Source organism: Festucalex cinctus, chromosome 1, assembly GCF_051991245.1.
Source record: "Festucalex cinctus isolate MCC-2025b chromosome 1, RoL_Fcin_1.0, whole genome shotgun sequence".
In the NCBI taxonomy this organism is placed as follows: Eukaryota; Metazoa; Chordata; class Actinopteri; order Syngnathiformes; family Syngnathidae; genus Festucalex; species Festucalex cinctus.
Window position 1 is genome coordinate 506,710 of NC_135411.1, and position 288,358 is coordinate 795,067.

Genomic DNA, 288,358 nt, shown 5'->3' on the forward strand with positions numbered 1-288,358 from the left:
TAGGTCCGGATCGGTGCATCGTTGGCCGCTGACAGGTGCGGGCCGTGAGTGCCCCCGGCAGCATCTTCAGCCGAGGCAGGCAACACGCTTCTGCGGGCGCCGGAGTCACAAAGGAATTTGAGTCTGGAGAGGGTGTCCATGATAAACAGCAGTCGGCACTGTGCGCCCCCACTCACAGCTGCAACTGAGTGGAGGCGTTGCCGTTTTCCGACGCAACAAAGGAGCAAGGGGCGCGGCACCTCTTCGCCTTGGTTCCAAAACGTGCGTGAAAATAGCATAAGCCAGGGGCTGATCGGCCATCCACGGCAGCGCGTACCTTATGAGGTGCAGTTGCGGCCGCCGGGACTGGGAAGGCGAAAATTGTTACATAGAAAGATAAAATGTGCAAAATGCACGAGCATATGGCGTGTTAGCTCGCATGGAGCTGTGGTGGTTTGATCTCAGGTTGAGTTAGCAACAAAAAAAGAAAAAAAAAAAAAAAAAAAAGTAGGACTTTTGCGTCAATCATTTCAGTGATAACACTGTTCAACAAAAATTTTTAATCGCAGATGGCTTTGTGTGTCTGAACGTATTCTCGACGCTTATTTGGGGAAAATTGCAAGGTGGCTTTATTTCTATTTCATACACAAGGCAACTCAATGTGCTTCACACAAGCAAATACACAACACCTACAAACATCAACAAACAACCATTAACATTTAGAAGCAAACAAAAATAACTTCCTAAATTACGTACAAAAAAAACATACATTGACATTTAAACACATTAACAGCAAACATTTAATATTTACAGGTTGAGTAGTTTTGAAAGCATTACATTTACACTTTTAAGATTCACTGACACTTTTACAGCACACCAGTCTCACTTCCCTTCATTTTTTGAAGCTTCAAAGATGGCTGCTATTGTCACAAGCAGACTCGTGTCTCTCAGCAAGCTTTTTAGAAGAGAATCTTTTAGCACAAACACTGCAACTGAATGGTTCCTTCGCACCATGTGTTCTTGTGTGCTGTCTTAAATTTGACGTGGAAGAGAAGCTTTTTCCACAATCTGAGCAGGAATACGGTTTCTCTCCAGTGTGTGTTTTTGCATGTGCTGTTAAAGAATTGGTGGAAGCAAAGCTTTCCACAAATTTTGTGCATGAATATGGTTTCTGTCCCGTGTGTGTGTTCTTATTTCAGACTTGGCAGGGAAGCTTTTGCCACAGGCTGAGCAAGAAAAAGGTTTTTCCCCAGTGTGTGTTCTTGAATGTAATGTTAAATGTGACTTCTGAGAGAAGCTTTTGCCACAGTGGGTACAAGCAAAAAGTTTTTTTCCAGTGTGTCTTCTTGTATGTATCGTTAAGTCTGACTTCGAAGAGAAGCTTTTACAACAGTCTGAGCAAGAAAAAGGTTTCTCGCCACTATGGATTCTTGTATGTGTTGTTAAAGCTGACTTCTGAGAGAAGCTTTTGCCACAATCTAAACAAGAAAAAGGTTTTTCCCCAGTGTGTCTTCTTGTATGTGTTGTTAAAGCAGACTTCCGAAAGAAGTTTTTGCCACAATCTAAACAAGAAAAAGGTTTTTCCCCAGTGTGTCTTCTTGTATGTGTTGTTAAATCTGACTTCCAAAAAAAGTTTTTGCCACAATCTAAACAAGAAAAAGGTTTTTCCCCAGTGTGTCTTCTTGTATGTGTTGTTAAATCTGACTTCCAAAAGAAGTTTTTGCCACAATCTGAGCAAGAAAAAGGTTCCTCGCCAGCGTGTCTTCTTGTATGTATTGTGAAATCTGACTTCCAAGAGAAGCTTTTGCCACAATCTAAACAAGAAAAAGGTTTTTCCCCAGTGTGTCTTCTTTTATGCCTTGTTAAAGCTGACTTCCGAGAGAAGCTTTTGCCACAATCTAAACAAGAAAAAGGTTTTTCCCCAGTGTGTCTTCTTGTATGTGTTGTTAAAGCTGACTTCTGAGAGAAACTTTTGCCACAGTCTGAGCAAGAAAAAGGTTTCTCGCCACTATGGATTCTTTTATGTGTTGTTAAATGTGACTTCCAAGAGAAGCTTTTGCCACAATCTAAACAAGAAAAAGGTTTTTCCCCAGTGTGTCTTCTCAAGTGAATTTTCAAACTTCCTTTTGAACTCAATGTTTTCCCACAGTGAGAACATTCGCAGGATTTGTCGTCAGTGTGACACGACCTATCATCAGCAGCATGTTCATCATTACCATCCAGATTATCATCATTATCATTATCATCATCATCATAAGAAGAAAGGGACCTTATGTCATCACTTTTTGCTTTTGATGATCCCCAGTGGTCTGCATCACTTTCTGGAATCATGTTTTGAGGATTTAAGATCCTGTTTGGAGGCTCCGCCCCTCTGCCCTCCTCACTCTCACCCTTGACTTCATCTTCACTCTTTAAAGGGGCGAAGGTCATTGGTGACTTGGTGACGTCATCCTCAACCTCCTCCTCTTTGACACGAACGGGCTTTTCTTCCTCTTCGATGTAAGGATGTTCTTCCTCCTCTTTAACATTCGGAGGCTTCATGTCCTCTTGGTCAGGACGAAGATATTTCTCAGCGACGTCTGCAGGACACAAGAAGACAAACACACATTTGGGTTGGTCAAGTCAAATTTCCAGCGTGAGATGATGTGCATTATTGTTTCTACAGTGCACCTCGACTTGGGGCCACCGCACACTCGGATTGGCCCATCCAAAAAACAAAAAGAAAAAGGAAAAAAAGTATTGGCCTTGTTAAAAATCTGACAGCCGATATAAGGTCAAATCTAAAACCATTTTAATCTCTCTATTGATTGAAGTCGACTAACTTTTACATAGAAAATTAAAACTCCTATTTGTAACCATAGTTAGGCTGGAAGACCCCTACTTCCACATGATTCATCCCATTCTCATCTTTCCAATTTAAACATATTCCAAATATTCACGCCTTACCCACAATTCACTATTTTGTACCCTACGCCTGCCCTCAGCGGCAGCCATCTTGGCCAATTGATTTGGTACACCAGGGATTCTCGCCAGGAAATGCCCCGGCTTGAATAGGAAGTGACCTGATTTCAACAGGAAATGACTTGTTTTCAACAGGAATGACCTGGAAGTGACCTGATTTCAATAGGAAGTGACCTGTTGATTTGAATAGGAAGTTACCCAGAAATGGCCAAAAATCAACAGGAAGTGACCTGATTTCAACAGGAAATGACCCGGAAATGGCCTAAAATCAACAGAAAGTGACCCAGAAGTGGCATCAAATCAACAGGAAGCAACACGATTTCAACAGGAAGTGACCTGATTTCAATAGGAAGTGACCCGGAAATGGCATAAAATGAACAGGAAGTGACCCAGAAGTGGCTTCAAATCAACAGTAAGTGACACAATTTCAACAGAAAGTGACCTGATTTCAATAGGAAATGACCTGAAATCAACAGGAAGTGACACAATTTCAACAGAAAGTGACCTGCTTTCAATAGGAAGTGACCTGAAATCAACAGGAACTGACTTGTTTTCAACAGGAAGTGACCCAGAAGTGAACTGATTTCAATAGGAAGTGACCTGTTGATTTGAACAGGAAGTTACCCAGAAATGGCCAAAAATCAACAGGAAGTGACCTTATTTCAACAGGAAATCACTCGGAAATGGCCTAAAATCAACAGAAAGTGACCCAGAAGTGGCATCAAATCAACAGGAAGCAACACGATTTCAACAGGAAGTGACCTGATTTCAATAGGAAGTGAGCAGGAAATGGCATAAAATGAACAGGAAGTGACTCAGAAGTGGCTTTAAATCAACAGGAAGTGACACAATTTCAACAGGAAGTGACACAATTTCAACAGAAAGTGACCTGATTTCAATAGGAAGTGACCTGAAATCAACAGGAACTGACATGTTTTCAACAGGAAGTGACCCGGAAGTGACCTGATTTCAATAGGAAGTGACCTGGAAGCGACTTAGAATCAACAGGAAGTGGCCCGATTTCAACAGAAATTGACCTATCAATAGGAAGTAGCCCAATTTCAACAGGAAGTGACCTATCAATAGGAAGTAGTCCAATTTCAACAGGAAGTGGCCCGATTTCAACAGGAAGTGACCTACCAATAGGAAGTAGTCCAATTTCAACAGGAAGTGGCCCGATTTCAACAGGAGGTGACCTATCAATAGGAAGTAGTCCAATTTCAACAGGAAGTGACCTGATTTCAACAGAAAGTGAGCCTTACTCCAGTCCTCAATCTTTCCTCCATTAATTAATTCACTCATTAATTTACCTTAATTAAGCGCAACCGCTTCATTCCATTTTCATGTGTCGTCTTGTGCGCAGTTCGCATATATGCCCATATGAACTCGGCCCTTATGTGCAAAACGGAATCGATTGTCATTGACTCCCGTCTTCGTGAATGTTACAGTTGCAACCAGTGATATTTTTGTCGCCAAAATATTTACATGATAATTTTCGTGACTAATTGTTTTTCCCGACGAAAATTAAATGAAAACTAAAATAGAAGCCATTCATTCAGACAATAACTATGATTAAAATTGACTGACAATTTCGTCAATGACTAAAATGAAAATGAAAACAACACGGTCGTGAAAATTCACACAATCCAATCAGAATGAATGAGAAAAGAACCACTCAAAAAATGTTGTGTTCACTGCACTTTAACTCAACTCAACTTTATTTATAAAGCGCTCTAAGAACAGGCATTGCTGTATACAAAGTGTTGTACATAAACATAAATTGTGCAGCTGTAAGATTAATCTCAAGCAATTTAAATTATGCACTTTTTCTTATTCAGGTGAAAAGTTACATTATTGTCAGTTGAACATGATTCATTGAAACAATAAAGACACCATTGTATGAAATGTGTCTTGCGTGTTAAACTAAAGTCACAAATAGGTGTGCTATAATTTTCTGCATAAAAGTTTAAACGTATGCTGAAGGAAAATAGACTAAACTGTGAATTTAGTCGACTAAAATTGGATCAAAACTAAAATACAATCAGAAGACTAAATTATGACTCAAACTTGTTAATTTTAGTCAAAAGACTATAACTAAAACTAAATTAAAATTTCTTGTCAAAATTAACACCGGTTGCAACAGCAGTGGAATGTAATAATGCAGTAATCATGACAAAACTGTGACTGTTTTGTAAAAAAAAAAAAAAAAATGTATGTGGGAAACAGGGCTATGTATACCGACAAAAAAATAATTTGTAGTATTGTACCACCGTTTTAATACAGTCTTATTGTGCACCTAAGTGTTCTTAAAATAGCACACGTCTTGTCAGATACATTGGTATGACTGTCTCATGACTGTATAATCGGCCCCTGTCCGGAATCAACTGTTGCGGGTGAGAGAGAGAGAGACGCGAGGGGGGGGGAGTGCGCATGCGGGAGAGAGAGCGGAAGGGTGGGAGTGGACGGGCGAGATAGAAGCGTGGTTAGAGGGAGAGATGACAGAAAGTGTGTGAAAACGGAGAATAAAAAGACAACTACAGTGCGACCCTCTGTCTCCCGGTGCCTCCTTACGCGACGTGTGACGGGAGTTACCCCCGGAGGCGACTCCGGCCCAGGAGGAAAATCCTCCCCTGTGTCTCCTGACCACGGTCGGGAGACTGAGCAGGAAAAGGTGTAACATTGGCGACCACGAAGGGACTCTCTTTCACGTTGTCAAGAGGAGGGTGAGCACCGAGAAATACGAACATAAAAGTAGTGGATCAACAACGTCCATTAGCCGTAGCTAAGCTAACTCACGATGGCTGCCGCTCGCCAACCCCGTGAAAAGTTTGGACTGGGAGCTAACTACCCGTGTGTACTACCGGATGATGTCCCCAAAAGTGCTGAGTGGATTAAAGGAGCTAACCAAGACAAGCCTGTGGCAAGATGTGAACATTATAACCCATTTTTGTGTGATGCAAGTTGTGCAAGCACGTGTGTTAATGGGGAGGAATTGCTCACCCCGCCACAGCTTTCCCGGACAAATCCCTTTATTGATGACGACTGTTGCCGCCTCCACAGCACGAACAGTATGCATGATTATTCAGCCCCCACCCCACAAGCAAAAACAATATACTCTAACCCATTCGTCTCTGCTCACTTGGGAAGTTTTGTACATAGCACACCAGCCCCCAACAAGTTTATGGAATGCGAACAGATTAATGCAGTGGACCGTCAGGAAAACCTAGCATGCCCTCAGTGTCATTCTGGGCAAGGTCGGACCCATAAGTCGTTTCGTCAGCCCAGATCAGATAGTGACGACGATGATGATCCCAGAGAAAGGATCCCCACTTTACTTCCTGGCCAGTATGACGGCAGCACCCCATGGAGAGAATTTCTGCACAGGTTCGAGAGCTGTGCCGAGGCAAATTATTGGTCGGAAAAGACAATGACAACACAGTTGAAATTCTGTTTGGTTGGAGCAGCAGGCGCCATCGTCCACCGTAACCCGCGCTCAGGGAAGTGGGATTATCGCCGCCTGGTGGATGAGCTCGAAACAGCATACGGCCCCTCTTCTGATCATGCAGCTGCAGTCGCTGTAGAACTCCGGCAGCGGGTGCGTAAACAGGGGGAGGCCCTGCATGTGTTCAGGGATGACATTTATGGAAGGATAGCTGTAGCTTATGGTGACAAGGCAGAAACTGAGCAAGATTCCATTGCTGTTGAAGTGTTCACAAATGGTTTAGGTGATGCTGAAATGGTCCAGAAGCTGTTGGAGAAAAGGCCGGTAACACTAGCTCATGCATATGAAATAGCTCGCCAACATGAGACCACCAAAAGGGCTGCGTCGTATGTCACCAACGCCATGCAGTTGGGAGCACGTTACGCTGCTGGATGTCGACCCCGGGCTGCTGTCGTCCGGGAGAAGGAGGAGCCCCTCACTGAAGCTCTATCTAACACCAGCCTCTCACCCAGTAAATTCATCCAAAACATGCCCTCGATGCCGGACCAACGCAAAGACTTGAAAAAGAGTGGTGTTCGCTGCCACAACTGTCAAGGCTGGGGCCATATTCAAAAACAGTGTCCCTCTCCTCGGAAAACCACCAAGACTTCAACTTTGGGCAGCAACTCGGGTGACAGACCTGCCTCGACCATGGCCAACAAGGAAATGTGCATCGCCGTACACCTCTACGAATTAAAAGTAGGCGCCGTTTTGGACAGTGGGGCCCGAAGAAGCGTGCTGCCGCTGCACTATTATAACGCCATCCACCCGGACGTGAGGCCACCTTTGCAACCATCGGCTGTCGAGACTCTGGTGGGGGTGGGGCCAGGAGAAGTGCCCGTGTTGGGTGAGGCTCAGGTACCCATTGAGATCAGCAACCGTCAGGTGACCGTTGACTTCGTAGTGGCTGACATATCTGGCAACGAAGTGCTGCTAGGGCATCCATTTCTCGCTGGAGCCGAAGCTCGCCTCGATTTCGGCCGACGCCGCATTGTCCTGTTCAGCGAGGAAGTACCCTACTACCAAGCTGAAGGCCGCCCAAAGTCACGGGCGGTGAGAGTATCCAGAACTGTTGTTGTTGAACCGGGGCAGGAGTTTATGGTGAAGGGTGATGTAAATTTAGGGGTGGTGACCTTAGACAACATGATGCTCAGTCCTACAAAAGGCTTTGTTGAGAAACACAAAGTCCTCGTTGCCAGAGTCCTGATCCATGCACAGCCTTCCAAGACCGTCCCCATTCGACTATTCAATCCGGGCAACAAATCTGTAACTATTAAAGAAGGATCCATTGCCGGGCTCCTACAACCAGCTGAGGTCGTGCAACCTCCCAGTGGACACCCAGCCAGGGACACACCCACTAGCCCACTTGTGGTCCCTCACCATCTGCAAGAGCTCTATGCCCAGAGTGCCACGGACCTCGATGACTGTGATCAGCCGCAACTTAAGCGTCTGCTGTGCACTTATGGACATGTGTTTTCCACAGGGCCCACCGACCTAGGCCGAACTAGTCTTGTCCAACACGACATCGTGACTCGTCCTGGAGCTCCAGTCAAACAGCCGCCCAGGAGGATGGCTGGAGAAAAACAGCAACATGCAGACCAGCAGATCCGCGACAGCCTGCAATGCGGTGTTGCTCAACAGAGCCACAGCAGCTGGGCATCGCCCATTGTTATGGTGCGTAAAAAGGATGGCACGTACCGTCTTTGCATAGACTACAGAGCCCTTAACGACCGTACCATAACTGACGCGTACCCGCTGCCCCGTATCCAGGATACGCTGGATACACTCTCCAATGCCAAATGGTTCAGCACGTTAGACCTTGCTTCGGGCTACTGGCAAGTAGAGTTGACCCCAAGAGCACGCAAAGCCGCCGCCTTTTGTACAAGGACAGGCCTCTTTGAATGGAATGTCATGCCATTCGGCCTCTGCAACGCTCCAGCGACCTTCCAGAGGCTGATGGACCGGGTGCTGGCTGGCATGCAATGGGAGACCTGCTTGGTCTATTTAGATGACATAATTGTACTGGCCAGGGACGTGGGCGAGATGCTTCAGCGTTTGAGCAAGGTGTTCGACAGACTCCAGCGTGCTAACCTGAAACTGAAACCAGCTAAGTGTTGCCTCTTCCGATGACAAGTTGCGTACCTTGGCCACATAGTATCGGAGCACGGTGTGGCCACCGACCCCAGCAAAGTCCAGAAAGTTCAGACATGGCCCACCCCGACCTCGATCCAGGAGGTCAGACGATTCATTGGTCTGGCCTCGTATTACCGTCGTTTTGTAAAAGATTTTGCTTCGATTGCTGAGCCCCTGCACAACTTGACTAAGAAGAACGCTCGCTTCCAGTGGCACACCGAACACCAAGCAGCTTTCGACGAACTTAAGTGTCGCCTCACCTCAGCACCTGTCCTTGGCTATCCTCTCGACTGTGGCGATATTATTCTGGACACTGATGCAAGTGACGCTGGTCTCGGGGCTGTACTGTCGCAAGTGCAGCAGGGCGTCGAGCGTGTGCTGGCTTATGGCAGTCGTAAGCTGGCGAAAACTGAACAAAATTACTGCACCACGAGACGTGAGCTACTGGCCATTGTGGATTTCACGTCCCATTTCCGCCAATATCTCCTGGGACGACACTTCAAGGTGCGCACGGACCACAGCAGCTTACGGTGGCTAACGAGAATGAGAGAGCCAGAGGGGCAGTTAGCTCGATGGCTCGAGAAGCTTGCTGAATACGACTTTGAAATCGTCCACCGTCCGGGTCGTGTGCACTCCAATGCAGATGGTCTCTCCAGAAGGCCCTGTCGACAATCCTGTGCGTGTAAAATACAAGAGCCCTCCTCGCACTCAAAGGACATCACTCATCGGGCAGTCCAGTGTGACTTGGACTCTGACTGCCGTTCCCCTTCGCCGAGTCCAGTGGGGGTAGAGGGACGACCCACGTCCACAGTGTTGGGTCTAGTGGGGGTAAGTCAGAGCACCCCTACACCCAACACTGAGACTTTAGATCAAAACATGAACACTAACGTGCATGTAGTTAAACTGACCGAGAGAATATACGTGACTGATACCCCTGATACTGCGTCTTTGTTTCCTGGCTGGACCATGGGAGAGCTGAGCCAAGCCCAGGACGCGGATGCCGACATTGCACCTATACGCGCCTGGATGAGGGCCAGCACCGAGCGCCCCCCTTGGACTGCAGTGGCGCCATGCAGCCCAGCCGTTAAGACGTATTGGTCGCAATGGAAACGACTCTACTTCAGAGATGGGGTCCTGGCTCGTCGCTTCTACTGCCTAGACGACACCCAATTCTACCCACAAATTCTGCTGCCACGCAGGCTACAACCTGAAGTGATGAAGCAGATGCACGACGGAGCCGTGGGTGGGCATTTTGGTGTAGAGCGGACCGTGACCAGACTGCAAACACGATACTACTGGTACCACATGCGAGAGGATGTCGCCCTCTGGTGTCAGACTTGTACCAGCTGTGCGTCGAGGGCCCGCCCACTCAAAAGGCCGCAAGCTCCAATGGGAACTGTAAGGGTGGGGGCCCCAATGGAGCGCATTGCCCTGGACATTATGGGACCACTCAATGAGACTGAGCGCGGAAACCGGTACGTGCTCGTGATACAAGACTATTTCACGAAATGGACAGAGGCGTTTCCACTCCCGGATGAACGAGCTGTGACTGTCGCCGAAGTCGTCGCATCTGAGTGGGTGTGCCGCTACGGGATACCTCACGCACTGCACAGTGACCAAGGACGCAACTTTGAATCTGAAGTGTTCCAAGGAATGTGCAGCTTGTTCGGTATCGAAAAGACTCACACGACACCGTTTAGACCACAGTCAGATGGCCAGGTGGAACGTTTTAATGCCACCCTTCAAAAGATCCTGGCCACCTCCGCAGACCGTTGCCATTGGGACTGGGATCTCATGGTCCCTTACGCCGTCATGGCCTACAGGGCGACCAAGCACAGTGCCACCGGGTTCACGCCCAATTTCATGATGTTTGGCCGAGAAGTGAGTGAACCAGTGGACCTTGTTGCAGGGCTGCCTCCCGACCCAGAGAACCAACCATCGGGTCCAGAGTACATCCAACAGATGCGCGAAAGGCTGGAGCTGGCCCATACGATCTCCCGAGAAGCTCTGGGTGAGTCGGTCACACGCGCAAAGAGACAATATGACAAGAACTGCTGCCACACCCAGTACAAGATTGGAGATCCCGTGTGGTATTTTGTGAAAGGTACCCGTCAAGTTAAGAACAGGGTGAGGAAGTTTCTCCCATCATACGAGGGGCCGTTCTTTGTCCTGGGACAATTGGACGATTTAGTGTATCGCATCCAGAAGAACCCAAGATCCAAAGTGAAAGTGGTTCATCATGATCAGCTAAAGCACTACCGCTGTCGCGAGCCCTTGGACAACGCCTGGGCTCTGGACCAAGCCTCAAGATGGAGGTCTCACCCCCAGCTGTATCCGATGGTCCATCGGACAGTGATTTAGGGTTGCGCGACTTGTTCTCGACCACGCTTGATGATGGTCCAAGCATCGTCACCTCGTCTGCGTCCGGCCCCGCTTCAGGTGTGCTCATTCCACCCACTCCTTCCCATGTTAGGCATGAGGATGGTGGGGGGGTGGTGGGTGAGTCACACCTGAGGGGTCCACAGGTTCAGCGACCGACACGCCCAAGTAGGCCACCCAACCGTTATGGCACCTGGGTCACCTAGGCAATGAAGGAGGGCACTTGATAGTTCCATGCAGTCCTTGGTTGAAATTGGTTGAAGTCATTTTTCTAGTGTTTTGTTATTACAGCACATGCTATATGGTTATGACTTTATGGTTTTGTTATTTTGTTAAAAAAAAAATATATATATAAAAATGTACTGTCAGTGTTGTCTACACGTTTGATAATATACGCTGTAATTTGCGATATATGCCGTATCCCAGGATTTGCTGGCGTTAATGCCGGTCACCTTTTGTTGATCGCCAGCGTGTGTTTTAATTTCTTTCCCCCATGGCACTCTAGTCATTGTGAATGAGTATGCGTCTTGTAGTTGAGCCTCATATTGTCACTACCTCACTGTGCCTAATGTAATGTTATCACCACTGCCCCTGTGAGTGCAATTCCTACTAGTGGGTGATTTGGTTATTGATAATGTTACTGTGCTGGAGTGGTATTATGCTACTACCATCCAGAGTGGGGGTAGTGTTGCGGGTGAGAGAGAGAGAGACGCGAGGGGGGGGGAGTGCGCATGCGGGAGAGAGAGCGGAAGGGTGGGAGTGGACGGGCGAGTTAGAAGCGTGGTTAGAGGGAGAGATGACAGAAAGTGTGTGAAAACGGAGAATAAAAAGACAACTACAGTGCGACCCTCTGTCTCCCGGTGCCTCCTTACGCGACGTGTGACGGGAGTTACCCACGGAGGCGACTCCGGCCCAGGAGGAAAATCCTCCCCTGTGTCTCCTGACCACAGTCGGGAGACTGAGCAGGAAAAGGTGTAACACAACCAATCAAATCAATTTATTTCACTCTTTAAAATAACAGTTGAATTTAATTACTGTGCACAGTAATGCGGACTGCAGTGAATTTTTTTAACGCTATATAGTAGTGCTAAGCAAGGGAGAGTAATAAGAAGTGTACAAACCTGCTGCGTGTAGCACAATTCGAGACTCCTCGCAAACGTCCAGCAGTTGAAAATGTTGCTCGTTCTCTTCTTTGACTCCAAAGAGTTCCTCCTCGTCCTTTGGTGTCGTTCTCGCCGACATTTTGGCACAATAATGCCAACAAAGTCACACTTGGTCTCTTCCTGACCACGTGTTGTGTGCTTCTCTTTGTTAGCGGCTAGCAAGCTAAGCTAAGCTAAGCTAACTAGGCCGAGAAGCATCAACGCGCACCGAGACGAGTTTAAACACACGCCGACATTTAATAAACGGTGTCGCAGACCTTCAAAATCGTGATGGGAGTCCTGTGTGTTCAGTCCAACACCAAATAAGAAAGAATGAATTAGCAGAGGACGTCTGATGAAACGCGATGTACCCGCCCGCCACGGCAGTGAGCACGTGAAGAAACGAATGGAGACGTGCGGCGAAAGTCAGGCAGGACACGCCCCCGCTGCGTTACGATTGGCTGTTGGAAATTGTCCGGGGGCTTCAGAGCAAGCATTGTCATCAAGTCATCGGCAGATGTCGCCATTTTTGCTGCAGTTGGAATCGAAAGCCTCATTCCCTTTTTCAGTGTTTTGATCCCGATACAATTGTAAAGTTTAAATGCCCGTTTAAATTTGATTTATTAAAAAGAGTTCAATTTTTTTGTGGTGAATGTGCAGTTTAAAAATTCGCCATCAAAGTTGAACAAGCATTTTGAGGTAAACTGAATGTTTATTATGAGGGATGAGATTTAACCACCAAATGTTATGAGTTTAAAGGCCCAGTCTGCCGGTTTCACGCAGGAAAATGCACTTTTTTAAATGCAGGATTTCAACAAACAAACTACTTGTCACTTTTCAGATCTGGGCTTCTCTTAATTTCTGGTGGTGATTTTGTCCTAAACCCCCACCGTCCCAGCCTGTATTTTGCAATTTTGTGTTTGGTTTGCTGCGATTGGCTGGCAACCAGTTCAGGGTGTACCCCGCCTACTGCCCAGAGCCAGCTGAGATAGGCGCCAGCCGCAACCCTTGTGAGGAATAAGCGGTCAAGAAAATGGATGGATGGATGTGTTCTGTGGAAAGACAGTGTTTACACCCCTGCAGCCAATCGCAGAGCGGGGGGTGGGGGGTCGTGGGGGGATGGGGTTGCGTGTCGTAAAAGGGGCCCGGTCGAAATTGTCGGCTGCGTGACGTCACTCCCGCGGAAATTTGAAAGCACGCACGTTTTGGTTTTTTTTTACGCACTCATTCACACATGTAAGCTTTTGTGAGTGAGTGAGAGAGTGAGTGAGTGAGTGAGTGAAAAATAATAATACGTACGTGCTGTCAAAATCCGCATGAGTGACGTCACGCAGCCGACAAATTCACTCATCTGCGTTTGCGGAGCTGGGCGAATCATTGTAAATTAACATTTTAACTTTGCCCTTTGCCTTTGTGAATACCTTCAAACAAAACTAAAACTGACACGACGAGGAGAGGTAGGACTCAGACGCAGGATAAAGGTAGGCCACAAAGGCAATAGGTTTATTTCCGGCCAACAGCTGTCTCCTCTCAACTTGAGAGGAGAAAGGGGAATCAAAAAGTGGATAACTAAAAACGCTCCACTGGGGAGGAAAAAGAAAAAACAGGCAAAAGGTACAGGGGACAACAAAAGGCGCTCCGCTAGGGAGGAAACAAGGCTCAAGGCACAAGGGGTAACTAAAGGCGCTCCGCTGTGGAGGCTAAGGCACAAAAACAAGGCAAAACAACAAGGCACCGGGAACAAGGACTCGAGGACTGTGGGACGCTTCCATGCACTGACTGTGACACTTCGGCAACGGAGGGGAGAATGCAGGTGGCTTTTATTGCTGTAGGTGATTGGTGGAAGGTGGTGATAATCATGGGCGGGGACCGGTAATTAGTGAGCGGCAGGAAGGGCAAGTGACCTGGGGTGAGAGGAGAGTTAGATTTTCAGGGTAAAACAGGAAACATGAACACTAAGATAAAAGCGTGGGCCGTCACGCCGGTGGCAGCGTGACAGTACCCCCCCCTCAATGGCCGGCTCTTGACGGCCCTTCAACATAAAAAGTCCAAAAAACAAGGGCGGGTGGAAGGGGGCACGGAGGCGGGAACACGGCCCACCCATCCGTCCCAGACAAGAGGCAGTTCAGGAGGGCGTCCCCGACGCCAGACGAGAGTCCCGTCGGGGCCATTCAGGATGTTCCAGATAACAGACTTTATTTTAACGAAAGATCAGGTTCGGAAGGTACCACGGGAATCTCGTTTGACTTGGTAGACGGCTTTGGCGTGGACGGCGTGATGCAGTGACTTGGCATGACGTGATGCAGAGGCTTGGCGTGACGTGATGCAGAGACTTGGCGTGGCTTAGGGTCTTCGAGCTGCACCCGGCGAGGCTCGGGGGCTTGAGGCGGCACCCAGCGAGGCTCGGGGGCTTGAGGCTGCAGCAGGCGAGGCTCAGGGGTAAGAGGCTGCAGCACGCAAGGTTCAGGGGCGAGAGGCTCAAGAGTCACCAGGTTGACTGCGGCTGAGGATGCACTGGTCGCTGATTGGTCCAAGACGTGTTCCATACAGTCTTTTCCCCATTCCAGTACGTTCCCGGAGTTCCAGTCGATTCGGGGGTTGTGTTGACGTAGCCAAGGGTGTCCCAGAACCAAAGTGGTAGACGAAGCATGGATTACGTGGAAACGGAGATTTTCGATGTGTTGTCCAATTCGTACTTCCAGGGGTTCGGTGATGTGGGTGATGCTGAAGAGCTCCTTGCCATTCAGGGCTCTGGCCTGGATGGTCCGGGGAAGGGGTTCGGTGGTGGCTCATACTTGCTTAACGAGGCCCCAGTCCAGGAGGCTCTCGTCGGAACCGGAATCGATGAGGGCTGGCATGTCAATGGTCATAGCATGGTGGCGTATCTGGGCTTGCGTGATTCTTTGTGTCTTAGCAGGTCGGGGTGACAGGAAACTCACCGGTGAACCTCTTTTCGCGGTGCAAGTTCCCACCAGATGACCAAGTTCACCACAGTAGAAGCAGCGGCCTTCTTGGCGGCGACGCTGTCGCTCCTCGGTGGTTAACTGGGCCCGACCAAGCTGCATGGGTTCCTCCTCAACGTTACGCACTTCCCTTGGCGCTGGTCGGGGAGGTAAGATGAGCTGTGGCATTTCTGTTTCCATTGGCGGTGAAAAGGGGGTTGGTTCTACCCTTCTATGGTGCCCGCTGGACTTGGTCAACTCTCGTCGGCGATGATCAGCACGAATCGCGGAGTTCTTGTATGGAGCCGGCTCAATGCTCGTGCCTTCTCTCGGTCATTGTTGTCGGGATCAAAGACCTGGCGCAAGGCGGCTTGAAAATCCTGTACATTTTGGCAGACCGAGGAGCCCCTGGCCCATTCCGCGGTTGCCCAGGTTTTAGCCCGTCCAGTCAGGTGGGACACCATGAAGGCTACCCGGGACCTAGCTGTGGAAAATGCCTGTGGTGAGTGTTCAAAATGGATGTCACACTCCGTGAGAAAAGTCTGACATTGTCCAGGTTCACCGGAGTATCGTTCTGGGGAGGCCAGTCTCAATCCTACCCCGGTAAATGACGTGGTCGGGACAGAGAGTTCGGGGAGGGGTAGCTGTCTGGTGGGGGCTGGAGCTCGACGCCGCGTTTGGCTCACCAATTCGTGGACCTGGCTCGACAGCTCCTCCAGCTGCGAAATCACGGCTTGCTGAACCTTTTCCTGGTTGGCAAGCCGGACCTCAAGGCTCTGCAGCGTAGCCTCGACCTTTCCTGCTGGGTCCATGCTGGCCGAAGTGTACTGACACGACGAGGAAAGGTAGGACTCAGACGCAGGATAAAGGTAGGCCACAAAGGCAACAGGTTTATTTCCGGCCAACAGCTGTCTCCTCTCAACCTGAGAGGAGAAAGGGGAATCAAAAAGTGGAGAACTAAAAACGCTCCACTGGGGAGGAAAAAACAGGCAAAAGGTACAGGGGACAACAAAAGGCGCTCCGCTAGGGAGGAAAAAAGGCTCAAGGCACAAGGGGTAACTAAGGGCGCTCCGCTGGGGAGGACAAGGCACGAAAATAAGGCAAAACAACAAGGCAACGGGAACAAGGACTCGAGGACTGTGGGACGCTTCCATGCACTGACTGTGACACTTCGGCAACGGAGGGGAGAATGCAGGTGGCTTTTATTGTCTGTCTTGATTGGTGGCAGGTGTTCATAATCATGGGCGGGGACCGGTGATTATGGAGCGGCAGGAAGGGTAAGTGACCTGGGGTGATAGGAGAGTTAGGATTTTCAAAGTAATACAGGAAACATGAACACAAAGATAAAAGCATGGGCCGTCACGCCGGTGGCGGCGTGACACTGCCACCGAGGAGATTTCCAACCACCTCAGTGACTTTGGCCCCGGAGATAGGAAAGCCCACCTCAGAGTCGCCAGACTGCTTCCTTCAAAGGAAGACGTCTTGGTGCAATTGAGATCTTCGAAGTATTCCCCCCACCGACTCACGACGTCCCGAGTCGAAGTCAGCAGCACACCATCTCCATTATACACAGTGTTAATGGTGAACTGCTTTCCTCTCATGAGACGCCGGATGGTGGACCAGAATTTCCTCGAAGCCGTCCGGAAGTCATTTTCCATGGCCTCAAACGAACTCCTCCCATGTCCGAGTTTTTGCATCAGCGACCGCCGAAGGCCGGTAACTGTCTGCTGCCTCCGCAGTACCACAGGCCAAAAAGGCCCGATAGGACTCCTTCTTCAGCTTGACGGCATCGCTTACCGCTGGTGTCCACCAGCGGGTTCGAAGATTGCCGCCGCGACAGGCACCGACCACCTTACGGCCACAGCTCCGATCGGCCGCCTCAACAATGGAGGCGCGGAACATGGCCCATTCGGACTCAATGTCCCCCGCCTCCCCCGAGACAAGGGAGAAGCTCTGCCGGAGGTGGGCAGTGAAACTCTTTCTGACAGGGGATTCCGCCAGACGTTCCCAGCAAACCCTCACAATACGTTTGGGTCTGCCAGGTCGGACCGGCATCTTCCCCCACCATCGGAGCCAACACACCACCAGGTGGTGATCAGTTGACAGCTCCGCCCCTCTCTTCACCCGAGTGTCCAAAACATGCGGCCGCAAATCCGATGACACGACTACAAAGTCGATCATCGAACTGCGGCCTAGGGTGTCCTGGTGCCAAGTGCACATATGGACACCCCTATGTTTGAACATGGTGTTCGTTATGGACAATCCGTGATGAGCACAGAAGTCCAAAAGCAAAACACCACTCGGGTTCTGACCGGGAGGGCTGTTCCTCAAAATCACGTCCCTCCATGTCTCACTGTCATTGCCCACGTGAGCATTGAAGTCCCCGGGGAAGCACTCTCCAGCACACCCTCCAGGGACTCCAAAAAGGGTGGGTACTCTGAACTGCTGTTTGGTGCATATGCACAAACAACAGTCAGGACCCGTCACCCCACCTGAAGGCGGAGGCAGGCTACCCTCTCATCTACCGGGGTGTACCCCAACGTACTGGCGCTGAGCCGGGGGGCAATAAGAATGCCCACAACTGCTCTGTGCCTCTCACTGTGGGCAACTCCAAGAGTGGGAGAGAGTCCACCCCCTCTTGACAGGACTGGTACCAGAGCCCAAGCCGTGTGTGGAGGACAGTCCGACTATGTCTTGTCGGAACTTCTCTGCCTCACACACCAGCTCAGGCTCCTTCCCTGCCAGAGCGGTGACATTCCATGTCCCAAGAGCCAGCTTCTGCAGCTGGGGGTCGGTCCGCCAAGGTCTCCTCCCATGGCTGCCACCCAGCCTCCACTGCACCCGACCTCTTTGGCCCCTCCCACCGGTGGTGAGCCCATGGGAAGGTGATACAGTATCTGATATATTATTGATATATATATATATATATATATATATATATATATATATATATGCAACATTTATTTGTACTGCAAGTAATACAAAAGACTTTTGGCCAGTTTTTCTCATCTGTTGCTCTCACACTTTCCTTCAGCAAATTTTGACGCAACACTTACCTTCCAATGAAGGTAAAATGTTCGTGATGACTGATGATGACAAGCCATTGAAGTCAAGGATGCGGGCCTCAGAGCCAAGGAGTAAGTTGAGGGCAGGTACCAACTGACTCCTTATGTAGGGGGGGCACTAATGCTGATTGGCTAGGGATGTAAGGTATTGCCACACACTTCCCACCAGGGGGAGCATCATCTCATCAGCGCCACACTCAGAAGTACAAATGCAATTACATTGTACTGTCGGTTCTCTTAATGTGATCATTTTTGTCGGAACGCCGCCTGTGAGTCGCAGCGGTGGCCGGAAACGGAGCTGGTGTGTGAAGCCCGGAAGTCCAGGTGGCATCTACTCCATTTGATTTGTATTTTGATTTCAAAATGTGATGAAAGGTTGTTTGACGACAAGAACAATCTGCCTGCAGAGGCAAAAGTGCCACATGAACAGAAATTATATTACCACATGCAAAATGAAAGAATCAAAACCAGGTATGGACACAATTTTGTTCTGATGTCATCTGAATATTGTATGCTAATCATGTCCAAATTGTTACATAGAAAGATAAAATGTGCAAAATGCACTAGCATATGGCGTGTTAGCTAGCACGGAGCTGTGGTGGTTGAGTTAGCAACAAAGAGTAGGACATTTGCGTCAATCATTTCAGTGATAACACTGTTCCACAAAAATTTTTAATCGCAGATGGCTTTGTGTGTCTGAACGTATTCTCGACGCTTATTTGGGGAAAATTGCAAGGTGGCTTTATTTCTATTTCATACACAAGGCAACTCAATGTGCTTCACACAAGCAAATACACAACACGTACAAACATCAACAAACAACTATTAACAACATTCAGAAGCAAACAAAAATAACTTCCTAAATTACGTACAAAAAAAAACATACATTGACATTTAAACACATTAACAGCAAACATTTAATATTTACAGGTTGAGTAGATTTGAAAGCATTACATTTACACTTTTAAGATGCATTGACACTTTTACAGCACACCAGTCTCACTTCCCTTCATTTTTTGAAGCTTCAAAGATGACTGCCATTCTCACCAGCACACTCGTGTCTCTCAGCAAGCTTTTTACAAGAGAATCTTTTAGCACAAACACTGCAACTGAATGGTTCCTTCCCACCATGTGTTCTTGTGTGCTTTCTTAAATTTGTCATGGAAGAGAAGCTTTTTCCACAATCTGAGTAGGAATACGGTTTCTCTCCAGTGTGTGTTTTTGCATGTGCTGTTAAAAAATTGGTGGAAGCGAAGCTTTTCACACATTTTGTGCATGAATATGGTTTCTGTCCCGTGTGTGTGTTCTTATGTGGCTTCTTAATTCAGACTTGGCAGGGAAGCTTTTGCCACAGTCTGAGCAAGAAAAAGGTTTCTCGCCACTATGGATTCTTGTATGTCTTGTTAAAGTTGACTTGTCAGAGAAGCTTTTGCCACAATCTGAGCAAGAAAAAGGTTTTTCCCCAGTGTGTGTTCTTGTATGTTTTTTTAAATTTGACTTATGAGAGAAGCTTTTGCTACAGTGGGTACAAGCAAAAAGTTTTTCCCCAGTGTGTGTTCTTGAATGTAATGTTAAATTTGACTTATGAGAGAAGCTTTTGCCACAGTGGGTACAAGCAAAAAGTTTTTGCCCAGTGTGTGTTCTTGTATGTGTTGTTAAATTTGACTTCGAAAAGAAGCTTTTGCCACAATCTGAGCAAGAAAAAGGTTTCTCGCCAGTGTGTGTTCTTGAATGTAATGTTAAATGTGACTTCTGAGAGAAGCTTTTGCCACAATCTAAACAAGAAAAAGGTTTTTCCCCAGTGTGTGTTCTTGAATGTATTGTTAAATATGACTTCCAAAAGAAGCTTTTGCCACAATCCAAACAAGAAAAAGGTTTTTCCCCAGTGTGTCTTCTTGTATGTTTTGTTAAATCTGACTTGTCAGAGAAGCTTTTGCCACAATCTAAGCAAGAAAAAGGTTTTTCCCCAGTGTGTGTTCTTGAATGTAATGTTAAATGTGACTTCTGAGAGAAGCTTTTGCCACAGTGGGTACAAGCAAAAAGTTTTTCCCCAGTGTGTGTTCTTGTATGTGTTGTTAAATTTGACTTCGAAGAGAAGCTTTTGCCACAATCTAAACAAGAAAAAGGTTTTTCCCCAGTGTGTCTTCTTGTATGTGTTGTTAAATCTGACTTCCGAAAGAAGCTTTTGCCACAATCCAAACAAGAAAAAGTTTTTTCCCCAGTGTGTGTTCTTGAATGTAATGTTAAATGTGACTTCGAAGAGAAGCTTTTGCCACAATCTAAACAAGAAAAAGGTTTTTCCTCAGTGTGTATTCTCAAGTGAATTTTCAAACTTCCTTTTGAACTCAATGTTTTCCCACAGTGAGAACATTCGCAGGATTTGTCGTCAGTGTGACACGACCTATCATCAGCAGCATGTTCATCATTACCATGCAGATTATCATCATCATCATAAGAAGAAAGGGACCTTATGTCATCACTTTTTGCTTTTGATGATCCCCAGTGGTCTGCATCACTTTCTGGAATCATGTTTTGAGGATTTAAGATCCTGTTTGGAGGCTCCGCCCCTCTGCCCTCCTCACTCTCACCCTTGACTTCATCTTCACTCTTTAAAGGGGCGAAGGTCATTGGTGACTTGGTGACGTCATCCTCAACCTCCTCCTCTTTGACACGAACGGGCTTTTCCTCCTCTTCGATGTAAGGATGTTCTTCCTCCTCTTTAACATTCGGAGGCTTCATGTCCTGTTGGTCAGGACGAAGATATTTCTCAGCGACGTCTGCAGGACACAAGAAGACAAACACACATTTGGGTTGGTCAAGTCAAATTTCAAGCGTGAGATGATGTGCATTATTGTTTCTACAGTGCACCTCGACTTGGGGCCACCGCACACTCGGATTGGCCCATCCCAAAAAAACAAAAAGAAAAAGGAAAAAAAGTATTGGCCTTGTTAAAAATCTGACAGCCGATATAAGGTCAAATCTAAAACTATTTTAATCTCTCTCTATTGATTGAAGTCGACTAAATTGAGTTGAGCTGATATTGTCCATCCGCATACATTTCAACTTTTACATAGAAAATTAAAACACCTATTTGTAACCATAGTTAGGCTGGAAGACCCCTACTTCCACATGATTCATCCCATTCTCATCTTTCCAATTTAAACATATTCCAAATATTCACGCCTTACCCACAATTCCTGATTTTGTACCCAATTTTTCCTCATGCATTCTTCATGGAAGATTCAAAATTTCCTTCCACATTTTTCATCCAATTTACTTCATTCCAACGTCAATATATTCCACCAAATCATACCACGAGCTCTTTTCCTGTTCCAAAATTCACGCCTTACTCGCAATTCCCGAGTTCGTACACGTTTTTTCCAATGTATTCATAATGGGAGATTCTACATTTCACATTTACTTCCACAATTTTCATCCGATTCACTTTGTTCCAACTTCAATATATTCCACCAATTCACACCATGAGCTCTTCTTTTTCACTTCCAAAATTAACGCCTTACCACAATTCCCCATTTTGTACCCTACCTCTCCCTCCATTCTACATTTCACATTTACTTCCACATTCTTCATCCAATTCACCACATTCCAACTTCAATGTAGTCCACCAATTCTCCATCTTTAAAAGGCGCTTTCACACCAAAAAGCCCATGAACTTTGAGTTCATGGTAGAGTCAGTTCCGGGTCCGAAGAACTTGTGAGCGGCCCACGAGTTTGCGTTCACACAGCATGAAAGCGGGCAAGGTAGCTTATTCAAATGAGACTGATGACGTATGTCAGGGGGGAGGAAAAAAACAGCACTACCCCGCCTGTCCAGCAAGTGGCGGTACCGGTAAAACCGAATGACAAACAAGCAGGGTGACGTTGAAAAACGCGACCTTGGACCCTCCATCGCCATTTGTTGTGATACAAGGCGGCATGTTGGAGCATTATCATCTTTTTCTCTTCCTTGTCATGTTGCACAAAGTTGTGGTTGCAACTATTAGAACGTCAAGGGAGAGGTTGATGACAACCATTCGGACCTGCCGTACCTCAGCAAGACGAGAAATGGGTGGGCAGAACTCGCTCACACCTCGTGGAAAGACGGTCAAACCTGCAAACACGAAGACGCTTACTCCTGCAAGCGCGAAGACGTGCACTGGTAAGGCTTAAAAACACAATTATACGGAATTTATTTCACATTGGTAACTTGTAACATAATGTGATTAAAGTGAAGCGTGTTTCCGCGCGCGTCGGTCTTGTTTGTGGATATCTTGCCGTGACGCGCGCTTTCATGAACTCGGCAATCGCTGGAAACTGGTGTTACCAGCCTAAGTTATCGTGCAATTCACGGCAAAATAGGGCTTGATGGCGATTTGCTGTTCACGCTAAATCTACGCTTCGTAATTCATAATATCGTTGGATCTGGATGTATTGTTAGTCTGTCCACGTGTTGCTTTTTGCTTTAAAAAAAAAAAAAAAAAAAAAAAAAAAAAAAAGACCGATCCAAAGTGTTGAAATGGCTTGCTTTCTTTGACAATGCACAAATGATAGGACAGACGTGCCGGGATTTAGGGAAAAGTTATTAATTTGGGAAGTGTTAGATTGCCACCTCAAGCTAGTGGTTTATTATAGGGCCACACATATAGGTGCATATTCTGCTATTTTAAGATGTTCTGGTATCGTCATCTTAAAATAGCAGAATATACACCTATATGTGTGGCCCTATAATAAACCACTAGCTTGAGGTGGCAATCTAACACTTCCCACACTTCCTTTTTTAAGATGTTCTGGTATCATGTCCCCCTCCGTGAGCCGGCACCTTAACGTGGTGGAGGGGTTTGCGTGTCCCAATGATCCTAGGAGCTATGTTGTCTGGGGCTTTATGCCCCTGGCAGGGTCACCCATGGCAAACAGGTCCTAGGTGAGGGGCTAGACTAAGAACGGCTCAGAAGACCCTTATGATGGAAAAGAACTTTGGAGACGCGTTTCCCTTGCCCGGACGCGGGTCACCGGGGCCCCCCTCTGGAGCCAGGCCTGGAGGTGGGGCTCGCTGGCGAGCACCTGGTGGCCGGGCCTGCACCCATGGGGCCCGGCCGGGCACAGCCCGAAGAGGCAACGTGGGTCCCCCTTCCCACGGGCTCACCACCGGTGGGAGGGGCCAAAGGGGTCGGGTGCAGTGTAGGCTGGGTGGCAGCCAAGGGAGGAGACCTTGGCGGACCGACCCCTGGCTACAGAAGCTGGCTTTGGGACATGGAATGTCACCTCTCTGGCAGGGAAGGAGCCCGAGCTGGTGTGCGAGGCCGAGAAGTTCCGACTAGACATAGTCGGACTCGCCTCCACACACGGTTTGGGCTCTGGTACCAGCCCTCTTGAGAGGGGTTGGATTCTCTTCAACTCTGGAGTTGCCCACGGTGTGAGGCGCAGAGCAGGTGTGGGCATACTTATTGCCCCCCGGCTCGGCGCCTGTACGTTGGGGTTTACCCCGGTGGACGAGAGGGTAGCCTCCCTCCGCCTTCGGGTGGGGGGACGGGTCCTGACTGTTGTTTGTGCATATGCACCAAACAGCAGCTCAGAGTACCCACCCTTTTTGGAGTCCTTGGAGGGTGTGCTGGAGAGCGCTCCCTCTGGGGACTCCCTCGTCCTGCTGGGGGACTTCAACGCTCACGTGGGGAATGACAGTGAGACCTGGAGGGGCGTGATTGGGAGGAACGGCCCCCCTGATCGGAACCCGAGCGGTGTTCTGTTATTGGACTTCTGTGCTCGTCACGGTTTGTCCATAACGAACACCATGTTCAAGCATAAGGGTGTCCATATGTGCACTTGGCACCAGGACACCCTAGGCCGCAGTTCGATGATCGACTTTGTAGTCGTGTCATCGGATTTGCGGCCGCATGTTTTGGACACTCGGGTGAAGAGAGGGGCGGAGCTGTCAACTGATCACCACCTGGTGGTGTGTTGGCTCCGATGGTGGGGGAAGATGCCGGTCCGACCTGGCAGACCCAAACGTATTGTGAGGGTTTGCTGGGAACGTCTGGCGGAATCCCCTGTCAGAAAGAGTTTCACTGCCCACCTCCGGCAGAGCTTCTCCCTTGTCTCGGGGGAGGCGGGGGACATTGAGTCCGAATGGGCCATGTTCCGCGCCTCCATTGTTGAGGCGGCCGATCGGAGCTGTGGCCGTAAGGTGGTCGGTGCCTGTCGCGGCGGCAATCTTCGAACCCGCTGGTGGACACCAGCGGTAAGGGATGCCGTCAAGCTGTCCAAAGAGTTCCTCCTCGTCCTTTGGTGTCGTTCTCGCCGACATTTTTGACACAATAATGCCAACAAAGTCACACTTGGTCTCTTCCTGACCACGTGTTGTGTGCTTCTCTTTGTTAGCGGCTAGCGAGCTAAGCTAAGCTAAGCTAAACTAAGCTAACCGAGACGAGTTTATACACACGCCGACATTTAATAAATGGTGTCGCAGACCTTCAAAATGGTGATGGGAGTCCTGTGTGTTCAGTTCAATACCGAATCAGAAAGAATGATTTTGCAGAGGACGTCTGATTAAACGCGATGTGGCCGCCCGCCAGTGCAGTGAGCACGTAAAGAAACGTGCGGCGGAAGTCAGGGGCAGGACACGCCCCCGCTGCGTTACGATTGGCTGCTGGAAATTGTCCGGAGGCTTCAGAGAAAGCATTGTCATCAAGTCATCGGCAGATGTCGCCATTTTTGCTGCAGTTCGAAAGTCTCATTCCCTTTTTCAATGTTTTGTTCCCGATATAATCGTAAAGTTTAAATGCCCGTTTAAATTGGACTTATTCAAAAGAGCTGAAGTTTATTGTGGTGAATGTCTAGTTTAAAAATTTGCCATCAAAGTTGAACAAGCATTTTGATGTAAACTGAATGTTTATTATCAGGGATGAGTTTAATTTGTTGTAATAGCTTATAATGTACCGGCCCGAGCTATGAATAAATGTTTGATAGCGTATCTGATATAAAGTAAAGAAAAAAGAAAAGCAAAGAAAGTAGTATACTTCCCAATTAATTGTAAATTGACAGATTTTTTTTCCACTTTGTACAGCCATTACTTTTTTAGTTTATTATATTGAACATAAATATTCGTGTTTAACACATTATTCTTGGGCCTTTAAATTGATATTAACACAGAATTTTTAAAAAGGTAATAAACTGAAATGATAATCATCTTACTAGAAAAATACGAGATGCAAAATGCATTAGGGCATCATAAGTCCCACGGTAACAGGTTGGATTATTTACAGTTTCGGTTCGGCCCGTCTGTGTTCCGTTCGGTCGCTTTCACACAGCACTTTTTTTTTTTTGGTACCCCTTCATGGGTTGCTAATCCAATATGGCGGCATCCATGGTTATCTCGTCATATCCTTCCAGCGACGCTGTAGCCAATCATATTGCAGCGGGGCGGGTACAGCCTCAGAACAGCTACCAGCGAGCATGCTACATCACACCAAAATCTGGAAAGGGTGGGGGGGGGGTGCCTTTTGGCGGGGCGTTTGCAATTTATGCAATGGACTTTGGAACTGTTTTTGTTCACCAAGGGACATCGCTATTGCGTCTTCTAATCCAACGCAAGATTTGTGACATCAAACGAACGTTGGAATTCCAACTGGCTGGAAATCGTTTTGGTCATGACTGAATTGTGCGTTTTGTTTCAAACGGGATCTTGGTTTAAACGCAATATTCGATGTTAGCATAGCACGACTTTAGTTTTGTAAAACTCGTAGGCAGGGAAATCCCGCTCAAAATAAAGGTGGGACGTCATCTTGTCCGTTTCATTTGACATCCAGTGTGGTGGTGTTGAGAGAGCGTGAATGAAGAGATGAGGTGCATACTTTGAGAATAAAGTAGGTAAATATAAGTAGGTAAGTATAAAAGCAAAAAAAAATATATATATATATATATAAGATGTAGGGAAGTGAATAAGTAAATATAACTATAAATAAAATAACAGAAAATACAGAAGGCACCATAAAACACTGAAATGATGCGAAGTTTCATGCTGAGTCAAAGACCAAAGAATAAAGATGTCTGGCAAAAATGATCCGAAATGTTATCCATATCGTACAGCCCTAAATCCAAAAAGCAAATGAAGGCAACTGCTAGCTAATCTCAGATAGAAGGGGCTGGGTCACAGTCATTCCGCCGCTTTTGCAGTTGTCACAATGCTACTGTTCAACCTGAACAACATTAGATTTAGGTTGATGAAGTGTGCTCCCCCAAAAAAGGTAATGCACTCTCTTTCTGGTGACAGGTCTGGCTCTTTAGTTAAGAAAATGAAATGAAAATGCGAGTAAGCTGTCCTGGCTCAAACCTTCAAAAAAAAAAAAAACCTGATCACCGTCAGATTCTCAGGTGGATGTGCAGGCTGATACAGCACGGACGTCATAAATTAACTGGGCTGCTCATGCTGTAGCGAAAAGTGAAGCTGGCGGCGGCCATCTTGTGTTGCCAAACCTACAGTAAGTTGACTTTTCAGCAGCATTTTTTCCACGTTATTTTCTTCCTCTACAGCGAAAATACCACTGTGACGTACGGTTCTACCATTAAGTATAAAATAACTGTGGGAAATGCTCTAAATGTAAATATTTTGTGGTTGGTCTAATAATTTGAGTGGGGGTCGTGTTTGTGGTTGGTCTAATAAGTTGTGCACGCTCTGGGACGGGGGGCACCACCAGAAATCCTGCCTCGGGTGCCAAGTTGCTTAGGAACGCCACTGGTCACGACCCACAGCTCGTGACCATAAGTGAGGGTCGGAACGTAGGTCGACTGGTAAATCGAGAGCTTCTCCTTTTGGCTCAGCTCTTTCGTCACCACGACGGACCAATACAGAGTCCGCATTACTGCAGACTCTGCACCGATCCACCTGTCGATCTCCCGTTCCATTATGCCTCACTCGTAAACAAGACCCCAAGATACTTGAACTCCTCCACTTGGGGGAGGATCTCATCCCCGACCCGGAGAGGACACGCCACCCTTTTCCGATTGAGGACCATGGTCTCGGATTTGGAGGTGCGGATCCTCATCCCAACCGCTTCACACTCGGCTGCGAACCGTTCCAGGGAGAGTTGGAGATCCCAGCCTGAAGAAGCCAACAGCACCACATCATCAAATAGTTGACAAAGATGTGATGAGAATGGACAAGCTAAGAGGTTTGTGAACAGTGTTAATAAACACGGGGATCTTGATGCTTCAGACTACAGGTAACATATAAATCATTGAAACACATTTATGAAATCTATGGGGAGAGATTTGTCTAAAATCTCACTGTTTCAGAGAAAAATAGTTTGCTGACAAGCTCAATTTAAGTTAAAAATAAATAAATAAATAAAATTGATTCTCTAAAAATGAAAACCAGTTGGTTGTTAATTATTACATGCAAATGTGTTTTTTTGTCTTCTGTATTTATATTGTTCTTTGACCAAGAATGTATATAGGCCTATCGGTATATTTGTATTTCTATCCAAATATACGATTATTCACTAGAATTTTCAGTAGGATATCCGAATACCAAAATATTCGATAGCTGCAGCACTAATAATACTAATTTTGAGTTGTGGCACGCCCACACGAGTTATTTTACCACACACCCATGTCAAAACTAGCTTACTGCACACACACTGCACCCCAACTTCAAATTTTTGCTAACGTCATAATAATAATAATAATAATATATATTATACATTTTGTTGGGTCCAAAAGCAACTTACATAACTATAGTTTCATATGATTGTAATTGTCTTATTTTCAAATGTTTAAATATTTTCTTGATTTGAACAAATTATAATTGTTTTGAATAATCTTGATTTCAATTATTACCAAAATAATTGTGATGATTATTTTTTCCATAATAGAGCAGCCCTAATGTGATGTGAATATGTGTATCTTGTGCTCATCTTTCCCTTTAATTTTCTATTTCAGGCAGTATATACTGAAACGAAGATTGAGGTGTGATTTCCCCCAGCTGGTTTTTCACATCCCTCTCCAGTAACAACTCTGAAATGGTTTTTGTAGAGACATTATCAACAACTGACAAACTTTTAGACAGGGTACCTCACTCATCAGATACATCAACTACTGAGTCTACTGATGTAAGCCAAGAAAGTGACACTAACACATAGCTGGTACAACATCAGGTTGGAAAATCACAGGGCATACGAGGACACTTTAAAATGCAGGGCTGTAAAATCTATGTAAAATCTGCCATTTTGTTTGTTTCATTATCAAGATGTTAACTCTCCATTTTAACACTTTTCAAGCAAAAATAAAAATGTCTGTATTCAATTTTCCACAAAAAAATGCCCAAAACAAAGCTGTTCCATTGAAGTTCCATGGTTTTATTGTGAATGCACATTTGATTTTTATTTGATTTTTTTATTTTTTTTATTAATATTTTATTGTGTGTCGGGCATAAATAACATGCTGTGATGACATAATCTGATACTTTAATAAATATTCTATGTTATAATAATCTGGGCTCTGAATGCATCTATTTCCATCTAGTCCATTTTGCCTTGTTCCAGGTTTGTGGTGCATGGTAGTATTTTTGGCCAATGTATGCTGCTTCTTGTGTACCTTTCATGACGTAATAGGTTGTGAATTGTTTTCATATATGAAACATAAACATAGCTAAATGTAACATCCGTGTGCTGGTTTCACTTCTAGTTGAAGCGTTTTTTTGTTTTTTTGGCACAAATTTAATATATTTAATGATCTAAATTCACATGATTGCACCAAACCACCAATACTTGTTTCTGATGTTAGGTACATGTATTTATAACATCTGGGAATGATTTTCTGTTGCCAAATTTAATGTAAGACGTTTTACAACCAAAAACAGCAGCACAAGATTTTCGTTTTTTGTTATTTACCTAAATAAGCATTTCTGGCTTGTGACAAAATTGGGGCAGGAAAACATTGGGTGAACTTTTAACCCAAAGTTCAGAAGGGTATTATCTATCAAAAAATGCATTGAACAAGTAGTGCCCAGACAGTGGAGCGAAACTAAAAGGGCGAACAGAAAAAAATGAACTGACTTGACCGTGTAAAAAGAAAAGGCGGCTAGCTTTGCCTCAGTTGTAGCTCTGCTAAATCCAATTCTTATCGACTGAGAAATGTACCAAACCGACTGAAGAAAAAAACTGTGTATCGTAACAAAGTGCCCCGGTGAAGATTCCTTTCAAAATAAATTCGGACATATGGTTGAAAAGTGTCGATGAAACAAGTGACAAACCTGCTCTGTTCAACACAACTCGAGGCTGCTTGTAAACGGCGTCCAGCAGTTGACGTTGTCGCTCGTTGTCCTCCTGTGCTCCACAAAGCTCCTCTTCGTACTTGACTTTCGCCATTGTGAACATCTTCACACGATATTCACGACACTTTACGCTCACGATTGACGTCTGCTTAGCCAATTTGTCGAAAGCAAACGCGTCTCGTTTTTTGGCGCCTAGCAAGCTAAGCTAAGCTAAGCTAAGCTAAGCTAAGCTAAGCTAAGCTAAGCTAAGCTAAGCTAAGCTAAGGCAAAATAAAGAGGGCCGAGAGATACGATTGAACCAGACACGAAACGTAGCAATTATGTTTGACTTCAATAAAGTAGTGACGGGGCAAAGTGTCGATGTGTCAGTTCGTTCCGTACGAATTCGTGTTGAATTATTTTTATCGTGAAGCCGAGCGTAAACGCGTCGTGCCTGGAATGGAGTAGCTCTTCTGCTACCACGTGAAATCTACGGCAATTACAGTTGGACAAATCTCATGTCACGAAAATGTTAATATTTAATTTTACTTAAATTTTTTTTTAAAAAAACTCATAAAATTATACGTTTAATTCTAGATTCATTTGGATAATAAAAATAAATAGACCTTTAAACTGCACTCGGACGAATAAGAAGAAACATGTTTATCTCCTGTACATACGAGTAGCCCAGTTTAGTTTTTATTTTTTTAAATCTCTATTCACTCAATCAGTATACAAAATATTGGGGGGGAAATAATACAATCATTGTATACACTATAAACAATTAGAACATAGAACACGCCAGGAAAGTTAAAACATACAAAAGCTAAACCAAATAAAATCAATAGTATAACTGAAAGAAAAGAAAATAGTTTGATACAAAATCATATAAATAAATGATAAGTTTGCAATAGTTATACGTTTTTACAGCTTTTGCACAGACAACCAGACAATGACAAAAAATAATTTCTCACGGATACAAAAAAATAAAAAATAAAGGATTGTTTCTTATGTGTAAATTTAGACTTATGAATGTAAAACTTCGCTAGAATAATCATAAGATTTATCAAATTAAACTGTGTATCGACATTATTATCAAATTCAAATACACCAAAATAAGACATGCTTCCAAAGTAAGGAGAAATCTGGATAAATGTGGATTATAATGAATTGTGATAATGTACCCCAGAATTATTAGTAGCACAGTTTTTTTTTTTTAAACATCCTTGCTGTTTTACCTCAGACTGTAAATCTGTAAATCCACCCAAGAGTCTCTGGTCTTTTTTTTTTTTTTTTTGGACAGTGTGATTTATGGTGATTTAAATTTGTTAAAAACAAGAGGACTTTTGACATTTTCCAACTTGCCTTAAAGGCGTATAAATGATATGTTACATGACGTTTACAGGAGGAAACTTGGATAATTCATTGTTTATGAAAGAATCACAACTGTTCAACAAATAATATTGGGTCCTTACGTGCACACATATGACAGAAAAGATGGCGCTTTCAAGCAGCAATGCCAGTTAAGTGGGGATTTTGGGAGGTTGTTGTGCTGTTAGACTAGCTCAGGGGTGTCAAAACTCAGTTTTGTTGCAGTCCTCAGGGTTTATCTCAGAGGGCTGTTATGACGGAGAAACCAAATGTTTATTCGTCTCACCGAACAAGATGGATTACTCGTTTTGAAATGAGAAGTCAAGGGTAAAAGTTTGGAATCAGAATCCTGCCAATACCTCCTAACTTCGGTTTGAATCTCCGAAAACATTTTTGAATGACTGAAAAAATGTTTCGAATCTCCAAAAATATTTTTGAATGACTAAAAAATCACAGAAAAAGCTGTAAAAAAATAAATAAATAAATGCTTAGAAAAGACAGACATTTTTTTAAAGTATGATTTTACAGTGTTTCACCCACAAATTTTCAGAGGTTCAAAATGGTCACCAGCCAAGTTTCAAAAATGGCGTTTTGGCATTGTTCTCCCGAGGCATTTATTTGTTTCCCGTTTTTGAAACCTGTAAACTCTGAACGTTCTCAAAACGTTGAAAAAATATTTCCAAACCTGAAAAGTGGGTTTGAATCTCCAAAAAGTATATAAAATCATTCAAAATGACAACCCTTTTTTTTTTTTTTTTACAGTTTCACCCACAAACTTTCAGAGATTCAAAACGGTCACCAGCCAAGTTTCAAAAATGGCATTTTGGCATTGTTTTCCCGAGGCATTGGTTGAAAGACTGAAAATGTTTTCAATGTTGTTTTGAAACTGCAATTGACCTTTCGCATTAGCTCCGCCCCCCTTAGTTACTGTTGCTAGTCCGTCAAGCTTGGTGCCTCCGACAGCACAAGCCGTGACGGGAAGACTTACACCGGCGTGTATTAGTGATTTCTTTTGGAGCAATACCAGTGCAATATCCTCCAGATCGAGGCAAAAAGGTTTACAATATGCAGTGGAGGGTTATAGTCATAATATTAAATTAGCCAGCGAAGGGGAAACACACAGGACGCACGCTAAATCTGAGAAAACCCCATGACCTATACTTCAGATGCAACCAGCACAGCATTATGGACCAGTCGTGCTCTTGTACTGCCGGGTAAGTTTTCTTACTTATATTAGTCTAGTATTGTTAAAATATGAGGATTACTGTTAGGTCAGCAAGTTAGCTAAACCTCGGTGTTTATAGCTAGCTAAACATTAGTGGGGGTTTTTTGTCTTTGAAAGCATCAGATCAGTCATTGTTATTCTTTGTCCATCATAAAAAAAAATATGTCACCCTAGCCATGGATGTAGTTCAGGTTATATGGCTGGTTGGGATACTCTGGAGACGGGTGTCCGTTCACAAAATGCTGCATGAAAAATGAAAACAAGATAAGCTCGGGGCACTTATTAGGACGCTTAAAGGAACACTTTACTTATTGATCCATTTTTAGCAGCAAAAAGTTGCTACTTTTTCAATAATTAATTTGGTGACGTGATTATTTTTTTATGTACATTTAATAACTTTTAAACCGATGTTAAAATGAATCGAACGCCGGCATGTTTGTTACACGTGACTAAATAACCCGGATGTTTACGTCACTAGTGTGTAAACGCTACACTATGGAAGCACTATGAAACGCAGCCGTGCATCTAGCGTCAAACCCGGAAGGATTAAACCTTATCGCTTCGATCCAACACGACAAAATAACCCTACCGAAGGAAAGTCTGCCTTGGATGTGAAAGTTGTGGCGCCAGATGGTCTTTTCGGGCACAAAATAAACTTTAACGAACGAGTGAATCAGGCGGGGGGTGGTGCGGGAGCTGCACAGGAATGGACAATCCGCTAATGAATGTGTGCTGTCTGGAAATGAAAGAACTCGAGGATCGGTTCCTTGCGGACAATCTCAACTGCCAATATCCAACAGGTAAAGTGACACACAGCACGAGCAATGCAAAACGTGTGGAACTGACGAACTATTTCAGGAAAAAGAAAAAATAGTAAAATTAAATGTATCATCGTTACAGCGCCCAACCTCCCCTAGCTGTTTTTTTTCTTTTCTTTTTTTGCGTAGCGTCCCGATGATGTAAACGAAAGGTTGCAAGAAGGTTGTGTATTAACCGTGTTTATTTATAGACAGAATGAAGTAAGGAAATGCGAGACGCCGTTACCTAGGCTGGTTATCAATGGTTTGGATCCGAACGAAATGCAAATGAAAGTGGAAGGCACCACAGGAAGAACAGCGGGACAGAACACAAATGTAGTACGTCGCACATGACACATGATAATGACACTAATCCACATTCTATAATTTTTTTGTTAAAATAAGATTATGAACATGGTCAGTTTGTTTAGTATAAACAACTTACGAGCTAATAAAACATAACGTCCTCGTCCCCGTACTTGACGATGTTCACACTCAAATGAATTATGAAATAAAACAGTCCGTGCAGTATAATAACGAATGCCCCCCACCCCCTAAACATGCCTACCTTTCGCTTTAAATTTGCTTCGCTTCTCCGAGATCTTGCAGTGGCCGTAGGGAGACCTCGATTTGTGCCGGCTGTTGTGAGAGTGAAGGCTCCGTGTTGCTAGCAGTTGCGGAAGTAGCCGCCAGAGATCCTCCATCGGCTTGATTATTTCCCACGTCTGGTTCTTTAAAGATACTCGGTACTGCGTTGGGCTTTAGTATTAGGCGTGTGGCGTACCCCATCTCAAATTGTAACATATTTTCTTAGTCCTCATGCCTGAAATGTTCGCTGCGCGCACGCCTGCTTGTCCTTCGGGAGGTTGACAGCACTTAGCAAACAAACCATTGTCTACTCAAGTGTTTTTTTTTTTTCTTGTTTGTTTTTTTTTTAGGGGGGTCTCGCGGGTTTTTCCTTGCCGACGCCTTGCAAAATTTTGCAATACACAAAGGCATAAGTGACAGTTTGTGTCCTCCTCGTTGTTATGTCTGCGTGAACTACTGTTCGCCAAGCGAGTATACACACTTGTTACGTCACCACTCGGGGGCGTTCCAACACGGAAGTACTTCTATGTTGAAGAAAAGTTAAATAAATCAATATAAGGGTGTATTCTTCAGCTCTTATGCATTTTTCGTACCTAAACTAACTATTTACTGCCGATCAAGCCATACATGTAAAATTAAAGGAGCCTTCCTTTAAGTTTGCCAAACTTGACGAAGCTTTGTGTTAACGTTAGCTCGCAACATTTAGATGAATGCAAAAGCTAACAGAAGACATTAAACTAACATTAACCACTGACTGAACAAGCTTAACTTAGATGGCAATGATATCCTAGTAATATATATTATTCATTAATAGTAACTACAATAACTTTGATATTGTTTTGTTATTGCCCCGAAAGCAAACTACACTACAGCTAGCTAGTTAGCCCGATAGAGTTAGCATAGTCTTACCTTAGCACAGTACGATTTACATACTCCGTAGGCACACCGCTTCATCATTTTGGAGGTCCGGAGCTTGTTAATGGTTGTCACTCTTCTTCCGTAAAGTTTTATGGTGGTTAGCAGTCTCGTAAGCCATCAAATAAAATCAATCAGACTATGGACGTCATCGAGAGCTGAGTAAAGCTTGACGGACTATGCTTACATAGCAACGGTTGCCAAATGTGTGATTGGTCAATGCTCGTTTGGGGGGGCGGAGTTTGCGAAAGGTCAATTACGGATACAACTCACCTGACTTTTGGCAGCGATATTCGGCCGAGCAAGAAAAGAAAAAGTGTAGTCAATAGTGCATAGAATTTGCTGGCACTCGACTAGAACTTTTCCTGGCTCAAAGCTTTAAAAAAAAAAAAAAAAAAAGACCAGAGACTCTTGGGTGGATTTACAGATTTACAGTCTGAGGTAAAACAGCAAGGATGTTTTAAAAAAAACTGTGCTACTAATAATTCTGGGGTACATTATCACAATTCATTATAATCCACATTTATCCAGATTTCTCCTTACTTTGGAAGCATGTCTTATTTTGGTATATTTGAATTTGATAATAATGTCGATACACAGTTTCATTTGATAAATCTTATGATTATTCTAGCGAAGTTTTACATTCATAAGTCTAAATTTACACATAAGAAACAATCCTTTATTGATTTTTTTTTTTGTATGCATGAGAAATTATTTTTTGTCATTGTCTGGTTGTCTGTGTCCAAAAGCTGTAAAAACATATAACTATTGCAAACTTATCATTTATTTATATGATTTTGTATCAAACTATTTTCTTTTCTTTCAGTTATACTATTGATTTTATTTGGTTTAGCTTTTGTATGTTTTAACTTTCCTGGCGTGTTCTATGTTCTAATTGTTTATAGTGTATACAATGATTGTATTATTTCCCCCCATTAGTTTGTATACTGATTGAGTGAATATAGATTTAAAAAATAAAAAATAAACTGGGCTACTCGTATGTACAGGAGATAAACATGTTTCTTCTTATTTGTCCGAGTGCAGTTTAAAGGTCTATTTATTTTTATTATCCAAATGAATCTAGAATTAAACGTATAATTTTATGAGTTTTTTTTAATAATTTTTTTTAAGTAAAATTAAATATTAACATTTCGTGACATGAGATTTGTCCAACTGTATTTGCCGTAGATTTCACGTGACAGCAGAAGAGCGACTCCATTCCAGGCACGACGCGTTTACGCTCGGCTTCACGATAAAAATAATTCAACACGAATTCGTACGGAACGAACTGACACATCGACACTTTGCCCCGTCACTACGTTATTGAAGTCAAACATAATTGCTACGTTTCGTGTCTGGTTCAATCGTATCTCTCGGCCCTCTTTATTTTGCCTTAGCTTAGCTTAGCTTAGCTTAGCTTAGCTTAGCTTAGCTTGCTAGGCGCCAAAAAAACGAGACGCGTTTGCTATCGACAAATTGGCTCAGCAGACGTCAATCGTGAGCGTAAAGTGTCGTGAATATCGTGTGAAGATGTTCACAATGGCGAAAGTCAAGTACGAAGAGGAGCTTTGTGGAGCACAGGAGGACAACGAGCGACAACGTCAACTGCTGGACGCCGTTTACAAGCAGCCTCGAGTTGTGTTGAACAGAGCAGGTTTGTCACTTGTTTCATCGACACTTTTCAAACATATGTACGTTTTTATTTCTGTAAGGACTCTTCACCGGGTCACTTTGTTACGATACACAGTTTTTTTTTCTTCAGTCGGTTCGGTACATTTCTCAGTCGATGAGAATTGGATTTAGCAGAACTACAACTGAGGCAAAGCTAGTAGGCCGTGGGGTGAACCCCAAAAAAGTGCCTAGAAAATGAGTTTCGCTCCACTGTCTGGGCACTACTTGTTCAATGCATTTTTTGATAGATAATACCCTTCTGAACTTTGGGTTAAAAGTTCACCCAATGTTTTCCTGCCCCAATTTTGTCACAAGCCAGAAATGCATATATAGGTAAATAACAAAAAACGAAAATCTTGTGCTGCAGTTTTTGGTTGTAAAACGTCTTACATTAAATTTGGCAACAGAAAATCATTCCCAGATGTTATAAATACATGTACCTAACATCAGAAACAAGTATTGGTGGTTTGGTGCAATCATGTGAATTTAGATAATTAAATATATTAAATTTGTGCCAAAAAAACGCTTCAACTAGAAGTGAAACCAGCACACGGATGTTACATTTAGCTATGTTTATGTTTCATATATGAAAACAATTCACAACCTATTACGTAATGAAAGGTACACAAGAAGCAGCATACATCGGCCAAAAATACTACCATGCACCACAAACCTGGAACAAGGCAAAATGGACTAGATGGAAATAGATGCATTCAGAGCCCAGATTATTATAACATATAGAATATTTATTAAAGTATCAGATTGTGTCACCACAGCATGTCATTTATACCCCCCACCCCCTATCCAAAAAATATTAATAAAAAAATAATAATAATAAAATAAAAATCAAATGTGCATTCACAATAAAACCTTTGGAACTTCATTGGAACAGCTCTCTTTTTTTTTTTTGGCAGACCAATTTAACAAAGGTCTGTGTTGTGGAAAAACGGAATACAGACATTTTTATTTTTGCTTGAAAAGTGTTAAAATGGAGAGTTAACATCTTGATAATGAAACAAACAAAATGGCAGATTTTACATAGATTTTACAGCCCTGCATTTTAAAGTGTCCTCGTATGCCCTGTGATTTTCCAACCTGATGTTGTACCAGCTATTTGTTAGTGTCACTTTCTTGGCTTACATCAGTAGACTCAGTAGTTGATGTATCTGATGAGTGAGGTACCCTGTCTAAAAGTTTGTCAGTTGTTGATAATGTCTCTACAAAAACCATTTCAGAGTTGTTGCTGGAAAGGGGTGTGAAAAACCAGCTGGGGGAAATCACACCTCAATCTTCGTTTCAGTATATCCTGCCTGAAATAGAAAATTGAAGGGAAAGATGAGCACAAGATACACATATTCACATCAGACTAGGGCTGCTCTATTATGGAAAAAAATAATCATCACAATTATTTTGGTAATAATTTAAATCAAGATTATTCTAAACAATTATATTTTGTTCAAATCAAGAAAATATTTAAACATTTGAAAATAAGACAATTCCAATCATATGAAACTATAATTATGTAAGTTGCTTTTGGATCCAACAAAATTTATAATTTATTATTATTATTATTATTATTATTATTATTATTATTATTATTATGACGTTAGAAAAAATTTGAAGTTGGGGTGCAGTGTGTGTGCAGTAAGCTAGTTTTGACATGGGTGTGTGGTAAAATAACTCGTGTGGGCGTGCCACAACTCAAAATGAGTATTATTAGTGCTGCAGCTATCGAATATTTTGGTATTTGGATATCCTACTGAAAATTCTAGTGAATAATCGTATATTTGGATAGAAATACAAATATACCGATAGGCCTATATACTTTCTTGGTCAAAGAACAATTATAAATACAGAAGACAAAAAAACACATTTGCATGTAATAATTAACAACCAACTGGTTTTCATTTTTAGAGAATCAATTTTATTTATTTATTTATTTTTAACTTAAATTGAGCTTGTCAGCAAACTATTTTTCTCTGAAACAGTGAGATTTTAGACAAACCTCTCCCCATAGATTTCATAAATGTGTTTAAATGATTTATATGTTACCTGTAGTCTGAAGCATCAAGATCCCCGTGTTTATTAACACTGTTCACAAACCCCTTAGCTTGTCCATTCTCATCACATCTTTGTCAACTATAATCCTTTGACGGATTACTTGTTCACAAAAAGAATTTGTAGCTCTCAGCATTGGGTTGTCTAAAACACACACACACTCACTTAATATGTGCAGAGTCATGCTTTCTAATTAATGCTGTCTCGAAATGTAAACAGAATACAAGTGACATATTGCTGACCAATGCTTTACTTTTGAAATGTGTAATTTTAGCAAAGTGACAATGAAATAGTGCAATGTAACAACTCACATTTGTTCGTCCCTGGTTGCTGTTTCTGTTGCTGTTGACTTTAAGAACCTTGTGTAATCTCTGAAACAAAACTGCACCTCCATTGTGACACAGTCTTTTGTCTTGAATATGCAGAAGAATGGAACAGTCTTTCTTCATCTCAGCGGCCTGCAGCAACCAACCCGCCTTTAGACAAAAAAGAATTACATTATAAGTGTTATTGTCACATCACCTCTTTACAGTATATGCACATCACAGATTTAAGTAAAGTAAAGTGTTTGTTGAGGTTGATGAGAGAGAGTTTGGGGAAAAGGGAGTGTGTAGCTGTGACTATATTATGACTCTGATGGGCACAGGTAACTCGAGTTTGGTAACAACTGTTGGATTCACTCGATAAATCATTCAGCAGCTCGCGTTTTTAATAAACTATAGCCTTAAAACTTAACCTAGCAACAAATTATATTCAGCGCTATACAAAATATCGGTCACATTAATAACAGAAATGGGCACGCGTGTGTGTAGCACTTACCTGCCGACAATGTTTCTGCTTTGGCGAGATGATCCCTCTTCCGTGTTCCTTCCGATCCCAGACGAGTCTACTTTGAAATTTATTTTTACAAATGATGCAGATGGCTGGAAGAACGGGGCCAGCTGAAGCGATGGGCAAACCTGAACCGGAACGAAGTTTTTTCACTACTTTCTTTCTAACTTTTTTTCTCCTTTCGCTCTCCGACGTTGTGGTCGCCATTTTTGTTATGCGGTTGCTATGGTGAGGAGAAAGCAGCAGCTACCTGATTGGCTCATGTGACCTAAATCACACCACTACCGACCTAATGGCACTACGCCCACACCAGAGATCACTGCGCCTCATCGCAAAATAGTGCCGGGGTTTCACCACCGAAAACACAAAATTGGCGGGTTTTCACAGGGTGAACTACACGGATTCTTACTTACTACTGATTAATCTATTTTATGAAGTAAAGATTATTTAGTGCCCCTGGTAGTGGAGCGAAACTGAACGAAAACGTGTGTGACCTGACGGCCTATAGCCGCCTTTTCTTTTTACGCGGTCAAGTCAGCCGCACTTAATTTTTTTCTGTTCGCCCTTTTCTAGGATTTACGGTAGTGTGCTCGAAGAGACGCTGGCGCGGAGAATGTGACCGGTTTTCAAAATAAAAGATCGGTTTTCAAAAATAAAATTTAATTCAAACGCAGTTTAAAGTATGCTTGGTTTTATTATTATTATTGTTATTATTGTTATTATTATTATTATTATTAACAGTTTAAAAGCTGTTTCACAATAACAGTACCAATTCAAATAGGTCGCTTGCACATCGTAATGCATCATGGGAGTTTTTTCTTCGGGCGCCATCTTGGGTGTCCGCCGGTTCACAAGGTACACTCGTGAGTTACACGGTAGAGCTTATCAACCTGATGTCATTTTCGCAGTATTTTCACGATTTACCGGAAGATCAAAAACAACGATACAGGCAGAAGGTGTCTCTGTGTGGTGGGATTGATCCTAATTACGTCCTGACCAAGGGTGATTTTTTTTTTTGACGGAGAAAGCTTGCTGGCCAAATGTGACTTCTCTGGACATTTTTCACTACCTCGTGTTGACCACATGCTCCATAACACGCCAACAAATCCCTGGAGGCTTACAATTATTTTGTAAGCGGGTGGATACAGAGTGTAAACTTTAACATCGCATCAGAAGAAACTGTTGCTGTTGCACGTAAGTAAACCACATGGTGTTGGTAATTCTGCACACAAAAATGTTGATTTGTTCTCAGGCTTCCTGTTATCATTGTGTTTATATGCATAGCTGGGTTTACCTGATGTGGTTTTTCTAATCATTTTATCACAGGCAAATATGGCAGAGCGTATAAGAATAAAAAGTAACTATGCACAGCCTCCCGGTGGCTTAATTAAATTTAATGCTACCCTTTCACTAGTTACATGTTACTTAATCAACTTACTCTAAATGGTTAAGGTTAACCACTCTCAGAGGACGTATTTTTAGGTTCAGTTTCCAGTACAATAAAACGTGTTCATGGTAACTACTGAGCATACTGACAGCTTTTCTTATGATCTCACGGTTAAGGAGGCTGTCACAACACCCAATTTCTGTCTGGTGCCGGATGGCAACAATTCCCATCACTTGTCACGACAACACCAATATTATTACCAGGAATGTATGGCTTTACTTTTTGTAGTTTATTATTTAATTCTATGTTTCATATTTTCATTACAATGTTTGCCCTTACACGTCCGTGCAAGCCGTTGAAGCGACAGGGCGGCCATCTTGCTCCTACCATCTCGTCAGTGGGTGGACGGTATGTCCACTTTGAGGACCCCTTTTTTTTAATCACTCAGTTCCATGGACAGCATGATTTATGGTGATTTAAATTCGTTAAAAACAAGAGGACTTCGGACATTTTCCAACTTGCCTTAAGGGCGTATAAATGATATGTTACATGACGTTTACAGGAGGAAACTTGTTTAATTCATTGTTTATGAAAGAATCACAACTGTTCAACAAATAATATTGGGTCCTTACGTGCACACATATGACAGAAAAGATGGCGCTTTCAAGCAGCAATGCCAGTTAAGTGGGGATTTTGGGAGGTTGTTGTGCTGTTAGACTAGCTCAGGGGTGTCAAAACTCAGTTTTGTTGCAGTCCTCGGGGTTTATCTCAGAGGGCTGTTATGACGGGGAAACCAAATGTTTATTCGTCTCACCGAACAAGATGGATTACTCGTTTTGAAATGAGAAGTCAAGGGTAAAAGTTTGGAATCAGAATCTTGCCAATACCTCGTAACTTCGGTTTGAATCTCCGAAAACATTTTTGAATGACTGAAAAAATGTTTCGAATCTCCAAAAATATTTTTGAATGACTAAAAAATCACAGAAAAAGCTGTAAAAAAAAAAAAAAAAAAATGCTTAGAAAAGACAGACATTTTTTTAAAGTATGATTTTACAGTGTTTCACCCACAAATTTTCAGAGGTTCAAAATGGTCACCAGCCAAGTTTCAAAAATGGCATTTTGGCATTGTTCTCCCGAGGCATTTATTTGTTTCCCGTTTTTGAAACCTGTAAACTCTGAACGTTCTCAAAACGTTGAAAAAATATTTCCAAACCTGAAAAGTGGGTTTGAATCTCCAAAAAGTATATAAAATCATTCAAAATGACAACCTTTTTTTTTTTTTTACAGTTTCACCCACAAACTTTCAGAGATTCAAAACGGTCACCAGCCAAGTTTCAAAAATGGCATTTTGGCATTGTTTTCCCGAGGCATTGGTTGAAAGACTGAACATGTTTTCAATGTTGTTTTGAAACTGCAATTGACCTTTCGCATTAGCTCCGCCCCCCTTAGTTACTGTTGCTAGTCCGTCAAGCTTGGTGCCTCCGACAGCACAAGCCGTGACGGGAAGACTTACACCGGCGTGTATTAGTGATTTCTTTTGGAGCAATAGCAGTGCAATATCCTCCAGATCGAGGCAAAAAGGTTTACAATATGCAGTGGAGGGTTATAGTCATAATATGAAATTAGCCAGCGAAGGGGAAACATACGCTAAATCTGAGAAAACCCCATGACCTATACTTCAGATGCAACCAGCACAGCATTATGGACCAGTCGTGCTCTTGTACTGCCGGGTAAGTTTTCTTACTTATATTAGTCTAGTATTGTTAAAATATGAGGATTACTGTTAGGTCAGCAAGTTAGCTAAACCTCGGTGTTTATAGCTAGCTAAACATTAGTGTTTGTTTGTTTTTTTTGTCTTTGAAAGCATCAGATCAGTCATTGTTATTCTTTGTCCATCATAAAAAAAATATTTATGTCACCCTAGCCATGGATGTAGTTCAGGTTATATGGCTGGTTGGGATACTCCGGAGACGGGTGTCCGTTCACAAAATGCTGCATGAAAAATGAAAACAAGATAAGCTCGGGGCACTTATTAGGACGCTTAAGTTTGCCAAACTTGACGAAGCTTTGTGTTAACGTTAGCTCGCAACATTTAGACGAATGCAAAAGCTAACAGAAGACATTAAACTAACATTAACCACTGACTGAACAAGCTTAACTTGGATGGCAATGACATTCTAGTAATATATTTTATTCATTAATAGTAACTACTATAACTTTGATATCGTTTTGTTATTGCCCCGAAAGCAAACTACACTACAGCTAGCTAGTTAGCCCGATAGAGTTAGCATAGCACAGTCCGATTTACATACTCCGTAGGCACACCGCTTCATCATTTTGGAGGTCCGGTGCTTGTTAATGGTTGTCACTCTTCTTCCGTAAAGTTTTATGGTGGTTAGCAGTCTCGTAAGCCATCAAATAAAATCAATCAGACTATGGACGTCATCGAGAGCTGAGTAAAGCTTGACGGACTATGCTTACATAGCAACGGTTGCTAAATGTGTGATTGGTCAATGCTCGTTTGGGGGGGCGGAGTTTGCGAAAGGTCAATTACGGATACAACTCACCTGACTTTTGGCAGCGATATTCGGCCGAGCAAGAAAAGAAAAAGTGTAGTCAATAGTGCATAGAATTTGCCGGCACTCGACTAGAACTTTTCCTGGCTCAAATCTTAAAAAAAAAAAAAAAAAAAACAGAGACTCTTGGGTGGATTTACAGATTTACAGTCTGAGGTAAAACAGCAAGGATGTTTTTAAAAAAAAACTATGCTACTAATAATTCTGGGGTACATTATCACAATTCATTATAATGCACATTTATCCAGATTTCTCCTTACTTTGGAAGCATGTCTTATTTTGGTATATTTGAATTTGATAATAATGTCGATACACAGTTTCATTTGATAAATCTTATGATTATTCTAGCGAAGTTTTACATTCATAAGTCTAAATTTACACATAAGAAACAATCCTTTATTGATTTTTTTTTTTTGTATCCATGAGAAATTATTTTTTGTCATTGTCTGGTTGTCTGTATCCAAAAGCTGTAAAAACGTATAACTATTGCAAACTTATCATTTATTTATATGATTTTGTATCAAACTATTTTCTTTTCTTTCAGTTATACTATTGATTTTATTTGGTTTAGCTTTTGTATGTTTTAACTTTCCTGGCGTGTTCTATGTTCTAATTGTTTATAGTGTATACAATGATTGTATTATTTCCCCCCCAATAGTTCGTATAATGATTGAGTGAATAGAGATTTAAAAAAATAAAAACTAAACTGGGCTACTCGTATGTACAGGAAGTAAACATGTTTCTTCTTATTCGTCCGAGTGCAGTTTAAAGGTTTATTTATTTTTATTATCCAAATGAATCTAGAATTAAACGTATAATTTTATGAGCTTTTTTTAAAATTATTTTTTTAAGTAAAATTAAATATTAACATTTTCGTGACATGAGATTTGTCCAACTGTAATTGCCGTAGATTTCACGTGGTAGCAGAAGAGCTACTCCATTCCAGGCACGACGCATTTACGCTCGGCTTCACGATAAAAATAATTCAACACGAATTCGTACGGAACGAACTGACACATCGACACTTTGCCCCGTCACTACTTCATTGAAGTCAAACATAATTGCTACGTTTCGTGTCTGGTTCAATCGCATCTCTCGGCCCTCTTTATTTTGCCTTAGCTTAGCTTATTTTAGCTTAGCTTAGCTTAGCTTAGCTTGCTAGGCGCCAAAAAACGAGACGCGTTTGCTATCGACAAATTGGCTCAGCAGACGTCAATCGTGAGCGTAAAGTGTCGTGAATAGGTCGCTTGCACATCGTAATGCATCATGGGAGTTTTTCCTTCGGGCGCCATATTGGGTGTCCGCCGGTTCACAAGGTACACTCGCGAGTTACACGGTAGAGCTTATCAACCTGATGTATTTTTCGCAGTATTTTCACGATTTACCGGAAGATCAAAAACAACGATACAGGCAGAAGGTGTCTCTGTGTGGCGGGATTGATCCTAATTACGTCCTGACCAAGGGTGATTTTTTTTTTTGACGGAGAAAGCTTGCTGGCCAAATGTGACTTCTCTGGACATTTTTCACTACCTCGTGTTGACCACATGCTCCATAACACGCCAACAAATCCCTGGAGGCTTACAATTATTTTGTAAGCGGGTGGATACAGAGTGTAAACTTTAACATCGCATCAGAAGAAACTGTTGCTGTTGCACGTAAGTAAACCACATGGTGTTGGTAATTCTGCACACAAAAATGTTGATTTGTTCTCAGGCTTCCTGTTATCATTGTGTTTATATGCATAGCTGGGTTTACCTGATGTGGTTTTTCTAATCATTTTATCACAGGCAAATATGGCAGAGCGTATAAGAATAAAAAGTAACTATGCACAGCCTCCCCGTGGCTTAATTAAATTTAATGCTACCCTTTCACTAGTTACATGTTACTTAATCAACTTACTCTAAATGGTTAAGGTTAACCACTCTCAGAGGACGTATTTTTAGGTTCAGTTTCCAGTACAATAAAACGTGTTCATGGTAACTACTGAGCATACTGACAGCTTTTCTTATGATCTCACGGTTAAGGAGGCTGTCACAACACCCAATTTCTGTCTGGTGCCGGATGGCAACAATTCCCATCACTTGTCACGACAACACCAATATTATTACCAGGTATGTATGGCTTTACTTTTTGTAGTTTCTTATTTAATTCTATGTTTCATATTTTCATTACAATGTTTGTAATATTTTCAGATTCAGGCACAGATGAGTTTAACTGGACGGACTTCTGCGACTTTGTGGTGTGGACAAAGTGTGATTGAGCAAGTCCACCCAGATCGCTCATTTTGGCCAGCTGGAAAAGCCAGAGTTTTTTTTTCCCCAAAGTCCCCTCCTTACCTGAACTGCTCGGGAGAGCATTTACTAGATCAGCAGTGGACTTCCAGTGTTCCTGCTCAGCCGCTGTCACCTACCACTTGCTCATGTACTTCAAAGATGCGGAGTAAAGTAGTTTTTTGTGCTGCAGCAGATTGTAAAATCAAATGATATCACTTGAAGTGTGCCAATCTAGACTGCCAAAAGGACAGTGGTTTTGTGACAAGTGTGAAACAAGGATTATTAGGAAAACTGAAACACAGTACTGGTACTTGTCTTACATTAAACAAATTTAAAAGAGAGCAACTTTTTCCTCTGTACATAGTATAATGAAAGTCATTGCGTACCCCATCAACATTACATCATACCGTCATCTCAGGATGGTAGGCACCTGTGCTAAAATAAACTACATTAACAGTTCAATTTTATCCCTGAAATTACTACATCTAATCATTATTCACTTCATTTTTTGTGCTTTTAGAAATAATGGAGATTTATGCCATTACTTTAAGAGGGACCATATTGCACATTGAGTCAAATCCTGTCATTTGTATTATGTATAGCTTTGTAAACAAACCCAACAATAGAATTTGTATAATCACTGCCTTTATTAGCTCCAAACAAACAGTCGCATGTTGTCCTCCTCCAATGCTTTGATGCTCGGCTTCGTTTCCATCATGTCATTGGCAATCAAGTCGGTGTGGCATGAGATCCCTAAAGAAATAATAATAATAATAAAAAAAAAAAGATCACAAAAAAATACGGTACCAGTAAAAGGTTTAATATAGTACAGTAGTATAGTTTTTTTTGTCAGTGTAAAAGAAATGTACACATTTTGTTGCATTTTTTAATGTATGAACATTGCTACAGGCAAATACTTATTTCTATAAACACTTCCAAATGTCTCTAAAATATAAGGTGCGTGTACACACACAAACATAAACACATACATTCACTCATGCATACAATATATCATGTAATGAATTCTGAGTGGCATACCAGAGTCAATGATGTCAGCAGTACTTGAGGGTACAGGTTACTGGAGCCATCTGGCTGCATAACCGCAACAAACTCTCTGCCACTTCGAGTCGTCTTTTCTTTGCTTGTCTCTCCTGTGCACGTTCATATCTTGGCACCGACTGGGCTGAGACATAGATGTTGTAACTTGGGACCCAACTTTAATGTTGGAGCCCAGTCGGGATGATTGGACAGAAAAACGGGCGCAGGGCGACCTGTTAAAATAAACAAATATATAAACAAATAAAATATGGAAAGACTGGTTATTTTGCCGCAGTAGGGTGGCCGTGAATAAGTTCTTTAGCATGATGTGTAGGCTACCGGGGGTCTGTTTACTTGCATCACCCCCGGGGGTCTGTTTTCTTGCATCAGCCCCTTCTGCCTTTTTTTTTTCCAAGTTTACATTTTGCCACCAAAAAACATGTTATCGGCATTAAGAGCCCAAGACTAATCAATCCAATTTCAGCAGTAAACACTTTGCACTGGCACTACTTGGGTGAAAATGTTCGATGTTAGCTTTCGGCGAACGTCCGCTAGCCAGCTTGTACTACCGAACTTGCTTGCTCATGAATCCAAAACATAAGCAACTTGCCCATATATGGGCGGTCGAAACGTTATTAATCCTCATGCATTAAATAAAGGTAAACAAGCTTACCGCTCACAAAGTGATGGCTGCACACACGAGCCCAAAGTAACGACTTCCCTCCGGAGTCCGCACTCCTCTGTCTCCAGGCCCTGGTTCCTAGTTATTTTCGGAATTCGGAAGAAAGGCCGACCATTTTCCCCCTTGGCTTTGTTCGAACAGCCAACGATGCAGCAACAATGTACCATTTTAAACGCAGACAACAAACGTGATAGATACGTGTTAGACCGAATCACTACGTAAATGGAGGCCACCCAGCATGGCGACTACGACAAATCCGAGGCGGAAGTGACGACATGTGCAAGCGACCTATTTCACTGGGAATGCACTCTTGTGGGGTGATATTGAGCAATAACATTGATATGTACAATATTAAGTTAACGGTAATTTAAAATGAAGGAAAGGTTGAAATTGAGAAAAAAATAGGTGTGTATCATCGAGCAGACATGCCACTTTGAGGCAGAACTAATTTGGGGTCAATAGGTCATATGACCTAGAAGCTATAAAGCAGAAAATAAGTGGAAGTCTAAAATAAAATAAAAGGTGTGCATCATCTATCAGACATGGCACTATGATGCAGCATTGGTTTGGGGTCAATAGGTCACATGGCCTGGAAGCTATTGAGCAAAGAAGCTGAAATTTACAGATAATGAGAAAAAAAATTGTTAAAAATAGGCGGAGGTCTTTTTTTTTTTTTTTAAAGGCTGTATGCAAATGAATATGTACAATTTTCTCTTGTTTCCTACAATATTAGTTGCTTATGTCATGTTGATCAAAATGTATGGTGTGTTGACCCTAGTCTCACACCTTGACTCCGCAACATTTTTGCATTATTTTTTTTTGCATATTTATTTTTTTTTGCACAATGAAAAATGGTTGAACAAGTTACAATACGTCAACCATATTTCTATATATTCCCAGTAGACTTTTTTTTTTGTTTGTTTTTTTTTTGTTTTTTTGGGCAAATGTTAACTTTTAATAATCAAAAATCAATTCAACCAATGAGCAACCCGTTTTCTGAAATTTGTGTTTTCATCTCTAATATTCTAATATAAATTATGGTGAAAACAGTGCCTCTGGATTGGCAGACCGGGGTGGTGGTCCCCCTTTTTAAGAAGGGGGACCGGAGGGTGTGTTCCAACTATAGAGGGATCACACTCCTCAGCCTCCCTGGTAAGGTCTATTCAGGGGTGCTGGAGAGGAGGGTCCCTCGGGAAGTCGAATCTCGGATTCAGGAGGAGCGGTGCGGTTTTCGTCCTGGCCGTGGAACAGTGGACCAGCTCTACACCCTCAGCAGGATCCTCGAGGGTGCGTGGGAGTTCGCTCAACCAGTCCACATGTGTTTTGTGGATTTGGAGAAGGCGTTCGACCGTGTCCCTCGGGGAGTCCTGTGGGAGGTGCTTCGGGAGTACGGGGTACCGGGCCCTCTGATACGGGTGGTTCGGTCCCTGTTTAGTCCGCATTGCAGGCAGTAAGTCGGATTCGTTTCCGGTGAGGGTTGGACTCCGCCAAGGTTGCCCTTTGTCACCGATTCTGTTCATAATTTTTATGGACAGAATTTCTAGGCGCAGCCGAGGCGTTGAGGGGATCCGGTTTGGTGGCCTCAGCATTGCATCTCTGCTCTTTGCAGATGATGTGGTGCTGTTGGCTTCTTCAGGCTGGGATCTCCAACTCTCACTGGAGTGGTTCGCAGCCGAGTGTGAAGCGGTTGGGATGAGGATCCGCACCTCCAAATCCGAGACCATGGTCCTCAATCGGAAAAGGGTGGCGTGTCCTCTCCGGGTCGGGGATGAGATCCTCCCCCAAGTGGAGGAGTTCAAGTATCTTGGGGTCTTGTTCACGAGTGAGGGCATGATGGAACGGGAGATCGACAGGTGGATCGGTGCAGCGTCTGCAGTAATGCGGACTCTGTATTGGTCCGTCGTGGTGACGAAAGAGCTGAGCCAAAAGGAGAAGCTCTCGATTTACCAGTCGACCTACGTTCCGATCCTCACTTATGGTCACGAGCTGTGGGTCGTGACCAGTGGCGTTCCTAAGCAACTTGGCACCCTAGGCAGGATTTCTGGTAGTGCCCCCCCTCCCAGCGCGTGCACAACTTATTAGACCAACCACAAACACGACCCCCACTCAAATTATTAGACCAACCACAAAATATTTACATTTAGAGCATTTCCCACAGTTATTTTATACTTAATGGTAGAACCGTACGTCACAGTGGTATTTTCGCTGTAGAGGAAGAAAATAACGTGGAAAAAATGCTGCTGAAAAGTCAACTTACTGTAGGTTTGGCAACACAAGATGGCCGCCGCCAGCTTCACTTTTCGCTACAGCATGAGCAGCCCAGTTATTTTATGACGTCCGTGCTGTATCAGCCTGCACATCCACCTGAGAATCTGACCGTGATCAGTTTTTTTTTTCCTTTTTTTTTTTTTTTTTTTTTTTTTTTTTTGAAGGTTTGAGCCAGGACAGCATACTAGCATTTTCATTTCATTTTCTTTACTAAAGAGCCAGACCTGTCGCCAGAAAGAAAGTGCAGGGGGGGCATTACCTTTTTTGGGGGAGCACACTTCATCAACCTAAATCTAATGTTGTTCAGGTTGAACAGTGGCATTGTGACAACTGCAAAAGCGGCGGAATGACTGTGACCCAGCCCCTTCTATCTGAGATTAGCAAGCAGTTGCCTTCATTTGCTTTTTGGATTTAGGGCTGTACGATATGGATAAAATTTCGGATCATTTTTGCCAGACATCTTTATTCTTTGATCTTTGACTCAGCATGAAACTTAGCATCATTTCAGTGTTTTATGGTGCCTTCTGTATTTTGTGTTATTTTATTTATAGTTATATTTACTTATTCACTTCCCTACATCTTATATATATATATATATATATATTTTTTTTTTGCTTTTATACTTACCTACTTATATTTACTATAATTAATTTTATTTTGTGTTATTTTCTTTCACTTGTGTCCACTACGAGACTGATTTCTATTCCATGCACTTTGTATGCAGCAATGGATGTTTTAAAGGGCTTTATAAAAAAAGATTGAGTTGAGATATGTCGATAATATACAGAAACGACATATGGGTTCAGTGAAAAATATCAATCCATAAGGATGTGTAAAGTGCTGATTATTATTATTATTATTATTATTATTATTATAACTTAGTGACAGTCATCAACCGTGACAAACTTGGCAATAAAAAAAAAAGAAAAGAGAATTCAACTTGCGTTGTACTGCAACTATGCTTTAGTGATAAATAATTTTATGCTCCAAAGTATTTGTTGTGTATGTGCGACTGTGTGGGTCTGTTAACCGCATACTGTGTATTGCTACAATTTGTCCGTGCTGTGTGGCTTGACTAATCAAAACAAAAGTTTGCCACTCACTTGTGAACGTTGTTTAGTGGACCAGTGAACGCAGGATTCCCAACCATGTCAACTGTGTCATCCTGGATCCAGGTTTGGCGTTTGCTCACTGCTCAGTCATTGGGTCAGCGCCGGCCGGCGAACGTGCACTACTATCTAACGCGGAAGTAGATTTGGCTAATGCGCGTCTCCGGAGCGCTCGTCACCCCCCCCCCAATCCCGATTACCATTGGCTAGCCGTAGATGTCAATCAAAGCCAAATTTGAAAGGATGTATGTGGTTGGCTGGCAAGCCATGCTTTACTTGAACAGAAGGCGCACGTTTACGTGACTGATAAAAGTAAAATAAATTAATAAATAAATTCTCCTTTCCCTGTCGTCCTTTTGCTCACGAGCGCCCCTAGCATCTGCCTAATCTGCCTAATGGCAGGAGCGCCACTGGTCGTGACCAAAAGAACGAAATCCCGGATACAAGCGGCCGAAATGAGTTTCCTCCGCAGGGTGTCCGGGCTCTCCCTTAGAGATAGGGTGAGAAGCTCGGTCATCCGGGAGGGACTCGGAGTCTGCTCCTCCGCATTGAGAGGAGCCAGCTGAGGTGGCTCGGGCATCTGGTTCGGAGGCCTCCTGGACGCCTCCCTGGGGAGGTCTTCCGGGCATATCCCACCGGCGGGAGGCCCCGGGGACGACCCAGGACACGCTGGAGAGACAATGTCTCTCGGCTGGCCTGGGAACGCCTTGGGATCCCGCCGGAGGAGCTGGTTGAAGTGGCTGGGGAGAGGGAGGTCTGGGTTGCCGCCCCCGCGACCCGACCTCGAATAAGCGGAGGAAGATGGATGGATGGATGAATTTATGGTGAATTCTAGGGCTGGGTATCGATTCAAATTTCCAGGATCGATTCGATTCGATTAATGATTCACAACGATTTTCGATTCATTTGAGGAATTCATGCAGCACCTATTTTAGACAGTCAAAAGTACCAGTGCTGCAAATAGTAGAAACTTCTTGCTGTAATTTAATGCATTAGTAAAAATATGAATATTTACATTAATTGAATCAATTGCAGTTACATTAATACTGTTTTATTTAACATCGCCTTCTAAAAACAATAAATAATTAAATCAATTACAACCACAGTACAGGCTATGTTAAAAAAAAAAAAAGTAACAAAAACAGACACTCATTCACATTGTTTTTTGTGCAAATGTTCCAATGGTGGTTGAGGGGATGGGGTGGGTGGGGAGATGATCGATACTGGCTTCCTCCGTGTAAGTGACACGGGCTCGGAAGCATTTGTTTGTGTGTGTTGAATGTGTTGTGTGTGTGTGTGTGTGTGTGTGTGTGTGTGTGTGTGTGTGTGTGTGTTGGGGGCGGGGTCGATATATCCATACATGGCTTTATGTATCGATATTGGGATATGAAAAGGCGTAACTATACGATATCGATATTAGAGGTGGGAATCTTGGGGCACCTCACGATTCGATTGCGATTACGATTCAGAGGCTACGATTCGATTATAAAGCGATTATTGATTTCCCCCCCAGGCAGCAGAAAAAAAACCAATGTATTTTGGTGCTTTTAATGTTTCGTACATTAGTTACAAAAATAGTACAAAAGTCCTCTCAGGCCTAAATAAACTACTATTTCACTATCAAGTTAACAGTTCAAAACAGTAAATAAAATACTCAAGTCCTCATTCTGTAACAACAGCTTTTAAGTATATTCAGTCTTCAACAGAATAAAACATAGCATTGAGCAAAAATATATTATTTTTATCCACTCAAAAGTGCACTGAGGTATAAATGAAAGACAATGTGAACTACTACTTCAATACAAAAGCCTAAAAAAAAAAAAAGTGCTTTCCTGCTTTTTAAGTTGTGTAAAGATGAACATGTAAACATTAAAGTTTCTCAGAGGTACAAAAAAAAAAACAAAAAAACAAAAAAAAACCTCAAGTGCTTTTCTGCTTTTTAACTTGAGTAAACATGAACGTGTAAACATTAATGGGATCGTTCGGCTTTTTTAACATGAATCTCAATTTGATCCTCACCTCCCGTGTGTGCGATCAGCACTGACTTCTTTCTGACAGCGTTCTGTGACACGCGTTCTGGTTCGGCGTTGGACGAGAGCCACCAAGCTGGCTGGGGTCTCGGAAATAAAGCGTTTTTCTTCTAAAAACTTTTTGTTTTCAAAAGCGTGATACATTTCCACCACAATACTCTTTTCTGAATAAAGTCAGACGCCATTACCGCCAGCCACTACTTTTCTGTTTGTTCGTTCGTATCACTGCGCGGCGCCCTGTAGAACGCTAACCGACGCACTGCAGCCAGCTAGCTGATACTTCCGCCTCAAGTTGTTTGCCTTTCGGAGCAGGTCTGATCCCACGAAGAGGTGGGTTGGTCAGCTCAGCCATGCTTGTTGTTGTTTTGAATCTCGAGGCGTGAGTTGTGGATGTGTAATCTCGGTCCGTCCCAAAAAGCGTCCCGAAGACCGCGCGCGCTACTGCGTTTCAGTTCCGCGTACTTTTCGCTCGGGTCACTTTAGTTTCGCTTCCCTTGGCATATTTATATAATCGGAATTTGGACGTTTGTGAATTGTTCTCGATTGTTCCACGGCCGAATCGTGAATAATCTAAGAATCGGAAATTTTGCACACCTCTAATCGATATATCAATATTTTGAACCCAGCCCAAGTTAATTCAATTGAAATAGAAAGGGCGTATGAAAACAAATTCCTTGTAGTAGTTATTGATGATAAATTATTTTGGAAGTCACACATAGAAAATGTTAAAAGGAAAATGTCAAACATCATAGGGGTACTCTATAAAACTAAGGATGTCCTGAACATGAACTCATTATATACATTATACAGTTCATTATTCTTACAATATCTGACCTATTGTGTGAAAATCTGGGCAAATGCAAATAAAACAAACACCAACTCTGTATTCAAATTGCAAAAGAGAGCTATAAGAATTATTAATTAATCAAAATATACTGAATCAACACATCCATTATTTATTAAATACAATGAAATTTTATGACTTGGTTGAGTTTAAATTAGCACCAAATTAGACACAGTCCTTATGATATAAGGGGTGCACATGTCTATAAAAACAAAAACAAAAAAACAAGAACAAATATTAAGCAAAGGTGTGTATCTGTTAGGTGTTAATTTGTGGAATCATTTGGGAATTGCCCTGAAAGGATGTGACTCACTTGTTGAGTTTAAAAAAAAATGTTTAAAAGTAAAAAAAAAAATACTTGTGTATAGATTTGTTATTCATTCACTCATGTGGCCCATGTGATAAACTTCAATATAAAATACATAACATCACAATAAATTAACTTTACCAAACCATGTGTATCTTGTGTCTCGCAGATGTCGGTGAAAAATATATTTTTCCTGAGCGGCAGGAGCCAGAGTTCCCTGGCGTGAAACAGGAGGAGGACTTGGAGCCTCTGCAAGTTAAAGAAGAGCAGCAGCAACAGCCTCCCAACATCAAAAAAGAGGAGCAGCTGCCACCATACATTGAAGAGGAGGAGCACTTCACAGAGTTGCCCGTGACTGGTGTCCATTTGAAGACTGAAGATGAACGTCAATATGAAGAGAACAAAGGGGCGGAGTCTCCAAGCAGACAACAAATGACAAATGATGACAGCCGGTTAGCTCTTATGTCAGATGGTGAAGACGCGTCACACGCTGCTCACACTGCTGACGATGAACAGTGTGACGATGATGTGACATGTCACACTGATGGCAAACGGTGGAAATCTTCTCAGTGTGGAAAAACCTTTGGTTCCAAGTCTCAATTGAGAAGACACGCGATGGGCCACCCTGGTCATAAACCCTTTGCTTGCACAGTTTGTGGTCGAAGTTTCTCTGTGAAGGGATCCTTAAAAATCCACACACGAACCCACACTGGAGAGAAGCCTTTTGCTTGCTCAGTTTGTGGTCGAAGTTTCTCTGTGAAGGGATCCTTAAAAATCCACACACGAACCCACACTGGAGAGAAGCCTTTTGCTTGCTCAGTTTGTGGTCAAAACTTTGCTCAGAGGGAACACTTAAAAACACACACAAGAACCCACACTGGAGAGAAGCCTTTTGCTTGCTCAGTTTGTGGTCGAATTTTCTCTCAGAAGGGATCCTTAAAAGTCCACACAAGAACCCACACTGGAGAGAAGCCTTTTGCTTGCTCAGTTTGTGGTAAGAAATTTCCTGAAAAGGAAAAATTAAAAATACACACAATAACCCACACTGGAGAGAAGCCCTTTGCTTGCTTGGTTTGTGGTCAAAATTTTTCTTCCAAGGGATACTTAAAAATACACACAAGAACCCACACTGGAGAGAAGCCCTTTGCCTGCTCAGTTTGTGGTCAGAAATTTCCTGAAAAGGAAAAATTAAAAACACACACAAGAACCCACACTGGAGAGAAGCCCTTTGCTTGCTTGGTTTGTGGTCAAAATTTTTCTTCCAAGGGATACTTAAAAATACACACAAGAACCCACACTGGAGAGAAGCCCTTTGCCTGCTCAGTTTGTGGTAAGAAATTTCGTGAAAAGCAAAAATTAAAAAGACACACAAGAACCCACACTGGAGAGAAGCCCTTTGCTTGCTCGGTTTGTGGTAAGAAATTTCCTGAAAAGGAAAAATTAAAAATACACACAAGAACCCACACTGGAGAGAAGCCCTTTGCTTGCTCAGTTTGTGGTCGAAGTTTCCCTAGGAAGGGAAATTTAACAACGCACACGCGAATCCACACGGGAGAGAAGCACTTTGCTTGCACAATTTGTGGTCGAAAATTTGCTCAGAGGGTACACTTAAAAAGACACACAAGAACCCACACTGGAGAGAAGCCCTTTGCTTGCTCAGTTTGTGGTCGAAAATTTACTGTTAATGAAACGTTAAAAAGACACACAAAGACCCACACTGATGAGAAACCATTTTCTTGCTCAGTTTGTGGTCAAAGATTCCCAACAAAGGGCAACGCTGAGAGGCACAAGTGTGCTGGTGAGAAAAGCGGTTGATGAATGAAGCTTGATATGATCTCATTTAGGAATTGACGTTTAAAATGGTGCAGAAATTTCTACCGCGAAATGAATGATTGATCTGTGTACTTGTATTGTGTGTTGTATGTGTCTTAGCCTATTTTGAAAATGAATTTGTTTTGAAAACGTAACATCAACCTGACAAGTGGCTGCAGATTCTAACTGACGGCTATAATCTGTCATCTGTACATGTAAATGTCCGTATCATATGTAGTTTGCCTTATATACATATTAAAAGGCTGTTGTTGAACACATTATTTTTGGTTAATTAATTATGCACAAATTAGCGTGTCAAAAAAATAACGCAACTGATCGCGAGTCAATGCAAAATTTGGCCCATTGAGGTACACAGAGTAGACTGCAGGGGGCACCACTACAGAGTAGCACGAGCACACCGACCTGTATATATGACTGGATAGCAGATAGCCCTTACACGTCCGTGCAAGCCGTTGAAGCGACAGGGCGGCCATCTTGCTCCTACCATCTCGTCAGTGGGTGGACGGTATGTCCACTTTGAGGACCCCTTTTTTTTAATCACTCAGTTCCATGGACAGCATGATTTATGGTGATTTAAATTCGTTAAAAACAAGAGGACTTCGGACATTTTCCAACTTGCCTTAAGGGCGTATAAATGATATGTTACATGACGTTTACAGGAGGAAACTTGTTTAATTCATTGTTTATGAAAGAATCACAACTGTTCAACAAATAATATTGGGTCCTTACGTGCACACATATGACAGAAAAGATGGCGCTTTCAAGCAGCAATGCCAGTTAAGTGGGGATTTTGGGAGGTTGTTGTGCTGTTAGACTAGCTCAGGGGTGTCAAAACTCAGTTTTGTTGCAGTCCTCGGGGTTTATCTCAGAGGGCTGTTATGACGGGGAAACCAAATGTTTATTCGTCTCACCGAACAAGATGGATTACTCGTTTTGAAATGAGAAGTCAAGGGTAAAAGTTTGGAATCAGAATCTTGCCAATACCTCGTAACTTCGGTTTGAATCTCCGAAAACATTTTTGAATGACTGAAAAAATGTTTCGAATCTCCAAAAATATTTTTGAATGACTAAAAAATCACAGAAAAAGCTGTAAAAAAAAAAAAAATGCTTAGAAAAGACAGACATTTTTTTAAAGTATGATTTTACAGTGTTTCACCCACAAATTTTCAGAGGTTCAAAATGGTCACCAGCCAAGTTTCAAAAATGGCGTTTTGGCATTGTTCTCCCGAGGCATTTATTTGTTTCCCGTTTTTGAAACCTGTAAACTCTGAACGTTCTCAAAACGTTGAAAAAATATTTCCAAACCTGAAAAGTGGGTTTGAATCTCCAAAAAGTATATAAAATCATTCAAAATGACAACCTTTTTTTTTTTTTTACAGTTTCACCCACAAACTTTCAGAGATTCAAAACGGTCACCAGCCAAGTTTCAAAAATGGCATTTTGGCATTGTTTTCCCGAGGCATTGGTTGAAAGACTGAAAATGTTTTCAATGTTGTTTTGAAACTGCAATTGACCTTTCGCATTAGCTCCGCCCCCCTTAGTTACTGTTGCTAGTCCGTCAAGCTTGGTGCCTCCGACAGCACAAGCCGTGACGGGAAGACTTACACCGGCGTGTATTAGTGATTTCTTTTGGAGCAATAGCAGTGCAATATCCTCCAGATCGAGGCAAAAAGGTTTACAATATGCAGTGGAGGGTTATAGTCATAATATGAAATTAGCCAGCGAAGGGGAAACATACGCTAAATCTGAGAAAACCCCATGACCTATACTTCAGATGCAACCAGCACAGCATTATGGACCAGTCGTGCTCTTGTACTGCCGGGTAAGTTTTCTTACTTATATTAGTCTAGTATTGTTAAAATATGAGGATTACTGTTAGGTCAGCAAGTTAGCTAAACCTCGGTGTTTATAGCTAGCTAAACATTAGTGTTTGTTTGTTTTTTTTGTCTTTGAAAGCATCAGATCAGTCATTGTTATTCTTTGTCCATCATAAAAAAAATATTTATGTCACCCTAGCCATGGATGTAGTTCAGGTTATATGGCTGGTTGGGATACTCCGGAGACGGGTGTCCGTTCACAAAATGCTGCATGAAAAATGAAAACAAGATAAGCTCGGGGCACTTATTAGGACGCTTAAGTTTGCCAAACTTGACGAAGCTTTGTGTTAACGTTAGCTCGCAACATTTAGACGAATGCAAAAGCTAACAGAAGACATTAAACTAACATTAACCACTGACTGAACAAGCTTAACTTGGATGGCAATGACATTCTAGTAATATATTTTATTCATTAATAGTAACTACTATAACTTTGATATCGTTTTGTTATTGCCCCGAAAGCAAACTACACTACAGCTAGCTAGTTAGCCCGATAGAGTTAGCATAGCACAGTCCGATTTACATACTCCGTAGGCACACCGCTTCATCATTTTGGAGGTCCGGAGCTTGTTAATGGTTGTCACTCTTCTTCTGTAAAGTTTTATGGTGGTTAGCAGTCTCGTAAGCCATCAAATAAAATCAATCAGACTATGGACGTCATCGAGAGCTGAGTAAAGCTTGACGGACTATGCTTACATAGCAACGGTTGCTAAATGTGTGATTTGTCAATGCTCGTTTGGGGGGGCGGAGTTTGCGAAAGGTCAATTACGGATACAACTCACCTGACTTTTGGCAGCGATATTCGGCCGAGCAAGAAAAGAAAAAGTGTAGTCAATAGTGCATAGAATTTGCCGGCACTCGACTAGAACTTTTCCTGGCTCAAATCTTAAAAAAATAAAAAAAAAACAGAGACTCTTGGGTGGATTTACAGATTTACAGTCTGAGGTAAAACAGCAAGGATGTTTTTAAAAAAAAACTATGCTACTAATAATTCTGGGGTACATTATCACAATTCATTATAATCCACATTTATCCAGATTTCTCCTTACTTTGGAAGCATGTCTTATTTTGGTATATTTGAATTTGATAATAATGTCGATACACAGTTTCATTTGATAAATCTTATGATTATTCTAGCGAAGTTTTACATTCATAAGTCTAAATTTACACATAAGAAACAATCCTTTATTGATTTTTTTTTTTTGTATCCATGAGAAATTATTTTTTGTCATTGTCTGGTTGTCTGTATCCAAAAGCTGTAAAAACGTATAACTATTGCAAACTTATCATTTATTTATATGATTTTGTATCAAACTATTTTCTTTTCTTTCAGTTATACTATTGATTTTATTTGGTTTAGCTTTTGTATGTTTTAACTTTCCTGGCGTGTACTATGTTCTAATTGTTTATAGTGTATACAATGATTGTATTATTTCCCCCCCAATAGTTCGTATAATGATTGAGTGAATAGAGATTTAAAAAAATAAAAACTAAACTGGGCTACTCGTATGTACAGGAAGTAAACATGTTTCTTCTTATTCGTCCGAGTGCAGTTTAAAGGTTTATTTATTTTTATTATCCAAATGAATCTAGAATTAAACGTATAATTTTATGAGCTTTTTTTAAAATTATTTTTTTAAGTAAAATTAAATATTAACATTTTCGTGACATGAGATTTGTCCAACTGTAATTGCCGTAGATTTCACGTGGTAGCAGAAGAGCTACTCCATTCCAGGCACGACGCGTTTACGCTCGGCTTCACGATAAAAATAATTCAACACGAATTCGTACGGAACGAACTGACACATCGACACTTTGCCCCGTCACTACTTCATTGAAGTCAAACATAATTGCTACGTTTCGTGTCTGGTTCAATCGTATCTCTCGGCCCTCTTTATTTTGCCTTAGCTTAGCTTATTTTAGCTTAGCTTAGCTTAGCTTAGCTTGCTAGGCGCCAAAAAACGAGACGCGTTTGCTATCGACAAATTGGCTCAGCAGACGTCAATCGTGAGCGTAAAGTGTCGTGAATAGGTCGCTTGCACATCGTAATGCATCATGGGAGTTTTTCCTTCGGGCGCCATATTGGGTGTCCGCCGGTTCACAAGGTACACTCGCGAGTTACACGGTAGAGCTTATCAACCTGATGTAATTTTCGCAGTATTTTCACGATTTACCGGAAGATCAAAAACAACGATACAGGCAGAAGGTGTCTCTGTGTGGTGGGATTGATCCTAATTACGTCCTGACCAAGGGTGATTTTTTTTTTGACGGAGAAAGCTTGCTGGCCAAATGTGACATCTCTGGACATCTTTCCCTACCTCGTGTTGACAACATGCTCCATAACACGCCAACAAATCCCTGGAGGCTTACAATTATTTTGTAAGCGGGTGGATACAGAGTGTAAACTTTAACATCGCATCAGAAGAAACTGTTGCTGTTGCACGTAAGTAAACCACATGGTGTTGGTAATTCTGCACACAAAAATGTTGATTTGTTCTCAGGCTTCCTGTTATCATTGTGTTTACATGCACAGCTGGGTTTACCTGATGTGGTTTTTCTAACAATTTTATAACAGACAAATATGGCAGAGCGTATAAGAATAAAAAGTAACTATGCACAGCCTCCCCGTGGCTTAATTAAATTTAATGCTACCCTTTCACTAGTTACATGTTACTTAATCAACTTATTCTAAATGGTTAAGGTTAACCACTCTTAGAGGACGTATTTTTAGTTTCAGTTTCCAGTACAATAAAACGTGTTCATGGTAACTACTGAGCGTACTGACAGCTTTTCTTATGATCTCACGGTTAAGGAGGCTGTCACAACACCCAATTTCTGTCTGGTGCCAGATGGCAACAATTCCCATCACTTGTCACGACAACACCAATAGTATTACCAGGTATGTATGGCTTTACTTTTTGTAGTTTCTTATTTAATTCTATGTTTCATATTTTCATTACAATGTTTGTAATATTTTCAGATTCAGGCACAGATGAGTTTAACTGGACGGACTTCTGCGACTTTGTGGTGTGGACAAAGTGTGATTGAGCGAGTCCACCCAGATCGCTCGTTTTGGCCAGTTGGAAAAGCCAGAGTTTTTTTTCCCCAAAATCCCCTCCTTACCTGAACTGCTCGGGAGAGCATTTACTAGATCAGCAGTGGACTTCCAGTGTTCCTGCTCAGCCGCTGTCACCTACCACTTGCTCATGTACTTCAAAGATGCGGAATAAAGTAGTTTTTTGTGCTGCAGCAGATTGTAAAATCAAATGATATCACTTGAAGTGTGCCAATCTAGACTGCCAAAAGGACAGTGGTTTTGTGACAAGTGTGAAACAAGGATTATTGGGAAAACTGTAACACAGTACTGGTACTTGTCTTACATTAAACAAATTTAAAAGAGAGCAACTTTTTCCTCTGTACATAGTATAATGAAAGTCATTGCGTACCCCATCAACATTACATCATACCGTCATCTCAGGATGGTAGGCACCTGTGCTAAAATAAACTACATTAATTAACAGTTCAATTTTTAACCCTGAAATTACTACATCTAATCATTATTCACTTCATTTTTTGTGCTTTTAGAAATAATAGAGATTTATGCCATTACTTTAAGAGGGACCATATTGCACATTGAGTCAAATCCTGTCATTTGTATTATGTATAGCTTTGTAAACAAACCCAACAATAGAATTTGTATAAACGCTGCCTTTATTAGCGCCAAACAAACAGTCGCATGTTGTCCTCCTCCAATGCTTTGATGCTCGGCTTCGTTTCCATCATGTCATTGGCAATCAAGTCGGTGTGGCATGAGATCCCTAAAGAAAAAAATAAAGAAAAAATCACAAAAAAATACGGTACCAGTAATAGGTTTAATATAGTAAAGTAGTATAGTTTTTTTGTCAGTGTAAAAGAAATGTACACATTTTGTTGCATTTTTTAATGTATGAACATTGCTACAGGCAAATACTTATTTCTATAAACACTTCCAAATGTCTCTAAAATATAAGGTGCGTGTACACACACAAACAAACACATACATTCACTCATGCATACAATATATCATGTAATGAATTCTGAGTGGCATACCAGAGTCAATGATGTCAGCAGTACTTGAGGGTACAGGTTACTGGAGCCATCTGGCTGCATAACTGCAACAAACTCTCTGCCACTTCGAGTCGTCTTTTCTTTGCTTGTCTCTCCTGTGCACGTTCATATCTTGGCACCGACTGGGCTGAGACATAGATGTTGTAACTTGGGACCCAACTTTAATGTTGGAGCCCAGTCGGGATGATTGGACAGAAAAACGGGCGCAGGGCGACCTGTTAAAATAAACAAATATATATAAACAAATAAAATATGGAAAGACTGGTTATTTTGCCGCAGTAGGGTGGCCGTGAATAAGTTCTTTAGCATGATGTGTAGGCTACCGGGGGTCTGTTTTCTTGCATCACCCCCTTCTGTCTCTTTTTTCCAAGTTTACATTTTGCCACCAAAAAACATGTTATCGGCATTAAGAGCCCAAGACTAATCAATCCAATTTCAGCAGTAAACACTTTGCACTGGCACTACTTGGGTGAAAATGTTCGATGTTAGCTTTCGGCTAACGTCCGCTAGCCAGCTTGTACTACCGAACTTGCTTGCTCATGAATCCAAAACATAGGCAACTTGCCCATATATGCGCGGTCGAAACGTTATTAATCCTCATGCATTAAATTAAATAAAGGTAAACAAGCTTACCGCTCACAAAGTGATCGCTGCACACACAAGCCCAAAGTAACGACTTCCCTCCGGAGTCCGCACTCCTCTGTCTCCAGGCCCTGGTTCCTAGTTATTTTCGGAATTCGGAAGAAAGGCCGACCATTTTCCCCCTTGGCTTTGTTCGAACAGCCAACGATGCAGCAACAATGTACCATTTTAAACGCAGACAACAAACGTGATAGATACGTGTTAGACCGAATCACTACGTAAATGGAGGCCACCCAGCATGGCGACTACGACAAATCCGAGGCGGAAGTGACGACACGTGCAAGCGACCTATATTGTGTGAAGATGTTCACAATGGCGAAAGTCAAGTACGAAGAGGAGCTTTGTGGAGCACAGGAGGACAACGAGCGACAACGTCAACTGCTGGACGCCGTTTACAAGCAGCCTCGATTTGTGTTGAACAGAGCAGGTTTGTCACTTGTTTCATCGACACTTTTCAACCATATGTACGTTTTTATTTCTGTAATGACTCTTCACCGGGGCACTTTGTTACGATACACTGTTTTTTTCTTCAGTCGGTTTGGTACATTTCTCAGTCGATAAGAATTGGATTTAGCAGAACTACAACTGAGGTAAAGCTAGCCGTCTTTTCTTTTTACGCGGTCAAGTCAGCCGCACTTCATTTTTTCTGTTCGCCCTTTTCTAGGATTTACGGTAGTGTGCTCGAAGAGACCTGCAGCAAAACTGGCGACATCTGCCGATGACTTGATGACAATGCTTGCTCTGAAGCCTCCAATTTCCACCAGCCAATCATAACGTAGCGGGGGCGTGTCCTGCCCCTGACTTCCGGCGCACGTCTACTTTGGTTTCCGGAGTCATCACTGCCGTGGCGGGCGGGTACATGGCGTTTAATCATTATTTCTGATTCGGTATTGAACTGAATGCAGCCTCCACACAGGACGCCCGTCACCATTTTGAAGGTCTACGACACCATTTGTTAAATGTCAGCATGTGTGTAAACTCGTTTCGGTGCGCGTTGATGCTTCTCGGCCTTAGTTAGCTTAGCTAATGTTCCCCCAGAGCTATTTCGGATCAACCGGGAAATATTTAACCTCACCATTCCCCATTTCATCTCGTCACTGGACAAGTGGTGAACGGGCGCACACCCTCGAGATGAATCGATTCTTAAAAAAATAAAATAAAATTCAATCGTGACAGTATTATCAACTCACCGTTGAAATTTGACTTGACCAAACCAATGTGTGTGTTCTTCTTGTGTCCTGCAGACGTCACTGAGAAATATCTTCGTCCTGACGAACAGAAGGTGAAATCTCCTCAAGTGAAAGAGGAGGAGGAAGAGCATCCTTATTTTAAAGAAGAAAAAAAGTCCCCTGGTGTCAAAAAGGAGGAGGTTGAGGATGACGTCACCAAGTCACCAATGACCTTAAAGTCATCAATGACCTTCGCCCCTTTAAAGAGTGAAGATGAAGTCAAGGGTGAGAGTGAGGAGGGCAGAGGGGCGGAGCCTCCAAACAGGATCTTAAATCCTCAAAACATGATTCCAGAAAGTGATGCAGACCACTGGGGATCATCAAAAGCAAAAAGTGATGACATAAGGTCCCTTTCTTCTCATGATGATGACAATGATGATAATCTGGATGGTAATGATGAACACGCTGATGATAGGTCGTGTCACACTGACGACAAATCTTGGGAATGTTCGCACTGTGGGAAAACATTGAGTTCAAAAAGAAGTTTGAAAATTCACTTGAGAACACACACTGGGGAAAAACCTTTTTCTTGCTCAGATTGTGGCAAAAGCTTCTCTTCGAAGTCACATTTAACAACACATACAAGAAGACACACTGGGGAAAAACCTTTTTCTTGTTTAGATTGTGGCAAAAGCTTCTCTTGGAAGTCAGATTTAACAACACATACAAGAGGACACACTGGGGAAAAACCTTTTTCTTGTTTAGATTGTGGCAAAAGCTTCTCTTTGAAGTCAAATTTAACAAAACATTCAAGAACACACACTGGGGAAAAACTTTTTGCTTGTACCCACTGTGGCAAAAGCTTCTCTCAGAAGTCACATTTAACATTACATTCAAGAACACACACTGGGGAAAAACCTTTTTCTTGCTCAGATTGTGGCCAAAGCTTCTCTTTGAAGTCACATTTAACAAGACATACAAGAAGCCACACTGGCGAGAAACCTTTTTCTTGCTCAGATTGTGGCAAAAGCTTCTCTCACAGGTCAGATTTAACAATACACACAAGAAAACACGCTGGTGAGAAACCTTTTTCTTGCGCAGATTGTGGCAAAAGCTTCTCTTCGAAGTCGAATTTAACAAAACATACAAGAATCCATAGTGGCGAGAAACCTTTCTCTTGCTCAGATTGTGGCAAAAGCTTCTCTCCATCCATCCATCCATCCATCTTCTTCCGCTTATCCGGGGTCGGGTCGCGGGGGCAGCAGCTTCAGGAGGGAAACCCAGACTTCCCTCTCCCCAGCCACTTCAACCAGCTCCTCCGGCGGGATCCCGAGGCGTTCCCAGGCCAGCCGAGAGACATAGTCTCTCCAGCGTGTCCTGGGTCGTCCCCGGGGCCTCCCGCCAGTGGGACATGCCCGGAACACCTCCCCAGGGAGGCGTCCAGGAGGCATCCGAACCAGATGCCCGAGCCACCTCAGCTGGCTCCTCTCAACGCGGAGGAGCAGCGGCTCGACTCTGAGTCCCTCCCGGATGACCGAGCTTCTCACCCTATCTCTAAGGGAGAGCCCGGACACCCTGCGGAGGAAGCTCATTTCGGCCGCTTGTATCCGGGATCTCGTTCTTTCGGTCACGACCCACAGCTCGTGACCATAGGTGAGGGTTGGAACGTAGATCGACCGGTAAATCGAGAGCTTTGCCTTTTGGCTCAGCTCTTTCTTCACCACGACGGACCGATACAGAGTCCGCATCACTGCAGACGCTGCACCGATCCGCCTGTCGATCTCCCGCTCCATCCCACCCTCACTCGTGAACAAGACCCCAAGATACTTGAACTCCTCCACTTGGGGCAGGATCTCATCCCCGACCTGAAGACGACACTCCACCCTTTTCCGACTGAGGACCATGGTCTCGGATTTGGAGGTGCTGATCCTCATCCCAGCCGCTTCACACTCGGCTGCGAACCGCTCCAGTGAGAGCTGAAGGCCCCGGCCTGATGAAGCCAACAGCACCACATCATCTGCAAAGAGCAGAGATGCAATGTTGAGGCCACCAAACCGGAACCCCTCCACGCCTCGGCTGCGCCTAGAAATTCTGTCCATAAAAGTTATGAACAGAATCGGTGACAAAGGGCAACCTTGGCGGAGTCCAACCCTCACCGGAAACGAATCCGACTTACTGCCGGCAATGCGGACCAAACTCTGGCAACGGTCGTACAGGGACCGAACAGCCCGTATCAAGGGGCCCGGCACCCCGTACTCCCGAAGCACCCCCCACAGAACTCCCCGAGGGACACGGTCGAACGCCTTCTCCAAATCCACAAAACACATGTGGACTGGTTGAGCGAACTCCCACGCACCCTCGAGGATCCTGCGGAGGGTGTAGAGCTGGTCCACTGTTCCACGGCCAGGACGAAAACCACACTGCTCCTCCTGAATCCGAGATTCGACCTCCCGACGGACCCTCCTCTCCAGCACCCCTGAATAGACCTTACCAGGGAGGCTGAGGAGTGTGATCCCTCTGTAGTTGGAACACACCCTCCGGTCCCCCTTCTTAAAAAGGGGGACCACCACCCCGGTCTGCCAATCCAGAGGCACTGTCCCCGATGTCCACGCGATGTTGTAGAGGCGTGTCAACCACGACAGCCCCACAACATCCAGAGTCTTTAGGAACTCCGGGCGGATCTCATCCGCCCCCGGGGCCCTGCCACCGAGGAGCTTTCCAACCACCTCAGTGACTTCGACCCCAGAGATAGGAGAGCCCACCCCAGAGTCCCCAGACTCTGCTTCCTCAAAAGGAGACGTGTTGGTGGAATTGAGGAGGTCTTCGAAGTATTCCCCCCACCGCTTCACGACGTCCCGAGTCGAGGTCAGCAGCACCCCATCGCCACTATAAACAGTGTTAACGGTGTACTGCTTTCCCCTCCTGAGACGCCGGATGGTGGACCAGAATTTCCTCGAAGCCGTCCGGAAGTCGTTTTCCATGGCCTCACCGAATTCCTCCCATGCCCGAGTTTTTGCCTCAGCAACCGCCGAAGCCGCGTTCCGCTTGGCCATCCGGTACCTGTCAGCTGCCTCCGGAGTCCGACAGGCCAAAAAGGCCCGATAGGACTCCTTCTTCAGCTTGACGGCATCCCTTACCGCTGGTGTCCACCAGCGGGTTCGAGGATTGCCGCCACGACAGGCACCGACCACCTTACGGCCACAGCTCCGATCGGCCGCCTCAACAATGGAGGCGCGGAACATGGCCCATTCGGACTCAATGTCCCCCGCCTCCCCCGAGACAAGGGAGAAGCTCTGCCGGAGGTGGGCATTGAAACTCCTTCTGACAGGGGATTCCGCCAGACGTTCCCAGCAAACCCTCACAATACGTTTGGGTCTGCCAGGTCGGACCGGCATCTTCCCCCACCATCGGAGCCAACACACCACCAGGTGGTGATCAGTTGACAGCTCCGCCCCTCTCTTCACCCGAGTGTCCAAAACATGCGGCCGCAAATCCGATGACACGACTACAAAGTCGATCATCGAACTGCGGCCTAGGGTGTCCTGGTGCCAAGTGCACATATGGACACCCTTATGCTTGAACATGGTGTTCGTTATGGACAAACCGTGACGAGCACAGAAGTCCAATAACAGAACACCGCTCGGGTTCCGATCAGGGGGGCCGTTCCTCCCAATCACGCCACTCCAGGTCTCACTGTCATTCCCCACGTGAGCGTTGAAGTCCCCCAGCAGGACGAGGGAGTCCCCAGAGGGAGCGCTCTCCAGCACACCCTCCAAGGACTCCAAAAAGGGTGGGTACTCTGAACTGCTGTTTGGTGCATATGCACAAACAACAGTCAGGACCCGTCCCCCCACCCGAAGGCGGAGGGAAGCAACCCTCTCGTCCACCGGGGTAAACCCCAACGTACAGGCGCCGAGCCGGGGGGCAATAAGTATGCCCACACCTGCTCTGCGCCTCACACCATGGGCAACTCCAGAGTGGAAGAGAGTCCAACCCCTCTCAAGAGGACTGGTACCAGAGCCCAAGCTGTGTGTGGAGGCGAGTCCGACTATGTCTAGTCGGAACTTCTCTGCCTCACACACCAGCTCGGGCTCCTTCCCTGCCAGAGAGGTGACATTCCATGTCCCAAGAGCCAGTTTCTGTAGCCGGGGGTCGGTCCGCCAAGGTCTCCTCCCTTGGCCGCCACCCAGCCTACACTGCACCCGACCCCTTTGGCCCCTCCCACCGGTGGTGAGCCCGTGGGAAGGGGGACCCACGTTGCCTCTTCGGGCTGTGCCCGGCCGGGCCCCATGGGTGCAGGCCCGGCCACCAGGCGCTCGCCAGCGAGCCCCGCCTCCAGGCCTGGCTCCAGAGGGGGGCCCCGGTGACCCGCGTCCGGGCGAGGGAAACGCTTCTCCAAATATCTTCGTCATCATAGGGGTCTTCTGAGCCGTTCTTAGTCTGGCCCCTCACCTAGGACCTGTTTGCCATGGGTGACCCTACCAGGGGCATAAAGCCCCAGACAACATAGCTCCTAGGGTCATTGGAACACGCAAACCCCTCCACCACGTTAAGGTACCGGCTCACGGAGGGGAAAAGCTTCTCTCACAGGTCATATTTAACAATACATACAAGAAAACAAGCTGGTGAGAAACCTTTTTCTTGCTCAGATTGTGGCAAAAGCTTCTATCGGAAGCACCATTTAACAATACATACAAGAAGGCACACTGGCGAGAAACCTTTTTCTTGCTCAGATTGTGGAAAACGTTACTCTGACAGGTCAAATTTAGAGAAACACACAAGATCGCATGGGAAGAAACCGTTCAGTTGCAGTGTTTGTGCTGAAAGATTCTCTTGTAAAAAGCTTTCTGAGAGACACGAGTGTGCTGGTGAGAATAGCAGCCATCTTTGAAGCTTCAAAAAAATGAAGGGAAGTGAATCTGATATGTTATTTCGTAATAACACAACATTCAAAGCTGCCTGGGGCCTGTCATAATGATTCACGTTCATTACTCAAATAAAAGTAGAGATATTAGGATTTCAGAAGACTTAAGAAGTATCAACTCCAATGTCTTACTTAAGTGTAAATGTAATGCTTTCAAAACTACTCAACCTGTTAATATTAAGTTTTTGACGTTTCCTGTTAATGTGTTTAAATGTCAATTAATGTCAGTTTTTTTTATGTAATTTTGGAAGCTATTTTTGTTTGTTTTGCTTCTGAATGTTGTTAATGGTTGTGTTTGCTGAAGTTCGTAGGTGTTGTGTTTTTTGCTTGCGTGAAGCACATTGAGTTAGTTTCCTTGTGTATGAAATCGAAATAAAACCACCTTGTGTTGCCTTGCAATTTTCCGCAAATCAGCGTCGAGAATACCTTCAGACACACAAAGCCATCTGGGATTCAAATTTGCTGTTGAACAGTGTCATCTCTGAAATGATTGACGTGATGGGCGTTTCGTCAACATTGAAGGAAGGTCCGTCAACGGCGGGCGTCCGTTTTGTTGTCGATTGGCGATTGACGGCTAACTTAAAAAAAAAAAAAAAAAAGGACGAATGAACCATTGACGGAAGTAAGTTTCCTTCCGTCAATGTAATCATCAATCCGTCACACCGTCAATTAACATATCCCAATGACAGACGTCAAATTCGTCAATAAATGTGTGACTGTGTGTAAGATAGATAATAGATATGTGTCTATGTGTGTCAATACGTCGATAATATAATCGATACAGTATGTGTCTATGTAGCGTCTTCGTCATTCGCCCCACCATGAGGTGTTCAGGTAGTTTTACGTAAATGTATGAACAAACGGCCGACGAATTTGTGCAGAAATTCAAACAATTGGCGATTGATGAAGGCACAGTAGGTTTTTTAATTGTGACGAGACGGGCCTGAAGTTTCCAGGAAGTTTCGGAATTTGTTGAAAAGAATCACCCAGAAAGAGTGTTCCAGAACTAATTCATTTGTGCATTTTACTTGGATATGTTCCTCGCTGTCCATCAGCCCGTCAATGACGCATGCATGACGAATGACGGATTGATGATTACAATGCCGCTGAGATTCAGATATTGACGGATTTACGAAGACGGAAGATGGTCCTGAGACCGAGCAAGAGCTCGTCTTTTATATCGCCCTCAATATTCCAATCACTAACTTTTTACTTTTATTGGAAGGTAAGTGTTGCGTCAAAACTTTGCTGGAGGAAAGTGTGAAAGCCACAGATGACAAAAACTGGCCAAAAGTCATTTGTATTACTTGCAGTACAAATAAATATTGCATATATCAATTAAATATCAGATACTGTTTCAAACATTTATTAATAGCTAGGGCGGGTACATTATAAGCTATTACAACAAATTAAACTCATCCCTGATAATAAACATTCAGTTAACCTCAACAAGCTTGTTCAACTTTGATGGCGAATTTTTAAACTGCACATTCACCACAACAAACTGGGGCTCTTTTCAATAAGTCCAATTTAAACAGGCATTTAAACTTTACGATTATATCGGGAAACAAAACTCTGAAAAAACCGGAATGAGACTTTCGAACTGCAGCAAAAATGGCGACATCTGCCGATGACTTGATGACAATGCTTGCTGTGAAGCCTACAATTTCCAGCAGCCAATCATAGCGCAGCGGGGGCGTGTCCTGCCCCTGACTTCCGCCGCACGTCTACTTTGGTGTCCGGAGTCATCACTGCCGCGGCGGGCGGGTACATGGCGTTTAATCATTATTTCTGATTCGGTATTGAACTGAATGCAGCCTCCACACAGGACGCCCATCAACATTTTGAAGGTCTACGACACCATTTGTTAAATGTCAGCATGTGTGTAAACTCGTTTCGGTGCGCGTTGATGCTTCTCGGCCTTAGTTAGCTTAGCTTAGTTTAGCTTAGCTCGCTAGCCGCTAACAAAGAGAAGCACACAAGACGTGGTCAGGAAGAGATCAAGTGTGACTTTGTTGACACTATTGGGCCAAAATGTCGGCGAGAACGACACCAAAGGACGAGGAGGAACATTTTGGAGTAAAGGAAGAGAACGAGCAACGTCTTCAACCGCTGGACGATGTTTGCCAGCAGCCTCGAATTGTGCTACACACAACAGGTTTGTACACTTCTTATTACTCTCCCTTGCTCAGCGCTCCTATATAGAGTTAAAAAAATAAAAAAATAAATGCAGTCATTACTGTACACAGTAATTCAATAAGCCGAATCGGAATTACAACTGCTCATGTGCGGCCACTGGCTTTTATGCTTCCTGTTTCGGACTGCGGTCAGGCCAGCCGCCACTCGAAAAGACGAAGTCAAGCCAGCCGCCCCAACGATTGTTAATACTGTGCATTACGGTAACGTGCCGACGTGCCCCTGCGTTGGCCACCTTCAAAATAAAAGCTGAGCAACACCTGGTTTATGGTTTAAAATAAAGAATAATAAAAAAACAACGGTTTGTTATTCCAGAACCAGACCAGTTCTGAGGGACACTACACCACCCCAGGTATCCAACCAAAGTACTTTCAACAAAATCTGATGTTGCATTTCAAAATAAAACTGTTTTGAAAAATTTATTTTCTGACATTAATCCCTGTTTTCAAAAAATCATTAAAAATTCATGGTTTGTTATCCCAGGACCAGACCAGTTCTAGGGGACACTACACCACCCCAGGTATCCAACCAAACTACTTTGAACAAAATCTGATGTTGCATTTCAAAATAAAACCCATTTGAAAAGTTACATCTCGACTATAATCCCTTGACTTCAAAAAAATCATTAAAAATTCATGGTTTGTTATCCCAGGACCAGACCAGTTCTGAGGGACAGTACACCACCCCAGGTATCCAACCAAAGTACTTTGAACAAAATCAGATGTTGCATTTCAATATAAAACTCATTTGAAAATTTAAATCTCGACTATTATTGCTGATTTCAAAAAATCATTAAAAATTCATGGTTTGTTATCCCAGGACCAGACCAGTTCTAATGGACACTACAGCACCCCAGGTATCCAACCAAACTACTTTGAACAAAATCTGATGTTGCATTTCAAAATAAAACTCATTTGAAAAGTTACATCTCGACTATAATCCCTGATTTAAAAAAAATAATTAAAAATTCATGGTTTGTTATCCCAGGACCAGACCAGTTCTGAGGGACACTACACCACCCCAGGTATCCAACCAAACAACTTTGAACAAAATCTGATGTTGCATTTCAAAATAAAACTCATTTGAAAAGTTACATCTCGACTATAATCCCTGATTTCAAAAAATCATTAAAAATTCATGGTTTGTTATCCCAGGACCAGACCAGTTCTGAGGGACACTACACCACCCCAGGTATCCAACCAAACTACTTTGAACAAAATCTGATGTTGCATTTCAAAATAAAACTCATTTGAAAATTTAAATCTCGACTATTATTGCTGATTCAAAAATTTTGAAATGCAACATCAGATTTTGTTCAAAGTACTTTGGTTGGATACCTGGGGTGGTGTAGTGTCCCTCAGAACTGGTCTGGTCCTGGGATAACAAATCATGAATTTTTAATGATTTTTTGAAATCAGCAATAATAGTCGAGATTTAAATTTTCAAATGAGTTTTATTTTGAAATGCAACATCAGATTTTGTTCAAAGTAGTTTGGCTGGATACCTGGGGTGCTGTAGTGTCCATCAGAACTGGTCTGGTCCTGGGATAACAAACCATGAATTTTTAATGATTTTTTGAAATCTGGGATTATAGTTGAGATTAAAATTTTCAAATGAGTTTTATTTTGAAATGCAACATCAGATTTTGTTCAAAGTAGTTTGGCTGGATACCTGGGGTGGTGTAGTGTCCCCTAGAACTGGTCTGGTCCTGGGATAACAAACCATGAATTTTTAATGATTTTTTTAAATCAGGGATTATAGTCGAGATTGCAATATTCAAATGAGTTTTATTTTGAAATGCAACATCAGATTTTGTTCAAAGTACTTTGGCTGGATACCTGGGATGGTGTCGTGTCCCTTAGAACTGGTCTGGTCCTGGGATAACAAACCATGAATTTTTAATGATTTTTTTAAATCAGGGATTATAGTCGAGATTGCAATGTTCAAATGAGTTTTATTTTGAAATGCAACATCAGATTTTGTTAAAAGTACTTTGGCTGGATACCTGGGGTGGTGTAGTGTCCCTTAGAACTGGTCTGGTTCTGGAATAACAAACCGTTATTTTTTTTATGATTCTTTATTTTAAACCCTAAACCAGGTGTTGAGCAGCTTTTATTTTGAAGGTGGCCAGCGCAGGGGCACGTCGGCATGTTACCGTAATGCACAGTATTAACAATCGTTGGGGCGGCTGGCTTGACTTCGTCTTTTCGAGTGGCGGCTGGCTTGACCGCAGTTGTTTCGGGGTCGTTGCTATCCAGATCGCCATATGAATGCATTGGAAATAACCGAAAAGAGTCATTATTTTTGATTTTGAGGTCAAATTTGGGTAGTACGCCAGTCGCCCATTGTTCCATGCGTGATTGTCACAATGGTTTACGTGGACTCAAAAAGCGGATGAAGGAATTTTGCCACGTTCACTCGTGCAATAAAGGAACTTCACGTTGCACCTGCGACCCACCTTATTTATACTCATTCCATTTCCTACTGAAAGAAAAGCTTCAGAACGTCGTGCCGAATGGACTACATTGGTAAGTTTATATTTCAGATACTAATATTTCTAATTTGTAACCATGCCATATGTAAATTTATCAACTTCTGAGCCTGGAGTAGCAGTATAAATATATGTTTGCAAATGAGCTGGAATGTGTAGACAGCCTCATTTTCATTGGGCCTTCACCTTTCGTTGCATTTATCATTTTAGTTATTTATTTATTATTATTTTTACCCAGGTGAACAGACAGAACATCAAAACAGGCAAAAACTGGGCTATAAACAAGAACAGCCGTGTATGCTTTTTGTCGATGGTGCGCCTTCCACCTCCTTTCCAAACCCAACACTGAAACTAGGTACAGCGGCACAGCCATTTGCAATATATTTGGAGATGGAAATTTGTACGGGGACTAAATTTTCAATGATTAAGATCAATAAAGTCAAGTCTAAGTCTTGTAAATTATATTTATATTTAATACTGTCTATAAAGAGCAAGTGGAATCAAATAAATTCAAGACCTGTGGGTAGGATATTTTTTTTATTTTTTTTTTTTATTTTTTTTTTACTACTAACATGATGAGCATATACTATAAACAGTGCTGGGGATGGACCCGTCGCCATGGGCGGGCCTTGGGGGTCCGTGCCCGCCCTGTCAGTCAGCCGTGCCCGCCCTAGCAAGATGTCTCACCAACTATTCGTCCTATCAGTCACGTAAACTTGCGCCTTCTGTTTTAAGTCAAGCATGGCGTGCCAGCCAACCACATACCTCCTTTCAAGTTTGGCTGTGATTGACAACTAAACGAGCCAATGACAATCAGGATCAGGAGGGATGGGGTGGGGTGGGGGGGAGACGCGCGTTCTGCAGACGTGCCTTTGCCAAATCTACTTCCGGGTCGAGAGTGCGCATTTGCCGGCTGGCGCTGGCAAAAAGACTGAGCAGTGAGCACATCGTGCCGCTTTAATGGGAGCCACCAAATGCCAAACCTCGATCCAGGATGACACATGACATCATTGGGAATCCCGAGTCCACTGGTTACGTTTACAAGTGAGTGTCAAACCTTTATTTTAATTAGTCAAGCCACACAGCACGGACGAATTGTAGCAATACACAGTATGCTGTTAACAGACCCAAGCAGTCACACATACACAACAACAACTAAGGAGCATAAAATTATTTATCACTAAAGCAGTTGCAGTACAATGAGAGTTGAATTCTATTTTTTTTTTTTTATTGCCAAGTTTGTTCATGTTGATGACTGTCACTAAGTTCTAATTAAAAAACCCCCAGCACTTTACACATCCTTTTGGATTGATATTCTGCTTCGTTTTTCACTGAACCCATATGTTGTTTCTGTATATCATCGACATAACTCAACCTTATTTCTAAATCACTTTAAAACAGCCGTTGCTGCATACAAAGTACTGTGCATGGAATAGAAATTAGTCTTTTAGTAGACAAGTGAAATAAAATAACACAAAATAAAATTAATTAGAGTAAATATAAGTAGATAAGTATACACGCAAATAAAATACTAAAAAAAAAAATCTGTACAAGAATAGAAATAAAATAACACGAAATACAGAAGGCACCATAAAAAAAGTCAAATGATGTGAAGTCTCATGCTGAGTCAAAGATCAAAGAATAAAGATGTCTGGCAAAAATGAAAGGAAATTTTGTCCATATCGTACAGCCCTAATCCAACACGCAAACGAAGGCAACTGCTAGCCAATTCCAGATAGAAGGGGCTGGGTCACAGAGTCATTCATTCGGACATAGTTGTTTACAGAAGTGAAGAGTGGATTTGTTTCAAATGAACTTTTGAGTTGAATAAATGCAAAATGAACTACACATTTTTTTTTTCAGTTTGTCTTTTAGATTTCAGAACGAACTGCCGCTTTTAAGTGACAGAAAATATTTCTGAACACTTTTGCAGTTGTCACAATGCTGCTGTTCAACCTGATGAACATTTGATTTAGGTTGATAAAGTGTGCCCCCCCCAAAAAAAGGTAATGCCCCCCCCCCCTACAATTTCTTTCTGGTGACGGGTCTGCCTATAACAGAAGTGACGTGTTTACATTATTTTTGCTGTATTGGGTTTATATTTCACTATTATCGTGCATGTCTTGTTTATGCAGTGCAGGAAAAGTCAATTGTTAAATGGGCTGTCTGCCGGATTCACTCAGGAAAATGCATTTTTTTAAATACAGGATGTACACACTTGAACTTTCTCTTAGTCTACACATCGATGTTTTTGTTCATCTTTTGTGGTAATTTCGTCCTAACCCCCCACCTCCCCAGCCCGTATTTTGCCATTTTTGTGTTTTTTTTTGTAAACAGCGGGACGTTTCAGTGGAAAGACAGTGTTTACAACCTTCCAGCCAATCGCAGAGCGGGGGCGGTGGCGTGTCGCAAACGGGGCCGGGCGAACGTGTCGGCTGCGTGACGTCACTCCCGCGCCAATTTGAAAGCACGCACGGATTTTATTTTTCTTCACTCACTCATTCACACATGTAAGCTTCTGTGAGCGAGTGAGTGAGTGAGTGAGTGAGCGAGTGAGTGAGTGAGTGGAAAAAATAATAATCTGTGCGTGCTTTCAAATTGCCGCGGGAGTGACGTCACGCAGCTGACACGTTTGCCCGGCCCCGTTTGCGACCGTTAACTATCTCTTACCGAAATAGATAACAATTCTAAATAGGTGGTAGCTGTATTCCTTTACACATTCACTGCCAGCCCAGCAAAAATGCATTATTTGACGTCTTTTCCCGTCAATGGCAGTCAATGAGTTAAGATGAGATGTAACCAAAATTGACGGATTTTTAAGCAAAATTTGCCTTAAAAAAGGAAAAAAAGATGCTGCAATATAATCACAAAATATATTGGCACATTGTGTTTAACACATTCACTGCCAGCCCAGCAAAAATGCATTATTTGACGTCTTTTTCCGCAATGGCAGTCAATGAGTTAAATCCTATAGTGTTACTTCGGCTTAAAATAAGTAAAAATAAAACAAGCCCTTGCGGACCTAACAAGGTCAGCTAAAATTATTTAGGTCATAACAAGTTCAACCGATCATTAGAAGAGGAGCCGCTGTAAAAAGAGTGTGATTAGATTCCTATCCTTAAATCAATAAAGATTACTCTTTAAGGGTGTTAATCTAATGGGGCTGATGCTCTAAAACTGGGGCGGTGAGAACCTAAACGAATCCTTTTCGACACCAGCTTGGAAAGTCCCCGTCACCTCCGTAAAATCCGTGTTACTGCGGTTGGAGCCAAAGGGGGATTTTAACCCTTTATAACGGAGAGTTGGCCAGGTAAGCGAGATCAGACACTCTGTAAATTGAGAAGTAGTTTGATTGTTTAAATCCTGTATTTACAAAGTGCATTTTCCAGAGTGAAAATGGCAGACGGCGCCTTTAAAGAGCTAAAATACTTGATGCATACTTGACATAACAGTGTTTCAATATAGGACAGAATATGTAAAAATAAAATAAAAAAAAAACGAGTCATCATGATAAACAAGTTTTACCTTTGCCATGACGATGTAGCACCTCGTTGCAGACACCCAGCCAAGCAGCAAACAAAACTGCTCTGCGCCGAGACTTTTATGAGCTTTTAAATCGGCTCCATTATTGACAGCATAGCGATACATGTCGTGCACCGTGAATTCCGTGAAAACAGGGGGACACAAAGTAAGGGTCTGTTTTCAAACTAGCCATCTCCCGTTTCTGTAAGTATCGCACTCGACGAGCACCGACGAAACGTTCCACTTCTGCCGACAGGCGAACGTCAGTTGAACTAGCGCATTCCATGGCTCGATGGACATCAACTTTCCATTTGTAAAATGAAAATCGCTATAGTACTTAAATCGCTCCGCAGCCCGTCCACTTTCATTCAACTGTCATTTCATTCCGCTGTCCATGGTGGCGCAATCACGTGATTACGTGACGTCGGTGCAAATGGTCAATGGTGATGTTCCCCCAGAGCTATTTCGGACCAACCGGGAAATATTTAACCTCACCATTCCCCATTTCATCTCGTCACTGGACAGGTAGTGAACGAGCGCACACCCTCTAGATGAATCGATTCTTAAAAAAATAAAATAAAATTCAATCGTGACAGTATTATCAACTCACCATTGAAATTTGACTTGACCAAACCAAATGTGTGTTTGTCTTCTTGTGTCCTGCAGACGTCGCTGAGAAATATCTTCGTCCTGACCAAGAGGACATGAAGCCTCCGAATGTTAAAGAGGAGGAAGAACATCCTTACATCGAAGAGGAAGAAAAGCCCGTTCGTGTCAAAGAGGAGGAGGTTGAGGATGACGTCACCAAGTCACCAATGACCTTCAAGTCATCAATGACCTTCGCCCCTTTAAAGAGTGAAGACGAAGTCAAGGGTGAGAGTGAGGAAGGCAGAGGGGCGGAGCCTCCAAACAGGATCTTAAATCCTCAAAACATGATTCCAGAAAGTGATGCAGACCACTGGGGATCATCAAAAGCAAAAAGTGATGACATAAGGTCCCTTTCTTCTCATGACGATAATGATGATAATCTGGATGGTAATGATGAACACGCTGATGGTGACAGGTCGTGTCACACTGACGACAAATCTTGGGAGTGTTCTCACTGTGGGAAAACATTGAGTTCAAAAGGAAGTTTAAAAATTCACTTGAGAAGACACACTGGGGAAAAACCTTTTTCTTATTTAGATTGTGGCAAAAGCTTCTCTTTGAAGTCAAATTTAACAAAACATTCAAGAACACACACTGGGGAAAAACGTTTTGCTTGTACCCACTGTGGCAAAAGCTTCTCTCTGAAGTCACGTTTAACAACACATACAAGAAGCCACACTGGGGAAAAACCTTTTGCTTGTTTAGATTGTGGCAAAAGCTTCTTTTGGAAGTCAGACTTAACGACACATACAAGAACACACACTGGCGAGAAACCTTTTTCTTGCTCAGATTGTGGCAAAAGCTTCACTCACAGGTCAGCTTTAACAATACACACAAGAAAACACGCTGGTGAGAAACCTTTTTCTTGCGCAGAATGTGGCAAAAGCTTCTCTTTGAAGTCACATTTAACAAGACATACAAAAAGCCACACTGGCGAGAAACCTTTTTCTTGCTCAGATTGTGGCAAAAGCTTCTCTCACAGGTCATATTTAACAGTTCATACAAGAAGGCACACTGGCGAGAAACCTTTTTCTTGCTCAGATTATGGCAAAAGCTTCTCTCACAGGTCATATTTAACAATACATACAAAAAAATACGCTGGTGAGAAACCTTTTTCTTGCTCAGATTGTGGCAAAAGCTTCTATCGGAAGCCCCATTTAACAAGACATACAAGAAGCCACACTGGCGAGAAACCTTTTTCTTGCTCAGATTGTGGAAAACGTTACTCTGACAGGTCAAATTTCAAGAAACACACAAGATCGCATGGGAAGAAACCGTTCAGTTGCAGTGTTTGTGCTGAAAGATTCTCTTCTAAATATCTTGCTGAGAGACACGAGTGTGCTGGTGAGAATAGCAGCCATCTTTGAAGCTTCAAAAAAATGAAGGGAAGTGAATCTGATATGTTATTTCGTAATAACACAACATTCAAAGCTGCCTGGGGCCTGTCATAATGATTCACGTTCATTACTCAAATAAAAGTAGCGATATTAGGATTTCAGAAGACTTAAGAAGTATCAACTCCAGCGTCTTACTTAAAAGTGTAAATGTAATGCTTTCAAAACTACTCAACCTGTTAATATTAAGTTTTTGACTTTTACTGTTCATGTGTTTAAATGTCAATTAATGTCAGTTTTCTTTATGTAATTTTGGAAGCTATTTTTGTTTGTTTTGCTTCTGAATGTTGTTAATGGTTGTGTTTGCTGAAGTTCGTAGGTGTTGTGTTTTTTGCTTGCGTGAAGCACATTGAGTTAGTTTCCTTGTGTATGAAATCGAAATAAAACCACCTTGTGTTGCCTTGCAATTTTCCGCAAATCAGCGTTGAGAATACCTTCAGACACACAAAGCCATCTGGGATTCAAATTTGCTGTTGAACAGTGTCATCTCTGAAATGATTGACGTGATGGGCGTTTCGTCAACATTGAAGGAAGGTCCGTCAACGGCGGGCGTCCGTTTTGTCGATTGCCGATTGATGGCTAACTTAAAAAAAAGGACGAATGAACTATTGACGGAAGTAAGTTTCCTTCCGTCAATGTAATCATCAATCCGTCACACAGTCAATTAACATATCCCAATGACAGACGTCAAATTCGTCAATAAATGTGTGACTGTGTGTAAGATAGATAATAGATATGTGTCTATGTGTGTCAATACGTCGATAATATAATCGATACAGTATGTGTCTATGTAGCGTCTTCGTCATTCGCCCCACCATGAGGTGTTCAGGTAGTTTTACGTAACTGTATGAACAAACGGCCGACGAATTTGTGCAGAAATTCAAACAATTGGCGATTGATGAAGGCACAGTAGGTTTTTTAATTGTGACGAGACGGGCCTGAAGTTTCCAGAAAGTTTCGGAATTTGTTGAAAAGAATCACCCAGAAAGAGTGTTCCAGAACTAATTCATTTGTGCATTTTACTTGGATATGTTCCTCGCTGTCCATCAGCCCGTCAATGACGCTGATGCATGACGAATGACGGATTGATGATTACAATGCCGCTGAGATTCAGATATTTTCGCTGTAGAGGAAGAAAATAACGTGGAAAAAATGCTGCTGAAAAGTCAACTTACTGTAGGTTTGGCAACACAAGATGGCCGCCGCCAGCTTCACTTTTCGCTACAGCATGAGCAGCCCAGTTAATTTATGACGTCCGTGCTGTATCAGCCTGCACATCCACCTGAGAATCTGACCGTGATCAGTTTTTTTTTTCCCCCTTTTTTTTTTTTATTATATTTTATTTATTTATTTATTTTAGTTTTTTTGAAGGTTTGAGCCAGGACAGCTTACTCGCATTTTCATTTCATTTTCTTAACTAACGAGCCAGACCTGTCACCAGAAAGAGAGTGCAGGGGGGGCATTACCTTTTTTGGGGGAGCACACTTCATCAACCTAAATCTAATGTTGTTCAGGTTGAACAGTGGCATTGTGACAACTGCAAAAGCGGCGGAATGACTGTGACCCAGCCCCTTCTATCTGAGATTAGCTAGCAGTTGCCTTCATTTGCTTTTTGGATTTAGGGCTGTACGATATGGATAAAATTTTGGATCATTTTTGCCAGACATCTTTATTCTTTGGTCTTTGACTCAGCATGAAACTTCGCATCATTTCAGTGTTTTATGGTGCCTTCTGCATTTTGTGTTATTTTATTTATAGTTATATTTACTTATTCACTTCCCTACATCTTATATATTTTTTTTATTTTTTATTTTTGCTTTTATACTTACCTACTTATATTTACTATAATTAATTTTATTTTGTGTTATTTTCTTTCACTTGTGTCCACTGCGAGACTGATTTCTATTCCATGCACTTTGTATGCAGCAATGGATGTTTTAAAGTGCTTTATAAAAAAAAAGATTGAGTTGAGATATGTCGATAATATACAGAAACGACATATGGGTTCAGTGAAAAATATCAATCCATAAGGATGTGTAAAGTGCTGTTTATTATTATTATTATTATTATTATTATTATAACTTAGTGACAGTCATCAACCGTGACAAACTTGGCAAAAAAAGAAAAGAAAAGAGAATTCAACTTGCATTGTACTGCAACTATGCTTTAGTGATAAATAATTTTATGCTCCAAAGTATTTGTTGTGTATGTGCGACTGCGTGGGTCTGTTAACTGCATACTGTGTATTGCTACAATTTGTCCGTGCTGTGTGGCTTGACTAATCAAAACAAAAGTTTGCCACTCACTTGTGAACGTTGTTTAGTGGACCAGTGAACGCAGGATTCCCAACCATGTCAACTGTGTCATCCTGGATCGAGGTTTGGCGTTTGCTCACTGCTCAGTCATTGGGTCAGTGCCGGCCGGCGAACGTGCACCACTATCTAACGCGGAAGTAGATTTGGCTAATGCGCGTCTCCGGAGCGCGCGTCACCCCCCCCAATCCCGATTACCATTGGCTAGCCGTAGATGTCAATCAAAGCCAAATTTGAAAGGATGTATGTGGTTGGCTGGCAAGCCATGCTTTACTTGAACAGAAGGCGCACGTTTACGTGACTGATAAAAGTAAAAAAAATGAATAAATTCTCCTTTCCCTGTCGTCCTTTTGCTCACGAGCGCCCCTAGCATCTGCCTAATCTGCCTAATGGCAGGAGCGACACTGGTCGTGACCAAAAGAACGAGATCCCGGATACAAGCGGCCGAAATGAGTTTCCTCCGCAGGGTGTCCGGGCTCTCCCTTAGAGATAGGGTGAGAAGCTCGGTCATCCGGGAGGGACTCGGAGTCAAGCCGCTGCTCCTCCGCGTTGAGAGGAGCCAGCTGAGGTGGCTCGGGCATCTGGTTCGGATGCCTCCTGGACGCCTCCCAGGGGAGGTCTTCCGGGCATGTCCCACCGGCGGGAGGCCCCGGGGACGACCCAGGACACGCTGGAGAGACTATGTCTCCCGGCTGGCCTGGGAACGCCTTTGGATCCCGCCGGAGGAGCTGGTTGAAGTGGCTGGGGAGAGGGAGGTCTGGGTTTCCCTCCTAAAGCTGCCGCCCCCGCGACCTGACCTCGGATAAGCGGAGGAAGATGGATGGATGGATGGATGGATGAATTTATGGTGAATTCTAGGGCTGGGTATCGATTCAAATTTCCAGGATCGATTCGATTCGATTAATGATTCACAACGATTTTTGATTCATTTGAGGAATTCATGTAGCACCTATTTTAGACAGTCAAAAGTACCAGTGCTGCAAATAGTAGAAACTTCTTGCTGTAATTTAATGCATTAGTAAAAATATTAATATTTACATTAAGAATTGAATCAATTGCAGTTACATTAATACTGTTTTATTTAACATGGCCTTATAAAAACAATAAATAATTAAATCAATTACAACCACAGTACAGGCTATGTTAAAAAAAAAAAAAGTAACAAAAAACACTGACACTCATTCACATTGTTTTTTGTGCAAATGTTCCAATGGTGGTTGAGGGGATGGGGTGGGTGGGGAGATGATCGATACTGGCTTCCACCGTGTAAGTGACACGGGCTCGGAAGCATTTGTTTGTGTGTGTTGTGTGTGTGTGTGTGTGTGTGTGTGTGTTGGGGGCGGGGTCGATATATCTATACATGGCTTTATGTATCGATATTGGGATATGAAAAGGCGTATCTATATGATATCGATATATCAATATTTTGAACCCAGCCCAAGTTAATTCAATTGAAATAGAAAGGGCGTATGAAAACAAATTCCTTGTAGTAGTTATTGATGATAAATTATTTTGGAAGCCACACATAGAAATTGTTAAAAGGAAAATGTGAAAAATCATAGGGATACTCTATAAAACTAAGGATGTCCTGAACATGAACTCATTATATACATTATACAGTTCATTATTCTTACAATATCTGACCTATTGTGTGAAAATCTGGGCAAATGCAAATAAAACAAACACCAACTCTGTATTCAAATTGCAAAAGAGAGCTATAAGAATTATTAATTAATCAAAATATACTGAATCAACACATCCATTATTTATTCAATACAATGAAATTTTATGACTTGGTTGAGTTTAAATTAGCACCAAATTAGACACAGTCCTTATGATATAAGGGGTGCACATGTCTATAAAAAACAAAAAAAAAACAAGAACAAATATTAAGCAAAGGTGTGTATCTGTTAGGTGTTAATTTGTGGAATCATTTGGGAATTGCCCTGAAAGGATGTGACTCACTTGTTGAGTTTTAAAAAAAATGTTTAAAAGTTTAAAAAAAAATACTTGTGTATAGATTGTTATTCATTCACTCATGTGGCCCATGTGATAAACTTCAATATAAAATACATAACATCACAATAAATTAACTTTACCAAACCATGTGTATCTTGTGTCTCGCAGATGTCAGTGAAAAATATATTTTTCCTGAGCGGCAGGAGCCAGAGTTCCCTGGCGTGAAACAGGAGGAGGACTTGGAGCCTCTGCAAGTTAAAGAAGAGCAGCAGCAACAGCCTCCCAACATCAAAAAAGAGGAGCAGCTGCCACCATACATTGAAGAGGAGGAGCACTTCACAGAGTTGCCCGTGACTGGTGTCCATTTGAAGACTGAAGATGAACGTCAATATGAAGAGAACAAAGGGGCGGAGTCTCCAAGCAGACAACAAATGACAAATGATGACAGCCGGTTAGCTCTTATGTCAGATGGTGAAGACGCGTCACACGCTGCTCACACTGCTGACGATGAACAGTGTGACGATGATGTGACATGTCACACTGATGGCAAACGGTGGAAATGTTCTCAGTGTGGAAAAACCTTTGGTTCCAAATCTAATTTGAGAAGACACGCGATGGGCCACACTGGTCATAAACCCTTTGCGTGCACAGTTTGTGGTCGAAGTTTCTCTAGGAAGGAAACTTTAACAACGCACACGCGAACCCACACCGGAGAGAAGCCTTTTGCTTGCTCAGTTTGTGGTCAAAATTTTGCTGAGAGGGAACACTTAAAAACACACACAAGAACCCACACTGGAGAGAAGCCCTTTGCTTGCTCAGTTTGTGGTCAAAATTTTTCTTCCAAGGGATACTTAAAAACACACACAAGAACCCACACTGGAGAGAAGCCTTTTGCTTGCTCAGTTTGTGGTCAAAATTTTGCTCAGAGGGTACACTTAAAAACACACACAAGAACCCACACTGGAGAGAAGCCCTTTGCTTGCTCAGTTTGTGGTCAAAATTTTTCTTCCAAGGGAGACTTAAAAAGACACACAAGAACCCACACTGGAGAGAAGCCTTTTGCTTGCTCAGTTTGTGGTCGAAAATTTGCTCACAAGGTTCACTTAAAAACACACACAAGAACCCACACTGGAGAGAAGCCCTTTGCTTGCTCAGTTTGTGGTCAAACTTTTTCTTCCAAGGGATACTTAAAAACACACACAAGAACCCACACTGGAGAGAAGCCCTTTGCTTGCTCAGTTTGTGGTCGAAGTTTCTCCCAGAGGGGAAGTTTAACAACGCACACGCGAATCCACACGGGAGAGAAGCACTTTGCTTGCACAATTTGTGGTCGAAAATTTGCTCAGAGGGTACACTTAAAAACACACACAAGAACCCACACTGGAGAGAAGCCCTTTGCATGCTCAGTTTGTGGTCAAACTTTTTCTTCCAAGGGATACTTAAAAACACACACAAGAACCCACACTGGAGAGAAGCCCTTTGCTTGCTCAGTTTGTGGTCAAAATTTTTCTTCCAAGGGATACTTAAAAACACACACAAGAACCCACACTGGAGAGAAGCCTTTTGCTTGCTCAGTTTGTGGTCGAAAATTTGCTCACAAGGTTCACTTAAAAACACACACAAGAACCCACACTGGAGAGAAGCCCTTTGCTTGCTCAGTTTGTGGTCGAAGTTTCTCCCAGAGGGGAAGTTTAACAACGCACACGCGAATCCACACGGGAGAGAAGCACTTTGCTTGCACAATTTGTGGTCGAAAATTTGCTCAGAGGGTACACTTAAAAATACACAGAAGAACCCACACTGGAGAGAAGCCCTTTGCTTCCTCAGTTTGTGGTCGAAAATTTACTGTTAATGAAACGTTAAAAAGACACACAAAGACCCACACTGATGAGAAACCATTTTCTTGCTCAGTTTGTGGTCAAAGATTCCCAACAAAGGGCAACGCTGAGAGGCACAAGTGTGCTGGTGAGAAAAGCGGTTGATGAATGAAGCTTGATATGATCTCATTTAGGAATTGACGTTTAAAATGGTGCAGAAATTTCTACCGCGAAATGAATGAATGATTGATCTGTGTACTTGTATTGTGTGTTGTACGTGTCTATTTTGAAAATGAATTTGTTTTGAAAACGTAACATCAACCTGACAAGTGGCTGCAGATTCTAACTGACGGCTATAATCTGTCATCTGTACATGTAAATGTCCGTTCATATGTAGTTTGCCTTATATACATATTAAAAGGCTGTTGTTGAACACATTATTTTTGGTTAATTAATTGTGCACAAATTAGCGTGTCAAAAAAATAACGCAACTGATCGCGAGTCAATGCAAAATTTGGCCCATTGAGGTACACAGAGTAGACTGCAGGGGGCACCACTACAGAGTAGCACGAGCACACCGACCTGTATATATGACTGGATAGCAGATAGCCCTTACACGCCCGTGCAAGCCGTTGAAGCGACAGGGCGGCCATCTTGCTCCTACCATCTCGTCAGTGGGTGGACGGTATGTCCACTTTGAGGACCCCTTTTTTTTTTAAATCACTCAGTTCCATGGACAGCATGATTTATGGTGATTTAAATTTGTTAAAAACAAGAGGACTTCGGACATTTTCCAACTTGCCTTAAGGCGTGTAAATGATATGTTACATGACGTTTACAGGAGGAAACTTGTATAATTCATTGTTTATGAAAGAATCACAACTGTTCAACAAATAATATTGGGTCCTTACGTGCACACATATGACGGAAAAGATGGCGCTTTCAAGCAGCAATGCCAGTTAAGTGGGGATTTTGGGAGGTTGTTGTGCTGTTAGACTAGCTCAGGGGTGTCAAAACTCAGTTTTGTTGCAGTCCTCAGGGTTTATCTCAGAGGGCTGTTATGACGGGGAAACCAAATGTTTATTCGTCTCACCGAACAAGATGGATTACTCGTTTTGAAATGAGAAGTCAAGGGTAAAAGTTTGGAATCAGAATCCTGCCAATACCTCGTAACTTCGGTTTGAATCTCCGAAAACATTTTTGAATGACTGAAAAAATGTTTCGAATCTCCAAAAATATTTTTGAATGACTAAAAAATCACAGAAAAAGCTGTAAAAATAAAAAAAAAAATGCTTAGAAAAGACAGACATTTTTTTAAAGTATGATTTTACAGTGTTTCACCCACAAATTTTCAGAGGTTCAAAATGGTCACCAGCCAAGTTTCAAAAATGGCATTTTGGCATTGTTCTCCCGAGGCATTTATTTGTTTCCCGTTTTTGAAACCTGTAAACTCTGAACGTTCTCAAAACGTTGAAAAAATATTTCCAAACCTGAAAAGTGGGTTTGAATCTCCAAAAAGTATATAAAATCATTCAAAATGACAACCTTTTTTTTTTTTTTTACAGTTTCACCCGCAAACTTTCAGAGATTCAAAACGGTCACCAGCCAAGTTTCAAAAATGGCATTTTGGCATTGTTTTCCCGAGGCATTGGTTGAAAGACTGAAAATGTTTTCAATGTTGTTTTGAAACTGCAATTGACCTTTCGCATTAGCTCCGCCCCCCCTTAGTTACTGTTGCGAGTCCGTCAAGCTTGGTGCCTCCGACAGCACAAGCCGTGACGGGAAGACTTACACCGGCGTGTATTCGTGATTTCTTTTGGAGCAATACCAGTGCAATATCCTCCAGATCGAGGCAAAAAGGTTTACAATATGCAGTGGAGGGTTATAGTCATAATATTAAATTAGCCAGCGAAGGGGAAACATACAGGACGCACGCTAAATCTGAGAAAACCCCATGACCTATACTTCAGATGCAACCAGCACAGCATTATGGACCAGTCGTGCTCTTGTACTGCCGGGTAAGTTTTCTTACTTATATTAGTCTAGTATTGTTAAAATATGAGGATTACTGTTAGGTCAGCAAGTTAGCTAAACCTCGGTGTTTATAGCTAGCTAAACATTAGTGGGGGTTTTTTGTCTTTGAAAGCATCAGATCAGTCATTGTTATTCTTTGTCCACCATAAAAAAAATATTTATGTCACCCTAGCCATGGATGTAGTTCAGGTTATATGGCTGGTTGGGATACTCCGGAGACGGGTGTCCGTTCACAAAATGCTGCATGAAAAATGAAAACAAGATAAGCTCGGGGCACTTATTAGGACGCTTAAGTTTGCCAAACTTGACGAAGCTTTGTGTTAACGTTAGCTCGCAACATTTAGACGAATGCAAAAGCTAACAGAAGACATTAAACTAACATTAACCACTGACTGAACAAGCTTAACTTAGATGGCAATGACATTCTAGTAATATATTTTATTCATTAATAGTAACTACAATAACTTTGATATCGTTTTGTTATTGCCCCGAAAGCAAACTACACTACAGCTAGCTAGTTAGCCCGATAGAGTTAGCATAGTCTTACCTTAGCACAGTCCGATTTACATACTCCGTAGGCACACCGCTTCATCATTTTGGAGGTCCGGAGCTTGTTAATGGTTGTCACTCTTCTTCCGTAAAGTTTTATGGTGGTTAGCAGTCTCGTAAGCCATCAAATAAAATCAATCAGACTATGGACGTCATCGAGAGCTGAGTAAAGCTTGACGGACTATGCTTACATAGCAACGGTTGCTAAATCAATGGTCAATGCTCGTTTGGGGGGGCGGAGTTTGCGAAAGGTCAATTACGGATACAACTCACCTGACTTTTGGCAGCGATATTCGGCCGAGCAAGAAAAGAAAAAGTGTCGTCAATAGTGCATAGAATTTGCCGGCACTCGACTAGAACTTTTCCTGGCTCAAATCTTTAAAAAAAAAAAAAAAAAAGACCAGAGACTCTTGGGTGGATTTACAGATTTACAGTCTGAGGTAAAACAGCAAGGATGTTTTAAAAAAAACTGTGCTACTAATAATTCTGGGGTAATATATAGTAACAGGGCGGCAAATGTCAAAACGTGATTTATGGCCCCCAATAAAACAATGATTTATGGCACCCCCCCCATAAAACTTTATTGCACCCCCCCATAAAACTTTATTGCCCCCCCCCCCCATAAAACTTTATTGCCCCCCCCCCCCCCCATAAAACCATTCATAACCTAGCCCTTTGAAGTATGCCCCGCCCCCTTCCGGCATCTTAGCCAATCAGAAGCCGTTATTTTGAATTAAGCCCTACCCACTTGCCACCTTCTTAACCAATCAGAACCCCAGGGCGGCTTCTGTCAAAAATGATTGATAACATTCTGCTCTGCTTCCCACAACATCAAACACATGTTTTCCGGTTCCCCCACTCTTCAACAAACAAATGATTCCTTTGAACCCCCAAACAGTAGCTTTTGTTGTCCAGGTGATAAAAAACTTTTTTTTCATCTTACAGGAAGGATCCTACCACCAGCTTTTGAAGTAGCAATGGGGGAAGCCCCCCTGTAATTCGAATTACTGATAAAGCTACCTACTTTGAAGTAGAACGGGTACCAACCGTAGGAACCCCCGACTCCCCCCCCCCCCCCCCCCCCCCCATTATCACCATGTTGGGCGGCAGGAAGCCCCCACCACCGCCCTCTATCGGGTATGTGCGTGCGTGAATGTAAATTAGTACGAGGCTCACTTATTCGAGTTAAAGTGTTGTAAATATTAAAAAAATGTTATCCATTTGTTTTATGTTTTTTAAATAAATAAAAGAGACTTACCGGTGTTTCGGAATATGAAGTCGCGTCTCCTTCGAGGGTTTTTTTTCTTTTTTTAAAAATAAAATAAAAAAAATAAAGTTTCTGTTTCTAACCAATTCTATCCGATGGAGAGGGGGAAATATAGACGAAAAAACAGATTATTCGTGCGTAAAGGGCGGTTATTTAACCCATTTCAGAACCGCGTCCTTCTTTTTCTTAGACTAAAAACTTGTGTATCTGTGTGACTATGTAAAAGCCAATGGGGTGGCGGGGAGGTGTGACTCCCTCACGCCGTGGTAAACGGCGTCATCTAAAGGGCAAAGGATGTTACAGCGTATGATTAAGAGAGGGAGCATTAAAGTTAGTCTACAAAAGTAAATTAGGGTATTAAAATGTTGATAATGAATGTAAAACCTAAAAATTTGATTCAAAGGTATTCATTTTGTAAATTATACATTTTGGATGACGGAACAATGTATGGCATTAGAGTAGCCTTTAAATATTAAGTAGGGTTAATTTTAAATTTTTGGCGACAGCAGATCGAAACTAGTATCATACTAAACCCCCCTGCAGCCATCTTTTTAATGTTACTGAACACTATCCGTATATTAAACCAAACTTAACTCATTTACGTTTCGGTTACAAATGATACGTTTTATTTTTATATGGTATCTATTATAAGACGATGGATGCTAGAATTTGTACATTTTATATATACGTGATGTTTATAGGTATGCTTAGACGTGTATGTTTTTATTATTTTATGTTTATGATTGTGTTTTCGGTGGTGAAACCCCGGCACTATTTTACGACGAGGCGCAGTGATCTCTCGTAGTGCCACTAGGTCGGTAGCGGCGTGATTTAGGTCACATGAGCCAATCAGGTAGCTGCTGCTTTCTCCTCACCATAGCAACCGCATATCAAAAATGGCGACCACAACGTCGGAGAGCGAAAGGAGAAAAAAAGTTAGAAAGAAAGTGGTGAAAAAACTTCGTTCCCGTTCAGGTTTGCCCATCGCTTCAGCTGGCCCCGTTATTCCAGCCATCTGCATCATTTGTAAAAATAAATTTCAAAGTAGACTCGTCTGGGATTGGAAGGAACACGGAAGAGGGATCATCTCGCCAAAGCAGAAACATTGTCAGCAGGTATGTGCTACACACACGCGTGCCCATTTCTGTTATTAATGTGACTGATATTTAGTATAGGGCTGAAAATAATTTGTTGCTAGGTTAAGTTTTAAGGCTATAGTTTATTAAAAAAGGCGAGCTGCTGAGTGATTTATCGAGTGAATCCAACAGTTGTTACCAAACTCGAGTTACCTGTCCCCATCAGTCATAATATAGTCACAGCTACACACTCCCTTTTCCCCAAACTCTCTCTCATCAACCTCAACAAACACTTTACTTTACTTAAATCTGTGATGTGCATATACTGTAAAGAGGTGATGTGACAATAACACTTATAATGTAATTGTTTTTTTGTCTAAAGGCGGGTTGGTTGCTGCAGGCCGCTGAGATGAAGAAAGACTGTTCCATTCTTCTGCATATTCAAGACAAAAGACTGTGTCACAATGGAGGTGCAGTTTTGTTTCAGAGATTACACAAGGTTCTTAAAGTCAACAGCAACAGAAACAGCAACCAGGGACGAACAAATGTGAGTTGTTACATTGCACTATTTCATTGTCACTTTGCTAAAATTACACATTTCAAAAGTAAAGCATTGGTCAGCAATATGTCACTTGTATTCTGTTTACATTTCGAGACAGCATTAATTAGAAAGCATGACTCTGTACATATTAAGTGTGTGTGTGTTTTAGACAACCCAATGCTGAGAGCTACAAATTCTTTTTGTGAACAAGTAATCCGTCAAAGGATTATAGTTGACAAAGATGTGATGAGAATGGACAAGCTAAGGGGTTTGTGAACAGTGTTAATAAACACGGGGATCTTGATGCTTCAGACTACAGGTAACATATAAATCTTCATATTGAAACACATTATCTGAAATCTATGGGGAGAGATTTGTCTAAAATCTCACTGTTTCAGAGAAAAATAGTTTGCTGACAAGCTCAATTTAAGTTAAAAATAAATAAATAAATAAAATCGATTCTCTAAAAATGAAAACCGGTTGGTTGTTAATTATTACATGCAAATGTGTTTTTTTGTCTTCTGTATTTATAATTGTTCTTTGACCAAGAAAGTATATAGGCCTATAGGTATATTTGTATTTCTATCCAAATATACGATTATTCACTAGAATTTTGAGTAGGATATCCAAATACCAAAATATTCAATAGCTGCAGCACTAATAATACAAATTTTGAGTTGTGGCACGCCCACACGAGTTATTTTACCACACACCCATGTCAAAACTAGCTTACTGCACACACACTGCACCCCAACTTCAAATTTTTGCTAACGTAATAATAATAATAATAATAATAATAATAATAATAATAATAATAATAATAATATATTATAAATTTTGTTGGATCCAAAAGCAACTTACATAATTATAGTTTCATATGATTGTAATTGTCTTATTTTCAAATGTTTAAATATTTCCTTGATTTGAACTAAATATAATTGTTTAGAATAATCTTGATTTCATTTATTACCAAAATAATTGTGATGAGTATTTTTTTCCATAATAGAGCAGCCCTACTGTGATGTGAATATGTGCATCTTGTGCTCAACTTTCCCTTTAATTTTCTATTTCAGACAGGATATACTGAAACGAAGATTGAGGTGTGATTTCCCCCAGCTGGTTTTTCACACCCCTTTCCAGCAACAACTCTGAAATGGTTTTTGTAGAGACATTATCAACAACTGACAAACTTTTAGACAGGGTACCTCACTCATCAGATACATCAACTACTGAGTCTACTGATGTAAGCCAAGTTTTTGTTGTTGTTTAAGTTTATAAGGTTTGTATATACGAATGCGCTGTGTGGAAACGGGTTTTAACATCTATCGTTTTTGTAATATTTAAAAAACTAATAAATATACTGTTTTTTTTTGTTTTTCTTAAACTGATTTATGAAAAGGACTTGTAATCGCAAACTCTTTTTTTAAAAGCAGTAACTGATTTAGGAGGTGGAGGGGCAATGTATTATGGGGATCATACTTTTTGAAATCTTTAAACTGTCGATTGTAAGAGTCTTCTATCTTGATGTTAGCCTTTTTATCTGAATATGTATGAATGAAATATCTTCTAATTATCAGCTCGGATTATTTCAATGGATAGCCCTGTAACCCTTAGGTTAGTAGTTTTTTAGAAAGTATCTGGGTATGAAATATGTTATGTTAGGAATATGGCGCGTACGTGAAGAAGGTACGTCTGGCTATGTATTTTATGTTTTTGAGTTGTTGTATATAAGATTGCGTTGTACATAAGAATTTTACCCCCTCTTACGTTTTTAATGTGTTATAAAACTAATAAATGTACTGATTTTTTTTTTTTTTTTTTAAAGGATTAGGCTTAGAGAAGGTGTTGGTGGCACTCTCATGAGCAGAGTGCGCAAGTTGTTTTACCCCCTCTGCAGATGCGTACACGTATAAAATGCTATTTTTCTGTTTCTAGTTTTGTTACCGCTAGTGCTATAATTTGTGTCTATACGATTTTATCGGATGTCTCTATGTATTTTTGTTGTAGTTTAAGTTTATGAGGTTTGTATATATGAAAGCGCTGCGCGGAAATGGGTTTTATCCTCTTATCGTTTTTGTAATATTTAAAAAAACTAATAAATATACTGTTTTTTGTTTTTTTTTGTTTTACTTAAACTGATTTATGAAAAGGACTTGTAATCGTAAACTTTTTTTTTTTTTAAAGCAGTAACTGATTTAGGAGGCGGAGGGGGAGGCTGGTTCAAAGTGTGCATGTGTGCATGCGTGTGTAAGGTGTCAGTGTTTACTCCGAGGGGGCAGTAAAACAGTCTTTGAAAGTGATTGTCATACGATGCTTCGATCTGAAGTATACTACTTTGTAGTCGTGTATAAATAATTTTATACATTCTTTTTAAAAAGAGAGAAATGTAGGTACGAATGTTCGAGCCTGTTAAAATGCAGCGAACTTTATACTTGATTTAGAAATTATTCTTTAATTTTACTAGGGCAATGTATTGTGGGGGTCATACTTTTTGAAATCTTTAAGCTGATGTTTGTAAGAGTCTTCTATCTTGATGTTAACCTTTTTATTTGATGATGTATGAATGAAATATCTTCTAATTATTACCATGGCTTCTATCAATACCCTTGTAAGGCTTAGGATTGTAGTTTTTTAGAAAGTATTCGGGTATGAAATATGTTATGTTCGGGACATGGTGCGTACGCGAAGAAGGTCGATGTAGTTTTATTTTTGTTTTGTTTACGATTTAGTTTTTTTTTTTTAGGGGGATGTAGGCATCGTTTTAAGGTGCCAGGTGTATTTTGTGTAAATAATATATGGATACTTTCTTTTTATTTTTGTTACCGATAGTGCTTTGTTTCGTGAAACCCTTATGTTTTGTTTTGTTTCTTGTTTTTTTTAACTTACCCTTCGAAGATAAATAAAACGTCTTTAGACTTATCGCTAGCGAAGATGTAGCACGTTTAACATTCTAAATAGTTTTATCGCTGCACGACGTATTCGAACTAAGAGATCCCAAGTCTTTGTGAGTTTTTTTTTTTTCTTTTAAATACTTAGAAATACCCATTGTTAAATTAGCCTATAAGATATTATTGAATATGATAGGCTGTAAGATTAGCTATACTAAATCACCCCTGGATTTAAAACACAAAACTATGAGATTTAATCAGAGCGTAACAATCTACCGCGACGATCTTTTTTAATCTTAAAACCGCTCTTTGCAGCAATTTACCTAAATATATAGTGAACAAACGTGTATCTTGTATGACTAAGAGACATTTAACTTTTGATTGAACGATTTATTTTTTTCCTTACAAATCGCGCTTACTTTCCAATGATACGCGTAGGTAAACAATTTTTTACAAGCATGATTGTGAAATAACAGCTACTAAATTACTTAATTTGAATGAATAATATTATTTAAGACGTCTACCCATCTAACGCTTTAAAAATAGCGACATAATTCAGATAAAAATATTATTCGTACTATATTGTTTTTTTTTTTTTTTTACAATAGTTTCCGAGTTCTCACAATAGATGTTCGATGATACTATTTTATGTTTTTCTTACCGGTATGATTAACTTGTATTACATTTATGACTTTTCGCTATTATCTTTGCATCGTTTTAAGGTGGCCGGTGTATTTTGTACAAATAATATATGGATACTTATTGATTTTTGATCAATTTTTACTCGTATATTTACCTACTTTTGCTTTTAGGCGTATGTTAGTTAGTTAGTTACTTGTATATGAGTGCGTATTCTAACTTTCCCATTCACTTCTTGGTTCCATTCCATCACCCCTGTGAGACCGGACTCGTCTACTTAATATCACTAAAGTCTGTTCAAAAATCATTGGACACCCTGTCAGAGCCTTATCTTCCTTTTGTGACCGAATCCTGCTCGATCCGTTTCACTCACTTCATCGAATGTTTGAGCGGCGTTCATCATCTCAGCAGGCTGAGACGCCCCACTCTGACGAACACAGCGGCGGAGAAGTAGGAGGTGGACTACATTTGTCCCCAGATCACTAAAATCTCTTGAACAGTGACCCCCCTCCCGGGCCAAATTGCGACAGACTGACTGACTGACACGTAGCACTTTAGTGTGAAGCACGGAGCACTTTCTTTTGTTGTTTTTTTTTATTGTTATTTATTATTTTTCGTATTTGTTTTTTTTTTTAATGTTCATTGATTTCATGTTTTGTTTTTTAACTTCCCCTCGAGGACAAATAAAAGCGTTTTTGAATTGAATATTTAATTACTTGTAGTATTTTATTCATTTTTAAGTTGTTTTTTGGTCTTAAAAAGAGAAACTAAAGTCTTTATCACTAGAAGTTTAATAGTTTTTTCATTCATATCCACGCATCCCTCACCACTTCCTTGCTCCACCGGTGGTCTAAAACTCGATAAGAAAACAAACGATAAACATGATTTTAATCCATACAGATATATTTTTTATTTAGTTACACGGGACGTCAACAAAAAGACATGATATACATTGTAAAGCACCTCAAATAAAACATAGGGACGCACCTTGCTTTCATTAACAGTTTGGAAGTTTTTCATTTCATTTTTTAGATTCAAAGACTCGTCGTTGTCGTAATAATATTTAGCACAGTCAATAAACAACGTCATGACGGTCACCAAATGTCCCGCTTTAATATCATGGTTACACCAATTATTCAATACATATTCCATCGTGTTAGTCATGTTTACACGGTTCTTCAACAGTTTTGTTCTCAATGGATGTGTGTAAAATGGTTTTCTCTACAATTTCTATCCAATTATGCAAGCTTTCGAAAAAGATTCGCCCATCTCACACGTACCAATCAGCGATCAGATCCAGTTGTTCATGGCTCAGTCCTCCGTCCCAACAGTTATCGAGAACGATCTTAATTCTGTCTAACACCATACGCTCATGAACGTAATCGTGTAGCACAAATTCTACGATGCGTTGGACTTCCTCGGTAGTCGTCTCACGATGGGTTATGGTTAAGATACGGTGAATCGTCGACAGAAAACGTCCGTTACACAGTAGTTTCATGATACCTTCAAAATTCCGAGCAAGATAATACGGTTCCCGATCATAAAATAAGCAAGGATGTCTTAATTGACTCGGTAATTTTAAATCACATCCGGAGCAATTCTCTCTGCTATATTTATGGATAGCGCTCATCAACATATAGCTAACAGTCTGCTTAATACAATTATATCTTGCATTTATTACCCACACGTCCGGTGTGTAATTCCAAACCAATTCACCCTCCCTCTCCTTAGGCCCGGCAGAAGCCGTCGGTAGACTGGTTAGCGAGTCGTCGTCGTCCACGGAGGTCTCAAGAGAGGAAACGTTACTTTCCGTACCGTCCTCATTCGGGCGATCACCGGGTTGAGGAGACCCGGGCGGAGGGTTATTCTCCTCTTCCTCAGCGATAGGGTCTATCATCTGTAAATATAAACGTGGGTAACCCTCCTTTTTTTAATTATTATTGATGTTATTAGGCTACATCGATTCGTCAAAAGTAGTTTACCGGGATGGATGCCGTAGACCCGAAGTCAGTAGACGATGTCGAGGATAAGTTGCAAGCGGTCATGGGGCTGGAACTCCGGTAGGGTCCGTCGATAAAGGTTACGTTTGCCTCATCCTCTTCGACGTCCGAACGCTCAGGACTAGATGCTGTAAGATTTGGCGGCTCGCTGAAAATCTGCATACTTCTGGAGAGTCGTGGGGATGTCCAGATCGTTCTAACTCGATCCCCCGGAGGTGGTGGCACTAGTGAATCTCCTCAAAGATTATTAAACGTTCGCAATGTTAGGTTTTTTTTTTTGCCGAAGGGGGAGCGGTCTTTATTAGCACGAGACCCCCCCACAGGGGCGTGGTTTTTACCAAAAAAAGGTTGGTGGCGCTAAAACAACAGATTTTTTTAAAAATGAAAGTCAGAGAGTCTCCTTGATTCCTTCGCACATTAAAATCAATATGCGACTAATATAAAAACATTTACCGTAAAATAAAACATCTTTGAATAAGTCCCCGTTTTAATCCGGGATAAAACATTTAACGATAATATTCGTCAGTAAAGACACAAGGGGTATAAGCCGACGTTTAAAGCGTGTAAAGACGTCGCTAAAGAGTAAACTCTCGGAATAACTTTAAATTATAAAACGTTAGCCTCACGAATAATTAGTCAATACGGGAATCGTGTTGTTAAATATTAATTACAAATTTTAACGGTATACGTACGCATTCAATAAAAATACAAGCGGGCGATTAATACTCGGCAAAGTTACGCCTAGAATTTTTAAAATCCGTAAAAATGTGTAAACACGTTTTGTTTTACTTTGTTTTGGAGGGACCGAGTATTTTGAAACATTTCATAGTAAAGCGTAAGGAGAACTAAAAAGTTTCATAAAGGTAATAATTTGACTTTATAAAAAACAAACAAAAAATAACTTAAAAATGAATAAAATACTACAAGTAATTAAATATTCAATTCAAAAACGCTTTTATTTGTCCTCGAGGGGAAGTTAAAAAACAGAACATGAAATCAATGAACATTAAAAAAAAAAAACAAATACGAAAAATAATAAATAACAATAAAAAAAAACAACAAAAGAAAGTGCTCCGTGCTTCACACTAAAGTGCTACGTGTCAGTCAGTCAGTCTGTCGCAATTTGGCCCGGGAGGGGGGTCACTGTTCAAGAGATTTTAGTGATCTGGGGACAAATGTAGTCCACCTCCTACTTCTCCGCCGCTGTGTTCGTCAGAGTGGGGCGTCTCAGCCTGCTGAGATGATGAACGCCGCTCAAACATTCGATGAAGTGAGTGAAACGGATCGAGCAGGATTCGGTCACAAAAGGAAGATAAGGCTCTGACAGGGTGTCCAATGATTTTTGAACAGACTTTAGTGATATTAAGTAGACGAGTCCGGTCTCACAGGGGTGATGGAATGGAACCAAGAAGTGAATGGGAAAGTTAGAATACGCACTCATATACAAGTAACTAACTAACTAACATACGCCTAAAAGCAAAAGTAGGTAAATATACGAGTAAAAATTGATCAAAAATCAATAAGTATCCATATATTATTTGTACAAAATACACCGGCCACCTTAAAACGATGCAAAGATAATAGCGAAAAGTCATAAATGTAATACAAGTTAATCATACCGGTAAGAAAAACATAAAATAGTATCATCGAACATCTATTGTGAGAACTCGGAAACTATTGTAAAAAAAAAAAAAACCAATATAGTACGAATAATATTTTTATCTGAATTATGTCGCTATTTTTAAAGCGTTAGATGGGTAGACGTCTTAAATAATATTATTCATTCAAATTAAGTAATTTAGTAGCTGTTATTTCACAATCATGCTTGTAAAAAATTGTTTACCTACGCGTATCATTGGAAAGTAAGCGCGATTTGTAAGGAAAAAAATAAATCGTTCAATCAAAAGTTAAATGTCTCTTAGTCATACAAGATACACGTTTGTTCACTATATATTTAGGTAAATTGCTGCAAAGAGCGGTTTTAAGATTAAAAAAGATCGTCGCGGTAGATTGTTACGCTCTGATTAAATCTCATAGTTTTGTGTTTTAAATCCAGGGGTGATTTAGTATAGCTAATCTTACAGCCTATCATATTCAATAATATCTTATAGGCTAATTTAACAATGGGTATTTCTAAGTATTTAAAAGAAAAAAAAAAACTCACAAAGACTTGGGATCTCTTAGTTCGAATACGTCGTGCAGCGATAAAACTATTTAGAATGTTAAACGTGCTACATCTTCGCTAGCGATAAGTCTAAAGACGTTTTATTTATCTTCGAAGGGTAAGTTAAAAAAAACAAGAAACAAAACAAAACATAAGGGTTTCACGAAACAAAGCACTATCGGTAACAAAAATAAAAAGAAAGTATCCATATATTATTTACACAAAATACACCTGGCACCTTAAAACGATGCCTACATCCCCCTAAAAAAAAAAAAACTAAATCGTAAACAAAACAAAAATAAAACTACATCGACCTTCTTCGCGTACGCACCATGTCCCGAACATAACATATTTCATACCCGAATACTTTCTAAAAAACTACAATCCTAAGCCTTACAAGGGTATTGATAGAAGCCATGGTAATAATTAGAAGATATTTCATTCATACATCATCAAATAAAAAGGTTAACATCAAGATAGAAGACTCTTACAAACATCAGCTTAAAGATTTCAAAAAGTATGACCCCCACAATACATTGCCCTAGTAAAATTAAAGAATAATTTCTAAATCAAGTATAAAGTTCGCTGCATTTTAACAGGCTCGAACATTCGTACCTACATTTCTCTCTTTTTAAAAAGAATGTATAAAATTATTTATACACGACTACAAAGTAGTATACTTCAGATCGAAGCATCGTATGACAATCACTTTCAAAGACTGTTTTACTGCCCCCTCGGAGTAAACACTGACACCTTACACACGCATGCACACATGCACACTTTGAACCAGCCTCCCCCTCCGCCTCCTAAATCAGTTACTGCTTTAAAAAAAAAAAAGTTTACGATTACAAGTCCTTTTCATAAATCAGTTTAAGTAAAACAAAAAAAAAAAAAAACAGTATATTTATTAGTTTTTTTAAATATTACAAAAACGATAAGAGGATAAAACCCATTTCCGCGCAGCGCTTTCATATATACAAACCTCATAAACTTAAACTACAACAAAAATACATAGAGACATCCGATAAAATCGTATAGACACAAATTATAGCACTAGCGGTAACAAAACTAGAAACAGAAAAATAGCATTTTATACGTGTACGCATCTGCAGAGGGGGTAAAACAACTTGCGCACTCTGCTCATGAGAGTGCCACCAACACCTTCTCTAAGCCTAATCCTTTAAAAAAAAAAAAAAAAAATCAGTACATTTATTAGTTTTATAACACATTAAAAACGTAAGAGGGGGTAAAATTCTTATGTACAACGCAATCTTATATACAACAACTCAAAAACATAAAATACATAGCCAGACGTACCTTCTTCACGTACGCGCCATATTCCTAACATAACATATTTCATACCCAGATACTTTCTAAAAAACTACTAACCTAAGGGTTACAGGGCTATCCATTGAAATAATCCGAGCTGATAATTAGAAGATATTTCATTCATACATATTCAGATAAAAAGGCTAACATCAAGATAGAAGACTCTTACAATCGACAGTTTAAAGATTTCAAAAAGTATGATCCCCATAATACATTGCCCCTCCACCTCCTAAATCAGTTACTGCTTTTAAAAAAAGAGTTTGCGATTACAAGTCCTTTTCATAAATCAGTTTAAGAAAAACAAAAAAAAACAGTATATTTATTAGTTTTTTAAATATTACAAAAACGATAGATGTTAAAACCCGTTTCCACACAGCGCATTCGTATATACAAACCTTATAAACTTAAACAACAACAAAAACTTGGCTTACATCAGTAGACTCAGTAGTTGATGTATCTGATGAGTGAGGTACCCTGTCTAAAAGTTTGTCAGTTGTTGATAATGTCTCTACAAAAACCATTTCAGAGTTGTTGCTGGAAAGGGGTGTGAAAAACCAGCTGGGGGAAATCACACCTCAATCTTCGTTTCAGTATATCCTGTCTGAAATAGAAAATTAAAGGGAAAGTTGAGCACAAGATGCACATATTCACATCACAGTAGGGCTGCTCTATTATGGAAAAAAATACTCATCACAATTATTTTGGTAATAAATGAAATCAAGATTATTCTAAACAATTATATTTTGTTCAAATCAAGGAAATATTTAAACATTTGAAAATAAGACAATTACAATCATATGAAACTATAATTATGTAAGTTGCTTTTGGATCCAACAAAATTTATAATATATTATTATTATTATTATTATTATTATTATTATTATTATTATTATTACGTTAGCAAAAATTTGAAGTTGGGGTGCAGTGTGTGTGCAGTAAGCTAGTTTTGACATGGGTGTGTGGTAAAATAACTCGTGTGGGCGTGCCACAACTCAAAATTTGTATTATTAGTGCTGCAGCTATTGAATATTTTGGTATTTGGATATCCTACTCAAAATTCTAGTGAATAATCGTATATTTGGATAGAAATACAAATATACCTATAGGCCTATATACTTTCTTGGTCAAAGAACAATTATAAATACAGAAGACAAAAAAACACATTTGCATGTAATAATTAACAACCAACCGGTTTTCATTTTTAGAGAATCGATTTTATTTATTTATTTATTTTTAACTTAAATTGAGCTTGTCAGCAAACTATTTTTCTCTGAAACAGTGAGATTTTAGACAAATCTCTCCCCATAGATTTCAGATAATGTGTTTCAATATGAAGATTTATATGTTACCTGTAGTCTGAAGCATCAAGATCCCCGTGTTTATTAACACTGTTCACAAACCCCTTAGCTTGTCCATTCTCATCACATCTTTGTCAACTATAATCCTTTGACGGATTACTTGTTCACAAAAAGAATTTGTAGCTCTCAGCATTGGGTTGTCTAAAACACACACACACTTAATATGTACAGAGTCATGCTTTCTAATTAATGCTGTCTCGAAATGTAAACAGAATACAAGTGACATATTGCTGACCAATGCTTTACTTTTGAAATGTGTAATTTTAGCAAAGTGACAATGAAATAGTGCAATGTAACAACTCACATTTGTTCGTCCCTGGTTGCTGTTTCTGTTGCTGTTGACTTTAAGAACCTTGTGTAATCTCTGAAACAAAACTGCACCTCCATTGTGACACAGTCTTTTGTCTTGAATATGCAGAAGAATGGAACAGTCTTTCTTCATCTCAGCGGCCTGCAGCAACCAACCCGCCTTTAGACAAAAAAACAATTACATTATAAGTGTTATTGTCACATCACCTCTTTACAGTATATGCACATCACAGATTTAAGTAAAGTAAAGTGTTTGTTGAGGTTGATGAGAGAGAGTTTGGGGAAAAGGGAGTGTGTAGCTGTGACTATATTATGACTGATGGGGACAGGTAACTCGAGTTTGGTAACAACTGTTGGATTCACTCGATAAATCACTCAGCAGCTCGCCTTTTTTAATAAACTATAGCCTTAAAACTTAACCTAGCAACAAATTATTTTCAGCCCTATACTAAATATCAGTCACATTAATAACAGAAATGGGCACGCGTGTGTGTAGCACATACCTGCTGACAATGTTTCTGCTTTGGCGAGATGATCCCTCTTCCGTGTTCCTTCCAATCCCAGACGAGTCTACTTTGAAATTTATTTTTACAAATGATGCAGATGGCTGGAATAACGGGGCCAGCTGAAGCGATGGGCAAACCTGAACGGGAACGAAGTTTTTTCACCACTTTCTTTCTAACTTTTTTTCTCCTTTCGCTCTCCGACGTTGTGGTCGCCATTTTTGATATGCGGTTGCTATGGTGAGGAGAAAGCAGCAGCTACCTGATTGGCTCATGTGACCTAAATCACACCGCTACCGACCTAGTGGCACTACGAGAGATCACTGCGCCTCGTCGTAAAATAGTGCCGGGGTTTCACCACCGAAAACACAATCATAAACATAAAATAATAAAAACATACACGTCTAAGCATACCTATAAACATCACGTATATATAAAATGTACAAATTCTAGCATCCATCGTCTTATAATAGATACCATATAAAAATAAAACGTATCATTTGTAACCGAAACGTAAATGAGTTAAGTTTGGTTTAATATACGGATAGTGTTCAGTAACATTAAAAAGATGGCTGCAGGGGGGTTTAGTATGATACTAGTTTCGATCTGCTGTCGCCAAAAATTTAAAATTAACCCTACTTAATATTTAAAGGCTACTCTAATGCCATACATTGTTCCGTCATCCAAAATGTATAATTTACAAAATGAATACCTTTGAATCAAATTTTTAGGTTTTACATTCATTATCAACATTTTAATACCCTAATTTACTTTTGTAGACTAACTTTAATGCTCCCTCTCTTAATCATACGCTGTAACATCCTTTGCCCTTTAGATGACGCCGTTTACCACGGCGTGAGGGAGTCACACCTCCCCGCCACCCCATTGGCTTTTACATAGTCACACAGATACACAAGTTTTTAGTCTAAGAAAAAGAAGGACGCGGTTCTGAAATGGGTTAAATAACCGCCCTTTACGCACGAATAATCTGTTTTTTCGTCTATATTTCCCCCTCTCCATCGGATAGAATTGGTTAGAAACAGAAACTTTATTTTTTTTATTTAATTTTTAAAAAAAGAAAAAAAACCCTCGAAGGAGACGCGACTTCATATTCCGAAACACCGGTAAGTCTCTTTTATTTATTTAAAAAACATAAAACAAATGGATAACATTTTTTTAATATTTACAACACTTTAACTCGAATAAGTGAGCCTCGTACTAATTTACATTCACGCACGCACATACCCGATAGAGGGCGGTGGTGGGGGCTTCCTGCCGCCCAACATGGTGATAAGGGGGGGGGGGGGGGGGGGGGGGGGGGTCGGGGGTTCCTACGGTTGGTACCCGTTCTACTTCAAAGTAGGTAGCTTTATCAGTAATTCGAATTACAGGGGGGCTTCCCCCATTGCTACTTCAAAAGCTGGTGGTAGGATCCTTCCTGTAAGATGAAAAAAAAGTTTTTTATCACCTGGACAACAAAAGCTACTGTTTGGGGGTTCAAAGGAATCATTTGTTTGTTGAAGAGTGGGGGAACCGGAAAACATGTGTTTGATGTTGTGGGAAGCAGAGCAGAATGTTATCAATCATTTTTGACAGAAGCCGCCCTGGGGTTCTGATTGGTTAAGAAGGTGGCAAGTGGGTAGGGCTTAATTCAAAATAACGGCTTCTGATTGGCTAAGATGCCGGAAGGGGGCGGGGCATACTTCAAAGGGCTAGGTTATGAATGGTTTTATGGGGGGGGGGGGGGGGGGGGGCAATAAAGTTTTATGGGGGGGTGCAATAAAGTTTTATGGGGGGGTGCCATAAATCATTGTTTTATTGGGGGCCATAAATCACGTTTTGACATTTGCCGCCCTGTTACTATATATGGGGTACATTATCACAATTCATTATAATCCACATTTATCCAGATTTCTCCTTACTTTGGAAGCATGTCTTATTTTGGTATATTTGAATTTTATAATAATGTCGATACACAGTTTCATTTGATAAATCTTATGATTATTCTAGCGAAGTTTTACATTCATAAGTCTAAATTTACACATAAGAAACAATCCTTTATTGATTTTTTTTTTGTATCCATGAGAAATTATTTTTTGTCATTGTCTGGTTGTCTGTGCTGCGATTGGTTGGCAACCAGTCCAGGGTGTCCCCCGCCTACTGCCCAGAGCCAGCTGAGATAGGCGCCAGCAGCCCCCGCGACCCTTGTGAGGAATAAGCGGTCAAGAAAATGGATGGATGGATGGTTGTCTGTGTCCAAAAGCTGTAAAAACATATAACTATTGCAAACTTATTATTTATTTATATGATTTTGTATCAAACTATTTTCTTTTCTTTCAGTTATACTATTGATTTTATTTGGTTTAGCTTTTGTATGTTTTAACTTTCCTGGCATGTTCTATGTTCTAATTGTTTATAGTGTATACAATGATTGTATTATTTTCCCCCCAATATTTTGTATACTGATTGAGTGAATAGAGATTTAAAAAATAAAAACTAAACTGGGCTACTCGTACGTACAGGAGATAAACATGTTTCTTCTTATTCGTCCGAGTGCAGTTTAAAGGTCTATTTATTTTTATTATCCAAATGAATCTAGAATTAAACGTATAATTTTATTAGCTTTATTTTTTAATTATTTGTTTTAAGTAAAATTAAATATTAACATTTTCGTGACATGAGATTTGTCCAACTGTAATTGCCGTAGATTTCACGTGGTAGCAGAAGAGCTACTCCATTCCAGGCACGACGCGTTTACGCTCGGCTTCACGATAAAAATAATTCAACACGAATTCGTACGGAACGAACTGACACATCGACACTTTGCCCCGTCACTACTTTATTGAAGTCAAACATAATTGCTACGTTTCGTGTCTGGTTCAATCGTATCTCTCGGCCCTCTTTATTTTGTCTTGTCTTAGCTTAGCTTAGCTTAGTTTAGCTTAGCTTAGCTTGCTAGGCGCCAAAAAACGAGACGCGTTTGCTATCGCCAAATTGGCTCAGCAGACGTCAATCGTGAGCGTAAAGTGTCGTGAATATCGTGTGAAGATGTTCACAATGGCGAAAGTCAAGTACGAAGAGGAGCTTTGTGGAGCACAGGAGGACAACGAGCGACAACGTCAACTGCTGGACGCCGTTTACAAGCAGCCTCGAGTTGTGTTGAACAGAGCAGGTTTGTCACTTGTTTCATCGACACTTTTCAACCATATGTACGTTTTTATTTCTGTAAGGACTCTTCACCGGGTCACTTTGTTACGATACACAGTTTTTGTTTTTTCTTCAGTCGGTTTGGTACATTTCTCAGTCGATACGAATTTGATTTAGCAGAACTACAACTGAGGTAAAGCTAGCCGCCTTTTCTTTTTACGCGGTCAAGTCAGCCGCCTTTTCTTTTTACGCGGTCAAGTCAGCCGCACTTCATTTTTTTCTGTTCGCCCTTTTCTAGGATTTACGGTAGTGTGCTCGAAGAGACGCTGGCGCGGAGAATGTGACCGAGAACAACATTGGGTTTTCAAAATAAAAGATCGGTTTTCAAAAATAAAATTGAATTCAAACGCAGTTTAAAGTATGCTTGGTTTTATTATTATTATTATTATTATTATTATTATTATTATTATTATTAACAGTTTAAAAGCTGTTTCACAATAACAGTACCAATTCAAATTTCACTGGGAATGCACTCTTGTGGGGTGATATTGAGCAATAACATTGATATGTACAGTATTAAGTTAACGGTAATTTAAAATGAAGGAAAGGTTGAAATTGAGAAGAAAATAGGTGTGTGTCATCGAGCAGACATGCCACTTTGAGGCAAAACTAATTTGGGGTCAATAGGTCATATGACCTAGAAGCTATTAAGCAGAAAATAAGTGGAAGTCTAAAATGAAAAAAATAAAATAAAATAAAAGGTGTGCATCATCTATCAGACATGGCACTATGATGCTGCATTGGTTTGGGGTCAATAGGTCACATGGCCTGGAAGCTATTGAGCTAAGAAGCTGAAATTTACAGATAATGAGAAAAAAAATTGTTAAAAATAAGCGGAGGTCTTTTTTTTTTAAGGCTGTATGCAAATGAATATGTACAATTTTCTTTTGTTTCCTACAATATTAGTTGCTGATGTCATGTTGATCAAAATGTATGCTGTGTTGACCCTAGTCTCACACCTTGACTCCGCAACATTTTTGCATTATTTTTTTTTGCATATTTATTTTTTTTGCACAATGAAAAATGGTTGAACAAGTTACAATACGTCAACCATATTTTATATATTCCCAGTAGACTTTTTTTTTTTTTTTTTTTTTTTTTTTTTTTTTTTTTTTTTTTTTTGGGGCAAATGTTAACTTTTAATAATCAAAAATCAATTCAACCAATGAGCAACCCGTTTTCTGAAATTTGTGTTTTCATCTCTAATATTCTAATATAAATTATGGTGAAAACAGTGCCTCTGGATTGGCAGGCCGGGGTGGTGGTCCCCCTTTTTAAGAAGGGGGACCGGAGGGTGTGTTCCAACTATAGAGGGATCACACTCCTCAGCCTCCCTGGTAAGGTCTATTCAGGGGTGCTGGAGAGGAGGGTCCGTCGGGAGGTCGAATCTCGGATTCAGGAGGAGCGGTGCGGTTTTCGTCCTGGCCGTGGAACAGTGGACCAGCTCTACACCCTCAGCAGGATCCTTGAGGGTGCGTGGGAGTTCGCTCAACCAGTCCACATGTGTTTTGTGGATTTGGAGAAGGCGTTCGACCGTGTCCCTCGGGGAGTCCTGTGGGAAGTGCTTCGGGAGTACGGGGTACCGGGGCCCCCGATACGGGCGGTTCGGTCCCTGTTTAGTCCGCATTGCCGGCAGTAAGTCGGATTCGTTTCCGGTGAGGGTTGGACTCCGCCAAGGTTGCCCTTTGTCACCGATTCTGTTCAGAATTTTTATGGACAGAATTTCTAGGCGCAGCCGAGGCGTTGAGGGGATCCGGTTTGGTGGCCTCAGCATTGCATCTCTGCTCTTTGCAGATGATGTGGTGCTGTTGGCTTCTTCAGGCTGGGATCTCCAACTCTCACTGGAGCGGTTCGCAGCCGAGTGTGAAGCGGTTGGGATGAGGATCCGCACCTCCAAATCCGAGACCATGGTCCTCAATCGGAAAAGGGTGGCGTGTCCTCTCCGGGTCGGGGATGAGATCCTCCCCCAAGTGGAGGAGTTCAAGTATCTTGGGGTCTTGTTCACGAGTGAGGGCATGATGGAACGGGAGATCGACAGGTGAATCGGTGCAGCGTCTGCAGTAATGCGGACTCTGTATTGGTCCGTCGTGGTGACGAAAGAGCTGAGCCAAAAGGAGAAGCTCTCGATTTACCAGTCGACCTACGTTCCGACCCTCACTTATGGTCACGAGCTGTGTGTCGTGACCAGTGGCGTTCCTAAGCAACTTGGCACCCGAGGCAGGATTTCTGGTAGTGCCCCCCCTCCCAGAGCGTGCACAACTTATTAGACCAAACACAAACACGACCCCTACTCAAATTATTAGACCAACCACAAAATATTTACATTTAGAGCATTTCCCACAGTTATTTTATACTTAATGGTAGAACCGTACGTCACTGTGGTATTTTCGCTGTAGAGGAAGAAAATAACGTGGAAAAAATGCTGCTGAAAAGTCAACTTACTGTAGGTTTGGCAACACAAGATGGCCGCCGCCAGCTTCACTTTTCACTACAGCATGAGCAGCCCAGTTAATTTATGACGTCCGTGCTGTATCAGCCTGCACATCCACCTGAGAATCTGGCCGTGATCAGTTTTTTTTTTTTTTTTTTTTTTTAAGGTTTGAGCCAGGACAGCTTACTCGCATTTTCATTTCATTTTCTTAACTAAAGAGCCAGACCTGTCACCAGAAAGAGAGTGCAGGGGGGGCATTACCTTTTTTGGGGGAGCACACTTCATCAACCTAAATCTAATGTTGTTCAGGTTGAACAGTGGCATTGTGACAACTGCAAAAGCGGCGGAATGACTGTGACCCAGCCCCTTCTATCTGAGATTAGCTAGCAGTTGCCTTCATTTGCTTTTTGGATTTAGGGCTGTACGATATGGATAAAATTTTGGATCATTTTTGCCAGACATCTTTATTCTTTGGTCTTTGACTCAGCATGAAACTTCGCATCATTTCAGTGTTTTATGGTGCCTTCTGTAATTTGTGTTATTTTATTTATAGTTATATTTACTTATTCACTTCCCTACATCTTATATATATTTTTTTATTTTTTTTTGCTTTTATACTTACCTACTTATATTTACTATAATTAATTTTATTTTGTGTTATTTTCTTTCACTTGTGTCCACTGCAAGACTGATTTCTATTCCATGCACTTTGTATGCAGCAATGGATGTTGTAAAGTGCTTGATAAAAAAGATTGAGTTGAGATATGTCGATCATATACAGAAACGACATATGCGTTCAGTGAAAAATATCAATCCATTAGGATGTGTAAAGTGCTGTTTATTATTATTATTATTATTGTTGTTGTTGTTGTTGTTGTTGTTGTTATTATTATAACTTAGTGACAGTTAGAGGTGGGAATCTTGGGGCACCTCACGATTCGATTGCGATTACGATTCAGAGGCTACGATTCGATTATAAAACGATTATTGATTTCCCCCCCAGGCAGCAGGAAAAAAAACAATGTATTTTGGTGCTTTTAATGTTTCGTACATTAGTTACAAAAATAGTACAAAAGTCCTCTCAGGCCTAAATAAACTACTATTTCAGTATCAAGTTAACAGTTCAAAACAGTAAATAAAATACTCAAGTCCTCATTCTGTAACAACAGCTTTTAAGTATATTCAGTCTTCAACAGAATAAAACATAGCATTGAGCAAAAATATATTATTTTTATCCACTCAAAAGTGCACTGAGGTATAAATGAAAGACAATGTGAACTACTACTTCAATACAAATGCCTAAAAAAAAAAGTGCTTTCCTGCTTTTTAAGTTGTGTAAAGATGAACATGTAAACATTAAAGTTTCTCAGAGGTACAAAAAAAAAAAAAAAAAAAAAACTCAAGTGCTTTTCTGCTTTTTAACTTGTGTAAACATGAACGTGTAAACATTAATGGGATCGTTCTGCTTTTTTAACATGAATCTCAATTTGATCCTCACCTCCCGTGTGTGCGATCAGCACTGACTTCTTTCTGACAGCGTTCGGTGACACGCGTTCTGGTTCGACGTTGGACGAGAAGAAAATAAAAAATAAAATAGTCCAGCAAGCTGGCTGGGGTCTCGGAAATAAAGCGTTTTTCTTCTAAAAACTTTTTGTTTTCAAAAGCGTGATACATTTACACCACAATACTCTTTTCTGAATAAAGTCAGACGCCATTACCGCCAGCCACTACTTTTCTGTTCGTTCGTTCGTATCACTGCGCGGCGCCCTGTAGAACGCTAACCGACGCACTGCAGCCAGCTAGCTGATACTTCCGCCTCAAGTTGTTTGCCTTTCGGAGCAGGTCTGATCCCACGAAGAGGTGGGTTGGTCAGCTCAGCCATGCTTGTTGTTTTGAATCTCGAGGCGTGAGTTGTGGATGTGTAATCTCGGTCCGTCCCAAAAAGCGTCCCGAAGACCGCGCGCGCTACTGCGTTTCAGTTCCGCGTACTTTTCGCTCGGGTCACTTTAGTTTCGCTTCCCTTGGCATATTTATATAATCGGAATTTGGACGTTTGTGAATCGTTCTCGATTGTTCCACGGCCGAATCGTGAATAATCTAAGAATCGGAAATTTTGCACACCTCTAGTGACAGTCATCAACCGTGACAAACTTGGCAATAAAAAAAAAAAGAAAAGAGGATTCAACTTACATTGTACTGCAACTATGCTTTAGTGATAAATAATTTTATACTCCAAAGTATTTGTTGTGTATGTGTGACTGCGTGGGTCTGTTAACCGCATACTGTGTATTGCTACAATTTGTCCGTGCTGTGTGGCTTGACTAATCAAAACAAAAGTTTGCCACTCACTTATGAACGTTGTTTAGTGGACCAGTGAACGCAGGATTCCCAACCATGTCAACTGTGTCATCCTGGATCGAGGTTTGGCGTTTGCTCACTGCTCAGTCATTGGGTCAGTGCCGGCCGGCGAACGTGCACCACTATCTAACGCGGAAGTAGATTTGGCTAATGCGCGTCTCCGGAGCGCGCGTCACCCCCCCCAATCCCGATTACCATTGGCTAGCCGTAGATGTCAATCAAAGCCAAATTTGAAAGGATGTATGTGGTTGGCTGGCAAGCCATGGTTTACTTGAACAGAAGGCGCACGTTTACGTGACTGATAAAAGTAAAAAAAATGAATACATTCTCCTTTCCCTGTCGTCCTTTTGCTCACGAGCGCCCCTAGCATCTGCCTAATCTGCCTAATGGCAGGAGCGCCACTGGTCGTGACCAAAAGAACGAGATCCCGGATACAAGCGGCCGAAATGAGTTTCCTCCGCAGGGTGTCCGGGCTCTCCCTTAGAGATAGGGTGAGAAGCTCGGTCATCCGGGAGGGACTCGGAGTCAAGCCGCTGCTCCTCCGCGTTGAGAGGAGCCAGCTGAGGTGGCTCGGGCATCTGGTTCGGATGCCTCCTGGACGCCTCCCTGGGGAGGTCTTCCGGGCATGTCCCACCGGCGGGAGGCCCCGGAGACGACCCAGGACACGCTGGAGAGACTATGTCTCCCGGCTGGCCTGGGAACGCCTTGGGATCCCGCCGGAGGAGCTGGTTGAAGTGGTTGGGGAGAGGGAGGTCTGGGTTTCCCTCCTAAAGCTGCCGCCCCCGCGACCTGACCTCGGATAAGCGGAGGAAGATGGATGGATGGATGGATGAATTTATGGTGAATTCTAGGGCTGGGTATCGATTAAAATTTCCAGGATTTGTTTGTGTGTGTTGAATGTGTTGTGTGTGTGTGTGTGTGTGTGTGTGTGTGTGTGTGTGTGTTGGGGGCGGGGTCGATATATCTATACATGGCTTTATGTATCGATATTGGGATATGAAAAGGCGTATCTATACGGTATCGATATATCAATATTTTGAACCCAGCCCAAGTTAATTCAATTGAAATAGAAAGGGCGTATGAAAACAAATTCCTTGTAGTAGTTATTGATGATAAATTATTTTGGAAGCCACACATAGAAAATGTTAAAAGGAAAATGTCAAAAATCATAGGGATACTCTATAAAACTAAGGATGTCCTGAACATGAACTCATTATATACATTATACAGTTCATTATTCTTACAATATCTGACCTATTGTGTGAAAATCTGGGCAAATGCAAATAAAACAAACACCAACTCTGTATTCAAATTGCAAAAGAGAGCTATAAGAATTATTAATTAATCAAAATATACTGAATCAACACATCCATTATTTATTAAATACAATGAAATTTTATGACTTGGTTGAGTTTAAATTAGCACCAAATTAGACACAGTCCTTATGATATAAGGGGTGCACATGTCTATAAAAACAAAACAAAAAAACAAGAACAAATATTAAGCAAAGGTGTGTATCTGTTAGGTGTTAATTTGTGGAATCATTTGGGAATTGCCCTGAAAGGATGTGACTCACTTGTTGAGTTTAAAAAAAAATGTTTAAAAGTAAAAAAAAATAATAATACTTGTGTATAGATTTGTTATTCATTCACTCATGTGGCCCATGTGATAAACTTCAATATAAAATACATAACATCACAATAAATTAACTTTACCAAACCATGTGTATCTTGTGTCTCGCAGATGTCGGTGAAAAATGTATTTTTCCTGAGCGGCAGGAGCCAGAGTTCCCTGGCGTGAAACAGGAGGAGGACTTGGAGCCTCTTCAAGTTAAAGAAGAGCAGCAGCAACAGCCTCCCAACATCAAAAAAGAGGAGCAGCTGCCACCATACATTGAAGAGGAGGAGCACTTCACAGAGTTGCCCGTGACTGGTGTCCATTTGAAGACTGAAGATGAACGTCAATATGAAGAGAACAAAGGGGCAGAGTCTCCAAGCAGACAACAAATGACAAATGATGACAGCCGGTTAGCTCTTATGTCAGATGGTGAACACGCTGCTCACACTGCTGACGATGAACAGTGTGACGATGATGTGACATGTCACACTGATGGCAAACGGTGGAAATGTTCTCAGTGTGGAAAAACCTTTGGTTCCAAGTCTCAATTGAGAAATCATGCGATGGGCCACATTGGTGATAAACCTTTTGTCTGCTCAGTTTGTGGTCGAAGTTTCTCTAGGAAGGAAACTTTAACAACGCACACGCGAACCCACACGGGAGAGAAGCCTTTTGCTTGCACAATTTGTGGTCGAAAATTTGCTCAGAGGGGACACTTAAAAAGACACACAAGAACCCACACTGGAGAGAAGCCCTTTGCTTGCTCAATTTGTGGTCAAAATTTTTCTTCCAAGGGATACTTAAAAACACACACAAGAACCCACACTGGAGAGAAGCCCTTTGCTTGCTCAGTTTGTGGTAAGAAATTTCCTGAAAAGGAAAAATTAAAAAGACACACAAGAACCCACACTGGAGAGAAGCCCTTTGCTTGCTTGGTGTGTGGTCAAAATTTTGCTTTCAAGGGATACTTAAAAATACACACAAGAACCCACACTGGAGAGAAGCCCTTTGCTTGCTCGGTTTGTGGTAAAAAATTTCGTGAAAAGGAAAATTTAAAAATACACACAAGAACCCACACTGGAGAGAAGCCCTTTGCTTGCTTGGTTTGTGGTCAAAATTTTTCTTCCAAGGGATACTTAAAAATACACACAAGAACCCACACTGTAGAGAAGCTCTTTGCCTGCTCAGTTTGTGGTAAGAAATTTCCTGAAAAGGAAAAATTAAAAATACACACAAGAATCCACACTGGAGAGAAGCCCTTTGCTTGCTTGGTTTGTGGTCAAAAATTTTCTTACAAGGGATACTTAAAAATACACACAAGAACCCACACTGGAGAGAAGCCCTTTGCTTGCTTGGTTTGTGGTAAGAAATTTCGTGATAAGGAAAAATTAAAAATACACACAAGAACCCACACTGGAGAGAAGCCCTTTGCTTGCTCGGTTTGTGGTAAGAAATTTCCTGAAAAGGAAACATTAAAAATACACACAAGAACCCACACTGGAGAGAAGCCCTTTGCTTGCTCAGTTTGTGGTCGAAGTTTCTCTAGGAAGGGAACTTTAACAACGCACAGGCGAATCCACACGGGAGAGAAGCACTTTGCTTGCTTGGTTTGTGGTCAAAATTTTTCTTCCAAGGGATACTTAAAAATCCACACAAGAGCCCACACTGGAGAGAAGCCTTTTGCTTGCTCAGTTTGTGGTAAAAAATTTACTGCTAATGAAACGTTAAAAAGACACACAAAGACCCACACTGATGAGAAACCATTTTCTTGCTCAGTTTGTGGTCAAAGATTCCCAACAAAGGGCAACGCTGAGAGGCACAAGTGTGCTGGTGAGAAAAGCGGTTGATGAATGAAGCTAAATGATCTCATTTAGGAATTGACATTTAAAATGGTGCAGAAATTTCTACCGCTAAATGAATGATTGATCTGTGTACTTGTATCGTGTGTTGTGTCTTAGCCTATTTTGAAATTGAGTTTGTTCTGTCCCTCATAACGACAGTAAATTGAGGCATATTGCTCAGTCAATTTTTGTTTTGTAGAAATGTTATGTTCTATTTTTGCCAGTAGACGTCGCCCTTGTCATTGTGTGTTCATGTGTTTGATTTTGTTAAGTGAACCGGAGCCGCCTAGTGGCGAAGCAATGAAAATAGCAGCTATGTTTTTGAGGACCTGCACACGCAGTCACAGCACGGGAGGAAACGCAAGAATTTCCTCTAGTCTCATCATTGTTTTTTATTTCGGAGCCTTGGCAGAGCATAATCTGTAAGTCATAACGCTTTGACGTATTTGTGTTTGTGATTATTTTAGGTTTCTTGGTGGTGAACTTTCTTTGAAAAGGCGCTGACTCGATGTTATTAGCCGTTAGCTGCTAACCTGTGCTAAAGTTATTGTTGGCCTACTTGTGTTAGTTAAATGGTATTTTTCACACTGCACACTTATTTGTAGACAGAAGTATTTATGTCTTGTTTTAATCTGTATGTTGCAGTTTCACAAAATAGAAAAGAAGGAAGTAAAGAGCCACGACTACAGCAACCACGTGTCTTTATTTGGAACTCTTTCACATGTTTAGCTCGCTGCCTAAGTTGCGCTAACTGAGGGCAGAAGAGAGTTTGTTTTGAAAACGTAACATCAACCTGACAAGTGGCTGCAGATTCTAACTGACGGCTATAATCTGTCATCTGTACATGTAAATGTCCGTTCATATGTAGTTTGCCTTATATACATATTAAAAGGCTGTTGTTGAACACATTATTTTAGGTTAATTAATTATGCACAAATTAGCGTGTCAAAAAAATAACGCAACTGATCGCGAGTCAATGCAAAATTTGGCCCATTGAGGTACACAGAGTAGACTGCAGGGGGCACCACTACAGAGTTGCACGAGCACACCGACCTGTATATATGACTGGATAGCAGATAGCCCTTACACGCCCGTGCAAGCCGTTGAAGCCACAGGGCGGCCATCTTGCTCCTACCATCTCGTCAGTGGGTGGACGGTATGTCCACTTTGAGGACCCCTTTTTTTTTTTTTAAATCACTCAGTTCCATGGACAGCATGATTTATGGTGATTTAAATTTGTTAAAAACAAGAGGACTTCGGACATTTTCCAACTTGCCTTAAAGGCGTATAAATGATATGTTACATGACGTTTACAGGAGGAAACTTGTTTAATTCATTGTTTATGAAAGAATCACAACTGTTCAACAAATAATATTGGGTCCTTACGTGCACACATATGACAGAAAAGATGGCGCTTTCAAGCAGCAATGCCAGTTAAGTGGGGATTTTGGGAGGTTGTTGTGCTGTTAGACTAGCTCAGGGGTGTCAAAACTCAGTTTTGTTGCAGTCCTCAGGGTTTATCTCAGAGGGCTGTTATGACGGGGAAACCAAATGTTTATTCGTCTCACCGAACAAGATGGATTACTCGTTTTGAAATGAGAAGTCAAGGGTAAAAGTTTGGAATCAGAATCCTGCCAATACCTCGTAACTTCGGTTTGAATCTCCGAAAACATTTTTGAATGACTGAAAAAATGTTTCGAATCTCCAAAAATATTTTTGAATGACTAAAAAAATCACAGAAAAAGCTGTAAAAAAAATGCTTAGAAAAGACAGACATTTTTTTAAAGTATGATTTTACAGTGTTTCACCCACAAATTTTCAGAGGTTCAAAACGGTCACCAGCCAAGTTTCAAAAATGGTGTTTTGGCATTGTTCTCCCGAGGCATTGGTTGAAAGACTGAAAATGTTTTCAATGTTGTTTTGAAACTGCAATTGACCTTTCGCATTAGCTCCGCCCCCCTTAGTTACTGTTGCTAGTCCGTCAAGCTTGGTGCCTCCGACAGCACAAGCCGTGACGGGAAGACTTACACCGGCGTGTATTAGTGATTTCTTTTGGAGCAATAGCAGTGCAATATCCTCCAGATCGAGGCAAAAAGGTTTACAATATGCAGTGGAGGGTTATAGTCATAATATGAAATTAGCCAGCGAAGGGGAAACATACGCTAAATCTGAGAAAACCCCATGACCTATACTTCAGATGCAACCAGCACAGCATTATGGACCAGTCGTGCTCTTGTACTGCCGGGTAAGTTTTCTTACTTATATTAGTCTAGTATTGTTAAAATATGAGGATTACTGTTAGGTCAGCAAGTTAGCTACACCTCGGTGTTTATAGCTAGCTAAACATTAGTGGTTTTGTTTTGTTTTTTTTGTCTTTGAAAGCATCAGATCAGTCATTGTTATTCTTTGTCCATCATAAAAAAAATATTTATGTCACCCTAGCCATGGATGTAGTTCAGGTTATATGGCTGGTTGGGATACTCCGGAGACGGGTGTCCGTTCACAAAATGCTGCATGAAAAATGAAAACAAGATAAGCTCGGGGCACTTATTAGGACGCTTAAGTTTGCCAAACTTGACGAAGCTTTGTGTTAACGTTAGCTCGCAACATTTAGATGAATGCAAAAGCTAACAGAAGACATTAAACTAACATTAACCACTGACTGAACAAGCTTAACTTAGATGGCAATGACATTCTAGTAATATATTTTATTCTTTAATAGTAACTACAATAACTTTGATATCGTTTTGTTATTGCCCCGAAAGCAAACTACAGTACAGCTAGCTAGTTAGCCCGATAGAGTTAGCATAGTCTTACCTTAGCACAGTCCGATTTACATACTCCGTAGGCACACCGCTTCATCATTTTGGAGGTCCGGAGCTTGTTAATGGTTGTCACTCTTCTTCCGTAAAGTTTTGTGGTGGTTAGCAGTCTCGTAAGCCATCAAATAAAATCAATCAGACTATGGACGTCATCGAGAGCTGAGTAAAGCTTGACGGACTATGCTTACATAGCAACGGTTGCTAAATGTGTGATTGGTCAATGCTCGTTTGGGGGGGCGGAGTTTGCGAAAGGTCAATTACGGATACAACTCACCTGACTTTTGGCAGCGATATTCGGCCGAGCAAGAAAAGAAAAAGTGTAGTCAATAGTGCATAGAATTTGCCGGCCGGCACTCGACTAGAACTTTTCCTGGCTCAAAGCTTTAAAAAAAAAAAAAAAAGAAAGAAAAAGACCAGAGACTCTTTGGTGGATTTACAGATTTACAGTCTGAGGTAAAACAGCAAGGATGTTTAAAAAAAAACTGTGCTACTAATAATTCTGGGGTACATTATCACAATTCATTATAATCCACATTTATCCAGATTTCTCCTTACTTTGGAAGCATGTCTTATTTTGGTATATTTGAATTTGATAATAATGTCTATACACAGTTTCATTTGATAAATCTTATGATTATTCTAGTGAAGTTTTACATTCATAAGTCTTAATTTACACGTAAGAAACAATCCTTTATTGATTTTTTTTTGTATCCATGAGAAATTATTTTTTGTCATTGTCTGGTTGTCTGTGTCCAAAAGCTGTAAAAACATATAACTATTGCAATCTTATCATTTATTTATATGATTTTGTATCAAACTATTTTCTTTTCTTTCAGTTATACTATTGATTTTATTTGGTTTAGCTTTTGTATGTTTTAACTTTCCTGGCGTGTTCTATGTTCTAATTGTTTATAGTGTATACAATGATTGTATTATTCCCCCCCCCCCCCCCCCCCCCCCCCAATATTTTGTATACTGATTGAGTGAATAGAGATTTAAAAAAATAAAAACTAAACTGGGCTACTCGTATGTACAGGAAGTAAACATGTTTCTTCTTATTCGTCTGAGTGCAGTTTAAAGGTTTATTTATTTTTATTATCCAAATGAATCTAGAATTAAACGTATAATTTTATGAGCTTTTTTAAATTATTTTTTTAAGTAAAATTAAATATTAGCATTTTCGTGACATGAGATTTGTCCAAGTGTAATTGCCGTAGATTTCACGTGGTAGCAGAAGAGCTACTCCATTCCAGGCACGACGCGTTTACGCTCGGCTTCACGATAAAAATAATTCAACACGAATTCGTACGGAACGAACTGACACATCGACACTTTGCCCCGTCACTATTTTATTGAAGTCAAACATAATTGCTACGTTTCGTGTCTGGTTCAATCGTATCTCTCGGCCCTCTTTATTTTGCCTTAGCTTAGCTTAGCTTAGTTTAGCTTAGCTTAGCTTAGCTTGCTAGGCGCCAAAAAACGAGACGCGTTTGCTATCGCCAAATTGGCTCAGCAGACGTCAATCGTGAGCGTAAAGTGTCGTGAATATCGTGTGAAGATGTTCACAATGGCGAAAGTCAAGTACGAAGAGGAGCTTTGTGGAGCACAGGAGGACAACGAGCGACAACGTCAACTGCTGGACGCCGTTTACAAGCAGCCTCGAGTTGTGTTGAACAGAGCAGGTTTGTCACTTGTTTCGTCGACACTTTTCAACCATATGTACGTTTTTATTTCTGTAAGGACTCTTCACCGGGTCACTGTGTTACGATACACAGTTTTTTTCTTCAGTCGGTTTGGTACATTTCTCAGTCGATAAGAATTGGATTTAGCAGAGCTACAGCTGAGGTCAAGCTAGCCGCCTTTTCTTTTTACGCGGTCAAGTCAGCCGCCTTTTCTTTTACGCGGTCAAGTCAGCCGCCTTTTCTTTTTACGCGGTCAAGTCAGCCGCACTTCATTTTTTTCTGTTCGCCCTTTTCTAGGATTTACGGTAGTGTGCTCGAATATGGAGAGAAATTTGTGTCTTTATTTTCAATCAAACAAAAAAGGAATTTGCAATCAAAAAAAAATTTCAATCAAACAAAAAGGGGATTTGCAACCTCAAATAAATTTTAATCAAACAAAAAAGGGTTTTCATATAAAATAAAAATTTGCAAACAAAAAAAAACATTTCAAACATGGATTTGTATTTTAATAAAATTTTTTGCAAGCATTTTTTTCGTTTTGTTTGCGAATCTTTTTTTTGGTTGCAAATCTGTTTTTTGGTTGCAAATCTGTTTTTTGATTGAAACCTGTTTTTTGGTTGCGAATCTTTTTCTGTGTTGTGTGGGCGGGGTCCTCCGTTCAACCGATGATAGAAGCCTTGTCATTGGTCAGCTTGGAAGCCGCTGCGACAACTTTCATTGGTCAGATAGGAATGGGGGTGTGACAATGTTCGTCTGACTATTTCCTGGTTCATTTTGTCCAGTCGCCGCCAGCATCGAGGTAAATATAACCCCCCCCCCCCCCCACCCCCCCTCACTTCTAGTTTTCCGTTTTGTTTATCTGACATTTATCTAAAAGCAACCCTTGATCTATCGTTTATCCGGTGATTTGTTCTAACCATTACAATTAACGTAATCACTCACTCAGCATTGCTTAGCCATGTTAGCTAGCTAGGTAACTGATGGTCCGATACATGAGTCAGTCATGAAGCTATGTTGTTGGCAGTCAAAACACAAATATACGACTCATTGGGATAGCGGTTAGGATGAAGTTTTTTTTTTTTTTTTTTTAATACTCATAAAGAAACCTTTGCATTTGTTTCACATACAGGCAGGACTGGGAATCGAATTTATTTACACTAGCTGCTTCCCCTTAATTTTGAATGTTTGAAGTAGAGATTAAATTCGTGATAATTCTGTGATTATTATTTATTGGTCCTGGTTGTTTACTGTATGAGTCAGATTGAAACAGAAGGGGAATCTGAGTTGTAGGTGTACTTTTGCAATTACACTGACTAGATTTTTTATTTTAGAGTGTGAGCAGACCAAGGGGTAGAAAATGTAGACATAGCGAGATGCATGTTTACTGTAAGAGGAGCAGGCCAAGGCAGTTTTATTGCTGGTAAAAGCGTACATAACCAGAGGAAAAAACTTTATATGAGTAAAAGTTCTTGGAGTTACTGTAGCTTTCATAAATGTATTTGATATTACAGATCCAGCAAGCTGAAGAGACACTACCCTTGGACCATCACGATGAACACGGGATCGTTATACCTGACATCCACTGTCGTTTACCTGAGGAAAGACTTGTTGCTTTACGGCAAATCAATCCAAACAAGAAGTCCTTGAGTTTTGGTCGCGTCATTTATTTATTTATTTGCAGACTCTCAATGTTGCTTCTTGTGCTAGTGTCTCACGGCCCAAAGGGTCATTTAAATTTATGTAAAAAATGAAAATAAATTCCTGTGTAAAACAGTTTGACTTTTATTTCATAAAAAAAAGCATGCATATGAACTAACAACCAGTCATTTATTCAGCATTTTATAGATTTCATACAGACATTTTTCTCAAGAAATGATTGGCCTGCCAACAAGAAATCAAGAAAGCTCAGAAAATGAACTGTTAAACTTAAAACAAACATTTTGGTAGGAACAGCCTGTAATTACTCCAAAAAATGAAATGGATGTGATTTTTTTTTTTTTTTTTTTTTTTTTTTTTTTTTTTTTGCCCTTTCAATTAAACTGTGTCAAATCTGGCATCAAAGGCAGCAGTCAGATAGCAGTCAGTAGATGTGATTTAAAGGAATGGTAATCACTCATATGAGCAGTTGGAAATGTAATGGTGTTTGTGCAGGGGGTAACATAATGTGTGACCTGGCATTTGTACCTCACAATTGTGGTCAAAGTTTATTGATATTTTAAATTGCTCTCTGTCTGACATAAGCAGGTGCTTGTGGCCCTGCTCAGTTATCCACAGCATCACCTCATGAATGGAGGTGACCAACCACCAACTTCATCTTCTGCATCTAAAAAGTAAAGAAAAGTGTGCTTGAATTAAGTACCAAACATGTAAAAAAAAAATTCTGACAAAGTTATGTTTGACACACGTTTTGAACATTATTGAAACAGGAAAACTACAATGAAACAATCACAGGAACTAAATGTATTTATATTACGTAATCTGTCACTTCCTCTGTATTTCAAACACCCAAGACATAATAAATGTAGCAGAGGCTACTTATTTCAATGACCAGAACTTCTCATAAGTGATTAATAATTAGCATTTTATTAATGTAATGATGTAATGTAATAAAATAATCAGGAATAAGCATAATAACAGCTATCTCAGCAGGCCGTTTATTTGGGCCGTTTCTCGTACCAACAAAACATCACGATTCATGACTAGACTAACCAAAATCAAACGTTTACGTGGCCTGGATCCTAGTAGTAGCAATGTCACCGCTTTGACGGTGCATGAGTTCCCCCTCTTTTTCAACCTGACTCGTACAGTAAACAACCAGGACCAATAAATAATAATCACAGAATTATCACGAATTGAATCTCTACTTCAAACATCCAAAATTAAGGGGAAGCAGCTAGTGTAAATAAATTCGATTCCCAGCCCTGCCTGTATGTGAAACAAATGTATGTATGTATGTATCATGTATCGGACCATCAGTTACCTAGCTAGCTAACATGGCTAAGCAATGCTGAGTGAGTGATTACGTTAATTGTAATGGTTAGAACAAATCACCGGATAAACGATAGATCAAGGGTTGCTTTTAGATAAATGTCAGATAAACAAAACGGAAAACTAGAAGTGAGGGGGGGTTTATATTTACCTCGATGCTGGCGGCGACTGGACAAAATGAAACAGGAAATAGTCAGACGAACATTGTCACACCCCCATTCCTATCTGACCAATGAAAGTTGTCGCAGCGGCTTCCAAGCTGACCAATGACAAGGCTTCTATCATCGGTTGAACGGAGGAACCCGCCCACACAACACAGAAAAAGATTCACAACCAAAAAACAGGTTTCAATCAAAAAACAGATTCGCAACCAAAAAACAGATTCGCAACCAAAAAAAAGATTCGTAAACAAAACGAAAAAAATGCTTGCAAAAGATTTTATTAAAATACAAATCCATGTTTGAAATGTTTTTTTTTGTTTGCAAATTTTTATTTTATATGAAAACCCTTTTTTGTTTGATTAAAATTTATTTGAGGTTGCAAATCCCCTTTTTGTTTGATTGAAAATTTTTTTTTGATTGCAAATCCCCTTTTTGTTTGATTGAATTTTTTTTTTGATTGCAAATTCCTTTTTTGTTTGATTGAAAATAAAGACACAAATTTCTCTCCATACACGAAGAGACGCTGGCGCGGAGAATGTGACCAAGAACAACATTGGGTTTTCAAAATAAAAGATTGGTTTTCAAAAATAAAATTGAATTCAAACGCAGTTTAAAGTATGCTTGGTTTTATTATTATTATTATTATTATTATTATTATTATTAACAGTTTAAAAGCTGTTTCACAATAACAGTACCAATTCAAATTTCACTGGGAATGCACTCTTGTGGGGTGATATTGAGCAATAACATTGATATGTACAGTATTAAGTTAACGGTAATTTAAAATGAAGGAAAGGTTGAAATTGAGAAAAAAATAGGTGTGTGTCATCGAGCAGACATGCCACTTTGAGGCAGAACTAATTTGGGGTCAATAGGTCATATGACCTAGAAGCTATTAAGCAGAAAATAAGTGGAAGTCTAAAATGAAAAAAATAAAATAAAAGGTGTGCATCATCTACCAGATATGGCACTATGATGCTGCATTGGTTTGGGGTCAATAAGGTCACATGGCCTGGAAGCTATTGAGCTAAGAAGCTGAAATTTACAGATAATGAGAAAAAAAAATTGTTAAAAATAAGCGGAGGTCTTTTTTTTTTAAGGCTGTATGCAAATGAATATGTACAATTTTCTCTTGTTTCCTACAATATTAGTTGCTGATGTCATGTTGATCAAAATGTATGCTGTGTTGACCCGAGTCTCACACCTTGACTCCGCAACATTTTTGCATTATTTTTTTTTGCATATTTATTTTTTTTTCCACAATGAAAAATGGTTGAACAAGTTACAATACGTCAACCATATTTCTATATATTCCCAGTAGACTTTTTTTTTTTTTTTTTTTTTTTTGGGCAAATGTTAACTTTTAATAATCAAAAATCAATTCAACCAATGAGCAACCCGTTTTCTGAAATTTGTGTTTTCATCTCTAATATTCTAATATAAATTATGGTGAAAACAGTGCCTCTGGATTGGCAGGCCGGGGTGGTGGTCCCCCTTTTTAAGAAGGGGGACCGGAGGGTGTGTTCCAACTATAGAGGGATCACACTCCTCAGCCTCCCTGGTAAGGTCTATTCAGGGGTGCTGGAGAGGAGGGTCCGTCGGGAGGTCGAATCTCGGATTCAGGAGGAGCGGTGCGGTTTTCGTCCTGGCCGTGGAACAGTGGACCAGCTCTACACCCTCAGCAGGATCCTTGAGGGTGCGTGGGAGTTCGCTCAACCAGTCCACATGTGTTTTGTGGATTTGGAGAAGGCGTTCGACCGTGTCCCTCGGGGAGTCCTGTGGGAGGTGCTTCGGGAGTACGGGGTACCGGGCCCCCTGATACGGGCGGTTCGGTCCCTGTTTAGTCCGCATTGCCGGCAGTAAGTCGGATTCGTTTCCGGTGAGGGTTGGACTCCGCCAAGGTTGCCCTTTGTCACCGATTCTGTTCATAATTTTTATGGACAGAATTTCTAGGCGCAGCCGAGGCGTGGAGGGGATCCGGTTTGGTGGCCTCAGCATTGCATCTCTGCTCTTTGCAGATGATGTGGTGCTGTTGGCTTCTTCAGGCTGGGATCTCCAACTCTCACTGGAGCGGTTCGCAGCCGAGTGTGAAGCGGTTGGGATGAGGATCCGCACCTCCAAATCCGAGACCATGGTCCTCAATCGGAAAAGGGTGGCGTGCCCTCTCCGGGTCGGGGATGAGATCCTCCCCCAAGTGGAGGAGTTCAAGTATCTTGGGGTCTTGTTTACGAGTGAGGGTAGGATGGAACGGGAGATCGACAGGTGGATCGGTGCAGCGTCTGCAGTAATGCGGATTCTGTATTGGTCCGTCGTGGTGACGAAAGAGCTGAGCCAAAAGGAGAAGCTCTCGATTTACCAGTCGACCTACGTTCCGACCCTCACTTATGGTCTCGAGCTGTGGGTCGTGACCAGTAGCGTTCCTAAGCAACTTGGCACCCTAGGCAGGATTTCTGGTAGTGCCCCCCCTCCCAGCGCGTGCACAACTTATTAGACCAACCACAAACACGACCCCCACTCAAATTATTAGACAAACCACAAAATATTTACATTTAGAGCACTTCCCACAGTTATTTTATACTTAATGGTAGAACCGTACGTCACAGTGGTATTTTCGCTGTAGAGGAAGAAAATAACGTGGGAAAAATGCTGCTGAAAAGTCAACTTACTGTAGGTTTGGCAACACAAGATGGCCGCCGCCAGCTTCACTTTTCGCGACGGCATGAGCAGCCCAGTTAATTTATGACGTCCGTGCTGTATCAGCCTGCACATCCACCTGAGAATCTGACGGTGATCCGTTTTTTTAATTTTTTTATTTTTTATTTTTTTTAAGGTTTCAGCCAGGACACCTTACTCGCATTTTCATTTCATTTTCTTAACTAAAGAGCCAGACCTGTCACCAGAAAGAGAGTGCAGGGGGGGCATTACCTTTTTTGGGGGAGCACACTTCATCAACCTAAATCTAATGTTGTTCAGGTTGAACAGTGGCATTGTGACAACTGCAAAAGCGGCGGAATGACTGTGACCCAGCCCCTTCTATCTGAGATTAGCTAGCAGTTGCCTTCATTTGCTTTTTGGATTTAGGGCTGTACGATATGGATAAAATTTCGGATAATTTTTGCCAGACATCTTTATTCTTTGGTCTTTGACTCAGCATGAAACTTCGCATCATTTCAGTGTTTTATGGTGCCTTCTGTATTTTGTGTTATTTTATTTATAGTTATATTTACTTATTCACTTCCCAACATCTTATATATTTTTTTTATTTTTATTTTTTGCTTTTATACTTACCTACTTATATTTACTATAATTAATTTTATTTTGTGTTATTTTCTTTCACTTGTGTCCACTGCGAGACTGATTTCTATTCCATGCACTTTGTATGCAGCAATGGATGTTTTAAAGTGCTTTATAAAAAAAAGATTGAGTTGAGATATGTCGATAATATACAGAAACGACATATGGGTTCAGTGAAAAAGATCAATCCAGAAGGATGTGTAAAGTGCTGTTTATCATTATTATTATTATTATTATTATTATTATTATTATAACTTAGTGACAGTCATCAACCGTGACAAACTTGGCAATAAAAAAAAAAGAAAAGAGAATTCAACTTACATTGTACTGCAACTATTCTTTAGTGATAAATAATTTTATGCTCCAATGGTTGCCAAATGTGTGATTGGTCAATGCTCGTTTGGGGGGGTGGAGTTTGCGAAAGATCAATTACGGATACAACTCACCTGACTTTTGGCAGCGATATTCGGCCGAGCAAGAAAAGAAAAAGTGTAGTCAATAGTGCATAGAATTTGCCGGCACTCGACTAGAACTTTTCCTGGCTCAAATCTTAAAAAAAAAAAAAAAAAAAAAAAAAAAAAAGACCAGAGACTCTTGAGTGGATTTACAGTCTGAGGTAAAACAGCAAGGATGTTTAAAAAACAAAAAACAAAACCTGTGCTCCTCATAATTCTGGGGTACATTATCACAATTCATTATAATCCACATTTATCCAGATTTCTCCTTACTTTGGAAGCATGTATTATTTTGGTATATTTGAATTTGATAATCATGTCTATACACAGTTTCATTTGATAAATCTTATGATTATTCTAGCGAAGTTTTACATTCATAAGTCTAAATTTACACATAAGAAACAATCCTTTATTGATTTTTTTTTTTTTGTATCCATGAGAAATTATTTTTTGTCATTGTCTGGTTGTCTGTGTCCAAAAGCTGTAAAAACGTATAACTATGGCAAACTTATCATTTATTTATATGATTTTGGATCAAACTATTTTCTTTTCTTTCAGTTATACTATTGATTTTATTTGGTTTAGCTTTTGTATGTTTTAACTTTCCTGGCGTGTTCTATGTTCTAATTGTTTATAGTGTATACAATGATTGTATTATTCCCCCCAATAGTTTGTATACTGATTGAGTGACTGGACAGCTGGTGAACGAGCGCACACCCTCTAGATGAATCGATTCTTAAAAAAATAAAATAAAATTCAATCGTGACAGTATTATCAACTCACCGTTGAAATTTGACTTGACCAAACCAATGTGTGTGTTCTTCTTGTGTCCTGCAGACGTCGCTGAGAAATATCTTCGTCCTGACCAACAGAAGGTGAAATCTCCTCAAGTGAAAGAGGAGGAGGAAGAGCATCCTTATTTTAAAGAAGAAAAAAAGTCCCCTGGTGTCAAAAAGGAGGAGGTTGAGGATGACGTCACCAAGTCACCAATGACCTTCAAGTCACCAATGACCTTCGCCCCTTTAAAGAGTGAAGACGAAGTCAAGGGTGAGAGTGAGGAAGGCAGCAGGGCGGAGCCTCCAAACAGGATCTTAAATCCTCAAAACATGATTCCAGAAAGTGATGCAGACCACTGGGGATCATCAAAAGCAAAAAGTGATGACATGAGGTCCCTTTCTTCTCATGATGATGATAATGATGATAATCTGCATGGTAATGATGAACACGCTGATGATAGGTCGTGTCACACTGACGACAAATCTTGGGAATTTTCGCACTGTGGGAAAACATCGAGTTCAAAATCAAATTTGAAAATTCACTTGAAAATACACACTGGGGAAAAACCTTTTTCTTGTTTAGATTGTGGCAAAAGCTTCTCTTTGAAGTCAAATTTAACAAAACATTCAAGAACACACACTGGGGAAAATTTTTTTGCTTGTACCCACTGTGGCAAAAGCTTCTCTCAGAAGTCACATTTAACATTACATTCAAGAACACACACTGGGGAAAAACCTTTTTCTTGCTCAGATTGTGGCAAAAGCTTCTCTCAGAAGTCAGCTTTAACAACACATACAAGAAGACACACTGGGGAAAAACCTTTTTCTTGCTCAGATTGTGGCAAAAGCTTCTCTCAGAAGTCACATTTAACAACACATACAAGAAGACACACTGGGGAAAAAACTTTTTCTTGCTCAGACTGTGGCAAAAGCTTCTCCCGGAAGTCAGAATTAACAACACATACAAGAAGACACACTGGCGAGAAACCTTTTTCTTGCTCAGACTGTGGCAAAAGCTTCTCTTTGAAGTCAAATTTAACAAGACATACAAAAAGCCACACTGGCGAGAAACCTTTTTCTTGCTCAGATTGTGGCAAAAGCTTCTCTCACAGGTCATATTTAACAATACATACAAGAAGGCACACTGGCAAGAAACCTTTCTCTTGCTCAGATTGTGGCAAAAGCTTCTCTCACAGGCCATGTTTAACAATACATACAAGAAAACACGCTGGTGAGAAACCTTTTTCTTGCTCAGATTGTGGCAAAAGCTTCTATCAGAAGCACCATTTAACAAAGCATACAAGAAGACACACTGGCGAGAAACCTTTTTCTTGCTCAGATTGTGGAAAACGTTACTCTGACCAATCATGTTTCAACAAACACACAAGATCACATGGTGCGAAGGAACCATTCAGTTGTGGTGTTTGTGCAAAAAGATTCTCTTGTGAAAAGCTTTCTGAGAGACACGAGTGTGCTGGTGAGAATAGCAGCCATTAGGGGTGTTAAAAAAAATCGATTCGGCGATATATCGCGATACTACATCGCGCGATTCTCGAATCGATTCAATAAAAAAAATCGTTTTTTTTTTTTTTTTTTAAGAGCTCAGAATTGTTCATTTGGTAGTCTTACCGATTCAACGTCTTATCATCATTGCCTTTTTCTTTTTTTTGTGTGTGTGTGTGAATCGATTTTTAAACTTCCATTTTTAATGGAAAAATATTCAACAAAATGTCTGACTTCGGGTTAGGATTCACACCTTGAGCATGGAAGAATGTTATATGAACGGAACATTAAGCCTTAATATTTTATTTTAATCCTGTTCAAACATGAAACAGATTACAACCTCTATAAGACTGAAATTTCAGATAAATAAATAATACATTTTCATATCAATCTTACACTCTACAAGCGTACTGATTAGTATTTTCTAAATTTGAATGAAAAAAAATCGCAACAATCGACTTATAAATTTGTATCGGGATTAATCGGTATCGAATCGAATCGTGACCTGTGAATCGTGATACGAATCGAATCGTCAGGTACTAGGCAATTCACACCCCTAGCAGCCATCTTTGAAGCTTCAAAAAAATGAAGGGAAGTGAATCTGATATGTTATTTCGTAATAACACAACATTCAAAGCTGCCTGGGGCCTGTCATCATGATTTCCGTTCATTACTCAAATAAAAGTAGAGATATTAGGATTTCAGAAGACTTAAGAAGTATCAACTCCAGCGTCTTACTTAAAAGTGTAAGTAATGCTTTCAAAACTACTCAACCTGTTAATATTAAGTTTTTGACGTTTACTGTTAATGTGTTTAAATGTCAATTAATGTCAGTTTTTTTTATGTAATTTTGGAAGCTATTTTTGTTTGTTTTGCTTCTGAATGTTGTTAATGGTTGTGTTTGCTGAAGTTCGTAGGTGTTGTGTTTTTTGCTTGCGTGAAGCACATTGAGTTAGTTTCCTTGTGTATGAAATCGAAATAAAACCACCTTGTGTTGCCTTGCAATTTTCCGCAAATCAGCGTCGAGAATACCTTCAGACACACAAAGCCATCTGGGATTCAAATTTGCTGTTGAACAGTGTCATCTCTGAAATGATTGATGTGATGGGCGTTTCGTCAACATTGAAGGAAGGTCCGTCAACGGCGGGCGTCCGTTTTGTTGGCGATTGGCGATTGACGGCTAACTTAAAAAAAAGGACGAATGAACCATTGACGGAAGTAAGTTTCCTTCCGTCAATGTAATCATCAATCCGTCACACCGTCAATTAACATATCCCAATGACAGACGTCAAATTCGTCAATAAATGTGTCACTGTGTGTAAAATAGATATGTGTCTATGTGTGTCAATACGTCGATAATATAATCGATACCGTATGTGTCTATGTAGCGTCTTCGTCATTCGCCCCACCATGAGGTGTTCAGGTAGTTTTACGTAAATGTATGAACAAACGGCCGACGAATTTGTGCAGAAATTCAAACAATTGGCGATTGATGAAGGCACAGTCGGTTTTTTAATTGTGACGAGACGGGCCTGAAGTTTCCAGGAAGTTTCGGAATTTGTTGAAAAGAATCACCCAGAAAGAGTGTTCCAGAACTAATTCATTTGTGCATTTTACTTGGATATGTTCCTCGCTGTCCATCAGCCCGTCAATGACGCATGCATGACGAATGACGGATTGATGATTACAATGCCGCTGAGATTCAGATATTGACGGATTTACGAAGACGGAAGATGGTCCTGAGACCGAGCAAGAGCTCGTCTTTTATATCGCCCTCAATATTCCAATCACTAACCTTTTACTTTTATTGGAAGGTAAGTGTTGCGTCAAAACTTTGCTGGAGGAAAGTGTGAAAGCCACAGATGACAAAAACTGGCCTAAAGTCATTTGTATTACTTGCAGTACAAATAAATATTGCATATATCAATAAAATATCAGATACTGTTTCAAACATTTATTAATAGCTAGGGCCGGTACATTATAAGCTATTACAACAAATTAAACTCATCCCTGATAATAAACATTCAGTTAACCTCAACAAGCTTGTTCAACTTTGATGGCGAATTTTTAAACTGCACATTCAACACAACAAACTGGGGCTCTTTTCAATAAGTCCAATTTAAACAGGCATTTAAACTTTACGATTATATCGGGAAACAAAACACTGAAAAAAACGGGAATGAGACTTTCCAACTGCAGCAAAAATGGCGACATCTGCCGATGACTTGATGACAATGCTTGCTGTGAAGCCTCTGGACAATTTCCACCAGCCAATCATAACGTAGCAGGGGCGTGTCCTGCCCCTGACTTCCGCCACAGGTCTACTTTGGTTTCCGGAGTCATCACTGCCGCGGCGGGCGGGTCCGTGGTGTTTAATCATTATTTCTGATTCGGTATTGAACTGAATTCAGCCTCCACACAGGACTCCCATCACCATTTTGAAGGTCTGCGACACCATTTATTTAATGTCGGCGTGTGTTTAAACTCGTTTCGGTGCGCGTTGATGCTTCTCTGCCTTAGTTAGCTTAGCTTAGCTTAGTTTAGCTTAGCTTAGCTTAGTTTAATTTAGCTCGCTAGCCGCTAACAAAGAGAAGAACACAACACGTGGTCAGGAAGAGACCAAGTGTGACTTTGTTGGCATTATTGTGCCAAAATGTCGGCGAGAACGACACCAAAGGACGAGGAGGAACATTTTGGAGTCAAAGAAGAGAACGAGCAACATCTTCAACCGCTGGACGATGTTTGCCAGCAGCCTCGAATTGTGCTACACGCAGCAGGTTTGTACACTTCTTATGACTCTCCCTTGCTCAGCGCTACTATAAAGAGTTAAAAAAAAAAAAAACAATAAATGCAGTCATTACTGTACACAGTAATTCAATAAGCCGAATCGGAATTACAACTGCGCATGTGCGGCCACTGGCTCTTATGCTTCCTGTTTCGGGGACGTTGCTATCCAGATCGCCATATGAATGCATTGGAAATAACCGAAAAGAGTCATTATTTTTTATTTATTTATTATTATTTAAGATCAATAAAGTCAAGTCTAAGTCTTGTAAATTATATTTATATTTAATACTGTATATAAAGAGCAAGTGGAATAAAATAAATTCAAGACCTGTGGGTGGGATTTTTTTTTTTTTAATTTCACTACTAACATGATGAGCATAGACTATAAACAGTGCTGGGGAGAATACTTTCAAATTGTAATCAGCTACATAATTCTGAATCCTGTCTCAAAAATGTATTTTGGAACGTATTCTATTGCATCATTCAATGTAGGGGGGTATGGTAAAAATTTCATATCACGGTTCTATTAAAATAAATAAATAAATAAATCACAATCTCGATTTTATCACGATTCTTTTTTTTTTTGCATATATTTTTAGGCTAATCTTCACATTTCTTAACATTTTTCTAATATTTAAAGCATATTTAAAATTTATATAAAACCCTAAAAGAGAAAAATTACAGCCATCTTAAGCCAACTAAGCTTTCTGAGCAGGTTGGAATTGAAATGCATGTAAACACTAGTGTTGTTCCGATACCGTTTTTTGGCCCCCGATACTGATACCCAGTTTTGCAGGATCGCCCAATACCAGACCGATATTTGAGTTTTTTTTTTTTTCCTTAACATGAAAAATCTGTCCTGCTATTGGTTCAGAGCATTCAAGGGCCAATAGGATATCTTAGATCGGCATGCAGTGAACATGTCACATACCGGTGAATGTCGTGCACCAACAAGACACAAGATGCTGCATTGAAAATCCTATATTAGTGTTAGAATTGATGGTATCGGCATGTTACTTGTGAGTAGTCACAGACACCGATACTGTTTCAATGAAGTATCGGCACCTCTGCCGATACCAGTATCGGTATCGGAACAACACTAGTAAACACAAATGGTAATGAACAGCCTCAGTTACTTCTTTCCACCGCTTGCTTGCTTGTTTTCGTTTCAAGACCAAATATTAAGCAAATGTGTGTTTCTGTAAGAGGTGTTCATTTATGGAATAATTTTGGTAATGACTTGAAAAGATGCAAGTCAGTCGTTGAGTTTAAAAAAAAAAATGTTCAAGAGTCTTATTTGGATCAGATGTGAACCGGTACAATTATAGAAATGAAATGAAATGTTCTTTTTGATTCCATTGTTTGGGTGATGAGGGTTGAATGTGCGAGTACGATGATGTATTGTTGCGGTGTGCGCCCAGGGGGTTCATGCACATGCGCTATTGGCAATTGTGTGTTGAAGTGGGGTTGTCCACATGAGTATGATTGCACGTTTTCTTTTATTACGATGTGTTAATTTACTGTTGAAATACGATGTAAGGGATAAGGAGTAGGACTAGATAAGTTTTAACTTCTTCCTACTCCCTTTGGACATGTAAACAATTTTTAATGATTGTTATGAGTTTTTTTTTTTTTTCTCCCGATTTTTATTTGCTGTTTGTTTATGTTTGTATGTTATGTTTACATGCTCAATAAACTTCAAAACTTCAAACTTTTTTCATATGGAGTACCCTTGGCAAATGACTGTGTTACCGTGGATTGGGTTAGCTTAGAGCTGCTAGCGGCTGGTCTCTGTCTCTGTTAGTTTTGGCTGTCTGCGTCCAGTTTCGGGGTCCGTAGGGAAGTCGAATCTCTGATTCTGAGTCTGGGGACTCTGAGGTGGGCTCGCCTATCTCTGGGGTCAAAGTCACTGAGGTGGTTGGAAAGCTACTCGGTGGCAGGGCCCCGGGGGTGGATGAGATCCACACGGAGTTCCTAAAGACACTGGATGTTGTGGGGCTGTCATGGTCGACACGCCTCTACAACATCGCGTGGACATTGGGGACAGCGCCTCTGGATTGGCAGACCGGGGTGATGGTTCCCCTTTTTAAGAAGGGGGACCGGAGGGTGTGTTCCAACTATAGAGGGATCACACTCCTCAGCCTCCCTGGTAAGGTCTATTTGAGAGGTGCTGGAGAGGAGGGTCCGTCGGGAAGTCGAATCTCGGATTCAGGAGTAGCAGTGTGGTTTTCGTCCTGGCCGTGGAACGGTGGACCAGGTCTACACCCTCAGCAGTATCCTCGAGGGTGCGTGGGAGTTCGCCAAACCAGTCCACATGTATTTTGTGGATTTGGAGAAGGAATTCGACCATGTCCCTCGGGGAGTCCTGTGGGCGGTGCTTTGGGAGTACGGGGTACCGGGCCCCCTGATAGGGGCTGTTCGGTCCCTGTACGGCCGTTGCCAGAGTTTGGTCCGCATTGTCGGCAGTAAGTCGGATTCGTTTCCAGTGAGGGTTGGACTCCGCCAAGGTTGCCCTTTGTCACCGATTCTGCTCATAATTTTTATGGACAGAATTTCTAGGCGCAGCCGAGGCGTTGAGGGGATCCGGTTTGGTGGCCTCAGCATTGCATCTCTGCTCTTTGCAGATGATGTGTTGCTGTTGGCTTCATCCAGCCGTGATCTCCAACTCTCGCTGGAGCGGTTCGCATCAGAGTGTGAAGCAGTTGGGATGAGGATCAGCACCTCCAAATCCAAGACCATGGTCCTCAGTCGGAAAAGGGTGGAGTGTCGTCTTCAGGTCGGGGATGAGATCCTGCCCCAAGTGGAGGAGTTCAAGTATCTTGGGGTCTTGTTCACGAGTGAGGGTAGGATGGAGCGGGAGATCGACAGGCGGGGGTCTGCAGTGATGTGGATGCTGTATCGGGCTATTGTGGTGAAAGAGGAACTGAGCTGCGAGCGAGCGGTCTGGCCGAGGAGGCAGCCCCGACCCACCTTTTTGTCGGATAAATGTTTGGCGAGCCTACTTTCTTCTGCTCTGGAGATACCCTGTCTTGAAAAAGTGTTTTTTTGCAAATGTAGCATCCGCTAGCTTGACTGCTCATGAATGAATTGTGGCACATTACGTCACCGCCGCTACACGAATCTGATTCCAGAAGATAACGGCTTCTGTAATCATATTACAATCGGAACATTGCAACGTTCATTGATTTCCGTCACAAAATATGAACAATCGGTCACTGTCAGCAACTCTAATAACTTTACTCATTGAGCCGCTCCCGTCTCATGTAAGTCGCTTGCTGGGTGTGGGTGCCGTAGTTGGCGATCCAAGATCGCCGATCTTCTGCGCATGCGTGTCACCGTTTGTGCAGGGGTCATTGATAGTGTCTTGACACAAATATCCAGTAATAAAGACAATGTTTGCTTGTGCTTGTGGTGTTCCCCAGGCGTCCATATTCGGGCCAATATTATTTAATATGTAAATTAACTCTTTTACTGCCACACGTTATCAAAAAACAACCCCCAAAGACAGCGGATTTTAAGCATTTTAACTTATTTTTTGATGTAAACTGAAAATTATATTGTTTTGGTACATATATAACATGGGTACCACAAGAAAGATCACATTCCATTCTTTCATTAGAAAAAAAAGTGTGTTTCTACCTTATTACGTTCTTTAGAAATCACCATTTGAAAACAGGTAATTTGAGTGACATTGAGCGAAAATTGGAAAAAAAGATACATTTTCTCCACAACAGTGACTTTCATACTAATATTTTTTGTTTAGTGACGCTCCGTCAAATTAGGTTTAATGTGACAAAGGCTGTGATCATTCACGACGGCCTTGAAAACGTTCAATTTCATCAGATTGCGTCATGGTTCATTGTAATTCGCAGCTCTAGTTAGGGCCCGAGCAGCTACCGCTGTGAGGTTAAATAATCCTGAGTTGAGTTGAGTAATTCCATACACCGGCAGCCCATTGAAAAGAGATACAATGCTGCCATCTGCTGGCCATAGTTAGTGGATGTATTTGATTTCACAACTCATTGACCTGGCTGTGCTGCACTTGGATGTTGCACTGACCACTGATATATTTAAAAATAAAAAAATGTAGTTAACTTGAACTTAACGTTCATGGCGGCATAGATCGTGATTTTACTAAACGTTATTAAACGTTTTTGGCGGTCAAAGAGTTAATAACATTTTCAATGTGTCTCAGACATTCAAACTTGTACTTTTCGCGGATGACACTAATATATTTTATAGGGGTAATAATTATAATGAGCTTGTGAGTGCTGTGAATAATGAACTTGATAAAATAAAAATGCGGATTGATATGAATAAATTATCGTTAAATGTAGAAAAAACAAACCATAATCTTTAGTAAATCTAGAATACATTTTGAATCGCAGATAACTATAGATGGCATCCTAATTGATAATGTAAGTGAGATTAAATTTGTAGGTGTTATAATTAATAAATTTATCTTGGAAAGCTCATATCAGACACACAAAAAATAAAATCTCTAAATGCCTCCCAATTTTGAATAAAGTAAAGTCATGTCTTGATGAGGATTCTCTCCGTACATTATATTGTACGCTGGTCCTCCCTTACTTCACATATTGTGTTGAAGTGTGGGGTAACACCGACCAGTGTACAATAGAGCCATTCATCATATTACAAAAACGTGCTTTGCGGATTATACATAAAGTTGGATTTCTTGAACATACACACAGTCTTTACTCAAATTTAAAGATCTAGTTAAATGTAATACTTTGATAATCTGATATAAAGCATTTAATAAATTATTGCCAATTAATCTACAACAGTTATTTCAACTTAAAGAGTTAGTTCATAATTTGAGAGGATATGGAGACTTTATAATGCCCAAATTTAGAATAAATTGCAAACGTTTTTGTGTGTCAGTATGTGGTGTGAAATATTGGAATAGTCTGGGTACTCGACATAAGCGATCCCAAAATATTTTCAGATTTAAAAAGTTATATAAAAACATGGTTTGGTCACAATATGTCGGAGGACCTTGAATTTATAAATACTTGGTGTAAATGTGTCCTTGCTGCTACTACTGCTGTTATTGTCTATTACTAAAGTTATGTATGTTTATGTCTTATTCTTGGAATATATAATGTATTACCATCGTTTGTATGAACCATAAAAATGTGATATCTGTTACCTACAAAAACATCATCACCATTATTAGCACTTAATAATTCAGTTAATGGTATGCCATTATATTGTCTATATATATGATAAAAAAAAATTTAAGATAGAAAGATTGTAACTTGCAGGAAGTACTGTATATTTGTAATTTTATAGATTATTATTATTATTATTATTTTTTATTTATTTTATTATTTTTTTAAAGAGCTCAGAATTGTTCATTCGGTAGTCTTACCGATTCAACGTCTTGTCATCATTGCTTTTTTTTTTTTTTTTTTTTTTTTTTTGCACGCGCGCACGCACGCACACACGCAAACGCACGCACACATACACAAAAAAAAAAAAAAAAAAAGTAATTTTATAGATTAGAGACGGGGGTGGGATTAAATAAGTTTTCTTCTTCCCACTCCCTTTCAGGCAGAATCAAATTTTCCTCTTTTCTTATTTATTTTTTCTCTGTTCATATTATGAAACTACAGTATGACTTGTTGTTGCTGTGTTCAACTGTACACTATTGCGTGAAATAAATGAAAATGAAATGAAATGTGTTTCTCTTCTTGTGTCCTGCAGATGTCGGCGAAAAATATCTTTGTCTTGATGAACAGGAGGTGAAGTCTCATGTGAAAGAGGAGGAAGAGCATCCATATTTTAAAGAAGAAAAAAAGACCCTTTGCGTCAAAAAGGAGGAGGTTGAGGATGACGTCACCAAGTCACCAATGACCTTCGCCCCTTTAAAGAGTGAAGACGAAGTCAAGGGTGAGAGTGAGGAGGGCAGAGGGGCGGAGCTTCCAAACAGCATCTCAACTCCTCAAAACATGATTCCAGAAAGTGATGCAGACCACTGGGGACCATCAAAAGCAAAAAGTGATGACATAAGGTCCCTTTCTTCTAATGATGATGACAATGATGATAATCTGGATGGTAATGGTGACAGGTCATGTCACACTGACGGCAAATCTTGGGAATGTTCTCACTGTGGGAAAACATTGAGTAGAAAAGGAAGTTTGACAATTCACTTGAGAAGACACACTGGGGAAAAACCTTTTTCTTGTTTAGATTGTGGCAAAAGCTTCTCTTTGAAGTCAAATTTAACAAAACATTCAAGAACACACACTGGGGAAAATTTTTTTGCTTGTACCCACTGTGGCAAAAGCTTCTCTCAGAAGTCACATTTAACATTACATTCAAGAACACACACTGGGGAAAAACCTTTTTCTTGCTCAGATTGTGGCAAAAGCTTCTCTCAGAAGTCAGCTTTAACAACACATACAAGAAGACACACTGGGGAAAAACCTTTTTCTTGCTCAGATTGTGGCAAAAGCTTCTCTTGCAAGTCATATTTAACAAAACATACAAGAACACACACTGGGGAAAAACCTTTTTCTTGTTTAGATTGTGGCAAAAGCTTCTCTTGCAAGTCATATTTAACAACACATACAAGAATACACACTGGGGAAAAACCTTTTTCTTGTTTGGATTGTGGCAAAAGCTTCTCTTGCAAGTTGAATTTCAAAGCACATACAAGAAGACACACTGGCGAGAAACCCTTTTCTTGCTCAGATTGTGGAAAACGTTATTTTGCCAAGTCGGATTTAAAAAAAACACACAAAGTCACACACTGGGGAAAGACCTTTTGCTTGTGCACACTGTGGCAAAGGCTTCTCCCGGAAGCCAGAATTAACGATACATACAAGAAGACACATTGGTGAGAAACTTTTTTCTTGCTCCGATTGTGGCAAAAGCTTCTTTGACAAGTCGAATTTAAAAGCACATAAAAGAACACACACTGGCGAAAAACCTTTTTCTTGCTCAGATTGTGGAAAACGCTTCTCTGACCAATCATGTTTCAACAAACACACAAGATCACATGGTGCGAAGGAACCATTCAGTTGCGGTGTTTGTGCTAAAAGATTCTCTTCTAAATATCTTGCTGAGAGACACGAGTGTGCTGGTGAGAATAGCAGCCATCTTTGAAGCTTAAAAAAATGAAGGGAAGTGAGTCTGGTATGTTATTTTGTAATAAAACATTGAAAGCTACCTAGGTCTGTCATGATTCACGTTCATTACTCAAGTAAAAGTATAGATTAGATATTAGGATTTCAGAAGACTTAAAAAGTATAAACTCCAGCATCTTAGTTTTAGTGTAAAAGTAATGCTTTCAAAACTGCTCAACCTGTAAATATTCAAGTTTTTAACGTTTTCTGTGAATGTGGTTAGATGTTGTCAATGTATGTTCTTTTTGTAATTTTGGGAGCTATTTTTGTTTGCTTTGCGTCTGAATGTTGTTTATTGTTGTGTTAGTTGATGTTCGTAGGTGTTGTGTTTTTACTTGTGTGAAGCACATTGAGTTGCCTTGTGTATGAAATAGCAATAAAGCCACCTTGCTTTGCCTTGCCAATTTCCCCAAATAAGTGTTGAGAATACCTTCAGGGACACACAAAGCTGTCTGGGTTTAAAATTTGCTGTTGAACAGTGTCATCACTGAAATGATTGACGCAAATGTCCTATCTTTGTATACAATATTAAAAGAGTGACTGTAGACAAGCTGGCCAGGCTAACTCAACCCGAGCTCAAACCACCACAGCTCCGTGCTAGCTAACGTGCCATATGCTAGTCTTTGGATGTACAATATGTACAATATTCAGATATAAGAACAAAATTGTATCCATATCCGATTTTTCAGTTTGCATGTAATAATGTACAAGTGCCTCTTGGCAGCTTGTAAGGACGTCAAATCGAATGTTCCGGTGCTCTGGAATGCCCTCCCCTCGGAGGTCAGGGCTGCTACCTCTGTCGAAGCGTTTAAATTACTCTTGCATTTGGCTGAATGTTGTGGTCCTGGTGACTGCCGCTCGCTCTAGACTGTAAATTGAAGACTATTATTGTACAGGAAATATAAGGAACAATGGGTTTTATATCTAGATTATCCACTCAATTCAACACATGTTCAACATGCATGTTCAAAACTAAAAAAAGAAATTAAAAAAATAAAGTTGATGAGTCGTTAAAAATATGAGAAGTTGAGTCGATTTAAAAAAAAAAAAAAAAAAAAGTTGTTAGTCACAGTCCTATTTTTAGCCTTCCTTAGCCCGTGACAGAACGGCTTGCTTGCTAATGCTCCCTAGCATCAGCATGCCGCCACCAGCAGATATAAACAATGCGCCTATTGGCTTGGAGCGATGTTGTGTATGAACTATAACCGATCATCTGCGTCACTGGAGGATCGCGATAGTGACAGTACTATCAACTCCCACTTGAAATTTGACTTGACCGAACCAAATGTGTGTTTTGTCTTTTTGTGTCCTGCAGACGTCGCTGAGAAATATCTTCGTCCTGACCAAGAGGACATGAAGCCTCCGAATGTTAAAAAGGAGGAAGAACATCCTTACATCGAAGAGGAGGAAAAGCCCGTTCGTGTCAAAGAGGAGGAGGTTCAGGATGACGTCACCAAGTCACCAATGACCTTCACCCCTTTAAAGAGTGAAGATGAAGTCAAGGGTGAGAGTGAGGAGGGCAGAGGGGCGGAGCCTCCAAACAGCGTCTCTACTCCTCAAAATATGATGACAGAAAGTGATTCAGACCATTGGGGATCATCACGAGCAAAAAGTGATGACATAAGGTCTCTTTATTCTTATGCTGACTTTGATGATGATGATGATGATAATCTGGATGGTAATGATGAACACGCTGAGGGTGACAGGTCGTGTCACACTGACGACAAATCTTGGGAATGTTCTCACTGTGGGAAAACATTGAGTTCAAAAGGAGGTTTTAACAATCACTTGAGAAGACACACTGGGGGAAAACGTTTTGCTTGTACCCAGTGTGGCAAAAGCTTCTTTCAGAAGTCAGATTTAACAACACATAAAAGAATCCATAGTGGTGAGAAACCTTTTTCTTGCTCCCATTGTGGTAAAAGCTTCTCTTCAAAGTCACATTTAACCAGACATATAAGAACCCACACTGGCGAGAAACCTTTTTCTTGCTCATATTGTGGCAAAACTTACTGTCAGCAGTCAGATTTAAAAATACACACAAGAAGACACACTGGGGAAAAACCTTTTGCTTGTACACACTGTGGCAAAAGCTTTTCTCAGCAGTCAATTTTAACAAAACATACAAGAACACACACTGGGGAAAAACCTTTTGGTTGTACACACTGTGTCAAAAGGTTCTCTCAGAAGTCATATTTAATAGAACATGCAAGAACACACACTGGGGAAAAACCTTTTTCTTGTTCAGATTGTGGTAAATGCTTCTCTCAAAAGTCATCTTTAACAACTCATACAAGAAGAAAAAAAAATTTAAGCCACACAAGAAGACACACGGGAGAGAAACCTTATTCCTGCTCAAATTGTGGAAGAAGTTTCTCTTACAAGTCAAATTTAAGAAAACACACAAGAACACACGAGCTGCTTTTCCACCAGCAAGACCAGGAACTTTGAGTTTTGGGTCATGGGAGTTCTTGGTTGTAAAAGTTCAGCTGATGTAGAGACAACGCCCCCGAATTCGACCAATCAGCCATGGCCATTGCGGCCCGCCCCCTCAAAGTTCTTGCCTGGCTCAGCAAGACCCTGCTGCCGAGAGAGTACTTGGATGCCCCCTGGGGAATTTAATTACCCTGCTAATTGTTGATGGTGGAAAAACACCCAAACTGAATTTTACCAAGGTAAACTGAAAAGTTATCCAAACGTTCCGACGGTGGAAAACCCGTATAGTGAGAACGGGGAAGGAACCATTCAGTTGCAGTGTTTGTGTTAAAAGATTCTCTCGTAAAAAGCTTGCTGAGAGACACGAGTTTGCCGGTGACAATAGCAGCGAAGAGAGAATATTACAAGGCCGCTTCTGTCAAAATTTGATGGATGACATTCTTAATTAGATTAGGGGGGTCATGTATGGGTCATGACCCCTCCCTAATGAAGATTAATGACCCTTTAATGACTTCCAGATGTCATATAATGAGGGTTAATGACCTTTAATGACTTCCTGATGTCATTTAATGAGGGTTAATGACCCTTAATGACTTCCTGATGTCATTTAATGAAGATTAATGACCCTTAATGACTTCCTGATGTCATTTAATGAAGATTAATGACCCTTAATGACTTCCTGATGTCATTTAATGAAGATTAATGACCCTTAATGACTTCCTGATGTCATTTAATGAAGATTAATGACCCTTTAATGACTTCCAGATGTCATATAATGAGGGTTAATGACCTTTAATGACTTCCGGATGTCATTTAATGAGGGTTAATGACCTTTAATGACTTCCTGATGTCGTTTAATGAGGATGAATGACCTTTAATGACTTCCGGATGTCGTATAATGAAGATGAATGACCTTTAATGACTTCCGGATGTCGTTTAATGAAGATGAATGGCCTTTAATGACTTCCAGGTGTTATATAATGAAGATGAATGACCCTTAATGACTTCCTGATGTCATTTAATGAAGATTAATGACCCCTTAATGAAGATGGATGATGTGTAGGTGGTGTTCCTACCTGTTTTTGCAGATATCATGGCTGACCCGGGTTCAAATGCTAATTGTTTGGTTAACTTCCGGATCCGGTGCACGCCCCCCTAGATTGAGTGAATAATGAATAATAATGAGATTGAATGACGTGATCAGAGGGAGTGGTTTAGTATGGGTAAAACCGCCGGGGGAAAAGTACTAGCCATTTCTATTATGGTGAAGGGGGAAAAAGCATGCGCAAACACGGCTCAAAGAGTGTATTTTAGAGGTTGTAAAACAAGAAGTATAAGGTAAGGTTAAACTGTGATACGCTGGTTGGTATTATGAAATTAAAAAACTCTAACATGAAGTTATACATTATATGTAAAAATGATGTAAGAGTCGTTCGTGACTGCTGGGGTTGAATCTGAAAATAAACGGATAAAACTATATAATTTCCCCTTACTGATATAGTTACTATCTGACATTTTTGTTCAATATTCCTGTGAGTAGGGGGGAAGCAGATGCAGTCAAAGATTCATGGGGAGGTCAAATGTATGTCTGTGCTTGTGTGTGCGTACGCGCATGTATGGCTGCATGGGGGTCAAAGAAGTGTGAGGACAGACGGGCGGCTGAAGAAGTGTGAGGTTAGACGGTGGCTATAATGTTGTTAGTTTGAAAAGACAACACTTCCTAAAACATATTACAAAAATATGCATCGACTTAGATCTGATTCTATTTATAATGATAATTTTATGTAGAAATTGGTGAAAAGCCATCATCAGCGATAGTCTCCTTACCCCTGCGAGGACAGCGGCTGCTGGTCATAAAATTAAGGCTGAAGGAGGAGGAAGAGAAAATATCGGGGGGTTCCTCCTATCTTGGTTAAAATGAGCGCCATTTTTGGTCTGAGAAAGGCGATTGTTCAATATTCCTGTGAGTAGGGGGAAGCAGATGCAGTCAAAGATTCACGGGGAGGTCAAATGTATGTCTGAGGGGCCTGTGTATGCGTGTGTGCGTTTGCATGAGAGCTGAACAGTGTAAGATTAAACGGTAACTGTAATGTTGGTTTTCAAGAAGAGATTTCCAAAACTGCTTCTTTAAAAAAACATCTACACAGATATCCATTTATGATAGTTTTATGCAGCAACCGTTAGTTGAAACATCCTAGCTAACATTTTCTCAAGGATTTGAAAAGTGGTGACAAGTGAAAACTAATTAAGCTTACCTATAGGCGTAACGGTGTGTGGCTTTGAGTCCATCACATACATGCTCTGCATAGAGCATATATGCGTAGCAGCGAGGTATGCGTAGCAGAAAGGGGAGATGTCCCTACACTCGTGAGAATTTTCTGAGGCTTGTTGGAGACACTAGGACTCTGTCACAGTTTGAGTGTGTGTGTTTCAATGACCATAATTGTTGGGGGGCTGGTGGATATGAGCGAGGGGGTTGGTTAGACGTCTGCCAGCGTGCTCTCCTTGGGATATTTTCTCAAATACTAAAACCCAAATGCCAGTCCTCTGAACCGAATGACCAGTTGTCTAAACACATTGAATAAATGTAACCCCTCATTTTCCAATGCCATAAAAACATTTTACATGAAGACACAATTCACAAATTGCTCTCATGCGATACAAAATGTTTACCACAAGTCAACAATATTTGAACACAACGGACTTAACTGGCGTTCACACAACAACTCAAAAATTGAATACACTTGTTGCTAATGATGTGACCACACCTATAAACTCAAGTTCAGAGTGTACAGTTTGCTGGAGAGTCCAAACAAGCGCAATGGATAGAGGCAGAGCCAGAGGAAGAGGAATTAGAGGAGGGAGAGGAGCAGGTCAAGCAATGCAAAAGTTATAAAATAGTAACATGGAATGGTAAGGGTATTCGTAAACACGAAAATAAAAATAATAATTTAACCATCTTATTACAGTCTTTCTCAATTGCTAATACACATTTCTTGAAACCTGTACCCATTTTCTCAAAACCGTAAACACAAACACAAAAATTCAAACAATTTTCACAAAAGCCGTGACTTTTCACTTCAAAACCTATTATCCGGTATTCAAATCCGAACAATATATTCAGATCATACACACAGTAAGTCAAAAATATATTCACCATGAGAGCATTTGTTAGACACGACATAAAATAATCTAACACAGAGCATCCAGGGTAGGTAGTCAACAGAGGTTTATTTTACATGCATGAACAAACATAGTTTTTGGCACTAGACAAATTACTAACCAAGTTAAAATTATGGTGAATTCAAATGAAATAGAAAGGGTGTATGAAAATAAATTCCTTGGAGTAGTTATTGATGATAAATTATGTTGGAACCCACATGTAGAAAATGTTAAAAGGAAAATGTCAAAAATCATCGGGATACTCTATAAAACTAAGGATGTCCTGAACATGAACTCATTATATATATTATATAGTTCATTATTATTACCATATTTGACCTATTGTGTGGAAATCTGGGGAACTGCATATAAAACAAACACTAACTCTGTTTTCAATTTGCAAAAAAGAGCCATAAGGATTATTAATCGTTCAAAATATACAGAATCAACACATCCATTATTTATCAAATTAAATACAATGACATTTTATGACTTGGTTGAGTTTAAAATAGCACAAATAATGTACAAAGTATATAACAATCTACTCTGCTATATTACTCAGACATTGTTTGAAAATAGACACAGTCCTTCTGATATAAGGGGTACAAGTGTGTACAAAAAACCCAAAACAAGAACAAATATTAAGCAAAGGTGTGTTTCTGTAAAAGGTGTTAATTTGTGGAATAATCTGGGAATTGACTTGAAAAGATGTGACTCACTTGTTGAGTTAAAAAAAAAATGTTTAAATGCAAAGTTAAAAAAAATTACTTTTGTCAAATAAGAGCATGAAAATTGTATATAATGAGTATGAGTATATGATTTATAAATGTATTATGGTATATGTTTAGGAATTTTATGTATATATGTTGCTGGATAATGCACGCATCATTTTATTTTTAAAAATATTAACCTAGTATTGTATCAATAATGAAATAAGTTTAAATGTATAATGTATGAGGGGTAGGACTAAATAAGTTAACTTCTTCCTACTCCCTTTTGAACATGTAAACTATGATGAGTTTGTTTTTTCTTTTCTTCTTTTCTTTTTTAACTTTTGTTTCTTTGCTGTTTGTTTTTATGTTCAATAATTCAATCAAAAAACGTGATAGCGTCAAAATGGGTACTTTTAACAAAAAAACATGCATTAGTCTTAGGGCAAAATAATTTAGGAATAGTGTGAAATGTGTTTAAGTTTTATCCAAAAAGAGTGGATGAGTTTTGAGAATTGGGTCTAAGCCTGAACCGTGTGTAAGGTTTGGTCAAAAAAGTGTTTCATTCCAGAAATTAGTCTCGGAAACTGAGAATTTGCTTCATCGAACGGGGTTTGGTGTTTTAGCAACTGATAAAAACTGTTAAGTTAAAAGCGGACATGACAATACAATAACCACACATAACAAAATCAGAACAACCCTATCTCAATTGTAAATAATACATTCAAATATTCACACCAACTTCTAGGCCGTGGGGTGAACCCCAAAAAAGTGCCTAGAAAATGAGTTTCGCTCCACTGTCTGGGCACTACTTGTTCAATGCATTTTTTGATAGATAATACCCTTCTGAACTTTGGGTTAAAAGTTCACCCAATGTTTTCCTGCCCCAATTTTGTCACAAGCCAGAAATGCATATATAGGTAAATAACAAAAAACGAAAATCTTGTGCTACAGTTTTTGGTTGTAAAACGTCTTACATTAAATTTGGCAACAGAAAATCATTCCCAGATGTTATAAATACATGTACCTAACATCAGAAACAAGTATTGGTGGTTTGGTGCAATCATGTGAATTTAGATCATTAAATATATTAAATTTGTGCCAAAAAAACAAAAAACGCTTCAACTAGAAGTGAAACCAGCACACGGATGTTACATTTAGCTATGTCTATGTTTCATATATGAAAACAATTCACAACCTATTACGTAATGAAAGGTACACAAGAAGCAGCATACATCGGCCAAAAATACTACCATGCACCACAAACCTGGAACAAGGCAAAATGGACTAGATGGAAATAGATGCATTCAGAGCCCAGATTATTATAACATATAGAATATTTATTAAAGTATCAGATTGTGTCATCACAGCATGTCATTTATACCCCCCGTCCCCTACCCAAAAAATCTTAATAATAAAAATAATAATAATAAAATAAAAATCAAATGTGCATTCACAATAAAACCTTTGGAACTTCATTGGAACAGCTCTCTTTTATTTTTTTGGCAGACCAATTTAACAAAGGTCTGTGTTGTGGAAAAATGGAATACAGACATTTTAATTTTTGCTTGAAAAGTGTTAAAATGGAGAGTTAACATCTTGATAATGAAACAAACAAAATGGCAGATTTTACATAGATTTTACAGCCCTGCACTGTAAAGTGTCCTCGTATGCCCTGTCATTTTCCAACCTGATGTTGTACCAGCCATGTGTTAGTGTCACTTTCTTGGCTTACATCAGTAGACTCAGTAGTTGATGTATCTGATGAGTGAGGTACCCTGTCTAAAAGTTTGTCAGTTGTTGGTAATGTCTCTACAAAAACCGTTTCAGAGTTGTTGCTGGAAAGGGGTGTGAAAAACCAGCTGGGGGAAATCACACCTCAATCTTCGTTTCAGTATATCCTGCCTGAAATAGAAAATTGAAGGGAAAGATGAGCACAAGATACACATATTCACATCACACTAGGGCTGCTCTATTATGGAAAAAAATAATCATCACAATTATTTTGGTAATATTTGAAATCAAGATTATTCTAAACAATTATATTTTGTTCAAATCAAGAAAATATTTCAACATTTGAAAATAAGACAATCACAATCATATGAAACTATAATTATGTAAGTTGCTTTTGGATCCAACAAAATTTTTAATATATTATTATTATTATTATTATTATTATGACGTTAGCAAAAATTTGAAGTTGGGGTGCAGTGTGTGTGTGCAGTAAGCTAGTTTTGACATGGGTGTGTGGTAAAATAACTCGTGTGGGCGTGCCACAACTCAAAATTAGTATTATTAGTGCTGCAGCTATCGAATATTTTGGTATTTGGATATCCTACTGAAAATTCTAGTGAATAATCGTATATTTGGATAGAAATACAAATATACCTATAGGCCTATATACTTTCTTGGTCAAAGAACAATTATAAATACAGAAGACAAAAAAACACATTTGCATGTAATAATTAACAACCAACTGGTTTTCATTTTTAGAGAATCAATTTTATTTATTTATTTATTTATTTTTAACTTAAATTGAGCTTGTCAGCAAACTATTTTTCTCTGAAACAGTGAGATTTTAGACAAATCTCTCCCAATAGATTTCATAAATGTGTTTCAATGTGAAGATTTATATGTTACCCGTAGTCTGAAGCATCAAGATCCCCGTGTTTATTAACACTGTTCACAAACCCCTTAGCTTGTCCATTCTCATCACATCTTTGTCAACTATAATCCTTTGACGGATTACTTGTTCACAAAAAGAATTTGTAGCTCTCAGCATTGGGTTGTCTAAAACACACCTACACTCACTTAACATGTGCAGAGTCATGCTTTCTAATTAATGCTGTCTCGAAATGTAAACAGAATACAAGTGACATATTGCTGACCAATGCTTTACTTTTGAAATGTGTAATTTTAGCAAAGTGACAATGAAATAGTGCAATGTAACAACTCACATTTGTTCGTCCCTGGTTGCTGTTGACTTTAAGAACCTTGTGTAATCTCTGAAACAAAACTGCACCTCCATTGTGACACAGTCTTTTGTCTTGAATATGTAGAAGAATGGAACAGTCTTTCTTCATCTCAGCGGCCTGCAGCAACCACCCCGCTTTTAGACAAAAAAGAATTACATTATAAGTGTTATTGTCACATCACCTCTTTACAGTATATGCACATCACAGATTTAAGTAAAGTAAAGTGTTTGTTGAGGTTGATGAGAGAGAGTTTGGGGAAAAGGGAGTGTGTAGCTGTGACTATATTATGACTGATGGGCACAGGTAACTCGAGTTTGGTAACAACTGTTGGATTCACTCGATAAATCATTCAGCAGCTCGCGTTTTTACTAAACTAAACTAAACTAAACTTTGAAATTTATTTTTACAAATGATGCAGATGGCTGGAAGAACGGGGCCAGCTGCATCATTTGTAAAAATAAATTTCAAAGTTTAGTTTAGTTTAGTTTAGTAAAAACGCGAGCTGCTGAATGATTTATCGAGTGAATCCAACAGTTGTTACCAAACTCGAGTTACCTGTGCCCATCAGTCATAATATAGTCACAGCTACACACTCCCTTTTCCCCAAACTCTCTCTCATCAACCTCAACAAACACTTTACTTTACTTAAATCTGTGATGTGCATATACTGTAAAGAGGTGATGTGACAATAACACTTATAATGTAATTCTTTTTTGTCTAAAAGCGGGGTGGTTGCTGCAGGCCGCTGAGATGAAGAAAGACTGTTCCATTCTTCTACATATTCAAGACAAAAGACTGTGTCTGTAAGGACTCGACCGAGTCGATAAAGAACAGATCCCAAAAAGGCAGGCTCGGAGGAGGAAAACAACCTCGATTTATTCTTTTGGAAAAACCGAAAGCACAAAGCTTGCGCGCAGGCAAGACAACGAAATTTTCAGCGGTGCCCCTGCACACAGGCGAGGGACACGGCAGTAACAAAGGACACTTGCAAAAGGCAAGGAGGAATTGGAAAACACAAAACTCCTGCAAAAGGCAGGGAACACGAATGTAACAAAAAGCGCTTGCAACTGCAAGGAAAACTGACATAACCAAAATCGCTTGCAAACGGCAAGGAGAACTAACGTAACAAAAAACACTTGCTAACAGCAAGGACTAGAAAAACTTAAATCACTTGCACCCGGCAAGGACGACACGAAATGTACACGGAATCAATCACACGAGAATAACAACAAAAGGCGACGCGGAAACACACACGTGAATATAAGTAAACTAAAGACGACGGCAGATTCAAAAAACTTTACCAACAAGGAAACGCGGAGAACACTTGGACACGAAGATGAGCAAATAATAATCCGACAGCGTGCAGTGCTGCTAGGAGTCCTTTTAAAGTCTTGATTGCCAACTTGATGCAGGTGTGGGGCTGGGAAACGCCCCCCTCGTAATTGGCACTGAAAACACACACACACACAAGAGCACAACAGGGCTGAGAACCGAACCATGACAGTACCCCCCCCTCAACGGACGCCCCTTGGCGGACCACCTGGTTTATCAGGATGCGCAGCGTAGAACGTGTCGAGCAGAGACGGGTCAAGGATCCAGGAGCGGGGGATCCACTGGCGCTCTTCAGGTCCATAGCCCTCCCAGTCGACCAGGTACTGGAAGCCCCGGCCCCTGCACCTTGAGTCCAAAATTTCTTTGACCGTGTAGACAGGGTCCCCATCGACCAACCTGGGAGGAGGCGGAGCAGGAGCGGGAGGATTCAGTGGGCTGGGGGTCACAGGCTTAAGGAGGGAGACGTGGAACACTGGATGCACTTTGAGGGAGGAGGGCAGTCGGAGCTTTGCAGTCACAGGGTTAATCATGGCGAGAATCTCGAACGGTCCAATGAAGCGTGGACCCAATTTCTTAGCCCCACCAGCCAGTCGCAGGTCCCGGGAGGAGAGCCAAACCTTGTCCCCAGGTCGGTAAGCCGGCTCTGGCCGCCGCCGGCGATCAGCAATCTCTTTGTTGCGGTCAGCCGTGCGGGACAACGCCGCTCTGGTCTCCCGCCACACCTTGTGAGCCCGCCGTAGATGGTGTTGGACCGATGGGAGTTCTATGGAGCCCTCCTGTGAAGGGAACAGGGGTGGTTGGTACCCGTAGGCCGCCCTGAAAGGTGAGTGTCCCGTAGCTGAAGACGGCAAGGTGTTGGTGGCGTACTCAATCCAGGGTAGATGCGTGGACCAGGATTCGGGGTTGTGCAGGCAGACACACCGGAGGGCGGCTTCCAGGTCCTGATTGGCCCTTTCTGTTTGGCCGTTAGTCTGTGGGTGATACCCCGATGACAAGCTGGCTGTGGCTCCCAACAGTTTACAAAATTTTCTCCAGACCTGGGCTATGAACTGCGGCCCACGGTCAGACACCAAGTCCACCGGCAGTCCATGTAGCCTGAACACGTGCCGGATGAGGAGTTGTGCTGTCTCCCAGGATGAAGGCAGTTTGGAGAGAGCTATGAAATGTGTAAGCTTGGAGAACCGGTCCACCACGGTCAAAACTACTGTATTCCCTCTTGACCTAGGGAGGCCAGTGACGAAGTCTAGGGAAATGTGGGACCACGGCCGCGAAGGAATGGGTAGAGGCCGCAGTAGTCCCGCCGGAGGCTGGTGGGAAGATTTCCCGCATGCACAAGCGGTGCAGGCCTTGATAAACTCGGTGATGTCCTTCCTCATTTCCGGCCACCAGAACCGTTGGCCGATTAGGGCGAGAGTCCTATGAATACCCGGATGACAGGCGACTCTCGAATTGTGACCCCATTGCAGGACCTCCGCCCGCACTGGGTCCGGGACAAACAGTCTCCCGGCTGGGCAGTCCTCCGGGATGGTGATTCCCTCCAGTGCCTCCGTGACCCTCTTCTCCACTTCCCAGCATACCGCGCCCACAAAACAACGTTCTGGCAGAATAGGTTCCGTCCCCGTCTCGGGAGAAGCCACGTCATGCATACGGGACAAAGCGTCCGGCTTCTGGTTCCGGGAACCCTGGCGGTAGTCCACGACAAAGTGGAATCGGGTGAAGAGTAGGGCCCAGCGTGCCTGTCTGGAGTTGAGTCTCTTAGCTGACCGGAGGTACGCCAAGTTCTTGTGGTCGGTCAGTACTTGGAAAGGTTCCTTTGCGCCCTCCAGCCAGTGTCTCCATTCTTGAAGCGCCAGGACGATCGCCAATAACTCCCGATTCCCCACGTCGTAGTTGCGCTCTGCTGGACTTAGACGCCTGGAGAAGAAGGCGCAGGGGTGGAGCTTCCCATCTTCTGGCGACCGCTGGGACAGGACCGCCCCCACTCCTGAATCCGACGCGTCAACCTCGACCACAAAGGGGAGATCAGTATTAGAGTGGATCAATACAGGTGGATTTATGAACAACTGCTTAAGTTCAGAGAAAGCCTTCTCGGCGCTAGGTGTCCACCTAAACGAAACTTTGCTCGACGTTAATCTAGTCAGTGGGGCGGCCCGTAAACTATAATTCTTAATGAACCGGCGATAAAAGTTGGCGAAGCCCAAAAACCGTTGCAACTGCTTACGAGTTGTGGGACTCGGCCACTCGACCACGGCCTGTGTCTTAATCGGATCTGCTCGCAATTGCCCCCCCTCAATAATAAAGCCCAAGAACTGTACAGACTTCGAATGAAACTCGCATTTTTCCGCTTTGACGTAGAGTCGATTCTCCAATAGGCGCTGGAGAACTAGGCGAACATGTTGTCGGTGCTCGTGCTCGTTTCGCGAGAAGATTAGAATGTCGTCTAAATAGACAAAACAAAAGACATTCAACATGTCCCGGAGGACATCGTTAATTAGGCACTGGAACACCGCGGGCGCATTCGTTAACCCGAAAGGCATGACGCAATACTCAAAATGCCCTAGGGGAGTCTTGAACGCGGTCTTCCATTCATCTCCGTCTCGGATGCGAACTAAGTGGTATGCACTACGCAAATCTAACTTGGAGAAGATTCGGGCAGACTGTAACGGAGCAAATGCCGAGTCCAACAGCGGAAGCGGGTACTTATTCTTAATGGTAATATCATTCAATCCCCGATAATCCACACAGGGACGAAGGGTCTTATCTTTCTTCTCTATAAAGAAGAACCCCGCCCCCACGGGTGATTTGGACGGACGGATCTGACCATTGGCCAGCGAACTCGAGATATATTCCACCTCCGACCTGCATGGGCTCCCCTGTGCCAGCTGGGGTGCCCGGAAGGGAACGTGCTTCCGCGTGGTCGACAAGGCTGAGTCCAGTCATGCGGGGGTTGGCGGATGGCCCATGCCGCTCACTGATTCGCTCTCGGTGCCGCTCTTGTAAGCGGTTGTCCAACCGAATGGTGAGCTCAATAAGTCCCTCGAGAGAGTTCGTATCGTCACGGACCGCCAGTTCATCTTTGAGTACAGAATTCAATCCCCGACGAAAGATACTTCGCAAAGCACAGTCATCAAATCCGCTCTCCGCGGCCAGAATACGAAACATGATCGAGTAGTCAGCGACGGATCTTTCTCCTTGCACTAAGTCTAACAACCGACCTCCGGCCTCCTTCCCCTTGACTGGATGGTCGAACACACGTTGAAATTCAGAAACAAAAATCGGGAAGGAGGACCGGAGGTCTGGTCGTGAGTTGCTCACCACCATCGCCCATGTAGCGGCTTGACCAGACAGGAGGCTCATAATAAAAGCAATCTTAGATGGGTCACGAGCGTAGGTATACGGTTGCTGGTCGAAAATAAGCGAACATTGATGCAAGAACTGACCGCAACCACCCGGCTGTCCGTCATAGCGCGACGGGTGGGGCAAAACGGGTTCCCTTGGAGCTGCTGGGGAAGCCAACGTGGCTGAGTCCGTTCGCAGAAGTTCCGAGTCTAGTACTCCGCGGGAACCGAGCTGCTCGAGCCTCGCGAACATCTGCTCGCACCGGTGAGCAAGCCTGCCTACCACCTCTTGGAGTCCTACCAAGGTGGTCTCGGTTTGCCCAACCCGTTGCCCCTGGCTGGCCAACGCCTGTCTCACCTTCTCCGAGTCGGCGGGATCCATGGTCGGATTATTCTGTAAGGACTCGACCGAGTCGATAAAGAACAGATCCCAAAAAGGCAGGCTCGGAGGAGGAAAACAACCTCGATTTATTCTTTTGGAAAAACCGAAAGCACAAAGCTTGCGCGCAGGCAAGACAACGAAATTTTCAGCGGTGCCCCTGCACACAGGCGAGGGACACGGCAGTAACAAAGGACACTTGCAAAAGGCAAGGAGGAATTGGAAAACACAAAACTCCTGCAAAAGGCAGGGAACACGAATGTAACAAAAAGCGCTTGCAACTGCAAGGAAAACTGACATAACCAAAATCGCTTGCAAACGGCAAGGAGAACTAACGTAACAAAAAACACTTGCTAACAGCAAGGACTAGAAAAACTTAAATCACTTGCACCCGGCAAGGACGACACGAAATGTACACGGAATCAATCACACGAGAATAACAACAAAAGGCGACGCGGAAACACACACGTGAATATAAGTAAACTAAAGACGACGGCAGATTCAAAAAACTTTACCAACAAGGAAACGCGGAGAACACTTGGACACGAAGATGAGCAAATAATAATCCGACAGCGTGCAGTGCTGCTAGGAGTCCTTTTAAAGTCTTGATTGCCAACTTGATGCAGGTGTGGGGCTGGGAAACGCCCCCCTCGTAATTGGCACTGAAAACACACACACACACAAGAGCACAACAGGGCTGAGAACCGAACCATGACAGTGTCACAATGGAGGTGCAGTTTTGTTTCAGAGATTACACAAGGTTCTTAAAGTCAACAGCAACCAGGGACGAACAAATGTGAGTTGTTACATTGCACTATTTCATTGTCACTTTGCTAAAATTACACATTTCAAAAGTAAAGCATTGGTCAGCAATATGTCACTTGTATTCTGTTTACATTTCGAGACAGCATTAATTAGAAAGCATGACTCTGCACATGTTAAGTGAGTGTAGGTGTGTTTTAGACAACCCAATGCTGAGAGCTACAAATTCTTTTTGTGAACAAGTAATCCGTCAAAGGATTATAGTTGACAAAGATGTGATGAGAATGGACAAGCTAAGGGGTTTGTGAACAGTGTTAATAAACACGGGGATCTTGATGCTTCAGACTACGGGTAACATATAAATCTTCACATTGAAACACATTTATGAAATCTATTGGGAGAGATTTGTCTAAAATCTCACTGTTTCAGAGAAAAATAGTTTGCTGACAAGCTCAATTTAAGTTAAAAATAAATAAATAAATAAATAAAATTGATTCTCTAAAAATGAAAACCAGTTGGTTGTTAATTATTACATGCAAATGTGTTTTTTTGTCTTCTGTATTTATAATTGTTCTTTGACCAAGAAAGTATATAGGCCTATAGGTATATTTGTATTTCTATCCAAATATACGATTATTCACTAGAATTTTCAGTAGGATATCCAAATACCAAAATATTCGATAGCTGCAGCACTAATAATACTAATTTTGAGTTGTGGCACGCCCACACGAGTTATTTTACCACACACCCATGTCAAAACTAGCTTACTGCACACACACACTGCACCCCAACTTCAAATTTTTGCTAACGTCATAATAATAATAATAATAATAATAATATATTAAAAATTTTGTTGGATCCAAAAGCAACTTACATAATTATAGTTTCATATGATTGTGATTGTCTTATTTTCAAATGTTGAAATATTTTCTTGATTTGAACAAAATATAATTGTTTAGAATAATCTTGATTTCAAATATTACCAAAATAATTGTGATGATTATTTTTTTCCATAATAGAGCAGCCCTAGTGTGATGTGAATATGTGTATCTTGTGCTCATCTTTCCCTTCAATTTTCTATTTCAGGCAGGATATACTGAAACGAAGATTGAGGCGTGATTTCCCCCATCTGGTTTTTCACACCCCTTTCCAGCAACAACTCTGAAACGGTTTTTGTAGAGACATTACCAACAACTGACAAACTTTTAGACAGGGTACCTCACTCATCAGATACATCAACTACTGAGTCTACTGATGTAAGCCAAGAAAGTGACACTAACACATGGCTGGTACAACATCAGGTTGGAAAATGACAGGGCATACGAGGACACTTTACAGTGCAGGGCTGTAAAATCTATGTAAAATCTGCCATTTTGTTTGTTTCATTATCAAGATGTTAACTCTCCATTTTAACACTTTTCAAGCAAAAATTAAAATGTCTGTATTCCATTTTTCCACAACACAGACCTTTGTTAAATTGGTCTGCCAAAAAAATAAAAGAGAGCTGTTCCAATGAAGTTCCAAAGGTTTTATTGTGAATGCACATTTGATTTTTATTTTATTATTATTATTTTTATTATTAAGATTTTTTGGGTAGGGGACGGGGGGTATAAATGACATGCTGTGATGACACAATCTGATACTTTAATAAATATTCTATATGTTATAATAATCTGGGCTCTGAATGCATCTATTTCCATCTAGTCCATTTTGCCTTGTTCCAGGTTTGTGGTGCATGGTAGTATTTTTGGCCGATGTATGCTGCTTCTTGTGTACCTTTCATTACGTAATAGGTTGTGAATTGTTTTCATATATGAAACATAGACATAGCTAAATGTAACATCCGTGTGCTGGTTTCACTTCTAGTTGAAGCGTTTTTTGTTTTTTTGGCACAAATTTAATATATTTAATGATCTAAATTCACATGATTGCACCAAACCACCAATACTTGTTTCTGATGTTAGGTACATGTATTTATAACATCTGGGAATGATTTTCTGTTGCCAAATTTAATGTAAGACGTTTTACAACCAAAAACTGTAGCACAAGATTTTCGTTTTTTGTTATTTACCTATATATGCATTTCTGGCTTGTGACAAAATTGGGGCAGGAAAACATTGGGTGAACTTTTAACCCAAAGTTCAGAAGGGTATTATCTATCAAAAAATGCATTGAACAAGTAGTGCCCAGACAGTGGAGCGAAACTCATTTTCTAGGCACTTTTTTGGGGTTCACCCCACGGCCTAGAAGTTGGTGTGAATATTTGAATGTATTATTTACAATTGAGATAGGGTTGTTCTGATTTTGTTATGTGTGGTTATTGTATTGTCATGTCCGCTTTTAACTTAACAGTTTTTATCAGTTGCTAAAACACCAAACCCCGTTCGATGAAGCAAATTCTCAGTTTCCGAGACTAATTTCTGGAATGAAACACTTTTTTGACCAAACCTTACACACGGTTCAGGCTTAGACCCAATTCTCAAAACTCATCCACTCTTTTTGGATAAAACTTAAACACATTTCACACTATTCCTAAATTATTTTGCCCTAAGACTAATGCATGTTTTTTTGTTAAAAGTACCCATTTTGACGCTATCACGTTTTTTGATTGAATTATTGAACATAAAAACAAACAGCAAAGAAACAAAAGTTAAAAAAGAAAAGAAGAAAAGAAAAAACAAACTCATCATAGTTTACATGTTCAAAAGGGAGTAGGAAGAAGTTAACTTATTTAGTCCTACCCCTCATACATTATACATTTAAACTTATTTCATTATTGATACAATACTAGGTTAATATTTTTAAAAATAAAATGATGCGTGCATTATCCAGCAACATATATACATAAAATTCCTAAACATATACCATAATACATTTATAAATCATATACTCATACTCATTATATACAATTTTCATGCTCTTATTTGACAAAAGTAATTTTTTTTAACTTTGCATTTAAACATTTTTTTTTTAACTCAACAAGTGAGTCACATCTTTTCAAGTCAATTCCCAGATTATTCCACAAATTAACACCTTTTACAGAAACACACCTTTGCTTAATATTTGTTCTTGTTTTGGGTTTTTTGTACACACTTGTACCCCTTATATCAGAAGGACTGTGTCTATTTTCAAACAATGTCTGAGTAATATAGCAGAGTAGATTGTTATATACTTTGTACATTATTTGTGCTATTTTAAACTCAACCAAGTCATAAAATGTCATTGTATTTAATTTGATAAATAATGGATGTGTTGATTCTGTATATTTTGAACGATTAATAATCCTTATGGCTCTTTTTTGCAAATTGAAAACAGAGTTAGTGTTTGTTTTATATGCAGTTCCCCAGATTTCCACACAATAGGTCAAATATGGTAATAATAATGAACTATATAATATATATAATGAGTTCATGTTCAGGACATCCTTAGTTTTATAGAGTATCCCGATGATTTTTGACATTTTCCTTTTAACATTTTCTACATGTGGGTTCCAACATAATTTATCATCAATAACTACTCCAAGGAATTTATTTTCATACACCCTTTCTATTTCATTTGAATTCACCATAATTTTAACTTGGTTAGTAATTTGTCTAGTGCCAAAAACTATGTTTGTTCATGCATGTAAAATAAACCTCTGTTGACTACCTACCCTGGATGCTCTGTGTTAGATTATTTTATGTCGTGTCTAACAAATGCTCTCATGGTGAATATATTTTTGACTTACTGTGTGTATGATCTGAATATATTGTTCGGATTTGAATACCGGATAATAGGTTTTGAAGTGAAAAGTCACGGCTTTTGTGAAAATTGTTTGAATTTTTGTGTTTGTGTTTACGGTTTTGAGAAAATGGGTACAGGTTTCAAGAAATGTGTATTAGCAATTGAGAAAGACTGTAATAAGATGGTTAAATTATTATTTTTATTTTCGTGTTTACGAATACCCTTACCATTCCATGTTACTATTTTATAACTTTTGCATTGCTTGACCTGCTCCTCTCCCTCCTCTAATTCCTCTTCCTCTGGCTCTGCCTCTATCCATTGCGCTTGTTTGGACTCTCCAGCAAACTGTACACTCTGAACTTGAGTTTATAGGTGTGGTCACATCATTAGCAACAAGTGTATTCAATTTTTGAGTTGTTGTGTGAACGCCAGTTAAGTCCGTTGTGTTCAAATATTGTTGACTTGTGGTAAACATTTTGTATCGCATGAGAGCAATTTGTGAATTGTGTCTTCATGTAAAATGTTTTTATGGCATTGGAAAATGAGGGGTTACATTTATTCAATGTGTTTAGACAACTGGTCATTCGGTTCAGAGGACTGGCATTTGGGTTTTAGTATTTGAGAAAATATCCCAAGGAGAGCACGCTGGCAGACGTCTAACCAACCCCCTCGCTCATATCCACCAGCCCCCCAACAATTATGGTCATTGAAACACACACACTCAAACTGTGACAGAGTCCTAGTGTCTCCAACAAGCCTCAGAAAATTCTCACGAGTGTAGGGACATCTCCCCTTTCTGCTACGCATACCTCGCTGCTACGCATATATGCTCTATGCAGAGCATGTATGTGATGGACTCAAAGCCACACACCGTTACGCCTATAGGTAAGCTTAATTAGTTTTCACTTGTCACCACTTTTCAAATCCTTGAGAAAATGTTAGCTAGGATGTTTCAACTAACGGTTGCTGCATAAAACTATCATAAATGGATATCTGTGTAGATGTTTTTTTAAAGAAGCAGTTTTGGAAATCTCTTCTTGAAAACCAACATTACAGTTACCGTTTAATCTTACACTGTTCAGCTCTCATGCAAACGCACACACGCATACACAGGCCCCTCAGACATACATTTGACCTCCCCGTGAATCTTTGACTGCATCTGCTTCCCCCTACTCACAGGAATATTGAACAATCGCCTTTCTCAGACCAAAAATGGCGCTCATTTTAACCAAGATAGGAGGAACCCCCCGATATTTTCTCTTCCTCCTCCTTCAGCCTTAATTTTATGACCAGCAGCCGCTGTCCTCGCAGGGGTAAGGAGACTATCGCTGATGATGGCTTTTCACCAATTTCTACATAAAATTATCATTATAAATAGAATCAGATCTAAGTCGATGCATATTTTTGTAATATGTTTTAGGAAGTGTTGTCTTTTCAAACTAACAACATTATAGCCACCGTCTAACCTCACACTTCTTCAGCCGCCCGTCTGTCCTCACACTTCTTTGACCCCCATGCAGCCATACATGCGCGTACGCACACACAAGCACAGACATACATTTGACCTCCCCATGAATCTTTGACTGCATCTGCTTCCCCCCTACTCACAGGAATATTGAACAAAAATGTCAGATAGTAACTATATCAGTAAGGGGAAATTATATAGTTTTATCCGTTTATTTTCAGATTCAACCCCAGCAGTCACGAACGACTCTTACATCATTTTTACATATAATGTATAACTTCATGTTAGAGTTTTTTAATTTCATAATACCAACCAGCGTATCACAGTTTAACCTTACCTTATACTTCTTGTTTTACAACCTCTAAAATACACTCTTTGAGCCGTGTTTGCGCATGCTTTTTCCCCCTTCACCATAATAGAAATGGCTAGTACTTTTCCCCCGGCGGTTTTACCCATACTAAACCACTCCCTCTGATCACGTCATTCAATCTCATTATTATTCATTATTCACTCAATCTAGGGGGGCGTGCACCGGATCCGGAAGTTAACCAAACAATTAGCATTTGAACCCGGGTCAGCCATGATATCTGCAAAAACAGGTAGGAACACCACCTACACATCATCCATCTTCATTAAGGGGTCATTAATCTTCATTAAATGACATCAGGAAGTCATTAAGGGTCATTCATCTTCATTATATAACACCTGGAAGTCATTAAAGGCCATTCATCTTCATTAAACGACATCCGGAAGTCATTAAAGGTCATTCATCTTCATTATACGACATCCGGAAGTCATTAAAGGTCATTCATCCTCATTAAACGACATCAGGAAGTCATTAAAGGTCATTAACCCTCATTAAATGACATCCGGAAGTCATTAAAGGTCATTAACCCTCATTATATGACATCTGGAAGTCATTAAAGGGTCATTAATCTTCATTAAATGACATCAGGAAGTCATTAAGGGTCATTAATCTTCATTAAATGACATCAGGAAGTCATTAAGGGTCATTAATCTTCATTAAATGACATCAGGAAGTCATTAAGGGTCATTAATCTTCATTAAATGACATCAGGAAGTCATTAAGGGTCATTAACCCTCATTAAATGACATCAGGAAGTCATTAAAGGTCATTAACCCTCATTATATGACATCTGGAAGTCATTAAAGGGTCATTAATCTTCATTAGGGAGGGGTCATGACCCATACATGACCCCCCTAATCTAATTAAGAATGTCATCCATCAAATTTTGACAGAAGCGGCCTTGTAATATTCTCTCTCAGCGATCTTTGAAGCTGAAAAAAAAAAAATGAAGTGAAGTGAGTCTGGTGTGCTGTAAAAGTGTCAGTGAATTGAATAAAAAAAAAAACGAGTGTAGGAAATATTGGATCCCCCTGCTGCTTATTATTGTTCTTATTATTAGTAGTTGGATTAAAACGCTCGCTCAAACGCTGATCTTTGAATTATTCTCAGATCAATTTATTATAATTCAACTATTCAAATTGTAAGATCAAGTTATTGAATGTTTTATTTGATGAACAGAAGACAGGGATGTGTCATAAGTCATATCGAATATGGATAGAGTAAAATGTGTGTGTATATTCCTCTGTTTATATGATGTGTAAATGAGCTCAGCTCATTCTCGAAGTGATGCACCTCATCTCTTCATTCACGTTCTCTCAACACCACCACAATGGATGTCAAATGAAACGGACAAGATGACGTCCCATCTTTATTATGAGCGGGATTTCCCTGCCAACGAGTTTTACAAAACTAAAGTCGCGCTATGCTAACATCGAATATTGCGTTTAAACCAAGATCCCGTTTGAAACAAAACGCACAATTCAGTCATGACCAAAACGATTTTGGAATTCCGACGTTCATTTTACGTCACAAATCTTGCGTTGGATTAGAAGACGCAATAGCGATGTCCCTTGGTGAGCAAAAACAGTTCCAAAGTCCATTGCATAAATTGCAAACGCGCCGCCAAAACATAATATCAATAATAAATAATAATAATAATATCAATTTAAAGGCCCAAGAATAATGTGTGTTAATAGTGTGTTAAACACGAATATCTATGTTCAATATAATATAATAAACTAAAAAAGGAATGGCTGTACAAAGTGGGAAAAAAATCTGTCAATTTACAATTAATTGGGAAGTATACTACTTTCTTTACTTTTCTTTTTTCTTTACTTTATATCAGATACGCTATCAAATATTTATTAATAGCTAGGGCCGGTACATTATAAGCTATTACAACAAATTAAACTCGTCCCTGATAATAAACATTCAGTTTACATCAAAATGCTTGTTCAACTTTGATGGCAAATTTTTAAACTGCACATTCACCACAATAAACTTCAGCTCTTTTGAATAAGTCCAATTTAAACGGGCATTTAAACTTTACAATTATATCGGGAACAAAACACTGAAAAACGGGAATGAGACTTTCGATTCCAACTGCAGCAAAAATGGCGACATCTGCCGATGACTTGATGAAAATACTTTCTCTGAAGCCCCCGGACAATTTCCAGCAGCCAATCATAACGCAGCGGGGGCGTGTCCTGCCTGACTTAACTTCCGCCGCACGTCTACATTCGTTTCTTTACGTGCTCACTGCACTGGCGGGCGGCCACATCGCGTTTCATCAGACGTCCTCTGCTAATTCATTCTTTCTTATTTGGTGTTGGACTGAACACACAGGACTCCCATCACCATTTTGAAGTCTGCGACACCATTTATTAAATGTCGGCGTGTGTATAAACTCGTCTCGGTGCGCGTTGATGCTTCTCAGTCTAGTTAGCTTAGCTTAGCTTAGTTTAGCTTAACTTAGCTTAGCTTAGCTTGCTAGCCGCTAACAAAGAGAAGCACATAACACGTGGTCAGGAAGAGACCAAGTGTGACTTTGTTGGCATTATTGTGCCAAAATGTCGGCGAGAACGACACCAAAGTACGAGGAGGAACTCTTTGGAGTAAAAGAAGAGAACGAGCAACATTTTCAACCGCTGGACGACGTTTGCGAGCAGCCTCGAATTGTGCTACACAAAACAGGTTTGTACACTTGTTATTACTCTCCCTTGCTTAGCACTACTATATAGCGTAAAAAAAATTCACTGCAGTCCTCATTGCTGTACACAGTAATTCAATTCAACTTTATTTCAGAGGACGGTTATACAATCATCAGACAGTCATACCAATGTCTTTGACAAGTTGTATGCGAGTTGAAGAACACTTTGGTCCACGATGCTGTTGTATTAAAACGGTGGTATAATACTAAATGATTTATTTTTTTTTTTGTCTGTATACATACCCGTTTCCCACATATTTTTTTAAAATAATACAATCACATTGTTTTGTTATGATTACTGCCAGTGTTTTAAAAAATAAGTGCCGGTACTCTCCTAATTCATATCTATCTATCTGTCTGTCTGTCTGTCTGTCTATAGGAGAATTTTTTGGGGCATTTTTATTGTAAATTGTAATATTAAATAGGGCTGCACAATATATCGAAAAAATATCGATATCGTGATATTGGCCCTTGCAATAATCATATCGCAAAGGCACGCAATAAGTTTTATATGGAATGTCATGCTTTTTATATGAATTTGACCAGTCAGATGCAAACTAAAATGTGCATCGCCATTCAATAGTTGAAAATGATCAAGACATAATTACAATTAATGAACTAAGATTACATGAAGGTTGCTTCTTGTTAGGATTATTATATATATTATCAGTGTTGCCACAGTTACCTTGAAAAAGTAACTTAGTTACTTTACTGATTACTTGGTTTTAAAAGTAACTAAATTGCGTTACTGATTACTTGATTTTAAAAGTAACTTAGTTAGATTAAAAGTTACTTTTTTAGTTACTTTCAGCAGCTGCCGATAACACCATCTCAACATAAAAATAATGCAGTAGAAACGGAGTTCCAAATACTTTATTGAAAGTGCATTTTTAACATGGAAATAAAGTTTTTTTTATGAAAAACAAAATAGGCAGTCTCTCTTGACTTCTTGTAACGTAAATACTTTTTATAAAACAAAAAATAAAAATCTATCCAGGTTGAAAATGAAAATTCCCTAAATTCCTCTATTGTTTGTTTGTTCCGCTATTCCAGTGTGTACACATGTATCAGTTTAAATATTTATTAGTAGTTATTGACAGTTATAATTGTTTTTTGGTTTGTTTGTTTTTTCTCTTCAAAATAAGGATCAGGAAAACAAAAGGTTGATAATTTAATGTTAAATATAAATATTTAACCTTTAGACAGACACCAACACAATTAAACAGAATATTTGCACATTGTGAAGTATTTCAGAAACCTAAATTTAAGACATGAAATAAACCTACCGTCCAGCCAAAAGAAATATGAAGCCACCTTATGGAACAATAAATCTATCAAACACATTTTAACCACTTAATATATGCAAAAATATTTCCAAAAGTTCATTTCCCTTTTTAATCAACAATTTTTGTATTTAACAAATTTTTTTTCTTTTGTCATCACTTTCATTTTTGGTTCATCTTTTTTTGTTTTTTTAATCTGAGACACGATGATGACCACAGAATCACTACTGTTTATATTTTGTTTTTTGGGCTGTCGTAATCGCGGGCACGTCTCAGTTCTCCTATCTGCTGCTCATGCTAGTTGTAGACATTGACAGGGAGCCACAAACTGAGAAATGAGATACTTGCAGTGTGCTTTTAGCTTAGCTGGTGTGTTGGCTGTGGGACATACCTGTGTCGTTTGAATCCATGCATTGGATCGTCACGGGAGTTATTCTTTTTGGCTCACGCGCAGTACCAACACCGGCCCGGGACAAGTGCACGGAGAGGACTCGATAGCCATGGGAAATACCGAGATGTACGGCACCGGCTTCTGCTAACTGTCTCCATTTGTATGTTGTCACTCGTTGCGCGCGCGCGCGCGCCGTGTCGCGAGCACGGAAACACGGAAGTAGCTTGAATGGTGATGCTACTGAAATGTAAACAAAACAAGTAGAGCACGGCGCAGAACTCTTGCTATTGTTATGAAAACCATAAAGCCTCACTCGCAACCGATACGGTCGTTTAGCTCCCCTTGACGAACGATGGTTCGGTCGAATCGTTTTTTTGTTCCACCCCTACTGAAAACGTAACTTAATTGTCTGACGTCACTCCCCCTGGCGAGAGGGCGGAGACGACCTCATCCCATAATGCTTCACGGACCAGTTAAGGATGGAAATAAATTATTTTTTTTACCACTTTTATGGTCCATAATGCACACTTTTTTTGTTGTGTTGTGTGCCTGTTGGTTAATAAAACTAGTAGTAAAAGTATCATCACTTTTGTTTTGAATGTGCAAACAATTCATGACCAGACCATGGCTGAATTCAGTGTGGTGATCAATGACTTCTGCCTCATCTTCGTAGTTGTTTGTGACTGTTACAACAGTGAGATAGTTTGCCTTTTTCATGAAAATGTGGAGTAACGCATTGATTCTCTGGACAGTAACTTTAATCAGACTACTTTGTAGAATAAAGTAACGCGTTAGACTATTAGTTACTTTAGAAAGCAACTTTTTTGAGTAACGCGTTACTAAGTAACGCGTTACCGGCAACACTGTATATTATTCCATATTTTCTCTTTATGACATAGATTTAATTGTAAAAGCATTTTGCTCAGTGTTGTGCTATCTGTTTGGAACTGCTGCATGCATGTTTATTCAACCTCAGGACATCTGGAATGTGGGAGTGAAGAACTTTGCACCAGGACAATAGACAGTGTTCAAGGATAAGTGGTCGTAAAAAAGTTTTATGGTTAGAGGATGTCTCCTGTGTTTATGACTGTTGTATTTGTGATGCCACAACGATGCTATGTCTCAACCTCCTTTTATGACCACTTGTTAGCGAATTCCATGTAAAGACAGGAAATGTGAATGTGTGTCAGAATGAGCCAGAGGATTGTGACCAGCACACATCTCTCGCTCATCTCTCCTTGTACAAGTAAAGGCCTTGTTTTTCTTATTTTAATGTCTGTCTCCTTATTTGTGCAGTTTAAAAATGTCAAAGATGGTGTTTAAACCTGACATTTATTTTGCCCCATGAAAAATGTTTTTCTTTCGTTAGGTAATAAAAATGTAATTTCTTTAGGTAAATGTTAAATATCGCAATAATATCGATATAGCTATGTTCGGCGAGTATATCGCATATCGCATGTTTTTCCAATATCGTGCAGCCCTAATATTAAATATTATTAAATCAGCTATATGGAAGATTGAAAATTTCAAATCTCTACTGCCACCTGTGGCCGAAAACAAACTGGACGCTCGTACACGCTGCATGCACTCGTACAACCTTGAAAAAATAATCACAGATATCGCATGATAACGCAATCGCATTTTTTTGGGTGACAAAAAATCGCAATTAGATTATTTTCCATAATCGTTCAGCCCTACTTGAAATTTGACTTAACCAAACCAAATGTGTGTTTTGTCTTCTTGTGTCCTGCAGACGTCGGTGAGAAATATCTTCGTCCTGACCAAGAGGACATGAAGCCTCCGAATGTTAAAGAGGAGGAAGAACATCCTGACATCGAAGAGGAGGAAAAGCCCGTTCGTGTCAAAGAGGAGGAGGTTGAGGATGATGTCACCAAGTTGCCACCGACATTCGCCCCTTTAAAGAGTGAAGATGAAGACAAGGGTGAGAGTGATGAGGAGCTTCCAAGCAGCAGCTCTTCGTTTTCAGTAAAAAATAAATAAATAAAAATAAATAAATAAATAAATACATTTTAAAAAACACAGGGGGGGGGGGGGGGGATGTTGGGCCGGGTTCGATATTAGTGTAAAAAAAAAAATCTAAAATACAAAAGCCGATCTTGACTCTGTTGTGTCATCTAAAAAAGTGAAATGGAAACTTAAGTAAGTAAATACCATATCGCTCTGATTTCCTACAGGAAATATTTATCCCCAAAATTTAAAAACGCCTGAAATCTGCCACAAAAACAAATGTTTCAGAAGATTCCCAATGAAATGTGTTACCTTCACGGACCATGGGACACTACCCAACCGGCGTCACCACAACACAAGGATTTCTACAGAAATTGAAATCAAATCAGAGATGTTATGTCATATAAGCAGGTATAACTTTATTTTGTCGACACTTTAGCATGTGTGAGTTTACTGACTGAAGATCGGCAAGATTTTTTTTAAATATGTATACTGAATTTATTTATTTATAAATTGTGTTTACATGTATGTTTCATGGCACATGAAAAGCTTGGTATGTTGAGTGGTAAAGTGTAACTCAGTGAAAAAAACTGATATTAAAAGGCTTAATTTGCCTTTATCTTACGATCCTGTAATATATAATAGATATTGTTCATTATAATTAACTTTTTGTTGGGGGAAAAAAAAATACTTAAAGCCGCAGTGTGTAGCTCGCGACCGCCATCTATCGGTCAAACAAGATAATGCAATGATTTTAAACACACGAACTACGGCGTCCCAGAGAGACCACACTTCGCCGGCCTACCATCAATTTCACCGGAACAGAACGCAAACAACTTCTAGTATTCCCTCGAGTGATGACGTAAGTGAATTGCATTTGTTAGACATACTGTACAGATCCCTAATAATTATGATTTAGTCATTTAATTTCAGAATTAATATTTTTGTAGGCATTGTTTGGAAATACTGTACGTCAGCTAATGATAATGGCTATCTATGTTCATATTTGTTAGTGCAACTAAACCATGCAACAGAGAACACACAGTTATGTTATGTTTTATAGACATGTGGACCATCTCAAAGGGGGCGAGGAGGGGGCGAGGGAGACGACGAGGAAGAGAACGGGGAAGAGAAAGCGGTGTCTCGTAACGTACAATTATGTCATCATGGAAAAATAATTCCATTCGAGCATGCATGTGAATGGCTCAAAACATACCTTTGCTTGGAATATGTGGTATTTAGATTACATCGTTTGCTGATATGTTTAGTATATCGTGCAAAAATAATGGTGTTAACTGAACTACACATCTGCAACTCAGACTCGTAACCCCCCCCGTGTCTTTTTGCTACTAACCACTCAGAAAAGTGCTGCTTACAAAAACATTTGAAACCCTTTACTCAGATATCGATTTGTCACCATGTTGAACAATTTTACCTAATAAATATCACTAAGCAACTTAATTAGTTTTGATTGAAGATACAACAGCTTCCTTGTACTTCGATGTGCAGGAATTTACATGGCTTTCACAAATAGTCTTGCTCATGTAATAATGTACTTCATTGGCTCAGTGACTTTCAGTTCATTGTTTGGTACCTCATCTGACATACAATTGTTACCTTCTTGCAGAGACTCGTACAGGAAATGACCATGGAGGAACATGAAGATATCCAAGCCCAGCTGATAGACTGACACCAAGAAATACTTTTTGACACATTGCTGACACATCAGCACCACCATGATTTCCTGTACCTGGATCCCACATCAGCATCACCATGATTTCCTGTACCTGGATCCCAGACTGCAGCACCTTGGTGGACTTGTGGCAAATAAGTGACACTTTCCCAGATCCTTGAGGACAATACAAAGGTTTTTTACCTGGCATATAATTAGTACATGTCTGACACTTGTTGTTGTAATTTGTATAACTTGTATATTGTTGTTGTGTGTTAATTTGTACATTTTGAATAACTAAAAAAAATACTATTTCCTTTGGCGTCAACATGCAGTGTTCATTCGACACCTAACCTAACACTATTTTACATGACCAGAAATGTAAAACATCAAAAGCCTGGAGAATTATTATAAATGCTTGCAATGACAAGGAATTCTTCATTGGCCAATGAATGTAAGGTACAGTACATGAAAATGAATAAATAAAATAAAGTAAAATAAAAGTCTACATGAAATGAACATATTAACTAAAAAAAGCTGTTAGAATATAATGAGCTACATGAAATGCAGTTGTTCCAGAATTTTACCAATACGCTGTGCATTTCAAAATATGGAAAATAGACATACAGGTTTGGGCCAAAAGTAGTGTTACAGAGCAGGTATGTGTTGTACACAGCTAAAATATCTGATTAACTCAATACCATGATGTTTTTGTTTTTTTGTGTGTGTGTGTGTGTGCTGACATTGTCCCCCATTAACATTGCAACATTCCTCAAACTCTCCCGAACACATAGTATGATCTGTAACACTACTTTTCGCCTACTCTATGATGTTATTGGGGCAAAATTAAGGAAGGCTTGTCCATTGATTGTGTGAACAGACTGCAGTAAAAATGAAGTCACTTAAATGTTTGCTGGTTTTATTAAGTCTGACATGCTCCTTGACTGCACAAGTACATGTTATGGAGTGAGGGCATGTTCCCACCAACGATGATATCATATTCTTCAAATGCTTGCTGAGGAAAGAGAGGGAGGAGTCACTCCATGGCTTCAGACACCTGGTCAGCAGGTCCTGTGTAAAACAAGTGGTGCTTGTACATGTGACCATTCCGTATTGCTTCACACAAAAAGTTAATGTAGTGTGCAATGCCGTCCATATGTAAATGACATACCAAGACGTCGGCTGACTTCAGTTTGTTGCAGCTCAGATATGGTAGGTGGAGATACTGGTGGTACAACACCGAAGCCTTCTGGGGTCCTCCATTCAAGTGTCCTCGTTCAAGTCCTCAAGTTTGGCTGTTGATCTAGTGTGACACAAACAAAAACAAAATTATAAAATAAAATAATTGATGATACTACTATATGTCACCAACTTTACAACAAAGCCCCCAAAATAGAGGGAAGATCTTTAGTTTTTGGGCCCAAAACATTGTATTAGCTAGATAAAAGTAACTTGACTGCATACTGCATAGAATATGCAAAGGCTGCTTGCTTGTCGAATTTCCGTGGAAAACGTTGCAGCCTGTAAATTCTTGTGCACCCAATTACACAATGGACCAGTACACACTTGAGTGAGAGAGTTCAGACTCTAGCAGTGCTTACGGTAAAGCCAGCATTTAAGTCCAGAAAGTTATTCCCTGCCGAAAATTAATTTCGAGAACACTATTTTCACCAACCACAACGAAAATAATTTTCAACTCCTCCACTAATACAGTATGCTTTAGATTCTCCATTGAAGTTATGGGCAAATATACCTCCGAAATCACAGTTATATTACATTACACAATAACTTGCGCATTTACTCTAAATATAACGTGCCAGCGGGAATCTTTTTTTTTTTTCAAAGCAAGTATCTACGTAAAACAAAGGTACGAACATCGTATTAATTAGTACGGTGTATACTTTTTCCTCTCGCTCTCAAAACGTAAACACAAATGTACTCTTACTTACCGGTCAAGTAGAAAGCAGTCGAAGGCACCGGCACGTCCCAAACCTAGTCTGTTCCTCATTTCTCTCCATCTGGCAAATGCGGCTACAATATAAACTATTGTTTTGTCGCGCTGAAATAAAATAAATTCCCAAAGTAAGTGTGATGCTTGATAATGCTCTCTTCGGGGACCGGAAACTCTTCTTCTTCGTGGACATGCGGTCGCCATACAAACCGGAAGTGCGTTCCAAAAACGCGTTAAGAAATGGAGCGCTGAAATTTGTCTTTGACGGCACCCGTAGCAGAAAGATGGCGGCGAAACATGGCGGACACTAGCAGGCGAGGCGCGGTTATGTACAATAATTCGTGATTTATATACTTACCGTTATATTTTAAAAAAGTATGTTTATACGATACAACATATCTTTTTACTTACTACTAACACAAACAATTGTTGTTTTTTTTTCGAATGATTTATTGTTTCACCACTAGATGCCACTGTATAATACCGAGTGTACCTTTAAATGGACCTTGAAAAAAATAATCGCAGATATCGCATGATATCGCAATCGCATTTTTTTGGGTGAAAAAAAATCGCAATTAGATTATTTTCCATAATCATTCAGCCCTACTTGAAATTTGACTTGACCAAACCAAATGTGTGTTTTGTCTTCTTGTATCCTGCAGATGTCGCTGAGAAATATCTTCATCCTGACCAAGAGGACATGAAGCCTCCGAATGTTAAAAAGGAGGAAGAACATCCTTACATCGAAGAGGAGGAAAAGCCTGTTCGTGTCAAAGAGGAGGCGGTTGAGGATGATGTCACCAAGTTGCCACCGACCTTCGCCCCTTTAAAGAGTGAAGATGAAGACAAGGGTAAGAGTGAGGAGGATACAGGGGTGGAGCTTCCAAGCAGCAGCTCTTCATTTTCAGAAAAAAAAAATAATTAAATAAATAAATTAAAAAAAGGGGGGGGGGGGGGGGGTTTGGGGTCGATATTAGTGTAAAAAAAAAAAAAATCTGAAATACAAAAGCCAATCTTGACTCTGTTGTGTCATCTAAAAAAGTGAAATGGAAACTTAAGTAAATACCATATCGCTCTAATTTCCTACAGGAAATATTTTTCCCCAAAATTTAAAAACACCTGAAATCTGCCACAAAAACAAATGGTTCAGAAGATTCCCAATGAAATGAAAACTAAGTTATATTAGAAAATGCAATTTCTGGAGAAATTGCGGGTGAATGCAGGAAGGGTGAATAAAAACCTGTGGAATGATTATGAATAATATTGAATGACCTGGAATGCTATACAATGACCTGAACATGCTAAATTTGGAATGGTTTGAATTTATACAGAAATACAGAAGCAGTTGAAGGAATAAAAATAGCACACAAATGAAAATAAATTAGCAAGAAACAAATTAACAAGCTGAGAAAAAAAAAGTCAAGTGAGCAATGTAGGAAGGAGCAAGTAATTGAGGAAGCAATGGAGTAAAGAGAGAAAAATTAAGTGAGCAATGAAGTAAGGAGCGTAGAATCGAGTAGCAATGGTGTAAGGAGTGACAAATTGAATCAGCAATGGAGGAAAGATTGAGGACTGGAGTAAGGCTCACTTCCTATTGAAATCAGGTCACTTTCTGTTGAAATTGTGTCCCTTCCTGTTGATTTGACGCCACTTCTGGGTCACTTCCTGTTCATTTTAAGCCATTTCCAGGTCACTTCCTATTGAAATCAGGTCAGTTCCTGTTGAAATCGTGTCACTTCCTGTTTATTTGACGCGACTTCTGGGTCACTTCCCGTTCATTTTAGGCCATTTTCGGGTCACTTCCTATTGAAAATAGAGTCACTTCCTGTTGAAATAGTGTCACTTCCTGTTCATTTGATACCACTTCTGGGTCACTTCCTGTTGATTTTAGACAATTTTCGGGTCACTTCCTGTTGAACTCAGGTCACTTCCTATTGATTTTAGGCCATTTCTGGGTAACTTCCTGTTCAAATTGGGTCACTTCCTGTTGAAAACAAGTCAGTTCCTGTTGATTTCAGGTCACTTCCGGGTCACTTCCTATTGAAATCAGGTCACTTTCTGTTGAAATCGTGTCACTTCCTGTTGATTTGACAACACTTCTTGGTCACTGTCTGTTCATTTTAGACCATTTCCGGGTCACTTCCTATTAACTCATTCACTGCCTTGGACGAGTCAGTTCGTTAAAGTGAAAAATAGCGCCCCCTGCCTTTGACGAGTTAATTCGTCAATCCCTTTTTTTTTTTATGGCAAGCTGCGGATAAAAGTCTGGGGCATCAGATGTGTGATTTTCAAGGTTGTAGCCTATTTACCTCCACCACTAGATGGCATATTAGCATAGCAAAGTATATTAGAATAGCAGATCAAGCATTATGTCTACTTTTAGACAGCTTACAGCTGGAGGAGAGTTTGTTCAAACCAAAGTCCAGCCAGAAACGTAGAGGATCGTCATCTTTGAACGATAATGACGATCAAAGAAGGGAAAAGATGACGTTGAGGAGCAAGGTACCACGTGTGCAAACAGAGCCGCATGTTAGTCAACCCGTGAGCTCACAAGGCAGTCAGGAGAAATCTGTTGCTGCATCCATCGATTCCACTGAATGGACGGAAACGTCATGCGACTTATCGGATGAGTATCTGCCCACAAAAACCCCTGACTGGAGCGAAGACTCGGACACATCGCAGAGTAGCGATGACGGTGAGAGCTAACGTGCTAACTCGCTAACTTTGCCTTTACTCGCGATCTCCTCGTCTTTCCGTTACATGCACTTTATTTATTACACTGTTGCCACAGTTGCCATTACTAACGGCTGTACAGATGATGCATTTTATTGCTGTGGACGTAAATGTGTTGCGATAATGAGCTAACTTGCGCGATCGTCAAATTTAAACCCATCCTGCACGAGTTGTGTTTTTCTGTCGATGTGGGTGGGGATAAAAATGTGATACGGCGTACAGCATTGATACTAGAAGGACTAGTTAGTCTTATTTGTTGTTCTTCTTTCAGTGATCGACATCTGTGCATGTATATAAAAAGCTAGACTAAGTCAAGCAATGAGGAGAAAATTACTGGTGTATAAAAGGGCGGGAAAATGTTTAGGAAAGGTCAAAAGGGAAAAAAAATCCAGGCAGCAGTAAAAATCAAATGCTTCTATTATTTACAGATTGGCCATCCACCAGTCGGGTCTCACCGGTTGGCAGAGCAAAGAGAGGAAAAATAAAAAATAAAAAATCCGCAAAAAACTATAGCAATAAAACAAAAAGTAATCTTTTGATTCTATGTTTCACAGCAGGTACATCCAGAAATACTGCGGCTGCTTTGTGTGGGGCTAAGAGAGGTAAAAACGTTTTTAGTACAAATCACACCACATCAGTAAATAACAATTTCATGGCATTTATTTTTCTGTAATTTACAGTTGGATCATTGAACTGTAATGAGGATCAATCCTGGAAGCAGACACACTGGAGGCCCAAAAGGATTCGCTTCACCGCTAAGCCCGGACCCCAGGGCTCTGCTGCGGAGCTGGAGTCAGACCTGCCGGTGGATTTTCTCGAGCTTTTCATCACCAATGAGCTGCTGCAGCATATTGTTGATGAGACAAATGCCAACGCGCTTGATTCGTTGCAGGAAAACCCCTGCGGACTTCTATACAGTAGAAGTCACGACTGGAGGCCACTTACTGTAGAAGAACTCAAAACCTTCCTTGGCCTAAGTTTCATTACAGGGTTCATCAAGAAACCTGTTTTGGAAGACTACTGGAGTGTAGAGGAATTTGAGAGCATACCTTTTTTTGGACAAACAATGTCCAGAAATAGATATCAAATTATTTGGAGGTATTTACACTTCAATGGCACTGCACATGATATATCGGACAAAATGCACAAGGTCCGCCCAGTCCTGGACTATGTAGTGGCCAAATTCAAAGATCTGTACACGCCAAAACAAAACATTTGTATAGATGAGGGCATGATGACGTGGCGTGGTCGGCTCTCCTTCAAAGTGTACGACCCCCAAAAACCCATCAAATATGGGATTAAATCATACGTTCTTTGTGATTCTGAGACTGGCTACTGCTTCAACTTGATGCCATACATCGGTGTATCCCATACCCTGCCTGACATCGTTTTTACACTACTTGACCGCCTCACAGGTCAGGGATATACCCTGTTTATGGACAATTTTTATAATTCCATTGGCCTCTGTGAGTGTCTTCTTTCAGCAAAGACGAACGTGTGTGGGACACTCGGAAAGAACCGTGGGGAGCCTCAGCTCATAAGAGAGGCAAACAAGACAAGCTTGGGGGCAAATGGCAAGCTTGTCTGTCACAATGAAAAGGTGATGGTTGTTGCATGGCAGGACAGGCGGACTGTCAAGATGGTGACGACCTGCCATCAAGACAGGACGCTTCCTGTGGAAGTGTGGCAGGAGGGGAACAAGGAGAAAGTCACCGTTCTCAAACCGGAATGCGTTGCGGAGTACGATGCTTCAATGAATGGGGTGGACAAACTAGATCAAAACATTGTTTATTACCCCTTCCTCGGGCGCTCTGTAAATTGGTCAATGAAGTTTGTCACTTATCTTTTTCAATTGTGCATGTTCAATGCACATGTTTTATACAGAGTCAAAAACCCACAGAAGCCTGCAACCTTACTTGCGTTTATAAAAAAGGTGGTTGTTTCATGGACCGTGAAACAGCAAGTTGGACAGGGTGATGATGAGCAAGCTGTGGGGAAACAAACAAGGGCCCCATACATGAAAGACCCGGAGAGGAGGCTTGATGGACAGTTGGGCAGGCATCGGCTAGAGAAGTTGGTGCCCACCAGCAAGAAGTTGGTGCCAACAAGAAGGTGTCGGGTGTGCCAACGAAAAGGCCTAAGGAGGGAGACCACCATGTGGTGTGCATCTTGCCATGTACCCTTGCACCCAGGAAGCTGCTTCACATCATACCACACTAAAAAACACTACACATCATAGGGGCGATACACATTCTCTCACATGCACATGCACACACACACCCACACACACTTGTAAATCGTTGAAAGTTCATACAAGCAGTGCGCACCCACATACTCGTGCATTTTTCCCACTTGTATATGTAGATCAAAGTTTTTTTGTTTTGCTACATCTGAATTGTCAATAGTTATCAATAAATTTACCATCAAAATACATTTATCTGTGTTTTTTATGTTGTTGTAACGAAGGAAAGGACTGTTCAGATGTTTGTTTTTGTTTTTTTGTTTTTGATGCCACAAAAGCAGAGAGTATTGGCATCAAAGTCAAAATGTAACTCAAAAGGAACCTTTTCACAAAAAGCTGTTTTTCTCCATTTTCTAGTCAAAAACAGAAAAATTGGTTAAACTTAGTGTTGTTCTATTGCGAATAACTAGAGAAGGGAGAATGTTAGAAACTTTTTTTTTTTTTTTTTAATGAAAGAAGAGGGTTTAACCTTTCCTTTGGTGGGTTCCATATTTATATACCTATAGAGCAAAATATTCTGTGGGCCTTCAAAAATTAGTCAAAATCCTCAAAAATGGCTGGCAAGCTGAAGCTCGCTTTTCTGAAAATGGCTGGCAGTGAATGAGTTAAAATCAGGTCACTTCCTGTTGAAATCGTGTCACTTCCTGTTGATTTGATGCCACTTCTGGGTCACTTCCTGTTGATTTTAGGCAATTTCTGGGTCACTTCCTATTGAAATCAGCTCACTTCCTTTTGAAATCAAGTCACTTCCGGGTCACTTCCTGTTGAAAACAAGTCAGTTCCTGTTGATTTCGTGTCACTTCCGAGTCATTCCTGTTGAAAACAAGTCACTTCCTGTTGAAATCAGGTTATTTCCTACAAATGGTGTAAAACACAAGTTATGACCATAGATTTTACTTTGTCCAGTTGACAGTCATTGCGATTTAACAAACATCGCCACCTGCCCTTTAATCTACCAAATGCGTGTTCCACGGTGATTCGGGCTCTGCTTGTCTTGTTGTTGTAAATTAACTGCCGCATGGTCAGCCTGCCGTTGTCATTGAACGGCTTCAGCAGTCAGCTCTTAAGTGGATAGGCAGCATCACCAAGCAGGTAATACCCAACGTTGTGTCCATGTATGTTTTTTGTTTCTTGAGGGTATAGCAAACCTCTGTCAACAACCTCGTGATTGACATGATACCATCCATCCATCCATCTTGTTCCGCTTATCCGGGGTCGAGGCGCGGGGGCAACAGCTTCAGGAGGGAAACCAAGACTTCCCTCTCCCCAGCCACTTCAACCAGCTCCTCCGGTGGGATCCCAAGGTGTTCCCAGGCCAGCCGAGAGACATAGTCTCTCCAGCGTGTCCTGGGTCGTCCCCGGGGCCTCCCACCGGTGGGACATGCCCGGAACACCTCCCCAGGGAGGCGTCCAGGAGGCATCCGAACCAGATGCCCGAGCCACCTCAGCTGGCTCCTCTCAACGCGGAGGAGCAGCGGCTCGACTCCGAGTCCCTCCCGGATGACCGAGCTTCTCACCCTATCTCTAAGGGAGAGCCCGGACACCCTGCGGAGGAAACTCATTTCGGCCGCTTGTATCCGGGATCTCGGTCTTTCGGTCACGACCCACAGCTCGTGACCATAGATGAGGGTTGGAACGGAGATCGACCGGTAAATCGAGAGCTTTGCCTTTTGGCTCAGCTCTTTCTTTACCACGACGGACCGATACAGAGTCTGCATCACTGCACACGCTGCACCGATCCGCCTGTCGATCTCCCGCTCCATCCTACCCTCACTCGTGAACAAGACCCCAAGATACTTGAACTCCTCCACTTGGGGCAGGATCTCATCCCAACCTGAAGACGACACTCCACCCTTTTCCGACTGAGGACCATGGTCTCGGATTTGGAGGTGCTGATCCTCATCCCAGCCGCTTCACACTCGGCTGCGAACCGCTCCAGTGAGAGTTGGAGATCCCGGCTTGAAGAAGCCAACAGCACCACATCATCTGCAAAGAGCAGAGATGCAATGCTGAGGCCACCAAACCGGAACCCCTCAACGCCTCGGCTGCGCCTAGAAATTCTGTCCATAAAAATTATGAACAGAATCGGTGACAAAGGGCAACCTTGGCGGAGTCCAACCCTCACCGGGAGCGAATCCGACTTACTGCCGGCAATGCGGACCAAACTCTGGCAACGGTCGTACAGGGACCGAACAGCCCGTATCAAGGGGCCCGGCACCCCGTACTCCCGAAGCACCCCCCACAGAACTCCCCGAGGGACACGGTCGAACGCCTTCTCCAAATCCACAAAACACATGTGGACTGGTTGAGCGAACTCCCACGCACCCTCGAGGATCCTGCGGAGGGTGTAGAGCTGGTCCACTGTTCCACGGCCAGGACGAAAATCACACTGCTCCTCCTGAATCCGAGATTCGACCTCCCGACGGACCCTCCTCTCCAGCACCCCTGAATAGACCTTACCAGGAAGGCTGAGGAGTGTGATCCCTCTGTAGTTGGAACACACCCTCCGGTCCCCCTTCTTAAAACCCCCTTTTAAGAAGGGGGAAGTAAATGTGAAATGTAGAATGTAGGGAGAGGTAGTGTACAAAATGGGGAATTGTGGTAAGGCGTTAATTTTGGAAGTGAAAAGGAAGAGCTCATGGTGTGAATTGGTAAAATATATTGAAGTTGGAACAAAGTGAATCGAATGAAAAATGTGGAAGTAAATGTGAAATGTAGAATCTCTCATTATGAATACATTGGAAAAAACGTGTACGAAATCGGGAATTGCGAGTAAGGCGGGAATTTTGGAACAGGAAAAGAGCTCGTGGTATGATTTGGTGGAATATATTGACGTTGGAATGAAGTAAATTGGATGAAAAATATGGAAGGAAATTTTGAATCTTCCATTAAGAATGCATGAGGAAAAATTGGGTACAAAATCGGGAATTGTGGGTAAGGCGTGAATATTTGGAATATGTTTAAATTAGAAAGATGAGAATGGGATGAATCATGTGGAAGTAGGGGTCTTCCAGCCTAACTATAGTTACAAATAGGTGTTTTAATTTTCTATGTAAAAGTTGAAATGTATGCGGATGGACAATATCAACTCAACTCAATTTAGTTGACTTAGAGAGATTAAAATGGTTTTAGATTTGACCTTATATCGGCTGTCAGATTTTTAACAAGGCTAATACCTTTTTTCCTTTTTCTTTTTTGTTTTTTGGGCATGGGCCAATCCGAGTGTGCGTGGCCCCAAGTCGAGGTGCACTGTAGAAACAATAATGCACATCATCTCACGCTTGAAATTTGACTTGACCAACCCAAATGTGTGTTTGTGTTCTTGTGTCCTGCAGACGTCGCTGAGAAATATCTTCGTCCTGACCAAGAGGACATGAAGCCTCCGAATGTTAAAGAGGAGGAAGAACATCCTTACATCGAAGAGGAAGAAAAGCCCGTTCGTGTCAAAGAGGAGGAGGTTGAGGATGACGTCACCAAGTCACCAATGACCTTCGCCCCTTTAAAGAGTGAAGATGAAGTCAAGGGTGAGAGTGAGGAGGGCAGAGGGGCGGAGCCTCCAAACAGGATCTTAAATCCTCAAAACATGATTCCAGAAAGTGATGCAGACCACTGGGGATCATCACGAGCAAAAAGTGATGACATAAGGTCCCTTTATTCTTATGCTGACTTTGATGATGATGATGATGATAATCTGGATGGTAATTATGAACGCGCTGCTGATGATAGGTCGTGTCACGCTGATGACAAATCCTGCGAATGTTCTCACTGTGGGAAAACATTGAGTTCAAAAGGAAGTTTGAAAATTCACTTGAGAAGACACACTGGGGAAAAACCTTTTTCTTGCTCAGATTGTGGCAAAAGCTTCTTTCAGAAGTCAGAATTAACGATACACACAAAAACACACACTGGGGAAAAACCTTTTTCTTGTTTAGATTGTGGCAAAAGCTTCTCTTGGAAGTCATATTTAACAAGACATACAAGAACACACACTGGGGAAAAACCTTTTTCTTGCTCATATTGTGGCAAAAGCTTCTCTGACAAGTCAGATTTAACAACACATACAAGAAGACACACTGGGGAAAAACCTTTTTCTTGCTCATATTGTGGCAAAAGCTTCTCTGACAAGTCAGATTTAACAACACATACAAGAAGACACACTGGGGAAAAACCTTTTTCTTGTTTAGATTGTGGCAAAAGCTTCTCTCGGAAGTCAGCTTTAACAACACATACAAGAATCCATAGTGGCGAGAAACCTTTTTCTTGCTCAGATTGTGGCAAAAGCTTCTCTCAGAAGCCAAATTTAACATTACATTCAAGAACACACACTGGGGAAAAACTTTTTGCTTGTACCCACTGTGGCAAAAGCTTCTTTCAGAAGTCACATTTAACAACACATACAAGAAGACACACTGGGGAAAAACCTTTTTCTTGTTTAGATTGTGGCAAAAGCTTCTGCCAGAAGTCAGAATTAACGATACATACAAGAAGACACACTGGCAAGAAACCTTTTTCTTGCTCAGACTGTGGCAAAAGCTTCCCTGCCAAACCTGAATTAAGAAGCCACATAAGAACACACACGGGACAGAAACCATATTCATGCACAAAATGTGGGGAAAGCTTTGCTTCCACCAATTCTTTAACAGCACATGCAAAAACACACACTGGAGAGAAACCGTATTCCTGCTCAGATTGTGGAAAAAGCTTCTCGTCCATGTCAAATTTAAGAAAGCACACAAGAAGACATGGTGGGAAGGAACCATTCAGTTGCAGTGTTTGTCCTAAAAGATTCTCTTGTAAAAAGCTTGCTGAGAGACACGAGTGTGATGGTGAGAATGGCAGCCATCTTTGAAGCTTCAAAAAATGAAGGGAAGTGAGACTGGTGTGCTGTAAAAGTGTCAATGCATCTTAAAAGTGTAAATGTGATGCTTTCAAAACTACTCAACCTGTAAATATTAAATCTTTGCTGTTAATGTGTTTAAATGTCAATGTATGTTTTTTTTTTGTACGTAATTTAGGAAGTTATTTTTGTTTGCTTCTGAATGTTGTTAATGGTTGTTGATGTTTGTACGTGTTGTGTATTTGCTTGTGTAAAGCACATTGATTTGCCTTGTGTATGAAATAGAAATAAAGCCACCTTGCAATTTTCCCCAAATAAGCGTCGACAATACGTTCAGACACACAAAGCCATCTGCGATTAAAATTTTTTGTTGAACAGTGTTATCACTGAAATGATTGACGCAAATGTCCTACTCTTTGTTGCTAACTCAACCACCACAGCTCCGTGCTAGCTAACACGCCATATGGTAGTGCATTTTGCACATTCTATCTTTCTATGTAACAATTTTGACATGATTAGCATACAATATTCAGATGACATCAGAACAAAATTGTGTCCATACCTGGTTTTGATTCTTTCATTTTTCATGGAATAATATCATTTCTGTTCATGTGGCACTTTTGCCTCTGCAGGCAAATTGTTCTTGTCGTCAAACAACCTTTCATCACATTTTGAAATCAAAATACAAATCAAATGGAGTAGATGCCACCTGGACTTCCGGGCTTCACACACCAGCTCCGTTTCCGGCCACCGCTGCGACTCACAGGCGGCGTTCCGACAAAAATGATCACATTAAGAGAAGCGACAGTACAATGCAATTGCATTTGTACTTCTGAGTGTGGCGCTGATGAGATGATGCTCCCCCTGGTGGGAAGTGTGTGGCAATACCTTACATCCCTAGCCAATCAGCATTAGTGCCCTCCCTACAAATAAGGAGTCAGTTGGTACCTGCCCTCAACTTACTCCTTGGCTCTGAGGTCCGCCTCCTTGACTTCAATGGCTTGTCATCATCAGTCATCACGAACATTTTACCTTTATTGGAAGGTAAGTGTTGCGTCAAAACTTTGCTGAAGGAAAGTGTGAGAGCCACAGATGAGAAAAACTGGCCAAAAGTCATTTGTATAACTTGCAGTACAAATAAATATTGCATATATCAATAATATATCATCAGATACTGTCCCAAACATTTACTACTAACTAAGACCAGTAATTAAACTCATAACATTTGGTGGTTTAAATCTCATCCCAGATAATAAACTTTCAGTTTACCTCAAAATGCTTGTTCAACTTTGATGGCGAATTTTTAAACTGCACATCCACTTTAATAAACTGGTGCCATTTAAAACTCTACAATTATATCGGGAACAAAACATTGAAAAAGGGAATGGAACTTTCGAACTGCAGCAAAAAATAAATATATAAAAAATGGCGGCATCTGTCGATGCCGTGATGACGATGCTTGTTTTGAAGCCTCCGCACAGTTTCCAGCAGCCAATCATAAGGCAGCGGGGGCGTGTCCTGCTTGACTTAACTTCCGCAGGTCTTCTGTACTGTGTGGGCTGTCGGCTATCCAGCTCAGTGCTCTCAGTCTAGTTAGCTTAGCTTAGCTTAGCTTAGTTTAGCTGAGCTTAGCTTAGCTTAGCTCGCTAGCCGCTAACAAAGAGAAGCACATAACACGTGGTCAGGAAGAGACCAAGTGTGACTTTGTTGGCATTATTGTGCCAAAATGTCGGCGAGAACGACACCAAAGGACGAGGAGGAACATTTTGGAGTCAAAGAAGAGAACGAGCAACATTTTCAACCGCTGGACGATGTTTGCGAGCAGCCTCGAATTGTGCTACACGCAGCAGGTTTGTACACTTGTTATTACTCTCCCTTTCTGAAGCACAACTATAAATACTATAAAGCGTGAAGAAATTTCAGCGCTGTTCAATTCAACTTTATTCCGGACAGGGGACGGTTATCCAGTCATCAGACAGTCATACCAATGTCTGTAACAGACGTGTGCGATTTGAAGAACACTTTAAGGTCCAGGATATTATTGTATTAAAACGGTGTTTCCCCACATGCATTTTTTTACAATATTGCCACATTAATCTTTTTGTCATGATTACTGCATTATTACATTCAACTGCTGTTGCAACCACTGTTCATTTTGACAAGAAATTTCAATTTAGTTTGTCTTTTGACCAAAATGTATCAAAGTTGTAGTCATAATTTAGTCCTCTGATTGTATTTTAGTATTAATCCAATTTTAGTATTGACATTTTAGTCGCCATACACATCAACGTTTATGCAGAAAATTATAACACACCTATTTGGAACTGTAGTTTAACACGCAAGACACATTTCACACAATGGTGTCTTTATTGTTTCAATGAAACGTGTTTAACTGACAATAATATGACTTAGTTTTCACCTGAATAAAAAAAAATAAAAGTGCACAATTAAATTGCTTGAGATTAATCTTAGAGCTGCGCAATGAATGTAACCATGTTTGAACATTGAACAAAGTGCAGTGAACAGTGAACAGTTTCTGAGTGGTTCTTTTCTCCAATTCGCGTTTCATTCATTCTGATTGGATTGTGTGAATTTTCGTCACTCTGTTGTTTTCGTTTTAGCCATTGACAAAATTGTCAGTCGATTTTAGTTGTAGTTATCGTCTCAATGAATGGCTTCTATTTTAGTTTCCGTTTAATTTTTGTCTGAAAAAAACAAGTTTGTCACAAAAATCATGACATTTTTTTGTTGACGAAATTATCGCTAGTTGCCACTGTAACATTCATGAACTCAACTTTATTTATAAAGCGTCTTAAAAACAGGCATTGCTGTATACAAAGTGCTGTACATGAAATATAAATCGGTTGTGCAGTCAAGAATAAGCTAACAAAACAAGAACAAAGCAAACATTTCGAAGTGTGTATACAAGTTTTTGTGTTTTTTTTTTTACAAGTAAATACATTTTACATCAGTAAATTAATAATAGACCTGGTCAAAATAGTCCGTGTGCCGCGTCATCCTGTGCTGCCAGCATGTGAGCAGTGCTAATTTCGTCAACGAATAATTTTCAGCATGAAATTTTTCTTTCAGATCGAAATTAAACAAAAACTAAAATAGAAGCCATTCATTGACATGATAACTAGAACTAAAATTGACTTACAATTTAATCAATGACTAAAAGGAAAATGAAAACAACACAGTGACGAAAATTCACACAATCCAATCAGAAGGAATGAAACGCGGGTTGGAGAAAAGAACCACTCAAAGTGTTCACTGTTCACTGCACTTTATTTAATTAATTTAATTATTTATTTCATTGTGCAACTGTAAGATTAATCTCAAGCAATTATGTACTTTTTTTTAATTTAGGTGAAAACTAAGTTATATTATTGTCAGTTCAGTATGTTTCATTTAAACAATAAAGACACTGTTGTATTAAATACGTCTTGTATGTTAAACTACAATTACAAATACATGCCACCCCAACCACCCCTACTTTGTACACAGATGTTTGGTAAAGCGATTTTCCCCCTGTGCTATTTTGATCAACAAATTGGCTGCAACAATGTAACAAGGGGGAAATATTGAACATTTCATCTCGTCACTGGACACGTGGTGAAGGAGCGCACACCCTCGAGATGAATGGATTCTAAAAAAAAAAAAAAAAAAAAAATTCGATTGTGACAGTACTATCAACTCACACTTGAAATTTGACTTGACCAAACCAAATGTGTGTTTTGTCTTCTTGTGTCCTGCAGACGTCGCTGAGAAATATCTTCGTCCTGACCAAGAGGACATGAAGCCTCCGAATGTTAAAAAGGAGGAAGAACATCCTTACATCGAAGAGGAAGAAAAGCCCGTTCGTGTCAAAGAGGAGGAGGTTGAGGACGACGTCACCAAGTCGCCACTGACCTTCGTCCCTTTAAAGAGTGAAGATGAAGACGAGGATGGGGAGGCGGAGCTTCCAAGCAGCAGCTCAACTCGTCAACACATGACGACAGAAGGTGATGCAGACCCCTGGCGACCACCACAAGCACAAAGTCATCATGACATAAGGGCTAGAGATAGACCGATATGTTTTTTCAGGACCGATACCGATGGAGATTATTAGTAGTCAAGGAGGCCACTAACCAACATTTGAAGTCGATATTCATTGACAGTAAAGGAGGGAGGTGTTTGGCGTCAATTTTTTCTAAAATACAAAAGCCAATCTTGCATCTGTTGTGTCATCTAAAAAAGTGACATATTGCTCAAGTTTTCGAAAGTAAATATTTTTCCCCCAAATTTAAAAACGCCTGCAATATTAAACGTTGACATTTCTGGTCACAAAAACAAATGGTTCAGAAGATTCCCAGGGTCAGTAGCATCTCTGATAAAGTTAACTGAAAATTTAAAGAAATAGCTCCCACAAAGGTTTCCCTCAGAAGTCAACGTTTGCAATAAACAAAAGAACACAAACTGGTGAAAAACCTTAGATCATCCTTTGATCCATAGATCAAAGTGCTCCATGTGCAGTGTTGTCGGCAAACTTTTTTTTTTTTATGGATTGGCAAATCCGAGTGTGCGGTGGGCCCAAGTCGAGGTGCCACTGTAGAAACGATAATACACATCAACTCACGCTTAACCAACCTAAATTTGGCTTTGTCTCTTTGTGTCCTGCAGACGTCGGTGAAAAATATCTTCGTCCTGACGAACAGGAACTGAAGTCTCCTCATGTGAAAGAGGAGGAGGAGGAGCATCCTTATTTTAAAGAAGAAAAAAATCCCCTTTGCGTCAAAAAGGAGGAGGTTGAGGATGACGTCACCAAGTCACCAATGACCTTCGCCCCTTTAAAGAGTGAAGATGAAGTCAAGGGTGAGTGTGAGGAGGGCAGAGGGGCGGAGCCTCCAAACAGCATCTCAACTCCTCAAAACATGACTCCAGAAAGTGATGCATACCATTGGGGATCATCACGAGCAAAAAGTGATGACACAAGGTCCCTTTCTTCTTATGATGATGATGATTATGACGATGATGATCTGGATGGTAATGGTGAACACCCTGATGGTGAGAGGTCGTGTCACACTGACAACAAATCCTGGGAATGTTCTCACTGTGGGAAAACAATGAGTTCAAAAGGAAGTTTGAACATTCACTTGAGAAGACACACTGGAGAAAACACTTTTGTTTGTACACACTGTGGCAAAAGGTTTTCTCAGCGGTCAGATTTAAAAACACGCACAAGAACGCACACTGGGGAAAAACCCTTTGCTTGTACATACTGTGGAAAAAGGTTTTCTCAGCAGTCAATTTTAACAAGACATACAAGAACGCGCACTGGGGAAAAACCTTTTGCTTGTACAAACTGTGCCAAAAGGTTCACGCAGAAGTCACATTTAACAGCACATGCAAGAAGACACACTGGCGAGAAACCTTTTTCTTGCTCATGTGGAAAAAAGTTTCCTTTACAAAGGATATTTAAAAAGACACATAAGAAGCCACACGGAAGAGAAACCGTATTCCTGCTCAGATTGTGGAAGAAGTTTCTCTTACATGTCAAATTTACGAAAACACACAAGAACACATGAGCTGCTTTGACACCAGCAAGACCAGGAACTTTGAGTTTTGGGTCAAGGGAGTTCTTGGTTGTAAAAGTTCAGCTGATGTAGAGACAACGCCCCTGAATTTGACCAATCAGCCGTGGACATTGCAGCCCGCCCCCTCAAAGTTCCTGCCTGGCTCAGCAAGACCCTGCTGCCGAGATAGCACTTGGATGCCACCTGGGGAATTTAATTAACCTGGTAATTGTTGATGGTGGAAAAACACCCAATCTGAATTTTACCAAGGTCAACTGAAAAGTTATCCAAAAGTTCCGACGGTGGAAAAACCCGAATAGTGAGAACTGAGAAGGAACCATTCAGTTGCAGTGTTTGTGCTCAAAGATTCTCTCGTGAAAATCTTACTGAGAGACACGAGTGCGCCGGTGACAATCGCAGCGATCTTTGAAGCTTAAAAAAAAATGAAGGGAAGTGAGTCTGGTGTGCTGTAAAAGTGTCAATGATTTTGAATAAAAAACAAGAGTGTAGGAAATATTTAATCCCTCCCTGATTTTGAGACTTTTCATACGAAGTGTCATGTTTTGGTTTTGTGGGGGGTGGGATTTTGTTTTCTTTTGTTGTTTTTGGTTGTTTGTCATGTGTTCCTTGTCTCTTCCCTTGTCCCGTTATGTCAAACCACGTCCACCTGAGTGTGTCTTCCCTTCCCAGTGTATCCACCAATCAGCTTCCCTTGCCACTTGTGTCTTGCCCAGCTGTGTCTAGTCATTGTCAATTAGCCTGTGTGTATTTAGTCACCTGTTTTCCGTTCGGTTCTTGGGGGAGTCATTGTGCCTGTTCATGTTCATGTCCCTGTTTTCCGTGCCGTGCCGTGCCGTGCCGTGCCGTGCCATGCCATGCCATGCCATGCCATGCGTTTGTTTTTGATCTTGTTGATTTTTTCCATAGTCCCTTGTTTACATTTTTTGTTAATTAAATCCCCTTTTTTACTTGCATCCCTGCCTTGCCCTGTTTTTGTTGACCCCTGCATTTGGGTCCTGCCTCCAACACCCCCACACCTTGACACTAAGTATGTGTGTATGTTTGTGTATATTTACACGCACCCACCTCTGGAGATGGGGAGCGCCGGGCATAGCCCGAAGAGGCTCCATTGTTGAGGCGGCCAATCGGAGCTGCGGCCGTAAGGTGGTCGGTGCCTGTCGCGGCGACAATCCTCGAACCACCAGTGGTCAGGGATGCTGTCAAGCTGAAGAAGGAGTCCTATCGGGCCTTTTTGGCCTGTGGCACTGCGGAGGCAGCTGATAGTTTCCGGCTGGCCAAGCGGAACGCGGCTTCGGCGGTCGCTGAGGCAAAAACTCGGACATGGGCTCTCCTATCTCTGGGGTCAAAGTGACTGAGGTGGTTGGAAAGCTCCTCGGTGGCGGGGCCCCAGGGGTGGATGAGATCCGCCCGGAATTCCTAAAGGCTCTGAATGTTGTGGGGCTGTGGTGGTTGACCCACCTCTAACGCTCCTTGGTCAATAATTTGCAACACTATTGCTCAAGATTTATTTATTTTTTGTCTAAGAATCTGCATTTTTGTTTATTTTAGTTTGGTTTTAAGGTATTTACAAAGACAAAGGGCAAGGTTAAAATGTTAATTTACAATGATTGTCGCAAACGGAACCGGGCGAATTTGTCGGCTGCGGGACGTCACTCTTGCGGGTTTTGACAGCACGTACGTATTTTTATTATTATTATTATTAGTAGTAGTAGTAGTAGTAGTAGTAGTAGTTGTCGTATATTCACTAACTCACTCACAGAAGCTGACATGTGTAAATTAGTGAGTGGAAAAAAAAAATCCATGCATGCTTTCAAATTGCCGCGGGAGTGACGTCACACAGCCGACAATTTTGCCCTGCCCAGTTTGCGAAACGCCCCACCCTGCTCTGTGATTGGCTGGAGGGGTGTTAACACTTTTTTTTTTTTTTTTTTGCAAAATACAGGCTGGGGTGGTGGGGGTTTATAGGACAAAATCACCCCCAGAAATTAAGAGAAGCCCAGATATGTAAATTGACAAGTAGTTTGTTTGTTGAAATCCTGCATTTAAAAAAGTGCATTTTCCTGAGTGAAACCGGCAGACTGGGCCTTTAAACTCATAACATTTGGTGGTTAAATCTCATCCCTCATAATAAACATTCAGTTTACCTCAAAATGCTTGTTTTTTTTTTAATAAATCAAATTTAAACGGGCATTTAAACTTTACAATTGTATCGGGATCAAAACACTGAAAAAGGGAATGAGACTTTCGATTCCAACTGCAGCAAAAATGGCGACATCTGCCGATGACTTGATGACAATGCTTGCTCGGAAGCCCCCGGACAATTTCCAACAGCCAATCGTAACGCAGCGGGGGCGTGTCCTGCCTGACTTCCGCCGCACGTCTACGTTCGTTTCTTCACGTGCTCACTGCACTGGCGGGCGGCCACATCGCGTTTCATCAGACGTCCTCTGCTAATTCATTCTTGCTTATTTGGTGTTGGACTGAACACACAGGACTCCCATCACCATTTTGAAGGTCTGCGACACCGTTTATTAAATGTCGGCGTGTGTTTAAACTCGTCTCGGTGCGCGTTGATGCTTCTCGGCCAAGTTAGCTTAGCTTAGCTTAGCTTAGTTTAGCTCGCTAGCCGCTAACAAAGAGAAGCACATAACACGTGGTCAGGAAGAGACCGAGTGTGACTTTGTTGGCATTATTGTGCCAAAATGTCGGCGAGAACGACACCAAAGGACGAGGAAGAACTCTTTGGAGTCAAAGAAGAGAACGAGCAACATTTTCAACCGCTGGACGATGTTTTCGAGCTGCCTCGAATTGTGCTACACAAAACAGGTTTGTACACTTATTACTCTCCCATGCTTAGCACTACTAAATAGCGTTAAAAAAAATCACTGCAGTCCTCATTGCTGTGCACAGTAATTAAATTCAACTGTTATTTTAAAGAGTGAAATAAATTGATTTGATTGGTTGATTCCGGACAGGGGCCGATTATACAGTCATGAGACAGTAATACCAATTATGTATTAAAACGGTGGTACAATACTACAAATTGTTTTTTTTTTTTTTGTCGGTATACATAGCCCTGTTTCCCACATACATTTTTTTTTTTTTTTACAAAACAGTCACAGTTTTGTCATGATTACTGCATTATTACTAGAGGTGGGAATCTTGGGGCACCTCACGATTCAATTGCGATTACGATTCAGAGGCTACGATTTGATTATAAAACGATTATTGATTTCCCCCCCAGGCAGCAGAAAAAAAACAATGTATTTTGGTGCTTTTAATGTTTCGTACATTAGTTTCAAAAATAGTACAAAGTCCTCTCAAGCCTACATAAACTACTATTTCAGTATCAAGTTAACAGTTCAAAACAGTAAATAAAATACTCAAGTCCTCATTCTGTAACAACAGCTTTTAAGTATATTCAGTCTTCAACAGAATAAAACAGCATTGAGCAAAAATATATTATTTTTATCCACTCAAAAGTGCACTGAGGTATAAATGAAAGACAATGTGAACTACTACTTCAATACAAATACCTAAAAAAAAAAAAAGTGCTTTCCTGCTTTTTAAGTTGTGTAAAGATGAACATGTAAACATTGAAGTTTCTCAGAGGTACAAAAAAAAAAAACTCAAGTGCTTTTCTGCTTTTTAACTTGTGTAAACATGAACGTGTAAACATTAATGGGATCGTTCGGCTTTTTTAACATGAATCTCAATTTGATCCTCACCTCCCGTGTGTGCGATCAGCACTGACTTACCCCTGACAGCGTTCGGTGACACGCGTTCTGGTTCGGCGTTGGACGAGAAGAAAATACAAAAGAAAATAGTCCAGCAAGCTGGCTGGGGTCTCGAAAATAAAGCGTTTTTCTTCTAAAAACTATTTGTTTTCAAAAGCGTGATACATTTCCACCACAATACTCTTTTCTGAATAAAGTCAGACGCCGTTACCGCCAGCCACTACTTTTCTGTTCGTTCGTTCGTATCACTGCGCGGCGCCCTGTAGAACGCTAACCGACGCACTGCAGCCAGCTAGCTGATACTTCCGCCTGAAGTTGTTTGGCTTTTCGTCTTCTGATTGTATTTTAATTTTGATCCAATTTTAGTCGACTAAATTCACAGTTTAGTCTATTTTCCTTCAGCATACGTTTAAACTTTTATGCAGAAAATTATAGCACACCTATTTGTGACTTTAGTTTAACACGCAAGACACATTTCATACAATGGTGTCTTTATTGTTTCAATGAATCATGTTCAACTGACAATAATGTAACTTTTCACCTGAATAAGAAAAAGTGCATAATTAAATTGCTTGAGATTAATCTTACAGCTGCACAATTTATGTTTATGTACAACACTTTGTATACAGCAATGCCTGTTCTTAAGCGCTTTATAAATAAAGTTGAGTTGAGTTAACGTGCAGTGAACACAACATTTTCTGAGTGGTTCTTTTCTCATTCATTCCGATTGGATTGTGTGAATTTTCACTACTGTGTTGTTTTCATTTTCATTTTAGTCATTGACGAAATTGTCAGTCAATTTTAATCATAGTTATTGTCTGAATGAATGGCTTCTATTTTAGTTTTCATTTAATTTTCGTCAGGAAAAACAATTAGTCACGAAAATTATGATGTCAATTTTTCGGCGACAAAAATATCACTGGTTGCAACTGCAGCATTCACGAAGACGGGAGTCAATGACAATCGATTCCGGTTTGCAAATCAGTGCCGAGTTCATATGGGCATATATGCGAACTGCGCACAAGACGACACGTGAAAATGGAATGAAGCGGTTGCGCTTAATTAAGGTAAATTAATGAGTGAATTAATTAATGGAGGAAAGATTGAGGACTGGAGTAAGGCTCACTTTCTGTTGAAATCAGGTCACTTCCTGTTGAAATTGGACTACTTCCTATTGATAGGTCACCTCCTGTTGAAATCGGGCCACTTCCTGTTGAAATTGGACTACTTCCTATTGATAGGTCACTTCCTGTTGAAATCGGGTCACTTCCTATTGATATCAGGTCACTTCCGGGTCACTTCCTGTTGAAAACAAGTCAGATCCTGTTGATTTCAGGTCACTTCCTATTGAAATCAGGTCATTTCCTGTTGAAATCGTGTTGCTTCCTGTTGATTTGATGCCACTTCTGGGGCACTTTCTGTTGATTTTAGGCCATTTCCGGGTCACTTCCTGTTGAAATCAGGTCACTTCCTGTTGATTTTTGGCCATTCCTGGGTAACTTCCTGTTCAAATGAACAGGTCACTTCCTATTGAAATCAGGTCACTTCAGGGTCACTTCCTGTTGAAAACAAGCCACTTCCTGTTGAAATCAGGTTATTTCCTGTTGAAATCAGGTCACTTCCTATTCAAGATGGGGCATTTCCTGGCGAGAATCATTGGTGTACCAAATCAATTGGCCAAGATGGCTGCCGCTGAGGGCAGGCGTAGGGTACAAAATAGTGAACTGTGGTTAAGGTGTGAATTTTAGAACTAAAAAAAAGATGGAGAATTGGTGGACTACATTGAAGTTGGAATGTGGTGAATTGGATGAAGAATGTGGAAGTAAATGTGAAATGTAGAATGGAGGGAGAGGTAGGGTACAAAATGGGGAATTGTGGTAAGGCGTGCATTTTGGAAGTGAAAAAGAAGAGCTCATGGTGTGAATTGGTGGAATATATTGAAGTTGGAACAAAGTGAATCGGATGAAAAATGTGGAAGTAAATGTGAAATGTAGAATCTCCCATTATGAATACATTGGAAAAAACGTGTACGAAATCGGGAATTGCGAGTAAGGCGTGAATTTTGGAACAGGAGCTCGTGGTATGATTTGGTGGAATATATTGACGTTGGAATGAAGTAAATTGGATGAAAAATGTGGAAGGAAATTTTGAATCTTCCATTAAGAATGCATGAGGAAAAATTGGGTACAAAATTGGGAATTGTGGGTAAGGCGTGAATATTTGGAATATGTTTAAATTGGAAAGATGAGAATGGGATGAATCATGTGGAAGTAGGGGTCTTCCAGCCTAACTATGGTTACAAATAGGTGTTTTAATTTTCTATGTAAAAGTTGAAATGTATGCGGATGGACAATATCAACTCAACTCAATTTCGTCAACTTGAATCAATAGAGAGATGAAAATGGTTTTAGATTTGACCTTATATCGGCTGTCAGATTTTTAACAAGGCCAATACTTTTTTTCCTTTTTCTTTTTCTTTTTGTTTTTTTGGGATGGGCCAATCCGAGTGTGCGGTGGCCCCAAGTCGAGGTGCACTGTAGAAACAATAATGCGCATCATCTCACGCTTGAAATTTGACGACCAACCCAAATGTGTGTTTGTGTTCTTGTGTCCTGCAGACGTCGCTGAGAAATATCTTCGTCCTGACCAACAGGACATGAAGCCTCCGAATGTTAAAGAGGAGGAAGAACATCCTTACATCGAAGAGGAAGAAAAGCCCGTTCGTGTCAAAGAGGAGGAGGTTGAGGATGACGTCACCAAGTCACCAATGACCTTCGCCCCTTTAAAGAGTGAAGATGAAGTCAAGGGTGAGAGTGAGGAGGGCAGAGGGGCGGAGCCTCCAAACAGGATCTTAAATCCTCAAAACATGATTCCAGAAAGTGATGCAGACCACTGGGGATCATCAAAAGCAAAGAGTGATGACATAAGGTCCCTTTCTTCTCATGATGATGATGATGATGATGATAATCTGGATGGTAATGATGAACGCGCTGATGGTGACAGGTCGTGTCACACTGACGACAAATCCTGCGAATGTTCTCACTGTGGGAAAACATTGAGTTCAAAAGGAAGTTTGAAAATTCACTTGAGAAGACACACTGGGGAAAAACCTTTTTCTTGTTTAGATTGTGGCAAAAGCTTCTTTCGGAAGTCAGATTTAACAACACACACAAGAAGACACACTGGGGAAAAACCTTTTTCTTGTTTAGATTGTGGCAAAAGCTTCTCTTCGAAGTCAAATTTAACAACACATACAAGAACACACACTGGGGAAAAACCTTTTTCTTGTTTAGATTGTGGCAAAAGCTTCTTTCGGAAGTCACATTTAACATTACATTCAAGAACACACACTGGGGAAAAACCTTTTTCTTGCTTAGATTGTGGCAAAAGCTTCTCTGACAAGCCAGATTTAACAACACATACAAGAAGACACACTGGGGAAAAACCTTTTTCTTGTTTAGATTGTGGCAAAAGCTTCACTCAGAAGTCACATTTAACATTACATTCAAGAACACACACTGGGGAAAAACCTTTTTCTTGTTTAGATTGTGGCAAAAGCTTCTCTTTGAAGTCAAATTTAACATTACATTCAACAACACACACTGGGGAAAAACCTTTTTCTTGCTCAGACTGTGGAAAAAGCTTCTCCCGGAAGTCATATTTAACAACACATACAAGAAGACACACTGGGGAAAAACCTTTTTCTTGTTTAGATTGTGGCAAAAGCTTCTCTTTGAAGTCAAATTTAACATTACATTCAACAACACACACTGGGGAAAAACCTTTTTCTTGCTCAGACTGTGGAAAAAGCTTCTCCCGGAAGTCATATTTAACAACACATAAAAGAATCCATAGTGGCGAGAAACCTTTTTCTTGCTCAGATTGTGGCAAAAGCTTCTCTCAGAAGTCAAATTTAACATTACATTCAAGAACACACACTGGGGAAAAACTTTTTGCTTGTACCCACTGTGGCAAAAGCTTCTTTCAGAAGTCAAATTTAACATTACATTCAACAACACACACTGGCAAGAAACCTTTTTCTTGCTCAGACTGTGGCAAAAGCTTCCCTGCCAAACCTGAATTAAGAAGTCACATAAGAACACACACGGGACAGAAACCATATTCATGCACAAAATGTGTGGAAAGTAGTGATGGCAAAATGAAGCCCCGTAAAGCAGTGAAGCCCTGCAGTGAAATGCTTCACACACACGTAGGGGCTTCAAGATGATTCATTTCCTCGACGACGCCATCATGTGGACAGAAAAATGTATAACATGCTTGGTGCATGCAATAAAATGGTGGGGAGTAAATCATGCTCTAAATACAAAAGAATATATATTTGAAGAGTGTTTTAACATGAATTGTTCTGTGTTACTTTGTCTATGTTTGCACTTATGCAACAAGTGAAAATGTGAAATGAGGTAAAATAAAGTGCTTATTCATTTTTATTTAAAAACAATATTTTTTCCGAAGTTTTTGGACTCAGGCGGTTTGTTTGTTTTTGCAGAGAATTTCACCTGCTTTGGAAAAAAACTCTTTCACATGGTACTGATGAAGCAGGGGTGCATCGATATGAGATAGCAAGTTTGTATAGAATTGGACGCGTATATTTCTGTGATTGAGGACTGAAGGGGACTTTCAACTGTTAACAGAAAAATGTGAATTTTATGTGTTGTCACATTTTATTTTATTTTTGGAATCTGTTAAAATAGTAGTGTAGTGATTAGAACATAATTCACCCACGGAACGTTGGGACGAAGGGGGAGTTTGTTGGGATGAAAGGATAAAAGAACAAAATGTTGGTAGGTCTGTGAGCCTCGCGCAGAGTGAGTTGTTGCTGTTAAACACTGAGAAGCTGATATCAATAAACCGCCGGTGTTTGGCTCCGGACTTCAACACTCTGCCTCCGACTCCTGTCACTGCTCGCGACAGTAGCGTAATTGCAGTGCATTACCTTCTGAGGTGAGATCTGCTCAAAGTGCTCCCAAAGAAAGGGAAAATTTCTTTCTTGTTGGTTCCATCGCAAAAATAAGTTCGTCAAATCGAATGCCAAAAGCAAAAAAAAAGTAGCGCAATAAGGGACCCGAAAACAGAAAAAGTGAAGGGGAATCCATAGCGTTTCTTTGCCGCTTTTATTTCGAACTACACTCAAACCTAGCGAATCATTTCCTGAATCAGTCACGTGGTACACCTGCTTCGTGGGGCTTCAAACGTCACCACGTACGTCATCAACACACACACTGACACGCCGTTCATGAACCACTCATCTGCATTACTCGGCACACGCTTCAGGGATTCGACCCGAGAAGCACATCACTAGTGGAAAGCTTCGCTTCCACCAATTCTTTAACAGCACATGCAAAAACACACACTGGAGAGAAACCGTATTCCTGCTCAGATTGTGGAAAAAGCTTCTCTTCCATGTCAAATTTAAGAAAGCACACAAGAACACATGGTGGGAAGGAACCATTCAGTTGCAGTGTTTGTCCTAAAAGATTCTCTTGTAAAAAAGCTTGCTGAGAGACACGAGTGTGCTGGTGAGAATGGCAGCCATCTTTGAAGCTTCAAAAAATGAAGGGAAGTGAGACTGGTGTGCTGTAAAAGTGTCAATGCATCTTAAGTGTAAATGTAATGCTTTCAAAACTACTCAACCTGTAAATATTAAATGTTTGCTGTTAATGTGTTTAAATGTCAATGTATGTTTTGTTTTGTACGTAATTTAGGAAGTTATTTTTGTTTGCTGCTGAATGTTGTTAATGGTTGTTTGTTGATGTTTGTACGTGTTGTGTATTTGCTTGTGTGAAGCACATTGATTTGCCTTGTGTATGAAATAGAAATAAAGCCACCTTGCAATTTTCCCCAAATAAGCGTCGACAATACGTTCAGACACACAAAGCCATCTGCGATTAAAATAGGGAAGGAGCCTGAGCTGGTGTGTGAGGCAGAGAAGTTCCGACGAGACATAGTCGGACTCTCCTCCACACACGGCTTGGGCTCTGGTACCAGTCCTCTCGAGAGGGGTTGGACTCTCTTCCACTCTGGAGTTGACCATGGTGAGAGGCGCCGAGCAGGTGTGGGCAGTCTTATTGGCCCCCGGCTCAGCGCCAGTACGTTGGGGTACACCCCGGTAGATGAGAGGGTAGCCTGCCTCCGCCTTCAGGTGGGGTGACGGGTCCTGACTGTTGTTTGTGCATATGCACCAAACAGCAGTTCAGAGTACCCACACTTTTTGGAGTCCTGAGAGGGTGTGCTGGAGAGTGCTTCCCCGGGGACTTCAATGCTCATGTGGGCAATGACAGTGAGACATGGAGGGAGGTGATTTTGAGGAACAGCCCTCCCGGTCAGAACCCGAGTGGTGTTTTGCGATTGGACTTCTGTGCTTATCACGGATTGTCCATAACGAACACCATGTTCAAGCATAGGGGTGTCCATATGTGTACTTGGCACCAGGACACCCTCGGCTAGGAGTTCCATGATCGACTTGGTAGTCGTGTCATTGGATTTGTGGCCGCATGTTTTGGACACTCAGGTGAAGAGAAGGGCGGAGCTGTCAACATATCACCACCTGGTAGTGTGTTGGCTCCAAGGGTGGGGGAAGATGCCGGTCCGACCTGGCGGACCCAATCGTATTGTGAGGGTTTGCTGGGAACGTCTGGCGGAATCCCCTGTCAGAAAGAGTTTCTCCCTCTGGCAGAACTTCTCCCTTGTCCCGGGGGAGGAGAGGGTATCGAGGGGGCTATGTTCCGCGCCTCCATTGTTAAGGCAGCCGATCTGAGCTGCGGCCATAAGGTAGTCGGTGCCTGTCACAGCGACAATCCTCGAACCACCAGCAGTAAGGCATGCCGGCAAGCTGAAGAAGGAGTCCTATCGGGCCTTTTTGGCCTGTAGTACTGCGGAGGCAGCTGACAGTTACCGGCTGGCCAAGCGGAACGCGGCTTCGGCGGTTGCTGAGGCAAAAACTCGGACATAGGAGGAGTTCGTTTGAGGCCATGGAAAATTACTTCCGGGCGGCTTTGAGGAAATTCTGGTCCACCATCCGGCGTCTCAGGAGAGGAAAGCTGTTCACTATTAACACTGTGTATAATGGAGATGGTGTGCTGCTGACTTCGACTCGGGACGTCGTGAGTCGGTGGGGGGAATACTTCGAAGATCTCAATTGCACCAACACGTCTTCCTTTGAGGAAGCAGTCTGGCGAATCTGAGGTGGGCTCTCCTATCTCTTGTCACGTTTCAGTTGGTTTGGGTTTTTGTTTTATTTTGGTGAGTGTTGGTTGTCTGGTGTTCCTGTCTTCTTCCCCAGTCTCGTTATGGTTTACCTGGTCCACCTGCTTGTGTCTTCCCTTCCTGGTGTGTATTGCTGATTGGTTCCCCCTCCCTGCTGTGTCTGCCAGGTGTGTCCTGTTATTGTCATTAGTGTTTGTATAAGGGAGTGGTGTTTGTCCCACACGGGTGTGGGAGCATTGTTTGATGTTTGATGTTTGAATGTCTGCATGTCTGGTCACCGTGGTGTCTTTATTACCAAGTCTACCAAGTCCTTATGGCCAAGTCTACCAAGTCTGTTATTGCCAAGTTCAAGTCTTCTACGCCAAGTCTTCCCTGCTAAGTCTTCCACGCCAAGTCTGCTGTCTTCCACGCCAAGTCTGCTGTCTTCCACGCCAAGTCTGCCACGCCAAGTCTTCCAAGTCTGCCACGCCAAGTCTTCCAAGTCTGCCACGCCAAGTCTTCCAAGTCTGCCACGCCAAGTCTTCCAAGTCAGCCACACCAAGTCTCTGCCTCACACCACGGCAAGTCTCTGCATCACGCCACGCCAAGTCTCTGCATCACGCCACGCCAAGTCTCTGCATCACGCCACGCCAAGTCTCTGCATCACGCCACGCCAAGTCTCCGCCATGATCTGTGTCCACGTCCAGCCCAGAGTCCTTCCCTTCAGTCTCGTCCAGTCCTTCCCCGTCATAGTCAATAAAGTTCCTTACATCGTTCTTCCACTTGCTCTTCCTGCCTGTTTCCTCCACTTTTGGGTCCATCCATACCCCATACGTAACATCTCTGGGTTCAAAGTCACTGAGGTGGTTGGAAATCTCCTCGGTGGCAGGGCCCTGAGGGTGGATGAGATCCGTCCTTAGTTCCTAAAGACTCCGGATGTTGTGGGGCTGTCGTGGTTGACACGCCTCTAACGCTGCTTGGTAAATAATTTACAACACTATTGCTCAAGATTTATTTATTTTTTGCATTTTTATATATTTTAGTTTGGTTTTAAGGTATTTACAAAGACAAAGGGCAAGGTTAAAATGTTAATTTAAAGATGCCGGGAGAATTTGTCGGCTGCGTGACGTCACTCTCGTGGATTTTGACAGCATGCACGTATTATTTTTTTTTTCACTCACTCACTCACAGAAGCTAACGTGTGAATGAGTGAGTGAAAAATAAAATCCGTGTGTGCTTTCAAATTGTCGCGGGAGTGACGTCACGCAGCCGACAATTTCGCTCTGCCCCGTTTGCGACACCCCCCCCTGCTCTGTGATTGGCTGGAGGGGTGTTAACACTGTTTTTTTTTTTTTGCAAAATACAGGTGGGGTTGGGCTGGGGCGGTGGGGGTTTATAGGACAAAATCACCCCCAGAAATTAAGAGAAGCCCAGATCTGTAAATTGACAAGTAGTTTGTTTGTTGAAATCCTGCATTTAAAAAGTGCATTTTCCTGAGTGAAACCGGCAGACTGGGCCTTTAAACTCATCACATTTGGTGGTTAAATCTCATCCCTGATAATAAACATTCAGTTGACCTCAAAATGCTTGTTCAACTTTGATGGCGAATTTTTAAACTCCACATTCACCACAAAAAAAATGGAACTCTTTTTTATTTTTTTTATTTTTTATTTTTTAAATCAATCAAATTTAAACGGGCATTTAAACTTTACAATTGTATAATAATACTGAAAAAGGGAACGAGACTTTCGATTCCAACCGCAGCAAAAATGGCGACATCTGTCGATGACTTGATGACAATGCTTGCTCGGAAGCCCCCGGACAATTTCCAGCAGCCAATCGTAACGCAGCGGGGGCGTGTCCTGCCTGACTTCCGCCGCACGTCTACTTTTCCTTCACGTGCTCACTGCCGTGGCCGGCGGCCACATCGCGTTTCATCAGACGTCCTCTGCTAATTCATTCTTTCTTATTTGGTGTTGGACTGAACACACAGGACTCCCATCACCATTTTGAAGGTCTGCGACACCATTTATTAAATGTCGGCGTGTGTTTAAACTCGTCTCGGTGCGCGTTGATGCTTCTCGGCCGAGTTAGCTTAGCTTAGCTTAGCTTAGCTCGCTAGCCGCTAACAAAGAGAAGCACACAACACGTGGTCAGGAAGAGACCAAGTGTGACTTTGTTGGCATTATTGTGCCAAAATGTCGGCGAGAACGACACCAAAGGACGAGGAGGAACATTTTGGAGTCAAGAGAACGAGCAACATTTTCAACCGCTGGACGATGTTTGCGAGCAGCCTCGAATTGTGCTACACGCAGCAGGTTTGTACACTTCTTATTACTCTCCCTTACTTAGCACCACTATATAGCGTTAAAAAAATTCACTGCAGTCCTCATTGCTGTGCACAGTAATTAAATTCAACTGTTATTTTAAAGAGTGAAATAAATTGATTTGATTGGTTGATTCCGGACAGGGGCCGATTATACAGTCATGAGACAGTCATGCCAATGTATCTGACAAGACGTGTGCGATTTTAAGAACACTTAGGTGCACAATAAGACTGTATTAAAACGGTGGTACAATACTACAAATTAATTTTTTTTTGTCGGTATACATATCACTGTTTCCCACATACATTTTTTTTTTTTTTTACAAAACAGTCACAGTTTTGTCATGATTACTGCATTATTACATTCAACTGCTGTTGCAACCAGTGTTAATTTTGATTAGAAATTTTAATTTAGTTTTAGTTAGTCTTTTGACTAAAATTAACAAGTTTCAGTCATAATTTAGCCTTCTGATTGTATTTTAGTTTTGATCCAATTTTAGTCGACTAAATTCACAGTTCAGTCTATTTTCCTTCAGCATACGTTTAAACTTTTATGCAGAAAATTATAGCACACCTATTTGTGACTTTAGTTTAACACGCAAGACACATTTCATACAATGGTGTCGTTATTGTTTCAATGAATCATGTTCAACTGACAATAATGTAACTTTTCACCTGAATAAGAAAAAGTGCATAATTAAATTGCTTGAGATTAATCTTACAGCTGCACAATTTATGTTTATGTACAGCACTTTGTATACAGCAATGACTGTTCTTAGAGCGCTTTATAAATAAAGTTGAGTTGAGTTAGTGCAGTGAACACAACATTTTTTGAGTGGTTCTTTTCTCATTCATTCTGATTGGATTGTGTGAATTTTCACGACTGTGTTTTCATTTTAGTCATTGACGAAATTGTCAGTCAATTTTAATCATAGTTATTGTCTGAATGAATGGCTTCTATTTTAGTTTTCATTTAATTTTCGTCAGGAAAAACAGTTAGTCACGAAAATTATTATGTCAATTTTTCGGTGACAAAAATATCACTGGTTGCAACTGCAGCATTCACGAAGACGGCAGTCAATGACAATCGATTCCGGTTTGCAAATAAGGGCCGAGTTCATATGGGCATATATGCGAACTGCGCACAAGACGACACATGAAAATGGAATGAAGCGGTTGCGCTTAATTAAGGTCAATTAATGAGTGAATTAATTAATGGAGGAAAGATTGAGGACTGGAGTAAGGCTCACTTTCTGTTGAAATCAGGTCACTTCCTGTTGAAATTGGACTACTTCCTATTGATAGGTCACCTCCTGTTGAAATCGGGCCACTTCCTGTTGAAATTGGACTACTTTCTATTGGTAGGTCACTTCCTGTTGAAATCGGGCCACTTCCTGTTGATTCTAAGTCACTTCCAGGTCACTTCCTATTGAAATCAGGTCACTTCCGGGTCACTTCCTGTTGAAAACAATTCAGTTCCTGTTGATTTCAGGCCACTTCCTATTGAAATCAGGTCACTTTCTGTTGAAATTGTGTCACTTCCTGTTGAAATTGTGTCACTTCCCGTTGATTTAAAGCCACTTCTGAGTCACTTCCTGTTCATTTTATGCCATTTCCGGGTCACTTCCTGTTGAAATCAGGTCACGTCCTTTTGATTTTTGGCCATTTCTGGGTAACTTCCTGTTCAAATCAACAGGTCACTTCCTATTGAAATCAGGTCACTTCCGGGTCACTTCCTGTTGAAAACAAGTCAGTTCCTGTTGATTTCAGGTCACTTCCTATTGAAATCAGGTCACTTTCTGTTGAAATTGTGTCACTTCCTGTTAATTTGAAGCCACTTCTGGGTCACTTCCTGTACATTTTATGCCATTTCCGAGTCACTTCCAATTGAAATCAGGTCACTTCCTGTTGATTTTTGGCCATTTCTGGGTAACTTCCTGTTCAAATCAACAGGTCACTTCCTATTGAAATCAGGTCACTTCTGGGTCACTTCCTATCGAAAACAAGTCAGTTCCTGTTGATTTCAGGTCACTTCTGGGTCATTCCTGTTGAAATCGGGTTATTTCCTGTTGAAAATCAGGTCACTTCCTATTCACGCCGGGGCATTTCCTGGCGAGAATCCCTGGTGTACCAAATCAATTGGCCAAGATGGCCGCCACCCCTAGTGAGACTCTTGGACGTAACTAATCAATTGGCCAAGATGGCTGCCGCTGAGGGCAGGCGTCGGGTACAAAATAGTGAATTGTGGTTAAGGTGTGAATTTTGGAACTAAAAAAAAGATGGAGAATTGGTGGACTACATTGAAGTTGGAACAAAGTGAATCGGATGAAAAATGTGGAAGTAAATGTGAAATGTAGAATCTCCCATTATGAATACATTGGAAAAAACGTGTACGAAATCGGGAATTGCGAGTAAGGCGTGAATTTTGGAACAGGAAAAGAGCTCGTGGTATGATTTGGTGGAATATATTGACGTTGGAATTAGAGATAGACCGATAATCGTCCGGGCCGATAATCGGGGCCGATATTTGACATATTGGTACATATCGGTATCGGCCTGTTTTATTAATCTGACGGCCGATATGAGCGATCCATTTAAAACTCCGTCTTTTCGCTTCGAATGCAGCCCAGAGCGTCTCTGTCTGTTATGGAGTCCAACTCCAGCAACGTAACGCCCATAGCAGCATTTGATTGGTTAGCCGTGCAAGAGCCAGAACCAATCAGTAGCGTATGCCGTGTATCACAGTAGCCGGTCACACACGCACCCACGGACACAACGCGAGACACATGCTTCGAAGGTAAGTTCAAAGAGTAGAGACTCCGCTGAACTTTTCACCATGATAAGCTAAACACATTGAATTATGTTGTGTATTAAATGCACTATATGAATGGAGCTGCATTGCCTTGCATTGAATCCCCGCTAGCTAACAGTGGTGTGTTCAGCTTAGCATGTAGGCTAACACCCAGTAGCTAATTCGCTACTTGAACTACTCGGGGAGGGAATCACACACATTTTCACTTAATTAAGTAAATAATGTTTGTTAGAAAGGTTCCAAATATTAACAGTTGTCATTATTACATTGTCTAGTTCCATGTTAAGAGTAGAGTAACGTCATTAGATTTACCTCTCGTGACGCACACATTGCATTCTGGGTCACGTCCACTACTTGTTGCATAGCGGTTATTATGCAGTGAGATGCCACAATGACACTAAATAGCGTTTAGTTACTTTATATTGTGTTTATTTGTCGCACTGGTTTGCCATTGTGTGCCTTAAGCTTCGACGTCGATTTGATTGACAGCTCGTTGTGCACCTCGTTAAAGTCCGCTCTGTAACAAATTAAGTGTCTCAAACACCGTTTAACGACACGAACGTGTTCTCTTCCGTATGTTTGGCATTAGTAGAGAAGTGCACTAAAGTATAGTGTGCTTATTTGCTCGTTTTGTCTCTATTTTCACGTCATGTCTGCCGTCATTTGGGACATTATCCTCTCAATGGATGCCACTAATATGTAACATCTACGGCCGTACACGGCTGCAATTAATGTTCAGTGATGTAATTTCGTTACGTGCATCATACTTTGAATAATGAGCTCATGTTTGGTGTGTTGTATAACTTTCTCGTGTGTTAGTAACTATTCATGTGGACAGCTAAGATAGTGCTTGTTAATGTGAATTAGCAATGTTGCAGCCCAGTTATTATTTAGACAAGTACATCTGTGCCATTAAGTGATACAGTACAGTACAGTAGTGAGAGAATAGTGTGCCCATATACACACACGTGTCTATAAGTGTAAAACACATTAAACAGCAGAAACTGGCAGCGGTCCACCGCAACAATGTCTGTTTAACCAAGTTATTCTTACTATCATTATAACCAAGTTATTTTACTCTACCTTTTTCTGCGTTGATTGGGGCATCCTACGTGGCAGTAAACTACATGATGAAGTGTCTTTTGACAGTTCTCTTGTATAGAGGAGTAGCCTGATATTGCTGTTCTCGATTTAAGATCCTCAGCTCATCAAAACTGTCTATATGGTAACAATAACAATAATCATAATAAGGTCTACAAGAACTGTATGGTGTTCAGGGATGAATAGTTTTTCCTCATGGAATTTTTTTATTTATTTTTTTGCTGTAGTAATAAGTAATGCCACAGCTGATGTACATTTTGAATGACAGGGTTCCTCCTATTACTTCAAAATATAAAAATATAACATTTATAGAATAAAACTACAAGTATCCAAAATGCTATAAAAGGTAATGTCACATTGGCCCCCACATTTAACTCCCCCCGCCACCAACGTCTTATTGCAGATAGAAGGATGTAAAATGAAAAGTGCAGTGTGAGAATCCATTGTAAAGAACGGTTAGGGTTTGCATTATTCAAAAATTTGGTGCCAACATTTTAACTTTTACTGCAAATGAATATCGGCTTCAAATATCGGTTATCTGCCTCCTTGACTACCGATAATCGGTATCGGTATCGGCCCTGAAAAAAGCATATCGGTCTATCTCTAGTGGAATGAAGTAAATTGGATGAAAAATGTGGAAGGAAATTTTGAATCTTCCATTAAGAATGCATGAGGAAAAATTGGGTACAAAATCGTGAATTGTGGGTAAGGCGTGAATATTTGGAATATGTTTAAATTGAAAGATGAGAATGGGATGAATCATGTGGACATAGGGGTCTTCCAGCCTAACTATGGTGACAAATGGGTGTTTTAATTTTCTATGTAAAAGTTTAAATGTATGCGGATGGACAATATCAACTCAACTCAATTTAGTCGACTTCAATCAATAGAGAGATTAAAATGGTTTTAGATTTGACCTTATATCGGCTGTCAGATTTTTAACAAGGCCAATATTTTCTTTTTCCTTTTTCTTTTTGTTTTTTTTGGGATGGGCCAATCCGAGTGTGTGGTGGGCCCAAGTCGAGGTGCCACTGTAGAAACGATAATACACATCAACTCACGCTTGACCAACCTAAATTTGGGTTTGTCTCTTTGTGTCCTGCAGACGTCGCTGAGAAATATCTTCGTCCTGACCAAGAGGACATGAAGCCTCCGAATGTTAAAGAGGAGGAAGAACATCCTTACATCGAAGAGGAAGAAAAGCCCTTTCGTGTCAAAGAGGAGGAGGTTGAGGATGACGTCACCAAGTCACCAATGACCTTCGCCCCTTTAAAGAGTGAAGATGAAGTCAAGGGTGAGAGTGAGGAGGGCAGAGGGGCAGAGCCTCCAAACAGGATATTAAATCCTCAAAACATGATTCCAGAAAGTGATGCAGACCACTGTGGATCATCAAAAGCAAAGAGTGATGACATAAGGTCCCTTTCTTATCATGATGATGATGATAATCTGGATGGTAATGATGAACGCGCTGATGATGATAGGTCGTGTCACACTGACGACAAATCCTGCGAATGTTCTCACTGTGGGAAAACATTGAGTTCAAAAAGAAGTTTGAAAATTCACTTGAGAATACACACTGGGGAAAAACCTTTTTCTTGTTTAGATTGTGGCAAAAGCTTCTCTCAGAAGTCACATTTAACAAAACATTCAAGAACACACACTGGGGAAAAACCTTTTTCTTGCTCAGATTGTGGCAAAAGCTTCTCTGACAAGTCAGATTTAACGAAACATACAAGAAGACACACTGGGGAAAAACCTTTTTCTTGTTTACATTGTGGCAAAAGCTTCTCTTGCAAGTCATATTTAACAACACATAAAAGAATCCATAGTGGCGAGAAACCTTTTTCTTGCTCCCATTGTGGTAAAAGCTTCTCTTCAAAGTCACATTTAACAAGCCACACAATAACACACAGTGGAGAAAAACCTTTTTCTTGCTCAGATTGTGGCAAAAGCTTCTATCGGAAGTCACATTTAACAAAGCATACAAGAAGACACACTGGGGAAAAACCTTTTTCTTGTTTAGATTGTGGCAAAAGCTTCTCTTCGAAGTCAGCTTTAACAACACATACAAGAACACACACTGGGGAAAAACCTTTTTCTTGCTCAGATTGTGGCAAAAGCTTCTCTGACAAGTCAGATTTAACAACACATACAAGAAGACACATTGGGGAAAAACCTTTTTCTTGTTTAGATTGTGGCAAAATCTTCTCTTGCAAGTCATATTTAACAACACATAAAAGAATCCATAGTGGCGAGAAACCTTTTTCTTGCTCAGATTGTGGCAAAAGCTTCTCTCAGAAGTCAAATTTAACATTACATTCAAGAACACACACTGGGAAAAAACCTTTTTCTTGTTTAGATTGTGGCAAAAGCTTCTCTCAGAAGTCAGATTTAACAACACATACAAGAAGACACATGGGGGAAAAACCTTTTTCTTGTTTAGTTTGTGGCAAAAGCTTCTCTGACAAGTCAGATTTAACAACACATACAAGAAGACACACTGGGGAAAAACCTTTTTCTTGCTCAGACTGTGGCAAAAGCTTCTCTTGCAAGTCATATTTAACAACACATAAAAGAATCCATAGTGGCGAGAAACCTTTTTCTTGCTCAGATTGTGGAAAAAGCTTCTCTCAGAAGTCAAATTTAACATTACATTCAAGAACACACACTGGGAAAAAACCTTTTTCTTGTTTAGATTGTGGCAAAAGCTTCTCTCAGAAGTCAGATTTAACAACACATACACAAGAAGACACATGGGGGAAAAACCTTTTTCTTGTTTAGTTTGTGGCAAAAGCTTCTCTGACAAGTCAGATTTAACAACACATACAAGAAGACACACTGGGGAAAAACCTTTTTCTTGCTCAGACTGTGGCAAAAGCTTCTCTTGCAAGTCATATTTAACAACACATAAAAGAATCCATAGTGGCGAGAAACCTTTTTCTTGCTCAGATTGTGGAAAAAGCTTCTCTCAGAAGTCAAATTTAACATTACATTCAAGAACACACACTGGGGAAAAACTTTTTGCTTGTACCCACTGTGGCAAAAGCTTCTTTAATAGTTCACATTTAACAACACATACAAGAAGACACACTGGGGAACAACCTTTTTCTTGTTTAGATTGTGGCAAAAGCTTCTCTTCGAAGTCAAATTTAACAACACATACAAGAAGACACACTGGAGAAAAACCTTTTTCTTGTTTAGATTGTGGCAAAAGCTTCTCTCGGAAGTCATATTTAAAAACACATAAAAGAATCCATAGTGGCGAGAAACCTTATTCTTGCTCAGATTGTGGCAAAAGCTTCTCTCAGAAGTCAAATTTAACATTACATTCAAGAACACACACTGGGGAAAAACCTTTTTCTTGCTCAGATTGTGGCAAAAGCTTCTCTCAGAAGTCACATTTAACATTACATTCAATAACACACACTGGGGAAAAACCTTTTTCTTGCTCAGATTGTGGCAAAAGCTTCCCTGCCAAACGTGAATTAAGAAGCCACATAAGAACACACACGGGACAGAAACCATATTCATGCACAAAATGTGTGAAAAGCTTCGCTTCCACCAATTCTTTAACAGCACATGCAAAAACACACACTGGAGAGAAACCGTATTCCTGCTCAGATTGTGGAAAAAGCTTCTCTTCCATGTCAAATTTAAGAAAGCACACAAGAAGACATGGTGGGAAGGAACCATTCAGTTGCAGTGTTTGTGCTAAAAGATTCTCTTGTAAAAAGCTTTCTGAGGGACACGAGTGTGCTGGTGAGAATGGCAGCCATCTTTGAAGCTTCAAAAAATGAAGGGAAGTGAGACTGGTGTGCTGTAAAAGTGTCAATGCATCTTAAAAGTGTAAATGTAATGCTTTCAAAACTACTCAACCTGTAAATATTAAATGTTTGTTGTTAATGTGTTTAAATGTCAATGTATGTTTTTTTTGTATGTAATTTAGGAAGTTATTTTTGTTTGCTTCTGAAAGTTGTTAATGGTTGTTTGTTGATGTTTGTAGGTGTTGTGTATTTGCTTGTGTGAAGCACATTGATTTGCCTTGTGTATGAAATAGAAATAAAGCCACCTTGCAATTTTCCCCAAATAAGCGTCGACAATACGTTCAGACACACAAAGCCATCTGCGATTAAAAATTTTTTGTTGAACAGTGTTATCACTGAAATGATTGACGCAAATGTCCTACTCTTTGTTGCTAACTCAACCACCACAGCTCCGTGCTAGCTAACACGCCATCTGCTAGTGCATTTTGCACATTTTATCTTTCTATGTAACAATTTTGACATGATTAGCAGGGTGGCAGCCATGGGAGGAGACCTTGGCGGACTGACCCCCCAGCTACAGAAGCTGACTCTTGGGACATGGAATGTCACCTCTCTGGCAGGGAAGGAGCCTGAGCTGGTGTGTGAGGCAGAGAAGTTCCGACGAGACATAGTCGAACTGTCCTCCACACACGGCTTGGGCTCTGGTACCAGTCCTCTCGAGAGGGGTTGGACTCTCTTCCACTCTGGAGTTGCCCATGGTGAGAGGCGCAGAGCAGGTGTGGGCAGTCAGAAAGAGTTTAAACGCCTCCCTCTGGCAGAACTTCTCCCTTGTCCCGGGGGAGGAGAAGGTTCCGAGTGGGCTATGTTCCGCGCCTCCATTGTTGAGGCAGCCGATCGGAGCTGCGGCCATAAGGTGGTCGGTGCCTGTCACGGCGGAAATTCTCAAACTCGCAGGTGGACACCAGCGGTAAGGGATGCCGTCAAGCTGAAGGAGTCCTATCGGGCCTTTTTGGCCTGTCGGACTCCGGAGGCAGCTGACAGGTACCGGATGGCCAAGCGGAACGTGGCTTCGGCGGTTGCTGAGGCAAAAACTCGGACATGGGAGGAGTTCGGTGAGGCCATTGAAAATGACTTCTGGACGGCTTCGAGGAAATTCTGGTCCACCATCTGGCGTCTCATGAGAGGAAAGCAGTTCACCATTAACACTGTATAATGGAGATGGTGTGCTGCTGACTTCGACTCGGGATGTTGTGAATCGGTGGGGGGAATACCTCAAAGATCTCAATTGCGCCAACACGTCTTCCTTTGAGGAAGCAGTCTGGCGACTCTGAAGTGGGCTCTCCTATCTCTGGGGTCAAAGTGACTGAGGTGGTTGGAAAGCTCCTCGGGGCAGTGTCGATGCGATCCGCCCGGAATTCTTAAAGGCTTTGGATCTTGTGGGGCTGTGGTGATTGACCCGCCTCTACAACATTGCGTGGACATCGGGGACAGTGCCTCTGGATTGGCAGACCGGGGTGGTGGTCCCCCTTTTTAAGAAGGGGGACCGGAGGGTTTTTCCAACTTCAGAGGGATCACATTGCTCAGCCTCCCTGATAAGGTCTAAGTTGAGTCCCGGATTCAGGAGGAGCAGTGGTTTTCGTCCTGGCCGTGGAACCGTGGACCAGCTGTACATCCTCAGCAGGATCATCGAGGGTGCGTGGGAGTTCACTCATCCAGTCCACATGTGTTTTGTGGATTTGGTGAAGGCGTTCGACCGTGGGTGCTTCGGCAGTATGGGGTACCGAGCCCCCTGATACGGGCTGTTTCGTCCCTGTACGACCGATGTTAGAATTTGGTCCGCATCGCTGGCAGTAAGTTGGATTCGTTTCCAGTGAGAGTTGGACTACGCCAAGGCTGCCCCCTGTCACCGATTCAGTTCATAACTTTCTAAGAATTTCTATGCGTAGCTGAGGCGTCGAGGGGGTCCGGTTTGGCTGCCTCCGCACTGCATCGCTGCCCTTTACAGATGATGTGGTGCTGTTGGATCTCCAACTCTCACTGGAGCGGTTCGCAGCCGAGTGTGAAGCAGTTGGGATGAAGATCAGCATCTCCAAATCTGAGATCATGGTCCACAGTCGGAAAAGGGTGGTGTGCCCTCTCTGGGTCGGGAATGAGATACTTTCCCAAGTGGAGGAGTTCAAGTATCTTGGGGTCTTGCTCACGAGTGAAGGCAGGATGGAGCGGGAGATCAACAGGTGGAGCGGTGCAGTGTCCCGAGTGATGTGGACTCTGTATCGGTCCGTTGTGGTGAAGAAAGAGCTGGGCCAAAAGGCGAAGCTCTCAATTTACCAGTCGACCTACGTTCCAACCCTCACCTATGGTCACAAGCTGTGGGTCGTGACTGAAAGAACGAGATCCCGGATACAAGCGGCCGAAATGAGTTTCCTCTGCAGGGTGTCCGGGCTCTCCCTTAGAGATAGGGTGAGAAGCTCGGTCATCCGGGAGGGACTCAGATTCGAGCCGCTGCTCCTCCGCATTGAGAGGAGCCAGCTGAGGTGGCTTCTGGTTCGGATGCCTCCTAGACGCCTCCCTGGGGAGGCGTTCCGGGCGTGTCCCACCGGCGGGAGGCCCCGGGGACGACCCAGGACACGCTGGAGAGACTATGCCTCTCGGCTGGCCTGGGAACGCCTTGGGATCCCACCGGTGGAGCTGGTTGAAGTGGCTGGGGAGAGGAAAGTCTGGGTTTCCCTCCTAAATCTGCTGCCCCCGCGATCCGACCTCGGATAAGCAGCAGAAGATGGATGGAAACACGTGCCTTCGAGCAAATAATTTTTTAAAACAAATAACTTTATCAACTAACTATTTAGTTAATTTGAACAAAACAGTCTCGAAAACATGTAGACAATTTGAATTTAAACAACGTATACAATATCAACAACAAACTTTATCGGAAGTTGAGAAAATCGAAAGTTTTGGAATAATTGAGGACGGGTAAAACGAAGCAAGCGTAGTCGGTATTTGATAATTTTAAGAATATATCGTCTGTTATAGTCTTATTTTTTTCTTTTTTTTTTTGTCCTGTTTTCTTTTCCTTTTGTTCGAGTGCACGGTTCTATGTTGTGTGCTCACTGCTAAATTTGCAATTCTCGTGTTCTTTGGATTCTTTGGGGGGTCTGTTGATTTTCCTTAAAAATGAGTACGAGTACTTAATTGTGAGTTATTCCGAAATGTTCAAGTTTTTGCATTCAAGTCATAAGTTTTAAAATGCTTGAATTTGCGGGAGCTGGATTTCAAGTGGAAAGGTGTTCTGCCTGTTAATGCCGATCTACAAAGATGCTCAATAACACATAACAGGTGTTGTGAACTGGAAGGAGCTGCCTGCAGAGTACAAAATAATGTACAGTACTTCTTCAGCACCCACATCAACTGCTGCAAAATTTATTGACACTCGAGCTGAATGTAAAGGAAGGGAAACTGACTTTTTTTTTATTATTTTTTTAAAGATATATAATTATGGGCGTTTTATGCCACGCCACTGAAGACTGAGCGTTCTGCCGCATGCTTAATCCAAGAATCCTGCACAATTGAGGAGTCTGCTTTCGAGAAGGAACAGGAAGCATAAATGTGTAATGTAAACGTGGAAACCACCCGGTGTAATAACCTTATTTATTGATTGATTGAATTTTTATTATTTAATTTTATTTTCATTATTATTATTATTATTATTATTATTATTATTAATTTACTCTCAGGCGTAATAACCTTATTTATTGATTGATTGAATTTGCATTTTATTATGATTATTATTTATTCAATCTCTGGTGCAATAACCTTATTTATTATTGATTGAATGAATTATTTATTTTATTATTACGCTTTTGTGAATGAATATATTCCATCACGACAGAAATCAGTTTGCGTCCACCTTGTTGTTTTGACAAAACCACCGTCAGACACGATTTACTGCAATTACGCTACATTGGCCATTCGGTGGCGCTGCGCTACACTACTACTTAACATTACTTTTAGTTTTTTTTTTTTTTTTTTTTAATTTGCTGTAAGACATACAAACATGGTAACAATCAAAGATTTTCAGTATAAGTCAACATTACTTTGAGTTAAGATAGTTTACGTTTAGGCTGAGTTAAAAAAAAAAAAAGACGGAATTGGAGACCACGTGTTTCCGGTAGAGCTCCACTCACGTGTATGGGGCTATCGGCTATCCAGTCGTTCATGTATTCAGGTCAGTGTTCTCGGCCTCGTTAGCTTATCTTATCTTAGCTTAGCTTAGCTTAGTTTAGCTTAGCTTAACTCGCTAGCCGCTAACAAAGAGAAGCACATAACACGTGGTCAGGAAGAGACCAAGTGTGACTTTGTCGGCATTATTGTGCCAAAATGTCGGCGAGAACGACACCAAAGGACGAGGAGGAACTCTTTGGAGGAAAAGAAGAGAACGAGCAACATTTTCAACCGCTGGACGATGTTTGCGAGGAGCCTCGAATTGTGCTACACGCAGCAGGTTTGTACACTTCTAATTACTCCGCCTTGCTTAGCACTACTATATAGCGTTAAAAAAACAAAACAAAACATGCAGTCAGGACGGTTAAACAGTCATCGGACAGTCATACCAATGTAACAGTCGTGTGCGTAGGGTTTTAATCAAGATGCTCGAGTGATTTATTTGCTCTGTAGAAGACAAAATGGGACACAGTTTTTCGTATTCGTCATCTGCACCACATGTGCTGCTTCCCCCTGCAACTTAGTGTCGCGATGTCCACATCTGCATTTCTTTTCTAAGATGAATGGAATATATTCTTCCAAAAATGTTCAGTAATGGTAAGCACCTTCATTTATACAGAGTTAATCAACAAAACACAGTATTTGTTATTTTATTTCAACCGCCCAAAGAAAATGGGAAAGCAATGCATTGGTTGAAGTGGGACATTATTTATTTATAAAAATACTTTTTTTTTTTTTTTACTTTTTTATGTAAATGTATTATTATTATTATTATTATTATTATCATTATTATTCTGTTTTTATTTCCATTTATATTTATTTTTTGTAATTATTTTTTTAAAATGTTTTTTAATATCCATTTTTATTTTCACTTTATGCATTTATTTGTTCATGTCTTCATTCACCTTATTTATTTAAATTTATTTATTATTCTGTTGTTTTTATTTCCATTTATATTGTACTTTAAAAAAAAATGTTTTTATATCATTTTTTATTTTTACTTCATGCATTTATTTGTTCATGTCTTCATTTACTTTATTTTTATTTTTATTTTTTATTTTATTTGAGCAGTTTCTGTCCTCCATACGGAAGAAATGTGAGCGGGATTGTGGGCCGTTCGGAGATGCAATGTAGCCAACTCGCGGCCTGTCGTCGTGGCAACCCTCATTTGCAGGAACATTCAAATGAATCCGATTAATCTGAAATAGTGCTGGGCAATATATATCGGCATGACGATAGAAAAATGTTTATTGTGCCCTTTCTTACCTAACAGCATAAGACAAATAGCCAAATATTTCTAGTTGACTGTTGAATAATTCAAAATTAATAAAACTTAAGCAGTCTAAAGAAGAGTCGTCACAAAGGAAACGGAAGATCAGTAAAAATCTCATCTTCTTATTTTTGCCTTTTACTGTTTGAGGGTATTCGACACTTGTGGATTAAGAAAGGAGTAGTTAACAATTTTTACCACTTTTCAAAAGGATTATTATTTCTTCAAAGTTAATGCCCATTTTTGGATTACTTTTGAGATTTTTTTTTACTTTTCATTTTTCGGATTTTTGCGTTTATTCTTTTTTATCTTTTGATGGATTACCTGTTTCTTCATTGAGTATTTGGAATTACCAATGACTGAGTATTCATTTAATTTGATAAAGGTATAAACTTAACGTCCATTTATTTTAACTTATTTATTTATTATACGTTTTATTTACTTATATTATCCTGCTTTTACAAACCAAAATAGATCTAATGTTTGCCGTTTTATATGAGAGTTGAGTTTCAATAAATATTGGGGGAAAAAAAGTCTATTAACTGTTTGTTTATGATCTTTTCCTCCATCAAGCAGCTTAATCGAGAAGCTACATTTGATATGAATCAATTCGCTCAGTTTGAAGCCGAGCATATACGTATTTACGTATAAGCGGTAAGTGAATCTGGAACAAAACGCACGAAGAAAACCCAACAAAAGTCAACCGAACTACAAGAGTCTTTTGCGCGGGTCACCCCGTATAACAGAAACTCGCCTCGCTGGAAAAAAAAAAAAAAAAAGACAGAGGCGATGGCGCGTTTGATTGCAGATTCAGTAAAACCGAATGCTTGTGTTTATTTTGATATAATTGCATATTTGCCACATGCAAATAATGTTATATGCTGTTAATCTACAACTCGAGCTGCACTACAAAGCTACTTTCATAAGAAAGTTGAAACTTTGCACTTTGGAAAAAAAATAAATATTTTTTTGCATTTAATTTATGACTGTCTGAACTTTTATTTTTTTATGCCTTATAAAAATGTCTAGGCCGCCGTGCCTCCTTTGTTTACATTTTTTATTTTATATTGCAGCCCTACTAGATTCATTTGTGACATTCATTAAATGTTACACAAATAAAATGTGAAATTGTAAGCAAAGTACGTTGTATCATTGGGGTGTGAATTGCCTAGTACCTGACGATTCGATTCATATCACGATTCACAGGTCACGATTCGATTCGATACCGATTAATCCCCATCCGAATTTATAAGTCGATTGTTGCGATTTTTTTTTTTTACTAAAATTTTGAAAATGCTATTCAGTAAACTTGTACATGTACACTGTTAAGATTTGTATGAAAATGTATTATTTATTTATCTGAAACTTCAGTCATTACTGTGAGCCACTGTATAGGTCGCTTGCACATCGTAATGCATCATGGGAATTTTTTCTTCGGGCGCCATATTGGGTGTCCGCCGGTTCACAAGGTACACTCGCGAGTTACACGGTAGAGCTTATCAACCTGATGTAATTTTCGCAGCATTTTCACGATTTACCGGAAGATCAAAAACAACGATACAGGCAGAAGGTGTCTCTGTGTGGTGGGATTGATCCTAATTACGTCCTGACCAAGGGTGAATTTTTTTTGACGGAGAAAGCTTGCTGGCCAAATGTGACTTCTCTGGACATCTTTCACTACCTCGTGTTGACAACATGCTCCATAACACGCCAACAAATCCCTGGAGGCTTACAATTATTTTGTAAGCGGGTGGATACAGAGTGTAAACTTTAACATCGCATCAGAAGAAACGGTTGCTGTTGCACGTAAGTAAACCACATGGTGTTGGTAATTCTGCACACAAAAATGTTGATTTGTTCTCAGGCTTCCTGTTATTGTGTTTACATGCACAGCTGGGTTTACCTGATGTGGTTTTTCTAATCATTTTATAACAGGCAAATATGGCAGAGCGTATAAGAATAAAAAGTAACTGCACAGCCTCCCCGTGGCTTAATTAAATTTAATGCTACCCTTTCACTAGTTACATGTTACTTAATCAACTTATTCTAAATGGTTAAGGTTAACCACTCTCAGAGGACGTATTTTTAGTTTCAGTTTCCAGTACAATAAAACGTGTTCATGGTAACTACTGAGCATACTGACAGCTTTTCTTATGATCTCACGGTTAAGGAGGCTGTCACAACACCCAATTTCTGTCTGGTGCCGGATGGCAACAATTCCCATCACTTGTCACGACAACACCAATAGTATTACCAGGTATGTATGGCTTTACTTTTTGTAGTTTCTTATTTAATTCTATGTTTCATATTTTCATTACAATGTTTGTAATATTTTCAGATTCAGGCACAGATGAGTTTAACTGGACGGGCTTCTGCGACTTTGTGGTGTGGACAAAGTGTGATTGAGCGAGTCCACCCAGATCGCTCATTTTGGCCAGTTGGAAAAGCCAGAGTTTTTTTTCCCCCAAATCCCATCCTTACCTGAACTGCTCGGGAGAGCATTTACTAGATCAGCAGTGGACTTCCAGTGTTCCTGCTCAGCCCCTGTCACCTACCACTTGCTCATGTACTTCAAAGATGCGGAATAAAGTAGTTTTTTTGTGCTGCAGCAGATTGTAAAATCAAATGATATCACTTGAAGTGTGCCAATCTAGACTGCCAAAAGGACAGTGGTTTTGTGACAAGTGTGAAACAAGGATTATTGGGAAAACTGAAACACAGTACTGGTACTTGTCTTTCATTAAACAAATTTAAAAGAGAGCAACTTTTTCCTCTGTACATAGTATAATGAAAGTCATTGCGTACCCCATCAACATTACATCATACCGTCATCTCAGGATGGTAGGCACCTGTGCTAAAATAAACTACATTAATTAACAGTTCAATTTTTAACCCTGAAATTACTACATCTAATCATTATTCACTTCATTTTTTGTGCTTTTAGAAATAATAGAGATTTATGCCATTACTTTAAGAGGGACCATATTGCACATTGAGCCAAATCCTGTCATTTGTATTATGTATAGCTTTGTAAACAAACCCAACAATAGAATTTGTATAAACGCTGCCTTTATTAGCGCCAAACAAACAGTCGCATGTTGTCCTCCTCCAATGCTTTGATGCTCGCCTTCGTTTCCATCATGTCATTGGCAATCAAGTCGGTGTGGCATGAGATCCCTAAAGAAAAAAATAAAGAAAAAATCAAAAAAAAATACGGTACCAGTAATAGGTTTAATATAGTAAAGTAGTATAGTTTTTTTGTCAGTGTAAAAGAAATGTACACATTTTGTTGCATTTTTTAATGTATGAACATTGCTACAGGCAAATACTTATTTCTATAAACACTTCCAAATGTCTCTAAAATATAAGGTGCGTGTACACACACAAACATAAACACATACATTCACTCATGCATACAATATATCATGTAATGAATTCTGAGTGGCATACCAGAGTCAATGATGTCAGCAGTACTTGAGGGTACAGGTTACTGGAGCCATCTGGCTGCATAACTGCAACAATCTCTGCCACTTCGAGTCGTCTTTTCTTTGCTTGTCTCTCCTGTGCACGTTCATATCTTGGCACCGACTGGGCTGAGACATAGATGTTGTAACTTGGGACCCAACTTTAATGTTGGAGCCCAGTCGGGATGATTGGACAGAAAAACGGGCGCAGGGCGACCTGTTAAAATAAACAAATATATAAACAAATAAAATATGGAAAGACTGGTTATTTTACCGCAGTAGGGTGGCCGTGAATAAGTTCTTTAGCATGATGTGTAGGCTACCGGGGGTCTGTTTTCTTGCATCAGCCCCTTCTGTCTCTTTTTTTTCCAAGTTTACATTTTGCCACCAAAAAACATGTTATCGGCATTAAAAGCCCAAGACTAATCAATCCAATTTCAGCAGTAAACACTTTGCACTGGCACTACTTGGGTGAAAATGTTCGATGTTAGCTTTCGGCTAACGTCCGCTAGCCAGCTTGTACTACCGAACTTGCTTGCTCATGAATCCAAAACATAAGCAACTTGCCCATATATGGGCGGTCGAAACGTTATTAATCCTCATGCATTAAATAAAGGTAAACACGCTTACCGCTCACAAAGTGATCGCTGCACACACGAGCCCAAAGTAACGACTTCCCTCCGGAGTCCGCACTCCTCTGTCTCCAGGCCCTGGTTCCTAATTATTTTCGGAATTCGGAAAAAAGACCGACCATTTTCCCCCTTGGCATTGTTCGAACAGCCAACGATGCAGCAACAATGTACCATTTTAAACGCAGAAAACAAACGTGATAGATACGTGTTAGACCGAATCGCTACGTAAATGGAGGCCACCCAGCATGGCGACTACGAGAAATCCGAGGCGGAAGTGACGACATGTGCAAGCGACCTATCGACGGTGTTCAAGGATTAGTGGTCGTAAAAAAGTTTTATGGTTAGAGGACGTCTCCTGTGTTTATGACTGTTGTATTTGTGATGCCACAACGATGCTATGTCTCAACCTCCTTTTATGACCACTTGTTAGCGAATTCCATGTAAAGACAGGAAATGTGAATGTGTGTCAGAATGAGCCAGAGGATTGTGACCAGCACACATCTCTCGCTCATCTCTCCTTGTACAAGTAAAGGCCTTGTTTTTCTTATTTTAATGTCTGTCTCCTTATTTGTGCAGTTTAAAAATGTCAAAAATGGTGTTTAAACCTGACATTTATTTTGCCCCATGAAAAATGTTTTTCTTTCGTTAGGTAATAAAAATGTAATTTCTTTAGGTAAATGTTAAATATCGCAATAATATCGATATCGCTATGTTCGGCGAGTATATCGCATATCGCATGTTTTTCCAATATCGTGCAGCCCTAATATTAAATATTATTAAATCAGCTATATGGAAGATTGAAAATTTCAAATCTCTACTGCCACCTGTGGCCGAAAACAAACTGGACGTTCGTACACGCTGCACGCACTCGTACGACCTTGAAAAAATAATCACAGATATCGCATGATATCGCAATCGCATTTTTTTGGGTGAAAAAAAATCGCAATTAGATTATTTTCCATAATCATTCAGCCCTACTTGAAATTTGACTTGACCAAACCAAATGTGTGTTTTGTCTTCTTGTATCCTGCAGATGTCGCTGAGAAATATCTTCGTCCTGACCAAGAGGACATGAAGCCTCCGAATATTAAAAAGGAGGAAGAACATCCTTACATCGAAGAGGAGGAAAAGCCCGTTCGTGTCAAAGAGGAGGCGGTTGAGGATGATGTCACCAAGTTGCCACCGACCTTCGCCCCTTTAAAGAGTGAAGATGAAGACAAGGGTAAGAGTGAGGAGGATACAGGGGTGGAGCTTCCAAGCAGCAGCTCTTCATTTTCAGAAAAAATTTTTTTTAGTTTTAATCAAATTTTAGTCGACTATATTCACAGTTTAGTCTATTTTCCTTCAGCATACGTTTAAACTTTTATACAGAAAATTATAGCACACCTATTTGTGACTTTAGTTTAACACGCAAGACACATTTCATACAATGGTGTCTTTATTGTTTCAATGAATCATGTTCAACTGACAATAATGTAACTTTTCACCTGAATAAGAAAAAGTGCATAATTAAATTGCTTGAGATTAATCTTACAGCTGCACAATTTATGTTTATGTACAACACTTTGTATACAGCAATGCCTGTTCTTAGAGCGCTTTATAATTAAAGTTGAGCTGAGTTAAAGTGCAGTGAACACAACATTTTCTGAGTGGTTCTTTTCTCATTCATTCTGATTGGATTGTGTGAATTTTCACGACTGTGTTGTTTTCATTTTCATTTTAGTCATTGCCGAAATTGTCGGTCAATTTTAATCATAGTTATTGTCTGAATGAATGGCTTCTATTTTAGTTTTCATTTAATTTTCGTCAGGAAAAACAATCAGTCACGAAAATTATGATGTAAATTTTTCGGTGGCAAAAATATCACTGGTTGCAACTGTAGCATTCACGAAGACGGCAGTCAATAACAATCGAGTCCATTTTGCAAATAAGGGCCGAGTTCATATGGGCATATATGCGAACTGCGCACAAGACGACACATGAAAATGGAATGAAGCGGTTGCGCTTAATTAAGGTAAATTAACGAGTGAATTAATTAATGGAGGAAAGATTGAGGACTGGAGTAAGGCTCACTTTCTGTTGAAATCAGGTCACTTCCTGTTGAAATCGGGCCACTTCCTGTTGAAATCGGGCCACTTCCTATTGGTAGGTCACTTCCTGTTGAAATCGGGCCACTTCCTGTTGTTTCTAAGTCACTTCCAGGTCACTTCCTATTGAAATCAGGTCACTTCCGGGTCACTTCCTGTTGAAAACAAGTCAGTTCCTGTTGATTTCAGGTCACTTTCTGTTGAAATTGTGTCACTTCATGTTGAAATTGTGTCACTTCCTGTTTATTTAAAGCCACTTCTGAGTCACTTCCTGTTCATTTTATGCCATTTCCGGGTCACTTCCTATTGAAATCAGGTCACTTCCTGTTGAAATTGTGTCACTTCCTGTTGAAATCAGGTCACTTCCTATTCAAGCTGGGGCATTTCCTGGCAAGAATCCCTGGTGTACCAAATCAATTGGCCAAGATGGCTGCCGCTGAAGGCAGGCGTAGGGTACAAAATAGGAAATTGTGATTAAGGCGTGAATTTTGGAACTAAAAAAGGAGAATTGGTGACTACATTAAAGTTGGAATGTGGTGAATTGGATGAAGAATGTGGAAGTAAATGTGAAATATAGAATCTCCCATTATGAATACATTGGAAAAAACGTGTACGAAATCGGGAATTGCGAGTAAGGCGTGAATTTTGGAACAGGAAAAGAGCTCGTGGTATGATTTGGTGGAATATATTGACGTTGGAATGAAGTAAATTGGATGAAAAATGTGGAAGGAAATTTTGAATCTTCCATTAAGAATGCATGAGGAAAAATTGGGTACAAAATCGGGAATTGTGGGTAAGGCGTGAATATTTGGAATATGTTTAAATTGAAAGATGAGGATGGGATGAATCATGTGGAAGTAGGGGTCTTCCAGCCTAACTATGGTTACAAATAGGTGTTTTAATTTTCTATGTAAAAGTTTAAATGTATGCGGATGGATAATATCAACTCAACTCAATTTAGTCGACTTCAATCAATAGAGATTAAAATGGTTTTAGATTTGACCTTATATCGGCTGTCAGATTTTTAACAAGGCCAATACTTTTTTTTCCTTTTTCTTTTTGTTGTTTTGGGATGGGCCAATCCGAGTGTGCAGTGGCCCCAAGTCGAGGTGCACTGTAGAAACAATAATGCACATCATCTCACGCTTGAAATTTGACTTGACCAACCCAAATGTGTGTTTGTCTTCTTGTGTCCTGCAGACGTCGCTGAGAAATATCTTCGTCCTGACCAAGAGGACATGAAGCCTCCGAATGTTAAAGAGGAGGAAGAACATCCTTACATCGAAGAGGAAGAAAAGCCCGTTCGTGTCAAAGAGGAGGAGGTTGAGGATGACGTCACCAAGTCACCAATGACCTTCAAGTCATCAATGACCTTCGCCCCTTTAAAGAGTGAAGATGAAGTCAAGGGTGAGAGTGAGGAGGGCAGAGGGGCGGAGCCTCCAAACAGGATCTTAAATCCTCAAAACATGATTCCAGAAAGTGATGCAGACCACTGGGGATCATCAAAAGCAAAAAGTGATGACATAAGGTCCCTTTCTTCTCATGATGATGATGATGATGATGATGATGATGATAAGTCAGATTTAACAACACATACAAGAAGACACACTGGGGAAAGACCTTTTTCTTGTTTAGATTGTGGCAAAAGCTTCTCTTGCAAGTCATATTTAACAACACATAAAAGAATCCATAGTGGCGAGAAACCTTTTTCTTGCTCAGATTGTGGCAGAAGCTTCTCTCAGAAGTCACATTTAACAACACATACAAGAAGACACACTGGGGAAAAACCTTTTTCTTGTTTAGATTGTGGCAAAAGCTTCTCTTCGAAGTCAAATTTAACAACACATACAAGAAGACACACTGGGGAAAAACCTTTTTCTTGTTTAGATTGTGGCAAAAGCTTTTCTCAGAAGTCAGCTTTAACAAGACATACAAGAAGACACAATGGGGAAAAAACTTTTTCTTGTTTAGATTGTGGCAAAAGCTTCTCTTGCAAGTCATATTTAACAACGCATACAAGAATCCATAGTGGCAAGAAACCTTTTTCTTGCTCAGACTGTGGCAAAAGCTTCTTTCGGAAGTCACATTTAACATTACATTCAAGAACACACACTGGGGAAAAACTTTTTGCTTGTACCCACTGTGGCAAAAGCTTCTTTCGGAAGTCACATTTAACAACACATTCAAGAACACACACTGGGGAAAAACCTTTTTCTTGCTCAGATTGTGGCAAAAGCTTCTCTTCGAAGTCAAATTTAACAACACATACAAGAAGACACACTGGCAAGAAACCTTTTTCTTGCTCAGCCTGTGGCAAAATCTTCCCTGCCAAACCTGAATTAAGAAGCCACATAAGAACACACACGGGACAGAAACCATATTCATGCACAAAATGTGTGAAAAGCTTCGCTTCCACCAATTCTTTAACAGCACATGCAAAAACACACACTGGAGAGAAACCGTATTCCTGCTCAGATTGTGGAAAAAGCTTCTCTTCCATTACAAATTTAAGAAAGCACACAAGAACACATGGTGGGAAGGAACCATTCAGTTGCAGTGTTTGTCCTAAAAGATTCTCTTGTAAAAAGCTTGCTGAGAGACACGAGTGTGCTGGTGAGAATGGCAGCCATCTTTGAAGCTTCAAAAAAATGAAGGGAAGTGAGACTGGTGTGCTGTAAAAGTGTCAATGCATCTTAAGTGTAAATGTAATGCTTTCAAAACTACTCAACCTGTAAATATTAAATGTTTGCTGTTAATGTGTTTAAATGTTTTTTTTTGTACGTAATTTAGGAAGTTATTTTTGTTTGCTTCTGAATGTTGTTAATGGTTGTTTGTTGATGTTTGTAGGTGTTGTGTATTTGCTTGTGTAAAGCACATTGAGTTGCCTTGTGTATGAAATAGAAATAAAGCCACCTTGCAATTTTCCCCAAATAAGCGTCGACAATACCTTCAGACACACAAAGCCATCTGCGATTAAAATTTTTTGTTGAACAGTGTTATCACTGAAATGATTGACGCAAATGTCCTACTCTTTGTTGCTAACTCAACCACCACAGCTCCGTGCTAGCTAACACGCCATATGCTAGTGCATTTTGCACATTTTATCTTTCTATATAACAATTTTGACACGATTAGCATACAATATTCAGATGACATCAGAACAAAATTGTGTCCATACCTGGTTTTGATTCTTTCATTTTGCATGTGGTAATATAATTTCTGTTCATGTGGCACTTTTGCCTCTGCAGGCAGAATGTTCTTGTCGCCAAACAACCTTTCATCACATTTTGAAATCAAAATACAAATCAAATGGAGTAGATGCCACCTGGACTTCCGGGCTTCACACACCAGCTCCGTTTCCGGCCACTGCTGCGACTCACAGGCGGCGTTCCGACAAAAATGATCACATTAAGAGAAGCGACAGTACAATGCAATTGCATTTGTACTTCTGAGTGTGGCGCTGATGAGATGATGCTCCCCCTGGTGGGAAGTGTGTGGCAATACCTTACATCCCTAGCCAATCAGCATTAGTGCCCTCCCTACAAATAAGGAGTCAGTTGGTACCTGCCCTCAACTTACTCCTTGGCTCTGAGGTCCGCCTCCTTGACTTCAATGGCTTGTCATCATCAGTCATCACGAACATTTTACCTTCATTGGAAAGTAAGTGTTGCGTCAAAACTTTGCTGAAGGAAAGTGTGAGAGCCACAGATGACAAAAACTGGCCAAAAGTCATTTGTATTACTTGCAGTACAAATAAATGTTGCATATATATATCAATAACATATCAGATACTGTATCACCTTCCCATGGGCTCACCACCGGTGGGAGGGGCCACAGGGGTCGGGTGCAGTGGAGGCTGGGTGGCAGCCATGGGAGGAGACCTTGGCGGACCGACCCCCCCCAGCTGCAGAAGCTAGCTCTTGGGACATGGAATGTCACCTCTCTGGCAGGGAAGGAGCCTGAGCTGGTGTGTGAGGCAGGGAAGTTCCGACGAGACATAGTCGGACTGTCCTCCACACACGGCTTGGGCTCTGGTACCAGTCCTCTCGAGAGGGGTTGGACTCTCTTCCACTCTGGAGTTGACCATGGTGAGAGGCGCCGAGCAGGTGTGGGCAGTCTTATTGGCCCCCGGCTCAGCGCCAGTACGTTGGGGTACACCCCGGTAGATGAGAGGGTAGCCTGCCTCCGCCTTCAGGTGGGGTGACGGGTCCTGAATGTTGTTTGTGCATATGCACCAAACAGCAGTTCAGAGTACCCACCCTTTTTGGAGTCCAGAGAGGGTGTGCTGGAGAGTGCTTCCCCGGGGACTTCAATGCTCATGTGGGCAATGACAGTGAGACAGGGAGGGACGTGATTTTGAGGAACAGCCCTCCCGGTCAGAACCCGAGTGGTGTTTTGCGATTGGACTTCTGTGCTCATCCCGGATTGTCCATAACGAACACCATGTTCAAACATAGGGGTGTCCATATGTGTATTTTGCACCAGGACACCCTCGGCTGCAGTTCGATGATCGACTTTGTAGTCGTGTCATTGGATTTGTGGCCGCATGTTTTGGACACTCAGGTGAAGAGAAGGGCGGAGCTGTCAACATATCACCACCTGGTAGTGTGTTGGCTCCAAGGGTGGGGGAAGATGCCGGTCCGACCTGGCGGACCCAAACGTATTGTGAGGGTTTGCTGGGAACGTCTGGCGGAATCCCCTGTCAGAAAGAGTTTCTCCCTCTGGCAGAACTTCTCCCTTGTCCCGGGGGAGGAGAGGGTTCCAAGGGGGCTATGTTCCGCGCCTCCATTGTTAAGGCAGCCGATCGGAGCTGCGGCCATAAGGTAGTCGGTGCCTGTCATGGTGACAATCCTCGAACCACCAGCAGTAAGGGATGCCGTCAAGCTGAAGAAGGAGTCCTATCGGGCCTTTTTGGCCTGTAGTACTGCGGAGGCAGCTGACAGTTACCGGCTGGCCAAGCGGAACGCGGCTTCAGCGGTCGCTGAGGCAAAAACTCGGACATGGGAGGAGTTCGTTTGAGGCCATGGAAAATGACTTCCGCACGGCTTTGAGGAAATTCTGGTCCACCATCAGGCGTCTCATGAGAGGAAAGCAGTTCACTATTAACACTGTGTATAATGGAGATGGTGTGCTGCTGACTTCGACTCGGGACGTCGTGAGTCGATGGGGGGAATACTTCGAAGATCTCAATTGCGCCAACACGTCTTCCTTTGAGGAAGCAGTCTGGCGACTCTGAGGTGGGCTCTCCTATCTCTGGGGTCAAAGTCACTGAGGTGGTTGGAAATCTCCTCGGTGGCGGGGCCCCAGGGGTGGATGAGAACCGCCCGGAATTCCTAAAGGCTCTGGATGTTGTGGGGCTGTGGTGGTTGACACGCCTCTAACGCTCCTTGGTCAATAATTTGCAACGCTATTGCTCAAGATTTATTTATTTTTTGCATTTTTATATATTTTAGTTTGGTTTTAAGGTATTTACAAAGACAAAGGGCAAGGTTAAAATGTTAATTTAAAGATGCCGGGAGAATTTGTCGGCTGCGTGACGTCACTCTCGTGGATTTTGACAGCACGCACGTATTATTTTTTTCACTCACTCACTCACAGAAGCTAACGTGTGAATGGGTGAGTGAAAAAAAAATCCGTGTGTGCTTTCAAATTGCCGCAGGAGTGACGTCACGCAGCTGACAATTTCGCCCGGCCCCGTTTGCGACACGCCAAACCCCGCTCTGCGATTGGCTGCAGGGGTGTAAACACTGTTTTTCCACAGAAACGTCCCGCTGTTCACAAACCAAACATCCATCCATCCATCCATTTTCTTGACCGCTTATTCCTCACAAGGGTTGCGGCTGGCGCCTATCTCAGCTGGCTCTGGGCAGTAGGCGGGGTACACCCTGAACTGGTTGCCAGCCAATCGCAGCAAACCAAACACAAAATTACAAAATACAGGCTGGGGCGGTGGGGGTTTATAGGACAAAATCACCCCCAGAAATTAAGAGAAGCCCAGATCTGTAAATTGAGAAGTAGTTTGTTTGTTGAAATCCTGCATTTAACTCTTTGACCGCCATAAACGTTTAAAGACGTTCAGTATAATCCTAGAATTGGCCGCCATAGACGTTAATTGACGTCTACTATGTTTTTTATGGAAACGGGTGGAGGAAAGCCTTGGGCAGCTGTGCTCCAAGTATCAAGCCGATCGGGTTACTATAATGAGTATTCCTGGCCACTAGATGGCTGTGATGAGTCTTTTGGACAAGATCGGGTAGGAGACAACAGTAGAAGAAGAGAGGCGGAGCTAGAGTGTTGAGGGGGAGAGAATGGCTAACTTGGCTAAGGGAGTCAAAAAGGCTACAGATGGCAATCTGATCACGCTTGATCCTTATTTTCAAAGCTCAAAAGCATCGACCAGTGCTCAAGAGCACAGTGATGACGGGGTTAAGTCATAGTTGAAGCGGTGACGCGGCCGTTTCGACCACGTCCTAAGACCCCACCGGCTAGCGATGCTCATAACGTCCTAAGGCCCCACCGGCTAGCGATGCTAACACCGGAGAAAAGTGGTGCACAACCGACCACGTCTGCACAGATGACGTTTCATCGGACGATGACGACTACTATGGGTCCGATGCAAGACAGTCTTGGACAGTCTTTCGTCCTCCAAAGAACGTGAAGGTAAGCGCTAACATGCTAAGAGATTGCTAGTAAGATTACTAACTTTTCGGGCGATCTGCTAGCAGCGTGTGTAAATGTGCTGATATACACTAAAACATCTATTACCTATACAAACGTGAATGTATATTTTATAGATCGTGCTCACAGCAACGTCCGACCGCTGGTTCTACGACAAAGAAAGGTAAAAAAAAAAAAAAAAACGTTTTCAATACACCGCAACAATAAAAGGAAAGTCTTTCGATAGTATTGTAATTGTATATGTTTCTTTCAGCTCCTACCCAAAGTGACCCTTCTCACAGTGAGCAGAACAAAGGAAAAAGAAAAGATTCTCCACAGCACTAATAAAATATTTGATGGTAAACGTCTTCTATAATTTACAGAATGTGCATCGACCAATACATCCAAGAAAAAAAGGTAAACATGCACACACACACACATTGCATCACAGTGCTCTAAAATAATATATGCTATTGAAATGTATATTTGCAGATCCCAAAGATTCTGGCTGGCTTGAAGTTGATGAATTCGGCTGGCAGCCAACCATCTTCCCCTTTGCTGCAAAACCAGGACCAAGGGATGCTGCAGCAGAGCTGAATTCCCACCTGCCAGCTGACATCCTGGAGCTCTTCATCACGGATGAACTTCTCCAGCACATCGTTCATCATACCAACCTCTACGCAAATCAGTCCATGCAGAAGCAGACTGACAAAAACTGTTGCGCACGTGTAAATAGTTTGCAAAGAGTTTTCCAAATTGTTTGTTCGGATTGCTGCTGTTGCATGTAAATAAACTGTTATTTTGCAATCAAAAAACATTTTTTATTGTTGGGGTAGGGTTTTATAGAAGTTTAGGTGTTTGTAGAATCACTCATGCAAAAAAAAAAAGTGCCAAATTCACTTGAGTGCATGAAATAGCATCGTTTCACAAAAAGCTTGATTTCTCCGTATTTTGGAAGAAAATAGAGGATTTGTGTGAAACGAAGGTGTTTTCTATTGTTGATTACTGAAGATTCGAATAAGGTAGAAACAAACTTTTTTTTTAGATGAAAGATGAGACTTCAATCTTTCATTTGGTAGTATCCGCGTTTCCATAGTCCTAACACAACATTTTCTGTGGAGCTTGAAAGATTGGTAAAATTCTGTAAATCAGCTGGCAGTATAGGGGTTACCTTTTCCGAAAATGGCTGCCAGTCAAAGAGTTAAAAAGTGCATTTTCCTGAGTGAAACCGGCAGACTGGGCCTTTAAACTCATAACATTTGGTGGTTAAATCTCATCCCTCATAATAAACATTCAGTTAACCTCAACAAGCTTGTTCAACTTTGATGGCGAATTTTTAAACTGCACATTCACCACAATAAACTGGAACTCTTTTCAATAAGTCCAATTTAAACTTTACAATTGTATCGGGATCAAAACACTGAAAAAAAGAATGAGAGTTTCGATTCCAACCGCAGCAAAAATGGCGACATCTGCCGATGACTTGTGGCATTGCTTGCGCTGAAGCCCCCGGACAATTTCCAGCAGCCAATCGTAACGCAGCGGGGGCGTGTCCTGCCTGACTTCCGCCGCACGTCTCCGTTCGTTTCTTCACGTGCTCACTGCCGTGGCCGGCGGCCACATCGCGTTTCATCAGACGTCCTCTGCTAATTCATTCTTTCTTATTTGGTGTTGGACTGAACACACAGGACTCCCATCACCATTTTGAAGGTCTGCGACACCGTTTATTAAATGTCGGCGTGTGTTTAAACTCGTCTCGGTGCGCGTTGATGCTTCTCGGCCAAGTTAGCTTAGCTTAGCTTAGCTTAGCTTAGCTTAGCTTTGCTTAGCTTAGCTTAACTCGCTAGCCGCTAACAAAGAGAAGCACATAACACGTGGTCAGGAAGAGACCAAGTGTGACTTTGTTGGCATTATTGTGCCAAAATGTCGGCGAGAACGACACCAAAGGACGAGGAGGAACTCTTTGGAGTCAAAGAAGAGAACGAGCAACATTTTCAACCGCTGGACGACGTTTGCGAGCAGCCTCGAATTGTGCTACACGCAGCAGGTTTGTACACTTCTTATTACTCTCCCTTGCTTAGCACTACTATATAGCGTTAAAAAAAAATTCACTGCAGTCCTCATTGCTGTGCACAGTAATTAAATTCAACTGTTATTTTAAAGAGTGAAATAAATTGATTTGATTGGTTGATTCCGGACAGGGGCCGATTATACAGTCATGAGACAGTCATACCAATGTATCTGACAAGACGTGTGCGATTTTAAGAACACTTAGGTGCACAATAAGACTGTATTAAAACGGTGGTACAATACTACAAATTTTTTTTTTTTTTGTCGGTATACTATTTTTTTTTTTTTTTTTTTTTTTTTTTTTTTTTTTTACAAAACAGTCACAGTTTTGTCATGGTTACTGCATTGTTACATTCAACTGCTGTTGCAACCAGTGTTAATTTTGACAAGAAATTTTAATTTAGTTTTAGTTATAGTCTTTTGACTAAAATTAACAAGTTTGAGTCATAATTTAGTCTTCTGATTGTATTTTAGTTTTGATCCAATTTTAGTCGATTAAATTCACAGTTTAGTCTATTTTCCTTCAGCATACGTTTAAACTTTTATACAGAAAATTATAGCACACCTATTTGTGACTTTAGTTTAACACGCAAGACACATTTCATACAATGGTGTCTTTCTTGTTTCAATGAATCATGTTCAACTGACAATAATGTAACTTTTCACCTGAATAAGAAAAAGTGCATAATTTAAATTGCTTGAGGTTAATCTTACAGCTGCACAATTTATGTTTATGTACAACACTTTGTATACAGCAATGACTGTTCTTAGAGCGCTTTATAAATAACGTTGAGTTGAGTTAAAGTGCAGTGAATACAACATTTTCTGAGTGGTTCTTTTCTCATTCATTCCGATTGGATTGTGTGAATTTTCACGACTGTGTTGTTTTCATTTTCATTTTAGTCATTGACGAAATTGTCAGTCAATTTTAATCATAGTTATTGTCTGAATGAATGGCTTCTATTTTAGTTTTCATTTAATTTTCGTCGGGAAAAACAATTAGTCACGAAAATTATCATGTAAATATTTCGTCGACAAAAATATCACTGGTTGCAACTGTAGCATTCACGAAGACGGCAGTCAATGACAATCGATTCCGGTTTGCAAATCAGTGCCGAGTTCATTTGGGCATATATGCGAACTGCGCACAAGACGACACGTGAAAATGGAATGAAGCGGTTGCGCTTAATTAAGGTAAATTAATGAGTGAATTATTTAATGGAGGAAAGATTGAGGACTGGAGTAAGGCTCACTTTCTGTTGAAATCAGGTCACTTCCTGTTGAAATTGGACTACTTCCTATTGATAGGTCACTTCCTGTTGAAATTGGACTACTTCCTATTGATAGGTCACTTCCTGTTGAAATCGGGCCACTTCCTGTTGATTCTAAGTCACTTCCAGGTCACTTCCTATTGAAATCAGGTCACTTCCGGGTCACTTCCTGTTGAAAACAAGTCACTTCCTGTTGATTTAAAGCCACTTCTGAGTCACTTCCTGTTCATTTTATGCCATTTCCGGGTCACTTCCTATTGAAATCAGGTCACTTCCTGTTGAAATCGTGTTGCTTCCTGTTGATTTGATGCCACTTCTGGGTCACTTTCTGTTGATTTTAGGCCATTTCCTGGTCACTTCCTGTTGAAATCAGGTCACGTCCTTTTGATTTTTGGCTATTTCTGGGTAACTTCCTGTTCAAATCAACAGGTCACTTCCTATTGAAATCAGGTCACTTCTGGGTCACTTCCTGTTGAAAACAAGTCAGTTCCTGTTGATTTCAGGTCACTTCCTATTGAAATCAGATCAATTTCTGTTGAAATTGTCACTTTCTGTTGATTTAAAGCCACTTCTGAGTCACTTCCTGTTCATTTTATGCCATTTCCGGGTCACTTCCTATTGAAATCAGGTCACTTTCTGTTGAAATTGTGTCACTTCCTGTTGAAATCAGGTCACTTCCTATTCAAGCTGGGGCATTTCCTGGCGAGAATCCCTGGTGTACCAAATCAATTGGCCAAGATGGCTGCCGCTGAAGGCAGGCGTAGGGTACAAAATAGAAAATTGTGATTAAGGCGTGAATTTTGGAACTAAAAAAGGAGAATTGGTGACTATATTAAAGTTGGAATGTGGTGAATTGGATGAAGAATGTGGAAGTAAATGTGAAATGTAGAATCTCCCGTTATGAGTACATTGGAAAAAACGTGTACGAAATCGGGAATTGCGAGTAAGGCGTGAATTTTGGAACAGGAATAGAGCTCGTGGTATGATTTGGTGGAATATATTGACGTTGGAATGAAGTAAATTGGATGAAAAATGTGGAAGGAAATTTTGAATCTTCCATGAAGAATGCATGAGGAAAAATTGGGTACAAAATCGGGAATTGTGGGTAAGGCGTGAATATTTGGAATATGTTTAAATTGGAAAGATGAGAATGGGATGAATCATGTGGAAGTAGGGGTCTTCCAGCCTAACTATGGTTACAAATAGGTGTTTTAATTTTCTATGTAAAAGTTGAAATGTATGCGGATGGACAATATCAACTCAACTCAATTTAGTCGACTTGAATCAATAGAGAGATTAAAATGGTTTTAGATTTGACCTTATATCGGCTGTCGGATTTTTAACAAGGCCAATACTTTTTTTTCCTTTTTCTTTTTGTTTTGTTTTTTGGATGGGCCAATCCGAGTGTGCGGTGGCCCCAAGTCGAGGTGCACTGTAGAAACAATAATGCACATCATCTCACGCTTGAAATTTGACTTGACCAACCCAAATGTGTGTTTGTCTTCTTGTGTCCTGCAGACGTCGCTGAGAAATATCTTCGTCCTGACCAAGAGGACATGAAGCCTCCGAATGTTAAAGAGGAGGAAGAACATCCTTACATCGAAGAGGAAGAAAAGCCCGTTCGTGTCAAAGAGGAGGAGGTTGAGGATGACGTCACCAAGTCACCAATGACCTTCGCCCCTTTAAAGAGTGAAGATGAAGTCAAGGGTGAGAGTGAGGAGGGCAGAGGGGCGGAGCCTCCAAACAGGATCTTAAATCCTCAAAACATGATTCCAGAAAGTGATGCAGACCACTGGGGATCATCAAAAGCAAAAAGTGATGACATAAGGTCCCTTTCTTCTCATGATGATGATGATGATAATGATGATGATGATGATGATGATAGGTCGTGTCATACTGACGACAAATCCAGCAAATGTTCTCACTGTGGGAAAACATTGAGTTTGAAAATTCACTTGAGAAGACACAATGGGGAAAAACCTTTTTCTTGTTTAGATTGTGGCAAAAGCTTCTCTCAGAAGTCACATTTAACAAAACATTCAAGAACACACACTGGGGAAAAACCTTTTTCTTGCTCAGATTGTGGCAAAAGCTTCTCTGACAAGTCAGCTTTAACAACACATACAAGAACACACAATGGGGAAAAACCTTTTTCTTGCTCAGATTGTGGCAAAAGCTTCTCTGACAAGTCAGATTTAACAAAACATACAAGAAGACACACTGGGGAAAAACCTTTTTCTTGTTTAGATTGTGGCAAAAGCTTCTCTTGCAAGTCATATTTAACAACACATAAAAGAATCCATAGTGGCGAGAAACCTTTTTCTTGCTCCCATTGTGGTAAAAGCTTCTCTCACAGGTCATATTTAACAGTTCATACAAGAAGGCACACTGGCGAGAAACCTTTTTCTTGCTCAGACTGTGGCAAAAGCTTCTCCCGGAAGTCAGAATTAACAACACATACAAGAAGACACACTGGGGAAAAACCTTTTTCTTGTTTAGTTTGTGGCAAAAGCTTCTCTGACAAGTCAGATTTAACAACACATACAAGAAGACACACTGGGGAAAAACCTTTTTCTTGTTTAGTTTGTGGCAAAAGCTTCTCTGACAAGTCAGATTTAACAACACATACAAGAAGACACACTGGGGAAAGACCTTTTTCTTGTTTAGATTGTGGCAAAAGCTTCTCTTGCAAGTCATATTTAACAACACATAAAAGAATCCATAGTGGCGAGAAACCTTTTTCTTGCTCAGATTGTGGCAGAAGCTTCTCTCAGAAGTCACATTTAACAACACATACAAGAAGACACACTGGGGAAAAACCTTTTTCTTGTTTAGATTGTGGCAAAAGCTTCTCTTCGAAGTCAAATTTAACAACACATACAAGAAGACACACTGGGGAAAAACCTTTTTCTTGTTTAGATTGTGGCAAAAGCTTCTCTCAGAAGTCAGCTTTAACAAGACATACAAGAAGACACAATGGGGAAAAACCTTTTTCTTGTTTAGATTGTGGCAAAAGCTTCTCTTGCAAGTCATATTTAACAACACATACAAGAATCCATAGTGGCAAGAAACCTTTTTCTTGCTCAGACTGTGGCAAAAGCTTCTTTCAGAAGTCACATTTAACATTACATTCAACAACACACACTGGGGAAAAACCTTTTTCTTGCTCAGACTGTGGCAAAAGCTTCTCCCCGAAGTCAGAATTAACGATACATACAAGAAGACACACTGGCAAGAAACCTTTTTCTTGCTCAGCCTGTGGCAAAATCTTCCCTGCCAAACCTGAATTAAGAAGCCACATAAGAACACACACGGGACAGAAACCATATTCATGCACAAAATGTGTGAAAAGCTTCGCTTCCACCAATTCTTCAACAGCACATGCAAAAACACACACTGGAGAGAAACCGTATTCCTGCTCAGATTGTGGAAAAAGCTTCTCTTCCATGTCAAATTTAAGAAAACACACAAGAACACATGGTGGGAAGGAACCATTCAGTTGCAGTGTTTGTCCTAAAAGATTCTCTTGTAAAAAGCTTGCTGAGAGACACGAGTGTGCTGGTGAGAATGGCAGCCATCTTTGAAGCTTCAAAAAATGAAGGGAAGTGAGACTGGTGTGCTGTAAAAGTGTCAATGCATCTTAAGTGTAAATGTAATGCTTTCAAAACTACTCAACCTGTAAATATTAAATGTTTGCTGTTAATGTGTTTAAATGTTTTTTTTTGTACGTAATTTAGGAAGTTATTTTTGTTTGCTTCTGAATTTTGTTAATGGTTGTTTGTTGATGTTTGTACGTGTTGTGTATTTGCTTGTGTGAAGCACATTGAGTTGCCTTGTGTATGAAATAGAAATAAAGCCACCTTGCAATTTTCCCCAAATAAGCGTCGAGAATACGTTCAGACACACAAAGCCATCTGCGATTAAAATTTTTTGTGGAACAGTGTTATCACTGAAATAATTGACGCAAATGTCCTACTCTTTGTTGCTAACTCAACCACCACAGCTCCGTGCTAGCTAACACGCCATATGCTAGTGCATTTTGCACATTTTATCTTTCTATGTAACAATTTTGACATGATTAGCATACAATATTCAGATGACATAAGAACAAAATTGTGTCCATACCTGGTTTTGATTCTTTCATTTTGCATGTAGTAATATAATTTCTGTTCATGTGGCACTTTTGCCTCTGCAGGCAAATAGTTCTTGTTGCCAAACAACCTTTCATCACATTTTGAAATCAAAATACAAATCAAATGGAGTAGATGCCACCTGGACTTCCGGGCTTCACACACCAGCTCCGTTTCCGGCCACTGCTGCGACTCACAGGCGGCGTTCCGACAAAAATGTACACACATTAAGAGAAGCGACAGTACAATGCAATTGCATTTGTACTTCAGAGTGTGGCGCTGATGAGATGATGCTCCCCCTGGTGGGAAGTGTGTGGCAATACCTTACATCCCAAGCCAATCAGCATTAGTGCCCTCCCTACAAATAAGGAGTCAGTTGGTACCTGCCCTCAACTTACTCCTTGGCTCTGAGGTCCGCCTCCTTGACTTCAATGGCTTGTCATCATCAGTCATCACGAACATTTTACCTTCATTGGAAGGTAAGTGTTGCGTCAAAACTTTGCTGAAGGAAAGTGTGAGAGCCACAGATGAGAAAAACTGGCCAAAAGTCATTTGTATTACTTGCAGTACAAATAAATGTTGCATATATATATATATCAATAATATATAAGATACTGTATCACCTTCCCATGGGCTCACCACCGGTGGGAGGGGCCACAGAGGTCGGGTGCAGTGGAGGCTGGGTGGCAGCCATGGGAGGAGACCTTGGCGGACCGACCCCCAGCTGCAGAAGCTGGCTCTTGGGACATGGAATGTCACCTCTCTGGCAGGGAGGGAGCCTGAGCTGGTGTGTGAGGCAGAGAAGTTCCGACGAGACATAGTCGGACTGTCCTCCACACACGGCTTGGGCTCTGGTACCAGTCCTGTCAAGAGGGGATGGACTCTCTCCCACTCATGGAGTTGCCCACAGTGAGAGGCACAGAGCAGTTGTGGGCATTCTTATTGGCCCCCGGCTCAGCGCCAGTACGTTGGGGTACACCCCGGTAGATGAGAGGGTAGCCTGCCTCCGCCTTCAGGTGGGGTGACGGGTCCTGACTGTTGTTTGTGCATATGCACCAAACAGCAGTTCAGAGTACCCACCCTTTTTGGAGTCCCTGGAGGGTGTGCTGGAGAGTGCTTCCCCAAGGACACCCTCATTCTGCTGGGGGACTTCAACGCTCACGTGGGCAATGACAGTGAGACAGGGAGCGACGTCATTTTGAGGAACAGCCCTCCCGGTCAGAACCCGAGTGGTGTTTTGCGATTGGACTTCTGTGCTCATCACGGATTGTCCATAACGAACACCATGTTCAAACATAGGGGTGTCCATATATGTCCATATTTGCGGCCGCATGTTTTGGACACTCAGGTGAAGAGAAGGGCGGAGCTGTCAACATATCACCACCTGGTAGTGTGTTGGCTCCAAGGGTGGGGGAAGATGCCGGTCCGACCTGGCGGACCCAAACGTATTGTGAGGGTTTGCTGGGAACATCTGGCGGAATCCCCTGTCAGAAAGAGTTTCTCCCTCTGGCAGAACTTCTCCCTTGTCCCGGGGGAGGAGAGCGTTCCGAGGGGGCTATGTTCCGCGCCTCCATTGTTAAGGCAGCCGATCGGAGCTGCGGCCATAAGGTAGTCGGTGCCTGTCACGGCGACAGTCCTCGAACCACCAGCAGTAAGGCATGCCGTCAAGCTGAAGAAGGAGTCCTATCGGGCCTTTTTGGCCTGTGGTACTGCAGAGGCAGCAGACAGTTACGGGCTGGCCAAGCGGAACGCGGCTTCAGCGGTCGCTGAGGCAAAAACTCGGACATGGGAGGAGTTCGTTTGAGGCCATGGAAAATTACTTCCGGGCAGCTTTGACGAAATTCTGGTCCACCATCCGGCGTCTCATGAGAGGAAAGCAGTTCACTATTAACACTGTGTATAATGGAGATGGTGTACTGCTGACTTCAACTCGGGACGTCGTGAGTCGGTGGGGGGAATACTTCGAAGATCTCAATTGCACCAACACGTCTTCCTTTGAGGAAGCAGTCTGGCGAATCGGAGGTGGGCTCTCCTATCTCTTGTCACGTTTCAGTTGGTTTGGGTTTTTGTTTTATTTTGGTGAGTGTTGGTTGTCTGGTGTTCCTGTCTTCTTCCCCAGTCTCGTTATGGTTTACCTGGTCCACCTGCTTGTGTCTTCCCTTCCTGGTGTGTATTGCTGATTGGTTCCCCCTCCCTGCTGTGTCTCCAAGGTGTGTCCTGTTATTGTCATTAGTGTTTGTATAAGGGAGTGGTGTTTGTCACACACGGGTGTGGGAGCATTGTTTGTTGGGATGTTTGATGTTTGATGTTTGATGTTTGCTGGTTGAATGTCTGCATGTCTGGTCACCGTGGTGTCTTTATTACCAAGTCTACCAAGTCCTTATGGCCAAGTCTACCAAGTCTGTTATTGCCAAGTTCAAGTCTTCTACGCCAAGTCTTCCCTGCTAAGTCTTCCACGCCAAGTCTGCTAAGTCTTCTACGCCAAGTCCTCTACGCCAAGTCCTCTACGCCAAGTCCTCTACGCCAGGTCCTCCACGCCAGGTCTTCCACGCAAAGTCTTCCACGCCAAGTCTTCCACGCCAAGTCTTCCACGCCAAGTCTTCCACGCCAGGTCTTCCACGCCAGGTCTTCCACGCCAGGTCTTCCACGCCAAGTCTTCCACACCAGGTCTTCCACGCCAGGTCTTCCACGCCAGGTCTTCCACGCCAGGTCTTCCACGCCAGGTATCCACGCCAGGTCTTCCACGCCAAGTCTTCCACGCCAAGTCTTCCACGCCAAGTCTTCCACGCCAAGTCTCTGCATCACGCCACGCCAAGTCTCTGCATCACGCCACGCCAAGTCTCTGCATCACGCCACGCCAAGTCTCCGCCATGATCTGTGTCCACGTCCAGCCCAGTGTCCTTCCCTTCAATCTCGTCCAGTCCTTCCCCGTCACAGTCAATAAAGTTCCTTACATCGTTCTTCCACTTGCTCTTCCTGCCTGTTTCCTCCACTTTTGGGTCCATCCATACCCCATACGTAACATCTCTGGGTTCAAAGTCACTGAGGTGGTTGGAAATCTCCTCGGTGGCAGGGCCCTGAGGGTGGATGAGATCCGCCCGTAGTTCCTAAAGACTCTGGATGTTGTGGGGATGTCGTGGTTGACACGCCTCTAACGCTGCTTGGTAAATAATTTACAACGCTATTGCTCAAGATTTATTTATTTTTTGCATTTTTATATATTTTAGTTTGGTTTTAAGGTATTTACAAAGAAAAAGGGCAAGGTTAAAATGTTAATTTAAAGATGCCGGGAGAATTTGTCGGCTGCGTGACGTCACTCTCGTGGATTTTGACAGCACACACGTATTTTTTTTTTCACTCACTCACTCACAGAAGCTAACGTGTGAATGAGTGAGTGAAAATAAAAATCCGTGTGTGCTTTTCAAATTGCCGCGGGAGTGACGTCACGCAGCCGACAATTTCGCCCGGCCCCGTTTGCGACACGCCAAACCCCGCTCTGCGATTGGCTGGAGCGGTGTAAACAGAAACGTCCCGCTGTTTACAAACCAAACACAAAATTGCAAAATACAGGCTGGGGCGGTGGGGGTTTATAGGACAAAATCACCCCCAGAAATTAAGAGAAGCCCAGATCTGTAAATTGACAAGTAGTTTGTTTGTTTCAATCCTGCATTTAAAAAGTGCATTTTCCTGCGTGAAACCGGCAGACTGGGCCTTTAAACTCAGAACATTTGGTGATTAAATCTCATCCCTAATAATAAACATTCAGTTTACCTCAAAATGCTTGTTCAACTTTGATGGCGAATTTTTAAACTGCACATTCACCACAAAAAAATGGAACTCTTTTTTTTTTTTTTTTTTTTTTAATGAATCAAATTTAAACGGGCATTTAAACTTTACAATTATATCGGGAACAAAACATTGAAAAAGGGAATGAGACTTTCGAACTGCAGCAAAAATGGCGACATCTGCCGATGACTTGATGACAATGCTTGCTCTGAAGCCCCCGGACAATTTCCAGCAGCCAATCGTAACGCAGCGGGGGCGTGTCCTGCCTGACTTCCGCCGCACGTCTCCATTCGTTTCTTTACGTGCTCACTGCACTGGCCGGCGGCCACATCGCGTTTCATCAGACGTCCTCTGCTAAATCATTCTTTCTTATTTGGTGTTGGACTGAACACACAGGACTCCCATCACCATTTTGAAGGTCTGCGACACCATTTATTAAATGTCGGCGTGTGTTTAAACTCGTCTCGGTGCGCGTTGATGCTTCTCGGCCGAGTTAGCTTAGCTTAGCTTAGCTTAACTCGCTAGCCGCTAACAAAGAGAAGCACATAACACGTTTGTCAGGAAGAGACCAAGTGTGACTTTGTTGGCATTATTGTGCCAAAATGTCTGCGAGAACGACACCAAAGGACGAGGAGGAACTCTTTGGAGTCAAAGAAGAGAAAGAGCAACATTTTCAACCGCTGGACGACGTTTGCGAGGAGCCTCGAATTGTGCTACACGCAGCAGGTTTGTGCACTTCTTATTACTCTCCCTTGCTTAGCACTACTATATAGCGTTAAAAAAAAATCACTGCAGTCCTCATTACTGTACACAGTAATTAAATTCAACTGTTATTTTAAAGAGTGAAATAAATTGATTTGATTGGTTGATTCCGGACAGGGGCCGATTATACAGTCATGAGACAGTCATACCAATGTATCTGACAAGACGTGTGCGATTTTAAGAACACTTAGGTGCACAATAAGACTGTATTAAAACGGTGGTACAATACTGCAAATTAATTTTTTTTGTCGGTATACATATCCCTGTTTCCCACATACATTTTTTTTTTTACAAAACAGTCACAGTTTTGTCATGATTACTGCATTATTACATTCCACTGCTGTTGCAACCAGTGTTAATTTTGACAAGAAATTTTAATTTAGTTTTAGTTATAGTCTTTTGACAAAAATTAACAAGTTTCAGTCATAATTTAGTCTTCTGATTGTATTTTAGTTTTGATCCAATTTTAGTCGACTAAATTCACAGTTTAGTCTGTTTTCCTTCAGCATACGTTTAAACTTTTATGCAGAATATTATAGCACCCCTATTTGTGACTGTAGTTTAACACGCAAGACACATTTCATACAATGGTGTCTTTCTTGTTTCAATGAATCATGTTCAACTGACAATAATGTAACTTTTCACCTGAATAAGAAAAGTGCATAATGAAATTGCTTGAGATTAATCTTACAGCTGCACAATTTATGTTTATGTACAACACTTTGTATACAGCAATGCCTGTTCTTAGAGCGCTTTATAATTAAAGTTGAGCTGAGTTAAAGTGCAGTGAACACAACATTTTCTGAGTGGTTCTTTTCTCATTCATTCTGATTGGATTGTGTGAATTTTCACTACTGTGTTGTTTTCATTTCCATTTTAGTCATTGACGAAATTGTCAGTCAATTTTAATCATAGTTATTGTCTGAACGAATGGCTTCTATTTTAGTTTTCATTTAATTTTCGTCAGGAAAAACAATTAGTCACGAAAATTATGATGTCAATTTTTCGGCGACAAAAATATCACTGGTTGCAACTGTAGCATTCACGAAGACGGGAGTCAATGACAATCGATTCCGTTTTGCAAATCAGTGCCGAGTTCATATGGGCATATACAGTGGCATGAAAAAGTATCTGAACCTTTTGGAATTTCTCACATTTCTGCCTAAAATCACCATCAAACGTGATCTGATCTTTGTCAAAATCACACAGATGAAACAACAGTGTCTGCTTTAACTAAAACCACCCAAACATTTACAGGTTTTCATATTTTAACAAGGATAGCATGCAAACAATGACAGAAGGGGGGAAGAATAAGTAACTGAACCATCACATTTAATATTTTGTGGCCCCCCTTTGGCAGCAATAACTTCAACCGGACGCTTCCTGTAGCTGCAGATCAGTCTGGCACATCGATCAGGACTGATCTTGGCCCATTCTTCTTTACAAAACTGCTGTAGTTCAGTCAGATTCCTGGGATGTCTGGCATGAATCGCTGTCTTGAGGTCATGCCACAGCATCTCAATGGGGTTCAAGTCTGGACTTTGACTTGGCCACTCCAGAACGTGTATTTTGTTCTTCTGAAACCATTTTGAAGTCGATTTGCTTCTGTGTTTTGGATCATTGTCTTGTTGCAGCATCCATCCTCTTTTTAGCTTCAACTGTCTGACAGACGGCCTCAGGTTTTCCTGCAAAACATCCTGATAAACTTTTGAATTCATTTTTCCATGAATGATTGCAAGTTGTCCAGGCCCTGAGGAAGCAAAACAGCCCCAAACCATGATGCACCCTCCACCATGCTTCACGGTGGGGATGAGGTGTTGATGTTGGTGAGCTGTTCCATTTTTCCTCCACACATGACGTTGTGTGTTCCTCCCAAACAATTCAACTTTGGCTTCATCAGTCCACAAAATATTTTGCCAAAACTTCTGTAGAGTGCCCAAGTGCCTTTTTGCGAACATTAAACGAGCCACAATGTTTTTTTTTAAGACAGCAGTGGCTTCCTCCGTGGAGTCCTCCCATGAACACCATTCTTGGCCAATGTTTTACATATAGTTGATGCATGCACAGAGATATTGGACTGTGCCAGTGATCTCTGTAAGTCTTTAGCAGACACTCTAGGGTTCTTTTTTACCTCTTTGAGTGGTCTGCGCTGAACTCTTGGCGTCATCTTTGGTGGGCGGCCACTCCTTGGGAGAGAAGTAACAGTGCCAAACTCTCTCCATTTGTACACAACTTCGCTGACTGTTGATTGATGAACATCCAGACTTTTAGAGATGGTTTTGTATCCTTTGCCAGTTTTATACAAACCAACAATTCTTGATAGCAGGTCTTCCGACAGCTCTTTTGAGCGAGTCATGGTGCATATCAGACAATGCTTCTCATCAAGACAATTCTAACCAGGTGTGTGTTTTATAGTGGGCAGGGAAGCTTTAAGCCACTCATCAGTGATTGGGCACACACCTGACTTAAATTGTTTGGTAAAAATTGGTTTCAATTGCTCTTTAAGTATCCTTAGGCAGAGGGTTCAATTACTTATTCCTCCCCCTTCTGTCATTGTTTGCATGCTATCCTTGTTAAAATATGAAAACCTGTAAATGTTTGGGTGGTTTTAGTTAAAGCAGACACTGTTGTTTCATCTGTGTGATTTTGACAAAGATCAGATCACGTTTGATGGTGATTTTAGGCAGAAATGTGAGAAATTCCAAAAGGTTCAGATACTTTTTCATGCCACTGTATGCGAACTGCGCACAAGACGACACGTGAAAATGGAATGAAGCGGTTGCGCTTAATTAAGGTAAATTAATGAGTTAAATTCAACGGTTATATGCGGTTGCGAAACACAGTCGACTCCGCGTACCCGTGTTCCCCTCCGCGAACCTGGTTGACGTCCCGCTCGTGAATGCGTCTTGATTATCCGTTTTTTACACGAATACAAAAAGTTAGTATTCCTCGTTGGAGATCGTTGCTGAACCATTATGATTTGACGAGGGGTTCTTGACCTGGTTAAAATAGTCCGTGTGCCACGTCATCCTGTGCTTCCAGCATGTGAGCAGTAATAATTTCGACATTTTTTTTGTTACGAACATTTTTTTTTTCAGGCGAAAATTCAAAACTAAAGTAGAAGCCATTCATTGAGACTAGTGTTGTTGCGATACCCTTTTTTTTTTTTTTGTCCCCGATTCCAATACCCAGTTTTTTCGTATCGATGCTGGTACCGTACCGATACCAATGGGTTTTTTTCCAACATGAAAATTGAAAAAACTGCCCTGCCATTGGTTCAGAACATTCAAGGGCCAATAGGATATCTTGGCTCGGCATGCAGTGAACATGTCACACATCAGTGAATGTCGTGCACACGCAAGAAACAAAATGTTGGACCAAATGTCCAATATTAGTGTCAGAAATAATGGTATCGGCATGTTACTTGTTAGTACTCTGGGCCTCTCCCGAGACCAGTATCGGTATCGGAACAACACTAATAGACTATAATTAAATTGATTGACAATTTTCTCAATGACTAAAACGAATTTCGAAAACAATACAGTGACGAAAATTCACACAATCCAACCAGAAGGAAGGAAACGTGTGTTGGAGAAAAGGACCACTCAGACACTGTTCAGTGCCACTGCACTTTGTTTAATGTAATTTCATGAATTTATTTCATATTATTTATTTCATTGTGCAGCTATAAGATTAATCTCAAGCAATTATGCACTTTTTATTTAAATGAAAACTAAGTGATATTAGAAAATGCAATTTCTGGAGAAATTGCGGGTGAATGCATCCATCCATCCATCCATCCATCCATCCATCTTCTTCCGCTTATCCGGGGTCGGCCGAGCCACCTCAGCTGGCTCCTCTCAACGCGGAGGAGCAGCGGCTCGACTCTGAGTCCCTCCCGGATGACCGAGCTTCTCACCCTATCTCTAAGGGAGAGCCCGGACACCCTGCGGAGGAAACTCATTTCGGCCGCTTGTATCCGGGATCTCGTTCTTTCGGTCACGACCCACAGCTCGTGACCATAGGTGAGGGTCGGAACGTAGATCGACCGGTAAATCGAGAGCTTTGCCTTTTGGCTCAGCTCTTTCTTCACCACGACGGACCGATACAGAGTCCGCATCACTGCAGACGCTGCACCGATCCGCCTGTCGATCTCCCGCTCCATCCTACCCTCACTCGTGAACAAGACCCCAAGATACTTGAACTCCTCCACTTGGGGCAGGATCTCATCCCCGACCTGAAGACGACACTCCACCCTTTTCCGACTGAGGACCATGGTCTCGGATTTGGAGGTGCTGACCTCATCCCAGCCGCTTCACACTCGGCTGCGAACCGCTCCAGTGAGAGCTGAAGGCCCCGGCCTGATGAAGCCAACAGCACCACATCATCTGCAAAGAGCAGAGATGCAATGTTGAGGCCACCAAACCGGAACCCCTCCACGCCTCGGCTGCGCCTAGAAATTCTGTCCATAAAAGTTATGAACAGAATCGGTGACAAAGGGCAACCTTGGCGGAGTCCAACCCTCACCGGAAACGAATCCGACTTACTGCCGGCAATGCGGACCAAACTCTGGCAACGGTCGTACAGGGACCGAACAGCCCGTATCAAGGGGCCCGGCACCCCGTACTCCCGAAGCACCCCCCACAGAACTCCCCGAGGGACACGGTCGAACGCCTTCTCCAAATCCACAAAACACATGTGGACTGGTTGAGCGAACTCCCACGCACCCTCGAGGATCCTGCGGAGGGTGTAGAGCTGGTCCACTGTTCCACGGCCTGGACGAAAACCACACTGCTCCTCCTGAATCCGAGATTCGACCTCCCGACGGACCCTCCTCTCCAGCACCCCTGAATAGACCTTACCAGGAAGGCTGAGGAGTGTGATCCCTCTGTAGTTGGAACACACCCTCCGGTCCCCCTTCTTAAAAAGGGGGACCACCACCCCGGTCTGCCAATCCAGAGGCACTGTCCCCGATGTCCACGCGATGTTGTAGAGGCGTGTCAACCACGACAGCCCCACAACATCCAGAGTCTTTAGGAACTCCGGGCGGATCTCATCCACCCCCGGGGCCCTGCCACCGAGGAGCTTTCCAACCACCTCAGTGACTTCGACCCCAGAGATAGGAGAGCCCACCCCAGAGTCCCCAGACTCTGCTTCCTCAAGAGGAGACGTGTTGGTGGAATTGAGGAGGTCTTGGAAGTATTCCCCCCACCGCTTCACGACGTCCCGAGTCGAGGTCAGCAGCACCCCATCGCCACTATACACAGTGTTAACGGTGCACTGCTTTCCCCTCCTGAGACGCCGGATGGTGGACCAGAATTTCCTCGAAGCCGTCCGGAAGTCGTTTTCCATGGCCTCACCGAATTCCTCCCATGTCCGAGTTTTTGCCTCAGCAACCGCCGAAGCCGCGTTCCGCTTGGCCATCCGGTACGCGTCAGCTGCCTCCGGAGTCCGACAGGCCAAAAAGGCCCGATAGGACTCCTTCTTCAGCTTGACGGCATCTCTTACTGCTGGTGTCCACCAGCGGGTTCGAGGATTGCCGCCACGACAGGCACCGACCACCTTACGGCCACAGCTCCGATCGGCCGCCTCAACAATGGAGGCGCGGAACATGGCCCATTCGGACTCAATGTCCCCCGCCTCCCCCGAGACAAGGGAGAAGCTCTGCCGGAGGTGGGCATTGAAACTCTTTCTGACAGGGGATTCCGCCAGACGTTCCCAGCAAACCCTCACAATACGTTTGGGTCTGCCAGGTCGGACTGGCATCTTCCCCCACCATCGGAGCCAACATACCACCAGGTGGTGATCAGTTGACAGCTCCGCCCCTCTCTTCACCCGAGTGTCCAAAACATGCGGCCGCAAATCCGATGACACGACTACAAAGTCGATCATCGAACTGCGGCCTAGGGTGTCCTGGTGCCAAGTGCACATATGGACACCCTTATGCTTGAACATGGTGTTCGTTATGGACAAACCGTGACGAGCACAGAAGTCCAATAACAGAACACCGCTCGGGTTCCGATCAGGGGGGCCGTTCCTCCCAATCACGCCCCTCCAGGTCTCACTGTCATTCCCCACGTGAGCGTTGAAGTCCCCCAGCAGGACGAGGGAGTCCCCAGATGGAGCGCTCTCCAGCACACCCTCCAAGGACTCCAAAAAGGGTGGGTACTCTGAGCTGCTGTTTGGTGCATATGCACAAACAACAGTCAGGACCCGTCCCCCCACCCGAAGGCGGAGGGAGGCTACCCTCTCGTCCACCGGGGTAAACCCCAACGTACAGGCGCTGAGCCGGGGGGCAATAAGTATGCCCACACCTGCTCTGCGCCTCACACCATGGGCAACTCCAGAGTGTGAGAGAGTCCAACCCCTCTCAAGAGGACTGGTACCAGAGCCCAAGCTGTGTGTGGAGGCGAGTCCGACTATGTCTAGTCGGAACTTCTCGGCCTCGCACACCAGCTCGGGCTCCTTCCCTGCCAGAGAGGTGACATTCCATGTCCCAAGAGCCAGTTTCTGTAGCCGGGGGTCGGTCCGCCAAGGTCTCCTCCCTTGGCTGCCACCCAGCCTACACTGCACCCGACCCCTTTGGCCCCTCCCACCGGTGGTGAGCCCGTGGGAAGGGGGACCCACGTTGCCTCTTCGGGCTGTGCCCGGCCGGGCCCCATGGGTGCAGGCCCGGCCACCAGGCGCTCGCCAACGAGCCCCGCCTCCAGGCCTGGCTCCAGAGGGGGGCCCCGGTAACCCGCGTCCGGGCGAGGGAAACGCTTCTCCAAAGATATTTGTCATCATAAGGGTCTTCTGAGCCGTTCTTAGTCTGGCCCCTCACCTAGGACCTGTTTGCCATGGGTGACCCTACCAGGGGCATAAAGCCCCAGACAACATAGCTCCTAGGATCATTGGAACACGCAAACCCCTCCACCACGTTAAGGTGCCGGCTCACGGAGGGGCGGGTGAATGCAGTAAGGGTGAATAAAAACCTGTGGAATGATTAGGAATAATATTGAATGACCTGGAATGCTATACAGTGACCTGGAATGACCTGAACATGCTAAATTTGGAATGGTTTGAATTTATACAGAAATATAGAAGCAGTTGAAGGAAGAAAAATAGCACACAAATAAAAATAAATTAGCAAGAAACAAATTAACAAGACAACAAGAAAGAAGTCGAGTGAGCAATGTAGGAAGGAGCAAGTAATTGAGGAAGCAATGGAGTCAAGAGAGAAAAATTAAGTGAGCAATGAAGTAAGGAGCATAGAATCGAGTAGCAATGGTGTAAGGAGTGACAAATTGAATCAGCAATGGAGAAAAGATTGAGGACTGGAGTAAGCAATGGAGTAACGGTCACTTTCTGTTGAAATTAGGTCACTTCCTGTTGAAATTGGACTACTTCCTATTGATAAGTCACTTCCTGTTGAAATCGGGCCACTTCCTGTTGAAATTGGACTACTTCCTATTGATAGGTCACTTCCTGTTGAAATCGGGCCACTTCCTGGTGAAATTGGGCTACTTCCTATTGATAGGTCACTTCCTGTTGAAATTGGGCTACTTCCTATTGATAGGTCACTTCCTGTTGAAATCGGGCCACTTCCTGTTGATTCTAAGTCACTTCCAGGTCACTTCCTATTGAAACAGGTCACTTCCGGGTCACTTCCTGTTGAAAACAAGTCAGTTCCTGTTGATTTCAGGTCACTTCCTATTGAAATCAGGTCACTTTCTGTTGAAATTGTCACTTCCTGTTGAAATTGTGTCACTTCCCGTTGATTTAAAGCCACTTCTGAGTCACTTCCTGTTCATTTTATGCCATTTCCGGGTCACTTCCTATTGAAATCAGGTCACTTCCTGTTGAAATCGTGTTGCTTCCTGTTGATTTGATGCCACTTCTGGGTCACTTTCTGTTGATTTTAGGCCATTTCCGGGTCACTTCCTATTGAAATCAGGTCACTTCCTGTTGAAAACAAGTCAGTTCCTGTTGATTTCAGGTCACTTCCTATTGAAAGCAGGTCACTTTCTGTTGAAATTGTGTCACTTCCTGTTGATTTCAGGTCATTTCCTATTGAAATCATGTCACTTCCTGTTGAAATCGTGTTGCTTCCTGTTGATTTGATGCCACTTCTGGGTCACTTTCTGTTGATTTTTGGCCATTTCTGGGTCACTTCCTGTTCAAATCAACAGGTCACTTCCTATTGAAATCAGGTCACTTCCGGGTCACTTCCTGTTGAAAACAAGTCAGTTCCTGTTGATTTCAGGTCACTTCCGGGTCATTCCTGTTGAAAACAAGCCACTTCCTGTTGAAATCGGGTTATTTCCTGTTGAAATCGTGTTGCTTCCTGTTGATTTGATGCCACTTCTGGGTCACTTTCTGTTGATTTTAGGCCATTTCCGGAGAGGTAGGGTACAAAATGGGGAATTGTGGTAAGGCGTTAATTTTGGAAGTGAAAAAGAAGAACTCATGGTGTGAATTGGTGGAATATATTGAAGTTGGAACAAAGTGAATCGAATGAAAAATGTGGAAGTAAATGTGAAATGTAGAATCTCCCATTATGAATACATTGGAAAAAACGTGTACGAAATCGGGAATTGCGAGTAAGGCGTGAATTTTGGAACAGGAAAAGAGCTCGTGGTATGATTTGGTGGAATATATTGACGTTGGAATGAAGTAAATTGGATGAAAAATGTGGAAGGAAATTTTTAATCTTCCATGAAGAATGCATGAGGAAAAATTGGGTACAAAATCGGGAATTGTGGGTAAGGCGTGAATATTTGGAATATGTTTAAATTGAAAGATGAGAATGGGATGAATCATGTGGAAGTAGGGGTCTTCCAGCCTAACTATGGTTACAAATTGGTGTTTTAATTTTCTATGTAAAAGTTGAAATGTATGCGGATGGATAATATCAACTCAACTCAATTTAGTCGACTTGAATCAATAGAGAGAGATTAAAATGGTTTTTGATTTGACCTTATATCGGCTGTCAGATTTTTAACAAGGCCAATACTTTTTTTTTTCCTTTTTCTTTTTGTTTTTTTGGATGGGCCAATCCGAGTGTGCGGTGGCCCCAAGTCGAGGTGCACTGTAGAAACATTAATGCACATCATCTCACGCTTGAAATTTGACTTGACCAACCCAAATGTGTGTTTGTCTTCTTGTGTCCTGCAGACGTCGCTGAGAAATATCTTCGTCCTGACCAAGAGGACATGAAGCCTCCGAATGTTAAAGAGGAGGAAGAACATCCTTACATCGAAGAGGAAGAAAAGCCCGTTCGTGTCAAAGAGGAGGAGGTTGAGGATGACGTCACCAAGTCACCAATGACTTTCGCCCCTTTAAAGAGTGAAGATGAAGTCAAGGGTGAGAGTGAGGAGGGCAGAGGGGCGGAGCCTCCAAACAGGATCTTAAATCCTCAAAACATGATTCCAGAAAGTGATGCAGACCACTGGGGACCATCAAAAGCAAAAAGTGATGACATAAGGTCCCTTTCTTCTTATGATGATGATGATAATGATAATGATGATAATCTGGATGGTAATGATGAACGCGCTGATGATGATAGGTCGTGTCACACTGACGACAAATCCTGCGAATGTTCTCACTGTGGGAAAACATTGAGTTCAAAAAGAAGTTTGAAAATTCACTTGAGAACACACACTGGGGAAAAACCTTTTTCTTGTTTAGATTGTGGCAAAAGCTTCTCTGACAAGTCAGATTTAACAAAACATACAAGAAGACACACTGGGGAAAAACCTTTTTCTTGTTTAAATTGTGGCAAAAGCTTCTCTTTGAAGTCAACTTTAACAACACATACAAGAAGACACAATGGGGAAAAACCTTTTTCTTGTTTAGATTGTGGCAAAAGCTTCTCTTTGAAGTCAACTTTAACAACACATACAAGAAGACACAATGGGGAAAAACCTTTTTCTTGTTTAGATTGTGGCAAAAGCTTCTCTCAGAAGTCAGCTTTAACAACACACACAAGAATCCATAGTGGCGAGAAACCTTTTTCTTGCTCAGACTGTGGTAAAAGCTTCTCTCAGAAGTCAGCTTTCACAACACATACAAGAAGACACAATGGGGAAAAACCTTTTTCTTGTTTAGATTGTGGCAAAAGCTTCTCTCAGAAGTCAGCTTTAACAGCACATACAAGAATCCATAGTGGCGAGAAACCTTTTTCTTGCTCAGACTGTGGCAAAAGCTTCTCTTGGAAGTCAGCTTTAACAACACATACAAGAAGACACACTGGGGAAAAACCTTTTTCTTGTTTAGATTGTGGCAAAAACTTCTTTCTGAAGTCAGATTTAACAACACATACAAGAAGACACACTGGGGAAAAACCTTTTTCTTGTTTAGATTGTGGCAAAAGCTTCTCTCAGAAGTCAGCTTTAACAACACATACAAGAATCCATAGTGGCGAGAAACCTTTTTCTTGCTCAGACTGTGGCAAAAGCTTCTCTTGGAAGTCAGCTTTAACAACACATACAAGAAGACACACTGGGGAAAAACCTTTTTCTTGTTTAGATTGTGGCAAAAACTTCTTTCTGAAGTCAGATTTAACAGCACATGCAAAAACACACACTGGAGAGAAACCATATTCCTGCTCAGATTGTGGAAAAAGCTTCTCTTCCATGTCACATTTAAGAAAGCACACAAGAATACATGGTGGGAAGTAGGCGTGTGAATTGCCTCGTACCTGACGATTCGATTCGTATCACGATTCATAGGTCACAATTCGATTCGATACCGATTAATCCCGATACGGTTTTGTTTGTCGATTGCTGCGATTTTTTTTAACTCAAATTTAGAAAATACTAATCAGTAATCTTGTACACTAAGATTTGTATGAAAATGTATTATTTATAGGCGGCACGGTGAGCGAGTGGTTAGCACGTCCGCCTCCCAGTTCTGAGGGCTCTGGTTCGAGTCCGGGCTCCGGCCTTGCTTTGTGGAGTTTGCATGTTCTCCCCGTGCTCGCGTGGGTCTTCTCCGGGTACTCCGGTCTCCTCCCACTTTCCAAAGACATGCATGGCAGGTTAATTGGACGTTCCGAGTTGTCCCTAGGTGTGCTTGTGAGTGTGGATGGTTGTTCGTCTCTGTGTGCCCTGCGATTGGCTGGCAACCAGTCCAGGGTGCCCCCCCGCCTTCTGCCCAGAGCCAGCTGAGATAGGCGCCAGCACCCCCCGCGACCCTTGTAAGGAATAAGCGGTCAAGAAAATGGATGGATGTTTTGGACACTCAGGTGAAGAGAAGGGTGGAGCTGTCAACATATTACCACTTGGTAGTGTGTTGGCTCTGAGGGTGGGGGAAGATTCCAGTCCTACCTGAAAGACCCAAGCGTATTGTGAGGGTTTGCTGGGAACGTCTGGCGGAATCCCCTGTCAGAAAGAGTTTCAACGCCTCCCTCTGGCAGAACTTCTCCCTTGTCCCGAGGAAGGCGGGGGTTCCGAGTGGGCTATGTACAGCGCCTCCATTGTTGAGGCGGCCGATCGGAGCTGTGGCCGTAAGGTGGTCGGTGCCTGTCATGGCGACAATCCTCGAACCACCAGCGGTAAGGGATGCCGTCAGGCTGAAGGAGGAGTTCTATCGGGCCTTTTTGTCCTGTGGTACTGCGGAGGCAGCTGACAGGTACCGGCTGGCCAAGCGGAACACGGCTTCGGCGGTCGCTGAGGCAAAAACTTGGACATGGGAGGAGTTCGTTTGAGGCCATGGGAAATGACTTATGGACGTCTTTGAGGAAATTCTGGTCCACCATCCGGCGTCTCATGAGAGGAAAGCAGTTTACTATTAACACTGTATAATGGAGATGGTGTGCTGCTGACTTCGACTCGGGACGTCGTGAGTTGGTGGGGGGAATACTTCGAAGATCTTAATTGCACCAACACGTCTTCCTTTGAGGAAGCAGTCTGGCGACTCTGAGGTGGGCTCTCCTATCTCGGGTCAAAGTGACTGAGGTGGTTGGAAAGCTCCTCGGGGGCAGGGCCCCGGTGGTCGATGCTATCCGCCCGGAATTCCTAAAGGCTCTGGATCTTGTGGGGCTGTGGTGATTGACCCGCCTCTACAACATTGCGTGGACATCGGGGACAGTGCTTCTGGATTGGCAGACCGGGGTGGTGGTCCCCCTTTTTAAGAAGGGCGACCGGAGGGTTTTTCCAAATACAGAGGGATCACCTCAGCCTCCCTGGTAAGGTCTATTCAGGGAGAGGATAGGCCGTTGGAAGTCGAGTCTCGGATTCAGGAGGAGCAGTGTGGTTTTCGTCCTGGCTGTGGAACCGTGGACCAGCTGTACACCCTCAGCAGGATCCTCGAGGGTGCGTAGGAGTTCGCTCATCCAGTCCACATGTGTTTTGTGGATTTGGTGAAGGCATTCGACCGTGTCCCTCGGGGAGCCCTATGGGAGGTGCTTCGGCAGTATGGGGTACCGAGCCTCCTGATACGGGCTGTTTAGTCCCTGTACGACCGATGTCAGAGTTTGGTCCGCATCGCTGGCAGTAATTTGGTTTCGTTTCCAGTGAGAGCTGGACTACGCCAAGACTGCCCCTTGTCACCGATTCAGTTCATAACTTTCTAAGAATTTCTAGGCGTAGCTGAGGCGTAGAGGGTGTCCGGTTTGGCTGCCTCAGCACTGCATTGCTGCTTTTTGCAGATGATGTGGTGCTGTTGGCTTCATCAACCCGTGATCTCCAACTCTCACTGGAGCGGTTTGCAGCCGAGTGTGAAGCAGTTGGGATGAAGATCAGCACCTCCAAATCTGAGATCATGGTCCACAGTCGGAAAAGGGTGGTGTGCCCTCTCTGGGTAGGGGATGAGATACTTTTCCAAGTGGAGGAGTTCAAGTATCTTGGGGTCTTGTTCACGAGTGAGGGCAGGATGGAGCGGGAGATCAACAGGCGGATCGGTGCAGCGTCCCCAGTGACTCTGTGTCGGCCCATTGGGGTGAAGAAAGAACTGGGCGAAAAGGCGAAGCTCTCAATTTACCAGTCGACCTACGTTCCAACCCTCACCTATGGTCACAAGCTGTGGGTCGTGACCGAAAGAACGAGATCCCGGATACAAGCGGCCGAAATGAGTTTCCTCCGCAGGGTGGTCGCCTGTCCGGGCTCTCCCTTAGAGATAGGGTGAGAAGCTCGGTCATCCGGGAGGGACTCAGAGTCGAGCCGCTGCTCCTCCGCGTTGAGAGGAGCCAGCTGAGGTGGCTCGGACATCTGGTTTGGATGCCTCCTGGACGCCTCCCTGGGGAGGCGTTCCGGGCGTGTCCCACCGGCGGGAGGCCCCGGGGACGACCCAGGACACGCTGGAGAGACTATGTCTCTCGGCTGGCCTGGGAACGCCTTGGGATCCCACCGGAGGAGCTGGTTGAAGTTGCCGGGGAGAGGGAAGTCTGGGTTTCCCTCCTAAATCTGCTGCCCCCGCGACCCGACCTCGGATAAGCGGAAGAAGATGGATGGAAACACGTGCCTTCGAGCAAATAATTTTTTAAAACAAATAACTTTATAAACTAACTATTTAGTTAATTTGAACAAAACAGTCTCTAAAACGTGTAGACAATTTGAATTTAAACAACGTATACAATATCAACAACAAACTTCATCGGAAACACTTTGCTTCTGAACGAAGCTGATGTACAGACGGACTAGTCCGTGCGTACAACATGCTCAAATCAACCGTGATTTAAATGTCGAACTGTGTTGTTGTTTTTGAGAAAATCGAAAGTTTTGGAATAATTGAGGACGGGTAAAACTAAGCAAGCCTCGTCGGTATTTGATAATTTTAAGAATATATCGTCTGTTATAGTCTTTTTTTTTTTTGTTTTTTGTTTTTTTGTCCTGTTTTCTTTTCCTTTTGTTCGAGTGCACGGTTCTATGTTGTGTGCTCACTGCTAAATTTGCAATTCTCGTGTTCTTTGGATTATTTGGGGGGTCTGTTGATTTTCCTTAAAAATGTCTAATTGTTTGTGTATTATTGCACTATATCGCCACTGGGTATCTTCAAACTTGTTTTCAATTGCATGTGACGCGTTATATGTTTACACGAAAATAAAAAGTTACGAGTACTTAATTGTGAGTTATTCCGAAATGTTGAAGTTCTTGCATTCAAGCCATATGTTTTAAAATGCTTGAATTTGCGGGAGCTGGATTTCAAGTGGAAAGGTGTTCTGCCTGTTAATGCCGATCTACAAAGATGCTCAATAACACATAACAGGTGTTGTGAACTGGAAGGAGCTGCCTGCAGAGTACAAAATAATGTACAGTACTTCTTCAGCACCCACATCAACAGCTGCAAAATTTATTGACACTCGAGCTGAATGTAAAGGAAGGGAAATGGACATTTTTTATTATTATTTTTTAAAAGATATATAATTATGGGCGTTTTAAGCCACGCCACTGAAGACTGAGCGTTCTGCCGCATACTTAATCCAAGAATCCTGCACAATTGAGGAGTCTGCTTTCGAGAAGGAACAGGAAGCATAAATGTGTAATGTAAACGTGGAAACCACCCGGTGTAATAACCTTATTTATTGATTGATTGAATTTTTATTTTTTTATTTTATTTTCATTATTATTATTATTATTATTATTATTATTATTATTATTATTATTATTAATTTACTCTCAGGTGTAATAACCTTATTTATTTATTGATTGAATTTGTATTTTATTATGATTATTATTTATTCAATCTCTGGTGCAATAACCTTATTTATTATTGATTGATTGAATTATTTATTTTATTATTACGCTTTTGTGAATGAATATATTCCATCACGACAGAAATCAGTTTGCGTCCACCTTGTTGTTTTGACAAAACCACCGTCAAAGACACGATTTACTGCAATTACGCTACATTGGCCATTCGGTGGCGCTGCACTACACTACTACTTAACATTACTTTGAGGTTTTTTTTTGTTTTTTTTATTTGCTGTAAGACATACAAACATGGTAACAATCAAAGATTTTCAGTATAAGTCAACATTACTTTGAGTTAAGATAGTTTACGTTTAGGCTGAGTTTAAAAAAAAAAAAAAGACGGAATTGGAGACCACGTGTTTCCGGTAGAGCTCCACTCACGTGTATGGGGCTATCGGCTATCCAGTCGTTCATATATTCAGGTCAGTGTTCTCGGCCTAGTTAGCTTAGCTTAGCTTAGCTCGCTAGCCGCTAACAAAGAGAAGCGCATAACACGTGGTCAGGAAGAGATCAAGTGCGACTTTGTTGGCATTATTGGGCCAGAAATGTCTGCGAGAACGCCACCAAAGTACGAGGAGGAACTCTTTGGAGGAAAAGAAGAGAACGAGCATTTTCAACAGCTAGACGATGTTTGCGAGCAGCCTCGAAATGTGCTACACGCAGCAGGTTTGTACACTTGTTATTACTCCGCCTTGCTGAGCACTACTATATAGCGTTAAAAAAAACATGCAGTCAGGACGGTTTAACAGTCATCGGACAGTCATACCAATGTAACAGTCGTGTGCGTAGGGTTTTAATAAAGATGCTCGAGTGATTTATTTGCTCTGTAAAAGACAAAATGGGACACAGTTTTTCGTATTCGTCATCTGCACCACATGTGCTTCCCCCTGCAACTCGTGTCGCGATGTCCACATCTGCATTTCTTTTCAAAGATGAATGGAATATATTCTTCCAAAATGTTAAATAATGGTAAGCACCTTCATTTATACAGAGTTAATCAACAAAAAAACACAGTATTTATTTTATTTCAACCTCCCAAAGAAAATGGACCCAAAAATGGGAAAGCAATACATTGGTTAAAGTGGGACAGTATTTATTTATATAAATCCTTTTATTTATTTATTTTTAACTTTTTTATTTAAATGTATTATTATTATTATTATATATTAAATTATCCTGTTGTTTTTATTTCTATTTCTATTTATTTTTTGTAATAATTTTTTAAAATGTTTTTTAATATCCATTTTTATTTTCACTTTATGCATTTATTTGTTCATGTCTTTCTTCATTTACCTTATTTATTTAAATTTATTATTCTGTTGTTTTTATTTCGATTTATATTGTACCTTTTAAAAAAAATTTTTTATATCATTTTTTATTTTCACTTTATGCATTTATTTGTTCATGTCTTCATTTACTTTTTTATTTTTTTTTATTTTTATTTTAGCAGTTTCTGTCCTCCATACAGAAGAAGTGTGAGCGGGATTGTGGGCAGTTTGGAGATGCAATGTAGCCAACTCGCGGCCTGTCGTCGTGGCAACCCTCATTTGCAGGAACATTAAAATGAATCCGATTAATCTGAAATAGTGCTGGGCGATATATATCGGCATGACGATAGAAAAATGTTTATTGTGCCCTTTCTTACCTAACAGCATAAGACAAATAGCCAAATATTTCTAGTTGACTGTTGAATAATTCAAAATTAATAAAACTTAAGCAGTCTAAAGAAGAGAGTCGTCACAAAGGAAACGGAAGATCAGTAAAAATCTCATCTTCTTATTTTTGCCTTTTACTGTTTGAGGATATTCGACACTTGTGGATTAAGAAAGGAGTAGTTAACAATTTTTACCACTTTTCAAAAGGATTATTATTTCTTCAAAGTTAATGCCCATTTTTGGATTACTTTTGAGATTTTTTTACTTTTCATTTTTGCGTTTATTTTTTTTAATCTTTTGATGTTTCTTCATTGAGTATTTGGAATTACCAATTACCAATGACTGAGTATTCATTTAATTTGATAAAGGTATAAACTTAATGTCCATTTATTTTAACTTATTTATTTATTATACGTTTTATTTACTTATGTTATCCTGCTTTTACAAACCAAAATAGATCTAATGTTTGCCGTTTTATATGAGAGTTGAGTTTCAATAAATATTGGAAAAAAAATGATATTAACCGTTTGTTTATGATCTTTTCCTCCATCAAGCAGCTTAATCGAGAAGCTACATTTGATATGAATCAATTCGCTCAGTTTGAAGCCGAGCATATACGTATTTCCGTATACGCGGCAAGTGAATCTGGAACAAAACGCACGAAGAAAACCCAACAAAAGTCAACCGAACTACAAGAGTCTTTTGCGCGGGTCACCCCGTATAACAGAAACTCACCTCGCTGGAAAAAAAAAAAAAATGACAGAGGCGATGGCGCGTTTGATTGCAGATTCTGTAAAACAGAATGCTTGTGTTTATTTTGATATAATTGCATATTTGCCACATGTAAATAATGTTATATGCTGTTGATCTACTACTCTAGCTGCACTACAAAGCTACTTTCATAAGAAAGTTGAAACTTGCACTTTGAAAAAAAAATCTTTTTTTGCATTTAATTTATGACAGAAAATGTCTGAACTTATTTTTTTTATGCCTTATAAAAATGTCTAGGCCGCTGTGACTCCTTTGTTTACATTTTTTATTTTATATTGCAGCCCTACGAGATTCATTTGTGACATTCATTAAATGTTACACACAAATAAAATGTGAAATTGTAAGCAAAGTACGTTGTATAATTGGGGTGTGAATTGCCTAGTACCTGACGATTCGATTCATATCACGATTCACAGGTCACGATTCGATTCGATACCGATTAATCCCCATCCGAATTTATAAGTCGATTGTTGCGATTTTTTTTTTTTTGACTCAAATTTAGAGAATACTATTCAGTAGGGGTGTGAATTGCCTAGTACCTGACGATTCGATTCGTATCACGATTCACAGGTCACGATTCGATTCGATACCGATTAATCCCCATCCGAATTTATAAGTCGATTGTTGCGATTTTTTTTTTTTTACTCAAATTTAGAGAATACTATTCAGTAAACTTGTACATGTACACTGTTAAGATTTGTATGAAAATGTATTATTTATTTATCTGAAACTTCAGTCATAACTGTGAGCCACTGTATTGAACAAACAGGTTGTAATCTGTTTCATGTTTGAATGGCTTTGAAATAAAATATTAAGGCTTAATATTCCATTCATTAATATAAAAATCGTTTAAAAGACGTTTAAAAATCGATTCGGCTGCCTATTGAATCGATTCGAGAATTGCGTGATGTAATATCGCGATATATTGCCGAATCGTTTTTTTTTTTTTTTTTTTAACACCCCTATTGTATAATATTTCATGAAGGAACTGCAAATACATCTATATCGTGGTATGGACCATTTGCACGTGCCGTCACTTCCCCCCCATGGGGCCGCACCCTCCTGAACGCTGGACGGCAAAAGAACCACTTGCCTGGATTGTAACAATTGAATCGCGCAGAGCGTGAAGTCCTTTGTGTCGTCGATTAAATTATACAATGGTCATATCTTGCTGTGCGGTCGGTTGTACAAACAGACAAGGGAGTAAACCAAATGTTGCTTTTTAACGAATACCTACTAATAAAAACAAAAGACGTCGATGGATGGCGGCAATCAACAGAAAGGACTGACGGCCCAAGAAAAATATTCACGGATTTGAAGCGAGCATTTTTTACACGAGGTTAGTAGATCAATGTTCATACACTTTACTCGTCAACGTACACTTATTACATACACTCTAACAAAGCGTGTAACAGGGGTGTCGAATTACGTGTTTCGAATCACATTAAAGATTGTTAATGTGAACGTTGGCTTGAGTCACGTAGTGAGCGTCCACTCTGCACACATACAACTTAAGTGTACCTTCTTCAAAACTATTGAGTGCATCTGACAGAAAATACTTGATGCATACTTGACATAACCACAGTGTTTCAATATAGGACCGAATGTGTAAAAATAACATTTAAAAAAAAAAATAACTCCGCATGATAAACAAATTTGACCTTTGCCATGATGAGGTCGATTGTCCCTCGGGTTTGAGCGTAGCATCTCGTTGCAGACCCAGCCAGCAGCAAAAAAAAAAAAAAAAAAAAAAAAAAAGGGTATGCGTCGAGATTTTTATAAGCTTTTAAATCGTCTCCGGTGTAATGATCGGTGTATGTTGTCAAAATGGACAACATAGTGATACAGGTCGTGCACCGTGAATTCCGGAAAAGTCGGCAATTTGATTAGTTCCGAAAACGGTGGGGGACAGAAGGTAAGGGTCTGTTTTCAAACTAGCCATCTCCAGTTTCTGTAAATATCGCACTCTATGAGCTCCTACTCAACGTTCCACTTCTGCCGACAGGCGAACGTCAGTTGAACTAGCAGATTCCATGGCTCGATGGGTAATAATAACTTTTCGTTTGTAAAATAAAAGTCTCTAAGTTCCATAAATCGCTCCGCGGCCCGTCCACTTCCATTCAAACGTCATTTCCTTCCGCCGTCCATGGTGGGGCAGTCACGTGATCACAATTATTTCCCATATCGCCCAGCACGAATCTGAATAATCGATAGATTAAGCAATTAGGGCTGCACAATATATCGAAAAAATATCGATATCACGATATTGGCTCTTGCAATATGCATATCGCAAAGGCACGCAATAAGTTTTAGATGGAATTTTATGCTTTTTAAATGAATTTGACCAGTCAGATGCTAACTAAAATGTGCATCGCCATTCAATAGTTGAAAATGATCAAGACATAATTACAATTCATTAACTAAGATTACATGAAGGTTGCTTATTTTGCCCCATGAAAAAAAAATTTCTTTCATTCGGTAATAAAAATGGAATTTCTTTAGGGAAATGTTAAATATCGCAATATCGATATCGCTATGTTCAGGAAGTATATCGCATATCGCATGTTTTTCCAATATCGTGCAGCCCTATAAGCAATTCTAAATTTGATAGTAACAGTACTATCAACTCACACTTGAAATTTGACTTGACCAAACCAAATGTGTGTTTTGTCTTCTTGTGTCCTGCAGACGTCGCTGAGAAATATCTTCATCCTGACCAACAGGACATGAAGCCTCCGAATGTTAAAGAGGAGGAAGAACATCCTGACGTCGAAGAGGAGGAAAAGCCCGTTCGTGTCAAAGAGGAGGAGGTTGAGGACGATGTCACCAAGTCGCCACTGACCTTCGCCCCTTTAAAGAGTGAAGATGAAGACAAGGGTGAGAGTGAGGAGGTTGGAGGGGCGGAGCTTCCAAACAGCAGGTCATCTCGTCAACACATGACGACAGAAGGGGATGCAGACCCCTTGCGACCACCACAAGCACAAAGTCATCATGACATAAGGGCTAGAGATAGACCCATATGTTTTTTTCAGGACCGATACCAATAGCGGTTATTAGTAGTCAAGGAGGCCAATGACCGATATTTCAGGCCGATATTCATTTTCATTAAAAAAAACAAAAAAAAAAAACGTGGGGAAATATTAGCGTCAAAATTTTTGTAAAATACAAAAGCCAATCTTGACTGTGTTATATCGTCTAAAAAAGTGAAATGGAAACTTGAGCAAATAAATACCATATCGCTCTACTTTTCTACAGTAAATGTTTTTCCCCAAAATTTACAAACACCTGAAATCTTCACATTTCTGTCACAAAAACAAAATGGTTCAGAAGATTCCCAGGGTCAGTAGTAGCAACTCTTATAAATTTAACTGAAAATTTCAAATGGGTTTAGATTTACCTTATATCGACTGTCAGATTTAGATAAAGGCCAATACCGATATTCATCAAAATGCCCAATATCTATAATCGGCCTGTATCGGTCTATCTTTAATAATGTCCCACTTTCCTCACGATGATGATGATGATGATGATGCTAATGGCATGTCACTCTGCCAACAACTGTTTGGAATTTTCGCAGTGTGGGAAAACATTGAGCTCAAAATGGAGTTTGAAAGCACACACACAACACGGGAAAACCTTTTTCCTGCTCAGATTGGTGCAAAGGTTTCGCTCAAAAGTCAATTTTTGCAATAAACAAAGGAAACACAAACAAAAGAACACAAACTGATGAAAAACCTGTTGTCCATCGATCAAAGTGCTCCATGTGGGGTGTTGAGTCGCAAAACTTTTTTTTTTTTTTTTTTTTTTTTGGACTTGACCAACACAAATATGTGTTTTGTCTTCTTGTGTCCTGCAGACGTTGGTGAAAAATATCTTCATCCTGATGAACAGGAGGTGGAATCTCTTCATGTTAAAAAGGAGAAGGAGGAGGAAGAACATCATTATTCTAAAGAAGAAAAAAAGCCCCTTGGTGTTGAGGATGATGTCACCAAGTCACCAATGACCTTCGCCCCTTTAAAGGGTGAAGATGAAGTCGAGGGTGAGAGTGAGGAGGGCACAGGGGCGGAGCCTCCAAACAGCATCTCAACTCCTCAAAACATGATTCCAGAAAGTGATGCAGACCACTGGGGATCAACAAAAGCAAAAAGTGATGACATAAGGTCCCTTTCTTCTCATGATGATGATGATGATAATGATGATAATCTGTATGGTAATGATGAACACGCTGCTGGTGATAGGTCGTGTCACACTGATGACAAATCCTGCGAATGTTCTCACTGTGGGAAAACATTGAGTTCAAAAAGAAGTTTGAAAATTCACTTGAGAAGACACACTGGGGAAAAACCTTTTTCTTGTTTAGATTGTGGCAAAAGCTTCTGCCGGAAGTCAGATTTAACGATACATACAAGAAGACACACTGGCGAGAAACCTTTTTCTTGTTTAGATTGTGGCAAAAGCTTCTCTTTGAAGTCACGTTTAACAACACATACAAGAAGCCACACTGGCGAGAAACCTTTTTCTTGCTCAGATTGTGGCAAAACCTTCTCTGACAGGTCAGCTTTAACAACACATATAAGAAGCCACACTGGTGAGAAACCTTTTACTTGCACAGATTGTGGCAAAAGCTTCTCTCGGAAGTTTTTTCTTAAAGCACATACAAGAACACACACTGGGGAAAAACCTTTTTCTTGCTCAGATTGTGGCAAAACCTTCTCTGACAAGTCAGTTTTAACAACACATATAAGAAGCCACACTGGCGAGAAACCTTTTACTTGTACAGATTGTGGCAAAAGCTTCTCTCAGAAGTCAGATTTAAAAGCACATACAAGAACACACACTGGCGAGAAACCTTTTTCTTGCTCAGATTGTGGCAAAATCTTCTCTCGGAAGCCATCTTTAACAAGACATACAAAAACACACACTGGGGAGAAACTTTTTTCTTGCTCTGATTGTGGCAAAAGCTTCTTTGACAAGTCGGATTTAAAAGCACATACAAGAACACACACTGGCGAAAAACCTTTTTCTTGCTCAGATTGTGGAAAACGCTTCTCTGCCAAATCATATTTCAACAAACACACAAGATCACATGGTGCAAAGGAACCATTCAGTTGCAGTGTTTGTGCTAAAAGATTCTCTTCTAAATATCTTGCTGAGAGACACGAGTGTGCTGGTGAGAATAGCAGCGATCTTTGAAGCTTCAAAAAATGAAGGGAAGTGAGTCTACTGTGTTATTTTGTAATAAAACATTCAAAGCGACCTGGGGCCTGTCATCATGATTTCCGTTCATTACTCAAATAAAAGTATAGATATTAGGATTTCGGAAGACTTAAGAAGTATCAAGTCCAACGTCTTACTTAAAAGTGTAAATGTAATGCTTTCAAAACTACTCAACCTGTAAATATTAAATGTTTTTAACGTTTACTGTTAATGTGTTTACAATGTATGTAATTTTGGAAGCTATTCTTATCTGTTTCTGAATCTTGTTAATTGTTAATTTGTTGATGTTCTTAGATGTGTTTTTGCTTGTGTGAAGCACATTGAGTTGCCTTGTGTATGAAATCGAAATAAAGCCACCTTGCTTTGCCTTGCAATTTTCCCCAAATAAGCGTCGAGAATACCTTCAGGGACACACAAAGCCATCTGGGATTAAAAGTTGCTGTTGAACACTGAAACGATTAACGCAAAATGTCCTACTCTTTGTATACAATATTAAAAAGAGTGTCGACTGGCTGGCCAGGCTAACTCAACCCGAGATCAAACCAACAACAGCTCCGCGCTAGCTAACGTGCCATATGCTAGTCTTTGGACGTGCATTTCACACATTTTATTTTTCTATGGAACAGTTTTTACATTATTAGCACAATGTACAATATTCAGATGACTTAAGAACAAAATTGTATTCATACCCGGTTTTGCTTCTTTCATTTTTCATGTAATAATGTGGCTACATGTAATGGATCAGGGCTTGTAACTCATACTAATATTTCTGTGCACGTAAGATAAACACGTTTTGTTTATTTTCTATTGTTTAACTTTTATGTTAGTAAGAACAACTTTAGTACATTATCATAGAAGCGTTAGTGAGTAGGACTAGGTGTTTTTGTACTTCTTCCTACTTCTTTTCCTTTTCTCTTTAACACATTCACTGCCAGCCCAGCAAAAATGCATTATTTGACGTTTTTTTCCGTCAATGGCAGTCAATGACTTAAGATGAGATGTAACCAAAATTGATGGTTTTTTAAACATTTGCCTTAAAAAAAAAAAAAAAAAAAAAAAAAAAAAAGGATGCTGCAATATAATCACAAAATATATTGGCACATTGTGTTTAACACATTCACTGCCAGCCCAGCAAAAATGCATTCTTTGACGTCTTTTTCCATCAATGGCAGTCAATGAGTTAACTACACCTTGTTTATGCTTGACATTTTTATATGTTCAATAAAACCCAATCAATCAATCAATCAATATGCTTGACTCTTTCACTTATTCTTTTCACGAAAAAATAAAATAAAAATCAATACCCACGCGATATTACGTTCAATAATTATATATAAGCTGAATCTACCAAATGACATAGTAGAATAGAATACTTTTTTTTTTGCCCCGTCCCGTTCTTTTATAATTGACAGTAGAAAAATGTAGGTTTGCCAAAATACAGCCATTTTTTTTTCCCATGGACTCTGAAAACGTGTGTAGCCTGGGTGCCAAATCCGGTGCCTGTTCCTTTAAATCCCTCTCTGCGTGTGGTCATGTGACCCAGAGTAGCGAGCGAGGAGCACATATAAAAGGAGGGAAAATTGAATCAGGAAGTGAGGTGGGAAGTTGTTAAGAGATTCAGCTGCAGGATTGTGTCTCTTCAGTTTTATTTATTGTATGTCTTAGCCTTGCTTGTTGTTAAATCCGAGCTGACTGTTACCTTGTAGGAGCCTCCGATGAGCCCAAACTGGTGAGCTATCAAAAAATCGTTACGGCAATATATCGTTGCGGGCCTCATTACAATACACGTATCGATACGCAGGCGTCAGAATCGATATTGCTCATTACCTTGAAATAGGCAGTTAACGTTTGCCTTTGCAGCTTGCATTGTACCTAAAAAATAAAAACCAGCAGCGTCTTTGAAGTTAATTGCCTTCAATTAATGCGAAAATAGCTCACCAGTGATTGGACACTGTATCTTGCTAAGAAAAGTGAAAACAGAGGAGGAATATCAACATTTATTTACTTCTAAACTTAACATGGCACGTGTCTTTAATGTACCAATTTTTGTATATTTAGTTTACAAACGAAATAGAATGTGTTACACAAAAAAAATACGTTTTTATTTACCCAAATATTTCAAATAAGCGCATTTTAGAGCTGTAATTTTAATGAGTGTTGTTCCGATACCGGTATCGGCAGAGGTGCTGATACTGCATTAAAACAGTGGTATCGGTGAGTACTCACAAGTAACATGCCGATACCATTAATTCCAATTCTAATATAGGATTTTGGATGCAGCATCTTGTGTCTTGCTGGTGCATGACATTCACTGATATGTGACATGTTTTCATCTTGAGAAAAAAAAAAAAAACCTTAAATATCGGTATGGTATCGGCCGATACTGCAAAGCTGGGTATCGGTATCGGGGGCCAAAAAAACCCAGTATCGGAACAACACTAATTTTCATACTTTGATATTTTTGCTCATATCCCGGTGTGTCTGTGAAAGCTGCTCCTTGCTCTGCAGTGCGAACACATTTAGACCAGGCATGCCGCTTGGTGGTAAACCAGAAGAGCTGCTAACAAAAATATTTTTGTCAGTCAGCATAACAAACATATCCTTTAGGTATACACATGACTGTTATGCAAGTAAATTAATGTAATATATCGGGATACGTATTGCCTTGAAGATCAAGTATTGGGAAACATATGTATCGCGATACGTATCGTATCGTGAGGTTGGCGGCAATACCCAGCCCTAGTAATAACCTTATTTTGATTGATTGAATTTTTATATTTATTATTGTTATCATTTTTATTATTATTCGGTATGGGCGAGTACCGATACCAGGTGCCTAACCCTAACGTGATGTTTGTTGAGTTTCTGCAAAGTCATGATCGAACGTCAAAGAAGAACCTGGATGGAGAAGATAAGCGGTATCTCTTTCGCTTTCCCTCCCCTTAGCATTTTGAGTGTCAGGCAATCCCAATAAAAAGAGGGGGGTGCAGAGGGACTGTTTTTGAAGCATAGGGTTGAATTGTATGGCACAGTTCTCCTCTGCTCTCCTCGCTAGCGTGTTAAAAGGTATTACGGTGTCTTTCTCTCCTTTTTGTGTCTGTGGAAAATTATTATAAAAGTGTCAGTTTTGATGAACCTGACAAATAGAAATAAAGCCACCTTGCAATTTTCCCCAAATAAGCGTCGACAATACGTTCAGACACACAAAGCCATCTGCAATTAGAATTTTTTGTTGAACAGTGTTATCACTGAAATGATTGACGCAAATGTCCTACTCTTTGTTGCTAACTCAACCACCACAGCTCTGTGCTAGCTAACACGCCACATGCTAGTGCATTTTGCACATTTTATCTTTCTATGTAACAATTTTGACACGATTAGCATAAAATATTCATATGACATCAGAACAAAATTGTGTCCATACCTGGTTTTGATTCTTTCATTTTGCATGGAATAATATAATTTCTGTTCATGTGGCACTTTTGCCTCTGCAGGCAGATTGTTCTTGTCGTCAAACAACCTTTCATCACATTTTGAAATCAAAATACACATCAAATGGAGTAGATGCCACCTGGACTTCCGGGCTTCACACACCAGCTCCGTTTCCGGCCACTGCTGCGACTCACAGGCGGCGTTCCGACAAAAATGATCACATTAAGAGAAGCGAGAGTACAATGCAATTGCATTTGTACTAATGAGTGTGGCGCTGATGAGATGATGCTCCCCCTGGTGGGAAGTGTGTGGCAATACCTTACATCCCAAGCCAATCAGCATTAGTGCCCTCCCTACAAATAAGGAGTCAGTTGGTACCTGCCCTCAACTTACTCCTTGGCTCTGAGGTCCGCCTCCTTGACTTCAATGGCTTGTCATCATCAGTCATCACAAACATTTTACCTTCATTGGAAGGTAAGTGTTGCGTCAAAACTTTGCTGAAGGAAAGTGTGAGACCCACAGAAGAGAAAAACTGGCCAAAAGTCATTTGTATTACTTGCAGTACAAATAAATGTTGCATATATATATATATATCAATAATATATCAGATACTGTATCACCTTCCCATGGGCTCACCACCGGTGGGAGGGGCCACAGAGGTCGGGTGCAGTGGAGGCTGGGTGGCAGCCATGGGAGGAGACCTTGGCGGACCGACCCCCCCCAGCTGCAGAAGCTGGCTCTTGGGACATGGAATGTCACCTCTCTGGCAGGGAAGGAGCCTGAGCTGGTGTGTGAGGCAGAGAAGTTCCGACGAGACATAGTCGGACTGTCCTCCACACACGGCTTGGGCTCTGGTACCAGTCCTCTCGAGAGGGGTTGGACTCTCTTCCACTCTGGAGTTGACCATGGTGAGAGGCGCCGAGCAGGTGTGGGCAGTCTTATTGGCCCCCGGCTCAGCGCCAGTACGTTGGGGTACACCCCGGTAGATGAGAGGGTAGCCTGCCTCCGCCTTCAGGTGGGGTGACGGGTCCTGACTGTTGTTTGTGGATATGCACCAAACAGCAGTTCAGAGTACCCACCCTTTTTGGAGTCCCTGGAGGGTGTGCTGGAGAGTACTTCCCCAAGGACACCCTCATTCTTCTGGGGGACTTCAACGCTCACGTGGGCAATGACAGTGAGACAGGGAGCGACGTCATTTTGAGGAACAGCCCTCCCGGTCAGAACCCGAGTGGTGTTTTGTGATTGGACTTCTGTGCTCATCACGGATTGTCCATAACGAACACCATGTTCAAACATAGGGGTGTCCATATGTGTATTTTGCACCAGGACACCCTCGGCTGCAGTTCGATGATCGACTTTGTAGTCGTGTCATTGGATTTGTGGCCACATGTTTTGGACACTCAGGTGAAGAGAAGGGCGGAGCTGTCAACATATCACCACCTGGTAGTGTGTTGGCTCCAAGGGTGGGGGAAGATGCCGGTCCGACCTGGCGGACCCAAACGTATTGTGAGGGTTTGCTGGGAACGTCTGGCGGAATCCCCTGTCAGAAAGATTTTCTCCCTCTGGCAGAACTTCTCCCTTGTCCCGGGGGAGGAGAGGGTTCCGAGGGGGCTATGTTCCGCGCCTCCATTGTTGAGGCAGCCGATCGGAGCTGCGGCCATAAGGTAGTCGGTGCCTGTCACAGCGACAATCCTCGAACCACCAGCAGTAAGGCATGCCGGCAAGCTGAAGAAGGAGTCCTATCGGGCCTTTTTGGCCTGTAGTACTGCGGAGGCAGCTGACAGTTACCGACTGGCCAAGCGGAACGCGGCTTCGGCGGTTGCTGAGGCAAAAACTCGGACATGGGAGGAGTTCGTTTGAGGCCATGGAAAATGACTTCTGGACGGCTTTGAGGAAATTCTGGTCCACCATCCGGCGTCTCATGAGAGGAAAGCAGTTCACTATTAACACTGTGTATAATGGAGATGGTGTGCTGCTGACTTCAACTCGGGACGTCGTGAGTCGATGGGGGGAATACTTCGAAGATCTCAATTGCACCAACACGTCTTCCTTTGAGGAAGCAGTCTGGCGAATCTGAGGTGGACTCTCCTATCTCTTGTCACGTTTCAGTTGGTTTGGGTTTTTGTTTTATTTTGGTGAGTGTTGGTTGTCTGGTGTTCCTGTCTTCTGACCCCCAGTCTCGTTATGGTTTACCTGGTCCACCTGCTTGTGTCTTCCCTTCCTGGTGTGTATTGCTGATTGGTTCCCCCTCCCTGCTGTGTCTCCCAGGTGTGTCCTGTTATTGTCATTAGTGTTTGTATAAGGGAGTGGTGTTTGTCCCACACGGGTGTGGGAGCATTGTTTGATGTTTGATGTTTGCTGGTTGAATGTCTGCATGTCTGGTCACCGTGGTGTCTTTATTACCAAGTCTACCAAGTCCTTATGGCCAAGTCTACCAAGTCTGTTATTGCCAAGTTCAAGTCTTCTACGCCAAGTCTTCCCTGCCAAGTCTTCCCTGCCAAGTCTTCCACGCCAAGTCTTCCACGCCAAGTCTTCCACGCCAAGTCTTCCACGCCAAGTCTTCCACGCCAAGTCTTCCACGCCAAGTCTTCCACGCCAAGTCTTCCACGCCAAGTCTGCCACGCCAAGTCTGCCACGCCAAGTCTGCCACGCCAAGTCTTCCAAGTCTGCCACGCCAAGTCTTCCAAGTCTGCCACGCCAAGTCTTCCAAGTCAGCCACACCAAGTCTCTGCCTCACACCACGGCAAGTCTCTGCCATGATCTGTGTCCACGTCCAGCCCAGAGTCCTTCCCTTCAGTCTCGTCCAGTCCTTCCCCGTCATAGTCAATAAAGTTCCTTACATCGTTCTTCCACTTGCTCTTCCTGCCTGTTTCCTCCACTTTTGGGTCCATCCATACCCCATACGTAACATCTCTGGGTTCAAAGTCACTGAGGTGGTTGGAAATCTCCTCGGTGGCAGGGCCCTGAGGGTGGATGAGATCCGCCCGTAGTTCCTAAAGACTCTGGATGTTGTGGGGATGTCGTGGTTGACACGCCTCTAACGCTGCTTGGTAAATAATTTACAACGCTATTGCTCAAGATTTATTTATTTTTTGCATTTTTATATATTTTAGTTTGGTTTTAAGGTATTTACAAAGACAAAGGGCAAGGTTGAAATGTTAATTTAAAGATGCCGGGAGAATTTGTCGGCTGCGTGACGTCACTCTCGTGGATTTTGACAGCACGCACGTATTATTTTTTTCACTCACTCACAGAAGCTAACGTGTGAATGAGTGAGTGAAAAATAAAATCCGTGTGTGCTTTCAAATTGTCGCGGGAGTGACGTCACGCAGCCGACAATTTCGCTCTGCCCCGTTTGCGACACCCCCCCCTGCTCTGTGATTGGCTGGAGGGGTGTTAACACTGTTTGTTTTTTTTTGCAAAATACAGGTGGGGTTGGGCTGGGGCGGTGGGGGTTTATAGGACAAAATCACCCCCAGAAATTAAGAGAAGCCCAGATCTGTAAATTGACAAGTAGTTTGTTTGTTGAAATCCTGCATTTAAAAAGTGCATTTTCCTGAGTGAAACCGGCAAACTGGGCCTTTAAACTCATAACATTTGGTGGTTAAATCTCATCCCTGAAAATAAACATTCAGTTTACCTCAAAATGCTTGTTCAACTTTGATGGCGAATTTTTAAACTGCACATTCACCACAATAAACTGGAGCTCTTTTCAATAAGTCCAATTTCAATTTTACAATTGTATCGGGATCAAAACACTGAAAAAGGGAATGAGACTTTCGATTCCAACCGCAGCAAAAATGGCGACATCTGCCGATGACTTGATGACAATGCTTGCTCGGAAGCCCCCGGACAATTTCCAACAGCCAATCGTAACGCAGCGGGGGCGTGTCCTGCCTGACTTCCGCCGCACTTCTCCATTCGTTACTTTACGTGCTCACTGCCGTGGCCGGCGGCCACATCGCGTTTCATCAGACGTGCTCTGCTAATTCATTCTTTCTTATTTGGTGTTGGACTGAACACACAGGACTCCCATCACCATTTTGAAGGTCTGCGACACCGTTTATTAAATGTCGGCGTGTGTTTAAACTCGTCTCGGTGCGCGTTGATGCTTCTCGGCCGAGTTAGCTTAGCTTAGCTTAGCTTAGCTTAGCTTAGCTCGCTAGCCGCTAACAAAGAGAAGCACACAACACGTGGTCAGGAAGAGACCAAGTGTGACTTTGTTGGCATTATTGTGCCAAAATGTCGGCGAGAACGACACCAAAGGACGAGGAGGAACATTTTGGAGTCAAAGAAGAGAACGAGCAACATTTTCAACTGCTGGACGATGTTTGCGAGCAGCCTCGAATTGTGCTACACAAAACAGGTTTGTACACTTCTTATTACTCTCCCTTGCTTAGCGCTACTATATAGCGTTAAAAAAAATCACTGCAGTCCTCATTGCTGTACACAGTAATTCAATTCAACTGTTATTTTAAAGAGTGAAATAAATTGATTTGATTGGTTGATTCCGGACAGGGGCCGATTATACAGTCATGAGACAGTCATGCCAATTTATCTGACAAGACGTGTGCGATTTTAAGAACACTTAGGTGCACAATAAGACTGTATTAAAACGGTGGTACAATACTACAAATTAATTTTTTTTTGTCGGTATACATACTAGCCCTGTTTCCCACATATTTTTTTTTTTTTTTACAAAACAGTCACAGTTTTGTCATGATTACTGCATTATTACATTCAACTGCTGTTGCAACCAGTGTTAATTTTGACAAGAAATTTTAAATTAGTTTTAGTTATAGTCTTTTGACTAAAATTAACAAGTTTCAGTCATAATTTAGTCTTCTGATTGTATTTTAGTTTTGATCCAATTTTAGTCGACTAAATTCACAGTTTAGTCTATTTTCCTTCAGCATACGTTTAAACTTTTATGCAGAAAATTATAGCACACCAATTTGTGACTTTAGTTTAACACGCAAGACACATTTCATACAATGGTGTCTTTCTTGTTTCAATGAATCATGTTCAACTGACAATAATGTAACTTTTCACCTGAATAAGAAAAAGTGCATAATTTAAATTGCTTGAGATTAATCTTACAGCTGCACAATTTATGTTTTATGTACAGCACTTTGTATACAGCAATGCCTGTTCTTAGAGCGCTTTATAAATAAAGTTGAGTTGAGTTAAAGTGCAGTGAACACAACATTTTCTGAGTGGTTCTTTTCACATTCATTCTGATTGGATTGTGTGAATTTTCACGACTGTGTTGTTTTCATTTTCGTCATTGACGAAATTGTCAGTCAATTTTAAACAGTTATTGTCTGAATGAATGGCTTCTATTTTAGTTTTCATTTAATTTTCGTCAGGAAAAACAATTAGTCACGAAAATTATGATGTCAATTTTTCGGCGACAAAAATATCACTGGTTGCAACTGTAGCATTCACGAAGACGGTAGTCAATGACAATCGATTCCGGTTTGCAAATCAGTGCCGAGTTCAGATGGGCATATATGCGAACTGCGCACAAGACGACACGTGAAAAATGGAATGAAGCGGTTGTGCTTAATTAAGGTAAATTAATAGTTAAATTCAACGGTTATAAGCGGTTACGAAACACAGTCGACTCCGCGTACCCGTGTTCCCCTCCGCGAACCTGGTTGACATCCCGCTCGTGAATGCGTCTGATTATCCGTTTTTTACACGAATACAAAAAGTTAGTATTCCTCGTTGGAGATCGTTGCCGAACCATTATGATTTGACGAGGGGTTCTTGACCCGGTTAAAATAGTCCGTGTGCCACGTCATCCTGTGCTTCCAGCATGTGAGCAGTAATAATTTCGTCGACAAAAATTTTTGTTACGAACATTTTTTTTTCAGGCGAAAATTCAACACTAAAGTAGAAGCCATTCATTGAGACTAGTGTTGTTGCAATACCCTTTTTTTTGGTCCCCGATTCCAATACCCAGTTTTTTCGTATCGATGCTGGTACCGTACTGATACCAATGGGTTTTTTTCCAACATGAAAATTGAAAAAACTGCCCTACCATTGGTTCAGAACATTCAAGGGCCAATAGGATATCTTGGCTCGGCATGCAGTGAACATGTCACACATCAGTGAATGTCGTGCACACGCAAGAAACAAAATGTTGGACCAAATGTCCAATATTAGTGTCAGAAATAATGGTATCGGCATGTTACTTGTTAGTACTCTGGGCCTCTCCCGAGACCAGTATCGGTATCGGAACAACACTAATAGACTATAATTAAATTGATTGACAATTTTCTCAATGACTAAAACGAATTTCAAAAACAATACAGTGACGAAAATTCACACAATCCAACCAGAAGGAAGGAAACGTGTGTTGGAGAAAAGGACCACTCAGACACTGTTCAGTGCCACTGCACTTTGTTTAATGTAATTTCATGAATTTATTTCATATTATTTATTTCATTGTGCAGCTATAAGATTAATCTCAAGCAATTATGCACTTTTTATTTAAATGAAAACTAAGTGATATTAGAAAATGCAATTTCTGGAGAAATTGCGGGTGAATGCAGTAAGGGTGAATAAAAATCTGTGGAATGATTAGGAAGAATATTGAATGACCTGGAATGCTATACAGTGCCCTGGAATGACCTGAACATGCTAAATTGAATCAGCAATGGAGGAAAGATTGAGGACTGGAGTAAGCAATGGAGTAAGGGTCACTTTCTGTTGAAATTAGGTCACTTCCTGTTGAAATTGGACTACTTCCTATTGATAGGTCACTTCCTGTTGAAATCAAGCCACTTCCTGTGAAATTGGACTACTTTCTATTGATAGGTCACTTCCTGTTGAAATCGGGCCACTTCCTGTTGAAATTGAGCTACTTCCTATTGATAGGTCACTTCCTGTTGAAATCGGGCCACTTCCTGTTGATTCTAAGTCACTTCCAGGTCACTTCCTATTGAAATCAGGTCACTTCCGGGTCACTTCTTGTTGAAAACAAGTCAGTTCCTGTTGATTTCAGGTCATTTACTATTGAAATCAGGTCACTTTCTGTTGAAATTGTGTCACTTCCTGTTGATTTTAGGTCACTTCCTATTGAAATCAGGTCACTTTCTGTTGAAATTGTGTCACTTTCTGTTGAAATTGTGTCACTTCCTGTTGATTTGAAGCCACTTCCTATTGAAATCAGGTCACTTTCTGTTGAAATTGTGTCACTTCCTGTTAATTTGAAGCCACTTCTGGGTCACTTCCTGTTCATTTTATGCCATTTCCGGGTCACTTCCTATTAAAATCAGGTCATTTCCTTTTGAAATCGTGTTGCTTCTTGTTGATTTGATGCCACTTCTGGGTCATTTTCTGTTGATTTTAGGCCATTTCCGGGTCACTTCCTGTTTAAATCAGGTCACTTCCGGGTCACTTCCTATCGAAAACAAGGCAAGGCAAGGCAAGGCAAGGCAAGGCAAGTTTATTTGTATAGCACATTTCATACACAAGGCAACTCAATGTGCTTTACACAAGGAAAGACAACAACAAAACATCTTATAGTTAGAGTTCACACCTTAAACATGGAAAAATGTTTACTATGTGGCTCAGAGTTATAAGCCAAAACAAGTCAGTTCCTGTTGATTTCAGGTCACTTCCGGTTCATTCCTGTTGAAAACAAGTCACTTCCTGTTGAAATCAGGTCACTTCCTATTCAAGCCGGGGCATTTCCTGGCGAGAATCCCTGGTGTACCAAATCAATTGGCCAAGATGGCCGCCACCCCTAGTGAGACTCTTGGACGTAACTAATCAATTGGCCAAGATGGCTGCCGCTGAGGGCAGGCGTAGGGTACAAAATAGTGAATTGTGGTTAAGGTGTGAATTTTGGAACTAAAAAAGGAGAATTGGTGGACTACTTTGAAGTTGGAATGTAGTGAATTGGATGAAGAATGTGGAAGTAAATGTGAAATGTAGAATGTAGGGAGAGGTAGGGTACAAAATGGGGAATTGTGGTAAGGCGTTAATTTTGGAAGTGAAAAAGAAGAGCTAATGGTGTAAATTGGTGGAATATATTGAAGCTGGAACAAAGTGAATCGGATGAAAAATGTGGAAGGAAATTTTGAATCTTCCATTAAGAATGCATGAGGAAAAATTGGGTACAAAATCGGGAATTGTGGGTAAGGCATGAATATTTGGAATATGTTTAAATTGAAAGATGAGAATGGGATGAATCATGTGGAAGTAGGGGTCTTCCAGCCTAACAATGGTGACAAATGGGTGTTTTAATTTTCTATGTAAAAGTTGAAATGTATGCGGATGGATAATATCAACTCAACTCAATTTAGTCGACTTCATCAATCAATAGAGAGATTAAAATGGTTTTAGATTTGACCTTATATCGGCTGTCAGATTTTTAACAAGGCCAATACTTTTTTTTTCCTTTTTCTTTTTGTTTTTTTGGGATGGGCCAATCCGAGTGTGCGGTGGCCCCAAGTCGAGGTGCACTGTAGAACCAATAATGCACATCATCTCACGCTTGAAATTTGACTTGACCAACCCAAATGTGTGTTTGTCTTTTTGTGTCCTGCAGACGTCGCTGAGAAATATCTTCGTCCTGACCAAGAGGACATGAAGCCTCCGAATGTTAAAGAGGAAGAACATCCTTACATCGAAGAGGAAGAAAAGCCCGTTCGTGTCAAAGAGGAGGAGGTTGAGGATGACGTCACCAAGTCACCACTGACCTTCGCCCCTTTAAAGAGTGAAGATGAAGTCAAGGGTGAGAGTGAGGAGGGCAGAGGGGCGGAGCCTCCAAACAGGAACTTAAATCGTCAAAACATGATTCCAGAAAGTGATGCAGACCACTGGGGATCATCAAAAGCAAAAAGTGATGACATAAGGTCCCTTTCTTCTCATGATGATGATGATAATGATGATAATCTGCATGGTAATGATGAACATGCTGCTGATGACAGGTCGTGTCACACTGACGACAAATCCTGCGAATGTTCTCACTGTGGGAAAACATTGAGTTCAAAAGGAAGTTTGAAAATTCACTTGAGAAGACACACTGGGGAAAAACCTTTTTCTTGTTTAGATTGTGGCAAAAGCTTCTCTTGGAAGTCACATTTAACATTACATTCAAGAACACACACTGGGGAAAACCCTTTTTCTTGCTCAGATTGTGGCAAAAGCTTCTCTTCGAAGTCAAATTTAACAAAACATTCAGGAACACACACTGGGGAAAAACCTTTTTCTTGCTCAGATTGTGGCAAAAGCTTCTCTCAGAAGTCACATTTAACATTACATTCAAGAACACACACTGGGGAAAAACCTTTTTCTTGTTTAGATTGTGGCAAAAGCTTCTCTTTGAAGTCAAATTTAACAAAACATTCAGGAACACACACTGGGGAAAAACCTTTTTCATGCTCAGATTGTGGCAAAAGCTTCTCTCAGAAGTCATATTTAACATTACATTCAAGAACACACACTGGGGAAAAACCTTTTTCTTGCTCAGATTGTGGCAAAAGCTTCTCTGACAAGTCACATTTAACAACACATACAAGAAGACACACTGGGGAAAAACCTTTTTCTTGTTTAGATTGTGGCAAAAGCTTCTCTTGCAAGTCATATTTAACAACACATAAAAGAATCCATAGTGGCGAGAAACCTTTTTCTTGCTCAGATTGTGGCAAAAGCTTCTCTCAGAAGTCACATTTAACATTACATTCAAGAACACACACTGGGGAAAAACCTTTTTCTTGCTCAGATTGTGGCAAAAGCTTCTCTCACAAGTCAGATTTAACAACACATATAAGAAGACACACTGGGGAAAAACCTGTTTCTTGTTTAGATTGTGGCAAAAGCTTCTCTTGCAAGTCATATTTAACAACACATAAAAGAATCCATAGTGGCGAGAAACCTTTTTCTTGCTCGGATTGTGGCAAAAGCTTCTCTCAGAAGTCACATTTAACATTACATTCAAGAACACACACTGGGGAAAAACCTTTTTCTTGTTTGGATTGTGGCAAAAGCTTCTTTTGGAAGTCAAATTTAACAAAACATACAAGAACACACACTGGGGAAAAACCTTTTTCTTGTTTAGATTGTGGCAAAAGCTTCTCTCAGAAGTCAGCTTTAACAACACATACAAGAATCCATAGTGGCAAGAAACCTTTTTCTTGCTCAGACTGTGGCAAAAGCTTCCCTGCCAAACCTGAATTAAGAAGCCACATAAGAACACACACAGGACAGAAACCATATTCATGCACAAAATGTGTGGAAAGCTTTGCTTCCACCAATTCTTTAACAGCACATGCAAAAACACACACTGGAGAGAAACCGTATTCCTGCTCAGATTGTGGAAAAAGCTTCTCTTCCATGTCAAATTTAAGAAAGCACACAAGAACACATGGTGGGAAGGAACCATTCAGTTGCAGTGTTTGTCCTAAAAGATTCTCTTGTAAAAAGCTTGCTGAGAGACACGAGTGTGCTGGTGAGAATGGCAGCCATCTTTGAAGCTTCAAAAAATGAAGGGAAGTGAGACTGGTGTGCTGTAAAAGTGTCAATGTATCTTAAAAGTGTAAATGTAATGCTTTCAAAACTACTCAACCTGTAAATATTAAATGTTTGCTGTTAATGTGTTTAAATGTTTTTTTTTTGTATGTAATTTAGGAAGTTATTTTTGTTTGCTTCTGAATGTTGTTAATGGTTGTTTGTTGATGTTTGTACGTGTTGTGTATTTGCTTGTGTGAAGCACATTGATTTGCCTTGTGTATGAAATAGAAATAAAGCCACCTTGCAATTTTCCCCAAATAAGCGTCGACAATACGTTCAGACACACAAAGCCATCTGCGATTAAAATTTTTTGTGGAACAGTGTTATCACTGAAATGATTGACGCAAATGTCCTACTCTTTGTTGCTAACTCAACCACCACAGCTCCGTGCTAGCTAACACGCCATATGGTAGTGCATTTTGCACATTTTATCTTTCTATGTCACAATTTTGACATGATTAGCATACAATATTCAGATGACATCAGAACAAAATTGTGTCCATACCTGGTTTTGATTCTTTCATTTTTCATGGAATAAAATAATTTCTGTTCATGTGGCACTTTTGCCTCTGCAGGCAGATTGTTCTTGCCGTCAAACAACCTTTCATCACATTTTGAAATCAAAATACACATCAAATGGAGTAGATGCCACCTGGACTTCCGGGCTTCACACACCAGCTCCGTTTCCGGCCACTGCTGCAACTCACAGGCGGCATTCCGACAAAAATGATCACATTAAGAGAAGCGACAGTACAATGCAATTGCATTTGTACTTCTGAGTGTGGCGCTGATGAGATGATGCTCCCCCTGGTGGCAAGTGTGTGGCAATACCTTACATCCCTAGCCAATCAGCATTAGTGCCCTCCCTACAAATAAGGAGTCAGTTGGTATCTGCCCTCAACTTACTCCTTGGCTCTGAGGTCCGCCTCCTTGACTTCAATGGCTTGTCATCATCAGTCATCACGAACATTTTACCTTCATTGGAAGGTAAGTGTTGCGTCAAAACTTTGCTGAAGGAAAGTGTGAGAGCCACAGATGACAAAAACTGGCCAAAAGTCATTTGTATTAGTTGCAGTACAAATAAATGTTGCATATATATATCAATAATATATCAGATACTGTATCACCTTCCCATGGACTCACCACCGGTGGGAGGGGCCAAAGAGGTCGGGTGCAGTGGAGGCTGGGTGGCAGCCATGGGAGGAGACCTTGGCAGACCGACCCCCAGCTGCAGAAGCTGGCTCTTGGGACATGGAATGTCACCTCTCTGGCAGGGAAGGAGCCTGAGCTGGTGTGTGAGGCAGAGAAGTTCCGACGAGACATAGTCGGACTGTCCTCCACACACGGCTTGGGCTCTGGTACCAGTCCTATCAAGAGGGGATGGACTCTCTCCCACTCTTGGAGTTGCCCACAGTGAGAGGCACAGAGCAGTTGTGGGCATTCTTATTGGCCCCCGGCTCAGTGCCAGTACATTGGGGTACACCCCGGTAGATGAGAGGGTAGCCTGCCTCCGCCTTCAGGTGGGGTGACGGGTCCTGACTGTTGTTTGTGCATATGCACCAAACAGCAGTTCAGAGTACCCACCCTTTTTGGAGTCCCTGGAGGTTGTGTTGGAGAGTGCTTCCCCAAGGACACCCTCATTCTGCTGGGGGACTTCAACGCTCACGTGGGCAATGACAGTGAGACAGGGAGCGACGTGATTTTGAGGAACAGCCCTCCCGGTCAGAACCCGAGTGGTGTTTTGCTTTTGGACTTCTGTGCTCATCACGGATTGTCCAAAATGAACACCATGTTCAAACATAGGGGTGTCCATATGTGTACTAGGCACCAGGACACCCTCGGCTGCAGTTCGATGATCGACTTTGTAGTCGTGTCATTGGATTTGTGGCCGCATGTTTTGGACACTCAGGTGAAGAGAAGGGCGGAGCTGTCAACATATCACCACCTGGTAGTGTGTTGGCTCCGAGGTTGCGGGAAGATGCCGGTCCGACCTGGCGGACCCAAACGTATTGTGAGGGTTTGCTGGGAACGTCTGGCGGAGTCCCCTGTCAGAAAGAGTTTCTCCCTCTGGCAGAACTTCTCCCTTGTCCCGGGGGAGGAGAGGGTTCCGAGGGGGCTATGTTCCGCGCCTCCATTGTTAAGGCAGCCGATCAGAGCTGCGGCCATAAGGTAGTCGGTGCCTGTCACAGCGACAATCCTCGAACCACCAGCGGTAAGGCATGCCGTCAAGCTGAAGAAGGAGTCCTATCGGGCCTTTTTGGCCTGTGGTACTGCGGAGGCAGCTGACAGTTACCGACTGGCCAAGCGGAACGCGGCTTCGGCGGTCGCTGAGGCAAAAACTCGGACATGGGAGGAGTTCGTTTGAGGCCATGGAAAATGACTTCCGGACGGACATCCATCCATCCATCCATTTTCTTGACCGCTTATTGCTCACAAGGGTTGCGGCTGGCGCCTATCTCAGCTGGCTCTGGGCAGTAGGCGGGGTACACCCTGAACTGGTTGCCAGCTAATCGCAGCAAACCAAACACAAAATTGCAAAATACAGGCTGGGGCGGTGGGGGTTTATAGGACAAAATCACCCCCAGAAATTAAGAGAAGCCCAGATCTGTAAATTGACAAGTAGTTTGTTTGTTTCAATCCTGCATTTAAAAAAGTGCATTTTCCTGAGTGAAACCGGCAGACTGGGACTTTAAACTCATAACATTTGGTGGTTAAATCTCATTCCTGATAATAAACATTCAGTTGACCTCAAAATGCTTGTTCAACTTCGATGGCGAATTTTTAAACTGCACATTCAACACAAAAAAATTGAACTCTTTTTTTTTTTTTCTTCTTTTTTTTTTTTTAATAAATCAAATTTAAACGGGCATTTAAACTTTACAATTATATCGGGATCAAAACACTGAAAAAGGGAATGAGACTTTCGATTCCAACTGCAGCAAAAATGGCGACATCTGCCGATGACTTGATGACAATGCTTGCTCGGAAGCCCCCGGACAATTTCCAGCAGCCAATCGTAACGCAGCGGGGGCGTGTCCGGCCTGACTTAACTTCCGCCGCACGTCTCCATTCGTTTCTTCACGTGCTCACTGCCGTGGCCGGCGGCCACATCGCGTTTCATCAGACGTCCTCTGCTAATTCATTCTTTCTTATTTGGTGTTGGACTGAACACACAGGACTCCCATCACCATTTTGAAGGTCTGCGACACCATTTATTAAATGTCGGCGTGTGTTTAAACTCGTCTCGGTGCGCGTTGATGCTTCTCGGCCGAGTTAGCTTAGCTTAGTTTAGCTTAGCTTGCAAGCCGCTAACAAAGAGAAGCACATAACACGTGGTCAGGAAGAGACCAAGTGTGACTTTGTTGGCATTATTGTGCCAAAATGTCGGCGAGAACGACACCAAAGCACGAGGAGGAACATTTTGGAGTCAAAGAAGAGAACGAGCAACATTTTCAACCGCTGGACGATGTTTGCCAGCAGCCTCGAATTGTGCTACACGCAGCAGGTTTGTACACTTCTTATTACTCTCTAATGGTACATGTAGAAATCTAGACTGGGGAAAACAATCAGATTTTGATCTCTGGCAGTATAATTGTCAAACTGATATAACTCTTTGTGATGTTGACATCCCATGTGAAGCTATCCTATGTGATGATATAAATTGTAAGAAACAGGAACATTTCATGGCTGTGCTCAACATGTATGAAACAATAGTGACAGGCCTCCTTAATGATAGTAATCCCCTTATTATTGAGAAGAAGAAGCATAGAATCATGCCTGGTTGGAGTGTGCATGTGTCTGATCTATATTCAGAGGCTAAAGATGCCACTCAAAAATGGGTATTGGCTGGTAAAATAAGATACGGACCAGAATTTGAGAAGAAGAAAGAAGCAAATGCTGAGTTTAAGTATCCGCTGCGCTTTATTAAGAAGAATGAACAAATGTTGAGAGCAAACTCTATGGCAGGAAACCTTGGGCAGAAAGACAGTATCGCTTTCTGGAAAGAAGTTAAAAGAATTAACAACAGTTAAATACCGCAGTCGGCTAATATTGATGGGATTACTGGAGATAAAAATATTGTGGAGTTATGGCGAAAGTATTATAGTAAGCTTTTTAACTGTGTTCAGAGTGCTGATTTTAATGTATGTATGGCTGATGACAATAATGGCATGGTGATTAAACCAGGTGAAGTGTGCAATGCTATTGGAAAACTGGCATTGAATAAATCATGTGATTCTGATCAAATAACAGCCGAACACCTGAAGTATGCTAGTAAAAGAGTATCGGTGTTGCTCTCTATGTGTTTTTCTGGCTTCCTATCACATGGAATATTGCCTGACTCTATGCTGTCCGTAATCCTGGTGCCAGTAATTAAAGATAAAACATGTAAAGTATCAAGTTCAGATAATTATAGACCAATAGCTCTTGCAAGTGTATTATCTAAAGTGTTAGAGCGAATTTTATTAGACAGACTTCAGGGATACATAATGAGATGTGACAGTCAATTTGGTTTTAAAAATGGACATAGCCCAGATTTGTGTGTTTACACATTAAAAGAGGTGGTGTCCAAATATAATAGACATAACTCCACTGTATTTTTGTGCTTTTTAGATGCATCTAAGGCTTTTGATCGCATCAACCATGGCAAACCTTTTATTAAACTGCAAGAGCGAGGGGTTCCTTCATACTTACTACGTATTATGTATTACTGGTATACAAAACAAACTATGCAAGTCAGATGTGGGACAACTGTCTCAACATGTTTTCCAGTTACAAATGGGGTAAGACAGGGGGGGGATATTGTCACCAATTCTGTTTAATTTGTATATGGTTGAACTGTCAAAGAAATTACATGAATGCAAGACTGGATGTATGGTTGGGGATAGGCTCATTAATCATTTAATGTATGCTGATGACTTGGTAGTAATGACACCTTATAGTGCTGGTTTACAGCAACTACTTAAAGTATGTGCTGAGTATGGGGTGCAATATGACATCCAATATAACCCTATTAAAACTGTGGTAATGATGATTAAATCTAAGGCGGATCAAAAGCTGATATTTCCATCTTTCTATTTGTCCAAACAAGAACGTAAAGTTGTAACAGAGGTAAAATATTTGGGCCATGTGTTGAGGGATGATTTAAGTGATGATGATGATGATGTACTGAGACAGTGCAGAAAGTTATATGCCCAAGCAAATATGCTTGCGCGCAAATTTAGTTACTGTTCTGATGATGTTAAAATTGAACTCTTTAAAGCCTACTGTACTCCATTATATTCCCCACATCTATGGCGCAACTATAGAAAAGGAATAATGAATAAGATCAAGGTTGCATATAATGATGCTTTAAGAATTCTGTTAAAATACCCTAGGTGGGAGAGTGCAAGTTTATTGTTTGTTGCCTCAAATGTTCCAACATTTCATGCACTGTTAAGGAATTTTATATATAAATTTATGTGTCGAATTAATAGATCCGGTAACAGAATTATAAAATCGATAAATGATCCTTTTTTAAGTGATTCTAGATACACTTCATTGTTCTGGAAATACTGGATACATGAACTGTATGTTGTTTGAACAAAGGACTATTTTTCATGTGTGTTTTTATATAAGTGTGTTTTTTTGTATGTTGTATTATTTGTTTGTTCTTAATGGACTTGAGTCTGTCAATAAAGATACTTTCCTTTCTCCCTTGCTTAGCACTACTAAATAGCGTTAAAAAAATCACTGCAGTCCTCATTGCTGTACAAAGTAATTCAATTCAACTGTTATTTTAAAGAGTGAAATAAATTGATTTGATTGGTTGATTCCGGACAGGGGCCGATTATACAGTCATGACAGTCATACCAATGTATCTGACAAGACATGTGCGATTTTAAGAACACTTAGGTGCACAATAAGACTGTATTAAAACGGTGGTACAATACTGCAAATTAATTTTTTTTGTCGGTATACATATTCCTGTTTCCCACATACGTTTTTTTTTTTTTTTTACAAAACAGTCAGTTTTGTCATGATTACTGCATTATTACATTCAACTGCTGTTGCAACCAGTGTTAATTTTGACTAGAAATTTTAATTTAGTTTTAGTTATAGTCTTTTGACTAAAATTAACAAGTTTCAGTCATAATTTAGTCTTCTGATTGTATTTTAGTTTTGATCCAATTTTAGTCGACTAAATTCACAGTTTATTTTCCTTCAGCATACGTTTAAACTTTTATGCAGAAAATTATAGCACACCTATTTGTGACTTTAGTTTAACACGCAAGACACATTTCATACAATGGTGTCGTTATTGTTTCAATGAATCATGTTCAACTGACAATAATGTAACTTTTCACCTGAATAAGAAAAAGTGCATAATTAAATTGCTTGAGATTAATCTTACAGCTGCACAATTTATGTTTATGTACAGCACTTTGTATACAGCAATGCCTGTTCTTAGAGCGCTTTATAAATAAAGTTGAGTTGAGTTAAAGTGCAGTGAACACAACATTTTCTGAGTGGTTCTTTTCTCATTCATTCTGATTGGATTGTGTGAATTTTCACGACTGTGTTTTCATTTTCATTTTAGTCATTGACGTAATTGTCAGTCAATTTTAATCATAGTTATTGTCTGAATGAATGGCTTCTATTTTAGTTTTCATTTAATTTTCGTCAGGAAAAACAATTAGTCACGAAAATTATTATGTCAATTTTTCGGCGACAAAAATATCACTGGTTGCAACTGCAGCATTCACGAAGACGGGAGTCAATGACAATCAATTCCGGTTTGCAAATAAGGGCCGAGTTTATATGGGCATATATGCGAACTGCGCACAAGACGACACGTGAAAATGGAATGAAGCGGTTGCGCTTAATTAAGGTAAATTAATGAGTGAATTAATTAATGGAGGAAAGATTGAGGACTGGAGTAAGGCTCACTTTCTGTTGAAATCAGGTCACTTCCTGTTGAAATCGGGCCACTTCCTGTTGATTCTAAGTCGCTTCCAGGTCACTTCCGGGTCACTTCCTGTTGAAAACATGTCAGTTCCTGTTGATTTCAGGTCACTTCCTATTGAAATCAGGTCACTTTCTGTTGAAATTGTGTCACTTCCTGTTGAAATTGTGTCACTTCCTGTTGATTTAAAGCCACTTCTGAGTCACTTCCTGTTCATTTTATGCCATTTCCGGGTCACTTCCTATTGAAATCAGGTCACTTCCTGTTGAAATCATGTTGCTTCCTGTTGATTTGATGCCACTTCTGGGTCACTTTCTGTTGATTTTAGGCCATTTCCGGGTCACTTCCTGTTGAAATCAGGTCACTTCCTGTTGATTTTTGGCCATTTCTGGGTAACTTCCTGTTCAAATCAACAGGTCACTTTCTATTGAAATCAGGTCTCTTCCGGGTCACTTCCTATTGAAAACAAGTCACTTCCTGTTCAAATCAGGTTATTTCCTGTTGAAATCAGGTCACTTCCTATTCAAGCCGGGGCATTTCCTGGCGAGAATCCCTGGTGTACCAAATCAATTGGCCAAGATGGCCGCCACCCCTAGTGAGACTCTTGGATGTAACTAATCAATTGGCCAAGATGGCTGCCGCTGAGGGCAGGCGTAGGGTACAAAATAGTGAATTGTGATTAAGGCGTGAATTTTGGAACTAAAAAAGGAGAATTGGTGGACTACATTGAAGTTGGAATGTGGTGAATTGGATGAAGAATGTGGAAGTAAATGTGAAATGTAGAATGTAGGGAGAGGTAGAGTACAAAATGGGGAATTGTGGTAAGGCGTTAATTTTGGAAGTGAAAAAGAAGAGCTCATGGTGTGAATTGGTGGAATATATTGAAGTTGGAACAAAGTGAATCGGATGAAAAATGTGGAAGTAAATGTGAAATGTAGAATCTCCCATATGAATACATTGGAAAAAACGTGTACGAAATCGGGAATTGCGAGTAAGGCGTGAATTTTGGAACAGGAAAAGAGCTCGTGGTATGATTTGGTGGAATATATTGACGTTGGAATGAAGTAAATTGGATGAAAAATGTGGAAGGAAATTTTGAATCTTCCATGAAGAATGCATGAGGAAAAATTGGGTACAAAATCGGGAATTGTGGGTAAGGCGTGAATATTTGGAATATGTTTAAATTGGAAAGATGAGAATGGGATGAATCATGTGGAAGTAGGGGTCTTCCAGCCTAACTATGGTTACAAATAGGTGTTTTAATTTTCTATGTAAAAGTTGAAATGTATGAGGATGGATAATATCAACTCAACTCAATTTAGTCGACTTGAATCAATCGAGAGAGATTAAAATGGTTTTAGATTTGACCTTATATCGGCTGTCAGATTTTTAACAAGGCCAATACTTTTTTTTTCCTTTTTCTTTTTGTTTTGTTTTTTGGATGGGCCAATCCGAGTGTGCGGTGGCCCCAAGTCGAGGTGCACTGTAGAAACAATAATGCACATCATCTCACGCTTGAAATTTGACTTGACCAACCCAAATGTGTGTTTGTCTTCTTGTGTCCTGCAGACGTCGCTGAGAAATATCTTCGTCCTGACCAAGAGGACATGAAGCCTCCGAATGTTAAAGAGGAGGAAGAACATCCTTACATCGAAGAGGAAGAAAAGCCCGTTGGTGTCAAAGAGGAGGAGGTTGAGGATGACGTCACCAATGACCTTCGCCCCTTTAAAGAGTGAAGATGAAGTCAAGGGTGAGAGTGAGGAGGGCAGAGGGGCGGAGCCTCCAAACAGGATCTTAAATCCTCAAAACATGATTCCAGAAAGTGATGCAGACCACTGGGGATCATCAAAAATAAAAAGTGATGACATAAGGTCCCTTTCTTCTTATGATGATGATGATGATGATAATGATGATAATCTGGATGGTAATGATGAACATGCTGCTGATGATAGGTCGTGTCACACTGACGACAAATCCTGCGAATGTTCTCACTGTGGGAAAACATTGAGTTCAAAAGGAAGTTTGAAAATTCACTTGAGAAGACACACTGGGGAAAAACCTTTTTCTTGTTTAGATTGTGGCAAAAGCTTCTCTCAGAAGTCACATTTAACATTACATTCAAGAACACACACTGGGGAAAAAACTTTTTCTTGTTTGGATTGTGGCAAAAGCTTCTCTCAGAAGTCACATTTAACAACACATACAAGAATCCATAGTGGCGAGAAACCTTTTTCTTGCTCAGATTGTGGCAGAAGCTTCTTTCAGAAGTCAGAATTAACGATACATACAAGAAGCCACACTGGCGAGAAACCTTTTTCTTGCTCATATTGTGGCAAAAGCTTCTCTCAGAAGTCAACTTTAACAACACATACAAGAAGACACACTGGGGAAAAACCTTTTTCTTGTTTAGATTGTGGTAAAAGCTTCTCTCAGAAGTCAACTTTAACAACACATACAAGAATACACACTGGGGAAAAACGTTTTGCTTGTACCCACTGTGGCAAAAGCTTCTTTCAGAAGTCACATTTAACATTACATTCAAGAACACACACTGGGGAAAAAACTTTTTTTTGCTCAGATTGTGGCAGAAGCTTCTTTCAGAAGTCAGAATTAACGATACATACAAGAAGCCACACTGGCGAGAAACCTTTTTCTTGCTCATATTGTGGCAAAAGCTTCTCTCAGAAGTCAGCTTTAACAACACATACAAGAAGACACACTGGGGAAAAACCTTTTTCTTGTTTAGATTGTGGCAAAAGCTTCTCTCGGAAGTCACATTTAACATTACATTCAAGAACACACACTGGGGAAAAACCTTTTTCTTGCTCAGACTGTGGCAAAAGCTTCTTTCAGAAGTCACATTTAACATTACATTCAAGAACACACACTGGGGAAAAACCTTTTTCTTGCTCAGATTGTGGCAAAAGCTTCTCTCAGAAGTCAGCTTTAACAACACATATAAGAATCCATAGTGGCGAGAAACCTTTTTCTTGCTCAGACTGTGGCAAAAGATTCTCTCAGAAGTCAGCTTTAACAACACATATAAGAATTCATAGTGGTAAGAAACCTTTTTCTTGCTCAGCCTGTGGCAAAAGCTTCCCTGCCAAGCCTGAATTAAGAAGCCACATAAGAACACACACACGGGACAGAAACCATATTCATGCACAAAATGTGTGAAAAGCTTCACTTCCACCAATTCTTTAAGAGCACATGCAAAAACACACACTGGAGAGAAACCATATTCCTGCTCAGATTGTGGAAAAAGCTTCTCTTCCATGTCAAATTTAAGAAAGCACACAAGAATACATGGTGGGAAGTCGGGGTGTGAATTGCCTCGTACCTGACGATTCCACTCGTATCACGATTCATAGGTCACGATTCGATTCGATACCGATTAATCCCGATACGGATTTGTTTGTCGATTGCTGTGATTTTTTTTTTTTTTTTACTCAAATTTAGAAAATACTAATCAGTAATCTTGTACACTGTAAGATTTGTATGAAAATGTATTATTTATAGGCGGCACGGTGAGCGAGTGGTTAGCAGGTCCGCCTCCCAGTTCTGAGGACTCTGGTTCGAGTCCGGGCTCCGGCCTTGCTTTGTGGAGTTTGCATGTTCTCCCCGTGCTCGCGTGGGTCTTCTCCGGGTACTCCGGTCTCCTCCCACTTTCCAAAGACATGCATGGCAAGTTAATTGGACGTTCCGAGTTGTCCCTAGGTGTGCTTGTGAGTGTGGATGGTTGTTCGTCTCTGTGTGCCCTGCGATTGGTTGGCAACCAGAACAGGGTGTCCCCCGCCTACTGCCCAGAGCCAGCTGAGATAGGCGCCAGCACCCCCCGCGACCCTTGTGAGGAATAAGCGGTCAAGAAAATGGATGGATGTATTATTTATCTGAAACTTCAACCTTATAACTCTGAGCCACTTAGTAAACATTTTTCCATGTTTAAGGTGTGAACTCTTAACTATAAGACATTTTGTTGAATATTTTCCCATCAAAAATTGATATTTAAAAATCAATTCTGCCACCTATTGAATCGATTCGAGAATTGCGTCCTGTAATATCGCGATATATTGCCGAATCGATTTTTTTTAACACCCCTAGTGGGAAGGAACCATTCAGTTGCAGTGTTTGTACTAAAAGATTCTCTTGTAAAAAGCTTGCTGAGAGACACGAGTGTGCTGGTGAGAATGGCAGCCATCTTTGAAGCTTCAAAAAATGAAGGGAAGTGAGACTGGTGTGCTGTAAAAGTGTCAGTGCATCTTAAAAGTGTAAATGTAATGCTTTCAAAACTACTCAACCTGGAAATATTAAATGTTTGCTGTTAATGTGTTTGAATGTCAATGTTTGTTTTTTTTGCACGTAATTTAGGAAGTTATTTTTGTTTGCTTCTAAATGTTGTTAATGGTCGTTTGTTGATGTTTGTAGGTGTTGTGTATTTGCTTGTGTGAAGCACATTGAGTTGCCTTGTGTATGAAATAGAAATAAAGCCACCTTGCAATTTTCCCCAAATAAGCGTCGACAATACGTTCAGACACACAAAGCCATCTGCGATTAAAATTTTTTGTGGAACAGTGTTATCACTGAAATGATTGACGCAAATGTCCTACTCTTTGTTGCTAACTCAACCACCACAGCTCCGTGCTAGCTAACACGCCATCTGCTAGTGCATTTTGCACATTTTATCTTTCTATATAACAATTTTGACACGATTAGCATACAATATTCAGATGACATCAGAACAAAATTGTGTCCATACCTGGTTTTGATTCTTTCATTTTGCATGTAGTAATATAATTTCTGTTCATGTGGCACTTTTGCCTCTGCAGGCAGATTGTTCTTGTCGTCAAACAACCTTTCATCACATTTTGAAATCAAAATACACATCAAATGGAGTAGATGCCACCTGGACTTCCGGGCTTCACACACCAGCTCCGTTTCCGGCCACTGCTGCGACTCACAGGCGGCGTTCCGACAAAAATGATCACATTAAGAGAAGCGACAGTACAATGCAATTGCATTTGTACTTCTGAGTGTGGCGCTGATGAGATGATGCTCCCCCTGGTGGCAAGTGTGTGGCAATACCTTACATCCCTAGCCAATCAGCATTAGTGCCCTCCCTACAAATAAGGAGTCAGTTGGTACCTGCCCTCAACTTACTCCTTGGCTCTGAGGTCCGCCTCCTTGACTTCAATGGCTTGTCATCATCAGTCATCACGAACATTTTACCTTCATTGGAAGGTAAGTGTTGCGTCAAAACTTTGCTGAAGGAAAGTGTGAGAGCCACAGATGAGAAAAACTGGCCAAAAGTCATTTGTATAACTTGCAGTACAAATAAATATTGCATATATCAATAATATATCATCAGATACTGTCCCAAACATTTACTACTAACTAAGACCAGTAATTAAACTCATAACATTTGGTGGTTTAAATCTCATCCCAGATAATAAACTTTCAGTTTACCTCAAAATGCTTGTTCAACTTTGATGGCGAATTTTTAAACTGCACATCCACTTCAATAAACTGGTGCCATTAAAAACTCTACAATTATATCGGGAACAAAACATTGAAAAAGGGAATGGAACTTTCGAACTGCAGCAAAAAATAAATATATAAAAAATGGCGGCATCTGTCGATGCCGTGATGACGATGCTTGTTTTGAAGCCTCCGCACAGTTTCCAGCAGCCAATCATAAGGCAGCGGGGGCGTGTCCTGCCTGACTTAACTTCCGCAGGTCTTCTGTACTGTGTGGGCTGTCGGCTATCCAGCTCAGTGCTCTCAGTCTAGTTAGCTTAGCTTAGCTTAGCTTAGTTTAGCTGAGCTTAGCTTAGCTTAGCTCGCTAGCCGCTAACAAAGAGAAGCACATAACACGTGGTCAGGAAGAGACCAAGTGTGACTTTGTTGGCATTATTGTGCCAAAATGTCGGCGAGAACGACACCAAAGGACGAGGAGGAACATTTTGGAGTCAAAGAAGAGAACGAGCAACATTTTCAACCACTGGACGATGTTTGCGAGCAGCCTCGAATTGTGCTACACGCAGCAGGTTTGTACACTTGTTATTACTCTCCCTTTCTGAAGCACAACTATAAATACTATAAAGCGTGAAGAAATTTCAGCGCTGTTCAATTCAACTTTATTCCGGACAGGGGACGGTTATCCAGTCATCAGACAGTCATACCAATGTCTGTAACAGACGTGTGCGATTTGAAGAACACTTTAAGGTCCAGGATATTATTGTATTAAAACGGTGTTTCCCCACATGCATTTTTTTACAATATTGCCACATTAATCTTTTTGTCATGATTACTGCATTATTACATTCAACTGCTGTTGCAACCACTGTTCATTTTGACAAGAAATTTCAATTTAGTTTGTCTTTTGACCAAAATGTATCAAAGTTGTAGTCATAATTTAGTCCTCTGATTGTATTTTAGTATTAATCCAATTTTAGTATTGACATTTTAGTCGCCATACATATCAACGTTTATGCAGAAAATTATAACACACCTATTTGTAACTGTAGTTTAACACGCAAGACACATTTCACACAATGGTGTCTTTATTGTTTCAATGAAACGTGTTTAACTGACAATAATATGACTTAGTTTTCACCTGAATAAAAAAAAATAAAAGTGCACAATTAAATTGCTTGAGATTAATCTTAGAGCTGCGCAATGAATGTAACCATGTTTGAACATTGAACAAAGTGCAGTGAACAGTGAACAGTTTCTGAGTGGTTCTTTTCTCCAATTCGCGTTTCATTCATTCTGATTGGATTGTGTGAATTTTCGTCACTCTGTTGTTTTCGTTTTAGCCATTGACAAAATTGTCAGTCGATTTTAGTTGTAGTTATCGTCTCAATGAATGGCTTCTATTTTAGTTTCCGTTTAATTTTTGTCTGAAAAAAACAAGTTTGTCACAAAAATCATGACAATTTTTTGTTGACGAAATTATCGCTAGTTGCCACTGTAGCATTCATGAACTCAACTTTATTTATAAAGCGTCTTAAAAACAGGCATTGCTGTATACAAAGTGCTGTACATGAAATATAAATCGGTTGTGCAGTCAAGAATAAGCTAACAAAACAAGAACAAAGCAAACATTTCGAAGTGTGTATACAAGTTTTTGTGTTTTTTTTTTTTACAAGTAAATACATTTTACATCAGTAAATTAATAATAGACCTGGTCAAAATAGTCCGTGTGCCGCGTCATCCTGTGCTGCCAGCATGTGAGCAGTGCTAATTTCGTCAACGAATAATTTTCAGCATGAAATTTTTCTTTCAGATCGAAATTAAACAAAAACTAAAATAGAAGCCATTCATTGACATGATAACTAGAACTAAAATTGACTTACAATTTAATCAATGACTAAAAGGAAAATGAAAACAACACAGTGACGAAAATTCACACAATCCAATCAGAAGGAATGAAACGCGGGTTGGAGAAAAGAACCACTCAAAGTGTTCACTGTTCACTGCACTTTATTTAATTAATTTAATTATTTATTTCATTGTGCAACTGTAAGATTAATCTCAAGCAATTATGTACTTTTTTTTAATTTAGGTGAAAACTAAGTTATATTATTGTCAGTTCAGTATGTTTCATTTAAACAATAAAGACACTGTTGTATTAAATACGTCTTGTATGTTAAACTACAATTACAAATACATGCCACCCCAACCACCCCTACTTTGTACACAGATGTTTGGTAAAGCGATTTTCCCCCTGTGCTATTTTGATCAACAAATTGGCTGCAACAATGTAACAAGGGGGAAATATTGAACATTTCATCTCGTCACTGGACACGTGGTGAAGGAGCGCACACCCTCGAGATGAATGGATTCTAAAAAAAAAAAAAAAAAAAAAATTCGATTGTGACAGTACTATCAACTCACACTTGAAATTTGACTTGACCAAACCAAATGTGTGTTTTGTCTTCTTGTGTCCTGCAGACGTCGCTGAGAAATATCTTCGTCCTGACCAAGAGGACATGAAGCCTCCGAATGTTAAAAAGGAGGAAGAACATCCTTACATCGAAGAGGAGGAAAAGCCCGTTCGTGTCAAAGAGGAGGAGGTTGAGGACGACGTCACCAAGTCGCCACTGACCTTCGTCCCTTTAAAGAGTGAAGATGAAGACGAGGATGGGGAGGCGGAGCTTCCAAGCAGCAGCTCAACTCGTCAACACATGACGACAGAAGGTGATGCAGACCCCTGGCGACCACCACAAGCACAAAGTCATCATGACATAAGGGCTAGAGATAGACCGATATGTTTTTTCAGGACCGATACCGATGGAGATTATTAGTCGTCAAGGAGGCCACTAACCAACATTTGAAGTCGATATTCATTGACAGTAAAGGAGGGAGGTGTTTGGCGTCAATTTTTTCTAAAATACAAAAGCCAATCTTGCATCTGTTGTGTCATCTAAAAAAGTGACATATTGCTCAAGTTTTCGAAAGTAAATATTTTTCCCCCAAATTTAAAAACGCCTGCAATATTAAACGTTGACATTTCTGGTCACAAAAACAAATGGTTCAGAAGATTCCCAGGGTCAGTAGCATCTCTGATAAAGTTAACTGAAAATTTAAAGAAATAGCTCCCACAAAGGTTTCCCTCAGAAGTCAACGTTTGCAATAAACAAAAGAACACAAACTGGTGAAAAACCTTAGATCATCCTTTGATCCATAGATCAAAGTGCTCCATGTGCAGTGTTGTCGGCAAACTTTTTTTTTTTTTTTTTTTTTTTTTTTTTTTTTTTTTTTTTTTTTTTTTTTTTTTTTTTTTTTATGGATTGGCAAATCCGAGTGTGCGGTGGGCCCAAGTCGAGGTGCCACTGTAGAAACGATAATACACATCAACTCACGCTTAACCAACCTAAATTTGGCTTTGTCTCTTTGTGTCCTGCAGACGTCGGTGAAAAATATCTTCGTCCTGACGAACAGGAACTGAAGTCTCCTCATGTGAAAGAGGAGGAGGAGGAGCATCCTTATTTTAAAGAAGAAAAAAATCCCCTTTGCGTCAAAAAGGAGGAGGTTGAGGATGACGTCACCAAGTCACCAATGACCTTCGCCCCTTTAAAGAGTGAAGATGAAGTCAAGGGTGAGAGTGAGGAGGGCAGAGGGGCGGAGCCTCCAAACAGCATCTCAACTCCTCAAAACATGACTCCAGAAAGTGATGCATACCATTGGGGATCATCACGAGCAAAAAGTGATGACACAAGGTCCGTTTCTTCTCATGATGATGATGATTATGATGATGATTTTGATGATGATGACGACGATGATGATGATGATGATGATGATCTGGATGGTAATGGTGAACACTCTGATGGTGAGAGGTCGTGTCACACTGACAACAAATCCTGGGAATGTTCTCACTGTGGGAAAACAATGAGTTCAAAAGGAGGTTTGAACATTCACTTGAGAAGACACACTGGAGAAAACACTTTTGTTTGTGCACAATGTGGCAAAAGGTTTTCTCAGCGGTCAGATTTAACAACACACACAAGAAGGCACACTGGGGAAAAACCCTTTGCTTGCACATACTGTGGAAAAAGGTTTTCTCAGCAGTCAATTTTAACAAGACATACAAGAACGCACACTGGGGAAAAACCTTTTTCTTGCTCAGATTGTGGCAAAAGCTTCTCTTCGAAGTCAAATTTAACAACACATACAAGAACACACACTGGGGAAAAACCCTTTTCTTGCTCAGTTTGTGGTCAAGGCTTCTCTCACAACTCAGATTTAATAACACATACAAGAAGACACACTGGCGAGAAACCTTTTTCTTGCTCATGCTGTGGAAAAAGTTTCCTTCACAAAGGATATTTAAAAAGACACATAAGAAGCCACACGGGAGAGAAACCGTATTCCTGCTCAGATTGTGGAAGAAGTTTCTCTTACATGTCAAATTTACGAAAACACACAAGAACACATGAGCTGCTTTGACACCAGCAAGACCAGGAACTTTGAGTTTTGGGTCAAGGGAGTTCTTGGTTGTAAAAGTTCAGCTGATGTAGAGACAACGCCCCTGAATTTGACCAATCAGCCGTGGACATTGCAGCCCGCCCCCTCAAAGTTCCTGCCTGGCTCAGCAAGACCCTGCTGCCGAGATAGCACTTGGATGCCACCTGGGGAATTTAATTAATCTGGTAATTGTTGTTGGTGGAAAAACACCCAAACTGAATTTTACTAAGGTCAACTGAAAAGTTATCCAAAAGTTCCGACGGTGGAAAAACCCGTATAGTGAGAACTGAGAAGGAACCATTCAGTTGCAGTGTTTGTGTTAATAGATTCTCTCGTGAAAATCTTACTGAGAGACACGAGTGTGCCGGTGACAATCGCAGCGATCTTTGAAGCTTAAAAAAAAATGAAGGGAAGTGAGTCTGGTGTGCTGTAAAAGTGTCAATGATTTTGAATAAAAAACAAGAGTGTAGGAAATATTTAATCCCTCCCTGATTTTGAGACTTTTCATACGAAGTGTCATGTTTTGGTTTTGTGGGGGGTGGGATTTTGTTTTCTTTTGTTGTTTTTGGTTGTTTGTCATGTGTTCCTTGTCTCTTCCCTTGTCCCGTTATGTCAAACCACGTCCACCTGAGTGTGTCTTCCCTTCCCAGTGTATCCACCAATCAGCTTCCCTTGCCACTTGTGTCTTGCCCAGCTGTGTCTAGTCATTGTCAATTAGCCTGTGTGTATTTAGTCACCTGTTTTCCGTTCGGTTCTTGGGGGAGTCATTGTGCCTGTTCATGTTCATGTCCCTGTTTTCCGTGCCGTGCCGTGCCGTGCCGTGCCGTGCCGTGCCGTGCCGTGCCGTGCCATGCCATGCCATGCGTTTGTTTTTGATCTTGTTAATTTTTTCCATAGTCCCTTGTTTACATTTTTTGTTAATTAAATCCCCCTTTTTACTTGCATCCCTGCCTTGCCCTGTTTTTGTTGACCCCTGCATTTGGGTCCTGCCTCCAACACCCCCACACCTTGACACTAAGTATGTGTGTATGTTTGTGTATATTTACACGCACCCACCTCTGGAGATGGGGAGCGCCGGGCATAGCCCGAAGAGGCTCCATTGTTGAGGCGGCTAATCGGAGCTGCGGCCGTAAGGTGGTCGGTGCCTGTCGCGGCGACAATCCTCGAACCACCAGTGGTCAGGGTTGCTGTCAAGCTGAAGAAGGAGTCCTATCGGGCCTTTTTGGCCTGTGGTACTGCGGAGGCAGCTGACAGTTACCGGCTGGCCAAGCGGAACGCGGCTTCGGCGGTCGCTGAGGCAAAAACTCGGACATGGGCTCTCCTATCTCTGGGGTCAAAGTGACTGAGGTGGTTGGAAAGCTCCTCGGTGGCGGGGCCCCAGGGGTGGATGAGATCCGCCCGGAATTCCTAAAGGCTCTGAATGTTGTGGGGCTGTGGTGGTTGACCCACCTCTAACGCTCCTTGGTCAATAATTTGCAACACTATTGCTCAAGATTTATTTATTTTTTGTCTAAGAATCTGCATTTTTGTTTATTTTAGTTTGGTTTTAAGGTATTTACAAAGACAAAGGGCAAGGTTAAAATGTTAATTTACAATGATTGTCGCAAACGGAACCGGGCGAATTTGTCGGCTGCGGGACGTCACTCTCGCGGGTTTTGACAGCACGTACGTATTTTTATTATTATTATTATTATTATTATTATTATTAGTAGTAGTAGTAGTAGTCGTATATTCACTAACTCACTCACAGAAGCTGACATGTGTAAATTAGTGAGTGGAAAAAAAAAAATCCATGCGTGCTTTCAAATTGCCGCGGGAGTGACGTCACACAGCCGACAATTTTGCCCTGCCCCGTTTGCGACACGCCCCACCCTGCTCTGCCATTGGCTGGAGGGGTGTTAACACTTTTTTTTTTTTTTTTTTTTTGCAAAATACAGGCTGGGGTGGTGGGGGTT

The 288,358-nt window shown here is 41.3% G+C and overlaps 12 protein-coding genes and 6 long non-coding RNA genes across 21 annotated transcripts in view; 13 read left to right on the forward strand and 5 right to left on the reverse strand.

Moving 5' to 3' along the window:
- Positions 1–613: 613 nt before the first annotated feature.
- On the reverse strand, positions 614–29,792 carry LOC144009737 (uncharacterized). The gene is made up of 3 exons (XM_077509625.1): positions 29,328–29,792; positions 19,394–20,859; positions 614–2,085 (listed from the first exon to the last, which is right to left on the reverse strand). Exons 1-3 carry the CDS (start codon positions 29,449–29,451, stop codon positions 1,096–1,098), a joined length of 2,580 nt encoding a protein of 859 aa, XP_077365751.1. The 5' UTR covers positions 29,452–29,792; the 3' UTR covers positions 614–1,095.
- A 5,649-nt stretch (positions 29,793–35,441) lies between these two features.
- Positions 35,442–68,427, forward strand: LOC144006191 (uncharacterized). Its single transcript, XM_077504915.1, has 3 exons — positions 35,442–35,877; positions 63,001–63,210; positions 68,372–68,427. Exons 1-3 carry the CDS (start codon positions 35,754–35,756, stop codon positions 68,425–68,427), a joined length of 390 nt encoding a protein of 129 aa, XP_077361041.1. The 5' UTR covers positions 35,442–35,753.
- LOC144012399 (uncharacterized) lies at positions 36,711–39,160 on the reverse strand. The gene is made up of 3 exons (XR_013282128.1): positions 38,772–39,160; positions 38,264–38,428; positions 36,711–37,204 (listed from the first exon to the last, which is right to left on the reverse strand). It is a non-coding gene; the product is annotated as an uncharacterized LOC144012399 (long non-coding RNA).
- On the forward strand, positions 53,682–55,179 carry LOC144012092 (uncharacterized). The gene has a single exon (XM_077511710.1). The coding sequence runs from the start codon at positions 53,730–53,732 to the stop codon at positions 55,110–55,112; it is 1,383 nt and encodes a 460-aa protein (XP_077367836.1). The 5' UTR covers positions 53,682–53,729; the 3' UTR covers positions 55,113–55,179.
- Positions 68,428–76,821: 8,394 nt separating the features above from the next.
- Positions 76,822–176,597, forward strand: LOC144009310 (uncharacterized). The gene is made up of 7 exons (XM_077509031.1): positions 76,822–77,235; positions 82,931–84,042; positions 112,912–112,918; positions 124,996–125,816; positions 135,065–135,425; positions 152,034–152,041; positions 175,564–176,597. The coding sequence occupies exons 1-7, from the start codon at positions 76,874–76,876 to the stop codon at positions 176,364–176,366; spliced, it is 3,474 nt and encodes a 1,157-aa protein (XP_077365157.1). The 5' UTR covers positions 76,822–76,873; the 3' UTR covers positions 176,367–176,597.
- Positions 88,897–91,668, forward strand: LOC144012421 (uncharacterized). 2 transcript variants are annotated; one of them, XR_013282131.1, is made up of 3 exons: positions 88,897–89,153; positions 89,497–89,661; positions 90,729–91,668. It is a non-coding gene; the product is annotated as an uncharacterized LOC144012421 (long non-coding RNA). The 2 variants fall into 2 exon arrangements; XR_013282130.1 differs by lacking the exon at positions 90,729–91,668 and adding an exon at positions 89,825–90,351.
- LOC144012437 (uncharacterized) lies at positions 98,337–101,287 on the reverse strand. Of its 2 annotated transcripts, none has more exons than XR_013282133.1 (3): positions 100,846–101,287; positions 100,338–100,502; positions 98,337–99,276 (listed from the first exon to the last, which is right to left on the reverse strand). It is a non-coding gene; the product is annotated as an uncharacterized LOC144012437 (long non-coding RNA). The 2 variants fall into 2 exon arrangements; XR_013282132.1 differs by lacking the exon at positions 98,337–99,276 and adding an exon at positions 99,647–100,174 and having other exon boundaries at positions 100,846–101,285.
- Positions 110,966–112,305, forward strand: LOC144001260 (uncharacterized). The gene has a single exon (XM_077495443.1). The coding sequence runs from the start codon at positions 111,022–111,024 to the stop codon at positions 112,303–112,305; it is 1,284 nt and encodes a 427-aa protein (XP_077351569.1). The 5' UTR covers positions 110,966–111,021.
- LOC144012614 (uncharacterized) lies at positions 143,701–145,330 on the reverse strand. Its single transcript, XR_013282149.1, has 2 exons — positions 145,184–145,330; positions 143,701–144,131 (listed from the first exon to the last, which is right to left on the reverse strand). It is a non-coding gene; the product is annotated as an uncharacterized LOC144012614 (long non-coding RNA).
- Positions 158,384–172,592, forward strand: LOC144001581 (uncharacterized). The gene is made up of 8 exons (XM_077496045.1): positions 158,384–159,261; positions 162,705–162,893; positions 167,205–167,393; positions 169,830–169,877; positions 169,956–170,302; positions 170,897–171,088; positions 171,236–171,435; positions 172,544–172,592. The coding sequence occupies exons 1-8, from the start codon at positions 159,138–159,140 to the stop codon at positions 172,590–172,592; spliced, it is 1,338 nt and encodes a 445-aa protein (XP_077352171.1). The 5' UTR covers positions 158,384–159,137.
- Positions 176,598–179,861: 3,264 nt separating the features above from the next.
- On the forward strand, positions 179,862–182,772 carry LOC144006198 (uncharacterized). The gene is made up of 3 exons (XM_077504928.1): positions 179,862–179,868; positions 180,113–180,358; positions 181,017–182,772. Exons 1-3 carry the CDS (start codon positions 179,862–179,864, stop codon positions 181,919–181,921), a joined length of 1,158 nt encoding a protein of 385 aa, XP_077361054.1. The 3' UTR covers positions 181,922–182,772.
- A 4,526-nt stretch (positions 182,773–187,298) lies between these two features.
- Positions 187,299–217,302, forward strand: LOC144006206 (uncharacterized). Its single transcript, XM_077504938.1, has 6 exons — positions 187,299–187,402; positions 188,671–189,573; positions 200,648–201,493; positions 202,168–202,787; positions 207,464–207,490; positions 216,180–217,302. The coding sequence occupies exons 1-6, from the start codon at positions 187,299–187,301 to the stop codon at positions 217,178–217,180; spliced, it is 3,501 nt and encodes a 1,166-aa protein (XP_077361064.1). The 3' UTR covers positions 217,181–217,302.
- LOC144012475 (uncharacterized) lies at positions 211,414–212,797 on the reverse strand. Of its 2 annotated transcripts, XR_013282137.1 has the most exons (3): positions 212,456–212,797; positions 211,812–212,042; positions 211,414–211,538 (listed from the first exon to the last, which is right to left on the reverse strand). It is a non-coding gene; the product is annotated as an uncharacterized LOC144012475 (long non-coding RNA). The 2 variants fall into 2 exon arrangements; XR_013282136.1 differs by lacking the exon at positions 212,456–212,797 and having other exon boundaries at positions 211,812–212,441.
- A 2,948-nt stretch (positions 217,303–220,250) lies between the features above and the next one.
- LOC144012581 (uncharacterized) lies at positions 220,251–221,517 on the forward strand. Its single transcript, XR_013282146.1, has 3 exons — positions 220,251–221,204; positions 221,339–221,385; positions 221,476–221,517. It is a non-coding gene; the product is annotated as an uncharacterized LOC144012581 (long non-coding RNA).
- A 4,692-nt stretch (positions 221,518–226,209) lies between these two features.
- LOC144006214 (uncharacterized) lies at positions 226,210–229,697 on the forward strand. The gene is made up of 2 exons (XM_077504950.1): positions 226,210–228,103; positions 229,534–229,697. Exons 1-2 carry the CDS (start codon positions 226,210–226,212, stop codon positions 229,695–229,697), a joined length of 2,058 nt encoding a protein of 685 aa, XP_077361076.1.
- A 532-nt stretch (positions 229,698–230,229) lies between these two features.
- On the forward strand, positions 230,230–256,414 carry LOC144006220 (uncharacterized). Its single transcript, XM_077504964.1, has 4 exons — positions 230,230–230,323; positions 242,377–242,565; positions 253,007–253,195; positions 254,175–256,414. Exons 1-4 carry the CDS (start codon positions 230,230–230,232, stop codon positions 255,509–255,511), a joined length of 1,809 nt encoding a protein of 602 aa, XP_077361090.1. The 3' UTR covers positions 255,512–256,414.
- A 6,842-nt stretch (positions 256,415–263,256) lies between these two features.
- Positions 263,257–288,358, forward strand: part of LOC144012372 (uncharacterized) — a 55,673-nt gene continuing 30,571 nt past the window's right edge. The window contains exons 1-3 of the mRNA XM_077511729.1: positions 263,257–263,333; positions 267,531–269,096; positions 278,818–279,522. Of these exons, the coding sequence (XP_077367855.1) occupies positions 267,569–269,096; positions 278,818–279,522 (2,233 nt within the window). The 5' untranslated portion in view covers positions 263,257–263,333; positions 267,531–267,568. The remainder of the gene's footprint in view (positions 263,334–267,530; positions 269,097–278,817; positions 279,523–288,358) is intronic.
- On the forward strand, positions 284,429–287,302 carry LOC144001935 (uncharacterized). The gene is made up of 2 exons (XM_077496607.1): positions 284,429–284,636; positions 285,346–287,302. The coding sequence occupies exons 1-2, from the start codon at positions 284,429–284,431 to the stop codon at positions 286,383–286,385; spliced, it is 1,248 nt and encodes a 415-aa protein (XP_077352733.1). The 3' UTR covers positions 286,386–287,302.

What these genes read in the sequence shown, in the direction of transcription:
- LOC144001581 (XM_077496045.1), top strand. Translation starts at nt 159,138, where the DNA reads ATGTCGGCGAGAACGACACCAAAGTACGAGGAGGAACTCTTTGGAGTA. An exon ending in GAGTGAAGATGAAGACAAGG is followed by an intron (nt 162,894 to 167,204) that starts GTGAGAGTGATG and finishes TGTATCCTGCAG; the next exon opens with ATGTCGCTGAGAAATATCTT. An exon ending in GAGTGAAGATGAAGACAAGG is followed by an intron (nt 167,394 to 169,829) that starts GTAAGAGTGAGG and finishes TATGTTTCACAG; the next exon opens with CAGGTACATCCAGAAATACT.
- LOC144006220 (XM_077504964.1), top strand. Translation starts at nt 230,230, where the DNA reads ATGTTCCGCGCCTCCATTGTTAAGGCAGCCGATCGGAGCTGCGGCCAT. An exon ending in GAGTGAAGATGAAGTCAAGG is followed by an intron (nt 242,566 to 253,006) that starts GTGAGAGTGAGG and finishes TGTGTCCTGCAG; the next exon opens with ACGTCGCTGAGAAATATCTT. An exon ending in GAGTGAAGATGAAGACAAGG is followed by an intron (nt 253,196 to 254,174) that starts GTGAGAGTGAGG and finishes TGTGTCCTGCAG; the next exon opens with ACGTTGGTGAAAAATATCTT.
- LOC144009310 (XM_077509031.1), top strand. Translation starts at nt 76,874, where the DNA reads ATGACCTTCAAGTCATCAATGACCTTCGCCCCTTTAAAGAGTGAAGAC. An exon ending in ACTGGGGAAAAACCTTTTTC is followed by an intron (nt 77,236 to 82,930) that starts TTATTTAGATTG and finishes CAAACGGTGGAA; the next exon opens with ATGTTCTCAGTGTGGAAAAA. An exon ending in GAAACCTTTTTCTTGCTCAG is followed by an intron (nt 125,817 to 135,064) that starts ATTGTGGAAAAC and finishes TTGCTTGTACCC; the next exon opens with ACTGTGGCAAAAGCTTCTCT.
- LOC144001935 (XM_077496607.1), top strand. Translation starts at nt 284,429, where the DNA reads ATGAAGCCTCCGAATGTTAAAAAGGAGGAAGAACATCCTTACATCGAA. An exon ending in TCAACACATGACGACAGAAG is followed by an intron (nt 284,637 to 285,345) that starts GTGATGCAGACC and finishes TGTGTCCTGCAG; the next exon opens with ACGTCGGTGAAAAATATCTT.
- LOC144006206 (XM_077504938.1), top strand. Translation starts at nt 187,299, where the DNA reads ATGGGGCATTTCCTGGCGAGAATCATTGGTGTACCAAATCAATTGGCC. An exon ending in GGCAAAAGCTTCTCTCAGAA is followed by an intron (nt 201,494 to 202,167) that starts GTCAGATTTAAC and finishes CTTCTTTAATAG; the next exon opens with TTCACATTTAACAACACATA. An exon ending in AAAGCACACAAGAAGACATG is followed by an intron (nt 202,788 to 207,463) that starts GTGGGAAGGAAC and finishes ACGGTTAAACAG; the next exon opens with TCATCGGACAGTCATACCAA.
- LOC144006214 (XM_077504950.1), top strand. Translation starts at nt 226,210, where the DNA reads ATGACCTTCGCCCCTTTAAAGAGTGAAGATGAAGTCAAGGGTGAGAGT. An exon ending in TGAGAGACACGAGTGTGCTG is followed by an intron (nt 228,104 to 229,533) that starts GTGAGAATGGCA and finishes CTCTGGTACCAG; the next exon opens with TCCTGTCAAGAGGGGATGGA.
- LOC144006191 (XM_077504915.1), top strand. Translation starts at nt 35,754, where the DNA reads ATGTTCACAATGGCGAAAGTCAAGTACGAAGAGGAGCTTTGTGGAGCA. An exon ending in AGTTGTGTTGAACAGAGCAG is followed by an intron (nt 35,878 to 63,000) that starts GTTTGTCACTTG and finishes TGTGTCCTGCAG; the next exon opens with ACGTCACTGAGAAATATCTT. An exon ending in GAGTGAAGATGAAGTCAAGG is followed by an intron (nt 63,211 to 68,371) that starts GTGAGAGTGAGG and finishes TCAACATTGAAG; the next exon opens with GAAGGTCCGTCAACGGCGGG.
- LOC144012092 (XM_077511710.1), top strand. Translation starts at nt 53,730, where the DNA reads ATGACAAATGATGACAGCCGGTTAGCTCTTATGTCAGATGGTGAAGAC.
- LOC144006198 (XM_077504928.1), top strand. An exon ending in TCAACACATGACGACAGAAG is followed by an intron (nt 180,359 to 181,016) that starts GTGATGCAGACC and finishes TGTGTCCTGCAG; the next exon opens with ACGTCGGTGAAAAATATCTT.
- LOC144001260 (XM_077495443.1), top strand. Translation starts at nt 111,022, where the DNA reads ATGGGCCACATTGGTGATAAACCTTTTGTCTGCTCAGTTTGTGGTCGA.
- LOC144009737 (XM_077509625.1), bottom strand. Translation starts at nt 29,451, where the DNA reads ATGTTCACAATGGCGAAAGTCAAGTACGAAGAGGAGCTTTGTGGAGCA. An exon ending in AGTTGTGTTGAACAGAGCAG is followed by an intron (nt 20,860 to 29,327) that starts GTTTGTCACTTG and finishes TGTGTCCTGCAG; the next exon opens with ACGTCGCTGAGAAATATCTT. An exon ending in AGTCTGAATTAAGAAGCCAC is followed by an intron (nt 2,086 to 19,393) that starts ATAAGAACACAC and finishes TTGAAAATTCAC; the next exon opens with TTGAGAAGACACACTGGGGA.